Source organism: Parasteatoda tepidariorum, chromosome 5, assembly GCF_982258835.1.
Source record: "Parasteatoda tepidariorum strain Cologne lab strain chromosome 5, Ptep-v5.0, whole genome shotgun sequence".
Classification (NCBI taxonomy): domain Eukaryota; kingdom Metazoa; phylum Arthropoda; class Arachnida; order Araneae; family Theridiidae; genus Parasteatoda; species Parasteatoda tepidariorum.
The window spans coordinates 39608817-39861273 of record NC_141759.1 but is presented as its reverse complement, the minus strand read 5'-3'; the positions used below and the strand labels follow the sequence as shown (position 1 = coordinate 39861273).

Here is a 252457-nt window from a genome sequence, read left to right as displayed (position 1 = left end):
ATCACACTAAAACTACTATTGGGTTATGCTATATAGAGCTATAGGCAGGGACTCAGATGTGACCTCCCTGCAAGAACTATAAATGATCTCTATCCAAAGGCGCCGGCAGAATAATATAAAAGGGGGTGCAACCCTCTTACAAACTACCCTCCCCTTCCCCCGAAAAAAATTTAAATATTCTGCTATTACTTTTTGTTTTGTTATTACATATACTTTCATCTGTTCATTTTATCAAGATACATTTCTTCATTGTTATTAAGATATTTAAAAAAAAGTACTAATTTCTTGTACTTGCAAATTTTGCCCAGAGGAGATCGCACTGGCATAGCTACTGACTTTGAAACACAATTAACTACAAACAGTAGTTTCGTATACTAACGTGTTTGTGCCCGCTTAACATTGGTATTTATTGTGTTGATGAAGTTTTACAGTTGCGAGAAGTCAGTTTGTGTTAAACACCTTTGTTAAACTGAATAACTATTAGAAAATATAATATTATTTACATTTTATTAAATGAAATTTAAAAATATAGCTTAGATATCTGCCAAGTTTGTGAATGCTCAGTGTGCATAAGAAAAGAATCAAAGATGACTCAGATTTCATTGAAAAAGTTATAAACAGATTTGGACAGCAAACAGGACGATTACAATTCTTGTTTGATTAAACAATTTTTTAATTGTTATGTATCAATAATTACTTAATTATTTGTTTTTCCATGAAAATATGTTTAATATAAAAATTTTAGAACAAAATTTTTCTGTATCTCTTTAATTGTTTAAAAAAAAAGCCGGGGGGGGGTGCAAGTGCACCCCCTTGCACCCCGCTGCCGGCGCCCTTGTCTCTATCTTAGACTTTACATTTTTAAATTATAATCTGAGACAAGAGCACTATGAAGAGTGAATCAGGAATTTATAATCATTCGTTTTATTTTAATTTATAGATTTTAATTTAAATTATTTTAATATGAATTAATAATCGCGATGTAAAGGTGGAATTTAGACAAAGTACTAAATTGGAGCATTGTATACACTTACTTAATAACAACATTGAAATGATATTTATCTTAATAACACAAGGAAATAACTCACTATTTTACAATAATTATATTCTAAGTTTAGTTAAGGGCTATCTTTATTTATAAAGTGAATTAAAAAATATCTTATAAAATACAAAAATATTTTTATTGAAATTCATATAGTAGGGAGCACAACTTTTTTGAATGAAGGACTACGAGCCGAAGTATTTAGTTAAGTTGACGACAATTATGATAATTTTAATGTAAAATTTACTGTTTAATTAGACACAGTTCTTTTCATCAGTCAATTAGTGATGTATTTGTAATAAATTAAATTCTTTTAAATCATGATTTTTTTTTATTATCTTAATTCTTTTAATTAATTCTTTATTTTTTCTTTTTATCAGTTAACTTGGTAATATATTTGTATAAAATTAAATTTTTTTAAACATTAACTGAAGAAAACCAAACTAACACTTTTCAAAATAAAAATATTTCTTTTTATAACAAATTAAAAAATAGAAAAGATTAATCAAAAAATTTAACGATGGGGAAAAAGTGATGTTTTTTTTTTTATCACATCATGTAACACAAAAGTGTATTTTTAAAAAAAATAATGGTTTTGATTAAAGGTAGAAAATGAAAAAAAATATAAAAAAACATAAATTTTTTATTAAGCAATGCATTATACCTCAAAATAGGATCCAACATTCAGTTGGGATGAGGTTCAATATATTTTTAACCTTAGGTCATTGATATTTAGTGAATTATAACAGTTTTTATGAATGTTAATTCTTATAACGTTTTTTTAATTACTTTTTTAAGCTACCAAAAATTAGAAACAAAGCTAAAAAAAAAAGATTAACAGTTAAAAACTAACAGTCGAATTTCGAGTTTAGTATATTGCTGTATTACAGAGGAAAAAAAAAAAAGAACGTGAAAATAAATAATGGCAACTGCAAAAGAAAAAAGATTGAAGACCGAAAAATAAGATCGATCTACTATAAAATCAGCAGAAATACAGCACGTCAAAATTAATGATTAAAATGCCTGGTTCGAAAATCGCAAGTCGTTTTGATACCTGATTAAAAATATCAGGGCTTTTGAAACAGTGTGGAAAAACCTAGAAAAATGACGAAAAAAATCTCTTAGATTTACTATGAAATTGGTTCAAATAAAGCGAATATTTAAATGCACAATTCGAGTGTCGTATTAATATACAGGGTGTTTATAAAGTCCCAGACCCATTTCGATGTTTAATAACTCACAAAATAATAAAGATAGATTAAAATTAATAACATAAATGGTTATATAGACTCAAAAAGTTTCATGACCCTTGTCAATGAACTTCCACGTGTGCCCCCTTCGTCACACGGAGAATATCAAGTCGATAGTCAATTTCACGCCAGAAAGCGGCAATCATATCGGCATCCACAGAGGCTATTAAGGTTGTAATCCTGGCTTTTAGGTCATCAATGTTCGACACGATATTCCTGTAAACATTGTCCTTTATAAATCCCCAAAGAAAAAAGTCCAGCGGCGTAAAATCAGGCGATCTGGGTGGCCAAGGAATTGGACCTCCTCGCCCAATCCATCATCCTGGAAAATGGTCATTCAAAGAACTACGAACGATGATACCCCAATGAGGTGGTGCACCATCTTGTTGCAAAAAGACATGTGGCTGAAGCTCTTCTAGTTGTGGAAATACGAAGTTTTCCAACATGTCTAAGTATAAGACTGATGAGACAGGAAGATGGATTGGATGAGGAGGTTCAATTCCTTGGCCGCCCAGATCACCTGATATAATGCCGCTGGACTTTTTTTCTTTGGGGATTTATAAAGGACAATGTTTACAGGAAGATCGTGTCGAACATTGATGACCTAAAAGCCAGAATTACAACCGCAATAGCCTCTGTGGATGTCGACATGCTTGCCGCTACCTGGCGTAAAATTGACTATCGACTTCATATTCTCCGTGCGACGAATGGGCAGTGCCGTAACTTCACCCTTCGGGGCCCTGGGGCTCAAATTTTTGCCGGGGCCCTTTCTAAAACTTTGTGTACTCCATCTCTAATCGTCATTTTAGCTATTTATGTATCATGTTGATAAATATATTTACGAAAATAACCCACTTGTTCACATAGAAATGGGATTACAAAATATTGTAAGTTGTAAATTTAACACTAGAATGTAAAATGTTATATTTAAAAAAATTAATTTTTAATTACAAAACACAAATAAGTGTTTAAAAATTAATTTTTAAACACTTATTTTAAACACTTAATTTTTAAACATTGTGTTTTGTAACAAAAAAATTAATTTTTAATTACAAAACACAAATAAGTGTTTAAGACTTCAAGACATCTAAAAATAATTAAAAAAACGCATACTAAATACAGATTTTAAATGTATTTAATGGTTCTAGTTTGATAGATAGATTTATACACTTAAGTTTGTTGAGAAAGATTATAATACATCAGTTTGCATTAAAATAAATGTCTAGAATAAAGATTTCATATTTAAAATTTTAGATTATTTTCAGTTTTTGAAAAATATTTAAAGTAAATTGTAAAATAGATTTCATAGTAAAAATTTTTTTTAAAAAAGGTGAAAGGAAATTTTTTTTTATGTAAAATAAAAAAAAAAGTCATAAAATTAATATTTATAATTATTAGTACAAAATATATATCCATCCATAATTTGAAACACAGTCCACTAAATTTGCTAATCTATTATTAATTAATAAAAATTAAATAATAAATTATAACAATTTTAAAATTGCTAAATAAGCATAAATCTTTCTAAAATCAGAAATAAAAAATTTCAAAACTTAAAATTAATTTCTCCTGGCCTTTGTTGCCTCAAATTCATCAATTATATCGCTGAAATCAATATTTCGTGCTCTTTCGTTTTCAATAGACAGTAGAGCAAGTCCATTCAATCGATCCTGTCTCATCGAACTTTCAAATAATTTTTTATAAGTTTCAATTTTGAGAAAGTATAACAACAAGTATAATCTCTACACTCTGTCACACATACATCCTTAATCCATTATAGTGATTTTTGTTAGTAACTGACAATTTTTAATGTTTTTTCTTTTCTTATTTCAAATTTTATTGTCGTAATCTAAATGTAAATACTCAAAATCATTAACTTCTCTGTTAATTTCTTAATTCAGTGAGATTTTCACACAAAAATTTCTTTCTATTTTAGTTCAAATGGGCGAACAATTAATAATCTCATACACATTTTATAGATAAGCAATTACATTTAAAAGAGATGTTTAACAACTATTTATATTTTAGACTTTCCTTTCCTCCTAAACCAGTCGTTTATCATCATGTAGGTCAATCATTTTAGATATAAAATAAAGTTTCAGAACTTCCAAGTGTAAAAGTCATTTTTTTTCAAGTGTTACATTAGAATACTAGGAATAAGCATAACAAGAAATTTTTATGATATAGTATAGTATAGTATAGTTAGAATTTTCTTTCAAATGTTAAAGGGTAGGATATATTAATTTTAAGACATTATTAAAATGAGGAAAAGAAAGAAGAAACAAAATATCTCGATTTGACTAAGATTTCTTACATTTTGAGAAACGAACAAACAGTGCTTTTAGAAAAAGATCCTAAGTTTGAATTTTAACGTTTTGTCTGCATATTAAGACATTTTTACGTATTTTCGCTTTTTACATATTCTTGTCATCTGATTTATTGTAACCAAGATTTTAAACATATGATTACAAGGAAATAAAATTTTTATAATTTATTTTTGGTTATTTCAATAACGTATCATGAATTTCTATCATCTTTAATTAATAAGTTAAAATATTTTTTCATTACATAATTTAAGTTCACATGCATTCCTTCATACATAACAAGCTAGATAGTTTTAAATGGATAGTTTTATTTTGACGATTATTTATTGATATATTTATGCAAAATTGCTTGATAACATTTGTTTTATCGAATTAAAAAATAAACTTTTGTGATGCAATGCAGATTAATTTACATTTCAAATGTTTCAAGAAAAGCTTGTAGATATTTCTAGAATTAAGTAGTAGATCACGTAAGGAAAGATTTTCGATCAAAGTTTTAATACATAATTAAATGAGATGTAATTCAAGCTGATAGGATAAATAGTTTTGAAGTTATGATGGTCTTCTTCATAATGAGTGCATTTCGAAGACAGTACTTTTTGTACACACACATGAAAAAAAGAAATATTTCAACTTTTCAAATATAAGCACTGTGTTTCGTATTTTGTCTTATTTGGTTCAGTGAGTTCAAATACAGACGAAATACTACCTCATTTGTCTGTATAGCATAGCAATGTAAGATAAATAAGTTCAAGTAAAAATTGTACTTGTTGTACAGGGTCCCAAAAATATAGTAATATTTAGAGCAGAATTCATTCATGAATATTTTGCCTATCGAAACTTCTGAACAGACAAAATGGCAAATAAATATATGTATTTATGATGGCATGTAATTATATATGATAAAAAAATTCTGATAAGAAACTAATATTTTTTAATATTTCAAAAAGTTTTTTTCTTATTTTTCCAAAACAAAAAATAAGAAGAAAACCTTTTTAATGGTTTGTAATGACAATAAATTTTATGTGATTTGGATTTCTATATTGAAAAATACAATAGCTTTGAAAATATTTCAATGAATATCTTAAACATTGGTTGCAGTGAAAATCATATTCACAATGGAAAAAAAAATAATAAGTCTCAAAACTAGAATCTTAAGTGTAATGTTTTACACATCTTGTTCCAATATTGAAAACGGAAAATAAAGTAATTCATTGATAAACAGAAATGTTCGCACATTTTAAAGAAATGATTAAATGTAATTCTGATGGTCGGATAAATTCCTTTCCTACATCCAGCAATATCTAGTAGAATAATAGTTTCAGTATTAAAATTTTCAAAAATGTATACTATAAACTGAGAAAAATAATGCATGAAAAAAGTTCTCAGAAAGTTATCACAAGATAATTACTTTGATGATCCTATAACAGTTTTATTTAAAAAACACTATATTAAATGCGCTCAACACTACCTCCTTCCTCAATTGTTATGGAAACAAATTGTGCCATTTTTGAAAAAAAATTTTTTTTCTAATTAAAGCTGTTTTTAATAATAATATTTTAGTTAAACGTTTGTATCAAATATATTTATTCGTTATTTTAATATTTGAAGTATCAGTTAAGGTTAATTTTTTGTATTAGAATAAAGATTACTTTTGTTTATATAAATTAGTGTTGCAAAAACAACAGAGATAGTCAAATAAATAAGACAGAATAAATGTGCAATGGGTTTGATGTCTTAGTTCCGCTCAATATAGTGTGGTTATCATATAAGATAAGAATGAAATAGTAAATTTAAAAGAAGATTAATTGCATTCTCAACCCAATCGTGATATTTCCTTGCTTTTTGAATTAACATATTTTCTTTTTTTTTCTCTCTTACGTATATAAAACTACAACATGTACCATTTTTGTCAGTGAAACCAAGGAATTTGAAATTAGTTTAATTTTAATGCAATGTAGATAATGCTGATCTCAAAGAATGTACTAAAGTCTCTCATAAAAGTAGAAAGAATTATCAAAGCAACCTAATAAAATATTTTCTTCGAAGAACTTTCTTTTATTGATTGAAAAACAATGGTTTATTTAAACCAAAATACAAAAAATGATGACATATTTTCAGTTATTCTCAACGAAACAACGTTTATAGCGTTTTATTAAATTAAATGCGATTTTTTAATTAAATTAAATATGATTTTTTTAAACAAAATCAAGGTTTGCTTTTTAATTTAGAATGAAAGCAAAATTGTTAAAAAGCATAAAAAATCGAATTTCCAATTTTAAAAATTTAATGGTCTTAATTTTAAAAATATAAAATAAGAACAAAATGTATTACATAAAAGCAATTTGATATAGGAATATAAAAAAAACAATTCCAACAGTACATTAATACGCAGTTTTGAATGTATTAAATAATTTAATGTAAACAATTGCTTACCTCCTTAGAAATCAATTTCCTTTTCGTTTTGTTGTAATCCAAAGTAATGACATTTATATTTTTAAAAAAAAGTTGCAAATAATTTTAATAAGTATCAATTAAAGTTAAATTTTAATTTGAAAGATGGAATAAAATAAAAGTTAACAAAAAATCTATATTTGAATTAAAAATAGTCAATTTTAATGAAGCAATTAAAGTAGCTAAAAATTGAAGTTTAACAGAGAGTGATTCCCGCGTTCCTTTCAGAAAAAATATGTCAACAAAAGTAATCCCCTTCGATCCCTTAAAAGCTTGCTTCTGTTTTCCTAGAACATCTAGATAATTGCTTGTTTAAGACAACTGTGACCATATATGGCAACGTTACTTTTAAAAAGTAAAGAGTAAAAGTACAAGTATTTTTAAAAAAAGTAACGAGTAAAAAGTAAAAAGTTCTTATTTTAAAAAGTAACGAGTAAAAAGTACAAGTAAAAGTACAAGTACTAAACAAAAAAAGTAACGATTTAAAAATACATTTCTAGGAAATCGAAAACTCAAAGTAACCTAAAATTTTATTGAATAATATTCTTATGTTCTTTAATGTTTTTGCAAAATTGTTGTTATTTATTTAATTATTTTTAATTTTGAAAGTTATGGACATTAATTCATTTTCAAATTCGGAAGAATATTATAATATAATTTTATAATATAATCGTATAATATAATTTTAAAATCAAATATAATTTTAATATCAAACTTTTTATGGATTTGCGCGAAAAAGAAATTTTATCTATTGATTTTAATTTTTAGTTTATTATTTTTATTTATTTAAATTTTCATTGATTTAAAATTGTTTTACTCTATGGAAACGCAGTTTAAAAGCACAAACATAAACAAAGCAAACTCGGGGTTTCAGATAGCTTTGTGATCTTTGAGCTAGTAAAAAATAATTGAATGTGCAGTATAAGTTGAAACAGAACAGTCTACAGTTTTATTCGTAACAATGACTAATGCTGAAGTCATGCGCGAAAATCATTTTCCGAACATTTCTGCCTAACGGAATAATTAAAATTTGTAAACGAATTTTAGTATCAGCGGCTAAATTAATACCTTCGAGTTTTCAAGAGTTAAAATAGTAATTATAATAGTTTTCAATAGCACAAATAGTTCTGAAGTTCTTAAAGATTTGACTGGGCGTTGTTTGACAAGGTCGGGCATAAACATAATTTTAGTAAGAAATGTACTAGGTAAAAATGTACTTAGTAAAAAATGTATTAAAACAAAAATGTATTATTAGCATATATGGCAGTACTTTTACTTTCGTTACTTGTACCGCCGGTACAAGTAAAAAGTACGTACTTTTACTTGTACTTCGTTACTTTCTAAATTTGGTACTTTTACTTGTACTTTCGTTACTTTTTTAGGGAAAAAGTACAAGTATTTGTAACGGAAATGTTGAATGAAATCGTTACTTTTTTCTAAAACTCGGTAAGCTTTCGAAAAAAAATCAAATCGATATCCAATCGTAAAAAAATTATATATGAAATATAATACTGCAGTACCTTCTAGTGCTCCCGTGGAGCACTTATTCAGCGTGGCTAAGCACGTTCTGAGAAATTCTCGTAGCAGACTCAGTGACACCACTTTCGAAATGCAAATATTTTGCAAAATGAATAAAAATATTAATTAGCAAGTTATTTTCATTCATTTTCGAGTTTTATGCATATCTAATACATTTTAAATAAAAAATGTTGGATTTTGTTATTACGTTTTTCAATTTTCTTTTTGAACTCACTAATAATACATTTTTGTCTTAATACATTTTTTACAAAATACATTTTTACCTAGTACATTTTTTTACTAAAATTATGTTTATGCCTGACCTTGTCAAGGAACGCCCAGTCAAATCTCTAAGAACTTCAGAACTATATTGAAAACTATTATAATTACTATTTTAACTCTTGAAAACTCTTAAGGTATTAATTTAGCCGCTGATACTAAAATTCGTTTAGAAATTTTAATTATTCCGTTAGGCAGAAATGTTCGGAAAATGATTTTCTCGCATGACTTCAGCATTAGCCATTGCTGAAAATAAAAATGTAGACTGTTCTGTTTCAACTTATACTGCACATTCAATTATTTTTTACTAGCTCAAAGATCACAAAGCTATCTGAAACCCCGTGTTTGCTTTGTTTATGTTTGTGCTTTCAAAGCGCGTTTCTATAGAGTAAAACAATTTTAAATCAATGGTAATTTAAATAAATAAAAATAATAAACAAAAAATTAAAATCAATAGATAAAATTTCTTTTTCGTGCAAATCCATAAAAAGTTTGATATTAAAATTATGTTTGATTTTAAAATTATATTATACGATTATATTATAAAATTATATTATACGATTATATTATAAAATTATATTATAATATTCTTCCGAATTTAAAAATAAATTAATGTCCATAACTTTCAAAATTAAAAATAATTAAATAAATAACAACAATTTTGCAAAAACATTAAAGAACATAAGAATATTATTCAATGAAATTTTAGGTTACTTTGAATTTTCGCTTTCCTAGAAATGTACTTTTAAATCGTTACTTTTTTTGTTTAGTACTTGTACTTTTACTTGTACTTTTTACTCGTTACTTTTTAAAATAAGAACATTTTACTTTTTACTCGTTACTTTTTTTAAAAATACTTGTACTTTTATTCGTTACTTTTTAAAAGTAACGTTGCCATATATGATTATTAGTGAGTTCAAAAAAAAAAAAAAATTAAAAAATGTAATAACAAAATCCAACATTTTTTTATTTAAAATGTATTAAATAAATGCATAAAACTCGAAAATGAATGAAAACAACTTGCTAATTAATATTTTTATTCATTTTGCAAAATAATTGCATTTCGAAAGTGGTGTCACTGAGTCTGCTGCGAGAATTTCTCAGAATGTGCTTAGCCACGCTGAATAAGCGCTCCACGGGAGCACTAGAAGGTACTTATATTTCACATATAATTTTTTTACGATTGGATATCGATTCAAAATTGATATGCTTTCTGTTTCGACATTTGAGCTCATGTATGCCATAAATTCTTCTGTCGCTGGTGATAGGCCTGATATTTTCAGCTTTAGAAAATTTAAAATCCCTGTTTTTTTTTTCTGTTACGTTATTAGTTATAGCAGGGTGTTCAGCTTGGACAATTCTTTCCAATTTTTTTGTAGTCTCCTCCCTAGCTTTTTCTTCCAACCAATTAAATTTGATGCAAGGTACAATTAAAATGCAAGGTACAAGATGCAATTAAAAAAATATAAGCATTTTTTTTTAATTAAATTTTTTTTTTCTTTTAGAAAACTTACCGAGTTTTAGAAAAAAAGTAACGATTTCATTCGACATTTCCGTTACAAGTACTTGTACTTTTTCCCTAAAAAAGTAACGAAAGTACAAGTAAAAGTACTAAATTTAAAAAGTAACGAAGTACAAGTAAAAGTACGTACTTTTTACTTGTACCGACGGTACAATTGCCATATATGACTGTGACTAACCGACAAATGCATGGTTCTGGAAATATATGATATTTTATAAAAGGACAAAAAGCCTAGGGTCGTAAAGCCCAGGGCAATTTAAAGAAGTCAAAGGAAGGACATTTTCCCATGGTGTAAAAGGAGATGCCTATATTTTGAGGGGTCAGATAACTGTCTCGGTTGGTGATCTGCAGGTGTTGAGAGTCAAGGAATGCTTTAAAATATATGTCAGTGAAGGATGCATTTTATTACAAAAGGGAAGGGTAAAAGAGAGGCAACTATTTTAGTTTCCTAAACACTTGTTTTATTTTTTTATGCTGAGCCCTTCTTTTGGTTAAATTTTAATTTTAAAATTTTTTTTTAATAAATTAGAAATTGTCATATGTGGAAGAAAATTCAAACAAAACTGACGTATTTGTCTCGGTTGGGGAGGGGGAGTTTTATTTTATTTTTTTATTTAAAAAATAGCTTCAAAAGGTGAAACAAATAGTAGTTTCTTTTTCTGAAATTGCTAATTCTATTTTATAAACAAAAATTACTTTATTGTAGTGAATGTCAATGTTTCAGAAGGAATGACGCTCATCAATTAAATTTACGAGGAAAATAAAGTTTGCTACTTGAAAAAAAGCTTAAAAGTAGAAAAAAATGAGTTAAATAGTAATTTTACTTTATTTTTGTGAAGCAAAGTACTTTCTTAGCTCCCTCGTTTTTATTTAAGAGGAAAATAAAATTTTCTACTTGGAAAATATCTTTAAATTTGCTTTTCCTTAAAAAAAATTTAAGCAGATTTCTCTTTTTTATTTGGAGGAAAATTAAGTTTTCTATTTGGAAAATAACTTAAATGTTGAAAAAAATAGCTTTTTTCTCTTTCTGAATGTACTAATTCTACTAGAACTTACTTTTGAGAATGTCTAAATTTCAGAAGGGGTAAAGCACTTCTTTACACTTTTGAAACAAAATAAAGTTTTCTACCCTAAAAAAATAGAGTGAAAATAAAGATATTTTTCCACTTTACTTTCCCAAATTTCAAAAGGCACCTTATTTGCCCATTCAAGTTAATTTCAGAACAACATAAAGTTTCTTATTAGGGGTATAGCTTCAAAAATGCCTTTCCGTTCCTCTTTTCTGTGAAGCGTTTTTGCTCTTTTGAGGAAGGGAAATAATTCTCGGAAAGAGTCTTTCTCTTTCACCCTATGTTAAAGTCGATTGTAACTACGAAAAAGAAGATTTTAGCAAATCTTCACACAATCTCTTTCATATATATATATGTATATATATAAACTAAATAGAAAAAATGTCGCGTGGTCGCTTCATATGGGGCCCCCTTGACCGTCGGGGCGGTGCCCCGACTGCCCCGGCGTAGTTACGGCCCTGCGAATGGGGTACACGTGGAAGTTCATTGACAAGGGTCATGAAACTTTTTGAGTCTATCTAACCATTTATGTTATCAATTTTAATCTATCTTTATTATTTTGTGAGTTATTAAACATCGAAATGGGTCCGGGACTTTATAAGCACCCTGTATATTAAAAATATCGGTATTTTCAAAACCATAGGGAAACACGATAGAAAAATAGCTTGGATTTATGATAAAATTGGCACAAATAAAGCACCTCAAAGGTGATTACTAAGGCCCGGATTTTGATGACTTTTGCACTTTTTTGCATTTTTGGACATTCTTTGTCCTAAGAGCATTTTTTTAGATTTATAGGGCATTTTTCTTTAAATTTTTCGGCGTGTTTTGCATTTTAAAGCATTTTTTTTAATTTTTAGTAAATTTTTTCCAATTTTTATTATTTTGTTATAATTTTTTATTATTACACTGGCTTCCAAACAATGAAGAAAATCTCTAGGATATTAACAGGTGAAGCAACATCTTTTCAAATTGAAGAATAATTGTCAGTAAGTGAGACCGTCTTTTTCAAGTACGCACCAATAACATCAGTAGACGTTGAAAGAAGCTTCTCCAGGTATAAAAATTTACTTTCAGACAAGAAACGCTCGTTTACATTTCAAAATATCAAAGAAAATTTAATAATCCAACGTAATTCTGATATTTAGTAATATTATGAGATGGAAGTTGTTATATTCATTAAAGTTTTTTTACAAAATGAAAATGTTTTGGAGTCAATATATTTTCCTTTTTTTGCTATTTTAGGATATAAAACATATTTTTCAAACTTTAATGAACAAGTATTGCATTGCTTTATATTTTTTGAAATGACTCATAATAATTTTAATGAGTAAAACATTGTTTTAGTTCAATATTTTTACTTTATTTTAGTCATGTCATATGGCATTTTCAGCGCAATTTTCGCATTTTTAAGGGCATTTTTCGCACTTTTTAAGGGCATTTTTCGCACTTTTTAAGGGCATTTTTTGCACTTTTTAAGGGCATTAATTGAGACTTTTTAGGTCATCAAGATCCGGGCTCTAGTGATTACTATTTGCACAATTCAAAAAAAGTGAGTAGTTATGATGTATTAAAAAGATTGGTATTTTAAGACACACGTGGAAATTTGACAATGACTCCGAAAACGAGATCGAAAAGTCACTTAGATAAACTATGAAATGAACACAAATGAAGAGTTTTAAAAGTGAATAGTAAAATTCGAAATTCACGCATCATTCTTTGGTCGTCTTAAAATTGTCGAGATTTTTAAAAATTCATAGTGATAAATACCGAAAAAGCGATCAAAGAGCTACATTGATTTAATTTGGTGCGTTCAAAAACGCAAATGCGTAATCGCAACGCTAGAATACGTCCTCTAGCGAGTACTATATTTTCAGGCTTTTATTTATTAAGTTTTCATTTAGTTCTGTCAGAATCATTGGCAGAGTAAATACGCCATTTTTTAGCAGCAAAATTTCTCTAAGGAAAAGGCAGAAAAACTTCAGAACGCACCCAACATTTAAAGAACAATTTCTCGATAATTTTTACCTTTCTATTATCAACAAACTTCTGATTATTAAAGTGAAGTCAACATTGCTTACTTCATTAAAATGAATAAAGGTGATTTTAGAACGTGTAGAACTGTAAAACTTGTAGAATATTCTTCTTTATAGAATAGTATATATTTCTGTATCTATATAACAAAAATAAACAATCATTCGAATTACTTGAAATAGTATCATTTGTGTTGATTAATACATTTTAATGCATAATTTAAAACTAGTTTTGAAATAAAAATTGATAGGAGTCTTGAATGCTGTTTTAAGTTTTGTTGGCTTAGTAACATTTAAATAAATTCTTACTTTGCCAAGTACAAACCCCATATCTAGAGAACATTCCTTTTAATCATGCTGCTAAACATTAACTGTATGTAACTATTAAATAATACAAAAGATATTTGTAAATGACACTCTTGCAAAATATTGCAGTGTTAATTTTGTTCCCCTGGAATATCTGGAGGAAATTTATTTAAATTTTTACATCCATGTTTACCTTAAATGATGCTTTAAAATTAAGATTTACAAAATATATAAATTTAAAAAAAGAAAACCCATGAAAAATGTTCAGTCTTTTAATTTAGTTACTAAAAATATGCTTAAAAAGATTGTTGTGTTATTTGTTGAGAGATAGGAAATAAAAATGCTTTAAGCACAGTTATTGTGCAAAATAAAAACGTCACCCGTCAATTTTCATAAATATTTGGAATTTAAACAGCACAGGCAAAGTAACAAATATTGGAGAAAAAAATCTCAGTTTAATAGTAACACTCTTAAGTGCTTCCATTAAAAAAAAAAAAAAAAATGCAGTGCATCGATTTTACTGAAATATTTTATAAATAAAACTATGCGCTTCAACTGCAAAATATCAAAACGTAAACTATGGGAATAGGATTTGGGCGTTTTACCCTAGAAGATATTCAAAATCTCTACTCACAAAACAGAATATTGAGAACTTTTTCCAAAACCCAATGAAAAATAAGTACTTTTGAGGGCTCTTCAGAAATTAAAACGAAAAATAAGTACCTTTAAGAGGACACTACACCACAGGAGAAGCTTTTCTATTTCATCCCCATAGGTATTTTAAAGTTTAGAAAAGAGAGAGTCCTGTCAAACTAAGAATAAACAAAAAAAATTTCAAAGGCGGAAAAAAAATGTTTTCAAAATATTAAATTGTAAACAAATTATAGCAGGACTACTTACCCCCTATATTTTTTGTGTCATTATTTTTTTGCATTTTAATATTTCAAAAGAAAATTTTTTTCAGCAATTGAAATTTAATGGATCACTGTAGATTTACCAGAGAATATTTTTTCTATACTTTAAATTACTTAATCTTAAGCATGCTACTTAAGCTTACTAAGCTTAAGCATACATCTTAAGCATGCTACTTGCTTTCACATTTACTCTTAATGTAATGTGACAATTTAATTTCTAATTTTACCTAAGCCTTTTAATTTTTCTTTAAACGTTATTCCTTTTTTTTCAATTTAGCAATTTTAACTTTCTTGTTGACCTTTCTCATGGTCATTGCGGTCATCGCTCTTCCTGTGGGGAAAGTCAACCAACCCCTCTATTCACGCCTTTCTTTTTCTTCCTTTAATTTTAGGGGGGCTAACTACCCAATCTCTTTCCTTTAAATTTCAAACTCTCCGCCTCTTTAAATTTAATTGGCCGTAATTTTTCTGGTCCTATACCAGTTAAGGAATTTTTAAGTCACTTTTTAAAAACGATTCTCTCTCGAGCCTTCGGGCAGGTTCATTTTTTTTTTATTCTCCGAGATGCGGACTTCGGTCCGTATCGAGGGATTTCTTTTCAAATTTTTTTCTTAACCTTTACCTTAAATAAAATGCATAACTATAATCAATTTCTGTAAATTTAAAATCAACATTTTATACCTTTAATTTTCTTTAACATTAAAAAAAAACCCTTCTCGAATTTAAGCTTTCTTTCCATATTTATTTTAACCTTTAAATTACTCGTTCTTTTATAATTAACATTTTTTTATGACGCCTTCTGTGTTTTAATTCTCCCGTCACCCATTTCAATAAAATGCCTTTCTTGTGTTGGTAGATGTGGTGAAAGATTTATGTTACTAAATAAAATATGTTGATAATTTAATCTTGTGCTGGAGAAATTATTTGCCTCTATTTTCATGATTTATCATGTCCTCCTGTTTGTGGGTGGTGAGTACCTTTTTTATTGTTAAGGGAATTTGTAATTTTCTGATTGGAGACATCAGCTTACTGTATTAAATCACATATTTATGTTTGGATATAGCATGACTTTATCTTATTTATCTTTAATTTTTAACTTATTTTAGTTTCGCACTTTTTCCAAATCATCCAATTTGTTCAAACCTCACACTTTGTGACCCTTTGAACCTATTGGGTTATTGTTATCCCACATTAGCATTGTACAACCACTTTCCTTAACGATCACATTCGCCTTAATTTAAATTAATTTCCCTTTTATATATTTCGGCCTTAATTAGTTTTTCATGACATTTCAATTATTTAACTATTTTTAATCATGACTATATCCAGAGATACATCCAATTATGCAACCCATCCATTTTAATAAATAATACATAAATTACTTTTATTCGCACCAATTCTATATTTTAATTTATTTGTTACACTTGCTGTGCATTATTTATAGAAAGATCAAATAGACGTTGAGAGTAAAAAATGTTTATTTACCATTTACTGACCATTATATTGAAGATAAAAGTTAAAGATTTACATATATGAAATAACTTACATTGTTATAAAAAGGTTTTGTTTTTCTTTCTTTCAGTAAAAGGGATTTTTGCATGCTTTATTACAAATGAGGGTACTATAGCTCAGAAGCACAATAGGAAAGCACGGTTATTACAGCTGCCGAGATGGAATCTACATTCCTTCCTGCTACAACACTTCTTGGACTGAATATATATATAAAAATATTCATCTCTGAGGAAGCATTTAAATTATGACTGGTAAAACATATGTCAGATATAATATAAGAGATACAGTCAAACCTATATATTAGAAAATCCGAGATACCTTAATGTAAAATTCTAGAACATTTTAGCCTAATAAGAGTTGCTTTTAAATAAATTCCAATAATTAATTCCCGAAAGAAAGAAAAAATAAGAAGAAACTGTTAAAGCACATGGATAGTTTAAATTTTTCTAGCATACAAAATTAATAAAATGAGCAAGCTTCATAACTTATGTAAACATCAAATTTCAAAAACTTTATTTTTCTTCTATAAAAAAATATTTTGTAGAAGTAAGAGTTGGCAGAAATGTATTCGTTTTCTTATCCCATTATCGAACAGCAAATACTGAAGCATATCAGAATCACTGTAAATTTGCGATTTCCAAGTTAGCTCGTTTGAGGATAGACTGCATTTATATTACAGCTGACATATTCATTTCAAATTATAAGAAACAAAAAGTACATCAATAGCAAAAAGGTATAACATGTATACTTAATGATTTAAAAAAATCATTAAATCTTAGAGCTATTTAAATCAAATAGAATTAAATTCTTTAATAGCTACCTTCAAATGTTGAAACTACTGAATGTTCAGAAGTTTCATTCAATATAAAATATTAATTTAACTGACTATTTGAAGCAAATAAAATCAATTTATACAGAAATGTACAGTAAAATGGAAGCCATAATTTTAAAGTGTACATAAAAACTCTGTGCTTCATAGAAATTGGCAATTTGGAAGAATAGCAGAATTAAATTACGATAGAATAAGTTTTCTAAGTATTTAGCCAAACAGGGTTAAATATTTTTTATTAGAAATTTTTGTTTATTTACAAAAAAATGGACATTTTTTTTATTAACTTAAAAGTGAGCAAGATAAAAATGAATTTTATTTCCCCGATTAGAACAAAATTTTTTTAAAGATAAATTAAACAATATTTACAAATTAAATAAATCTTCATAAGTCACATAAATTAAAACAAAATTGCTTAAAACAATTCAATTTTTTGGGTTGGTCTGACAGTGAAATGTACACCTCTATTTTCTCAGTTAAACTTATTTACAATTAACAAATCAACTAAAGATACGTAAATCATAGATAATAAAACCGAGATTCAACAGTACGTAAAACATTTCCTAACAATAATTTAGAGGAAATCATGGCACTCAATAAATTTTCACTCAATGTATATTTGTACATTTTAACTTCTTTACAATTACAACACACTTCAATATCCATCACAAATAAAACAATTTAACAAGAGAAGAAATTAAATGTGACCAAAATGTAAATAAATATTGGTTATAATACTAAAGATTTGTTAAGTAAATGTAGGAAATATTACTTTAAAAACTTTTGAAGTAAAAAAATTAAAAACATTAAGCATCTTATATGTGAAGAATACTTTTAACAATAGGAACTCAAAACTCGGCATAAATAAAAATAATTTTGGTTATTATTATTTTTAAAACCAGATGATTTTTTTAGTTTTCCATTGATAACAAACAAAATTTCATACATATAACTATCTTTAAAGAATTTATTCATAAACTGCAACATTAAAAATTAAGCAAAATAAAAAAAGATATTTATTTTTTCAATAATTAAAAAATATTACGAATAAGAAATTCTATGCTAAGTTAAAAGATTTTCTTTTTTGACTAGAACTTATTACTCTATACAAATCATTATTTTCACAAAGTATAATTTAACATTTAAAAAAAAAAAATCAAATTATTTTCAGCATTAAAAAGTCCTTTGCAATGAAAAACTTTAGAATAATTTCAAATAAAAAATATTACCTGCATATAATGTTTCTACAAGAAGCCAAAAACAATTTCTATATCTTTTCAAATATGATAATTACTATTACTAACAATTTAATAATATTTTGAGTTTCAAAATTTTTAGTAGAACAATCGATGAGTCACAAATAATAAGTAGAATGGTTTACAACAGCATTTGAAAAAATTAATAAAGTACTTTAGCTACTGATAGTAATATGCCTATAAATGCAAAACTAAATGTTAAGTTTAAATTAAATTAAAATGGAGAGGCACAACCTGAGTTCCAGGGCCAAACAAGACCCTCAAATTTTTTAAAAATCAAATTTGTCAAAAATCAAAAGTCTAATCAAAGAATTCAAAATTTGTAAATTGTTAAAAATATTTTTTCGAAAAATTTATAGTACAAGCTTATTAAATATTTTTACGTTGTAATGTAATGTTTACTTTGTAATTAAATACTCATTCCATTTTTTTTATTACTATTATGATTTTAAGACTTATCTTAACACTTTCAGAAATTTGAATCAATTCAGTTATTTTTTAAGGGAAGTAATTGAACTACCTTTGACTGACCAAAACTTTTTACCCAATTTCAGCTTTTAAAATAAGTTTTTTGGCTTAGTTAAACAAAAAATTGTACACCACTAAATTAACACTGGAAACTTGATGGGGATTATTTCAATGCTTTTGAAATAATTTATAAAAACTCTTACTTAAATAGTGCTTGTAATTTTGTAAAATACACGACAAAAGGAAAAAATAATTTTCTTTAAAAACAAATTACATTTTTTATACAGGTATATACATTGGTTTACTTTCATAACATATAATATAACAGGCCATAAACATATGCTTTTAATGTGTAACAGCAAGACCATACATCTTAGTAAAAAAAAAAAGGTTTTGTAAGCCCAAACTGTACAAGTTAGTAAGCATCAATTCTTTCAATTTACAACTAGTTTGTTAAAAATGTGCCTTAATTTACAATGCATTCACGTTACATTTTAAATAATTTCTGGTTCATTATTTAAAAAAATTAAAAGCTCTTTAAAAAGCAGCATAAAGTGCTGCAACACTTTTAGAGAAATATAGCATATGGACAGAAGTTTGAATTGTAAAATACACGAAATGACAAAACTGATTTTAATATATTAATGTCGCCTTCAGAAATGCTATCATGCAAATGATAGGGCATATTTAAAAGCAGGATCTACGACGTTGACTAGGAAGCTTTACTAAATGCATATTATGGGTAGCGGTAATATTAGATTAAAAACCTATTTTTTAATTTACAACTTTTTTTTTTTTAAACAGTATGCTTTATTCCGATTCTTCGAAGTGTTCTTCAGATTGTGCAATAACAAATGGTACAAAATGCAACAGAGAGAAAAAAAGAAAACTAATTTTTAATCTGCGTCATTTTTAGGCAAACATCTGTTGACCTCGTGTTTCATGAGCTGGATGGTCCTTAAAAGTCATAATCACAAGTAAGCCTTGTTTCTGGAGCAGAGTTTTGGAGCTCTTAAGGCACTTGCTCTACAAAGTATGAAATTGACTAGTAAATTATTTCTGTTTGAGATCTGTCTTGTTTGGAATAAGTCACCATAATTTCATTTCCTACGTTTCCTATGACATTCAAAGCCTAGAAGATAAAAAATGAATGTCAATTCTTAATTATTATAACAATTTTTTGTCATACTTATGTTACAGTTAAGACAAGAATAAATGATAAACCCTGAGTTTACAAAGACACTGTATCTTGGGAGATACATTTCATGACAAACTCTGTTTCACCTCCATATGTATTTTAAATTTAAACTTTAGAGAAAAGTGTTTAAGAGTTTACAAAGATGCTGAACCACGGGAGATACTTTTTATGACAAATTTTGTTTCACCTCCATATGTATTTTAAATTTAAACTTTAGAGAAAAGTGTTTAGAATTTACAAAGATGCTGTACCACGGGAGATACTTTTTATGACAAATTCTGTTTTACCTCCATATGTATTTTAAATTTAAACTTTTAGAGAAAAGTGAGACAGGAAAAAAAATTATTGCATTATTACTACCCCAACTGCATCATCCTGAGATATTTGTTTTCCTTTTGATATTATGACAAAACTTTTGGGTCATTTGAAACTACACGATTTACCGTAACTCTTACAAGGTGAGTAGCCAAATCTTTCAACAAAAAATAAGCACCTCTTAAGCACTAAAAAAATATTTTTAAGCACTATATACGTTAACAAAATGCAAAATAATTTTCAAACACTTTACATGGTCAAGATAAAATAACTAGTTTTTGACAAAGAACTCTTTTCTTGATTATATTAGCCATTATAAAAGTGATCAAGGGATTTTTCGGTTTGACTTCAGAGGATAGAAAGTGAAGCTTGAAACTGAAAATATCTTGCAAAATGCAGCAGAGTTGTACGTGAGAGTGCAATAATCTCACTATACGCACATGCAGACTCGCAAGTATTTCATCAAACCTGTAAAAATATTGGCTCTTTCATACGCTATGAACCGACAGTACGCTGAAATAGATTGTGGTTAAATAATTGTGAAAACGTTGAATAGAACAATGTGAAAACCACTGTTTTGCATAATACGCAGCAAAACTAAACATGGTCAAGAAGGAAAGAAATCATTTTCGAAAAGAAAAATTAAGCACTTTTTAAAAATACCCAATGCAAAAAGCACCTTTAAGGGTTTATAAAAAACGAAAATCAAAATTAAGCACCTTTAAGCACTTTTTAAAAATGCTATGCACCATGTCTTATTTTCCAGAGTTAAAAATACTTATGAAGGTGGAAAAGAATTTGCCAAAAAGGGTTTCTTCACAGCTCTCAAGCAGTTTATGCTAGAATCACGAAGGCTTTGCAGCTAAGACTCAAGAGTTTCCAAGGCCTTTAACTGGATGTAAAGAAATTTTAGCTCATTTAAGAGTTCATATTGCTAACAACTTTAGTTGGCTCAAACCAAAGTCAATCAGTTGGAGAACAATTCCAGGTCGTATTAGCAATGAAAAATTTATACAATATTAAGTATTCATTGTGCAATATCTTGAGGTAAATAGAGAATTTTAGATTCATTATTTGAACAAACTGATAATGGATTGCATAGCATGGATAATTAGAACTATTCTAGTAATGCTTTCAATAAATTACTGTTGATAAACATTACATATGTTTCTGAAAACAGACTACTACAAATCTAAAGTCTAAAATAATTTTTTAAACTAAAGAATGCTTCAGAAAACTGCAAATACTTTATGTATTCAGGGGTCTATTTAGAAGAAATTTGGATCCGTTAACGGAGCCTTCACAAAATATCTTTATATAAAAACAGATCCTTCGCAAAATAATTTATGTTTTAATCGAACCCTTCACAAATTTGTTTATCTTCATTATTGTTTTGTGAATTGAATAAACCCTTCCCGGGTAGGAGGGAAAAAGAAAGACAGTTCGAAACAAACTAAGCTTCCCTAAGTTAAAATTCCAAATGTAGTATTCTAAGAAAATATTTCAACTTTTACAAACATCGTGTGCACATTCTTATTGATATTAAATGACAATTTTTTTGGAAATAAATAATTGATAAATTTATATTTATTCATAAAATTAATTATAATAGAATATTATGTAAATAAAAATTAATTTCTGGCAATTTTTTAAATAAAATATTATAAATTTAAGAACTGTTTAAATTTAATTAATGCGTAACACATTAAGAGTGATATAATGAAAAAATAAAATGAAAAATTTCAATCGAATTCGATTATAAATTTAAGCATTTCCAACAAAAAAGTAACATTAAATAAACTAGTGTCAAAAACCATCAAGACAGTACTTACTTTATCTAACATTTCTTTAGTGTGAGATGCAGATATACAAAATCGCGCACGGGAAGTTACAACTGTCGTAGCAGGATAACACACTCCTACTGTGGCAACACCTCCACTTAATAATCCTTGAATAAATACCCTAATAACGAAATATAAATAAATTTAAAAAAGTAATAAATAAACAAATAAATCAGACTTTTAATTTTATCCTTTCCTGCAGTATCTTTTCTTATTTATTTATAACCCCTTCAGTAAAATTATTGTTGCTTATAACGATAATAATAACGATAGCTCCAAATCTGTCTGTAAAATAAAAATTTTTTTATATGTTAACCTGTAGTTTTTGTAACAGGAAATAACAACAGCGAGTTACTCTCTACAGTAAATAGTCAACACTGTTCAGATATAAACAGTAATAAAACTATTAATAGCCTAGAATTGAATTAGAGTACACATTTTTAACAGTGTAAAAATTAATACTTTAGAAGATATCGATTTAAGACTACAAAAAGATAATTACAACATCCTTTTATAGAAAACAATTTTACCATAATACCTTCCAACATACACAGATTAACTTTAATAACATCCAACTTATTCTCTTTTTCACTTTTTATTTCTTATATGTAAAAAGATATTTTAATAAACATTATATTAAACCAATGAAAGAATTTGTTTTCTCCCTTAACCCTTTGAGGCACACGAACATAAATTTTCATATTTTTTTAAAATTGAGAAACTAATTATGATGCTTAGGATCTAACAATGGGAAAATGACGTTTAAAAAAAATTCTGATTAATTGCACCACACAGGGGGTGGTGGTTTCGGTGGTTAACCAGTGTCCACATAGAACATTTTCATGTGAAAAAAAAATATTATCTTTTTTAACTTTTTTTACAATAAATTTTCACTTTTCAGAAATCAAACAATAAACTTAAAGTACTAAAACTATTTATATAATTTTAAAGACCAAAAAAGGCTTTAACAAATATAATATAATACAAAAATAGTATATAATAAAATATATATTAGTGAAAAATAAAACGCATGAATTTCAAACACAAAAAATATTCTAAGTAAAATATAATATATATTATACAATATCAGGATAAAATAAATAGTACAGAAATATATAATAATAAAAATAAAATGTATAATAATAAAAATAAAATATAAAATAAAATGCATAATAAAATGTAATAAAAAGTAAATATGTTACTCAGCATTTACTGTGATATGTAATAATGTAATCTTATTCTTCTGTATTATCTTGTGTATTTAATTCAGTAATAGAAGTAATAGACTTTATTTTCAATAGAAATAGATAAGAGACACATTGCTCCCCATTTATAAGCCCCATGAAGAAAAAACCCTAATAAATTTTTACCCACTTCACTATCTGAGTGAAGGAAGGGGGAAAAAGACTCTTGTTGGTGGATATAATGTTCTAGGGGCACAGTGGCTTCACTCTGAAACCAAAAAATATAAAGGTAAAAATGAAATACTTTTCTGAGGAATCTTTATTGGGAAAAATTTGTGTGTCAAAAGAAGCTCATAAACAACAAATCTGAGTGATATACTTCAAACTTTTTTTGTATTTTATTGAGTAAAAAAAAAAAACTTGTAGTAATGAAAAAGGGCCTTGAAAACTTTTTATTTTTTTCAAAGGAAGATATAATCTAAGTGTAGTGCTGCTATCTGGTGATGTTTAGTAAAGTTAAAATAATGCTTTAATATTATTGGTTTCGGAGATTGACCTTTGTGCCGCTAGGAATAATTTTTTAAAAAGTGCGGTTTCGCTGTCGTACCACTGTGCTTCAAAGGGTTAAGAATAAAAATATATATAAGCCTCAAGATTTTATTATTAACTTTTCTTTCATTAAATTTACACTTCCAAATTCTTTTGTTTCGATCCTTTAAAAGCTGAAAAGGATCAAATTTCACCAAATAAAAAGAAACATTTAAATAATTTATATTTTGTTATTAACTTTCAAAATTTGATTACATTAAAAGATTTTAACATAAGTAATAACACAGCTTTAAATATAATAAATCGCTTGCTAAAACTGTTTTTAATTATAAAATTATTACTGGCAATTTAAATATTACAGAAAATTTTGTACTAAGAAATTTAATGCTGAAACGCACACAATTTAGACCCAATTACCACACATCATATAATAAACTTCTAAAATATTTTCTCAATAAATTTTGTTTAAAAATATCAAATATATTCTCCTTACCATTAGATATGTTAACAGAATGGAAATAGGCTGTTTATTATTACTTTAAAAACTTTATTTTTAATTAGGAAAATTTAAATAACAGTAACAATACAACTTTTTCCAAAACCCATCAATCAATTAAACAACTACAATAATATTTTGTAATTATCCTCATTGACAAAGCTAACAATAATTATGCAATATTCTGTAAAAGATAAAATTATATTTAACTTTTAAATAAGGAGTTGAATAATAGTAAAAATTTTAAGCTTTGTAATTTAAATAATAATATCATTAATAAATTTTAGCTTTATATAAAAGGTAAAAAATTAAAACTTTCCAATAGCATTCCCCCTTTTAAACTATTCTTTTGACATATTACTATGATTTTAAAAATATCCTTAATTATGATTTTGATTATTGGGAAATTCTAATTAAGTTTTGTCTTTTTAATAATTATCTTTGAGAAGGAAAATATATGTTTACTCAAATTGAGGGAATATCACATGGATCTAATTTTTCATCGCTCTTAGCTAACTGCTATATCATTATAACACTGAGTATAATAAGAAATAACAGACCTAGAAGGATGCAAGACTTATTTACTTAAAATCTTTTCGATTACTTTTCTTAGTGCAAATTTTCATATGAATGTTTGTGGCAAGATTATTTAAAAAGGTTTTTAAGTTTATTATTCCCCAAAATAAAATTCCCAGTTTTCGAGGAAAAAAAGTATCAATTTTAAAGAGAAAAAAATTTTAAATTGTATTTCACTACTATTTCTATTTTTTAGAAATTTGTTTAAATAAGAATTTAGTATTATTTGCAGCTATTATTTTATCATATAGTATTAGAAAATAGATAATATATAACAGAGTTCTTCCTAGGAATATAAAAAGGCAGAGTGCTTCTGCACAGAAAAGGGCACGTTTGAGCACTTATCATCATTAAAATTTATTAAAATGCGTAATATTAAATAATAACTGAATTTGATCCATAATTTTTAAATTTACCTAAATAGCAGAAAAACTTGATGTTTTTAAAAAATAATTAAAGTCAAGCTAAAAGACAATCACTGCATATAAAATCTCTTCAAATAAAGTATTCAAATAAAAAAAAAAAGAGAATAATTTATAAACAATTTGAAAGCTTTTTTTATATTTTAAATTGAAAATTATTAGAAAATAAACATTTAAAGGTAAATTGTTTTAATAAAAGGTATTAATTAAAAAAATAAAATGGTAAAATTTAAAATCACTAAAAAGCTCATTAATAATTCTTCCCCACTAATAAAAGATGTGAACATCTCTAGGGACCTTAATATCATGCAAATTTTTATGAACAACTAGACAACATGAAAAAAAAATCTTAATAAAATGAATGAATGAAATTAAAAATTAAATAATTATCAATAACTAAATAACTCAGAAAGACTTTTCAATGAAACAAGCAGTTAAGAAAACAACCTTTTCCTGAAAAAATAAAATAAAAAAAGCAGTATTTTTAAAGCATGGTGACTTTTTTTTTACAAAAAAGGCAAGGAGTGCCCATTTATAGGGATTAAAGGGCAGTTGGGTGGCTTCTAATCGCACTTAAGAAGATTGTATATAAATTAGAAAAATTTTTGGTTTATCTATCACACAACTCTTGTACAGCTGTCAGTTTTTAACTTTTTATATAGATTGATAAATAAGGGCCACTTACGTCACTTTCGATGGGAAATAGAGCATAAGAGGCACAACAGGAGAGTCTTCATTGCCATATATAATAAAACCTTGTTGCTTTAATTTCCTGCGGAAGTATCTGGTATTTCTTTCTAATTGTCTAACCCTTTTAACACCTTCAAAGAAATATATTGTCAAAGTAACATACAGTTATGCAAAATGTGAAATTAAAAATAATAATTTAATGACAGTATTAGAAAATACCTATTTTATAATGACAACTAAGAACATTATGTTACAAATATACACAAAATTATGAAATTGTTTTGTAAAAATAATTTTTTTTCCAAGCATTGGATTGTACGATATATCAATATATTTTTAAATCAATTCCAATTTCCTTATTTAACTTAGACTAGCTTAATAAAGGAACTGATTATCTAAATCTTAAATTACCTGAATAAGACACGAAGCTAATTTAGAAATTTAAATTTGTTTATCATTTTTGTATAAATGTTATTCTTTATACATAAAATGCTGATATTTTATAAAATATCACATCATTGCAAGAAAGTCTTTTATACAATAAATGTCTTTATTGTGCTATATAATACTTATATAGAGAGACTCACGCACACACATATATATATATTATATACACACAAACAAATATATATATTATATACACACAAACAAATATATATATATAATTATATATAGCACAATAAAGATATAAAGGATAAAAAGTAAAGAGAAAAACAAAGAAAATTAATAACTTTCATTTACAGCACATAAGCTGCAAGTATTTAGAAATCATAAAATATATTAAAATTATAGAGAAAACATGGAAAATATAATGATGATAAATGAAAAGAGAAGAAAAATTATTAAAATAAAATATTTTTAAAAAACTTTATAAAAAAACTATTAAAAAGCCGGAACACAAAATAATGAAAATTAAAACAAAATAATTTCATTATTTCGTTTTCCTATTTTTTAATAATTATTTTTTTTAAATATTTTTAAAAATATTTCATTATAATATTTTTTTTCTTCTTTACATCAATCTTTATATTATTTTCCATGTTTTCTCTATATTTTTAATATATATATATATGGTATTTTGTATAAGTTACATAATAAAATAAAAAATTCTTTATATCTTTTTATTTATTTTTATGAAATTTAGAGAGGTGAAAGTATTAACAAGGAAACAAAAATGGTTGCTCGTTTCCTTTTTCGCACTTTGAAAGTCATCATTGCATCAAATTTTTTTTTAAAAAAAAAAACAGTGAAGTCTATGGCAATAATTGTGGATGATAAAACCACGATTTATGACGAAATCACAAAATTTGGGGTCGTCAGAAAGGGGTTATTTAAATGTATGTTTGAGATTCACCTGTTGTAACATTGTATCAAAAACATTGAAATTTTCAAAAATAAGTAAAAACCAGTAGAAATAACTGGTGAAAAATTGATATATATATATATAAAAAAAGATAGAATAATGGTTACGAATAGAAATAATCAGGTGAGGAATTTTATAAAATCATGTGAAAATTCAACAGCAATGACTGAAAAAAAAATCAAAAGAACTACACTTTCGCTCAATTTTTTAAAAACATACTAATATTGAACTGTAAATATAGTAATTTAAGAAGAGCTAATATGTTAACAATAAAAAAAATTATTGAAATAAAAAAGAATAAACTAAGAGCACTTATATAATAGGATATTTTTTGGTGAAAATGATAATAATCACTTAAGTTCAAAAAATTAACCAATGCTGCAGCAGAATTTTAATAAGAAAATAATAATAAAAAAAGATGTTACTTTCAACCTTATTAGCTAACTATTGTTATTGCTAATTTTGAAATTTGTTAATTTTTAGGTTTGATATGAGATTTTAATAGATTTTGACCACAAATTTCAATACATTCTATGACTTTTTTACTCACAATTGAATTCCCAAAAATTTTAAATTTCCCTGTTTACATGGAAATTCTACATTTACATAAAAATTTTTACATATATGTTTAGGTAACATATAATGCAACAGAATTATTTATTACAATGATATATCATAAGTATTTCAAACATTATTATTATGTAAATTTGGGCACATATCTATGTTCTAAGGGTTTAAAGTTGGGAAAAAACTAGATATTTATTCTCTGCATTGCTAAGAATCACAAAACTTTATTAAAATTTTAATCTTAAAATGTGTAATAACAAATTTAAAATGATTCCATGAATGATTAAACGAAAACTCTTTTATAACAAAATTGACACAATTTAACACAAAAAAACCTAACCTTTTGCTAAAAAAAATACAGAAATCTCTTTTGGGTTTTATTACTTATTTATTTCCATTTAAAAGAGGATTTATATCAAATATACTATAAAGTTTCAAAATTTATCACCAGGCTAAAATTATTAAAGAAAGCAAAAGAGAATTGAGTATATTTGATCTATTGACTTAAAATAATGTTACATGATTAAAACACAATGAAAAAAAATTAAGTATTATTTTTAATACCTCTAATACATTGAAGTAAACTCTTTTCTTTGGAGAAAATTAATGCCAAATAAAATAAATATTAATATTTTATCAGCTACACAGATATTTTACGACATACCATTAAATGAAGAAAAAAAATCTTGTCAATGTTAATGTCACAGAAATTGTATATTAATATTTGATCAACAATGATCAATATTTTGCTACTGTTATAAGATATGCATGAATATTTACAAGAAAAAATTTATTTTTATACAACAATTGGGGAACAATATATATCCAATATGGCATCAATTTATTACACGAAGCAAAAGCTACTTTTTTGATGATAAGGAAATTATTTTTTACAAAAATGAATAAATAATACAAATGAGGAATGTAATAAAAAGAACAATACCCACACACCCCAACTTTGTATTCTAGGTCAGAACTTTCCTTATTTTTAAGAATAATATATTTGCAGCTAAGAGCAAGATTTGAAACATACCTTCACTTAAAATATGTAACAATTCAATGTTTGTACACTAAAAGCTAAACAAACAGTTGCTTTGTAGGTGGATTCTGATAAATATTGATGAGCACATAAGAAAACAATAGACAATAGAGCATGAATTACCTTCTGTAGAGCCGTCTCTTCCCATTAGAATTTTTAAGGTCATTATTATTTGCTGGGCAACGGGTGCAGACATACTGGTTGCATAACTAGCGCTGTGAGAATGAGTTCGAATGTGATTAATCAAGTCCTGTTGATAAATGAAGTATTTGTTGGAGTAAAACAAATATAGAATTTGTATCAAACATTAGCATGAATCTAAAAACAAATTCATTAAACAATTAAGCCAGGGCCGCTGTAACCACAGGACCCCAAATCTTTATATCGTGGGTCCCCCACAAGGGACCTCTAAATGAATTTTTGATTTAGAAAGTTGCACAAAAATTGGTTTGTGCAATTTTCTAAATATTTTTAAGCATTATGTTTCATATTCTTCTTTGAAAATCATTAAAAATGTGTTATATAGTTTAAGTGTAAAATTCGGATAATCAAAATTTTTTTTTTATTTGGGTATATTTCCTATAATACCTCTTGTTAAATTTCCTAATTTTATGTTATTTTTGGTACTTCAAATCACAGGTGTTTGATTTTTCTATTTAATTTTCAGTAACAATCTACGATATATTTAAAATTATCTTGTGGTGTTTGGTAGGCAAAAATTTAACAAGTTTTTATAACTGAATATTGGTAAATTTTGGTTAATTAATTTGGTATCAGTAAGGCACCAAGTTACACATCAGCCTCAGGCCTCATCACCATACCTCAAATCAACTTTGGTTCACTATTTCATTTCAATTATCAGAAGTCTAAAAATTATGCACTCTAGTGGGGTATAGCCAGTGACCATTACACAGACAATATCCAACCCTTTGCCTCCCAACAAAAAATTAATCAAAAAAAGATGATACATAACTAGCATACTATACATAATATACTTATAGACAAAATATTTCCACAAAATTTTTTCAAACTAATTTCAATAAACTCAGGGAAAAGAGAAGAAAAAAACACTGAACTTATAAATTCTGAGACGTACTTATTCAAGTTGCAAAAGATTCAAATCTGTTAACAGTTAAAAAAATTTTATACTTTTTTTTAAACCTATAACATATTTCAAACAAATGTAGTTCATAGATTTAATTAAAAATGTGAATGATATATGTTCAGTAAAACAATAATGAACTTAAGAAAAAATTAGCATCCAATATAATTAAATTTCATTAAAAACTCTTCTAACTTGTTAATTTTTTTGATACAAGCGGCCGTTCATTGAACAAAAGAGAGTCTTGTTTCGTCCTCAGATCACTAAACTTGTCTTAGTTTAGATTAAACAAATAAGATTTTTATTTTGAAGAAGTAAAAACTTACTCTAGACCCGGCAATATAGCCACCAGAAGCTCCAAAGCTTTTAGTAAAAGTACCCATTAACAGATCGACATCGTGTGGGTCGCAGCCAAAATAATCTGTCACACCTCGACCTTTGCTTCCAATTGCACCAATGCTGTGAGCTTCATCTATATACAAATAGCATTTGTATTTTTTCTTAATGGCAATGAGAGCTGGAAGATTTACTATTGTTCCTTCCATACTAAAAATATAAAGAAAAAAATTTAAATATTGTTACAACTTCATCATAATCAGATCTACAAAAATTCAAAATTTCTTGCAATCAGTAATTATTTTTGGAAACTATAGATATTATGGTATGAAGAACGACATAAATATTTTTTAGCATGAAACTACACAAACTATTATATTTAATTCAACATTATCTCGGAAAGGAAGATGTAAGAAGCATAGTATTTTGTCAAGCATTCTGCTAAGTTTTCTTAAGGCATAATAACGCAGTGTTGCGTAATTCTTTTATACATTGTAACGCAGAACCATCAGTTCTTAATGCAATGGCTAGAACTTACATTTTATTTTTTGCTTGAGTGACATTGCTTTACTTAACTGAAACATTTTTCATAACTGCTATTAAAAAATCAGAAGACAAAACTCAAATCAAATTTTTTTCTTTCTTAAAAAAATTATTATATTCAAAATCAAACAATTGATTGTCGATTTTGGCAAAAAAAATTGGGCACAAGCTATTATTTCTTTTAGACACCTCAGCGAACAGGATTTGTAAGCCCCTGATCTTAATTAATAGATAAAATATAACTTACCTGTAAATGCCTTCAACAATAATTAAAATCTTTTTCCATGGTTTATGTGATATAGGTTGCCCTTCAACAATAGCATTTTTTACTTTTTCTTCAAGGTCTTTCATATCTGAAACAACGCAAAAATATTTATGAGGAAAAACTTCAAATATAAAAAGTTAATATCTAAATTCTTTCATAATAAATACTTCAAATCTATCTAGGAATTTAATGACATAATCAAATAACATTTTTAATAACTAATTGTAAACATTTTTTAATGAATAGATAAAATTTTTTAACTACAGATAAATTTTTTTAACTGAATCTAAATGAAAATTACCTATTGAAACAAGATGCATTAAATAGGCTTTTAAGTTGTCAAAATTAATATTACTCTGCTAAATTTTTAAATAAAAATTTAAAAACCTGCTTATTTTTATATTTCCTTAAATTAAGTTAAACAAATTAGCCTATTTTAAATTATTTAAGCTTACATTTTTTTTAAAAGATACAAAAGATAAAAGTTTAATGATTATCCATCTTTGAAGATAATAATAATGTTAAATATGTTAGAGCACAGGTTAAAACTGCAATATAAATATAACATTATTAAAATGAAAACATTAAAAAATTCTAAGTTTACCATTATGTTTATAAACTTGGATCTTAGCGCCTGATAAGCGACACCCCAGAACTAATGAAGCATGATTAAGTTCATCACTTAAAATGAGACACCCTTTAGAGACTAATGTTGGAATGTTAGTTGAATTAGTAGCAAATCCCATTCCTACAGTAATACTGTCTTCTACTCCGAGAAATTCAGCAACTAATGATTCTAATTTTCTATGAATATCTAAATTACCTAAAAAAACAAATGGGAATTATACTCTCCAACAGAAATTTAATACAAATTTCACAATTATTAAAAGTTTAAACACTTTGAATACATTTAAAACAGGTCTTCAATAAAATGTAGTTAAATAACATATTTTTTACTTTAATTTATGTAAAATACATTGCATCTTAATGATACAGATAAGACAGTTTGATGAATGTTTTATTTTTATTACTTTATTTTGTCTAGATACTTGAATTTTTGATTTATTTCAATTTAATGTTTAAAAAATACACTAGCCACCTGTCTTATGAACATGAATTATTATCATAAATGATCTTATATAATTCAATGACAATTTAACTTGCATTTAACTATCAAAAGAATCAGGATTTACGCCAAACCTTAATTATTTTTCAAAATCATCATACTTTTTTACCTGCAAAATAAGATTTCAATAAGAATCAGAATATTCATTTCGGACGAATAATGGAAGAAGCATCTGCCAAAGACAAAACTTAATTAGTTTACATCCATCTTTCTTGTTTTCCCCCTGGGAAGGGTTTATTCGATTAACAAAACAATAATGAAGATAAACAAATTTGTGAAGGGTCTGATTAAAAGAAAAATCATTTTGTGAAGGAACATAATAATAATAATGTATATATATATATATATATATATATATATATATATTATTATGTTTTCCCCCTGGGAAGGGTTTATTCGATTAACAAAACAATAATGAAGATAAACAAATTTGTGAAGGGTCTGATTAAAAGAAAAATCATTTTGTGAAGGGTTCGTTAACGGACCCAAATTTCTTCTAAACAGAACCATGAATATTATTCAATTTTGTATCCATATTTAAATAATAAATACTTTTTTTGAAAAATATATGCACATAAAAACTGAAAATTTTTACCTAATTCATGGTGAGTACTGCATATACCATTGCCATAGCTTAAAATAACCTTTTCTACACTGTCAGTGCATTTTCCAGTGTTTTCAGCAAATCCTAAATAATTATATGATCCTAAATTTATAGCTTCTAGACATTTTTCAGCTCCAAATCTAAAATCGATATTAGAAGATTAGAAAAGTTATAGGTACAGAAAATTCAATCTGAAATTAAATGGGAATAAAATTAGTTTAGCTGGAAATACAAAAACAGAAAAATTAGAGAAGGACCTAAAAGACAAAAATTCCATGTGCTTCAGGTCTTTCGCTGTACAGTTCACACTAGCAAAGAGATAACTTGTAACCCTTTGCTCAGATTCCAGGTATTCTGTTAGTTTTGTAGGTGGCAAGATTAATTCTTGTTATATTTCATGCTTGCCCTTCAGTAGAGTCAACAAGTATCTTGAGAATTAAAGATTTTTTTCCACATGCTGCCTTTAATGCAAAAAAAAAAAAAAAAAAAAAATACAGTGCGTTGAGGAGGAGTTAAAAGAAGAGTCAAAGATCTGCTACAATTTTCTACCTGTTTGTCAATGCAAATTTTAATACAGTTTTATAGAAATTTTGCTTATTTGTATATTACATTTCCTTTTTAGTAAAAACAATTTAAACTAACCTAACATGAATAGATTAGTAAACTGTTCATGTAAGGTTAGTCTTAAATTGTTTATGATTGTTATGAAAAAAGTCATACATTTTTATGCTTATACAAGTAGGATATAAAATAAACAAATAACTCATAAAATATTGCAATATATAAGTTTAAGTACAGTACAGAACCCGTTATCCGGAAATCAGAAAACCGGAAAACCAAAAAACCGGAATGAAATTCGATAAATTTTCCCGCCATTTTCAAAAAAAAAAAATTTTTTTTCCTCATAAGATTTTAGGATTTTTTTTTTCTATTTTGAAAGATGTTTACCTTACCATCATTTTGGAAATAATCATTAGTGTATTACTTCATCGTTTTTTCTTTTTCAGATTATTTCCAAATTATTATTTTTTTTAGTTGAGTTTAACAATAAAAAAATACGGCTTTTTGTAGCGATTCAGAAAACCGGAAAAATCAGTTATCCGGAATAGCGATGGTCCCGATCGTTCCGGATAATCGATTCCCTACTGTATATACACAATTTAAAATACAAGTGTAGGTAAATTTTAAAATTAAATATAAATTTTGTTTAAATATTTTGAACTATATAAAATACAATATTTAGTAAAAAAATAACAAATAAAATTTTTTAAAAATGGTGAGAAGAATAATTAAATTGTAAGTTTATACCTATACTAAATAAAGAAATATCAGTGAATATTCTTAAAGATAGTCAATTCCTAATTAAAAACTTAAACACACAACCTACTTTTTATTTTGATGAAAATCAGGTGAAATTGTTATTTTTAGTTTAAACAGAACACCGGGGACTCCACATACAAACATATTCCATCCTTGCACAATCCTTTTGTAGATGTTGCGAGTATAAAAGCTTTCGAAGCTCCCATATAATTTAGCATAACCCTATAAAGCAAAGATTAATTTACTATAAAATATATAACATTATATGCAATACTGACTATAGGTAACAAGCAAATTTTCATACTTCTCGATTGGCTTCCTTGACTTCTTCACTCTTGCCAAAACCTAATTTTCGGACAAAATCTCTAATGTGACCAAAAATTGTTAGCACCACATAACAGAAGTAAACAGTTAATGCAATTACGAGAGGTGTTTCTTCAAATTCTTCCTTAATTTCTTTGGTTTGCTTTATCTCTCGTTTAATCTAAAAGTAAAATAGAAAGAGAGAATTGAAAAAATTGCTTCATTTTTTTAGAAGTTTTTAATAAGCAAAATGAATAAATTTCACACCCTCCTTAAAATTGAATTTCATATATATTTAATTGGTATTCTTTGATTGAAACAAAAATTAAAATATGAATCAATACTTATAATTATTTACGTACCAATAAGGTAGAAAAAAATATTTTTTGTTATAGGCTCTGATATTACAGATAATGAACATAATCATATATTCACAAAATATCTTCAAAACTCATGACATATATTCAGGGTTTTAAAAAATACACAGGTTTTTTTCCATGGTTTCATTAGGTTTTTTCAAAGTAATGTATATTCTTTTTCATCTTTATAGTCTTAGTGTTGCTGCATTAATAAACACCAGTAATTTAATTTCAGTTAATTTAGTTATATTTTAAAAGTATCATTTGAAATGTGCGTAACAAGAGTCACAGGTCTGGAAAAATTGTATATAAAATATATTTTTTATGAATAAATTTATGAATATTATATATTGTATTTTGTTATATCAATAGCTTCAATTGTATTGTAAAAATATTGTACTAATTATTGTACTATTATATAAAAACTAAATATGTACTAAATATTGTACTATTATATAAAAATATTGCACTTTTTAAAAATATTGTACTAGGCTCAATATTTTTAAAAATACTTTAGTACATTATTTGCAATTTCTAATTATATATATATTTTTAAGAAAGTTAATAAAATTTTTTAAAGCAGAGTCCTTGTGACAGAATTTTTTCAAGCTATCTGCTACCAAACTCTCCAGTACTAATATCCTTCTGTAAGATACTTTTAATAATAATGAACACACAAGTTACTAATTTAAAATAACAAGTACACTTTGTTTACAAACAAAAAACTGTATAATTTATTTTTAGTTGAACGTGTAATAATTTTATTCTTATATTATGAGTCATATTCTCGCATTGTGTTGAGGGGGAAATGCACAAATTACTTCATTCTTCACATTTTGTAAATAATCATCACAAAAAAAAAAATATTAAAAATCATGCAATCCGCAGTAGTAATTGCCGAAAAAAAGATGGGCGATGAAATCATGCGAATCGGACTCCTCAAGTGTGCATTTCATTTCAAGATTACGTTGTTATAATAAATAATATCGTAAGAAACATTGAATCGTTTAAAAACTATGGAGAAATCAATATCAATAACTGTCAAAAATTCGATAGAATTATTGTCTTAAAAAGCAAAATACTCCGATGCATGATTTGAATTTTCCATACTGTTTGAAATTTATCGGGATATTTAAAAACCAAGTAAAAATCAATATCAATAACTGCCGAAAATACAATCGAAACATTACATTGGTTTACGATACTATCGGCGTAAATTGTGCGCCTCAAAAAGTGATTATCTAAATGCATGATTTAAATATTAGATGTGAATTTCTGAAGAAAAGAAAAATCTTTCTGTAAGAACGCTAACATTCTGCAACACTGTCACATGGAGTGGAATATAGAAGCAATCAAAATACAATATTTGTTTTCATGAAAGTTAATATTTTATTTCCTATTATGAGCTTAATATCTAGAAGTTAATAATAAAATATATTAACGCACTTGGTAGCTTTTTGGGTTGGGCAAAATCCTAACCTTGCATATTTTATAGTAAAGAAAAGTTTACTGGAGCATTTAAATTTTAAAGTTAACCTATGCAATTTATTAATCTGAGTATTCTCCTGAAGTGTTTTTAGAAGAATAACCTTATCTGAAATCCTAAGCAAAATACTGTAAAAATATGATTAATTGTATAACATTCATACTTGAAAATAAGTTTTTTTTCATTATTAAACTTATACCTTGGAATACCATTTTCAGTTCAAATATTAAAAAAGCTTTAAAAAATGTTTACCATTTCATTCATTAAATTTTATGAAATTCAACAATTTAAAACTGAAAATGTAGAAATTAGTGAATAAAAATGTACAGTTAAAAAATTTTCAGATTGTTTTATAAATTATATTTAACTTATAATTTTGTGATTAAGTATGTAAAAACAAAATTTGTTTTAAAAACATTTATTGATAACTACTTGTGAGTTGGTTTCAATATTAATAATTAACAGCATTTGGTTATCAAAATAAACAGTATGCTGTTTGTAATATAAATAAAATTTGTAGTATAATAGAATTATAAAGGTATATTTTGATTATGACAGTTTAAGCATTTTATATGATGATAAAAAAATTTTACAACTTTTCTATGTGTAAAACATTGAAAGAAAATTGTTTGAATTGATTACGAAATTCATTATTTCTCTCAATTTTAACCTTTTTCTTTAAAAAAAAAATGATTCATAAATTTACTTGAAAATATTATTATTCTAATTTATTTCAATAATAAAAAGTTTAAGTATTTAATACTTGATATTTCCTCAGTAATAAGATTTTTATACATTTCGTTCACTTGGGTTGAAAGAAACTTATTTCTGTCGGAAAGGTTTTTCCACAGTGGAAGAAATTTGCCATAAGGCAGTTCCATCATCTAAGACTGTCACATTTGCTGGCTTTAAATGCAATTAGCACTTAGATTCTTTTTTTCTTTTCTTTTTAAATCAAGCAGTTCTAGTTTTTTTTTTTAAAATAAATAACTATTAGTTATTGTCATTTACGCATACTTCTAGTCATATTTACTTATTTTTTTAACAATACTTTTGAAATAAAAACACTAATTACAGTTTACATATTTTGTCTACATGAGAAAATTTTCTACTTAAAATCATAAAATATACCTCACATAAAATGACTAAACAACATCACATTTATAAAAAAACAACTTGACAATAAACATTTTTTACTTAGTAACGACAATTTAAACTATATTATAATAATTTACCTACAGAATCAAATAATTATATCATATTCATATAATATAATTCTAGGGTAACAATAAATCCTTTAAATTTATAACTCAATTAATATTTGTAAAAAAATTAAGCAGAGCAATAAGGTACCTAACAATACAAATATTTGTGCGATGTGAATTTCGACAAATTTGCATTAATTACTTAGATATTTTAATGGTTATATCTAATTAATACAAGAGATAACTTTTTTTTACCTAAGATCATTAAATCTTGCATACAATAAATAAATAACATCATATTTGTATAGGTATTAGAATGTCAATAAACATTTTTCTCTTAGAAATGACAATTTAAGCCATTAAAATTATGCCAATGATCATTATATAATATTTAACTCCTTTGACAGTAATCATAAAACAATCAATGAGCGATGATTACAAAAGTTTATAATCCTATCAAATTTGAAACAATAACTGAAGCAAATTAAGTAGCGCAATAAGTTAAGGCACATCCGTGCAAAATGAATTATGACATATCTTCATGAATGAATAAAATTCATATGTATTTTAATAATATTGCAGGAGAAACAAATAATATGTAACTTAATATCAGAAAATCATACATAGAATGAATAGATAACATCATGTTTGTATAGAAATTAGCCTGTCAAATAGAAATAACAATGTCAATGATCTTAAATTAAATATTTAATTGTTTTGTAATCATAAAACAATCAGTGAGCGATGATTACAAAACTTTACTTTTAATATCCTATCAAATTTATGAGCCAATAACTGAAGTAAATTAAAGAGAACAATAAATTTAACAAAATATCTATGTAATGCGAGTTTTGACAAATCTGCATAAATGAACACACCCATACCTCATGGTTTTTGTAGCCGTTCTGGAGGCCGTGATGGAAGCCATTCGCTTCATGTTTCATTTGATTGGTCATGATTATTAATAAAACAATATACAAGTGGGTGATTATCAGCGATATAATTTATGAGCATTTTGTGGAAGAAATAAAATAAATAGAATCACAGCTACAAGCTTCCAAATTTAGAAGGCCGGTCGCCGACTCCACAGCAGTCGGCATCATGGTAGAGAAGGCAGTAGGAGTTGGGTTGAGAAGTGTGACGAAAATGACAACAGATTCGCGCATGCGCAGTAGCAATCATGTTTATGGCACGTGAACTGAAAAAACTGTTGAAATAGCATGCAAATGGATTCCAAACAAAAGTGAAAAGTTATTGACAGGCGGCACGTATATAAAATGAGCTTGAAAAATTTCTCTTTTCTCCTACGAAATTGCAGGTAGTTTAAAAAATGATACATATATTTTACAATGCTTGACCGGCTGACAGCGCAGGGGCGTATCAAGGTTGGAATTGGGAATTGTGTTATCAACCCAATATGACATTAAAGTTCAATTAATTTAATGTACAGTTCGAAGTTGAACTCACTAGCACTTTATTCTTTACGCTTATCTACAATTTTGCGTCCCGCAATAGACTGACCGTAAAAACAGTTCCCAGTAAAACACCGAAGTCAAACATCCCTGGCTGTGGTTAGTAAGCGCGTGGGTGATCACTTTGCTCAATCTGCGTAGGGAACGAGGGTGCGCGTTATCGGCCCTCGTTAAATTATTCAACCCTAAAGTGCTCGACTTCACGGACAAGCTATCCCCTCAGCAGAGGATTAAAATTGCGATGGCATGTCTTTAGATCATTCTTAGGGATGCTCTCCAGGCTGTCGTCAATAGTAAGCTGACCACAGTCCAGAAAAACCATTTTAAAAAAATTTTAAAAATCTAGTAGCAAAATTTCTAAAAGAACATTTGGAGACATATACTTTTCAATTATTTAAAAAAATATATTTCTGTGAGAGGATATCTGAAAGGGATAGATATCTGTTCTCAGAATATGAAATTGGAAAGGGAATGAAACTTTAAAATTCCGCATGATAAATTTACAACCAGCTTTTTTTAGTTTTCTGAAAACACGGGTCATTCAAACCATAGAACATTCTGAAAAAATCAGAAACAGAAAAAACAAAACTTTTGATCCAGTGGTCAGATTTTAATCAGAGCAGACGATATTTTTTGGTTACAAAATCAGGCATAAAAGAGTAATTCGCGATCGCAACGCTCGAGTACGCCATCTAGCGGGAGACTGAAAATATCGGACATTAGTTCCCACAAAACCATTGGCAACGACGGACGCCATTTCATTAGCAGCAAATAAGAAGCAAAATTTCCCTAAGGAAAAGGTAGAACTTCTTGAAAAAACTAATCAGAACATGCCAAACATTGAAGCAGAACACGCCAAGCATTTGAAGAACAATTTCTGGATAATTTTTACCTTTCTATTACCAACAACATAACTTCCAATTTCATGATAACTTGCTGTTACAGATTGTGTGCATTACGGTAAAATAATTTTTTCTGTCTTCAATTCATTACAAATTAAAGTGAAATCAGCATTGCTTTCGTCATTCCAATGAATAAATAAGAATTCAGAATATGCACAGAACTGTATAATATGTAGTTATAGAATATTGTTCTTCTTTATAGAACAGTATATATTTCTGTATCTATTATTCGTAAAACAACAATAAAGAATCATCCGAACTACTTGAAATAGATTCATTTGTGCTGATTATTAATAAATTTGAATCGTTTTCTTGGTAATTATTATTTTGTTTTGAAGGAATAATTTCAACTAGAATTCAGCTATTCTGTTTTTAGCTACATATTCAAATTCATATCAATTATAAAATTTTACTGTGTAGTATGTTATCTAAAAGTAATGAAGGGATAAACTATGCATATATTATTTGAGAATAAAGTTTTCAAACAAGGAACTTATCATTTTGGAATTCTCCGGGAATTATAAATCAGGTAAGTGCAATGATTTTTACAATAAAAAATTTGCTTGTAAATATTTTTTTTTTTCATTTGATGTTGGTTCTCTACAGAATGGTTTTTTACGTCTGATTAAGAACTATAAGAATAATAAAAAAAGAAACAATATGAAAGTTTTTATTTCAATGTAAAGAATTCTTAAAATCGTTTTTTTATCCTAAGAATTCTTTATTTTCCGTTTTTTAGTTTATAATTTTTTGATAAAAATTGTTCTCAAAATACTTTTTCTGAAAAATTAAATGGTATAACATTATGTGTTTATGTATACTTCTTGTATATTCCAATGTTTGAAGTAATATGATTCAGAAAAGTATGGAATAAAAATTCGGTACTTACTTATTAACGCTACCGCCGCTACAGATTTGGCGGTTTTTAAGTGCCGCCAATCTACACTTAAAATTTTTGCGACAATTCATAAAATAAAACACTTTATTTAAAATCAAAATAGTCAATCGGATTTCGGTGGAAAATGAGCCGATATAGAGTTTAGCATAGATTCAAAACAATCATATCGCCATATGAACTCTGATAAATAAGATTCCAAATGAAATAACATTTCCAAAACGTACGTTTACCAAGATAAAGTTTTATGTTGTGGGAATTGGTACATTTTCGTTTTTTCGGTAAAATATTTCCCTCCTGAAAAAATAAAATTGCTTCTTGTTTTGTTTTTGGCAAATCCCAAAGACGAATTTTCGTAGCACTAAAAATGGCGACAAAAAAGAATTGTTTTTTTTTTGTTTTTGTTTCGTCAGCATTCTTTATTTTACGTTTCTTAGTTTCTAAATAATGATTTTTATTGAAACTTGAAATTTTTTGATAAAAATTGTTGTCAAAAAACTTTGCTTACAAAATTAAATTTCATAAAATTATGAGGCTTATGTATACTTTTTGTTCATTTTAATTTTTGAAGTAATATGATTCTTAAAACTATAGAATGTAAAGTTTAAATGGGCCTTTCATGTTATATCATTAAATTTAGTAATACTATTTCTCGGGAAATTAGGTTTTAACTCATAAGAAATATACATATTTTTTTCTGTTAATGTACAAATATTTTTCCGATGCGTTTTGGATATTCCTTCTCTAATAAAAAGAGATACCATTTAGTTTTCGTTTGCAGAAGAAAGAATATCAAGCATTTTTCTTTTTTAAATTTAATTAGCCACAATAAAGAAGGAACGTTGCAATGCTACACGCTACGTTAACGACGTCTCCAGAGTAACTGAATGACGGTTCATATAGAAATCGCAGGTAAGCGGCTCACACAACAACGCCCCCTATAGTTCGTTGCGATCGCGAATACTTTCCCTTTTTGAATAAATCTGGATTCCTCACCTTCAAAATATGCAAGATAACCGCAATCGGATAAATATCGTCGCGGTAATTTGAACCTCTTAAATGTTAATTTTGCTTTTTGCGAATTTAACCATATTTCTAGATCTTTTTGAGAAAATCTAAAAATATTTGCACACAATTATAAAACTCGCTTATTTAAAGATGATTCTGTGAAAAAAATTTATTAATTATTTGTTATTTTATTTAACAGTAGTCGAAAGAATTTTGAAATTGTAATTTATACAAATTTTTAACACCATTTTTAAAAATATATAACTTAATATGGCAAAATACAAAGTTTGAACAAAACCGGTCTTGAGAAATCAAATTGTAAAAACGTGACTATCTTAAAATTTGATAACTTTAATTTGAAATATGCGACTTTTAATATTTGAAAACTCAAAAATCCTTATTCGGTCGATTTCGTTTAAATTTTATACTTTGCCATATAAAATTACATTCTTCAAAGTGATGTAAAAATTTGCAAACCTTGTAATTCAAACTTTTGATATTTCAAAAGACAACAAATAATTATCTAAAGTATTTTTTACACGGAATTATCTTTAAACGAATTTTATAATTGTGTGTAATTTTTTAAAAATTTCCTTGAAAAGTTTTAGAGTTACAGCGGAATTCGACAAAAGCAAGATTAACATTAAGAATAACAAAATTAACATAACTCCCCCGTTATATTGAGGGTCGGGAATCGAAATTCGTCGAAAAAAGGTATATGTTTATTTAGAGAAAGTACTTTTTTTTTGCGTCTGTGGCCCCTTATTAAAACATTAAGATTGATTCCCAGCAGCACGTTAAGATACAACCACAGTTAGCTTAAAAATTATTCGAAATGTTCCGTTTTTATTCCTCACTATATAAGGCATTGCTAATGTTATTTTAATTGGCGTAAACTTACTTTTTTTGTAATTTTCTATGTAATTAGAGGAAATGAGAGAACATTAAACACTTAAAGTCGCAAACATTTGATAATTTTCTAGCATTTCTTTAATTAAATATTCGCTGACGAGAAAGGCATAAAATGTTTAAGGTTAAATGAACGAACTCGTATAAAATGGTTTAGAATAACAAACTGGCTCATGTAAACATGAATAAATGTTTTTCTTTAGAAACAAATTCCTTCTGTTGAATTAAATCAATTCTTATTCAAACGATTTTGAAGATGAGTGTAAATTAAGTTCCCCTCCTAATACATCTCCTTAAAGTGACATGATAACATTTCAAAAGTATTTTACAGTTACTAGATTTTAAAAAAAGTAGTTAACAATACTTGTAATAAAGTAGTCTGTACAAATATAATATTTGTTATTAATAATATAATATCTGTAATAAATTTGTTATATAATATTTGTAATAAAGTAGTTGATACGAAAATGGTAGTTTTTCCGACCGCTGGTTGAATGTGAATATTTAATTCATCAGCAATAATCTGCTCAGTAAAATGATAATAATAATCAATTTCTAGAGTGAATGTAACAGATTATTACTATAGGACCCACTTATAACGAGTGACTCGTAATAAACATGACGTTAAATGCGGACGTTCGCTAAACCCATAGTCAAGGTTAGTACAGAAAAAGAAAAGAAAAAAAAACTAACGTCTATTTCTTCCAGATTTTTAAATTTATTATTATTTTCTAATACCGACACTTATGGACATTTTACACTACTGATTTGGAAGCACGCTTTCAAGAAAACGTAAGCACAAAGAAGGAATTCTGAAACCGAACATGCTTCTGAAACTACTCAGATCATCTTCTCACAATATTCGATAAGCCCCTTTAAAATTCTTCCCTTATCTTCTGTAAACGAAACAATTGGCTGACCTGGGGTCCATGTTCAGTCTGGTTTCTCTTAAGGTTGCACCTGTTGTCGATAACTTTGAAAAATGATTCAAGTTTCTCTGCATGACATTGAAACATATTTCACAGAAATTATTACCAAAATATCTTAAACAATTAATCGCATACTTTGCCTTTATTATTATTATTATTATTTCTGACACTATTCCATGTTTCCTAAATTATTTCCCTCTCTAAAAACGGGAAAAAGTGAAGAAAAAAAATTGTTCGTTAAAAGAAGCCATCTGAATATATTTATTATACTATACCTAACAAAACAGTTTATTTCGCTCGTTAAATGCGGGATCGTGATAAGTGGGTTTTACTGTTTTACTATATTTTACTTATTTCAGGCAGCATAATTGAATTCCAGTAAGAAAAATCAAATGTTTGTTTATTGAAGTAAGTCTTTTAATTAAATTTCAGTTGAATTAGTAATGAAATATCAAATCCGATCATTCGATTGAAATTTATTTGCTTTATGACTATGCTTTAATATGATTAAAAATACATCGTCTGCTAATTTTTCTCACAGCTGTTAGTAAGGATAAGCAGAATGGTCAGTTTCAAATTATGTTTTATTAAAAATATTTGTTTATAATTATGTTTTACTTTCTCTATACAATGACTATCCTGATAAATAAGATAAATAGCGATGAATCAGTTGATAATTCTTATCGCTTCAAACTTGCCTTGTACAGAAAGAAACATTAATCTTAGTTATGACACGCAAACTATCTATTCACTATCGTCTGCCTTTCACATTTTCATTTATTTTATCCACTTTTGTTAATTTAAAAGGAAATAGTTGCAACTTTTTAACCTCTTTACAAAATGCTGAAAAATAGTTATTATCCTGTTTAATCGAACAAGAAGTATAATGAATTGCGTGTTAACACAGATAAAAAATAAGCATTTCCATTATTCTCAAGTTCATAAGTTTCTCCCCATTGTTTTTTGTAAAAAAAAAAAATAAAAAAAATAAAAAAATAGAAAAGAAAAAAAAAAGCTTTTTTTTTATGAATTTGAAAATAACAGACAATGGATTTTTCTTTTGTGAATGTGCCAGTGTTTCTAAATCGTTTTTATTCTATGTCTTTCCTTTTACCATTTTGAGTGCATCATTTTTCTGATCGATTAAATACTTTTTAAGTACAATACTTTAAAATTAAAATTTCTTCCCAAAATGTTCTGAAATTAATAACTTTTTCATTTTTCAAAATATTTTAAAATCGATAACTCACAGCATTCTAAAATCTCTATTCTCTCCCTCCAAATATTATAAATGCAAGTTTTTTTTTCCTTCCTGAAAACGTTTTGAAAGCGATATTTTTTGTATTATAAAAGTAATAATTTTTTCTCCACAAGTACAGTTAGCCAGTTAGTTTTCAAATACTCGTATGTAGATTTGGCTACTAGTTTCTTAAGGATGTTGCTTAGCTTAGTCCATGTATAAAAGCCCTACTATTTTTTTTTCCTTCATAGATGTTGTTGGTCGTCAGGTCACTCTCTGAACTCAGGTCATTCTTTGACAATATTCAAGCTCCCTTAAAATTCTTTCCTCAATTTCTAGAAACGAGACAATAGGCTGACCCGGTGTCCATGCCCAATTTGGCTTTTCTTAAGGTACCGCCTGTTGTCGATCATTTTGAAAAATGATACAAGCTTCTCTACATGAATATAGATAGATAGATAAGTTCAAAAAGTAGAGTTTCTGTTTTTTAAACTTTCTTTAACTTAGGAAAAGAAACTTAGAAAAGAACTTAGGAAAGAAATTTTTTTTAAAAAACTTTCTTTAACTTAGGAAGAGTGAAGTTCCTACTAACTAATCTAAGTTAAAAGATAGATTTTGAATTTTTTTTTACAGGATTTTATCATAAACGCAGACATTATTTGAATGCAAGCACTTTTGTGAAATATTGCAAAGAACTATTAAAATTTAATTTTCTTTACAGTTAAAATTTGAAGAAAAAAAGCGATACTTTGCCATTTGCGAGTGATAAAAATTTTAAAAACCATATAATGACATGAAAAAGCTTTTAATAGGCAGTCAAATATCGTCGTTTCAATATCATGTAAACTTGCAAGAACTTTTAAAACAAATATGGTTTTTTTATGGACATTTAAATATGTATTTTTTTTAAATCATGTGACTTGAAAGAATTTTTAATACACAGTTAATATGTTCTTTTTTAAACCGTAAGTTCATAGAAAATGAAAAAAAAAAAAAAATTCTAAATTGAAGGAAACAATTATTTTTTGGATTTTGATTAATCAAAATTATATTGCGATTATATTTTGATTAATGAAGATAATTTAATTTTTTGATTTAAAAAAATAATATTCACCAATAGTGCTAGAATAAATTTAAGCAACATGTCATACTCAAACCAATTATCAAGTTTTAACTTAATAGCTTAATTAAGAGACAAGAAATCTTGGGCGTAAGGAAAATAAATAATATTCACCTATAGTGCTGGAATATATTGTAGCAACATGTCATACTCAAACCAATTATTGAGTTTTAACTTAACAGCTTTATTAGAAGACAAGAAATCTTGGGGGCTAAGAAAATAAATAATATTCACCAATAGCGCTAGAATAAATTCAAGCAGCATGTCATACTCAAACCAATTATCGAGTTTTAACTTAATAGTTTTATTAGAAGACAAGAAATCTTGGGCACAACGTGAAAAAAATCTGAATTGAGAAAAATATATTTAAAGACAAAACTTCGAATGAATAAACTTTTAACAAAATATGTGAATTTTCAGACAATTTTAAATTGGAAGATGGGTGTGATATTTTTTGTTTTCAATGAGCAGGTTTCAGTATTTTTCCTGTAACTTTAGAAACTCTGAGTATAACTTTATATTTGGTGTCAAATTGCTCAGAATAAAACAAGTTATAACGTACATTTTTCTCAAAAAATCTAAAATTTTGTTAAGATAAAATTTTTTTTCCCCTTAGAATATTTTTTCCGCTTTTATTCGAAAATAAAGGAATTTTTTTTATTCAGTTCTATAAACAAGTGATACAAATTTGAACAAAGTACTATTTACTTTTACACACCTGTTTTTTTCCTTTTTCACATGCAACTGATGAGTATTTCGACATTCTTTTATATGGCTTTCAGTCATTTCGAAAGTTATCCTTTATTGTACAATTTTAATTTATTTCGTCAAAACTTAGTCATTTAATAATGCTAATGGTTCCCTGAGGTCTTCCAAAGTTGTAATGCTAACAGTAATTTGCTTTACTGGTAGTGATTTTTAAAAAAATATTTTTTAAGAGATTTCTTTTAACTACAAGATACATTTTTGACCTAGAGATTTTTTCCCATTTAACATTGCCTTGTTAACTATGAGAAAGCTGTAACAAAGTGAGTTTATAAACTTTAAATTATTTTCCTAAAGTGGGGTAGAAAATAACTTGAAATCAAATTCACAATACAAAGAATTTTTCATTACAACAAAAATTTAGCTACCACTCGAAGAAAATTTCTAAAACAGCGTAAAAAAGCAACAGTAAAATTTAGCTACCACTCGAAGAAAATTTCTTAAACAGCGCAAAAAAGTAGCAGTAAAATTTAGCTACCACTCGAAGATAATTTCTTAAACAGCGTAAAAAAGTAACAGCCCTGAATATTCCCTTCAACTATGAAATTTCCGTTGTTTCAGAATTCATTTTTCCTAGTAGTAGAAAAAGTAACGAATTAATATTTAAATAAATTAGAATTGAAAAAAAAAATTGCTCATTGCGCATAAATAATTTTTTTAAGTATGTATCAAAGGTCAAATTGACAATTTGTCACGATTTTAAGTTCTGACAAAAGTTTCAAAATTTTTTATTTGTTTTAAAAATTTCTGCTTTAGTTAACTACCACTGGAAGAACAGAATAGCAGATAGCTTAAATTTTGGAGCGTAGAGACCTGATAGCGACAGCTTAAATTTTCTGAGAAATTTTATGAATTAAACCTAATGACCAGCTGTGACTCCTAATGAGGTGACAATAGTTGATACAAATTCGGCTCCCGGATTGCACCGACCATAGTGCTGACGTAAATTATCCTCAGTGGTAGATTGATCACGCGTTAGAATCCCTTTGCCCTCGGGCTAACCGCGGAAAGTTTTCGTGGTTTTACGCTCACATAGCGCAAATGCGGGTTAGTTCCATCATAAAGTCCTCCATGAAAACTAGTCTGTCGCAATGCTTGATCCAGGAGCTTCCTTATTTTCAGCGTTGGGTTTAAAATTACAAGGCTACGAAGTTGAACATTGATAGTCGTGAATTCAGAATTGGGTCTGTTGTTCACTGCCGGGTATAAAATGAAATATGAAATAGAATTAAACTTATTAATTATTTAATAAACGATTATTAATTATTTAATCTTATTAAACATGAAGTTAATCAACAAAAGTAGGCATTTGTTTTATAATATTGAGCATATTGAATATGTTTTAAGTCGTTCAAAATATAGAATTTCGATTACGTTGAAGGATTTAAGAAAAAATTTCTTCTATTAAAATTTCTTATTACTAAATGAAAATCTATTATGTTTTGAAACTAATTAACTTTTAAAACCTTCATTCAACTTGGTACAGATCATATACTCAAATTATTATGCTAACTATTATGCTTTTTGAGAAAAAAGTCCTTTTTAACAGTAAAACTCACTCCTGCACCACAATATTATCAAGTTAAGTATACAAATTGATTACCTAGCACTCTAACCATTTTTAAAAAGTTGGAAATATGGATTGATTTTAAATTCTCTTTCTCGATTAAATGGCGATATAAATTCTGCTCGTAGTGGTTAGAAAACAATAGAAAGTTCTATTGTCACCATGCATGTAACTTCAATAGAGATTTGATTGCAGCAGTTAATCTAACAGAGGTCGATTTTTTTCCTATAAAGTGAGTAAATGAAAATGTAAAAATAAAAATATGCAAACGAGAGAGATTTTTTTTAAAAAAAAAGAATGTTATTCTTTAGAAACAATGAGATATATTTAAAATAGTAATTACTGTTTTTCTTTTAGGTTTTGTGAGTATCATTTATTGAATAATATATCTTCTCAGAATCAGTTATCATAAAATTTTTATTTTTTATTCATTTTCAATTTCTTCCATAATGGAAACTGTCATAAGTTCTAAAAAGTGAGAAAAAAAATATAAAGACATAAGATCACAAAAGAGTAGGTTAATGCAGTGTTTCACCTTCGCATATATATTACAACATTTCAAAGAACAACGATTTTATATTATTTCAGGAACATTAACGTTAAGGGTGTCCTAAAAAGTAGTTGAAGCGCTTCTAAGAATGTATTGCGTAATATAAGTTGTGCCACGTTTTTCGTTTTCTAAAGAATACATCTTGCTTTTAACATTATGATTTAGAATTTGTTATAAACACTATTTAACGTTAAAATTTTTTTTTTTTTTAAATATCATTCTTATTTAATGATTACAGTAAGAAAAAAATTACACGGAAGAAATTGTTGATTAATTTATAACACCAGTTATATAATTTTTTGATCAAATCAAGTTTCTTAATGAACTATAATCAAAAAATCATGTTGCAAGAGAAAACAAAAATTACAGCTACTCTTTTTCAAAAATGGTATTTTTTGTTCATTTTATTTTTTACAATATATATATATATATAGCATAATAAGTAAAAACAAGGAAAAGGGAAGAAAAAAAAGAAAAATAATAATAAAAATAAAATTAACAAAAATTGGAAGGAAAAAAAATGGATAAAACTTTTTTTAAATTCCGGAAATAATTAAAAAAAAATTTGCCCTTTTTTTCCTTCCAATTTTTGTTAATTTTATTTTGATTATTATATTTCTTTTTCTTTTCCCCTTTTTTCCTTGTTCTGTAATTTTTCCCTTGTTTTCTCTGCATTTTGAACTTATATATATATATATATATATATATATATATATATATATATATATATATATATATATATATATATATATATATATATATATATATACATTAAAATATCAGTGACAACCAAGAACTTTTTTTTAACAGTTATTGTAAATATATTAAAGACAGTTTTTTTTTAAATTTTTTTTTACCCGAAAAATAAATAATTTATAATTTTAAATAGCAAACACTTATTTTATACCTTACGAAACTCAGTTCCAAATGAAATGGTTTACAACCACTTTTTTTTTCTTTTCCGTTTTATTTTTAGCCCTGGATTTTCTTTCAAATTATGAAGTCTTAAAATATAGAAAATAGATGAAGGTTTCGCCATGTCTTTCACAAACTTATATAATTTCAATTCACTTCAGTCAGGTGTTTTTCAATATTTGTCAAAACGTAACCGGAAATATTGCAGTGGGCACATTTCGTGGCAAGTCATAAAAAATAACATTTCAGGGATATCTACTTTAGGAATGTGAAAAGGAGAAGTGATTAATTCAATTTAGAATATTTTCGCTTAGTATACACGTTGATATGCATAGAAGGTAAAACCGTTTACGTCACTATTAAGCTTTATCTGAAAAATGTGTTATCTAATTTAAGAATCAGGTTTCGAACGTCTCCTCGGAAGCAAACACTTTCAATTAGAAACTAAAAACCGGTATCTTCTCTCTCTTTCAGCGCATCTGATTAATCCGAAGAAATAAATGAAACATCAGCTTTTCTCCTTTGGATTTAAAGCTTATTTTAATGTGAAGTATTTTGACATTTCAAATTACATTCTTTAAAATGATGTAAAAATTAGTATACCTTATAATTCGAAAATTTTTCCACTATTGATAAATAAAAAGTAATAACTACTAATTAAAAATTATTTCTTTTAAATGGAATTTTCTTTACATAAACTTTTACAAAAATCGAGTGCCAATATTTTTTTATTCGCTTAAAACGTTTTCGAGGTAAAGCGAATAGACATAATTATAATTTAGAATCAGGAACTACTCGACCAACTTAACTCGAATTTTGTATTTTGACCTTTGAAATTGCATTATTTAAAATGATGTAAAAATATGTATACCTTAAAATTCAATTTTTTTTCCTACTATTATTAAATAAAGTAATGAAAAATGATAAATATTTATGAAAAGTTATATTTTGAATGGAATTATCCTTGGATAAACGAATTTTTTATTTGAGTGAAAAATATTTTCAAATAATTTAAAAATTTCTCAAGATATGGTGAAATACTCAAAAAGTAAAATTAACAATAAGGGGTTCAAAATTTCGATCTCTCACCTGCCTTAACTATAAGGATCACATTTTCCAGATTTTGGCTACCCCCACATTTTGAACACAAAACCAAATCTGTCAAAAATAATGTATGTTTACCTAGAGAAAGAACGTCTTTGTGTCTGATTTTGAAATTAAAAATATCATCGTCATTAATTAGTATATTTAAGGATGGAACCTCGAATTTTTAAGATTGAGTAATAGTTCGTGAAAATTCGATAATTCGATCAAAAGTTATTTAGGGTGTTCACTTTCTTGGAGCGCTGTACATGTTTAATTTATTTAGATGCATTGGTTGTTAAAATAATTTTAAATTAACCCCGTTTGCGACTAGTGACCTTTTACAGAGATGCCAACTTGTTCCGGTTAGCGAATAAATATGTTCGAGTGGTAGTTTTTTATTTTATTATTTATTTATTTTTTAATGACTGGCACTTGAAACTATTGTCCATTGGCCACAGAAAGTGCCAGAAGTCACGGCGGTGGAGCAGCGTCGCCCACGTTACTCTACCACAGCCCGTTTATAGGGCGGGTCCAGTACCGTCTTTACGCATGGGCACACCCGGGCAGTGCCCGGGGGCCTCAACCACTCAGGGGGGCCCTTGAGAATCTAATTTTTCATAAATTGAATTTTAAAAAAACTAAGAATAAACAACAACGGATAATTTTTAAAATAAATATATTCTCGTGTAAAAAGTGAGCATTTTTTTCTATCAATAGTGATTGTTTATCATGTAAACACCAATAATTTGAACAGTTTAAAAAGTCAACCGAAATTTATTTTTTTACGTTAAAATGAAGTTTTTCGGTACTCTTTAAGTCAATGTCTCTAAATATGCTTGACCACCACCCACTCTGTTTAGTATTTATAATGAGTTAAATAAAGTAATAATTGAAAGAGTTTAGAATTGCAGAGCACAATGGGACAGCAACTTTTAAACTGATTGTGTCTGATATGCATTGAAAGATGTTTAAATAACCAATTTTTTAATAGTTGGACGAAATAATCCGTACTTTTAGAATTATTTTTTTATTTGTTATACCCTTAAGTTTTTCTAATTTAATTATTTTTTATTAGCTTCTTGGTTTTTCAAAATTATTCCATTATTTGAGGATTGCAACTGATGGTTAGTATCTCAAATCTCAATTTAAAAATAAAAAAAAATGATGCATATAGGGATCCTAAATTATTTATTTAGGACCACACGCTTAAAAACGCTTTTTTTTTAATGCTTTTCATTGAGTGCTTAGGGGTTATAAAAATATGTTTAAGTTAGTTAAAATTATTGCATATCTTAAAAATGCTTTGTTTTATGTATGTGAAGTTTTTTAGTTCAATTTTTAACAGTATGACAAGCTATAGGGGCCCAAAACATTTCTGTGCCCGGGGGCCCTGCTTGCCACTAAGACGGCCCTGGGCGGGTCACATTCACACACAAAGGAGAAAGGACATAGAACACAGATAGAGAGAAAGAAACATCCATGCCTTTCCCGGGACTCGAACCCAGAACCTTTCTGATGCAAGGACAGTTCCCTGCCCCCTACACAAGCCAGTCGGCAGTCTTTTAATTTAAGATTCTCGATTTAGTAAATTAGATTTATCGAGTTATTACTCACCACGTCTTCTATATAATTCAAAGGCTTATGTGATATGCTATCTTGTTACAGTTGAGTCGTTCCTTATTAAGGAACTTCAAGAACTATTCAAAGACGATCAAGTAGTTTCTTTGGTTACACTACTTCTCTCACTGCTTCCAACCAAAAAGACCTAGATGAGGAGCATTTCCATCATGCTGGCTTATCACCCATGATATGCTTTCTTTTTATTTTCAGGTTCATTTGAACCAGTAGTATAAACAGTACTATGTATGTCCATTATGGGTATTTTATGATGAATGGGAAAAGGGCCAGTATTTGGCCTCAGAAGCCCAGCTAAACCGAACGGAAAAGAACAGTTGAGTCATTCAAGTACTGAGATGGTCTTGTTGACCCGGTATTCGTTGGTACATGTTTCTGTTTTAAAAAGTTGAGCTTTTTTAAAGTTGGCAAAATTAACTTAAATTCTGCCAATTTTAGTTTGTAGCTCTTTACCTTTTCTTAAAAATATTTTGTCGCCACCGGAGCGTTGGCATCTCTGCTTTTATTTGAATGGTTGCTTTTTCAAAAAAGAAAAGTAACAGGAATTTGAGAAGACAAGTTTAAGGCAGAAATATGTATTTATTTTGCCATAACGTAAGCATACCTATTCGTTGTCATAGTCTTGTGGATGTTCGAGGCATTGAACATTCGACATCATCATTCGAGGCATGATGGAGAGGTAATCTCCATCATGATTGTAATAGATCATGATTTACTTAAATCATAAAATAGGATTCATAAATCATAAATTTTTTGGCATTTTTATACATGTTTATTTTATTTATTAGTAGCTGTGGTCAATCTAATTTTAAATAAAATTTATAAATTTTAAGATACGAAATGAAAAAATTAAATATTTCTACCGCAAATATAAAAATAAAATTGAAATGACTTAGCAAGTATATGAATATTCAGTAGAATAATTATTAATTAATTATGATGAATTACAAGTCTATAAGTTACCTTAATCCATAAAGCTTCCAATTTACGTAAAATTACAGTAACGGGAAATCTGAAAGTTGCTAATAATTCTGAGCATTCATTATTTTTGTAACTCATCGTAGTTGAAAGCTGCAACAGCCAACTTTAAATGTATAAATAAACTTTAGTTTTCTTATTTTTGTAAATGACTTTCTATATTTTGTAGTTGAGAGTCATCATTCGGAAGTAATTAACGCGATTCAAAAATAATAATACGATTTACTTTTGCTTCTACTTTCATGATGTAGCAAAAAAGTTTATAATATCTATAACACAAATTTTGTAGCATGTACGTTTAAATAAAGTACAAATTGTATACCTATGTATAGAATCGTCTGCAAGCAATAAATTAATATACAGTCAGATTTCTATTTAACGAACTTCCACCTTGCGAATATTTTCTATTTTGCGATTTTCTTCGAGGAACCAAGAACATTTTGAAAATTTCTTCGTAAAATAACTTCCAAATAGCGATGTGAATTTTCTATTTAACGAACTCTTTTTTAAGATCCACTTTCCGTATTTCGCAAAATATTTCGGAATATTTCAAACTTGTTAACGCATTTTATGGGGGAAATAACCTTGAATTGAATTTCGAAGCCACTTAATTTTTAGAGAAAGCAGTAAATTCCCTTTCTGATTTTCAAACGAAGAACTCGGACAAAATTAACGGATTTTATCAGTAGCAATTAAATTTAAGAACGCATGAGGTATGTTCAAAATTGCTTTTATAATAAATGCAGCTATAATTTTATACATAAATTTGCCTTTTTTTTTAGTTGAAAATGTTTGTAGCATGATAGTCAGGCCTGAAAGCGAGACAGAAAAGAGAAAACACTGGTAGTAAGAACTACTTCAAAAATAGTTAATTTTCGGGGGGAATAAATCTATTTGCATTAATAAAAAATGTATGATATTATTTAATTCCCGAGGAAGAAGCAATTTAATATATAAATTCTATCCGGTAAAAAAATTTGGTAGTTAAAGATATTTTATTATTCCCGAAAAAAGACTAAAAATGAAACTTATTTGTTACCAGTTTTTATTCTTTTCCGTCTTGATGTATATGGACTTTCAGCAAGATAGTGTAACACTGGAAAATGTTTTGCTCTATTCTTACCTTCCATGCAGATTTCTTTTATGGTTAAGATTTATAAAATAAATTCTAGATACTAGTTTACAAGATAAAAGTGTATCAATTGCTATTTTAATTACGTCTAGTGTTTATGAATTAAAAACCTGTTTTGTATCGTTTAAGTTTTTCAAAAAGGGATTTTCTTTTTAACGAAATGTATTTGATACAGATACATAGATTAGATAGACAAAATTCTTATAATACTATAGAAAATTCTGCTAGCTATCACTGATGTAATATGTAAGACCAGAGAGGCCAACTTGCTCCGGACAGCAAATATATATGTTAAAGTGGTAGTTTATCAATTGTGATTCTTGGTTTAATAATTTAAATTTAGTAGATTTTTATCCACCACTATTTCTAAATAATTGTAGGCTTATATAATTCACCACTACTTACTACCTTACCTATGCCTATGTCACGCTATACCTTTTAAAAAGCAAGCAAAAATAGTCAAATATTTGTAAAATTTACTTTGTTGCTATTTACCGTTTTTTTTTTTTTTTTTTTTTTTTAAATATATTTTGGCGTGTCCGGAGTAGTTGGCATCTTTGTGTAAGACCCATCCACTCAAATGCAAACCACATTACCTCAAATGTGCTGTAGGTCTAAAAATTCATGGTTCACACTCACACTCCGCTGTTGGGGGAACTTAACTGAACAGAATTTCTCTTTTCTGACTGTCGTTGCGTTAGCGCAACGCTTTCATGAAAAGTAATAAATACCTTTCAGGAAAAAGAGGATGGGAATAAGTGCCGACATTATATATTCTTTGTCCCAGTTACGTACTGGAGAAGTTAAACTTTTTTCTCACAATATATATTCTTTGTAAATGCTTAAACTAAGTGCGAATTTCAAGTTACAACTACCACATTAAATTTTAAAAAAAAATAACAATAATTATATTGCGAATAAAATATTGCGTCGTTAAGCGTGGAAGTAGCGGGTTCGAATCCCGCCGTAACCCTGGATGTATTCTTTGTGATGTCTTCCTCTGAATTGTTCTATCTGTATTTTCTATTTGACAATGACTTATAAGCCTATATATTGAGCACACAAGTCAGCAAATGTATGTAATTTCAATAAATCAAATAAAAATAAAAATCAAATATTGCGTCAACAGTAGCAATCCCTTGGGGTCTAATCAGAAGTAAGCTAATCCCTGTAACTTAAGTGTAGAGAGCGGCACATTCCTTTAACTCGCCCCCTTTTAGTATGTATTTCCAAACTGTAAATATTAATTAGTGTTTATTTTTCCATTGTACTTTAATTTTACCTTTTTTCATGTACATTATTATTACTTGTAATTTTATTATTGCCTAATAATGGCAAAGTGCCATTTTTTTTCTTCTCTCACGAACTCCATTTGCTCCCCAAACTTTAATTTTGACATGTATTAATCCAACCATAAACTTCTCCAGTGGTAGTAGAACAATTACCAAAAAGCAATCACATTTAAAAATATGTTTATATTTTGTCCAAGTTTAAATTCATAATCGCTAAGACTATTTTGCTTTTATATATTTGTTGTAATTGTTCGTGTAATTTGTTGTAATGTAGAGGTGGTCAAACTCATTTATAATGGCGAAGCTAAAATAAGCCTGCCTTATTTGCCTATTTTATTTCTTTTCTAATTATTTCAGAATGTTAGAATTTCGGAGTTGGTAGTTGTAATAATAATAAATGCTAATAGTGAAATAATTATACTGCAAATATTTATCTTTTGAAAAAAGAACCTATAGCTACCAAATAACTCTAGACATAGGTAAACTAAAAAAAAAATTGCCCGAAAATTTTCGAAATATGTTAAAAAACTTTCCTATTTTAAAGATAATATCAAAAATTTTATGTTTAAGTGGAAAACAGAGTAAACAAATCTCATAATTCTGAAATTAATAAATACTTTGTTCGTAGTTTGGCAACAAACGTAGATAAAACGATAAACGATTGAAACATTTAGGTCGCCCATTGAAAAATCTTTTTCAATGAATAGAAACATTAAGCACAAGTTCAATGGATCAAAGGCTCTTCACCTTCGACTAGATTTATCTCGTTTATCGTTCGTTTTCTACTTTAATTTCATCTACATACAAGAATCTCAAGGATCTTCACGAGTTTCGTCACACTTAGCTTTCCTACGAGAGCAAAAAAAAAGCAATATTGTGTTATCGTAAATGTTTTAGTGGTGAAAATATAGCCAACATCATGCGATTTTCTTGGAATGTTACCCTCCTCCGCACATGAATGTTACTGAACTTTTTATTTGAAGGCATATTTCAATTTTTTTTCTTCAAAAAATTCTGTTTGCTTTATATCCGACTGGTGAAATATTTTAACTGTATGTCAATGGTTTATCAATAATAATGATATACTAATAAAAAAAATAGATTCTATTCTAGCAATCAGAAACTTGCTATATACCACAGTTATATTTTAACCCTTTAAGGCTGTTTTTCGAAGACTGCGTCATCGTATGAAATAATGCTTTTCAACAAGTAATTTGCTATTTTCATAACTGATGTGAGTTTGTAACAGTTACTCATACCTGCTTGGTCAAATTTAGCCTATCGAAAGCCATCAGTACCTATGCATATTTTGAAAATGGCGCAAAACGTCAATATGGAGAAAAGCTATGGTTATGCGAAAATGAAAGGTGTTTGTGGTTTAATTTTTTTAATATTTAAAAACTAACTCCAATGCTGTCTTGTCTTGACTCGCAAAAATTTGCAAAAACTGTGAATAATGCAATATTTTTGAAAATTTTCATCTCGGTGAAAAATGTCCCTAAATTGGAGATTTCTTAAAAAAGTTTTTATTTTCTTTTATAACCGTCGTTAAACAGTTGACACAATTTTATGGGTTTACGACTACTAATGTTCAACTCCGTAGCCTTGTAATTTTGAACCCAATCCAGAAGACAAGGGAACTCCTGGATCGAGTATTGGGAGAAATTTGCCTCCGTGGAGGACTTTCTGGTGGAGCTAACCCGCATTTGCTTTACATGGCGAGGAAGACCACGAGAACCTCCCACGGTTAGCCTGACTGCAAGAGGACTCTAACCCATGATCTGTCTACCACTGAGGATATTTCACGTCAGCACTGTGGTCGGTGCAAACCGGATGCGGAATTCGTATCGGCTGGGACTCGAACCCGGTTCGCCTCATTGGAAGGCGAATGCTCAATCCCCTGAGCCCCATCGCGGCTTTTTAAAAAAGGTTAATGACTTTTAAAATATTTAAGTTATTTTTTATTCTAAATCCCTGGTAATTCTTCACGGCAAGATGAAATATAGAGTTTAAAATCATCGCATTGCTTCAAGTGCAACACTGCCACTGTGACTTTTTTAATTTTCCTTGGCGACAGAGCTTCAAAAAAACCATGTTAAAGGGCTATGGGAAGCTCATAACCATACTTCACCGATATTTATCAATATTCTGAATAAATATCAATAATATGAGAAAATTGTTATCAGAATTTTTTTTTCAACATCTTATTTTTAAATAACATTGATGTGTGTATTATTTTTCATTTTTTTTCCTTTAGAGAAGAGGGAAGCTACTATGGACATAGAGCAGGTGTAGGCATATGAAATATTTATTTCTTTTGCTTGCTTAAAATTTTTTTGCAAATTAGCGAAACCGTGTTACATTTAAATACATAGTTACTGAACAAAACACTAAACTGTTATTTAGCAAACTAAAAAACAAGGAGTTAATGGTAGATTCTTGCTGAAGTTGCAATTTTAGATTATTTTTATTCATCGTTTTTAACAATGGGAAATATTGTGATATGAATGATTATTCTTATTACATAATAATCATTTTTGATTTGCTTTTCTTAATTAATGGAATTGAGCTTTAGGTGCTCATTGTTTATTTATGTGTTCACGAAATTAGTGTGGATTCATAAGGGTCGAACAACTGTGGACATGTCAATATTATTCTGATTGCATAGTTCTTATCAATTAACAGCTGAAGTCAGCTTCTGAACATAGGTGGAAGTTAAAAGGAAAGAAACATTCACTTGTACAAACGACCGCATACTTAAAGAGCTCAGTGTGAGTCAGGTATGCGACATTTTCGGTGTGGATGTAATGAGGGTAAGAAGAGAAAAAGTCACATCCGAACTATATTACTTAAAGTTTTGTCACCCATTTAAGTGGATGGACCTCAGGTCAGATCTTATACTCTAGTACAAACGACCGTATACTTAAAGAGCTCAGTGTGAGTCAGGTATGCGACATTTTCGGAGTGGAAGTAATGAGGGTAAGAAGAGAAAAAGTCACATCCGAACTATATTACTACAAGTTTTGTCACCCATTTAAGTGGATGGACCTCAGGTCAGATCTTATACTCTAGTACAAACGACCGTATACTTAAAGAGCTCAGTGTGAGTCAGGTATGCGACATTTTCGGAGTGGATGTAATGAGGGTAAGAAGAGAAAAAGTCGCATCCGAACTATATTACTACAAGTTTTGTTACCCATTTAAGTGGATGGACCTCAGGTCAGATCTTATACTCTAGTACAAACGACCGCATACTTAAAGAGCTCAGTGTGAGTCAGGTATGCGACATTTTCGGTGTGGATGTAATGAGGGTAAGAAGAGAAAAAGTCACATCCGAACTATATTACTTAAAGTTTTGTCACCCATTTAAGTGGATGGACCTCAGGTCAGATCTTATACTCTAGTACAAACGACCGTATACTTAAAGAGCTCAGTGTGAGTCAGGTATGCGACATTTTCGGAGTGGATGTAATGAGGGTAAGAAGAGAAAAAGTCGCATCCGAACTATATTACTACAAGTTTTGTTACCCATTTAAGTGGATGGACCTCAGGTCAGATCTTATACTCTAGTACAAACGACCGCATACTTAAAGAGCTCAGTGTGAGTCAGGTATGCGACATTTTCGGTGTGGATGTAATGAGGGTAAGAAGAGAAAAAGTCACATCCGAACTATATTACTTAAAGTTTTGTCACCCATTTAAGTGGATGGACCTCAGGTCAGATCTTATACTCTAGTACAAACGACCGTATACTTAAAGAGCTCAGTGTGAGTCAGGTATGCGACATTTTCGGAGTGGAAGTAATGAGGGTAAGAAGAGAAAAAGTCACATCCGAACTATATTACTACAAGTTTTGTCACCCATTTAAGTGGATGGACCTCAGGTCAGATCTTATACTCTAGTACAAACGACCGTATACTTAAAGAGCTCAGTGTGAGTCAGGTATGCGACATTTTCGGAGTGGATGTAATGAGGGTAAGAAGAGAAAAAGTCGCATCCGAACTATATTACTACAAGTTTTGTTACCCATTTAAGTGGATGGACCTCAGGTCAGATCTTATACTCTAGTACAAACGACCGCATACTTAAAGAGCTCAGTGTGAGTCAGGTATGCGACATTTTCGGTGTGGATGTAATGAGGGTAAGAAGAGAAAAAGTCACATCCGAACTATATTACTTAAAGTTTTGTCACCCATTTAAGTGGATGGACCTCAGGTCAGATCTTATACTCTAGTACAAACGACCGTATACTTAAAGAGCTCAGTGTGAGTCAGGTATGCGACATTTTCGGAGTGGATGTAATGAGGGTAAGAAGAGAAAAAGTCGCATCCGAACTATATTACTACAAGTTTTGTTACCCATTTAAGTGGATGGACCTCAGGTCAGATCTTATACTCTAGTACAAACGACCGCATACTTAAAGAGCTCAGTGTGAGTCAGGTATGCGACATTTTCGGTGTGGATGTAATGAGGGTAAGAAGAGAAAAAGTCGCATCCGAACTATATTACTACAAGTTTTGTCACCCATTTAAGTGGATGGACCTCAGGTCAGATCTTATACTCTAGTACAAACGACCGCATACTTAAAGAGCTCAGTGTGAGTCAGGTATGCGACATTTTCGGTGTGGATGTAATGAGGGTAAGAAGAGAAAAAGTCACATCCGAACTATATTACTTAAAGTTTTGTCACCCATTTAAGTGGATGGACCTCAGGTCAGATCTTATACTCTAGTACAAACGACCGTATACTTAAAGAGCTCAGTGTGAGTCAGGTATGCGACATTTTCGGAGTGGAAGTAATGAGGGTAAGAAGAGAAAAAGTCACATCCGAACTATATTACTACAAGTTTTGCCACCCATTTAAGTGGATGGACCTCAGGTCAGATCTTATACTCTAGTACAAACGACCGTATACTTAAAGAGCTCAGTATGAGTCAGGTATGCGACATTTTCGGAGTGGATGTAATGAGGGTAAGAAGAGAAAAAGTCACATCCGAACTATATTACTTAAAGTTTTGTCACCCATTTAAGTGGATGAACCTCAGGTCAGATCTTATACTCTAGTACAAACGACCGTATACTTAAAGAGCTCAGTGTGAGTCAGGTATGCGACATTTTCGGAGTGGATGTAATGAGGGTAAGAAGAGAAAAAGTCACATCCGAACTATATTACTACAAGTTTTGTTACCCATTTAAGTGGATGGACCTCAGGTCAGATCTTATACTCTAGTACAAACGACCGTATACTTAAAGAGCTCAGTGTGAGTCAGGTATGCGACATTTTCGGTGTGGATGTAATGAGGGTAAGAAGAGAAAAAGTCACATCCGAACTATATTACTACAAGTTTTGTCACCCATTTAAGTGGATGGACCTCAGGTCAGATCTTATACTCTAGTACAAACGACCGTATACTTAAAGAGCTCAGTGTGAGTCAGGTATGCGACATTTTCGGAGTGGATGTAATGAGGGTAAGAAGAGAAAAAGTCACATCCGAACTATATTACTACAAGTTTTGTCACCCATTTAAGTGGATGGACCTCAGGTCAGATCTTATACTCTAGTACAAACGACCGTATACTTAAAGAGCTCAGTGTGAGTCAGGTATGCGACATTTTCGGAGTGGATGTAATGAGGGTAAGAAGAGAAAAAGTCGCATCCGAACTATATTACTACAAGTTTTGTTACCCATTTAAGTGGATGGACCTCAGGTCAGATCTTATACTCTAGTACAAACGACCGCATACTTAAAGAGCTCAGTGTGAGTCAGGTATGCGACATTTTCGGTGTGGATGTAATGAGGGTAAGAAGAGAAAAAGTCACATCCGAACTATATTACTTAAAGTTTTGTCACCCATTTAAGTGGATGGACCTCAGGTCAGATCTTATACTCTAGTACAAACGACCGTATACTTAAAGAGCTCAGTGTGAGTCAGGTATGCGACATTTTCGGAGTGGATGTAATGAGGGTAAGAAGAGAAAAAGTCGCATCCGAACTATATTACTACAAGTTTTGTTACCCATTTAAGTGGATGGACCTCAGGTCAGATCTTATACTCTAGTACAAACGACCGCATACTTAAAGAGCTCAGTGTGAGTCAGGTATGCGACATTTTCGGTGTGGATGTAATGAGGGTAAGAAGAGAAAAAGTCGCATCCGAACTATATTACTACAAGTTTTGTCACCCATTTAAGTGGATGGACCTCAGGTCAGATCTTATACTCTAGTACAAACGACCGCATACTTAAAGAGCTCAGTGTGAGTCAGGTATGCGACATTTTCGGTGTGGATGTAATGAGGGTAAGAAGAGAAAAAGTCACATCCGAACTATATTACTTAAAGTTTTGTCACCCATTTAAGTGGATGGACCTCAGGTCAGATCTTATACTCTAGTACAAACGACCGTATACTTAAAGAGCTCAGTGTGAGTCAGGTATGCGACATTTTCGGAGTGGAAGTAATGAGGGTAAGAAGAGAAAAAGTCACATCCGAACTATATTACTACAAGTTTTGCCACCCATTTAAGTGGATGGACCTCAGGTCAGATCTTATACTCTAGTACAAACGACCGTATACTTAAAGAGCTCAGTATGAGTCAGGTATGCGACATTTTCGGAGTGGATGTAATGAGGGTAAGAAGAGAAAAAGTCACATCCGAACTATATTACTTAAAGTTTTGTCACCCATTTAAGTGGATGAACCTCAGGTCAGATCTTATACTCTAGTACAAACGACCGTATACTTAAAGAGCTCAGTGTGAGTCAGGTATGCGACATTTTCGGAGTGGATGTAATGAGGGTAAGAAGAGAAAAAGTCACATCCGAACTATATTACTACAAGTTTTGTTACCCATTTAAGTGGATGGACCTCAGGTCAGATCTTATACTCTAGTACAAACGACCGTATACTTAAAGAGCTCAGTGTGAGTCAGGTATGCGACATTTTCGGTGTGGATGTAATGAGGGTAAGAAGAGAAAAAGTCACATCCGAACTATATTACTACAAGTTTTGTCACCCATTTAAGTGGATGGACCTCAGGTCAGATCTTATACTCTAGTACAAACGACCGTATACTTAAAGAGCTCAGTGTGAGTCAGGTATGCGACATTTTCGGAGTGGATGTAATGAGGGTAAGAAGAGAAAAAGTCACATCCGAACTATATTACTACAAGTTTTGTCACCCATTTAAGTGGATGGACCTCAGGTCAGATCTTATACTCTAGTACAAACGACCGTATACTTAAAGAGCTCAGTGTGAGTCAGGTATGCGACATTTTCGGAGTGGATGTAATGAGGGTAAGAAGAGAAAAAGTCGCATCCGAACTATATTACTACAAGTTTTCTCGCCCATTTAAGTGGATGGACCTCAGGTCAGGTCTTATACTCTAGTACAAACGACCGTATACTTAAAGAGTTCAGTGTGAGTCGGGTATGAGACATTTTCAGAATGGATGTAATGAGAGTAAAAGAGAAAAAGTCGCATCTATTTATTTTATCATAGATTTAACAAAAAATGGGGCTACTGTTTTTCTTATTTTTTTTATTTATTTATTTATTTTTTCCCCTTTTTTATTAGCCACAATCTAATTTGAAATAAAATCATAAAAGCATACTTAAAATTAAAGTGTATTAGTTATGTTAAAATAAAGTGAAAACAAAAACAGTTCTGTTAGATGAAGCATATCCCCATTAATGCGACCACATTATGCTATTTTTTTAAAATTAATAAATGCCTCTGAAAATGCCACTTTTCTGCTCCTTCCACTAAGCTCTTCATTTTTCAATCCTTAAACTAGACCGAAAACGTTGTGAACTGATCTAACCCTTTCACAGTCTGTAACGAAAAATAGGCTCAAAAATGTTAGTTTCCTCTTTACGCTTTTATTTCATTTTCTAAAAGTCGATGTGCTGCTGAATCGGTTAATAAATGTACAGCACGTAAAAAAAAAGAAAGTAAAAAAAGAAAAAAAAAAGTTATCACGCCATAAATAATTTTCGCTCAAATCGGATTTTTACGTACTAAGTGTACTAAATTGTTCCCGAGAGTGACTAAGTTACAAAATTGGACACAAAAACGTACTTTCTTTGAATAAGCATATGTATATATTTTTACATATTTGGATTCGTAACCTTCAAAATATAGGGGGTAGTCGCAATCTGGGAAATATGGTCCCCATAATTTGGTCAGGCGAGCGATCCAAAGTTCTGACCCCTCAATGTTAATTTCACTTTTTGCGTTTTTAGTCATATTTTTTAACGCTAATTAAGCAATTCAGAAATGAATTGCACCTACTCATAAAACCTGTTTATCCAAAGATAATTCAAGCAAAAAATAACTTCGAATAATTATTTATTATTTTTTATTGTTTAATTTAATTGTGAATAAAAAAAAATTCGAATTATAAGGTATAATTTTCTTCTTCTTTACACCATATTAATCTACATATTTTTCTATAGAAAAATCTAAAGTTTCAACTATTTTTTTTTAGTAAAAGCCGAAAAAAATTAAAATTAATTATTTAAAAAAAAAAATAATTTGGCGACAACGAAGAAATATTTTAATGGGGAGATTAATACTTCAATGTGTTTGTTAACTTATGAGGAATTTGACTTAGAGCCCATAGCGTGAAATTTCATTCATATTTTTTTCGCTAATAGTCGATTTCTAATCCTCTTTTTTTTTTAATTATAAAGTATAACGTTTCTTTTTTTGTCGTCTAAAAAATTATTTATAATTTTGCAAAGAAATTCGAATAAAAACATTTTATTGAACGAATATCGAGTTTATAAAAGTATGTTCCTGATAGAAAGTGATTGCGCATCAGCTTTTTTTAATTTTATTTTTTAGTTTGTTTTTTCAACCACTGGCAAGCATCTTAAAATTTCTCAACTTCTTATATAGAGTCTTAATCTTAAAATAAACTAACTTTAAAATTTGCATAAAGCAATTAAATATTGCAGACGACATTTGTTGCAAACACTGCAAACACCATTTCAAACTATGTAATCTTAAATGAAAAAAGAAAACAAATCCATTTTTATATTTTGAAAATTTCATATTTCGTTCATATTTTGAAAGTTTTTATTTTAAAATTATATTAAAATTTGTATATTTTAAAATTGAAAAAAAGTTTTGGTCCGTTACTGTATCGAATTATTTAAAAGAAAACCTTAAAAAATTATTATCATATTTGCATTTATCTTTGGATGACTGATTTTTATAATTTATGCAATTTTAATTTATTAAATTTTTGATTCACTGAAAATGTTCTTGAAGTATGATAAAATTTTCATAAGAAATTATTTTATATTTTTCGGAAATTTTCGGATACTTTAAAATAAGTACAAAATTTCCAGAGATCATTGTTCACTGAATTGCAAAAATGTCAAAATATTAAAAATTGCTAACATGGATAAGTTTGTAAACATGTCACAAAATTTGTGGCGCCATCTCTTATCCTTAGTCTTAGTAATTTTATAAATTAAGTTTTAATTTAATTAAATATAATAGGATAATTACATAAAGATTAAAAACTTTTTGCAGTGGAAAATAGCTTATTTTGTTAAAATAAGGGAAAAAAATCTATAACAGTTCATAATACGGCATCTGTCTCATAAGATTTTTAAACTTTTATTTTCCAAAATAAATCAAATGCTATTTATGTATCCCTTTTTTAGTATTATAAAATTGTGCCCTTTTTGCAATACTATATAATTTTAAAGTGCAATAATTTTTTTTCTTTTATCAAATACAAAAGTTTAGAAATGTGAAATCAAATAAATTCAGTTAAGATTAGTTTAATATTTATTCTCTAGATGGCGGCAGCAAAGTGTTATTCCTGCAGAATCCTTGAATAAGCTCTTCAAAACGTCATGCAGCCGATTGTAACGCGATTGGCTGGTTTGAGAATTATGTGGGTGAGGTTTGTATTTCTTTGGTGCTAAAGCTGTCTTTTTCTCCGGGAGCACCGAAACGTGATTTCGTTTAGAGGTAGTGTTTTTATATTGTTTGCTTATGTTAAATGATCAGGTTACACGTAAACTATTTGCTTTAGTTTTATAAAATTTGGTTAAGTTTACTCATATTGTCAAAAGATCTGTTTAAAATCTTCATTGTTCAATCTTTTGTGTGCATTCGGCATTGACAGGTGTGCATCTCAATGTGTGGATAATAAATTTGATTTTAAAGACAGGATATACTATCTATGTGCTCTTGTTCTCTTCCAAGTGCATTTAAAATGTGGATTCTAGTTTAAAATTTAAATATTTGTTGCCCTCTTAAGTTTTTATAAGTTTTCTGTTTACATTTATTGCCTACTTATTGTGCTCTACTGATATGTTTAGATATTTCAACTTACCATATATTTCATGTTTTTATTGACTTTTTTCTATAATAGTACTGTTAAAATAACTTTCTACTTAGTTTATGCTTGAAAGCAATCGTATTTACTTTGGTTCATCTTAATTTCATCAATAGTTCATCTTAAATTTTATCAATGATTCATGATGTTGCTCACTTAGTTTGAAGATTAATCTGCATAAATTAAATCATTCAATAATGATAAGTATTCAAACAGATGAGTAAAAAATGACTACATAAAAACCATTGGCATATTTAATCTATCGGATAGTTAAAAATGTATTTGTTTACATTATAGAGCATATCCATTTAACTACATTCTATATTTTTCATATCCTATTTAAGAATGTGTTGGAAAATTTCCTATTATACTAATGTTTTTAATTTTATTATTTTTTGAAAGTTTCTTAGCATATCAGATTTATAATAAGATATATATAATCAGATAACAAAGTCAATATACTAATGTAAGTCAATTTAATTTTTAAATATTTATAACTATAGATTTTTGAGTATTTACTTCTTTTTTAGAAAGGTTTATTTATTTTAATTATAAGCTTTTATAAATCGACCCAGTTTGCAAATTTTTAGAAAATATTAAAAAATTCTGCATATTGCATAAGTTTTTTTTATTGGATCTTAACATTTCTGCATACTGCTTGCTTAAAAATCTTAAAGTTTCACACACTGGTTCTCATACGTTTTGTAATTTAAAACATACAAATTGTTTGAAAAATCAAGATTGTATCCAATGAATTTGTACAAATCAAAAAATAACTGTAGCTTTTATTTTGTGACGAAATAAATTGGTAATTAATGTTCGCACAAACTCTTTCCTATTGCAACTTAATATTGTTGCATATATCAATAAATTTCTCAGCAGGCATAGTGTCTATGCTTTTATTTAATTTCAGAGACATATATTCTACTTTTTATGCCTGAAAAGATAAAAATTACAAAAACTATCAATTTTGGCTATCATCCGATAATTTTAGCTTTTTTTTAATGTCTCTAATGTGTTTCTATTTAAGTCAAAATTCAAGAAATATTTAATTGTTGAGAATGCCGGTTCTTGATAAATTAAAACCGTTCACTGAAGATATTCAAGGTGATCTGGTAATAATTTCCCCTTTCATCTATTTTTAGAATCCATGTCAAAAGTGAAGTGAAATGTATACATTATTAATATACAATCAATGTGGAAAAAAAAAAATTCTTATTGTATTTCTACTCTAAGCAAGCTATTTTTATAACTTAGTTTAAAAAATTATAAATTGTTATATATTATTCTTCCCTGTAGCTTATTTCTTTGATTTAAATTGATATTAAGCTTAAATTTATTACATTAAAACAATTTTTTTTTATTTCTATAAGTATAAATAAAGTAAAACTGCAGAAACTGATTTGTAAATAAAAAGAAAAATAATTGTATAAATAAAAAGAGTAAAATATCATAAATAAACTGATCTCTTATGTTTTAGAATTTGTCATCCTCTTTAGTGATTTGTTTAATTTTGATAGTAAACTTGCATTTGTATTGGTTTAAATTAGTAACCTTCATGCGCAGACTTTTTTTAAAAATTTTTAATAAGCAATGGTTCTAATTTAATTATGCAGAAGTCTAATATTTAATTATACATGCAAAATTGAATTTTTTTTAGTAATAACAAGCATTAACTTAGTCAGTCCTCATTCTTGAAATTTTGGTGTTTATTATTTATGTTTTCAGTATCTATTCAATATCTATTTTTATAGTGTATAGTAACTATTTAGTTTTATAGTGTATAGTTTAAATTAATCTTATTTTATCAGCTCTAATGCAACATAAATAAAGTATCTACCACGCTGTATTATTAGTAAGTTTAAAATTCAATTGTAGTTAAGAAAACAAAATATGTAAAAATATTTTTTTACACATAATTAAGTTACTTGCTTTTCAAAAATTAACGAAAATGTTAAATTATTTTCCATTTTTGATCAATATATTTTGGTACAAGCATATAAGAAGGATCTTATTTCCTAAAATTTACTTTGAATTTTTATTAATTTTGTTTCTATTTTTCAACTGAGTTAGATAATTAATAAGAAAAAACAGCTTTGTAATTAAGGTTTCATTATTATTTATAAATCGAGGGAAATTTTTTTTCTCTAAATTTCCCACATGTTTGTAGTTAAATAGTCGAATTATTTTATTACTAATTGAAACATTAAGTTAGAAAGCTAAAGAATACAACTTAAAATTTTTGTATAAAGTATTTCTAAGATACTAAAATTAAATGACTAATAAAAATATTAATTATCTTTTCAATTTTTGGCATGATGGCAAATAAATTGACTCTTTTTTTTTTTTAATTATTGCTTGGAAGCTCTTGTTCTTTTTATATCTCTGTGAGGTCTTCAGAATTGTCTTTGTCGTTTTAAAAAAAAAGTTTCATTGAAACAAAAATTAATCCCTTCTGTATACTTTTTTTATTGTTACTCAGATGTGCATTAGCATTTACCTTCTTTTTTTAAATTTTGAATTCAACTTCCGGAAAAATAAACAATCAATAGCAAAATCTCTTTCTGGTGAGTACTTTTCGAGGGAAATCAACAAGCTTTGGTCCATTTGTCATTCCAGAAAATTTTTACTATTAGTATAATGGTTTGTGTTTTTCTAACTTAGTAATATTATTAGATTTTTTTTAAGGCTTTACAAATACTTTATTTTTATATGATCATTATCAGATATAATTTTTTTTAGTTTCTTTCACAATAGTGTTAGGAGACATGATTTAATTTGTCAAAGCTGTCAATTCTTCTTGATTTCATTTTGCCTCCTGAGCTTTCTAAGAGGGATTTTAGAAGAGAAGAATAATTTTTGAATCAAAAATTCCTTAGATGAAAATTTTTATTTTTTTATAAGAATGCTCTTTTAAAGTTAGCTTAATTGTTACTTTTATTAACTTCTCAGAGATATATTATCATTTTAATATTTCTTCAAAAAATGTCCATTTCGTGCGGTACTTTTGCAATTTTAAACTTATTGATTGAAATTGATCGAACATCACTAATTTTCCATTCCAGATTGTCGACTAATATGGTAGAAGTATACCACCAGATAAAAGTTTTAAAAAAAGTTATGCGTTCCTGGCTTAAAGAGTAACATTTAGTTATTATTTAAAGTCAAAGATTAAAAAATTATATTTTTATCTTTAATCTACACTGAATTGTGTTATTATAATGAATGTTATCTTATTATTTTAGTGCTAGGTAATGATGATGTCCGCGGATGGTTCGTATATGGAGCAGGAGGAAGAGTGGGAGCGTGAAGGATTACTCGATCCAGCTTGGGAAAAACAGCAACGAAAAGTATGTGAGGCTGCAATTATTTTAACGTTTATAATCACATAATATGATTTACTATCTAATTAAACACAAATTTCTATTCTATGAAATTTATGTAAAGCTCTTACGTAAAATGCTTAAACCAATTCTTAACTCTTAATTCTTTTATGAAAAATGCTTAAACTCTCTTCAATTTATTGCTGTAGTTATAAGAATATTTTACATTTAAATTACTCCCTAAAGTGAATAGGTAAATCAGTAAGCTTCACGTAACAAATTAAGGTTTAATTGTAATTCAATTTTTTTGGCGATTATTACGAAATTGTTTTACAAACTTAATGAAGTCAATGACAAAATTGTTTTACAAACTTAATGAAGCCAATTGTAAAATTGTTTTACAAACTTAATGAAGTCGATTACAAATTTGTTTTACAAACTTAATGAAGCCAATTACAAATTTATTTTACAAACTTTATGAAGTAAATGACAAATTTGTTCTACAAGCTTAATGAAGTCAATGACAATTGTTTTACAAACTTAGTGAAGCCGATTGTAAAATTGTTTAAAGTGTAAATTTGCGTGTGAGCAAATTTTAGCAAAAAATGTGTTTTGTTGAAGGATTCATAAAAACTGAATAGAAATTAATAAATTTGTGTCTTTAGACCAGGGATGGGCAAACTTTTTTGGTCGCGGGCCAAAAATCTAGAATAAAAAGTTTGGTGGGCCGAGTAAAAACTTCTGAAATAAAATAAAGTCAATTCATCATTGAGTGCATGTCACTCTACATCAACTTTGCGATTTTTAGTTGCCATTTTGGGATAAAAAATGTTTACAAATAACTCAAAAAGGCAGTAGCCATTTTATACATTTAATAATTTCACCATTATTTACAATGACGTTGTATGTGTGCAACCTTTCCATACGCAGTAAATTATGTTAGAGCTCGAGCCGACAGAAAAATCCGTTCGTTGGAACTTAAAACGCGTAGTCAGCCTCATGTGAAGTACAATTCACCTATATTAGATTCCATATGTCTGCTCCTCGAGAAAGACAAATACTAGTTGGAGCTAATCTACAGCTATTCTATAAAGAACTTTTGCTTTCAACATTTTACCAGTTAAAGCTGTTTGTGCTAACTATTTTAATTAATTTATGTTTTGTAGAACAAAAATAGAGAAAGTGGAAAGGTCATCAGTACTTTGTTAAAAAAAGAAAGAACAAAAATAGCTTTTCCAGGGGTTCCCAACCCTATGCCCGCGGGCACCATGGCGCCCGTCGATCCATCTAGGTGCGCCCGGTGCTTGCGCCCAACGATAAAATATTTCAGTTTTCCATTTTCGCAATAAATGCTATGCAAATTTTATGCTATGCAAATACATACTGAGGTACGCTGACTCAGTAAAGGTAAAGTACTTGATAGATTTCTACATTTAATTGGAGAAATAAAAAATTACCTTGTAGCCGAAAATCAAACATTTTTAGAACTAAGAGATCCTCTTTGGTTAGCAGATTTGTCTTTCAAGCAAAAATGTTAGAGGCTATAAACTCGTTCAGAGCTAAGCTAGTCTTGTGGATATCACATTTGAAAATGAAGTATCTTGTGCATTTTCCAAACATGAAAAAAATGATAGGTGACAGTGAAATTGACTTATTAACATTTGTCATCAACCTCCAATTGCTTCAAGATCAATTTAAAAAGCACTTTCAACAATTTAATATCATCGAGCCTTTGATAACTTTTTTGTTAATCCTTTTACCAACCAAATAAACGTAACCGTAATAGCAACATACATTTCAGAATTTCTTTAAGTAAAGCGAGAAGAATTGGAGATAGAAATTGTGGATCTTCAGAATGACATTATCCTCAAAACTATTATATCACATGAGAAATTCTGGAATATAGTTGAAGGAATAAATTCCATTCTTAAAAAGAGCATCATATTCTCCCAATCATATAGCGCTGGCCAGCGAAATGCCATGCCAAACACCACATTGACTGTATTTTATAAATAATTTTTATACTTCGTATGTTTTGAAAGCAATTTAGTAATAATTTATTTTACATAAGAATATTAATACTAATTATATCCATATGTTAAATAAATTTTTAAAATAAAATTTTTTGTGCACTATATGCAGTGTGTATTATTACCTATGTCTACCAACTATACTTGAAAAAATAAATGGTGCCCGCCATTCGACCGATATTCTGGCATTTGCTCTTAGGTACAAAAAGGTTGGGGACCCCTGCTTTAAACAAAGTAGATATATTCGCCATTGATCAGCTAGTTAAAATTCTGTCCGCGGGCCGGATAAAATCTTCCGGCGGGCCACAGTTGGCCCGCTGGCCGTAGTTTCCCCATCCCTGCTTTAGACCAAAGAGAATTTAGTTCTTATATAAAGACATGTTCGCTATTTTAAATCAACCATTTTTTAAAAAAAAAAATTCGTTGATTTTAATCAAACTATAAGTTTTTTAAGGAAATCATTGATAGAAAGTATTTTTATGTACAGTAGATTAAAAGGATACTATACTTGGGAGGAAACTCCATAAGTAATTTAAAGTAAGTTCAGGCAAACCTAGATAAGTTCAGGCAAATCTAGATAAGTTCATGCAAACCTCTAATACTGAAAAGATATTTTCATGATATCAAAATGAAAATGAATTATGAGAGGATGACACATCGAGAAAGTTACCTTCCTTTAATTTGTTTGCATTTTGATATTATAAAAAATATTTTTTGTCTGATTTTGAAACTTCATGGATTATTTAAGGTTTGCCCTAACTTTTTTTTTTTTTTTTTTTTTTTTTTTTTTTGGTACTTCATATTTTAAATTAGTTATAAATATGAAACAGAATTCACAATGAAAAGTTTCTCTTGTGGCATAGTGTCTTCTTAATTTTTTATTGAATTTAAATTCTGATGGCCATGCATTTTAAAGCAATAGCAAGTTTTGTTTCTCCATTATTTAAAAAGGGATATGGAATATTCCTGATATTCTTTATAGTTGTCATTATTTTTTAATAAATTAAAATGTTTTTGAAGATTGCAGCCGGGAATGACTTAGTGGCTTTACATTATTAGTTATAGGATATATAATAATTTTGAATCATTAAATTTTTATTTCTATAAATTTGTGACCTTCATTTGCAGACTTTTTTTAAAATTTTTAATAATCATTGGAATTTATAGGACAATCATTCCAGAACATACTGCATTAATTTTAAATCGTTAAATTTTTAAAAGAAGACCCTTAAAAGACAAACTTTACTAAAAAATTTTAAATAAATTTTGATGTATTTATATATTATTCCAGTTATTTAATACATACATTTTATTTGCACACACATTATTTTGTACCATCAAAAAAAAAATTCTGTGAAAAATTTGCTTAAAATTGCTAAATTTTACATTTTAAATGTAAATATTTCTTCATAAAGTTTTTAATAATTAAATCAGAATATTTAAAAATTGATTTTTTGTAATTTTTAAAATTTTTTTTATAGATATTTTGTTCCCTTTATTCCCAAAATTGTGGGGAAAATTTCAAATGAAACAACAAATTTTTACTTTGTTTAGGTATCTGAAATTCTAGGGGAATCAATGTTTCTTTCAATTAAATGTCAAATATTTTAAACTCTCCACGTTCGAGTTAAAGAAAATCCTTATTAGAAATTGAGAAATACATATGTTTATTAAAGGTGTTTTATGACCAACATTAAATAAACTAAGTACAAGTTTCATAATTTTAATCATAGCTTATCTTGTTCCGAGCTTCATACCATAATCTTAACTATGTTCTTTTTTTCTATTAACGATATTTTATTCTTTAAAAGCATCTACTGTAAAGCATTTGTTATCAGTCCTGCTTCACAGTAATAGTCTTCGTACCTATTTATAAGTACCGCCCACTCCGCCAAAGATTTTTATGCTATTTTAAGAATCTTAGCCTTACTATGTCATTTGCCTTCAACATTTTTTATTTTATGAAAATGATATAAAATCTCTTTCATTGACCTTCGCCATTTGCTTTTTCGCAGCTTTGAAATAGAATTTATTTATTCCATTTTTATTTACAATACACAACTTTAACTATTGATATTTTATATTAAAATTATTTTCAAGGGTAGGAATTATAATTGAATTCATTGTGTAATAACTTTGTTCCTAGATAATTAAGTCACAGACTACGAATTAAACACATTCTTATTATTTTTTTTTTAAATTTTTTTAATTATGCAGAGATGCCAACTGCTCCGGACAAGCCGGAATAATTAAATAAACGGTAATTAACTACAAAGAAAATTTTGCAAATATTTGACTATTTTTGCTTTCTTTTTAAATGGTATAGCAATACTTGAGCTCCATCAAGTGGTGAATTATATAAGCCTACGAATTTTTTAGAAATAGTGGTGGATAAAAATCTACTAAATTGAATTTATTAAACTACGAATCACAATTGATAAACTACCACTTTAATATATATATTTGCTGCCCGGAGCAAGTTGGCATCTCTGATTATGCCAAGCGAGTTAGCGTAACTTAAGTGTGTTAGCTTTATCTTTGATAATAAAGTTAAAATCGTCCCTTTCTTTCTACTCATGGACTACAAATTCAAAACTTGCTTATTTTTATATTTTGTTTAAAATAAAACAACAAATTAGCATAGGTTACAAAGAAATACTCTTAATTCTTTAAAAAAATTTACATAGGCTATAAAATATAACCTTTGCATTCCTTGAAGTTAAAGTGTTTAGATGATGTTTGGTAAAAAATAGTCTGATCAAAACTCACTAAAATCGTCATTTGCAAGATTTTTCTGTCATTTTGGTTTCAAGAAGGTATTGGTATGTAGGGTAAATTATAATTTTTGTTATAATTGTGTAACTCAGGAAGATCGTGTTTTACAATAGTATGAAGTCAACTTTAATTTTTCTTTTATTTTAACAGTTTAACATTAATATTTAGCATAAATAATCTTCGGCAAGTCAGAAGTAAACATGAAATCACTACAAAGTAAATATACTTGGGAAAAAGACACAACTTATAAGTTATTCGTGGTATAGTAGAACAATGTAAGAATATCATTGCAATATTTATTTTCTACTGGAGCTTGAGGTTACAAAGAGATAAATCGCCTTTTAGTTTTTTTTTTCTTTCGAATTTGGCATTTTTGCATCAAACTGTTTCTTGACGTTGTTTCCAGGTTGGTCTTTTATGCGTTACTGAACTTTTCACTTGATAGCAGTATAATACAAAAAAGAAAAATCTTATTGTCAACCGCGATTAAAGTTTCTTTCTCTTGGTATTTCCACCAAGAAACAACTTAAACACGTGGCTTATTCTATTGCTTCAAGCCTTCCGGTTAAATTGCGAATTCTAAATATCGATAGCCATATTGTATTTCGTCACTGCTTGATTTTTTATCAAGGATCGTTTTTTTTTTTAAAAAATTCTTTTAAAAAAATTATTTGTGTATTTTAGTGTACTCAATAAAAACTTTTTCCCGTTAAATCTGCAAAAGGCTGTATAATTTTATTTTAATTTCACTTATTTTATTTGGAATACTCTGTTGTCAAACTTAAAAAGTTGCTTCGAGAGAATTAATATTGCAACTGTTATTTTTCATCAATTAATTTTTTCCGTACATTCTACACCGAGAGAGATGTGCTCCATTTTTCCTGCATTCTTTGGATTCTAATTTAATTTTTCGTGAATACGCCCAACGCATTTTTTATGGATAAGAAAATGCCATTTTTAAGGTCTTGTGCACTTTCGAATACGGAACTGCGGCTTGTAGCGTCCATTTGTTACGCTCCACAAATATTTAATTGACATCTTAGCGTTTCCGAGACACTTTATTGTGAGACTCTGCTTTCAAGGTCATCTCTAAGCCAAAGTCGAGGACGGTGAACTACCTTGAACATCTTCAAAGATGTGCACTATATGGAGATGAAGTCGATTATTTTAACATCGTCGTGACCGAAATTCCGAGAATCTGGTTTTCTTTTCGTTCACTTTTTTATGCTTGAGATCGTGAGGAACCGTTCCGTTTGTAGGAAATATTTACTGGTTTTGACGTAATATTCTAATGAACAAAAATTTTCTAGCTAGAGTATCTTGTTCCAGATCTTAAAATAGTTATAAGTTTTATCTATTTTCTGTATCACGTTTTCATTAAATAATTCATGAAGTGGTTGTGACATAGAGGAAACATGCGGCAATATGCTTTTCTATTGGCAAATTTGAAGTCGATTGTTACAACTGTTCGTATTTGTTTTGATAAAGAACAAATATTTTGAAATTATTTGTTTTATTTTAAACTAGCGGCTTAACTGTTACATAATTTATGTGTTGGGCTTTTATCGTTTGCGGATCCAAGGAATAAATATGCTCATCGAATCAAAATCGTATCGAATAATCAAAAGTTTTAGTTGCCTCGATAAAAAAAATATAAAATTTAAGGAATTTAAACGAATTTTAGTGTTTTTAAATTATTTATATTAGTTTTGCTGACTATCTGTTGGATAATTTGCTTTTTGGTTAGTTCGATACAATTGTTCAGTTTGCAGATCTCAGGAATAAACATGCGTATCGTCAAGTAAAAATCCGTATTTTATCTACTTCTTATGATAAAAATGAAATGTTTTATAAAATTTAAAGAATTCAGTATTTCTAAATCATTTGTTTTATTTTAATTTTACCCCGTAACTGTACCATAATATACTACTCTGTTTTATTGTCGTTTGCGTATTCCATAACATGCTGATACAAGTGAAAATTCGTATCGAATGTTCAAAATTTTTTTGTTTTGATATAAAACAAATTTTATTTGTATTTAAAGAATTTAATTAGATTTCAATATTTTAATTTATTTACACCATTTTAACTCTATAGCCTGAGTGAGGGAGATAGTTTACTATTCAGTTGTTTGTCGTTTGCAGATCCCAGGAATAAACATGCTGATCCTCAGGTGAAAATTAGGTCATTCTGTTTTCTCTTGATCTGCAGGTGGGGAGACATAAAAAGCTCAAAAAGAAAATGAAATGTTGGCGTGCATTTTTCGCAATGTTTTGTCATTGTGCTTGTTCGCATTCCTCCAAGAACCTTCTCACCTGAGATTTAGCCTAAATTTTATTTGTATGCTGAATTATTTTTAGTCGTTAAATTGTCGACGCTTATATTTTTATACGTGTGATTAAACACTAAATTATTGCCCCACTAATTTTTAGCAGAGTAGTTTCACATTAATATTATTATAAAAAAACTTTTAGTTAAAGTTAAGTTTTTTTTTAGAAGGTGAATAGAGGTTCATTTTAATAATCTTTATGTAAACTCGTTCAATGTTTTAAATTGTACTCATAAAATAAGTGTTATATCAGGGTCTGTTGATTTAAATCAGCATGATTTAAAATCACGATTTAAATCATGATTTAAATCAAATATTTTTTTAAAAAAATCATTGATTTAAATCAACAGATTTTTTTAAAAATATATATTGATTTTAAAAGTTAGAAAACAGTGTTTTAAATTATTGATACTTTAATTATTTTCTTTTCTTAGTTTTAAAATTTATTTTAAATAAATTGCTGCATTAATTAATTTTAGTTAACGAAATTGCTTTCTTCCTCGATGTGTGTTAAATTCCAACACATTTGGAATTACATTTTTAAAAATCTTTTGATTCTTGAGATTCAAAGTACAGATTAAAGTAAACATTTAGTGCTGTCTTAATATAGGCTTGCATAGCTGTAGAAAGTAATTAATAAACATGAATTTTTTTCAAAAAAAAAAATGCAAATAATGTTGAATACAACTCAACCTTTTGATTGAAAAAGCATGGAATTAAAATCTACATTATATTTTATTGGTGGAAAATGTATATTTCTAAAGCTTGAGGTTATATCAAAAGAAATTACCCTAATATGCCAAAAATAGGAAGAAAAAAAACGCTGATGAATTCAGATATTTTTTTCCTGAATCGTAATTCGGTAACTTCTCTATGAAGATTAACTGCCAGTGCAGGTTCAGGTTGATTTAATAATTCCTTGTATCACAAAAAATCCACAACCTTGCAAAATAAAGCTACATAAGTCTAGAGCTGTCTAAATTCATTATACAGAATTACTGTATATTATATTTTTGCTATGCTAATTTTCATAAGACTACAACTGAAAAAATAATAACATTCCTAAAATATATTAGCCTTAACAAAAATTAATTAGAATTTATTAACGGTTTAAAAATAAAAATAAAAGGTCGTGCACAATTTTTAAATTTCATTGTCAACAGGGATGCAAAAGCTTTCATTTAATATTATATGGAAATTTTACATTAAAATATTGACGTCTTTTCATCACGATTTAATAAACTACCACATAATTCGAAAAAATTCTAAACGCTCACAAATATTTTTAAAAAAATAGTAAAATTGTATTACATGTTTCAATGTTACACTGGAGATTTTCAAAGAATTATAAAATACAAAAAAAAAAAAGGCTTAATTTTCTCTATTTTATTGTGCTCTAACTTGTCTGCTACTTCAACTATTTTAATATAAATGCTTGCAAGTTTTAACCAGGGTTAATGTTGTTTTTTGTGTTCTATAATTATCACCGAAGCTTTATATTTTTTTAATATTACCTACAGCGTATAAATATTTCAGACGATTCGACCAAAAGCCAATTTTTATAATATTTGGGCAGTGTTTAGATGTTCAGCTACAATTGCAGTATCGATTCAGTAACCAAAAATGTTGAGCAGTAGTTAATAACCAAATTATCAGAAGTAAAATATGCTTTATCCTTTTCACATTAAATGCATTTTAAGTTCTCATTAAAAGTTCTTTTTTTCCCTATGGTAACTGCAAATAACGTTTTAATTATGTATTCGCCCGCCATAAATTTAATCAAATGGAAATCTACTCGTACACTTTTGCTTGAAAAAGTATGGGAAATGTTCAAGAAATCATTCCAAATAAAGATTAATGATTACGGAGTTCATAGCACTGATTCTCTCATTCAAGTGTTCAACGAAGAATAAATGCTCTGTATTCCAATTCTGGCGTTATCGTAAATCAAGTGATCATTCTCAATAAGTCAGCCACAGGCGACATGACCAATTAAAGCACACAGTGTCATGCGTACGGTGCCGTTCGCGTGACTTTTCTGTCGTTTCAAATGTTTCGAAGAAATATTATTCGTGTTGACTTTGGGAATGGATATCTTAGTTTTTAAATTAAATTGAATTATTCATTTAGTATATTTAACTGGAGAGGAATAAAGTATTGGATGACATCCTGCTGATATTTTACATTATTACGAATATTAAATATCAGGAATACATATTACTCGCTATTATTAGGACAAGATTTTAACTTAATGAGCATTTTCTCCATGTTTAACACTATATAACTAAATTTAAATCAGTGTTAATCTGTTACTAATTATTCGATTATGAAACTGTAAATTTAAAATGAGTATATTTTTATATTTCCTTTATTTAATTCAAACAAATTAGCTCAACTTAGAAAAAATATAATATTTTAATTAAAAAATAGAAGTATTAAAAATTATCGTTTGCACTTTTTGCAGATGTTAAAAGTATGCTCTCCACAAATAGCCTTGCTGCAGTAGTTGCATGCGTATTTTTTAATCTGCGTTTCTTAGATGGAAAGAAAGCACAAATTCTGTGTTTGTTGGCCGCACTTTTTGTCATGTCTTCTGCGGCCTTTAACAATATTCAAAAGATCTTCAACGTTTTATTTTAATGGAACTAAACTTCGACTGTTAGTCGACGATTACAGTAAATTTCGAAAAGTAACAAGTGTACAGCAGTGTTTATCACCTTTGGATAATTAATTTGTTATGAAGGTATTGTAAGTGTGGTAATATGAGCACAACTAAAACAATAAAAAACAATTAATTTCTAGAATTAAGGGTTATTTTCAAAAGTTTTATTCGCCTCATTGAAAGATTTGCAAAAATATTAAGCGATATTTATTTATATTCTTAGATATTATTTTTTAAAAATAGTTTGCTTCTGCTATATTTATTATACCCGAGAATTTTTAAAGGCTTTGTTATTTCCGACATTCAAATTAATCTTTAGCACTTTTATAAAGTTATCCTAGAGGTGTATGCATTTTTTATGTAAACCCTAGAATGCAAGTTCTACGACCGTATAACACTTAATGATCTTTCCTTTTTGTTTTGACCAGAGCTCTGGAGTGGTAAATAAAATATTACGCCCTATTAAAATTTTTACCAAATTCTTTGAAATTAAAATTTTTTTAATTAATTGACTATAAAATATATGTATTAATCATTTTAATAAAGATTTTTAATAATTTGTGCAACGGTGCAAAAAATTATAAATATTTTACCAAAATTTTTCTTAAAATCTGCCCTCTCTAGTAAGAGCTAGTTTATTTTACTATTTTTTTTGATTTGTGAATTGCGACTGGGAGGAATGAAACAATAAATGAAAACTATATTTGACGAATAAAAGAAAAGAACACCGGTATTAAATTAGTAATAAATAGTCAGTCATTGTTTAGTATGATTCATGGTATTATTTTTTATAGTCCGTGACCTGATGTAACCACGAAAAACGAAATAAAGCTACGCAGAGAATCGCTCAAGGTTCAATAACTCTCGCTATTGTGCTCAATGGAGAAACTATCGCATAAATGTAAATGGATTTGTAATGTCACTTTATAATTTGTGTTCAATATTTAAATTATCTCTCTTTTTTATGGAATTTTTTTAAAAATATAAAACTCATTTACCAGAACACTTTTTAATGTCCATTATTCTCTCGTTTGCTTATTTGCATAAATTGTAGCATATCCTGACGATAATTTTAAGTAATCAACGTTTGCATTTAGAAAAGATAGTTTTTTCAAAAAATTAATATTTAAATACGAAAAAAAGTAAATTTTCATTTGTTTTTGTGAGATGAAGAATACAGTTTTGTTATTTTATTATGAAAGTTTAAAAACAATGAATTTATCATTTTTCTTTTCAAAACTTTTAAACTACTGAAATAATAACATTAAAAGCACTTTAATAGCATCTGTTATCATTCTGTAAACCCCGGCATTAAACATCTAATTTGCAATTAATCATATGATTTGCAGTTTTTAAAATTTTTATTTTATTGTCAACGTTTCTTTATGCAGCACTGACAGAGATGCCAACTGCTCCGGATACGCCAAAATAATTAAGAAAAACGGTGAATAACTGCAAAGTAAATTTTGCAAATATTTGACTAGTTTTGCTTGCTTTTTAAAAGGTATAGCATGTTGTAAATATTATTTAGTGATGAATTATATAAACCTGTGAATTATTTAGAAATAGTGGTGGATACAAACCTACTACATTGAATTTATTAAACCGTGAACTAAGATTGATAAACCACCGCTTTAAAATATATATTTATTGTCCGGAGCAAGTTGGCATCTCTGCACTGATGCAAACTTTTTATAGCAAAATAACCAATGTTGCAAATGTTCCAAATGTGAACTTTTCATAAAATATGCGTTTAAGTTTATTCTTTTTATTTTACTGTTTTTTTTATTGCCACCGATTCTTGATGCTGTACTGATGCAAACTTATAAAGAGTAGAATAAAAATATCCAATGCTTCTTCCTTAGCCTCAAATGTTCTACGTTTGTGTGTGAACTTTTAATTTATAACTTCTATCATGTAATTAAGTTCGTTCCATAAATTTTACAGATTTACTTGGGCGCAAAATTACTTAACCGACCGAGAAGACTCGATAAGCTTTAAGAATGCATTACGAAGAACCGTTAATGGTGTGTTGAGATTGCCAAATCTGTGGAGAGAATTCGATTTACACATTTAAATGTTCATCGTTTTATGAGAAGGTCACATATCAAACATTTGTAACTGTCAAAAAACTTAATAAAAATTTGATTTTTATAAATTATTATTTTTTTAATGTTTTGTAATTAGGCTCTCAGTTCCGATTAGTAATTATTAGCTATGTTTAAAAATATTTAAATGTTTTATTTTAAAATTTTTTCGATAAACTTTTTTGTGAATTTTTTATTAAACGTCTAATATGTTATTTTTACTGACGATTCTCAATGCAGCACTAAACTTTGAACATCGATAAAATCAAATCAATCACACGTTTGATTGTTTTATTTCATTTTTTGTTGTATTCATACATATAATCAATGATGAATGAATTGCTGACATTTTCATATGTCATTAATTGATCGATCTCCTTTAAAATAAAAAGGTAAATAAATTGCGTTAAATTATTTTTATGAATCCCGTATAGAAAATTTTTCGACCGAAAATTTATCGGTGAATAATTTTTTAATTCATATATTTTTAAAATTAACAATGAATTATGATTTATTGTTTATTAAACTAAAAAGATAAATAAATTATTTATATGAATCCCATTTAAAAATGCTTCGACCGAAAATTTAACGATGAATAATGTTTATCATTTTACGAGAAGTCATTACGTCAAAAAATTCAATAAAAATTTAATTTTTATATTTATTATTTTTTTAATGTTTTGTAATTAGGCTCTCAGTTCCGATTAGTAATTTATCAGCTATGTTTGAAAAAATGTAAATGTTTTATTTTAAAATTTTTTCCATTAACTTTATTGCGAATTTTTTATTAAACGTGTTATGTTATTTTTACTGACGATTCTTAATGCAGCGCTAAACTTCTGCAAACTTGAACATAAATAAAATACAATCAATCACTCGTTTGATTGTTTTATTTCATTTTTTGTTTTATTCTCACATATAATCAATGATAAATGAATTGCTGACATTTTCATATATCATTAATTTATCGATCTCCTTCAAAATAAAAGGATAAATAAATAAATAAATTCCGACAAATTATTTTTATGAATCCTGAATAGAAAATTTTTCGACCGAAAATTTAAGGGTGAACAATTCTTTAATTCATATATTGTTAAAAATAACAATGAATTATGATTTATTGTTTATTAAAATAAAAAGATAAATAAATGCCGTTAAATTATTTATATGAATCCCATTTAAAAATGTTTCGACCGAAAATTTAACGATGAATAATGTTTATCATTTTACGAGAAGGTCATATATCAGACATTTGTGACTGTCAAAAAATTTAATAAAAATTTGATTTTTATAATTTATTATTTTTTTTAATGTTTTGTAATTAGGCTCTCAGTTCCGATTAGTAATTTATCAGCTATGTTTGAAAAAATGTAAATGTTTTATTTAAAAAAAATTTCCATTAACTTTTTTGTGAATTTTTTATTAAACGTGTTATATGTTATTTTTACTGACGATTCTTAATGCAGCACTAAACTTCTACTGCAAACTTGAACATAAATAAAATACAAGTAAAATTCTTGTACAATCAATCACTCGTTTGATTGTTTTATTTCATTTTTTGTTTTATTCTCACATATAATCAATGATAAATGAATTGCTGACATTTTCATATATCATTAATTTATCGATCTCCTTCAAAATAAAAAGATAAATAAATAAATAAATTCCGATAAATTATTTTTATGAATCCTGAATAGAAAATTTTTCGACCGAAAATTTATCGGTGAGTAATTCTTTAAATTCGTATATTTTTAAAATTAACAATAAATTACGATTTTTTTTAAAAAATATATGATTAACAAGCCGGTTCTTTATAAATAAAATCGTAATGCATTTTATTTGAAATTATTTACAATCTGTTTACTAATGGAAAGATAACATAGAAACATAAAAAAGCAACTAGATTGATTTGATTTCTTAAAAATAGAAATTAAGTCACTTTAAAAATTAACGGCTACTTAAAGTGACTGATATGATTTTTTTAAAAATAGAAATTAAGTCACTTTAAAATTAATGGCTACTTAAAGTGACTGATATGATTTTTTTAAAAATAGAAATTAAGTCACTTTAAAATTAATGGCTACTTAAAGTGACTGATTTGATTTCTTAAAAATAGAAATTAAGCCACTTTAAAAATTAACGGCTACTTAAAGTGACGGATTTGTTTTCTTAAAAATAGAAATTAAGTCACTTTAAAAATTAACGGCTACTTAAAGTGAGTAATGAATTATATTGCTTATTTATTATGTTATTCTCCATTTAAATTATCAGGTATATGCTCCCATAACATGACCTCACGTTTTGAAAATAACCATGAATGAAATTTCACATTTTCTTGGATTTTCATCGGTTGGTATGTGGAGTTCGTAAAAAAAGTGAGATAAGGCAGTTGATTCACCTGCAAAGTAGGTGTGATTTTGAGTCATAAATATTAAACAATGTCGGCCAATGTCTGGCAGCTATTTTCTGGAATTCAAGTTTAGATTTTAATTCTGTCGGCCTCGTGCATACTTTTAAAGCTAACAAACAAATTTAGTTTCGAAGAATTTTAAAGAAAAGTGCCAGGATTGTTGCATTTAAAACACTTTTAAACTTTTATTTTAAATATGTTTAAAACATTAAATGACATGTTTTTTTTAGCATTATTATACTGTGTCTTTTAAATTCAAATTATATTTCATTTAGAGATGTTTTTAAGAAAAATAGAACGTGTGAAGACTATACAAAAGCTCTTTTTTTTTTTTTGGAAATAAATAATAAGTGTATGTTTAATTTTTTACTTTATTTTTTAAATATTTTTTTTTAATTTTTTTTATTTTTTATATATATCTATATGCTTGCAACAATAGCTAGAATGGCAAAAATTTACAACCCCTAAGTCTGTTTGCTACTTATTTACATTTCTTCTAAAACTATTAAGTGCTAAAATTTTTCAAGGTTTTTTTTTCTTTTTAAATTTGTATATATTTCTGGCAATACTTCATTATCGTTGTAGTTAAGTCTATAAAAAAATACTCCTAGAAATTGTAGAAATATTTTTAGTAATTTTTTTTTTTTTTTTTTTTTTTGAATATATAGCTGTGTACTCAACTGCTGGATTAAAACAAAATGTTTTACACATTTGGCTTTGTACACACCAAAATTATTTTGCTAAATACGAAAAAGGTTTAGAATAAAGAGAAAAAAAAGTTTTAATTAAGAAATCGTTTGGGTGATACTAAAGTAGGAAAATTTGTAACTGCATTCTAGACTCTTGAAAAATAACTTCGATTTATATTTTGAAATTAAATTTGTTAAAAATAATTTTTTGTTCACATTCAAAATCTAAAACTACTTTTAAAATATTTATATCGTAAGCGTTAGCAGTTTAAGGATTTAAAAGAAAAAAGAATTTTTCTTTCTAACTTTTCTTAAGAAAAGTTAAGATAATAATTTAGTTTCAATTTTTAATTGAATATTATTTGATTGACTTATTAACACTGAAACGCTTATTTTGTGAAAGTTCCAAAAAATACTTAAATTGGCCTTTGTTATTTAAAAAAAGTAATCGATGTTAACTTTCTATTTTTAATGAAGATTGCATACAAAGTCAGATGTTCTCTATTGTTAAAATTTTACTAGGATAAGACGAGTTATCAAATTGATCTTTTTGTTCTAATTAGGCTAGAAAAATAGTATGCAACAGCATATGGCTTGGTAACCGTATCAAATTTAGTAATAATAATACTTTAAGTACAAATTTGTTGATACCATGATAAGCGGTTGCATTGTATACATTTTTGATCACATAAACAATTCATCTTTAATATTATAGATAAAAATAATCAGATGGTTGATTTACTTTAGACTTATGATAAAAACCATTAATCTATTTCGTAAAAAAAAACAATGTTTATTCTATATTATTTTTTTTACTATAATTATATATTAGATTTTATGCTTTAAAAAGCTTAATTAAACATTTTTGTAACTAAATTAAGTAGTTAGATTATCTAATAGTCAATCAATTAATATGCTTAGTTTATTGAATGCATCATATAGTTTTCGAAGAAAAATTCTTTAAAAAGTTTCCGACTTAGAACAAATGTTCTGTATTTTAATGGAATTGAATGAAATTATCAATGTTCTACTTATGAAGTATTGTTACTAAGAAAATTATATTTAGAACAACAATTTTCTTAGTTACATATAATTTAAATAAAAATTTATATATATTTTCATTTTTGTTATATTTAAATATTATACAGTAGTTTATATGTTAAAATGCAGTTTTAAATTTCATCAAACTTATAAATTATAGCTGTAAAATTATCGCTCGAAATTAATTTTGGTCTTTTTTAAATGCAGTTGCATGTTTCTCGTAACCCTGTGGCAACACTTTTTTGGGCTTTCTGCGACCAAACTCTCTAGCACTAATATCTTTCTGCAAGATATTTTTAATAATAACAAATATATATGTTACTCATTTAAAGTAACAGAAGTTGTTGTGCTGACGAGAAAAAAAATTGTATATATATATTTTAAATTCGATGTATAATATTTTTTTATTTCTAATATGGGTGATATTCTGTTATTTGGGGGGAGGGGAATGCACTAATTATTCCCTTTTTCGCATTTTGTAAATCACGATTACATTAAAAAATCAAAATTCGTGAACTACCGTAAAAAATATAAATGGATTCATTGAAAAGGGGTTACGAGATTCTATTGTTGTAATTAATATGGTGCTAAAAGCAACTGATTTTAAAAACTGTGGAAATCAATAGCTATATCTGCCCTCCCTCAAAAAAAATCGACAAAAGCATTGCCCAAAAATTTGACTATCTGAATGTGCAATTCATATTTCCTATATTTCCCATATCCACGTGAAAATCAATAACTGCCAAAAGAACAATCTTGAACACTACATGGATTTACGATACTATTGGCGATACTATATAAAGACAATAGAAAACCAGAAGCGTTTCTCTACAAAAAAAAAAAGAAAAAAAAATCTTTCGATAATTTCTGCAGGAAAGAAATCCAAAATTTTTATTTCTCAGAGGAAAAATCTTCCTGCAAGAACTCTGTAACATTCTGCTACAATGTCGCTGTGTCGCAGCGATTCTGTCATAGTCTCGCTAATGGATGTGAAAAAACTATTTCAAGAACGTTTCTAAATCGTTTGCTGAAAGAATGATATACTTATATAAGGAATATATGTAACTAATAATAATTTTAACTATTTACCCTAAATAATTTTAAACAAATATAATTTTAGGCTAACGTTTGTTTAATGTATGATTTAATTTTACATGAAATTTTTTTAAATGTGTTAAAATGAAATTTTCTTTTGGATAACGTTAGTGGCATCACTGTATCGCCGTGACGTCACGGATACTAATTTATTTAAAAAATCTTTTACGATATATTTTTTGCAGCACAAAAAATTTAAGATATCAAGTATGTAAGATAATTAATAATACTAAAAAATATTAAACGGGAGTATTTAATTTTCATCTTCCTAACAAAGGAAGAAAAAAAATATTTCGTAAAAAATGAATAATTTACCTTTCTACGAACTTCGGGTGTCGGCTTTCGATTCAGAAGATGTTGGTCGCTGTCCACAATACAAGACACTCGCATGTTGGAAATCAATTCACCTGTCATATTTTCTTCTTAGTTTCTCAATTTTCTTTTCTCTAAAATTCTCTACGCAAACTCGAGTGTTTTTGTTATCAAGGTTTATTTTCTTTTCTTCCGTCTTAAATGTGACTTTCCATTTTATCCCGGTGGATAAATTATTTTTTGTTATGAAAGCAATAATCTTGCTTTGCTCAGACGTTGAGTCATGAAGTTCAAAAGGAAAGAATGAGTTTTTGATAGTACTATTTATCGTGTTACTTTTTTTTAATATTTTATTTGGAATGATAAACATCACATCATATCTGAGTTATTGACAATGATTGGATGAAGCCTAAATGTAATGGTTCTGAATAAGTTATTAATATATCGGGGGCTTTGGAAGATTTTTTTTTGTTCTACACTTAGTTACGATTGCAGGTTCATAGTGCGGTAGTTGTCCCCATTCCCTTTTATTCTGTTATATTGATTTCTTTTTTTAAAAAATATAATGATTTAAATAATATGATTCATTTTCTACTAATAATCTTAACAGTAGTTTTATACAACTTGGAGAAAAGTTGTGAATTCAAATTTCAAAACATTAATCTCTACACTGATAATTTTGTTATTCGTTATCTGTGCATGCTAGTTGTGCGCTATGGACAAGAAAGATAGTCTTCTACGCGTCGTTACATCATTTTAACATTACATCCTACAAATATTTTATTGACAGCGATTGGGTGACGCTTTCACCATTTGAATATAAGCTTACACCATTTGGTTTGTGCTTAGGAAGTGTTGGGTTCTACGCTTTACCTTTTTCGAATGTAGGTTCATCGTACCAATTTTGCCACCTTTTATTTTGTTACATTTATTCTATTCTTAAGTAATGTCTACTAGACATTTTGTTTGAACAATGAAAATAGTACTTTTATACGATTTACAAAAAAATGGTGGCTGATTTATCTTTCAACACAAACTTCTCTACTCTGATAAGTTTAATATTAAGACCGAGAACGTAAACCTTGTTTTCTATGCATGTAGCTACGTGCTCTTGTAATAGTTTATCTTCTATGCTTTATTACTTCATGCTAACATTACAGCATACAAACATTACATCGTATAAACATTATACTATGTAGCGGCGTTTTTAGATGGACTGCCCGCCCTACTTGCCCTTTGATCCCAATAAATGCACCCTCCTTGCCCTTTTTGTAAATATAAACCGCCATCCATTAACACTGCCTATTTAGTCATATTCCATTTTGAAAAAAATTAAACGGCGAAGTTCGGATTTTTTTAAAATGCAAATTTTTTTAAAAAAAATTTTTCGTTCTAAAAAAATCCTTTAATCATTTGATTGAAATTGTTAAGTTATTAACTTTATTTTACTCTATTATGTTTTCTTTATAACTATTAAAAATTTTCTGGAATAAAATAAAATTTTTTTTTTGCTGATAGCAGATTAACAGGTATCTTAAGGTTAGTTATATTTTTAAACTTTAAATGATTAAAACAGTTTCTCAGAATGTATTATTTTTATTCGTTAAAATAATTTTTTTAATAAATTAAAGGCTGATTTATTACAGATGACCTGAACGAGGAAAATGTGGATATTTGATCTTAGCTGATCTTTGATCCTAATTTTAAATTTAAGAATTCAATAAACTGCATACCTTAAGAACTTCTTCCATAAAGTTATGTAGTGAAAAAGTTATAGTTTCTGAAGTGTTGAAATCTGTCTAAGAAAGAGTTACACAGTTATTCTTGCAAAACGTCTTCTTATCAATGAATGTGTTTAACCTTGGAATTATCCTCATTCCTCTTTCTTCCCATTTAATGAAGTGATGAAAGGGACCCCATTTTCCTATCTGGATAAAGTCCAGCTCTAGATCTCATCATTAGATATCTATGCTGTAGATTTTTAATTGCTTTTTGCAAACGTTTGAGAGCTTTGAAAGAACTTTTAACTGTGGATTTCGAATATATATTTATTTTAAAAGTGGGATTGGTCCTCATGATCGCTCTGCAACGATTGCATTGTCACAGTTTCACAAAAAGAATTTTTTTCCTTCAAAAATCGTACATAAATATTATAATATTTATTCTTGTGAGCGTGATTTTGCTTCCATGTTAAATCTTCAGAATATTATCGAGTTCAATTTTCTTAACTACTTAGTAACTCAGTATTTCCCAAAGTGGTACGCGTACCCCCAAGGGTACGCTTTCTTATGCGACATATCTTGCTGCAATTGAAAATTTCATAAAATTTTATTTAAAAACAAAGATAGTCATGAAAATTTACGATTACGTATTTTTACGTATTTACGTAACAGTTAATACTTTGTGGTGTCAACAGCCAGTTGTGATTTTTAACTTTATTCTCCATTCTGAATAAAAATATTTTTAGAAAAAAAATACTTTCATTTTCTGATTAGTGATACACACCGTTACAAAAAATTTAGATAGGGTACACAAAAGTCATAAGTTTGGGAATGTAACTGATAAAAGTTTTGGAATGATTTTTCCCCCTTCCTTTTTATCTTTGAGATGTATTCTACTGAACAAAGTTACCAAATTTTAACTGTTAACGTTGTTCGTATTTTTAAATATGTAAAATTTATTATACACTTGTAAAGGGTTTGAAATTAATTTTTTGTTAATTTTGATTGCTAAGTTAAATAAAACTTATTTCGATGAAATATATATTTAAAAATATTAGTTATTAAAGAAATTGCACTCATATAATTCTCTCGTATTCTACATTAACTATTTTTTTCCTCCTCATGTTCCCCCTCTCCTAAAATGTAGATTTTATCACTGCAAGAATATATTTCCAATCATAAATAGTTCCTCTGAAAGGAAATTTTTTTCAGGTAAACCCTGACTAGACTCCCAGACTCTCTGTTCATCATTTCTCCTTTTGTTTCCATTCTTTCATTTTAAAGTCTTTTTATAAGTCTCTCATTTGATTCCACTTATATTGAATACATTACGTTTGTGTTTTACATAGCTATGCCGCTACCGTTTCTGCTATTTAATTCTACATTCAACCAACTACAAAAAAAAATCATTCTAAACCCATTAATGAACAATACTTCGTTTAAGAAAGAAAAATTTAAAAAGATGCAATCGTTTTTCTTAAAGGTTTATAACCCCCTAGTGTATAATTGTCTCCATAAATTATAGTTAACTATTTTTGAAGATTAAATGTGTCAAAACAACCCGACCATTGCAAGAAGAGAAAACAAACGTTGATTTAGTATTTAAAAATGCTAACGATTTTTTATACTTATTTACTATTTTTCAAAATTTAATATTTTGTTTAAAATAGTAAAGTAAAATAGGTGGAATTATAAATTGAAAGACTTTTGAATATATTTTTTGGTTTAAGATTGAAATAATCAATTCATTCTGGCATTCCATGACTCACATGTTTTTAAATGTGTTTAAAACTTTGTGTTGTGTCTTTAAAATTGATCCTCCCTTTGTTGCGAAAATGGCAGTTTTTTTTATGTGCACACGATAGGGTTGTACGTTATCATAACAAGACATCACGTGTTTTTTTTTGTTTTTTTTTTTTTGCCGCACGTGAATCTTATTATCTTTCAATTCAAGGATTAACTTTGATATTATGCTTTTAAACACAAAGGTTTCTTTAATTGTCTTTCTTTTTTAAAATTTTGTTTTTCATGAAAAGTTTTCAAAATTCATAATTTGTTTTTAAGTATTTTTTTTTCAAAATTTAATTGAGTACAACCGAAATAAAGAAGACAAAGTAAATCGCCAAATTCATTTTTATTCTGGGAAAAAAACGTGAATATTTAATTAAAAGAGTTGCAGTTTATTCTTAAAAGCCAATGTATTTTTTTATTATTATGCTATAATCCTTTCTTTAAATTTGTTTTCTTTTTTAATGTTCAGATTAAGTGTGCATTTGGTGTACGTTGCTGCGAAAATATTTAAATGTTTCGCAAATTTAAAAAAAAAAAAAAATCAGTTGAAACAAGTAATATTAAAAATGGTTGAAGCTCTTAATGCAACTTAAATCTACCTATTTTTCGAGATAAATTGATATTGTGTATTGCATTTTCATATTTCGAAAACTTTTATCAGGCTTTGTCGTTCGAGGTTAGGGAGAGATATTTAATTTATTATTTGCATTTGTCGGCAGATACTGTCTTTGATTGTCCTTGACTTTTTATCTATTTCAGTTATAAAAAATACCGCACTAAAATAAATTTTGAATTACATATTTATTGATGGCAACGCTTCAAGTTATATTTATTTTTTCTTAGGCTAATTTGTTTTACTTCGCATAATGCTTTAAATTATTTATAAAGAAACATTTCATGCGTAAAATATATCTTTTTGATTTTTTTTTTAACGAACTTAAATAAGAATGTATGACAAGCGCAGTTCGCCGAATCTGAATTCGATTTATGGAATTATTTCCTCTACGCATTCTCTCCTCACCTAATTATACTACCTGGGGTAAATGCGGTTAGTATTGCAGCAAAGCAACCAGACTGAATTGCGAAATTTTTGATGGATATTTATTATAGTAATTAATTTGTTGCTTCAAGCTGTCAAAGCATTAAAATTCTCAAATCCTTTAAATTGCTCTAAAACAGACACTTCTGCAAAAAAGCTTTCGTGACTATTTTCGCTGGTTAAGATCAATAATTATAAAAATTTTTGGAAATTTTTTATTAAAACTGACATTTTTACCTACTATGAAAAATTAAAATATTTTGTTTCCATCAAAGAGAAAAATTGGTTAATTTTAGTGGATCTAGTACTATTAATCACTTTGTAACTAAAAAGAACATAATATGCATTTGCTTCTTTCTTTAAAACTGTCACTCCAAATTTCTAACAAAGTTTAAAGTCGCTATTCCAAAATGCTTCAACACAAATTAAATTGCTCTAAAAATTCGAACGTATAGTCATATCGCTTCTACCCAGAATGATTTAGTTTATAATTTGTATTACTATCATTTGTATTAGAATTACTTTCATTCATTTTATTCATGCGATAGTTTTAACGGCGCTCTTAGATGTGGACTAATTTTTAATCTCTGTCTCTTTTAAACTTCCCATGGCTATATATATTGTAGATCAGATGTTTTACCTTTAAAGGTAAAAGTTTTATAAAATTGTTTGAGAGGGGGCTTTTTTAAGAAGAGAGGGTTTTTTTTAAAAAAAGTTTTATGAAAGTTTTTTACTAGTTTATTAAGGTATTTAAAACTTATAAACTACTATGAACTCTTTTTTTTTATATCGAGGTTTGATATGTAAAATTGGTCTTTACTATTAAATTTACTTTTTTCTCTTTTACCTTAAAAAAAAAAGCATTTTGAATTTGCTTTCTTTTGAAAAAAAATAGTTTAGTTCAGTTAGTTTTTTAAATATACACTCATTCTAGTAGCAAATAAAACAGCTTATAAATTATGAAGACAAACATCTATATTTCAATTCTTATCAGTTTCAGCTTCTGACCAAACTGCCACCCTATTTTGTTCTTTTTTTTTCGCTTGGAGATTTTAAAATATTTTTACAATTTATCATTTGAGGAAAGAGCAAATAAAAAAGATCAAGAGTGTAAAAAATCTGTTTTCCGATATAAGCAAACAGTTATATCACTCTTCTTTTAATTTTCGCATTTGTCACACAAGCAATATGTTTACTCTGGTTATCGTCGTGACATCACTGTTACGTCATACATCCTCTGATGAATTCTTCCTCTTTGACGTCGACTAATCCATTTATGAAAAGTGTGTAGCTGATATTATCTAATGCTAAATTTCATTTGGCAGTTTCTATTAGATCCTAAAGCTTCTTTATTTTATTTTATTGGAGTTTTTTCTTCAAACATTATATCTGTCGTAGGAAAATATTTCAATATTGCCTTTTTTATTTTCTTAAATATTAATTTTACATTTTTTTGTGGATCCTAATGCGCAAATTCATACCATTACAATGCGTAAAATAACAAACAGATCCCTCTGAATAACTTTTGATCTAATGATCGGATTTTCGCGTTCTAGGGCTCAATTTTAATGGCTCGAGGGGTTAGCCTCAAATATGCTAATTAATAAGTGCAGACGATATTTTAAGTTACGAAATCAGACACAAAAGCATGTTTTCCCTGAATGAACATACTTTTTTATCGACGGATTTGGATTTCTGACCCCTAAAATATAGAGGGTAGCCGCAATCTAGAAATTTGGTGCCAATGATTTGGTCAGGAGAGTGGTCCAAAGTTCTGACCCCTTAATGTTAATTTTTGCACGCAAGTTTCGTTTATTCAAGGATAATGCCATTAAAAAAAAAAACTTTTATTAAATAATTTTTTTTAAGTAATGGTCTAAAAAATTTTGAATTGTAAGGTGTAAAGTTTTTTTTTTGCATCATTTTAAAGAATATAATTTCACATGGCAAAATACAAAATTTGAGCAAAATCGGGCGAATAGTTTCTGAGAAATCGAATTTTAAATATGACTTCTTTGAAATTTGATTTCTCAGGAAATTTTCAACCGATTTTGCTCAAATTTTGTATTTTGCCATGTAAAATTATATTCTTTAAAATGATGCGAAAAAGTCACAAAATTATAAGAAATTGTGTCATTATTATACACTACTGTTTTTCTAATTGAAATTAAAAAGCGGTCAAAATGACTTCCTTAGGCTAGTGTTAAGGAGGATTATTTTTGAAAGAAAATCAAAATCAAAATTTTTTTTTTCCAATAAAAGTTTTAAGTATTTTCTTTGACTGGTAGTGGTAGTAAAATAAAGTAGAGGATTTTTATCAGTTTTTGCCTGTTTCTTCCATCTGTGGTAAAAACTTGCTCATTTCGTGACGTTTAACTGCCTCGTTTTCACGAAAATTACTCAGTGTTGTCCTCAATCTGCAGTTTTATTTATTTTGCCCTTATTATAATGCAAAGCTTGATGCATGACATAAACATCATGAATCACTTTTCATCCTGAAATTTTGTTTTTCTCAGAATCTCTCAGAAATCCAGTTATCGAAGAGAATTCATCATAACTTATATTTATTCCGTGAATATATTTATTATTAAAAAGAATATGCAGAATTATTTTTGCACCAAATTGTTCCAGTAAAATTCCTTTTCATTTACCTGGAGCTGTGCTATTTATCTAAGCTGTTGTTTTTCACACCTTTTGTATAGTTTATAACCAATTTTTGACTTTTGCTAAAATATTTAAATAACATTAAAAATTTTACAAATTCTAAAAATTTTGACCCCCTCTCCTACGGTAATTTCAAAATGGCGACTGAGCTCATAGCATAAGTGGAAATGAACTTAAGGTATTTATATCGGACCCAAACTAAAATATTTGATATGATTTCCAACTGTCACCTTACAATTTTCTTATTGAGGTATCCAAGTTAATTAACACTAGATTGCCCGAGGAAGTCATTTTGACTGCTTTTTAATTTCAATTAGAAAAACAATGATGACACAATTTCGTAGAATTTTGTGACTTTTATAATTGTTTTTGTTGTTGATATTTACTAATAACTTGTTATATAACTGAAAATAATATCAAAAATATTAAAAATTAATTTTAAACAAATTTCTTTATACATTAGTTATTCTTTCACAATGCAGTCATTTTGACTACTTTTGGGCAATATAAGTATTTCAGTCTTTCTAGTGTTAAGAAGAAAGAAAAAAGAACACGGAAAAATCGTTTTTATTTTTTGGAGAAGAATTTTCAGCTAATTTGAGAAAACATTTATAAGTTAATGTATTACATTAAATGCTCTGAATGTAATTCACTATTTCTCGCGTGTGCTGTTTATTTTTGAATTTTTTTATGCGGTTGTAAAGATAATTACTGAGATACCATCTCGCAATTAGACGTGCATCCTTGCCTTCTGCGATGGCAATGATTTTCCGAATGGTTTAATCACGTGATACTCTATCTCTTTCTTTATTCAATCATCGCTTCTTCGATTTGTTAGGCTTTCTTTTTGTGATACATTTCTGGAATATATTAATACAAATTGTTTAGTCTTCCAATATTACCCAACGTTAAGAGTCTTCATTGACCTGAGCATTGTTCGCCAAACCTACTTTCAAATCTCCTTCGAATTGTGTAATGAACAATTGGCTGTGTAAGCGTGAATGGAGAATCGAATACTGCGCCAAGTTAAACGTGAAATCAAATTTTACTGTCGGCTTGACATCTCATTCTAGTTTTAAAAAAGAATTGAGGTGGTGTTACCTTTTGATAACAGCCAATTAAACTATTTGTCTGAAAAAAGTTTTTGTTTCCCCTTTTCTTCAAACTGCTTTTGTTTTGAAAATATAAATTTTTATGGAACTTGCACGATTATCATGACAGGGCCTTTAAATGTTATTACAGCTAGTTGAAGAACGTTTCTGTAGAAAAAAAAAAAAACTCTATAATTCTCTAAGTTTTGTTTTGAAATAAAATAAAATTATGTTAAATAATTTTATATAAAATTAAACTGTTATCATAAGTGTTCCAAATGTGTACAAATCGTTCTAAATTGCATATTTTCTAAACTGGTGCTGCTCCAAGTATTTACTATCTAAAGAAAATGTAGGTACTATATAAATATATATATTACTTAATGGTATAATTTTTTTATTTTAAATTTCTATTGTGTGTCGAAAATATTTGGAGATAAAATCTGGTAGTTAATGACATTTCATTACCTGAAGATTAGATCTTTCGAAATCTGAAGAGATTCGTTGAAAAGGTTCTAAGTGATATGTATAGATATATATATTTAAAAAAATTTTAGATTTCTAGGAGAAACATACCGTTTTGAACTTATATTACTCTACAACATTTAATTTATTTTGGCAAGCTCATAAATTACGCAAATCTTAATGTATAGCGTTTTGAGTAAAAAAAACTTAAGGTTGTTTTCGAAATGTTAGAAGATCCCAAATGCACATAACAACAAACAAGCTACGGGTAGCGGTAAAAAGTCTTTCTTTTTGTTGCATATTTAACCTTCGAGAACGCTATGAGGCGAACAGTTTATTTAATGAATGCTTGGGTCTTAAACGTTACGCCAGTAGGAAGGTAATAGGCGTATAGACCTTACAAGCTAATTTACTGAAATTCATAGAAGGTTATTTAAAACCATTGATCTCTTTATATGTTGAAATTCGTGCATAGAGAATTTAATATATCATTGTGCTAAAGGAAAGAATTGTTTTCATTATCGAATACCAGTCGTGCTTGTCTTTATCCTGTTCAAAGCTCTGGAAAAAAAGATTCGCGAACTATTTGCGTGAATGTTTGAAAGTTTCGCGTGAATACAAACTTGTGTATGTATATAAAGTTCAAAATACAGAGAAAACATGGAAAAAATTACAGAACAATGAAAAAAAAAAAAGGTGTGTGTGTGTGTGTGTGAAAAATAATAATAAAAATAAAATAATTAGAAACCGGAAAAAAAAATCCGAAAAAGGGAAAAAAATTAATAAAAATCCGGAAAATAAAAGTTATAATCTTTTCATCAGCTCACACGATTATATCCGCAAAAAGGAGTTGCGGATATAATCGTGTGAGCTGATGAAAAGATTATATTTTTTATTTTCCGGATTTTTATTAATTTTTTTCCTTTTTTTCGGAACTTTTTCTTCCATATGCATTCTTTTATTTATGCATTATTGTTTTTTTTAGGGTATTGTTAATTTATCGACTGGATACAGATTATTTATGAACTATTTTCTTCTCATATTGCTATTAAGCAATCTTATTCATGTTTTACTAGTACATTATCAATTTTTAAACTTAAAAAAAGATGCTAATTTACGCTAAAATTGAAAGTAAAAAATTAATTTCCTGCTTCCTTAAAAAAAAAAAAATTAAAATTTTTTAGTTTCCGCGTAGCATTTTGAAATATTTGTGGATTTTAGGTAGAGGGGGAAAAAAAGTGTTTTTCTATTTAAGTAAATTCAGCTATTTTATTTATTTTTTTATACTTTTTTCTAAAGTTTTTTTTCCTATTTTATTTATTATTTTATAATTTTTACCAAAGGTTTTTTCCTATTTTATTTTTTTTATACTTTTTTCTAAAGGTTTTTTTCTATTTTATTTATTTTTTTATACTTTTTTCTAAAGGTGTTTTCCTATTTTATTTATTTTTTTAAACTTTTTCGAAAGGTTTTTTGCAATTTTATTTATTTTTTTAAACTTTTTCTAAAGGTTTTTTTTCTATTTTATTTATTTTTTGTATAATTTTTTCTTAGGGATTTTTCTATTTCAAAAGGTTTTTTTGCTTCATTTTTTAAATAGAAATTTATAACAATAGTAATTTAATTTACTAACCGCCGTTTGACTTTGCATTGGCAACTTCATCGCTTGTGCCGGCCAAATGGAAAAAATACTTAAAAAAAAAAGCATTAATATTTTACGGATATTCTTGCCAGGACAAATTTACAACTCTAATCTTATTAAAAAGAACCGAAGTGAATTCAAGTTGACCATTTCTCCATTCTACTTCATGTTTAATAACATTCCCCACTTACGCAAGATAGTATTTAAAAAAAAAAGTGGTAGTAAGGAATACTTATCTACACCTACTTATGTTACTCACTCAAGACTGCATACCATATAAAATTATTTTTTTAGTAGCTCTGACGGGGGGAGGGCAGAGGTTAAAAGAGGGGGGTACTGAATTATGATAGTGGAAGTGAAAGAAAACCCCGCCTGTTTTTAACATATCTTGTAAGAGAAATCTTTTGTTTTTCTTTTAAGTGAAAAAGTGGAACAGTAGGTTTTGTGCTTTGGGCGATGTTGTGGTCCGAGTTTATTGCTCTTTCTTTGCCAGCCACTCTTGAATGTCAAGCACTATAGTGATGGGTATGCGTCATTCGATTAAGAAAAAAGGGGGAAGTTGGGGTTGAAGAACACGTGGTTTCCCCCCCTTAGTTATGCCTCACTTATTTCACTTCAACATATCTCATTAGATCAGATTTGGTTCGTGTGTCTGGTAAATTGGTCAATATGTTACAATATCCGGAATTTAGTCATATTTTATTGTTAATAGTATGTTTCATACGAGATATTTTAGTTATTTATGTAGGGATATAGAAATTGAGTTCACAGAGGCGTTTTTGGTCATTTTTGCTTCGATGCTCGGTAACAATAATAATGTATTGCGAAACAATGTGGTTAATTCAGAAAATTTAGTTTGTTTCTAAAATTTATCCAGATAAGTAACAGCCACTAAAGTCCTTTTAATATGTACAATCACGATGCTTAAAAATATCGAATTATTAAAGTATTGGATTATTTTAAATACAAATCTAATTTGAAGATTGATTTTCTTTTTCGAAAATGAAATGTTTTTTGAGTTATTGTGCTGTAGAAGGTTTTCAGTGATTTAAAGTTATTAAATGTGTGTTTGTTTGGATTGTTGGTATTTATGGACAAATACAATAATTCTATTAATTAACAATTATTTAACTATTCCCAGAAGAAAAAACGATATTGTCTTTTTTATTTTGTTTATATAACAGGGGGGGGGGGGGCAACCTGCGGCTCGTGAGCCACATGCGGCTCTTTGAAGGATTATTAGTGGCTCTCAATAATTATACCCGAGTTCCCTTTTCATTTTTGTGCTATTATATTTAAAAAAAATTATTATCGTTCCGTATGTGTTTCAAAATGTCTTTTAAATTACTGACAACAAATATGAGAGACTAAGTGATATGTTGTAACAAATTTAATTTCCGTCCAAGTTAAGAATGACGTGACTCATCGAAAACTGCGCGAATGTGAATCATTTTATTCCATTATTTAAATGATTCTCTTATGTGAATCATTTTATTCCACTTTAAAATTCGTGAAATTCAAACACCGACCAGTATTAACTAACCAGCATCTCAAAGAATTACTGAGAAGTGCTGTCACCAATTATTCACCAAATTTTAAAGAATTATCAAGAGAAGTAAAATAAATGTATTTAATTTTTAACATTTAAACTCAGTACTCTTATTTTGTAATTTTATTTATGTTTTCAATAAATATAATTTGTGTAAAAAAATTTTTTTAGTACCTTTTTTGCATACCTTTTAAATGCGTATTTAATTGCGGCTCGCTAAAAATTTCAAAAAATGGCTCGACTATTAAGGAGCTTGGCCACCCCTGTTATATAATTTATAATTTGCTCGTAAACTGTGATACGAAAAAATATCGCAGTAAATACATGGCGTTTGTAAATCACATCCACTTATCACATCTTAAACGAACGCGATATTACTTTCCTTATCGTATATATTATTTTACAGATGCTTATTTTTATTACATATTTTCTTATACGATTTTTTAATAAAAAAAACTCTTTGTTTATTAATGAGAAAGTTTCTTATTCTTGTTTTAAAAGTATTAACAGTTCAATTGATTTGTTAAATAAAATATTCTAAGTAATAAAATATATGATTTAAAAAAAAAGCTATTTTTGTTCCCGTTACTTATAAAGAATATCGTGTTATGTATAAAGTATAACAAATAACCTTAACTTGTCTTTTTATTATTATTTTGGTATATAATTTTTTTTTGGTATATAATTTTTTTTCAGATTAAAAAAAAGATTCCATTTTTTCGATATTCTGCTTTTGTAAGACATTTTGTTTATTATTTGGTGTTTAATTTAGACTAATGTCTACTATTGGGCGTTTCTACTATTTCCTACGGCTTAAAAGCTAAGGTAATTGGCATTCTATGGTTGCATTTTGAAAGTAATGAAATATAAGTTATTTCACCCAGTATGGAAAAAAAAATTTGTTTTATTTTTCGTTTAAAATTTAGCTATCTAAAAAATCTTACTGTTTTAATTTTTGTTTTAATTCGTTAATGCAAATATTTAAAGAATCTATATTGCCACTTTCCTTTGTCCAAGGTTATATTTATTTTAGTCAATCCCAGTAAAGGTATGTAAACAAAAGAGCGTTTTTCGCTTTTAACTTTATTGTAAACTCATACTTTCCTCCCACGTACGCGTGGGTTAGCTTTCCTGCGGAAGTACAAACCAGGCAAAGAAAACACTTTTACGAGTTGTGTAAAATGAGAAAGTAGAACACCACGAATGCGTGTTTAAAGATGAAGCTGTATCTATTTCTTCTGTGTTGAGCTACGTTAATCGAACCTCTCCTTTAGGTCTTAAATTAAAATATAAATTATAAAAAGTAATTCATTGTTCTTTATTTTTTATTTATGTAAATTAATGTCCTTATGTTTAATTAATTTTTTTCAACTTTTATGAGAAGATTTTTACATATCTCTAAGAGATAGCCAAGTAACGCTTGTTATTACTTATACGCTTGTAAAATATAAAAATAGTTCAACCAACTTCCATTTTTTAAAGCAAAAGTGAGCCTATCATTAAATTTGTTTCTATTTCATCTGAATTTTCTATTCGTAGCCAAGGAAATTACTCGTTTCTAGATTCGGTGAGTTGTGTCCGTAACCACTTTCTTTATTGGACGCAACGTACCGAATCGTAGTTTTACTTGTTTTTCTAAGTTAATGAAATAAAATAATTATTTTATTTTTTTTTTAAATATTTTTTATGTGATAATATTTACCATCTCTATCCACATATCGTCGGTGAGCTTTTTATTCTGGACACAGGTCGAGATTCCTGTGAAAATAATGGACGCAGCTCGAGATTCCTGTGAAAATAATGGACGCAGCTCGAGATTCTTGAGAAAATAATGGACACAGCCCAGTTTAAGAAAATGGACACATTAAAAAAATACGCATATTCGATGTTCAATTCAAATTTATCAACTAAATGAAGAATTTCTTTTTTACTTTTCCTTACTTTTTTAAACACTAAGTTCCGAACTTTGGGGTAGGGTTGGCTGATTGTATATTACAGATGTAACTTTTTAAGCATTTCGTTTTATTCAGACGCTAAACGTTAAAGTGATTTAAAAAAAAAAAAAAAAAAACAACCTAAACTCGGAGTCAATTTAACGCCTTTATAAATTTAAAGGACACATGACAACCATGTTAAATAAACCGTTGACCTTTAATATCTTTCTTTAAAAAATAAGATATAAAATACTAATTGATTAAAGCAAATGGACATCACATTATGAATTTATTTGGATCCATTATTATTATTATTATTATTATTTTTTTTTTAAGACAGGAACAATTTTCTCAAGCGAAGTTTAATAAGTGCTAAGTTTATCTTCTTAAATAGCTGTGTCCAGTTTTTTAAAACGCGTATTTTGAGCTATGTCCAGAATAAAAAGCTCATGGACGATATATTTTTTTTTCATGTATGATAGAAATATGACAAAAATTATATCTAGTCCGCAGTAACCATTTTTTCTCTCCCCAAAACTTTAAGGTTACTCTTTTAACGAACTTCCAATCTTGTCGAATTAAAATTACCTATTTTACGAAGGTACCCAGAATAAATTAAAATTAAAAATTCGAATTAAAATTAAAATTGCGAAGGTACCCAGAATAAAAAGAACACCAGTTTTTTTTCCTTCCTATTCATGAGATTACAATAGCGCTCCCTTCATGTTTAACCACTCTTTGCAAAAATTGCACTTACTAAATTCCAAACCTTAATCAACTGTTATTATCAACTGTTATTGATACATTTCAATTGCTTAAAAAGTAGTTGGCGAAACAGATTCTATTTTTTTCTCCAAAACTTGATTTATATGTCTGGTTTATTTTCGAATTGTTTGTTGTGGTGTTGAATGCAATAACGCCTTATTATTTAGCCACAGTGTCCCCGTAATACATGTAACAGTTATTGAATTTAAAACCTCATTGGTTTTATTATCAGTTATTATGTAATCCATTTCAATCGTTTAAAAAAATGGTTGGCGATATAGCTTATATATTTTTTCTTTACTGCACGTGAGATAATCCGTATGTCTGGTTTATTTTTGAATTTTTTGGTGTGATGTAGCGTTCGTTGAGTCAGCAGTTTACTTCTAAAAATAAATTTCCCAAACTCATTAAACAAGAAAAGTGGAGCATCCCTTGATTTTCTTTTTTTCTAATCTTCTTTATCTGCCAATTTTATGTTAACGCAACATTTTATGTTCCAAGTTATGGACGGTCATTACTCTTTGTGTGCGAAGATGATAATTCGAAGACGGTATAAGTATCTATTGTATTCTCCTAATCACATTAAAAAAGTATCGATACTTGACATCGATAGTATCACATGATAGCGATACTTCAGTTCGATACAAAAAGATTGAAATTTAAAAAAAAAATTTAAATAAAAAATAAATTAAGGCATATTATTATAAATATATTTCAATAAGCTATTTTTTATTCAGCTTAAGTACTTTTAAATTTTTTTCCTCCTTCAGCATTGTTTTATTACTTTTTTTTCCACTGAGCTTATATTATCTTATAAACTTTTTCGTTAGTCATTATGACTTACAAAAATGACTTAACTTTTTATTAGGTATTTTATAGTTGTTCGTTTAAAACGAAATCTGATAGATTCAAATAAGCTTAAAAGGATTTTGTCTTGACCATCATTGACTTGGAGTAAAATTCTAGGAATTCATGTGTTTTAAAGAAATGTAATTCGATTTCTTTTAATTTATTGAAGCTTAATTGTAATTTAATCAGACGATATTTTAAAAAGATTCTTATTGAGCTTAGTCTTCATTTACTGCTGCTGTTAAAAAAAAAAAAAAATTTTTTTTTTACGTTTTTTTTTAAAGCTAAGTTAAAAGAACTTTCAAGTATTGTAAGTAAAAAACAGGCCACCCTGAATAACTTTTGATCTAATGATCGGATCTTCACTTTCTAGGACTCAATATTAATGGTTCGAAAGGGTGACATCAAATATGTTAATTATTGCAGACGATATTATAGGTTGCGAAATCAGACACGAAATCGTACTTTTTCTGAATAAACGGACCTTTCTTTTCGTCTGATTCGGATTTCTGACCCTCAAAATATAGGGGGTAGCCGCAATCTGGGAAATATGTTCCAAATAGTTCGGTCAGAAGAGCGATCCAAAGTTAGGACCCCTAACGTTATTTTTACTTTTCGCTTATTTTGCCCCATTTCGAAAAATTGTAAAACTAATAAAAATTTTTTTTGTATACAATTATAAAATTCATTTATCCAAAGATAATTCATGCAAAAAAAAATAACCTTCAATAAATATTTATAAATTTTTATTATTTTGTTTAATATTAGTCGGAAAAAAAATTTGAATCGAAAGGTATACAATTTCTTACATCATTTTAAGAAATATAATTTTACGTGGCAAAATACAAGAAAAGGAAGTAGTAGATTTAAATTGTAATGAATAATTACTTCGAAATGTTATTGTTCGAATCTTTGATACTAACTAAACTTACGGTTGCTATTCAGTCTATATTATTAGTATGCAAATAACGCAATAGTTGAAAGTTACTTTTATTATAGTTTTTGATTTAATTAACACAATTTTTTTTCTCTCTCTACATTACAATATTAGAAGAAAATAGTTTCAACCTCAGGAATAAATACGTGCGTGAGTTGCATGCGTCTTGTCAATTGATTGCCTTACTATAAGTTATTCGTATCACTATTCATCTTCATTAATTTAACATAATCTTTTTTGAAGATGGTAGTATGACAAACAATGTAATCCTATCAAAAATTCTACCCTGCTATTTTTGCAGAATAAATAATTATAGCCATAGGCTAATCCGTTAAGTATGCCACTCACTCGAAGAACAAGCTCTTTACCATGAAACAAAGGATTATGATTTCACCTTGCGCTTTCAGCGATAAGTGATCTGCTTTGTTTCGTTTTTTGAATAGATTTTATCAATACATAACAGGTTTGTTGAGAAGAATCAGGTGACTGTTATAGTAATACGAGAACTAAGCGACTTGACCTGCCTGTTCCCTTCCTTTAACTTACCTGACATGATCTTGATATCTGGTATTGTTTAGTTGTTCGAAACCTGCATTTATTATTTCTTTTCATTGAATAATTTCGTTCCATATTTTCAATAATGAAAGGTGAAAAAATTTATTTGACTTGGAACTCCTTTAGAATAGCTTACCTTTATAAAATATGTTTCAATCTTCTTGTGCGATAAAAAATAATAATTAAAAAAAAGAAAAAACCTTACATGATTTAACAGAAAATGATTTATTTATGAGAAGAAAATTAATATCACCAATATGTTCCTATCATATGCGATACAAAGTGAAACTTTTTATAAAATGAAAATTAAATATCACAAAATGGATGTTCTTTTCTTAAATTATTCGAATCGAAATAGTACTTAATTAATGAAAGGGAGATTACGTTTCAATTATGCGCAATTCAATGTAAAATATTTATAAAAGAATTGTTAATATCACAAAATAGATGTCCATAACATGTAGGGTTCAAAGCGAAATATTAATAAAGAATAATTTATCACAAAATAAATGTTCATATCATACATACGGGATTTAAAGTGAAGTATTTTATTTATATAAAAAAAATAATGTCGCAAAATAGATGTTCAGTGTTAACTCCATTCCGGTCTACTTTCAGATTTTAATTTGTATTGTTAACTTAAAACATCAAATTAAATTCATTTAAGCAGCTTTATCCCCCTTAAGATATATCTGTGTTTGTTTTCTAACAAAAGGAATAATGCTTAATAACAGAAATATTCGCCCCAAAAGCTAGTGAGAGGGGGTAATATTTTTTTAATCTTGTTGACATGTCTTATTTTTAGAGATTGGTTAAATCATATATTTAATGTAATTTCTAATTTAGATTTAAATTGTGTATTAAACTATAGGAAATGTATCTATTTTTATTGGGCAAATATGTCACATTAATTTGTACAAAACCTAAATGTTTATAATTATGCGATTGCTGTATCAAGTGGACACGGAACAGAGGCTTTAAAACTGGGTAGATTTTTTTATTTATTATTTGCCGCATTTTTATTATTTACCACTTTCTTTTGTTTTATTTTTAAATGACCTAATATTTAACCTTTAAAATCAACTACCTTTGTATTTAATAAAATGACGTAATGACGTTTTGTTATGTTCATTTACGTTTTGTTATGTTCATGACGTTCTGTTTCGTTCCGTTGTACGAAAATCTTTTTTTCTCCATACATAATGGAAATTGAAATGTTTTATTAACAGTTAATATATTAAGTCCTTTAACAAACTATTATTTTACATTAATCGGAAATTTAAACATTTATTATGCAATTGTTGTGCTAACACCAAATACATAAAAATCACAAAAGCATTAGCTGCTTTGAAACTGTGTGTTTACATTTTTTAGTCACCACTTATGTTTAAAAAATATAGAAAAATGTGCATTAATTATTTTATTCTTAAGTGACCTGATTATTTAAGTTTTGAAATCCAACGACCTTTGTATTCATCAATTCATGAATGATATTTCGCTCTCTCTCAACTAATAGATTCGAACGCGATGTCTCTTTTCCGCTGTTCGAAGAGTATCTTCTGCCTCCATATATGGTGGAAGACTCAAGCATTTTCAAACCACATTGAAGCGATGCAGACGATACCGAAGCTTCAGAATAGAAGATATTTATATCGCTCTAGAAACGGGGCTGCCTCTCACCGATGCTTGAGTCACGCTCTCAAACGGAATTCGCCGACTGGGGAATGGTTGGATTCAGTGTAGCCAAGCACTTCACTGCCAGAGTAGTTTACCAGTGGGCGCGGCCTCATGGTGCACCTAGAGCCTTAAAAAGAAAGCAAACGGGAGTCTCTGGTTACGGTGGGGTGGAGGATGGGGATTTTTTTTCTCTCTACGCTTGTTACGTCATATTATTTTATTTTCTGTGATTTTTAAGAACATTGTGAATGAAAATAGAACTGTAGATTTAAATCTGTTGATGAGTTATTTTTTTTCCTATTGTGAATGAAATAATTCATTAGGAATGATAAATAAAATGAAACATTAATAAATATACCAAATCATATTAATTAGGAAAAAGTAAATAAGTTGAATTATTCATTTATTAAACATTGTGCTTATAAAATAGTGTTTTTTTTAAAATTTATTTATTTTTTATTTTATTAATCAATACATTTTTATAATTTACTAATGATAGAAAAATTTAATGGTACATTTCAGAATAAGTATAGGGGACTAATATAAAATATAGTGTGCTTGTGACAAAAAAAGTTAATAATTAATGTCTAAATATTTAAAAGGTTTTAAGGTTTAAGTTATAAAGTAAAATTAAATCACACGTTAAAATCTTAATTGTTTGTCCCACTGTTACAAGCATTTAGAAGTTTTTCACAAATTTAAATTACATCTTACATTGAAAGACTAGTTATAATGTGCTGTTTTTTCTTCTTTTTTTGTTAATAAAAGAAAAACATTTTAAGTATTAAATAAATTTTACGAATACATTAAATACATTACAATAATGTTCCATTTTAAACATTATTTATAAATTTACTTGTATAATTTGCTACACACATTTTCTTATGATCTGAAATATGTATATGAATATTATTTAGAATAGGTATAATCAGACACATGGATTGACCTATTATCATGATACAATTATGAGGGTCATGACGCAAATTTAAATTACATCAGCTTTGAAAGGGTAGTTATAATGTGCTGTTTGTTTTTTCCCCATTTTTTTTTAATTATAAAAGAAAAGCATTTTATGTATTACCCTATAAGTTAACTTCTCCACTTGTATAATCTATTATTGACATTTTGTTATGATTTTAAGTCTATAAATGAATGTTATTCAGAATAGGTATAGTCAGACACATGGATTTACTTATCATGAGGGTCTTGACTCCTGTCATGCTACTAAATTCTCTGGTAAATCATCAAAGTGCTTGAGTTAAAGCTAACATTATCAAGGAATCATCACACAATATAATCATACATACTCTAAAGATGCAAATGAATGAAACTGTTAAATACAATTAGAAAACTTTTGATTGTGAATGTACTTTCAATTTTTTTTATACCTATAAATTTATATAAATATAAATTTATTTTTTTTATCTATAAATTTGCTCTAATACATTCGAAATTTGTCTGCGTTGTTTTTACCCGATCATGCTAACTAATTCTTTGCTCCATCATTGTCAAATTATAGGGTTATACATCATTACATACATTGTCAGAGAATTACCACACATATGTACACTAATGATGCAAATTTTTAGAAATTATGACTGAATTTTCTATGCATTTTGCACTGCATAGTATTTCTTGAATTTAACACTAAAAAGACTGAAACTTAGTTTGTACCTATATTGCCCAAAAGCAGTCAAAATGACTGCAATGTAAAAGGAAAAATGTGTAAAAAATGTGTTTAAAATTTTTAATATTTTTTGCAGTTATATAACAAGTTATTAGTAAATACATATTAACAATAAAATAATTATATGTAGTACAAAATTCTAAGAAATTGTGTCATTATATACATCATTGTTTTTCTAATTGAAATTAAAAGCAGTCAAAATGACTTCCTTAGGCAATCTAGTGTTAAACATAAATTTTTTTAAAATTGGTTTTGCATTGTAAACAATTCAGATTTTTGATGAAAATAGTATTAAATTAAAAAAATTTCCCTATTTCTTATAAAATAAAATAAAAAGCTTCATTATTGATTTGAAAGTAAAGCATAATATTTAGAAATATTACTTTTTTTTTAAATCTTTAATTGGTATATAAAGTTTGCAAAATGTGTAAACTTGTAAAATTTTAACCATTATTAACATCAGTGAAGCTAGAGTCACACATGATATTTGCAAGGATAATTTTTAATATTCCTTCGAATGTAAAATTTTCATTTGAGAAGTTATTTTATTTGAAACTACCTCTTGAAATATAACTTATTGTAACATATTTTTGAATAAACTCTGTGTTATTTTTATTTATAATTACAGATTAAAATTTTATCAATTCTTTATTGCAGACTTTTACCGCCTGGTGCAATTCCCACTTGCGAAAAGCCGGCACCCAAATTGAAAACATTGAAGAAGATTTTCGTAATGGCTTAAAACTCATGTTACTTCTAGAGGTCATTTCCAGTGAAACACTGCCAAAGCCTGACCGTGGCAAAATGAGGTTTCATCACATAGCAAATGTAAATAAGGCTTTAGATTTTATTGCAAGCAAAGGTGTCAAATTAGTCTCTATTGGTGCTGAAGGTAACTATGAAATTACAGTATTATTATTATATAGAATGAGATTTAGTACCCTTAGCTAATATTCATCAAGATATATATATATATATAAATTTTATTTCCATTGCCCACCTGTGTTAACATTTCTTAAATTCAGGCACTTACGGGGCAGATTTGTTGGCCACTCTTTCAGGGGCACCATACTAGGTGGGCCAACGTTGCTCCTACAGTAAGGACAGATAGTTCAGAAAATAAAACATCCATGACTTGCCCGGGATTTGAAACCAGAACCTTTCTGATGCAAGGCCAGTTCTCTGACCTCTACACAGTCCAGTCTGTATCAAGAGCTATATTGTTATCTTTATTGAGTTGGTTGGAAAAAATTCCGAATTGCAACATGTCTAAATTAGAGGCAGAGTATGGTTCTTGGTGCATGCCAAACGAAAGACTCGTGCTGATGTTTGAGAAAATGAATATTAAAATTCAATTTTTATTAAAAATTGCTTAATTCTGAATTCCCTTGTGTAAATATTTAAGAATTTAGACCTCATCCTAAAAAGTTAGCTGTTTGTGTAATACCAACTAAAATGATTGTTACACTGCCTTAAAAATGTTTTTTTTTTTTGATGTTATATTTTAAATTTTCTCTCGTTTATAGTTAGGACTAAAAATAGTTGAAAATTGAATTGGAAAAGTTAATGGAGATAACAGTTACAGTTCATTAACTTTTCCAATTTAATTTAATGAAAATAATCTGCATACCTTTTAAAACGATGATAATTTTGCTTAATTTTAGTTTTTTTTTCTCTCTTTCTTTTTCATAATTTTTTTTTAGTGCAAGCAAAGGCTTAAAAAGAGTAAGCATGTTACAAACATTTATTGACAATGTATTTGCCAAAAATGGCTTAGACTTTATACATAAAAATGTATTCTATATGTGTTTGATGAATTATAAAAATGTTTAATAAAATTTTGTTTTATTTTTCATGTTTAAAAAAAAAATTTCCCTTTTGTTAGGGGTAGAATATGCTCAAATCTTTGATTCGAGGTTGCTCAAAAGTATACTCGAATCTTCAATTTGTATTAAAGTTAACAAATTAATTTTTATTTGTATAATAATGTTCTTAATCTTTTTACAATTTATTGCATTAAAAATTTAAATGATCATTCAAGGAGATTTTTAAAGTTTTTAGCTTTCTTTACTTTTTTCAATGTTTGTAATCTTAGATAAAACTGCTTTCTGACAAATCTAAAAACTTATAATGTTCAGAATAAATAAATTCAAACGTTTCCTCTAATTTCAAAATAAAAATCTTTATTCAACCATAATCTTTATCCTTGTTTATTCTTATGTATCCTTACTATGTTTATCCTTACTATGTTTATCCTTACTATGTTTCTTATGTATCCTTACTATGTCCTAACTATGTTTATGTTTTCCTCCCAGAAATTGTTGATGGAAATACAAAGATGACACTTGGTCTCATCTGGACCATTATTCTTAGGTTTGCTATTCAAGACATCTCTGTTGAAGGTATGTGACTATTTTTTTCGTTTTAAATTTTTTACTGTTTAAGACGTAGGTTAAATTAAAAGAAAAATCTTTTTTGATGAAAGCCTGTATTGTATAAGGAACCCTAATCTGGAATATCAAAAACTGGAAAAACTATCCAGAATTTGGAAATAGTGAATTATAAATTATAGAAACTAAACTTTTTAAACAACTGAAACTGGCTGATATGTTTAAAAATACTTTTGCTATTTAAGAAAAAAAATAGTCAGAGGATCAAAAGGATGAGAAAAGCATGTCATTTGCTCAGGGCTATGCTTTTGTAGGATCCCAGGGGTCTTCACATCTAGGACATTGAAATAAAGAATTCATTTTTAATATTTAAAAACTTTAATTTTTTTTAAAACATAGCTGTTGTCCCCACAGTTCTAAAGGTCATATACTAAAGAACTACTCATAGAATTAGAGAATAAGATATTTTAACATTTTTGCTGATTAATTCAATGTGGTCCATAAACACAATATTCCTTTCCTTACTCAAATTTATAAATTTTGTAGCTAAAGAAATGTTCATTTTTAAGAATAAAATTTAAAAAAAAAGAAAAGCAAACTCTCCTCAATTTAAACAAAAATTTAATACAGTTGTTAGTCATTTATTTTCGTAAAGGCCCTAAAAAAAGCCCTAAAAGTCTAGCCTTTGGTCTAATAGTAGTGATGCAGTAATAAATGGTCATCTTTATTGTAGTTTATTATTAGATTACATCTTTTTAATTGCATATTATGTTAAGTTGCTATTGTTCATACCTGAAATACAAAAAGTTCTGAAATCAAGGTTATGAATTTCTAGTAATTTTAGAATGAAGGATCTCTTTATATTCAGAATGCATTGTTAGGGGATAACATCGGCTTTATAAATGGTCAGTTCCTTGGAAAAGTAGACACAAAGACCATTTTTTAAATTTTAACAAGTTATTTCATGAAATTAAGATGAAAAATGTGTTATACTTTTTTGATCAGTTATGTTAATGTCTTTAAAAAGAAAAATTAGAGGTCTCATATTCTATTAAAATTTCAAGCAAATATTTGGAAATTTTTTTCTTCTATAAAACAACTTGTAGAATTTTTTAAAATGCCGTAAAGTTGTGAATAGAAACTATGCTATTTTTTATAACCTTAGATAGTTAATATTAGTCATGTCATGTCTAATCAGAAAATGAATCCAATTTACAAAAGCAAAAAAGAGACAAAGAAGTAAATTAACTATTAAAACATTAAATCAAAATGGAAAAGCGCCTAAAGCAGCTAAAACCAAATTTGCTTTATTTTAATTTAGATAATCAAACAAACATTAAATCAGGAAAATGTTAAAGAAGTGCTGTCTTACAGGCACACACATATATTTTAATTTTTCCTGATTTAATGTTCATGTCATGTCTGTCACCAAGAAATTTACTTTTTTCTCTGAAAAAAAATTTATTTACATAAAATAATTTTAAGCCACATTTCTTCGTTTTCTATAATAAGAGAGTGGAGTAAATTATAAAAATTAAAAAATAAATTCTGAAATTGAGTGGAATATAAAGTTATAGTCTAAAATGAAACCTTGCACAGTTTCAAGTTTTTCAATTTCTTTTCAGAGATGACTGCCAAAGAAGGGTTACTGTTGTGGTGCCAAAGAAAAACTGCTCCATACAAAAATGTCAATGTACAGAACTTCCATTTGAGGTAAAGTTCTATTTGAGTTCTATTTGAGGTTCCATTGAGGTGACCTCATTTATTGTCACATATTATTATTAGTTTGATATTATTTATATTTTAACTTTGTTAATGAATTAGAATATATTGTAACTTAATTTAAACAATAAGTTTATGCATCCCTTAATATATAATACTTATGATATAATTTAATTTTTCTCTTCTTCCCTGATGCCTTGCTTATTTTGTGTAGACTTTAATCTTTTAATTTTATGAAGTCTTCAAATGGCTTATTAATATTTTTAATAAAATCTTCTTAAACTAATTAGTAATTTAAAAAAAAATGATTGACCTATTGATGTCCAAACTACAATTTTGAACAATATTTTATTAATATTAATTATAAAATTATCTGAAAAAATAAAAATAAATCACTGAAAATAACTTTTTTTAAAATGTATTTATTTTTTAAAATTTTTTTAAGCTTTTTTCAAGGAAAAAAAAACACTAATGTTTGGAGGTAATGGAATATGCCAAAACAAATTTAACATCTAAAATGTGTGAAATTCCAAGAAAATTTGTATTATGATTGTTTTTACTAAATTAGTTGCTGAATGTTAGTAAGTAATTTTACCCTTTCTTCTTGACAAAACTTCTTTTGAACAAAAATTCAAAATAAAGCCTGTTCCACTAAAATCCTTTTTTAATGCTTTGTTACAATTTAAAAGAAACGAGTAACTTAAGATTACTTTATGATAAAAAAAATCATATAATTTTATGAAGCAATTGTAGAACCTTCCTAGTATTTAACAAACATTCTAACTTTTACTGAAATTAATGTATAACCTTATAATTTAATGATAGCTATTATAGATTACATTGATGATATTACTACTTTATATACATCTATAAATTTTTATTAAGAAACTTTTATTCTGTATACTTATCAGATATTCAAATTTTTTTCTTCAATAATGTAATATTTTGTTGTACACATTTTAAAAAAGCAGTGTTAAATTTTTGTCTAATTCCTTTAGTCTGATGTGTACTTTTCTTAGACAGTAAATTAAAAAGAAAAATTTTAAATATTAGTAGACAATTATCAAATAAAATTTGTTCTGTAAATTTAAAAATTAAATGTTAGTTCAATAACTTTTTTTTAAATAATAGATGCTTATAAATTTATTCCTTTAAAATTAGTTCTCAGAATTTTTGATTTTATAAATTTGTGTTTGTATTATTGATATTTTAAGATTTTTTTTGATGAGTTATGTATAAGATTATTAAAATATTCTTTATTAAAAGATTTATTATTAAACAACAATGTAATTTTTTTGCCTACAAATATGCTTGAATAATATTGTTTTTATCCGTTTACAGCTGGAAAGATGGTCTTGCTTTCTGTGCACTCATCCATAGGCATAGACCTGACTTATTAGACTATAGTAAATTAACTAAGGTATACTTTACTCTCCATACTTTTTTATTTTTATTTATTTCTTTAAAAGTATTCTCCATTTACTTCCAAATTATTTACTTGAGTGTATGTAATTTCATTTTTGCATAACTTTTTCCGTTTGATTTTGTTTAAAATATTTTTAGAGATATTCGAAGTTTAAACTATAAACTTTTTCATTCAACTTATTTGTTTTAATATAATAGTTTAGTTAACCATTTATTAATTTTGTTATGATATTTTTGAAGATTAAAATTTGTGTCAAAAGTTATATTCATATTTATTTTTTCTTATCATACATTGTTATATGTTTTTGGAAGTCCATTTAAGGATAATTATTTTTTAATAAATGTTGCTTATTCATAGTTACTAACTTGGGCAATTATTGGGAAAGATTTTACTAAGTTTTAATAATAGATAAAATTTAATTAAAATTGTTATGATATTTTCGAAGATTAAAATTTGTGTCAAAAGTTATTTATTCATATTTATTTTTTCTTATCATACAGTGTCATATGTTTTTGGAAGTCCATTTAAGGATAATTATTTTTTAATAAATGTTGCTTATTCATAGTTACTAACTTGGGCAATTATTGGGAAATATTTTACTAAGTTTTAATAATAGATAAAATTTAAGTTATCTAATATTAAAACTTAAATCATTGCTGCTTAATTAATAAATCTATAGATCTTATTTGCTTACGTTTGAATTACAGCTATATCATAGCAAGTAAAACAATTTCGAATGAATTTTCCAAAACCATGAACTTTAAAACATAAATCAGTAAGAATCCGGTTGTTCAATTCGGATGCTATATTCTTTCGAAATAGTCAGTAAATAAATCAGTAAGAAAAATTTTCTTTAATGGTTGTTCAATTTGGATGCTATATTAATTCTTTCGAAATGAGAACTTATTTAAAGAACAGTTAAATTTCAAAATAAAAACCAAATCATACTCTTCCTCTTCCCTAATGGAGATTCAAATCCAACAAAAATTGTTGAAATATTGGCTGAAATTGATAAATATGAGTATTGATTATTATATTTGTTCACAGGATAATCCTATTCATAATTTGAATTTGGCATTTGATGTAGCTGAAAAATATCTGAATATCCCAAGAATGTTAGATCCTGAAGGTATTTAGAATTAAATATATTAATGCATGAACTCGACTGCTTTAAATATTTTGCAGTTTTGCATGGCTTTTCACTTTTTAGAATTAAATCTTATTTCCACATACCTTTAAAGTTCATTACGCTGAGAATTTTCAAGAAGTTTTTAATGCTGATGATAATTAATTTTATGAACTTCATAAAGTGAAATGTAACTTATAATATAATCATTTTAAAGTTTGATCTGATGATTGTAGAGGATTATTTCATTAGGAGGATTAGTAGAGGATTATTTCATTTGAGATAATTTTTAATTCTTGTGTATAAGATATTGCATTAAATGAAAATTTAAGTAAAATTGATACTTTTAATGTACTTTTTACATGAATAAAAAATGAAATCTCAAATATTTTTTAAAATAATTTTATTTTTATTTTTCCCATTTAACTTACGTTTTATATATATATATTTTTTGTTATATCATATTTTACTAGATCCATGGTGATATGCTAAACATAAATCTCGTATAAAGTTTTAATAGGCTATTTTTGATTGTTTTTATTTTTCCTAACTTTTTATTTTGTAAGAAATCTAATTTTATTTTCATTTTGAAGTCATTGTTACTCTACATGTGATTTTTAGTTATTATTATTATTATTATTTTTTTTTATCTTCAATGATGATTTTTTAGATTTACAGTAATATGCTAAAAAAATAAATCTTATACGTAATATGTTATTACAAAAAAAAAGTTATCAGTATTTAATACTCATTTCAAAATTAAGAATCAGTAGAGGATTATTTTTTAACGTTGCTGGATAATTAATTTTTTAACTTATATTTCAAGAAAATATATTTCTTATTTATTAAGAGAAAACATTAAAAAATATATATGTATAATTATATAAATGACTAATGTAGGAGATTTATAACTAATTTGAGTTCCATCAATACATTATATACTTAATTTATATTTAGTTTTTGTTACTTGTTACGCAAATTATATTATATTATTTGAATTAAATTATATTATTTGAATAATTATAAAGTTCTGCATTTTATTATTATTATTAGAAACATTAGACTATAGGACAATAATATTTTGCATATTCTTATATTTTGTCAGATTTTATTAGTGGTCCATTAGGGCTTTAATTATTTTTTAAATTTTACTGCTTTGCAAAGGAATTTATTTTCTTCCTTTGAGAAATCAAAAATTTGTTTATTTTTCATATTATATATTAATATTTGCACTATATGCAATTTTTCTTCTTTTTGCTACCTGTCGCTTTGATGTCACTTTTTTTGTAATAAATGTCTAGATCTTGGTAAATTCTAGATTTTTCTATAGTTTTATTTTATTATATTTATATGTTTAGCTTGCATGTTTCAAAATGCTGCAAACTTGCATGATTATTTTAAAGAGTGTGCATTTTGAAATTTCTACATCATTCATTTGCTGTATTAGAAACTTAATTTTTGTATCAAAAATTATAAACGTTTTTTATTTAAACAATTTTATTTGTGGAAAGATAATATTTTATGTATTTTCCTCCTTTTATTATTTTTAAAGGGTGAAATATTCTAAGTTTATCTTAGTCAAAGCAAATGAGTGGTGTATTCATGAGATATGTTTTTTTATAATCTATTTACTGTACTAATATCATAATTATATGAAGATATTAAAATTTAATTTTAAAAATATATTTCATTGCTCAAAATTTAAAATTATGACTTTATTTTATTTGTTTATAAATTGAGTTTTTAATTAAAAACATTGGATATAATAAATAGTATGATATAGGAAAACTAAATGATATGTAAATGTTAGTTATGTTGTGAGTATAATTGAGTTTGTCACTCAATTTAAAATATTCTTTTTGCTTTAAAAATTAAACTAATTTATTGGCACTTTTGAATTACTCTAAAACATGTTTGCAGTTTTGTTAAAATCAAATTGTATTTAAAAGCAATTTGTGAGTAAAACAACTTTTTTCAACCCAACAATTTTTATTTAAAATTTTTTTTCCTGCTTTAGCAAGAACAGTTTTACTATTAAAAGCTTAAGTTTTTGTTTAGAGAAATATAAAAATTTGAATAAATGGTATATTTTTTGACAAAGTATATTTTTTGAAAGTGGTTTCGTGGAACCAAACAGCATACTGAAACAATAAGCATTTAAGAATTATTTGACTTTTTAATTGGTATTTAAAACAGACTTTTGTTTGCTAATAAACTTTAGTATATTTAATTTTATTATTTCTTAGAAGTTATTATAAAAATAATTTGAAATATTGCCTTTGTCTTTTGAATTAACTTAATAATGCATTTGTTTAATGATTATTAAGAGATATATTTTGTGATTGCTGTGTATTTTTTTAAAATTAGAATATGATATTTTTGTTATAATTTTGAACAATAATGCATGAGTAGCAAGTAGACTAAAGCAAGGTGTGACTATTCTAATAAATGCATGAAATACCATAAATACCTGAAACTTGTATTTCAAAGACATTTATAAAATTGAAAATGAAATTAATATCAAGTTTTTAAATAGTAAATAAAAATGACACTTTAAGTCAGGGGTGCACTACCATCTTTGAATAGTAAGGCAACAGTAATTAAAAAATATGAGGCTCAGAGCTAAAAAAACTATATTTTTAAAAGTGCTGAGTGTATTTAAATTGTGTGAAAGTAATGTGAATGCTTTACATGAGCATAACTGATTTTTTACTAAAGTGCACGCAATATAATTTAAAATGAATAAATAAAAGTTTCAATGTAAATCAAGCTAAACAACTTCAGTAAACTCCGATTATCCATGGAATTGAGTGGCCACTTAGCGCTTTTAAGCGAATTTGTAAATAATCCGCAAAACACTTAAAAAAGAAATGTCCTTTTTTTAAAAATAAAACATAAATGATAAATTTTAATATTTATTTTTAGCAGTTTTCTTCAGATTTTCTTCATATTTATTTTTTTTAAATTTCTGTAGGAAAAATCCTGTCAATTTTTTTTTGTTTCTTATTGTTGAAAAGGCAAGAGGCTAAAATAAAACAGGCACTACAAGGATCAAACATTTTTGAAAAAGGAATGCAAAAAACATAGTTTGAAACACATGAATTAGTTCTTATAAAGATTTATTGCATTTACATGATTTTTAAAATCTCTAACAGTAACAAAACTAGAAATAAACAACTGATAACACTTCAAAATCATGCATATGGCCCATAAATTATTCAAAGCCTTGCGTCATTCTTTTTGTTTTAGGGGTATAAGTGTCCTGTGGCCTCATTTGTTACTTATCAATTTTTTAACTCATGAAAATTCCAAGAATGTGTTACATGTTGACTAAATAAATGCCTTTCCATTTTCAACCTTTCAATGCTCCTTTTTTATGAAGCATTGTACTTGAAGCTTCAATCGTTAAATGTAAGCCCTGTATTTGATTAATTGTTATGCTGTGTGCTATGAGCAAGATTGTTTGCTAGTAAAGTATGTTGAGCCACGATGGCTCAGGGGATAGAGCGTTCGCCTTCCAATCAGGTGAACCAGAGCTCGATCCTGGCGATGGCTGGTCAATGCGAATTCCGCATCCGGCGTGCATCGACCACAGTGTAGACGTGAAATATCCTCAGTGGTGGACGGATCATGGGTTAGAGTCCCCTTGTTGTCAGGCTAACCATGGGAGGTTCTCATGGTTTTCTACTCCATGTAACACAAATGCGGACTAGTTCCATCAAAAAAGTGCTCCACAAAGGCAAATTTCTCCCAATACTTGATCCAAGAGTTCCCTTGTCTTCTGGATTGGGTTCAAAATTACAAGGCTACAGAGTTGAACATTAGTAGTCGTAAACCCAAAAATTGGGTCGGCTGTTCAAAGACGAGAAGGGAAGTAAAGTATGTTGTTATTAAATCTCCTAAAATGGTTCCACCTCTATGGATTTATTTATTTTCAATTCTAAACGCTATGTTGTTTATCATTGCAATAAGAAGGAAAGCGCAGATGATACGCAAAACTGATAATCCACCCGCTGATAATTGTGAGTTTACTGTATAGTAAAAATATTACAAAGCATATTATTGCAATTAATTTATAAGAATACATAACAAAACACAAAAATTAACATTTTAATTTACATCAACAATTATACTGTTTACTAATATTTAGGAAACAAAATTTATAACTCAAGTTACTAATATACACTAATTACATGATTACACTAATTACTAATTACATGAATATTGTTTATCATTTCTAGAAAAAGGGAAGCACAGGTGATACGCAAAACTGATAATCCACCCTCTGATAATCGTGAGTTTACTGTATAGTAAAAATATTACAGAGCATATTATTGCAATCAATTTATAAGAATACATAACAAAACACAAAACTTAATATTTTAATTTACACCAACAATTATACTGTTTACTAATATTTAGGAAACAAAATTTATAACTCAAGTTACTAATACAGTATCCAATTAATATGCTGATAATGATAGGAATTTTGTAATATATATAATTTCATTTTCTATCTTTTTTAAAATTAGGAAATTCTCTCTTTTTCTCTTATTTATTTGTTCAAATTTGAAAAAAAAATAACATCACAAACTCTAACTCTAAACTATATCATAAACAAAACATGCAATGATTCTAATGTGATCTATAGTAACTTTTTCTTTTTGTTACAGAGCAGAGTTTTAAAAAATACTTTTTTCACTTTAATATTTTTGTTAATGTTTAAGACAATCCCAAGCGCCAAATCAAAAGTCTTATGGGGCCACATTTTAAATATCAGACATAGGTTGTGTATCCCCGACTTAAATGATCTATTACTTTCCACAAATTGATACACATTTATCATCGTTGCACGAGTTATGCTGCGAAACAAAATCACAATATTTGTTAAGAAGAATATTGTGTGATTGAGATTCTGATTTCGTTACTTGTTTGAACTGCATGGGAGTGAACAACTAACCAACAAATCTCTCGAACAAACGTATAATTGACTATTGGTTATGTTGCTTTCCTCAGACATGGTCAACACTCCCAAACCTGATGAGCGTGCGGTCATGACTTATGTCTCTTGTTACTATCATGCCTTCCAGGGTGCAATGCAGGTAAAGTGTAGTTGATGTTTTTAACCCTTTTCATTGCTTGCTTTGTTATGTGTTGTCATTTTCTACAGACATCAACAATACTCCCATGCCCGATGAACGTGCTGTTATGACCTATGTGTCTTCTTATTACCACACATTCTCTGGTGCTAAGCAGGTAATATAACCATCAAGGGTTATTTGATAATTACATTAATTCATTGTTCTACATATCAAGCAAGGTTAACATTGCACATAAATGAAGTTAGACCTTTATGGTCTCATATTAAATTTACTTACCACCAATTATAATTATAATAATTGTAATATTAATCACAGAATTAAGTATAGTTATTTGTATGTACTACAAGAATGAAAGTAGAAAAAAAATATTTTTACTTGCATTACAAGACAGAGCACAATTAACTGCAATAGGGAAAAAGAGGATTGTCTTATAGGATTAAGGAATTTGTTTTTATTCCCAAACCAGGGATCTGTCCAGACATTTTGTGAAAGGTCCGGTTTTAGTGAAATTGTGAAAAAATTACTCACTTTCTTTCAACCAGGGTCCGATTTTATGAATTTGTGCAAATAGGGTCCGGTTATTGCAAAAAACTTTTTCAAGGAGTTTTTAAATTGTAAATAGATACAAGGTTATGCTCGGCACTGTAAAATTATAATGAAATAATTAAATTTTCAAAAATAAACAGCAGTAGCTGCTTCTAAATTCGAGATGAAACATACAAATATTTGGTATTTAGCCTATGCTGCTGAACTCAGAATATTCATTGCGGACGAATAATGGAAAAATCGTCTGCCGAAGACAAAACTGTTACATCCATCTTTCTGCCCTGGGAAGGGTTCATTCGATTAACAGAACAATAATGAAGATAAACAAATTTGTGAAGGGATCGATTAAAAGAAAAATCATTTTGGAAGGGTCCATTTTAAGTTAAAATATTTTGTGAAGGGTCAGTTTTTATGAAAAGATATTTTTTGAAGGGTCCGTTAACGGACCCAAATTTCTTCTAAATAGACCCCTGCTAGCTCTTTTGGCTCTTTTTCTACCTTTGCTTCAACACTGAAGATAGTACTTCATTATAGTACCGAAAGGATTCTATGCCTGTTTATGTAACATTTGAATGATATTTAAACATTTTTTAAATATATTTACTGTATGTTCTTTAGTGTGTATTTTTTTTCCGAAATGTTAAATCACCAAGAGTGAATCTTTTGCTTTGTTCAGCATATTTTATAGTATCTATCTGCAGATATTGTGTTTAATTTGGAACTAAAGTATTGAAAATTTTCCTAGCCTTATTGATTATACGATGGAAATTGAGAACTAAATATGAGAACAAAAGAGGAAACTGTTGAGGAAAATGAAATAAATAAAAGTTCCCCACTACTTAGTGATTTTTTATTACATTTCTATAGGGTTCTTCTAGGGATCCTAAACTTCTATTTTAATTTTCTAATATTTTTTTATATTTTTATTTTTATAATTTAATTTTTTAATAAATATCTTTTTGATGTAAAAAAATTCAATTTTTAATGTTTTTATACTGACATTTTTAGAGTTTTCATCTTCATTTCCTCTTTCTCATTGAATCAACAGAATCTTTGGTTCTTTTTATAAATTCTTACTACTAAGCTTCTAATTTCAAGCGCTCAAGTTTGTTAAGCTTGGCATTTAATTATTTTTTTCTCACAAAAATAAGATTTTATGCTTTTGGGTACTTCTGTCATTTCATATTATTAGTCCTCAGTTATACAGATGATGAAAGAAGTTCTAGAAAATCAATACTTTTAAAATAAGCTTCTGAATGGCATTCAGAAAGAAAAAGAATGTTTAAAACTGGGTATGGATTGTCTAAGATTGGGAGTGGGCAAGTACTCTGGTACAAAGACCTGGTCACTTGAGATTCTATCCCGAACGGAACTATTTTTAAGCAGTGTCTTTGAGCCCTGAAAATATTAAACTGAAGAATTAAAGGCATTCTTCTCTGTATGTTGGTCAAATAAGGTTATAGTATACATTTAAACTATTGATTTTTCTTCAAATTCTGTATAATTTTGATTATTTTGTAATTGTGAGGTTTTTTCCTTTCTAAATATTTTAAGCCAGCCATTAATGCTTAAATAGCATGAAAACACATTTACATACGAGAAAAAAATTATTCTAAATTATCTTAATTCTGGAGAAGTATTTTAGCAATTTGATCGCTCTAATATGTTTTCTTACATTATTTGATATTGATGATTTAATGAATAATAAACACATAATTTTTTTTAAAAATGTGCCTTTTTTTCCTAAATTTTAAAAAAATACATATTTAAGAATTCAAAGGAAAGATCTGATATTTTTTTAAAAAACTTGCTCATTTATGTTCATGTTTTAAAAAATTTAAAAGAAAATCACAATTTAATCACAAGAGATAATTTTCTAAATTCTTGAAAGTCTAGACTTTCCTTAAACTAATTTTGTTTAAGCTTAAGATTACGATTAGATGTGTATCTCACTGTGTCTTTATTTTAAAACTCCTTATTAATAATGAGTTTTTCTATCTGAAGAAATTAAATTGTCTTTTAAATGTAGCTAATTGCTATAAAATAACTTATTATTAACATTTGTTGTAAAAAGTTACATCACTGTATTATTGTAGAAGGTCTTTCTAAAAATTAAAAATTTTTAAATTTTTTGCAAAATTTAAACAGTTAAATCTATTTTGTATGGAAATATAGTTTACTATATATGATATACAAGTATGGATAGTTCATTTGATGTGCTTTATGCAAATTCTAAAAAGTATATCAAATATAATATACCAAATAACATCTTAAAATGTTAATCATTTTAATGTTATTTTAAATTTTATGTTATGTACTTTCATTTATTTATTTCCTCCTCCAACTCTTTGAGATATTAGAGTAGAAAAAAATTTCAGTTTAATCTCTTAATTTAAAAATAACTCGGCCAATTGGGTATAACGAGATAATTGTTAAGTCAAGGTCTTAAATGTAGTTCGATAGTTTCTTTTCTTTTAGTTCTATTTTAAGAATATTTTTTAACATAATGATTGCCCAGATATTATTTTGTGTTTAAAATATCTAACTGTAATGTCGATCTAATATCTTTTAGGCTGAAACTGCTGCCAACCGTATCTGTAAAGTACTGAAAGTTAATCAAGAAAATGAAAGACTAATGGAAGAGTATGAAAAATTGGCTAGTGATGTAAGTGTCATTGTACCCGATATAATATTAGTTATTTCTTTAAGCATTATGTATTGTACAGATTAAATTTCATAAATTATAAATTAAACTGAAGAAAGTAAAATAATTTTTTTAAAGTTATTTTACTCTGTCGAAAAATTTTTTGTTTTTCTTTTCAAATGTATTTATAACATCTTTAAAACATTTAGTAAAAATTTCATTTGAATTTCACTTTAAAAAAAAAAAATTTTTTTATGAAAAGTAATATTTAATTTATTTGCCTTGCTGTTTTTTTTTTATTTATTTATAATTATCTACCTTTTGTATGATAACATATTTATTTCCTTAACAGTTATTGGATTGGATCAGAAAAACTACTCCATGGCTTGAGAACAGAACGACTGATAACACTCTTGTTGGGGTTCATAAAAAACTGGATGAATTCAGAAATTACCGTAGAATCCACAAACCCCCACGTGTTGAGCAAAAGGCTAAGCTGGAAACTAATTTCAACACACTTCAAACCAAGCTTCGACTTAGTAATAGGCCTGCCTACTTACCATCTGAAGGGAAAATGGTGTCTGTGAGTATAACTGCCAGAAAAAAATTAATATTTTGATAATATATTGTTCTGTGTATTGATTTATTTGAATTTATGTTGTTTAGGATATTGCTAATGCATGGAAAGGGCTGGAAATGGCAGAAAAGGGATTTGAAGAATGGCTCTTATCTGAAATGATGAGGTTAATATTTGCTTTAAAAAATCTTTACAAATTGATGTATTGTTTTACACATTGTATATTCTATTATAAAATTAAGTTGATATTTCTCTCACCTTTTAATTTTTATAACTATATTACTATATAATTAGGAATTTTTTACTGGCAATATTTATGTAAGGAATTTAAAAATATCATACTAATGTTGGATAAAATTAAAAAAATTAATATTTGTTTTAAAATTTTAGCATTATAAATTTAGTTCTGTATTTCTACTACTCAACACTTCTTTTTGTGCAACTTGCATTATCAAAAAAAGGATAGTGATAAATGTTATACAAATTGTGTGCAATAATGTATATTTTTCTCCATTTCTCTCTGGTGGTATAGTTGATGATTTTTATCATAGTTTGACTATTAAATATAAATGAAATTTTACCTCACTAATAATTTTTGTTTTTTTACAGGTTAGAGCGCCTGGATCATTTGGCCCAAAAATTTAAGCACAAAGCTGATATTCACGAAGATTGGACTCAGGGCAAGGAAGAAATGTTACAAAGTCAAGACTTTAGAAACTGCAAACTGAACGAGCTTAAAGTATGTATTTGTTTTCTATGCTTGGCAATGTATTTTGTTTTCCTTTAATTACAAGTGTTTTAATATAAAATTTTTTTAGTTATTGAAATTGCAAAGGTATTTTTTTTAAAAATTTAATCTTATCTAAACTATTATTAAACTATTAAATCCTCTAATTCCCCTTTTATGAAATGTTTAAATGTTCTAAGAACAAATATTTACAGTAAAATTTACACCTTTTTCATCATTTCTTAAGATTCTAAAAATGAGAAAATGGTTGAAGGATAATTTTGATTAATATGGGATACTAATTGCAATCATGGGTGCAAGTCTTCCGTCCCCAGGACGGATTTCCGTCTTTCAAAAATGTCCGCGGACGGAAGTAAGACGGAAACAAGACTTACTCGAAGACGGAAATCGGAATTTTTTTTTCTGTCCTTAAAAATATTTTTTAGGTCTACGTTATTGGTCTACTTTCTTATGTCCTGTTGCTATTTTATTAAAAGAGAAATGAACAAATATTTTTTGTACAGTATTTAAACTTGATGTATTATGGTAAAGCTTTCTTAGAAATTTTGCATATGTCGAAGGGGTTTTGTGTATGTTCGGTATTTCAGTCAAGAAATTTTCAGTCTTTGCCTTTTTTCCAACTTGCACCCATGATCGCAATATATACATCAACTCTTTAATTTTTTGTTGCTGTTAATGATAAATTTATGAGCAGCGCTATTGGTTTGATTAAACTGTTTTTTTCTTTAAGTTCTTTCCTAAATGTAGCCCTCATTGTGCACACAGAAAAATTTATTAAAGTTATTTTTACAAGTTCAATTTAGATTGATATTTCATTCTCTTAGTGTTTTGGGGGTCTTCCTGAACTATTTTGTGACTTTTTGCTTTATAGTGTTGTGCCTCAACAGATATCCTATTGTAGACACTTTTGTTGTTCACCTCTTTTAAAATTAGCCACCCAAATTGTAACAGTTTTATCTGCAAGATAAGTCTTCTTCTAGAATTTGGCTCTCGTTTATTATCTTAAAAAAGGCATTCTCGGTTCATATGGTTTCCAATTCATATGGCTCCAAATAATTTGAAAATGCCACAAAATGTAAATGTATTGCAGTATTTATGCTTAATTGAAGTATTAGCAAGAAATTAATTTTTCTGTTTATTTTTGTAGGCATTAAAGAAAAAGCATGAAGCTTTTGAAAGTGATTTAGCTGCACATCAAGATCGTGTGGAACAAATTGCTGCCATTGCTCAAGAATTAAAGTTAGTATTTGTTAAACACCTTTTATTTTTTTTACCATTATTTCAAACTGTGCTTTTGACATGTTTAAAACTATTTAATGCTTGTATTTGAGAATATATTTTTTCTTTTAGTGCTCTAGACTATCACGATGCAGCATCAGTCAATGCAAGGTGCCAAAGGATATGTGACCAGTGGGATAGATTAGGAACACTCACACAGAAACGAAGAAGTGCTTTAGAGGTCAGATATTCTTTTTCATCAATATAAAATACTGCTAAGCAGGGGCAAGTTGACTAGTCAGTCAAAAGATCATATGTCCTGTCCCCTCAAAAAATATTCACAATAAAAGTTAACAGTTACAGGCTATTAAAATTAAAAAGTTACATACATTTTTGTTGTTATTTTTTATTAATTAATAATAATTTAAGCACTGTTGAGCTATTCTCTGACTGTATAATATAGTTTTTTCGGCAATCAAAATTTGCTTCTCTTTTTGATTTTGCCATCGAACCTCTTTCACTGTTTTATATTTTTTTTAAAATTTAACAATTATGTCAACAGGCCCACGCTTTGAAAGCGGAAATTGAGTGCTGTATTAATTAAATTCAACCACATTTGTGTAAAATATTAATTGAAAATTTTGACAAAATAGTGTGCTTTGTCAGCAAAAGCAATAGGGGTTGTTTAAGAACATGTCCTTTCTTAATTTTATTGAAGAAGAATTTTGGGGAGTTCCATACTTCTAGATTGTATCTTATCTTTCTTTTTGATGGTTGGATTTCTATCCACAATGTTCATAATTTTAGCTTTTAGTTAACTTTTAATTTTAACTTTTGTTAAGACATCTTTAGCTATCAATACAGTACCTAACTAGAACTTTGTGGGATTGGAATTTACCAGATGAATCTGAATGCATACATCGTCAATCCTTGATTCCGTACATTTTCAAATTTTATATCCATTTTCAATCGAGTTAGAATAATGACATGAAATAAAGATAAAGGATCAAGATCTCTTTTAAAGAATTTAGTTTTAGTGGATTGACTGACTTTTTAAGTCATCTAATTTTCAAAGGATTTGAATCCAATCACTTTTTGAGAAGTAAATATTCTTATCTTTTGGTATTATGCAAATGGACTATTACGTCTTTGTAATTAATCATTAATAATGTTCATTTTGACCAATCTATGCTGTTCAAGTTTCATGGTGTCATTAGCAAATTTAGTTAGCTTTTATTTTTATTATTAATTAAACAGAGATGACTGTGTTCCGTAAAAAATCCGGATTTTTCAGTAAACATGATCCGGAAGTTTCCGGGAATCAGAGGTCCAAAAATTTCAAGAAATTATTGATCACATTTATGTATTAAAGAAAATTTTATGTTTAATTTAGAAATATTAGAACTTGAATTTATACTTGGCATCTCTTTCATTTGTAAATATTTTTTTCCAGTGGAATAATAAATGTGATTAGAGATAAAAGTAAACTTATGCATAATTATTCATTTTTAATTATTCATAATTTATTTAGAATTTCATGTTTTGAAAATATCAATGATTTAAATTTATAAAGACATTAATTTTTTGCGATACTAAATTAATGATTTTATTGGAGAAATTTTCAGGATTTTTGAGTTGGGCTCACAATCCCCCCTGAATTAAAAAAATTATTTAAAACCTCATTTTCAGATTATAGATTTCTAAGCTAGAAACTCTATCATATAATTCTTTTAGTTTATTGATAGAGAATTAAAATTGTTTTAAGTTAAATGTAAGACGAAAAAAAATTCAAAACTCTTACAGTAAAAATAATAGTTAAAATTATTCCTTATTAAATACAATGGGAAAAGTGTTCCTGATAATAAAAATTTTCTGTAAGTTTTTTTTTTTAGTGCTTCAGATGAGTTTTTCAGCAAAGCATTTTAAAACTTATGAAAAATTCATAAAAAATCAAATATCTATATTATGTAGATTATTTTTTTTTTCAAACACATTTTTTAGTGTGAATTCTTTTTTCTCTTCTCATAGGAAGCTGAGAGAGTGCTTGAAAAAATTGATACATTACATCTTGAATTTGCCAAGAGGGCTGCTGTGAGTGTTTAGCTTATTATTTCTCCATATATTATTTTATCTCTCGACATAACTATAATTTTATTTTTATTATATTTCAGCCATTCAATAACTGGTTAGATGGAGCACGAGAAGACTTGGTTGACATGTTTATAGTTCATACTATGGAAGAAATTCAAGTAAATATTTTCATATTTTCTAAATCATTTATAGTACTATAGTACTGTTAAAAAATTATTTTTCATATTCTAGTCATTAATAAGCCTAATGATTTACAATTAAAAAAAAAACTATTTTATTTTTTAAATTAAAATGTTTTTAATTATACTTTAAAAAAATATATTATAAAATTTTACATTGTGTCTTTTTTAAATACTTTCAAATAATGGAATTTTGCCTATATTTTCCCCCTGTGTTGCTAACATTTTTAAGTTTCTGTTTCAAATGTACTTTCCATTCAGGCATAAATGATTTCATGTTCTAAAAACTTTTTTCATACTGTTTAAATAAAATTTCATAGTAATAAGTCTAAGCTTCATAGTAATGAAATTATTTTTGCTGAGTATCCAATGTTAGTACACAATGACCACATAAAATTATTAAATCATTTATATATATATTCTCGGAATAACATTATTCTTTTGAAAATTGTATCAATTTATATACTGCATATTTAATTTTTTCTTATTATTTTTATACTTTGGTTGTTATTGAGTAATTTGAAGGTTTGCATGATTCAAATAACAATTTTTATAATTTAAATTCTTTTTAAAATATCACTGATTGAAGTCAAAAATATTTTTTATAGTAATACATTGAATGCCATGTCAGTCAGTCATTGGTGACTGACCCTGAACTTTCTGTTGAGGCTGTAATTGAACAGTGTAAACTATGATACAAAACTATAAATATTTGAATTGTTTTGAGTTAGACAATTTCTAAAAATTTGTTTAGGAATTGTCTAACTTTTATTTATTACAAATACAATCTGTTAGTAGTGCACTTTGCACTGCTGAACCTCAATACAAGTGCTTCTAAGCAAAGTACCTGGTCTGATGGCGCTCAAAACGTTAAATGTTTTCTTAGTGTTGTGATAAGTCCAACTTCAGTGATAATGAAGGTTTTATCCTGAGAATAGAAAGAAGGTAAACGACAATGTAGATAATAATGGAGTTTAACTTTTAAATTATAATTTTGCTTTTAAATTATAATTTAACTTTTAAATTAAATTTATTTTATAATTTAATGTATGTTAAATAATTAACTTTTTTGCTATTGATGAATAAGTGTTTCTATTGTACATAGATGATTTAATGTTTATTTTTGCATGTCTAGTGTGACTTTCAGGAGAACTCCTCCAGACCTCAGTCTCGTGTCATGGTTACTAGAAAAAGTCACTTCGAATAGGGGTCTGATCTTGGCATAGGTCAGCGTGAATAAACCAACTGATACCTTCATTTTTCCATTGCACTTCAATTAAAAATGTGTTTTTGCTTGTTAATATAGTAGCAGACAGCCAAAGACTTTTAGTCTGGAGGAGTTCTCCTCAAAGCCGCATTATAGAAGGACTTGTTGAGGAGGATGTTGAATAAAAATTACTATTCTTTCATTCATTCAATGATTGTTTTATAATAATTCTTAATAATATTGACAATTTTAGAAGCATTAAGTATTGATAAAAGTAAATGAATTTAAAAAAAAAAATAATATTTACAAACTTTGATTATTAATATGCAAAATGAAATTTTAAAAAATTGATTTATAGTTAATTAAAAATTTAGAGTTAGACAAGATATGAACTTATTGTTGTGTTACTTTTCAGGGTCTGATTGATGCCCACGAACAATTCAAGCAGACACTTGGAGAAGCTGATAAGGAACACAAGTCTATTATAGCTTTATCTCAAGAAGTACAAACAATTGCAACTCAATGCCAAATACCTGGTGGAATTGAAAACCCATATACAACATTAACAGCTATTGTAAGTGTTACTTATTCAATCACCTGTCTACTTACTGCAATGATTGATGTAATATAATATTTATAACCAATTATGGAAATCTTATTCGCAATCAATGTACTATTTTTATCGTTTTGTAGAACATAACATCAAAGTGGAATGATGTAAAACAAATGGTACCGAAAAGAGATCAAGTTCTTCAAACTGAGCTTATGCGACAACAGTGTATCCTTAATTTTGTTTTCAATGTGTATTTATTTTTTCTAAAATTTTCATATCAATGTATCATAACGCACTTTTAAAATTTGAATACTCTTTTTATAATGTTCTAAAAAACCAATTCTAACTCTTTTATAAATGGAAAACATATACAGTAGACTCTGATTATCTCTGCTTGCAACTATCAGATCTAGTAAAAAATGAAGTGGCTGTTTATAAAACTTGTTATGAGGGGACAGCGAGGATTGCTAAAATGGTTGTTTGCTGCCAAATTTCTTCTTATCAACCTGCTGTGCTCCAAACTATTAAAAACTAAAAATTTTCATATTTATAAAGCTTAATAAATAGTACGTTTTTCGATATGTGTACGACACTTGTTTTTAACTATTTGGAAGATGAGGTAGAAAGAGGAACTCTGTCCTATCTGACTTTTTTCTGATGTTTTGTTGTCTTTAAGCCCTATTAGACTGGATAGCCAGAAACCTATTGTTTTTTTTTGCTTTATGGTGCATATTGTTAAAATTTTCCTCTCTTTACATGCTGTTTTTTCGAATTTTTTTTATTATTTTATATTACCAGACGTCATAACTTCAATTTTTAAATGATTCAAATAAAAAACAGCATATATAATGTATATTTTTTATATGTAGGTTTTTTTTTAAATTTTTGCATTAAGTGAATTTGACTTATTTTTTAAAAGACCAAATTACTTACAAAATACTTATTGCTAACATTTGTCAACTTTAAGTAAAAAATCATTAGCTGAAGATTGTATTTGATGCCCGGTGGCTGAGTGGTAGTGCTTCGCCCTTCCGTGCCACAGGTCCTGGGTTCGATCCTTGGGCCGGGCAAGGTTGACTCAGCCTCTCAGTGGGTCGATAAATGAGTACCAAGCATGCTTGGGAACTAAACACTGGGGGTTCCGCGTTCGGCTGACCACCTGACCGGAACATCCACTCCTGCACCCCAGAGCCCAAAGCCTTGGCATTCTATGGGCTGTCATGCCACTGAGTTTAGTTTACAAGATTATATTTATGTTTTTTTAATATTTTAAATACATTGAGCAAGTTTGTTTGTTTTCCTTGACTGCCCCATAGCTAATGAAAGACTAAGGCGAAAGTTTGCCGAAAAGGCTAATGCTGTTGGACCCTGGATTGAAAGGCAGATGGATTCAGTGGCTGCAATTGGAATGGGAATGCAGGGAAGCTTAGAAGATCAACTAAACAAATTAAAACAATTTGAAGTTGGTGTTGTACAGTATAGGCCACATATGGATGAGCTCGAAAAATGTCATCAAGTAATTATCATTTAATTGACTCAATTATTAAATATCAATTTCTTTTTAAGATTTTAACTGGGAAACATAAAATATGTATTTTTATAAAAAATAGTATAATTTAAACTCTTAAAGGATGCATATTTTTGGTTATTTCACTAAGATTTTAAAATCTTTTAAGTAAAAAATAATGTTATCAATCGTAAAACCTTCCTTGTGAAATGCATATTTATGTCTAAATTATTATGTTGCAATTTTTTTTTTAAATTTTGCTCTATAATTTGAGAATGTCATATTAAAAATAATAGACATTAATAAAAAAGTTACTGTGAAATTTTTTTTGATTGTCTTTTTACCATGAAATATTTTAATGATTTTCAGTTCTTAGTATCAGCATATGAAGATATATTAAAAAAAAAATTAAGATATGCAAAATAAATGTAATACGACTGCTCTGCAAAATTTTATATATTCCTAAAAAGAGACTAAGATTATCATTAACTTTAAAATTGTGTTTATAAATGTGCTATTTATAGTAAAACATAAATGATTGGAATTTTTACTAAATTACTCAATCTTTTTGTCTCTATGAAATATGTTATATTTTTGTAATATTTTATCTATTTTTTTTTCAGGAAATACAAGAAGCAATGATATTTGAAAATAGATACACTCAATATACAATGGAGGTACTTTAATTAAACATTATTTTTACAAGTTATTAATTTATTTATCTGAATTTTCTAATGATATACAAATTTAGCTTTTTTTCAAAGTAATCTCTACCTTAACGGACAACAAATGTTTTTGCTATTTATGGCATATCAAAGTTAACTATAAGAGTAACTCTCTCTCAGTACTTAATCACAGTCTGCATTTAACTTTAGTCTGTAATAAAATATGTTTTTAAGTTATTCAAAGCAATTACTATTTTAAATTTCAATCTATATAATGCAATATTCTTTTGTAAATGTGGAAAAATATATGTAAAAAAAAATTCAAATGTAAATTTGATTTTTACATAAAAATTTTAAGATTTCTATTCATATTTGATAAAATCATAAGTTAAAATTGCATCAAATTTATAAATGGTTTGTTATAATTTAATAAAAAAATATTTTTGATGAATATTAATTAGCCTGATATCAAGCATTAATAAATATTTTATGTTTGATATTAGACTGTTCTTTATAATTTAATGTTAATAAATAAGGTAATATTAATAAATTTAAGAAAATAAAATTTTAATACTTAAAATTCCTTTACTAACAACTTATAACGGAATCTAAGACAAACTAAATTAACAGTTATAAATAACTTCTACAAACTCACAACACTTATAAAAATGGCATATTGTTTGACAGACAAAACAGTGTTCAATATGACAAAGTATCCTATGAAGAACAGAATAATATCAAACATTGACTGTATTTGACTTTTTAAAATTTAGTCAATAATTTATTAATAAAGTTGTTAGCAATATTCAAAACACTGTCAATTGATATTATTTTTAATCATTACATATCTTACTTTATTTAATTATTTTCTTTTTTTTAATAATCATTTAAAAAATTGATATGTTTGTTATATGAATATCGAACTACATGCTAATTTCTTTTGTTAGACTCTGAGAGTTGGTTGGGAACAACTTCTGACATCTATCCATCGTAATATCAATGAAGTTGAAAACCAGGTATTCACACTTTTTTCTTACTTAAAAATTCATAAAAAAAATTACTTCATCTTTTTAATTAGTGCTATATGTGTACTAGAATAACAAGCTCTTGCATATTAAATGAGAAGCTACCTAAAAATTAAAGAATAAACTATCAACAATTTTAATTATTTTCTAAGTAAAATTGTAATATTGTTTCTTTTATTTTTAGATCTTGACACGTGACTCTAAGGGCATCACAGGAGAACAACTTAATGAATTTAGAATGTCATTCAATCATTTTGATAAAAATAGAACAGGTCGCTTAGCCCCTGAAGAATTCAAATCTTGTCTAGTCAGTTTAGGCTACAATATTCGAAATGATAGACAGGTAATTTTTATTTTTTTAAATTCTGAAGATTTTTTGTTTCTCTTTTTTTACGTTTCAATTTTTTCCTAAATTGTACTGCTGAATAGTCATGTTTGCGTACCTTTGTACAAGAATGTCAATAATGCAGAAGAGTATATTTCACTAAGTTATTGGTGAAGGCTGGTTGTGTTCCAATTAGTTAGTGTTTGCTATTTATTTAAAGTACAACATTTTATTTACATATAAACACATAATACAAATTACCAATGTGAATGGATGGTCAACTATTCTGATCAGATCCCATACAATCTTTGGCGTTACATACGTCATCTCACATTCCACTGGATTAAACATAACCCACCACCAACTATCAGTATTAAAATGTCATTACTTACTTTTCGGGTTTCTACACTCATGCTCAGAGGCTTCGTAAGTGTTCATAGTGGTATAAGTGTTCACTTGATGTTCATAGTGGCTGCATATTGTTTTACCTTTGCTGCAAGGTCCTGTTCCCAACTTATTGAGAAGTTTCACAATATTCTGAAAAGTAGTACCTAGTAACTCAACGGTGACACAATTAGTGGAGGAGATTTAAAACACTTAATTTTTAATGAAAAAAAAACCAGATAAATTTAAATGAAGCTTCTGTGATAGCTGACTAAAAGCACACACTCACAAAAAAAGAGAAAAAAATGGTAATGGAGTGTAAGAAAAAAAAAAACATTTTAAACTTGCTTATATAGAGAGCATTTTCAACATTTGTTGTAACACCTAAAGTATGTCTTCCGAAATCTGTCTGTTAAAAGAATAGAGTTATGGTTTTTGTGAAGGAACATTACGACACCTCAAGTTTGTTTGCTAAAAATAAAAAGTCAAAGCTTTAACAAATCATTTTGATGCTTTTCTTTTATTTAAACTCTCTAACTGGTTAAACTTATACTGACTATTATTAAACTTCGATGAGAGTGACTTACCTGCACTATGTAGGAGTGACAGCAGTTTTATTTTGATGAATATTAATTTTTATTATAATCAATATTCATTTATACAAAATTTTCATATATTTCTTACTTTAAAGATTTTTATTTTTTGTCCACAATTATTATTTTTACATGTTTTTAACGTTAACAATTTTTGTTAAAGTGCTGTATAAACTACTTTTATGAAATTGTTCTGAAAACCTGTGCATTATTGAGAAGAAGTTTTTTTTATTTAAAGAAATAACTAATTTTTTAACTTAAATATTTATTTTTAAGTTGATAAAACATATGAATTTTATGAAAATAAACTGATTATAAAACCACTGCATTCTATATTTTTAGGGTGAGGCAGATTTCCGTAGAATAATGAGTGTTGTAGATCCTAACAATACGGGTTATGTTCATTTTGATGCTTTCTTAGACTTCATGACAAGAGAAAGCACAGATTCAGACACAGCTGAACAAATAATAGATTCATTCAGAATTTTGGCTGGTGACAAAGTAAGTATTAATTTTTCTTCATTCATTATATGGAATTACAAAATCATTGTAATTATCATGTTTGGCAAAAAAAAAAAAAAAACATATTATAAATATTGTTGCAACCTATAACTGAAGATATAGTGAATGAGAAATGTTAGTTTTATTTTGACATAAAATAACAATTTTTAGTTTTGTAATAAATCTTTGAACTATAATGCTTTTAAAAGTAATTATGGTAAAAGGATGTTTAAGAAAAAAAATTGAACTGTGGAATTTAAATCTTTTGACATCTTTAATTAGTAAGGCTACATTAAAAAAAATAATGCTAATATTTCAGTGTTTTTTTCTCTTAATTTATTTAAAGTATTTTCTAAAACAGTTATACAGCTTTCTCTTATTAAATTTTTGTTGCAAGGAGAGATGTTGCTCATTGACACTTCTAGGGCTGCAGAATTTGCATCCATATAACACAATAAACAGTTGTATTACAGTATAATAAATTCTAATACATTTTGACCTTTTAAATGCAATAGACTGTTAAATTATTGAATATTACAATTAGATTCAGTATGTTACTGTGAAAGTCAGCTAACGTTAATTTTTTTTTGGGGGGGGGGGGTCATGTCAACTGTTTTTACCAGAGCTGTGGAGTTCATTGTTAAACTAAGACTCTTTAAGTTTCTCGAGAGCTTAGACTTAGCACTGAGTTAGGCTGTACACAATTTATCCACATAAATGTGTCTGCGAGCTATTGGCATTTTAAATTGTATATAACTGTTTTATCTGATTTTATTCACTCTTTATTTCTTATTCATGAACCGTTTTACTTTTAATGTGTATTTTATAGAATTACGCTATTTATCAATTTTGATGAACTTTTAAAAATATGTGTCTTGAGATAAACAATTTTATTAGTCTCATTTATTTTATGACAATGAAATAATTGTGTGTAATTTACCAGTAGATCTGACTCAACAAATTGTTTGGCGCAGCATATCCTCCTTTGGATCTTGTGCCATAAAACCTCTACATTCAATCAATCAATCCACATAAATGTTATGTGATCATATGGCTTACTTTTTTTGCCACAAACTCAGTGGGGTTTCTACCTTCTCACATTGAAATCGGCACAAGCCGAAATGATAGTGTACAGGTCTCTATGATGTTTACTTAAAATGTAGGAAGCCTTATCTTTCAATTTGTTTTAATAGGATAAAACTGAAAAGACTCAATTGAAATTTCCACTGAATCCCAGGAAAGTGTTAATATTTAATAAATGTTAATTTCAAATCAAATATTTCCATTTTTTATGTTTAGTTATACTTGAAATAACATAAGAGTTGAAAAAATACATTTATAAAACCTCATTTATTAAAAATATTGATATTTTGTAAATGTAATTAATATCTCACTTGCAGTGCACTCTCACCTATGAATAAAAAATTTAAGAAAAAAAAGTTGTCTAATTACATTCTAATATGAAACTTCATATCATTTATAATAATTTAATGAATACTTTATAACTATCAAATATTCACTTAACAATGCATTAAATTTATTCACATTTTTTAAAATTAACTTAAAAACTTAACTAAATTTGGTCAATTTAAAACATCAATAATTGATTTGTAAATGTGGATTTTTTTCACAATTTCAATTCTTATTTAATAATTTAGTGAAACATTGACTCGACTCACTGTTTAAATGTGATTAGTTAAATTTGTAATAATTTAAATCTTTGTCTAAATAATTTTCACGTGATCAAAGATGTGTATTTCTTCTTTTAAACTACAGGAACTAATTTCTATTGATTGTAGTTGAATAAATTTCAACAGTTCAAACCCACAACCCTGGTGTTTTACCATTTATGTATAACATGCTTTGTGGAGTAAAATTAAATTTTGTTGCAGCCATATATTACTGCTGAGGAGCTTCGCCGAGAGCTGCCACCTGATCAAGCTGAATATTGTATCCAACGTATGGGACCGTTCAAGGGACCTGGAACAGTACCTGGGGCACTGGACTACATGTCCTTCTCTACAGCACTATATGGTGAAAGTGATCTCTAGAACTCTGTAATTTTGTTCCCACCTGAGCTGGTTCATGCATAGCTTTTTTAACCAATTGACGGCAAACCAACGCTTACAATTTCCTATTCTTATTTGAATTGGATAGGTCAAAAAAATTGACTGTCTTGTGTATATTCAAAAATTAAAAATGATTTAATATATTTTGATTTGTTTGTAAAAACAAAGCCATTTAAATTATATAGGAAATCAATATTATTTCCAATCAAATAATTGTAGATAGCTGCGCGACTTTATTAGCATCAGATATTGTGAAGTTGGTTGTCTCAGAACCAGTATCAAAACAAAACCTTGATCAAGGTGCCCTTGGATCAAGAACTGTGTGAATAACCAGCTCATCATATGTTTTATCCCATCCCAGTGGATTTGGTTAAAAAAAATCATCTACTTAGTTTGAAAAAGTTTTTCTGTGTCGTTTTTGCAAGAGCCACTTGTGCCTTTTTGGGTGCACTTGCCGTCCCAACGTGTCTTCCGACTGCATGCTGAAGTGTGGTTCTTAGTCATCGACCGAGTAACGACAGAATGGAAAAAAAAAAGAACTTTTTTAACAAAAACTTCACAGTACTTGTTTTAAACTGTGTTCTTTCTAGATGTAGGTCAGCCTCTTTTCAATTGTATGTGTTTGACTGTGTAATTTTGCAATGAAAATCATATCTTCAAATTATTAATTTAAATAAAAATAAAATATTATTTTATGTTCAAGACATTGTGAGTATGTTTGAATGAAAAAAAATCTGAGTAAAATCACGCTTTGTGCTCCTTTGTACTTTTTAAAATGTCTTAATAAAAAATAAACAAAAACATTAGCAACAAAGTACATAATGACTAGTGTTTTTTTAATTTATCACATTTATTCTTTCTTTTTCCACTTGATGAACACATAATAATTGTGATTCTGTTTGAGCCCTCCATCACTTAAAGTAGGCCGAAATTCGTTGGGAGGATGTGATAAATAAGAAATGTTGTCCCCTGGGCTTTATAATTTTTCTAGCAACTGGAAAAAATAGCAGATTTATGTAGGCAAAATTAAATTCTAACTTTTAACATATACAGGTTGTCCCAGAGTTATTGGGACTAATTTTAAAGGGAGTTGGGAGGCATAACAAGGATTCAGATTTGCATAACGACTCATGGTCGGAAGTGTCTTTGTTCCTATCTTGCTGGTGTTGTTCACAAGAGCATTGGACAAAATAGACCTGCATTGCGCTGCAGTCATCACCCGCAGAGTATTCAGAGTTTTACGAATGCGGATCTGGCAAATGATCTGATTGACAGAGGGAAATGCACGAACAGCAGAAAGGTACACCAGATCGCTAAATGTTTAATCATAATTTGTAAGAATATGGATCATTACGAGGCAATAGGCATGGCAGGGTTCCCACTTATTTAACAAAGCAAAAGCTAAGGACTTTTTTAAATAAAAATTAAGCACTTTTTTTGGAAACTTAAGGACCTTAAGACTATTTTTAAAAATAGTATTGATTGTTTATCATAGAATATATATGCACCACAAGTTACAGTGCCAATTATTTACCTGTTTTAAAAAAGAAAATAAAAATTTTTTTTAATGTAAGTACTGATATAATTGTATTAATTAACAAGGCTCATCAAAGCTGGACCAGGCAATTTTTGGCAAACCAGGGTAGAATTTTTAAAAAAAATATTTTTCAGATTGTTAAGGGTTAAAGCCATCCATAAAACGAATATATATTTCATTTTTAATGATTTAATTGAAATTGAATTGTAAAATTAGGATTTTTTTTCATTAAGCTTAACAGAAAACTTTTTAGGTCATTGCATTTGTATGAAAATTTTTATAGAATAAGAAGATTTACAATTATTTGACTAGATTTATAATTTTCAAACCAATATGTTTATTAGTTCTCAGTGAAACATAAATAAAAGGGTCCAAAACTATTTTTTAAAGGTATCAACACATTTCTATGGCCTTTGCCTGTAGCCCCCTCACACATATCCTTTATTGTCTCTCTAAAATGCCCAACTCTTGATGCATGGACTAATCCTAGTTAATAAAAGAACGACTTTTTGTTATAAAAAATCGACTTAAAAAATTGTTTCTATCAACTATAGTGACCCTGTGGCAGAATTTTCTCAGGCTTTCTGTGACAAACTTCCCCACAATTAGTATTTTTCTGCAAGATACTTTTAATTATAACAATTACTAATTTAAAGTAACAGAAAAATTGTGTTTACAGAAGAAAGTATAGAGTAAAAATGTTTAAAAGTTTTAATTATAAATGGAGTATTTTTTAAATTCTAATATTATAGGCGATATTCTCTCATTTTGTAGGACTAATTATTATAACACACGTTATTTATTTCCTCTTTCGAATTTTGAAAATCCATTACATAATTAAAATTCGCAAATGAATGAAACGATTATTAATTAAAATTCGTACATAAATTAAAAATCTTAAAACCTGTGGCAGTAAAACCCGAAATAAAGATCGACGACGAAATCACGCAAATAGAACTCTTAAAAAAAGAGAAGTTCAAATAAGTGTTTTGGTTGTTACAATAAATAAGATCGCATTTAAAACATCGGATTTTAAACTTTGTGGAAATCGATAGCAATCACTGCCAAAAAATTGATAGAAAAATAATTGAATCATTATGTCAAAATATACATTGATCGGTCTAAAATATACATTGTGTCTAAAATATATCGAAATATATTTTAAAACCGGAATACAATCAAACACCACACAGTTTTATGATACTATTAGCGTAAATTGAGCTTGTAAAGTTCTGGACCAATGTCGCCTTGTCACTGCAATTTTGTTACAGGGTATTATAGTAATGCTGAAAAATTAAGGACTTATAAAAACCTTATACCATATTTAAGTACTATTAAGGGCCCTTATTCTCCAAAATAAAAATTAAGCAGTTTTTAAGGAGTGTGGGAACCCTGCATGGTGAGGGCCCTTAACTCACCGTTTAAAGGGATTAGACTTCCAGCATACGGGCCATACCTGCTGCTGTAGGAAGATCCTATTTTGTGATGTTAAGCCTTACACTCATATCATCTTCAAAGAGTAGTGTTACTGCTCCCCACAAATCATCCTGCGCCCTTTGCACAGTGGTAACTCTACCAATGTCACCAAGACATGCATTTCTCATCCTACGTTTTATTTATGAATGAGGCACACTTTACGTGAGATGGTGTGTTCAACCACACCAATGCCTGATAAGAATCCCCATGGTATAAGACATGCTGACCAACATTTCATTGAATGTTTAGGCTGGTGTGGTCGCAGATATCTTTGTCGGGACCCTACTTATTGGCATCACCTCTTAACATCTGCCAATTAGAGCAAACCAGTCAGCCAAAATATGTTTCAATACTGTTGCTTGGAAAATGGGATTGAAAGTGCGTGGGAAGAAAAAAATTATTGCTAAACAAAATTGTTTATGTTCACTAATAGATTCATCAGAGAAATGTTTGGACATGAGAAGTAGGGGCACAAGCAAACTCTTTTAAGGGAATAATTTAAACCTTGGTAGAAAAACCTATTTTATGCCAAGAAGCAATTATCAGGTTAGAGAGGAGAATTGAACAGGGGCCTTAGGAACAGTTTTTTCAACTTTTTGAATAAATTTTATTTCATTAAGTTTGTAAGAATTTTTAAAAATACAAACTTAAATATTACAATGCTGTAACAAAGTTTAGTAGAATAATTTCACTGAATAAAATGAAGCAAAAATATTAATTACTGAATAAAAAAGGAGAACTTAAAGACACAAGTTTCTTTGTAAGATAGGGAATGATAATGGGTTATATTAAGAAATGTAAACTTAAATTTTAAATGATTTTTAATACAATTTTAAAATACATAAAATTTGGTAAAAATATAAATACAAGTTTGTAAAAAAAGGGAGATAAACAAATAAAATTTCAATCTTCGTAAATGCATAACTACACACTATGGGCTGCTAGTGTTATATTCCAGATATAATTTTTTCCAGGTTCAACCAAAGCAACTGCTCTTTGAATTTCATCACTAAAAAATAAAAATTACATACAATAAATAGATAAACACTCAAAATTTGTCTCAATTTTAAATTGGAAATTTTTTTTTTTAAATAAACTTTTTCTGCAAAATGATGTACATGCACAGTATTAATTTGCCAATTAATTAAATTGCTTTTGAAGTATTTTAATGATACGCATAATGTGGCTACAAACAGGTTGAGCACTATATGTATTTGTAAGGAAATCCTCGTCAAGCCTTTGTTTAGAAGAGCTTGTATTGTTGTATAGCAATGTGAAGTGCACTACTAACAAATTAAAATCAATAAAACTTTAATCGGCAACAAATAAAATAAGGAAGTTTTAAATTTTAAGTCACCAACATGGGTGCAAGTTGAATTACCTAACCAGTAGGGAATTGGTATTCACATTGGACATAAGTTAAAATGGGGTAAGTAAAATCTGAATGTCGACGTCAGACACAGTTAAGAGTGGATGTAAAAGCCCTCCAGCATGGCAGCACATTATTTTTACCTCTTTATTAAAAACAAAATGGAGAAAAAATAGTTCGAAAGAAAAAACTAGCAAAAATTAAATGAAAAAGATAAGATTATTCAATCTACCTTCATAAAATGTTAGGAATAATTTTCCCCTTTTTAAATTTGAACCAAAAACATACCTTAGATAGTAAAAATAATTTCAAAAATAATAAAAGATCAGAAGATTAAAAAAAAAAAATTGTTTATATAGTAATAGTTTAAAGCAACTCCACTATTCAGGAATGCTGTATTAGCAGACCTTAAAAGCATATAGCTCATTTAAAACAAATTCGAGCAGTCTTAATAATTTTCATGAAAGTAAGTTTTGCAGTTGTTTAAAACTTACACCAATTTTAAAATATTTTAGAGAACTGATAAAAATAATATGAGTGTAACATTATATAAGTGTTAATAAGTGAAAAATTATATAACAACAAACTTATTTCAACAGAAATTATTAGAACTGCTTAATTTTGTAAGTGGATTATACCTGAATAATAATGAGGTTTGCAAATACAACATTCGTCAATGGTGAAATCTGAGAATTTAAAATAAGATACTGATTGATAGCATAATGAAATGCACATACGTTAAATCATCAAAATATTGATGCTTGATTTGAGGCACAATTTTTATATTTGGGTAGGAGCTAAGATCGACAAGACAGGTAACAATACACTTTGACCTCTGTCTTTTATTTTCAACATCTATATGAATCCTAAATAAAAATGAAAATAAATAATAAAGTTATATCAGGCACACATAAGAATCAGTTTAAAACATTTCAAACACTAAAAAATTTTTGTTCAACTCATTTGCAATTTTGTCACAGCTATATTCAAGTTCTAGAATTTCGTTATGTAAATAAAGTTAAGAAAATAAATATATTTGTCAATTTGTACCCAAAAATATACAATCTCAATAACAAATATTTGGCATAAACTCAAGTGAATTTCAGAATAAAGTTTAAGAAAAATATTCTGCACATAACAAAATCACTTACTTTAAAGGGTTTACACCTTCAGATATGTTGTAGGTATAGCGTGAAAAGAATAGCTTTAGCAAATCTCTCATTAACGTTTCTACTTTTAAAGCAATAGCAGAATATTCAGATAGCTTCTGCAAAGAAAAAAATAGAAATATTATTCATGAATAACTTTGTTTATCGTTACAGAAACTTTTGTTTGGAAATTGGAAAATATCTATGAAAATCTAAGTGTAGTAAGAATAAATATTGAAAATATTTTTAGTTCAAATGTTAGATGATTATTATTTTTACAGGGTATCGGCTACATTTTAGATTTTCAAATTCATGACTAATTCCCAGAATTTTTCATGACTTAACGAAGTTATTATTTTCTCTGACAAAAACACAACAATAAATTTAAAAAAGCATTATAACAACATCAATTGAAATGATAGGTATAACCAAAACTGTTATTACTCTGCATCTTCATATTTATATATTTTAAATTTAAAAAACAGAGTAAAGAAAGAGTTGAAGCAATAAAATAGCTGAAAAAAATACAAAAGCAAATAATTTCTTCTTTTTTTCTGTTGAATTATATTCTATAGATACTCATCATAAAGAAAAGAAATACTCCTGATCTTTTTCTCATTTCGGAGTAAAAAAAAATTCGCCAATGACTGATTTGTTGTTGTTGATGTATGCCATTACGGCAGAGGGGGTGCGATTGTTCTCGTTTTCCAGTAGCGCCATCTATGGCCAAGAATTTTACTTCTGCCACACCCGTTTATAGGGTGGACCCATTCATTCATCCACAGATCGTAATTTTGACCTGAATCAGAGAACGATCAATCTCCAATTCAGTACCCCCAGAGGTGTTGATTTGTTATGAGAACATGTGGAGGACTTTGAGACTCGATAGATTTAAAGTGCACCAGTCACCATTTACTACACGTTACTGGTTTGCTTCAACTTGAATTTGAAATTGATAATAAAAAAAATAATAATAACAAAAATTCTGAAATTACAGAAGTTTAAAAGATAATTCGCTCAGAAATTATGTTTTTTCTTTCATTTTTTGAAAGAACACCATAATTTTTAAAGAACATGAAAAAACATTTTATATTTTGATAAAATATGACTGTAAGTGGGGATTTTGTTATAAATTCAGATATTCGAAACCCCATGAAATTGGGGAGGGGGAGTAATTCCATTTTAGAATTTTCGACAACCTAAATTCATGACTTTTCATAATTTTTTTAAAAAAAAATAGTTAAAATCATTATGACAAAATTTGTCCAATACCGAAATTCATGACTTTCCAGGTGCGCAGATACCCTGTTTCTAGTGTAGCAGCATTTTTAAGTTATAAAATAAAAATAGGTACTACAAGTGTGCTTATATATACACACACACTATTCAAGCAAGAATTTAAAAAAAAAAAAAAAAAAAAAAAAAAAGAGTGAAAGGTGTATTCTTGAAGACTAAGGTTTTTTCCTTCTTCCATAAAGATCCATCTGTATTTCAGAAAATTAAAATTTTTACACTTAACATCAACCCTTTGGCAGATTTTTTTCGAGGTATCTGCGACAAAACCATCTAGCACTAATATCTTTTTGCAAGACACTCATTATAATAAAAAACATATATGTAACTAATTTAAAATAACAAAAGTGCTGTGTTTACAAAAAAAAAACTTTAAATAATGTTTTATTCTAATACTATGGGTGATTTTCTCGAGGGGGGCACTAATTATTTTGTTTTTTGCATTTTGTAAATAATCAATAATCATCATGGTAAAAAATAATTAAAAATTATAAAATCCGCAGTAGAAATTGCCGGGAAAAAAAGATCAACGACTAAATCCCACGAATCAGACTCCTCAAATGCGTGTTTCTTTAATAGAGTAGGTTGTTGTAATAAATAATTTCGCATGAAAAAACATCGAATTTAAAAACTACGGATAAATCAATAGCAATAACTGCCAAAAATTCAATAGAATGACTGCCTTAAAAAGTAAATACTTAAATGTACGATTCGAATTTTCCATATTGTTTGAAATATATCGGATATTTAAAAACCAAGTGAAAATCAGTATCAGCAGGGTTCCCACTCTTTTATCAAAGCAAAAATTAAGCACTTTTAAGGACTTTTACCAAAAAAATTAAGGACTTTTTTTCTAGAAATTAAGGACCTTAAAAATGGCATAATGATCAATAATTTATCATCAAATAAAATATTATAAATTAATAATAATAGATTAAAAAATGGAATAGCTTTTCCAGTCATCCTTTAAAAAAAACTAAATAAAGAAATGTTTCATACAAATAATCTGTATTTAATTAAAATTAAATTGCATTTAATCACCTCACGCAAGCTTTTAAGAATATAAAGAAAAACTCAAAGAATGCAGATTAAACATTAAGATTTTTTATTTTAAAATGGAAAAAAAAACTGGGTAAACAGATAGAAATGTATAAATTAAGATGGTAAATTCATTAAATTAATAAAAATATTATTTTGAGTGACTAATACTAAACCAAGGCAAAAAGAAACTAACAAATATAACTTAACACAGACTTCGCGATGTATCGCAATTTAACATACATTTGATATTTATCAATCAGAAATCTTTAAATCAATCAAAAAGAAATAAATCTATAACAAAAGAAAATGTTAATTCTAAAAAAAATTTCTCCTATATCATCAATAGCATTGCTTAATTTTTTCAATTAAAATAAAGATGGATTGACTTAAGACTGTCTTAAAGATTGAGTAGTCTTAAGTAAAAACAAACACAAGCTTTATTTTAAATTCTTTTAAAATTAAAAATGACTTAGATTTTTTAAAAATAGTAATAAAACTGTTACAAAATATTTTACATACTTTACAAATTAAAAAAAAAAGGTAAAAGAAATGTCCACTTAAAAAAAAAACATTTTTAAAATTATTTGTTGAAAAAAAATGTGTGTTTTAAACATCGTTAGGCTTTTGCTAATTACTTATTTAAGATAATAAAATTGTATTGACTAATGGTCAAACGGTTTTAATGTAAAAATACATGTAAGTTTCTTTATTATTATTTCCCTATTTGAAAATGAAATAGACTAATTTAAATGTTTAAAAATAATACTGACTATCTAACAAATTATTAAACGAACACGTATTGAAGGAATTTTTAAAAAAATAAAAAAAATATTCTATATTTAAGAGCACTCAAATTCTATATTTTCCATATTTAAGAGCAAAAATATTCTATATTTAAGAGCAATTGTCAAATTAATGAAAAGCGTTAAAACATTGCTTAACTTTTTATTTAATTTAAAAAAATTTAGTAATTTTAACTAACAGCCCAATTAAAAAAAAAGAAAAGAAAGAACGCAAACTCTGTCTTAATTTCCTCAAAAATAAAAGTAAATTAATTAAATGTAGGCTTTGTTTTAATTTTTTTTAAACTAAAAGCGACTGAAGATTTATTGGTTTAAAAACTAATCGAATTCTATCAAATTATTATATTTACGTGAATTAAATAAATTTAAAAAAAACTTTTGAACACAAAGTATAAATTATTTAAATACAAAATATATAAAATATTAAATTGTATCACTTTTAAAAAGATCAATAAAGAATCTTTTTTTTTAATTCATGATTTCTTTTCTTTAATATATTAAGTTCAGAACGAAAATTTAAGATAACAGCAATTGCACAACGATCGCCAAGTAACAGTAGGTCTGCTGAAAATAACTGACAATGTTAAATCCAGACAGAAAAAAAAAGTGACGAAATAATGCGTAACGATCGCTAAGTAGCAAAAGTCTCACTGAAAATAATTTACTTGAAATGTTATATCTCGTCGAAATAAAACGCACAGCAATCGCAAAATAACTCCCGCTGAAAATAATCTTCAAGAAACGTAAAATCCAAAGGTAAAAAATGGTGCAGAAAGTAACTATGCATCACGTTCTATATTTCAACGCTGATCCTCGCACTTGGTTATTCAATATCACAAAAAGAAAATCATCTTCGTAGCTAAAAATGTAATGAACATCTTCGCAGTTAGACGAAATCAAACTTGTCTTCGTCACTGCGGTGATATAGGTGAATAGGTGCGTTAGCATAGGCAAGAATCCTCGCACGTTAAACCACGAGCATCGTCTTAAATCAGATTCCTGATGCTTCGCCTAAAATAAAAGTTATCATATCGGCCTGCCGATATGTGCGTTAAGTCAATAATTCGCGATACATCGATTTAAAAATGTTTAAGAGTAGTGCACGTTAAAATTGCTGCATCATAACAAAAACAAGAGTTTTTGTTGTTTTTTTAAAAATGGGGAAGCCAAACAGAAATAAAAACAAAAAAATCGTTCTCATTTTTTATAAGAAAAATTTAACGTTGCAGATTACGCTTTGAGTGTTTCTCACAACCGGATCTTTAGAAAAAATGACGAAAAAGAAGGCTCTTTAAAATATGCTATCAAAATAAAAAGAACACAATTAATCAAAAAAGCAAAAGAGAAACAGAAAATTTTCCTAAATTCTTAAAACAAAACTTGCAACGTAGAAAATCAATTTTCTATTTTACTGGTTATCCTATTATCTGTTTAACTTTAAAAGAAAAAGTGGAGATAAAATATATCAGAAACGCTGTTAAAATGCCGCGCTTTAAAAAAAACCCAGCAAAAGTGAAAAAAGAAAACAAACATTTCACTATTTTTAAAACAAAAAGTGTCAATGATAAAACGACAAAAATGACTTTCCTGATTAAAATTATACTTCGCTGAATATTCGTAATATCCTTAATTTTAAAAAATGGAATCATTTATAAAATTGAACTTCAGAAGAAAATATGACACAATGAAAAAATACACTTTGCCTTGTGACGATCACTAGATGCTGTTAGCCATTCCTTATATTTTTCATCAAGTGCTCATAAATTATTAAAAACACACATTCCTAGCATTTCTAACAATTTCACATTTGAATGAAGTATCAAAGCTATCACTTGCGCTATCAGAAGAATTGAATTTCTCGAATCCTATGGATGAAGAAGGTCACTGCAGGTCTTCAGCTGATAAAGTATCTAAGTACTGTCTAAAAATAAGTCAAGACCTCTACCCACCTGCAGTATCACGCTCCCCTCTCCCCACACTAAATTTTTTTCTTTCAGAATGATCCAGAAAGAAAAAATATTTTAATGAAAAAAATTAATAATAAAATAAAAACAATAAGAGCGTGTTTTCTTCCACTTGCTTGTAACCCCTACCCTCACATGCATTCAAAATGTTCTACCCTCGATGCAGGATCTCATTCTAGGCGAAAGACGTACTTTTTAACTGTGGACATTTTTCTAAGATATAAAAATTGTTCCAACCAACTAGTGATACTAGAAAATTAAGGACTTTTAAGAACCTTGAATTAAAATTAAGTACTTTTAAGGGCCCTTAATTTTCAAAATAAAAACTAAGCAGTTTTTAAGGACTTTTAAGGAGCGTGGGAACCCTGATCAATAACTGATGAAAACACAATTGAAATATTACATCGATTTACAATACTATCGATGCAAATTGAGCATGTCAAAAAGTGAAATGCATGATTCAAATATTAAGTGTTAATTTCTGTAGAAAAGAAAAGTACATTTTTTTTACTTTTCAAAAGAAAAATCTTTCTGCAAGAACCCTGTAACTTTCCGCGACAATGTCGCCCTGTTGCTCAATTCTTCCTCGGGAACAATGCAATATATCGTCAATAGAAATATTTGTAACAAAAAACTCTAAATTAGAGAGATGATAAAATGAACTTACCAATAAAGTTTGCTTGCTACAAACTGGGTGCATGATGGATTTTTCTCTTACAAGATGATGAAAAGCTTTGTAACCAAGCTCAGTAATTGTATCAAAATCTAATTAAAAGAATTAGTTATCTCAAGTAAGAAAATGCATGTCAGAAAAATATAATTAAAGGTCAAAAACTTAAGAGAGTGGAAAGTTCCATGTCTGGAACCTCGGCAAGTCCAGAAAAATATACTTTTCCTGACAATAGGTCTTAAAAAAAACACACACACATTATTTAGTAAAAAAAGTAACATATAGGAGATAAATAATGTCAATTTCATACAACAACTTTTTTTGAATGACATTTAAATGTGTTTAGTATGATAAAATACACAAATAAAAAAAAAATATTAAAGTGCACACAGATGGTTATTTGAACTTCCTTTTTCATAAATAAAAACATGATCTTTATTTTTTCCATTTGATGTGAAGATCTAGCAAGGCAGATAAAAATAACATTAAAAAAATGAGCCTCAAATCCCAAAAGTAATCTGACTTAATATATACATATATAAAACAAGGTACAGAATTGTAAACATTTATTAATAGTTACTTAAATAATGCATAATTTTAAAGGGAGTTGCAATTTAGTCATTCACAATTGAAAGAGAAACGAAGCTTGTCTGCTGGTGTTTTTTTCAAACACTATATTTATTCAGCTTCAATAAAATTCATAGTTTGAAATTTATTTGTCTCAACTAAGTTTGTTTTTCTTTAACTGTTCTTGTCTTTTCAAGAAATCTCTTAGCTGTGTATGTTCAATTATCAAAAAGTGGGGGGGGGGGGGAGAGAGAGAGAATGTGTTGATAATTTTTTTTAAAAATTGATTAACAGCAATTAAATTCAAATGCTCGTGATCAGTTTTTTAAAAAAAATCCTTTATTTTCTTAAGAAAGGAAACAATATTTATTTTGATTGTTAAAAAGTGTATATACAATAGACCTTTCCAGTAAAGGGAGATCTGGACATGGGACTCAGTAAGTACTGTAACAATTATTCCACTAGGCCAGGGGTTTCCAACTTACATGAGGCCGCAATTAAAAACACCAGTCAAATGGTGGGCCGTAACTTTACCAAAATTTTATATAGGACTCTTTTATGTTTGAAGGAACATTAAATATTACTGTCAGATTTTTGTCAAGTTGTACAAAAGAAAAGTATTGAATTGGAAATTAAAATAAGAAGTAGAGTTTTAAAAATATTTAATCGAATTTTAAAAAATTCTGGCTACAATAACTTTAGTGTGCACCTATGTATTAAACAATTAATGTGCAGCAGATATCAAATTGTTAACATATAAAACTTTAAAATATTTAAAATCCATATAGATTTTTTACGAAAATTGTCAGCAAAAAAAAAAGACAACTAATATATTTAATTTCGCTGGCCACAAAAAAAGGTATCGTGGGCCGGATGCGGCCCGTCAATTGGTAACCACTGCACTAGACCTTAGAATTCTAATGATTTAAATGCTAAGGTTCTTTCTTTATAAGTTAAAGCAGATCCCTATTTAAAATTTGTCTTGTCACCTTTTAATCTATTAATATGCACATTCGTTATTATTCTATCCTTTTACATTGATAGACAAAGCAAAGAATTTCAAAACAAGAATAGAGTAATATTTGATCAATGAATGCTTTTAATTAGAACTAATTAAGCACCTGATTCAAGAAATAGCAAAGATATGTAATAAGAATTATTCTAATTTTCTCCCTCTGCAAATAATAAAGAAGAAAAGGAATATTTTTATATTTTAGAGTATGGCTATAATTTTTCTATGGGCCAATTTTCTTCGGGCTGGAGAATTGAGTGTTCCTTGTGATGCATAATAACTTATGCTTTGTGTCCATTTTATGATTTTTAGTTAATCTGTTATAGCATAGAAGCAGAATCACTGTGTTAGTATAATGATACATAAAAGGAATACAAAATTTCAACTACCATCATCCTCTCCTCGACGGAATTCTACAGAAGATTCATTAGGGCTTGTTTGCTGAATGTGTAAAAACAGAGTGCACGTGTATCTTAAGAAACCCACTCGACAACCCCATGATAGCTCAAAAACTGCTTGATTCTGTTTCAATGTTTTCAGTTTCCACTTGCATTTCTCCCTAAAAAAGGCATAATTAATGATATCTCTTTTTTTTACTGCTGTTACATCTGAATTCAATGACACATAAATTTAACATAAAATACATAAATTATAATGACTACACAAATAATCCATAATCAGGGGTCCGTTTAGAAGAAATTTGGGTCCGTTAACGGACCCTTCACAAAATATCTTTTCATAAAAACGGACCCTTCACAAAATATTTTAACTTAAAAACAGACCCTTCACAAAATAATTTATCTTTTAATCGAACCCTTCACAAATTTTTTTATCTTTATTATTGTTTAATTAATCGAATAAACCCTTCTCAGGAAGGGGGACAAGAAAGACAGATATAAACGAACTAAAATTTGTCTTCGGCAGACGCTTCTTCCTTTATTTGTCCAAAATGAATATTCTGCATTCAGCGATATAGGCTAAATACCAAATATTTATTTGTTGCATCGTAATTTAGCAGCTGCAATTGCTGTTTATTTTTTAACATTTAATTTTTTATTTATAATTTTGCAGTGTTGAGCATAATCTTGTATGTCTTTACAATTTAAAAACTCCTTCTGCAATAACAGACCCTATTAGCCCAAATTCACAAAAGCGGACCCTGGGTGAAAGAATGTGATTTAACGTTTATTTTATATTCACAAATTACGAGTCATTTTTTCACAATTTTACAAAAACGGACCCTTCACAAAATGTCTGGACAGACCCCTGATAATAAGATGAAGAGTTTGTCTCTTAGTGTTAGTTCAATTATCCTGAAACTTGAACAGCAACTGCGAGGGGCAAATTTAGTCCTAAATCTTATAATTTGTTGAAAATTTTCAATTCATATGAAGAATGGAATTTTTTTAATCGGCTAAGAGCTGGCTATTGATAAAAATGAGACTGCAGATGAATTTTTTTCTTTTAAGCATTTTAAAGATTACATCAGTGATATTTGATAGCTTAATTCTCTCATTAAAAAAGGGAGTTTTGTGCACGGTCTTTATTTCATTATTTTTTATTCCTTATGTCAGATTAACTCAATGATCAATCAGCATGAACATGATGGCATTGGTAGATTATATCACTAAATTAGCATTCCTAAAGTTACTTGCAATAACGTCGTCATTTTTTTTTACAGTTATGCCTATTAACCACGGATTTATAAAACTAAAAAATTTAAAAGCAACAGTAATTGAAATAAGAAAAGTAATAATAAAAAAAGTAATCGAATCGTTACATAGAATTTTAAAAATGCCTCAATACAAATCGCGATATTGGATTTTTAAATCTCGTAAATAAGAACTGCAATGAACGATATTGAAATTGCATGAATAAAAATCAGGTAAATACGAGCTATCTAGGGGACGGGTAAAAATGAAATAAAAATCTCATTTTCTGCTCTTAAAAGCTAATAGCTGAAATAACTACTATGCGGAAGGGTTGGCAGCTACGTAGTTTGAATTTTCTATATATCTTTTGTTATATTATAATCAAATCGGAAATAGATATAATTATTATATTTCAACAGCTGAGTTTTCAGAAAAAGCGGAATATATATAGATATAAGCTTTTAGAGAATCGAAATTTTCGATAAAAAGGCTGAAATTCGAGAGACAAAAGCGAAAAAGGCGGAAATCGCTAAAAAGCTGAAAAATCTCAGTCCTGCTGACACCAATAAAAATAAGGCAGTTGCATGACAGGATATGCTTCTCCTAAATGAATTAGTACTATTTCTCCAGTAATTTTAATATATAACTTAGTTATTTTTTTAATTTCAATAGTAGCTATAATTAAAAATAATACAAGCAGCATAGGTGTCAAGAATATAATAGCGATTTTTAACATTCCTCTTAAACAAATTAGTACAGTTCTCCATCTATTTTACTTTTCAACACATACTTCATTTTTTATTATTTTATTTTTCATGTATCGTTCATTTCAAGTTATTTAGTTTTATAAAAACACACAACTATAAATAAAATAAACATGTGGTTTCAGATAATTGTAAGATTACTAATTTGGTGACGTAGTCTACCAATACTTTCACTTCGGTTTATCTGACATAAAGAATAAAATATAATTAAATATTAAAAAAGGTTCAATAAACTCTTTATTTGATTATAACAGTTAAAGGCTAGCAGGCATCAATAATATCTCTAAAGTTTCTGATAAAAAAGTCTTCTGCTGTCTCAATTAAATTAATGGCTGGAAAAGGATGACAACTCATCATAAAATTCCATTTTTAAAATGTCTCTTTTGAGCGATTTTTAAGATCGGAAGCTGAAACTGTCCTTTTCACCCACTGTCTGAATTTCAAGATTCACAAACAGTTCTGGAGTAATTAGAGAAACACACAAACTCTTCATTTTATTATTATAGATTTGCAGACGTAAATAGGATTGTGAAAAATAAAGTATTTTAGGAAATCTAACTACAGTAGGGAACCGATTATCCGGAACGATCGGGACTATCGCTATTCCGGATAACTGATTTTTCCGGTTTTCTGAATCGCTACAAAAAGCCGTTTTTTTAGTGTTAAACCCAACTAAAAAAAAAAATATTTGGAAATAATCTTAAAAATAAGGAAAAACGATGAGGTAATACACTAATGATTATTTCTGAAATGATGGTAAGGTAAACATCTTTCAGAAAAGAAAGAAAAATCCTAAAATCTTATGAAAAAAAATTTTTTTTTTTTTTAAATTGCGGGAAAATTTATTAAATTTCGTTCCGGTTTTTTGGTTTTCCGGTTTTCTGATTTCCGGATAACGGGTTCTGTAGTGTATTTAGGAAATCTAAACTAACTTTGCACAGTGCAGGACAAAAATATTAAAAATGAAAAACTTACCCCGATGATTCTTGCTCAAGAATTTCTTTGAACTTTTTCAGAGTCAATGCATTATCTATTTTCCTACAAAAACAAATTGACAATGTATTCCATAATTCAGAGTCTGTGTCTAATTTGAAGATGAATGAACATAGAGATTTACATAAATTCAAACATAATTTTTAAAAAAATAAAAATAAAAAAAGCACACTTTGAGCCAGATCTGGAAAAGCACCAAGTTAAAAAGCACACCTGGCAACTGAAGAATGTAGAAAAACTGAAGAATCAGTCAAGGAAGAATGTAGTAGTTTATTTTATTTAAGTAACAGATTTTTACTTTCAGCCATAAGAAATAATTAAAAAAACAAGGTTTTAATAAGAAAATGCTCCACAAATTTACTAAAATAGTTTAACAAATATGAAGTGGTAGTAAAAAACTTAGATTAGGTAGATAAAAATTTAAATTTATATGGGTATTACTTCAGAAAGTTCAACATTTAACTTAAAAGTCTAAAATTCTGGTATTCAAGATCAACTGGTAGAATAAGTTTGTAGTGTGCTTTTGATAATTTCAAATTTAGCTTCATTTTTTTTCCTTTCAAAATTTAAATAATATCTATAAATATTAATTTAACTACATGATACTTAAACTAAAAGGCATTATGCACTGGTTTTAGAGTGTCTTGTTTAAAACATTTCTTTATTTTTTAATTTTAATAAAGGTCAGAATTTGGCTCTGTGAGGGAAAACACAGTTCAGATAACAATTGCTCAAATGTGCCAAATCATTAAGATAGTAAATGTAATATATATATCATCAGCGGGGAAAAAATCTAAATTCTTACGTTGGCTTCTTTTCAACAGCTTCTGTTGAATTAACTGGACTGGTTGAACCTGTAGGAAGAAAAAATAATAATATTAATAAAAAACTAATTAAAATTTTCTTTTAAATTTTATAATTAGTACCTAATATAATCCCAATTATATTATGTACTAATATAATTGGGTCCCAATTATAGTACCAATTTTATGAATAGTACCTAATATAATTTGGAATTATGCTCAAAGATATTAAGGAAACTAATAGATAAAGTTACGAATAAATTAACAACCTGCAATTTTTAGAATGTTCTTTTTCTAAAAAAAGAGGTATTAGAAATTTATTTTTCCCTTTATTTTGTTTAAAAATTATAAATGTAACAATAAAGTGGTTGCAAGAAATTTAAGTTCGAATTATTTTAACTACACCCTATTAAAAAAGTGCCATTATAAAACTAATATTCCAATAGTTTCAGCTTAAAAAAATAAAATTTAGACACTGCCCTCAAGTGTCAGAATTTGAAAGAAAAAAAATCATTTTTTTCAAAAATAAGGGGACCTTTTCCATTATAGCATTTGAATGGATAATTGTAGAAACACAAATCTGGGTTTATTTTGTTGATAATGCCTTTAATTGAGACTTTTATAACTGAAAAGTGTTTCTTTTAACCCTATGCGGAAAAAATCATATTTTGAGGAAAGAGAATATCAGTTTATAATTGGTAACTATCGAAAAACAGTTAAAATAAGAAACCACAAATAACATTTCTTTAAAAGCAAAATAAGCTTAAAATGTCAAATTTAAAAAAAAAAAAAAAAAAAAAAAAATAGAGAATTTAGTCATTAATACAAATCATAAAACTATAACTATTACAAAAATAAGGAGGGATTAATGTTAGCTATTTTACATACAATGGGGGAATTTTTTTTTTTTTTTTACCGGAGCTGTTTTTTCCCCATAGGTGTGGAAGCTTCCTAAATCTCTTTTAAACTTACCATATAAAAATATTTAAACATTCAAGTTAGCATATACAGTGGGTGATCGGTTAACGAACAGATCGGTTAACGAACACTTTCACGAAAGATTTTTGTGTTCGGATAACGAACACATATTCGGATAACGAACACTTTCAGGAAAGATTTTTTGTCGGACAACGAACACATATTCGGATAATGAACAAAACGAATTCTAACGAACACTTCTCAACCTTAAAAAAAATTAATATTAAGCATTTATTATCATTTTGCATACAAAATAAGATCACTGAAAGGAGAAATGTTTAAAGCATGCTTAGTATTGATAATTACTAAATGAAACTTGAATTATGGAGAATGAAGGAGTAACGAAAATCACATCTGCGAAGCAAAGAAGTGCCATCCATGATAAAATGGAAAGGTTGCTTTTAGTTTGGATAAATGAACGGGTAATGAAACGAGATGTAACTAGTATGCCTATCATTCAAGAGAAGGCTAGAGAAATTTGTGAGAAATTGAAAGAACAAACTCCAGTTTCGTCATCCGAGGAGTTAGAATTCTAGGCTACCACTGGCTGGTTTACAAAGTTTAAAAAAAGGTCTGGAATTAAACATGCATTAATGCATGGTGAGTCTGCTAGTGCAGATAAAGAAGCAGTTGAGAAGTACTGTCTCAAATTTCAAGAATTCATTGAAACAGAAGGGTATCGTCCACAACAAATATTTAATTGTGATGAAACTGGTTTGTTTTGGAAGCGCATGCCGAATTGTACCTACATCACGAAAGATGAGAAAAGTGTTCCTGGGCATAAACCTATGAAAGACCAATTGACGTTACTTTTGGGAGCTAACGCTAGTGGTGATATGAAGTTAAATCACTTCTCGTTTAGCACTCTGAGAATCCCAGAGCATTCAAAAAAATTTCATAACTAAGAGCAAACTGACAGTAATGTGGGGATCGAATCAGTGGGCATGGGTCACACAGTATCTTTTCAAGGAATGGCTAGTTTGTGCCCCTAGCATCAGGGACTACCTTGATACGAATGACTTGCCGTTGAAAGTACTGCTGCTATTGGACAATGCACCAGGACACCCAAACGATCTTGAAGATAATTTGTTGACAGACTTTCCCTGGCTGACAGTTCAGTTTTTACCTCCGAATACGACTTCGCTGATTCAGCCGATGGATCAGGAGGTTATTGCGGCTTTCAAGAAATTGTACACTCGCGCGCTGTTTCGTCGGTGTTTTGAAGCAAGCCAATTCTAATCAACAATGACTTTAAAAAAGTTTCGAAAAGAAAAATTTGACATTCTTGAACCTATTCGTATCATTCAAAAGGCGTGGTCAGAAATCACACAGCGACAGTTGATTTCTGCTTGGCGGAAGCTGTATCCATCCTTCGTTCAAAGAGACGGAGGTGATCAGGGAGACACCTCTGAAATTTTGACAACTGCTAGAGATCTGGAATTGGAGGTGAACGAGGATGACATAGAAGAGCTCATAATGGGGACATGAAGATGAACTGACGACAGAAGAAGTCCAAGAAATTTTGAATGAAGAACACCAAGAAACACAGTGAAATGTCTGAACAAGAGGAAGACGAAAGAGGACCAATGCCGACATCTGCCATTAAAGATCTTTTGAAAAAGTGGGAGGATGTCAGAGCAGTGGTCTTAGAATGGCACCCAAACTAAGCTGATGTCAGTAGGGTTGGGGATCTTTACAACGACAATGCTATTAATTACTTCCGGAAAATGCTGAGAAAGAGAGTAAAACAATCGACATTGGACATGTTCTTCAACGCCCCATAAGCATAAAATGAAAAGGACTGATTAATATGCAAGACTGTATGCATGAATTATTTTTTAAGAAACTTACTAAGAAATTATACATTTTTTTAAATTTAATTTTTTGGATCTCCAGAACGAATTAATCGATTTCACATAGAAGTCTATGGTGAATCGATGATCGGTTAACGAACAATTCGGATAGCGAACATAATCTTGGAACGGATTATGTTCGTTAACCGATCACCCACTGTACTTTACTCCCCTTTGAAAATCATTCTTATATTAAGCTATACTTCTTTCAATCCATTAATAATAATAATATAAAAACTTAAAAAAATTTACGAACAATATAACACATTGGACATTGTTTTTATTCAGAAAGATTTCATAACTTCACAACTAAATATGGATCAAATACAGAATTATGTATATTCATGAAGTAATTCCGAGTTACCAAGTTTAGCAGTAATTAGTAATTTAGCTTTGTAAGCATCACTTTTACCCCCCCCCCCAAAAAAAAACTAAATTTCTTGAATTGTGTACCATTCTATATTCGTTTGTTTCCAATTTTACTAGGTACTGGATTTAGAACAAATTACACATAATTTATCCCTTAAATGGCTAATTGCTTACTGCTATTTGAAAAATCATTTACAGAATCAGGTAAATTTTTGCCCCGTTGCTTTAAATTATTCTTCAAAAATGCAGAACCAATCCAAACTAAAAAAAAAAAAAAATTTTTTATCAATTACAAAAAAAAATTTAAAATTTTTTTTTCATAACAAATACTTCATTGTACGAGCTATGCTGTCATTAAGTTTAGTACAGTAGGATAAAATTATGAAATAACTGTAGAAATTTTATATCAATATGCTATTTGAATTTATCCAATAGTATTTTCTCATAAAAGGTTAAACACTTCACTTAGCTCATTCATCAAAACTTACAGTTTATTCAGTACATAAAAAAATATTATGCTTAATACTTAAACAATTTAATACTTAAACAATTATGAATTAACACTAATTTCAAAATTTCTTTACATTTTTCAAATGAGAGAATAAAAATTTGTTGATTATTATTTATTAAAGATTATTTTTAAAAAATTGAAAGAGTTGTTCACTAACAGAGTGTTCTATTCTTCATTTGAAGAACTATATATTTCATGTAGCAAAAAGAAACATGCTAATGAAATTTTGTTATATGATTGTTCAAAATTTATCCTTTTAAACAGCAAAATATGTATGCATATTATTTTAATGTTACATAAAGATGAAATGTGATAAAAATAGACAAATTTAGAATGGCACATTTAAGCAGTAAAATTAAAAAAAAAAAAAAAATAATGATGAATCTATTTACTTTTAATACTAGTTTGCTGATAATGAGGAAAAAACTTTAAAATTAACATCAGTTATATAAGACAGAGGCAGGAAGAAATAAAGAAACAAAGATTTTTTTTAAAAATTCATTGCCGTAATTATCATCAAAAAATTGTTAAATTTCCCTTCCTTTTTAGATAAGAAAATATAATTCTTTGTGTACGCCACTTTATAGACATACCTGTTAACATTTTGCATATCTTTCCTGAAGCAACAGTGATGTACTTTCGAAGTAAATCTGTGACTGTAAAATAAAATTTACAAAGCGAACTATTTCACAACTTCGATGTAAGACAGTTAAGAAGCTAATTAAAAAGAATGATAAAATACAAAGAGATAGAAAAATAAGCAAGAAGAGAAAAAATTTAGAATTTTTAAAGTATAAGTACAGGGTATAGGCATTTGACTTGAATATTAGTAATTTTAAATGTAAAATCTACTTGTTGCAAATAAAGCATGCAGAAATGTCTAAAGAGCTTTATTCCCTTTTGAGAAAGGGCTGCAACACATTTTTTACAGTCAAAAAAATAAAAGTATAATTTTTTTTATCCAGAAAATAGTATTATATTTAAATGAAACTTTTAATTTACACACTTTACATCATTATATTACATCAAAACATATTTATTTCAAAAACTACCATTATCTTGCATTAATTTAAAAAATTTTTTTTTGCTTTTAAACTACACTATATTAATTAATACTGTATTTACACACAAATATATTACATCAAAATATATTTATTTCAAAAACTAGCATCCTCTTGCACTAAATATTTAAAAGTTTTTTTTATTTTTAAACTACATTATATTAATTAATATGTAAGTTCTTAAATATTCCATCATGAAGGAATTATAAAATATTCTAATATGTTCATTTTTAAAAAAAAAACGAAAATTCTTTTAAAAACGTTTTAAGTGAAAAGTATTATTTTAGGACATTTTTTTTTAAAAAACTGGTTTTAAAAAAAAAAATCAAGAAAATCAGAATAGTATAAGAACAGTACAAGAAATTTCAGCAAAAGACTGTAAAAAAGTGACAGATAGAGAAGATTGTACAAAACAGAAATTTAAATAAAATTTATCAAGATCAATAGATTAAACCGGGTTGCTCATATACTTAGAATGTATATTTTTAAATCTATGAAAAGACTTGTTTTTGAAAAGCGGGGGAAAAGGTAGATGATGGCAAAAGCTATGATTGTAATACAATTAAAAGAGATTTTGGAATGCTAAAAGTTGAAAACTGGAAAAATCCACAGAAATTTCTTCAAAGAGAAACCTTGGCTTATCCTGGAGCTGTTGAGCAACTGATAGTATTTTTGCTACTGCTAGAAAAACAGATTCTGAAACTACGGAAATTCCTTACTAGTTGCAGTTGTAGGGTATGCGAGGACATATTCACAGGGAGACTATGTCATGAAAGAAGATATATTACCATGTCATGTTAATAACATAAAGTCGACCAGATAATTGTTGAAATCAGAGGTCCCCAACTTATCATAACATATACCCATAACTCATCATCCACTAGCCAATTTCTTAGTTTAAGTTAAAACCTCTGCTTACCTTATACTAAATATTTACAGAACGACCAACTTCAAATATGTTTTTAAAAGACAGTTAATTGCAACTCAAATTATTAATTGTAAGACAAAGATATAAATTGACCGTAGAGCGAATAACAAAAAAGGCATGTTAACTTCGATTAATTTATCAAATAAATTCAAATTAAAACAAACCCAAGCATTTTTCTATAATAAGCTTGAAAATTTCTTGTCGCTGTATTAACCAGTGATGATGCTGGGTAAAATGTTTTTTGATGCCCTATGCCAAAAAATACAACGATAAGCTTGTAACTCATGGGGATTAAGGTGATTATCTTATGAAATAACAGCATAAAATTTAGTAAACCTAGCTTAAATATTCATGAAGATATTTTTGCAGTTAGAGTAAGAAAACATATGTCAAAAAAGTATTTTTTAAGTAATTTTTTTTAGTCATTTATAGCAGGTCCTCTCTAAAAGCTTTAAACTTTATTAATACGTAAGGGAAATTGCAAGACTTTAAACACTGCTAAAGTTTTATAATGATTCACAAAGTATTTCTCGAGAAATATGAGTTAGCATTTTGTTCAACCCCTGTATTTGGCATTTTCGTATAAACTTTTTACATTTCCTAAAAATTTTTTTTTTTACAAAATTAAATTTTGTTTAATCAGTTTTTTGAATTATAACTTTAGCATTCATAACATAAGCAATAGTAGAAAAAAGTTGTCAAGCCACTTTTCTCGAAATATGTTGTAGGGCACTTCAATTGCACGACAGTAATCGTTTCAGTTATAAAGGACAAAAACTGCGTTTTGTCAACAGCAGTCAAGATATGATCTGTAATTGTGTGGCAAAAGTCAGCAAAGAAGGTGAGAAATACTTTTGGTAAGAAAATTTCATCTCATTCTTTTTCAGAAATCTAAAAAACCAACAATTATGTTTCTGAACAGTCTATATAACTAAAAGACTTTGATAAACCAGGCGAAAAAATAAAAGAATGTGCCAAAAATAGACAATTATGCACAATATTATTAATCAAATTCTCAGTAAAATTTTGTTTCATGGGATAAAAAATATCACATATGTGCACAATAATAATTTACAGCACGTTTTTTAAACTAGTAACAAGAGGATTAATATATGTTTCTCAACACACGTTCGAACTTCGATGCTGATGCAAAAAACTTAGGATTCTACAAAAACTTATTCAAGAAGGATTGCGTAAAAAATCACACTAAGAAAAACGAGTTGAATATAAAGCACTTGATCTTAATCTTTATCAATCGATTTAAATTTGATTACTTTTCATGAATTTTGAATTATTAATAGAAAATTTTTGGCAGTTAGAGTACTTTTCAAGATATTCAAAAATGTAATAAAAAAAATTCAAAAAAATAATAAAAACAATAAGAAATGATAAAAATTCAGAATCACAGACCCACAGAACAATTTTGTGCTTGAAAAACAAGAATTTTTTATAAGTTTATTTTTTTGGAGGGGAGCAACAAATAGTTTAAGTTAGAGGGGACTATACTGTTAAACAAATGCATCAAATTATCAGAACATTATTTCTATTTGAACTATTATTTATGAGGGATAGCAAATATTTCAGAAACTTTTCCATTTTTAATTAATCACTTCATACACAAAAATTAATTATTAAACCAAAAAAATTATCTGATAATAAAATGTTTCTATTTTATAATCCATTTAACAGAAATATACTTTAAAATACAGGTCCTATATTTGATGATACATATACATACAAGTACTTACTAGTTTCACTTTCAGGCACATTGGGACAATTTGAAGGGCAGGAAGAACTCTAGAAAAAAAAAGATGATATACAGAACTGTAATTATAATCAATTAAATTAAAATAACAATGAACACTAATTAAATGCAGACTATATTTATAAATCTCAATGCATAAGTCTTGCAATTTTTCTGTTGATCTGTATAATATTGCTGAATTTATTAAAAGTAATAAAAAAATGGTCTTAATTAAATAAAAGAAAATCAAAGAGATAATTTTTTTTTACAAATTTTGGAGCAATTGTTAGTATTTATGATGATACTGACAGAGACATTAGGAGCACAATTAAAAATGCACTGAGCATTTTTGGAAAGTTTATCAATGTTTAAATAGGAAATTAAGAATACAAATATTCAATGCAACAGTGAGATTTCTGGTACATGGTCATGGTAGCAAAACTTGGAAATTAGAAAAGCAGGAACACAAATTAGATGCCTGTCAAACAAATCGCTTAAGAAAAATATTGAAAATCTATCAGCCGAAAAGATAGGAAAGGTAAATCGATCCTGTAAATCCAGTACCAAGCCGGTAACAATAAATATAAAAAGGAAACAATGAAAATCTATTGTCATGGAAAACATACAAAAAAGAATGAAAAAATCACATTGACCTGGTCACCAGAAGGAAAGTGGAGGAGAGGTAGGTTGCAAACAAAATGGCAAAGTATGGTAACTAATGAGAGAAACCAATTAAATTAGCAGAGGTAGAATGTTACCAAAGGAAACAATCTAGACAAGAGAGAATGGAGGACAAGGATTACAAGGATCCAGGTATAAAGAGCTTCGTATAAAAAGCATTTTTGTAAACAAATTGCCCACTGTATTTACAAATAATTTAATTACATTGGGCTTTACTTTTATCCCAGAAAAGTCAGAGGGCATTTTAAGTTCTTTAATGACTGAGGAAACATTTGCATTGCTAAAATTAACCCCTCAAAATAGCTTTATTTTAAAATTGGACCCTTTACAAAATTATTCTTTTGAAAAACAATAAATTATGTCCTAGTTCATAATTTTTAAACTAAAACTCTTTGAAAGACAAGGTTTTTGTATCCCTAAAGGTAGAAAAAAGGAACACTACTATCTAAAAACGAGTAGATTTTACCAAAACAATCTGGAATGCCCACTGCTAGAACACTGACAATCCAATTTTGCAAATAATGTATGATAACAAAAAATATGAGAATAATCATGAATAGACTAAAACTGCAAAAATATGTAAACAATTATAGAGTATACATCAAATTAAATAAAATTTAAATATGGTTATTTAACTTTAAAAGATACTCACAGGAAGCTCTTCCTTTGTACAAGCTACAGCAGATGACCTAGATCAAAGAAATACAGCTTAAATTTCTTGCGGTTACTTTTAATTTTATTTTATATGTGCAGTGTGGGAAATCAAACAAAGCAACATGATAACTTAAAATCTAGAACAAATTTAGAATGCTAAGTAAAGGATACTTTAGTTACAAAAAAAGATACAAGAACATTTTTTTGCAAGATAAAACTTTGTTCTTTCATTTGCGAATTTTTTATCCTGAAACCCAAGATATTTGTTCCAAACTCTTAAAAGAGGTCAGAGATCTGCAAGAGCTGTACTCCCAGAATGATGATGAAATATTTTTGATAGTAGGAATCTAGTAAATATTGTTCTAATACATTATTTTGGAAAGAGAACAAGAGTTTGAGCTCTTTTACTTTAATTTTGACTATATCTTAATCACTAAGGCCCGGATTTTGATGACATTTGCATTTTTTTGCATTTTTGGACATTTTTTGTCTTTTAGAGCATTTTTTTAGATTTATAGGGCATTTTTCTTGAGATTTTGGGGCGTATTTTGCATTTTAATGCATTTTTTAAAGTTTTCTGTTAATTTTTTACAATTTTTATTATTTTTTATCAATTTTCATTATTACACTGGCTTCCAAACGATAAAGAAAATCTCTAGGATATTAACAGGTGAAGCATCTTTTCAAATTGAAGAAGAATTGTCAGTAAGTAAGACCGTCTCTTTCAAGTACGCACCTATAACATCAGTAGACGTTGAAAGAAGCTTCTGCAGGAATGAAAATTTACTTTCAGACAAGAGACGCTCGTTTACATTTCAAATTATCAAAAAACATTTAATAATCCAATGTAATTCTGATATTTAGTAATATTATGAGATGGAAGTTGTTATATCCATTAAAGTTTCTATACAAAATAAAAATATTTTGGTGTCAATATATTTTCCTTTTTTTTTTGTTATTTTAGGATATAAAACATATTTTTCAAACTTTAATGTGCGTAGAACAAGTATTGCATTGCTTTATATCTTTTAAATGACTCATAATAATTTTAAAGAGCAAAACATTTTTTTAATTCAATATTCTTACTTTATTTAGGGCATTTTTTGCGCAATTTTTGCATTTTTAAGGGCATTTTTTGCACTTTTTAAGGGCATTAGTTGAGATTTTTTAGGTCATCAAAATCCGGGCTCTATTAATCACTATTTATGCAAATCAAGAAAACTTTGAAGACAATCATAAAACTTATTCAATTTATCCAAAAATAATATAATATAAAATCTGAAATTTGAATGCAATAGGTTTAATAGTTTTTGAGCAACAGAGCTTCATTAAATTTCAATTTTTTTCATTAATATTTAACCTTGCCTTACCTGATTTAAGATAAAAGTTTTGATATTTTTCTAACTAAACTTTTAATGATCATAAGGCAGCTATCGAGAGGCTTCAAAATTCAAAGTTTTCAACAATGCCTATTTTTGTTCCTCACAATGTGCCCTGCATTACTGCAGCAATGGTACTTACTTAATCAAAAATATCATATCATTCAAAATTTGGAAATTTAACTTTGACACCAACAAATATATAATTAGATTTAAAAATAAGAAACTTAAAATCCATGCAAGATTTCTATCATAATCCATACTTTTACAAAATAAATAAAAGTGAATAAGTTGATATACTTTTAATACAAAATATTCAACATAAAAATTTATTTAGTTTTTGCATAACTGCTGTGATTTTGACACTAGGCAACAATAGTTGCTGTTTCACTGTGTCCGCACTAAGGCAACTTCTTAACTAACAAGCTTATTCAATCATTTGACTAATCATCACTAATGGAATGATCTTTGTATCACAATAAAATTAAAATAAAACAATGCAAATCATACTTTTGAGGAGCAGCCATTTTTTCAAATTCCATTTCACTTTTATCTGGTGATTCTAGTTCTACCTTCATTTCAGCAGTTGTATCTGAAAATAATAAAGAAAGAATATCACTAAAACACAACCATATCTTAAAAATGTCACTTTCCCACTGTAAATAGTTATGTCTAACAAGAATTTTCATTCTACTTAATAAGTATGAATCCCTAAGTGCATAATTTTTTAAACATGAAAAATGATTATAATCAAAAAATTCTTCGATCCAATTCCAACAGTATAAAAAAAATTTAAAAATTAGTCTTATGGTATTTTGAAAACTTTTAACTAGTTCCGTGACAAAACATTTTTTGCACCGATTTAAAAATAAGAGAATTGCTAGCATTATAAAAAGAAAAGTGGTGCGAGACTTATACTTAGTTGTAAGTTTTTAGTGTTAATCACCTCAATACCAGATACCCTCCAGCACGGCAGCAGGTGCAGTAGATTATAACAGCATTTCTAGATTGTTTTAAATTTAGTTTTTATTTTTAATAACAAACAAATGGGGAGGAAATTACTCAAACACTTTTTTAAAACTTACTTCCATTAAACATTATAAAGCTTAAATGAGGAAAAAAAATAAAGAATTTTTTTCTGATTACTTGATTAAAGGTCTAACTGTATTACATATTTTTAGTATCGTATGAAATTCAATTTAAATTTAAACCACATAAAGACTTGATGCACAATTTTTAAAAGCCTTATACTTGCTAATTTTGCTACATGTGTTAGATTAAGCTGAATTTCTACTAAAATAATCTTAATCTGACTATGTAGAAGGTCACAGTCAAATTATGAAGATATCACTGCAGATTCATCATAAAAATTTCACTGAAAGAGATGCTCCTTTTTTTTTTCTTATAAAAAAAATGCATTGATAAAATTTTAAGCAGAAACAAAAATATTCATATTATTATTACATAGTAATAGACACACAAATTTTTTCCAAAATTACATAAATTTCATAATTTTGTTACCAGTCTTTATCTTCATTTTGAAAAAGAGTATGCAAGAAGCCTAAGCTCCGAAATGAGTTGAAAGATATTGAAATACATTATCATCATTATGTATATATATATTTCTAAATCTTAATCTACAGTTGGCATTTCTCTTTTATTTAAAGTACAATCTAAAATATTATCTGCAAATGGATTTTGGTAACTGTAACTATTTGCTTTGTCTGAATGTAACATTGGTACAATACCTGCTTTATATTATAATTACACTTACGATATTATAAAACGTCTATTTTGATAAAAAAAAAAGAAAAGAAAAAAAAGTTCATCTGAACAAGGGGCAAATTTTTCTTTTTTTTAAGTACACTAAAAGCTAAATTTATTTTCTATTCCACTTGTACAGAATCTACATTTGACATTTCAATTAAAAATAAGATACAATTTTTGTAATTTACAGAAAGGTTTTGAAATATTAGCATATTTGATTAGCAAGATTTAAAATAAAGATTAAAGGTTGAAAGTTTATTAAAAGTTTTCGTAACATCAACATTTCTTTCCATTTACTGTAAAGTTCACTTTAAAATAGGAAGCGTTTTTTTAAGATCTGTAAGTTGGATTTACTGATTGAGTGATGATCATTGACATGGATCCCGTAACTTACTTGATTTCATTCATAAAGTTTACATTTGGATTTCTGTTCTCTTAATGTTTCATTTTTTAACATTAACCATTTAATTTCTCTAAAAAGTGTAATCCTCATCCTTGCTCATAGGAAGTACAGTGAAATTTGTTATTTATATGGTTTCAAAATTTGAGAAAATTGGAAGAAGAGGCAGAGTTTGTAATTGTTTGAAACAAATCTCAAACAAAAATTTGATTTTGCAAAACCGTGGTTATGATTTTATAAAAGGGTAGTTTCATCATATTTTGATATTATAATGATTTTGTTCCTGTGGATTTAAAATATAGCTAATTTCACAAGTGATTTTATCAGTGGTGATCACAGTATTTATTTTTAGGAGAAGAGATTGAACAATAAGAAAGTCAAAAATAAAGATATAACTTTAAATCTGATCAATTACAAACTATATCTATAAGAAAAAGCATGCATGCATATATATATATATACAGTGGTGGCCAAAAGTGTGGACACTTTTTGAAAGTTTCATGTTTTTCAACTTTGTGTGCTTGTAGAATATATTAATTTTCACTTAAATACAAAAGTTTATATATCAAATTGCAGGCCCATAAGCAGAATATTTTCAAATGTTCTGCAACAGGACTTATTAATTAATACAAATGTTCTGCAAGCATTTCACAGTGAAAAAAAGTCAACTTTACGTTAAAATACTATATTTTCATTTATTAAAATACAGGCTCATACACAGATACACTTTATTATTTTTTAAACCAAGGCAAACATTCTTGATTTATTACTTTTTCAATCACTTTTGCAGTACAAAATTTTGTTAATGACGATGATAATGATGAATTATTAATAAAATGCCTATGATTTGAAGGTCCGAACATTAAAATAAAGGCTGCCTTAAAAATCTGTAGAAGAATGTATGAGATTAGGGTTCGGAATTATTCTGCAAGCCTACCGGAGGCAGGTGTGTGTGTGGGGGGGGGGGGGTTCGCAGGAAAACGCTGTCACTTATTCAAGATACAAATTGTTCTGCAGGACTTCGTTTGTTCTGCGACGTACGTCACAGTTTTAGGCACTTTCTGCTTCTGGGATTGCAGGTAATTTAATGTAGAATTTAATAATGAATACAGTATTACAATATCTGTATTACAAAAAAAGTTAGGCAAATAATAGTAAGATCTATCTTAGATTTGCATTTTTTTAAAGTGATACTTACACAATCAATACTTAGTAGGATAACCCTTATTTTTTAAGACAGCTTACCAGCTTCTTTTCATTGAGTGAACGACTGTTTGAAGTTCATCTTTCGTAATCACATGGTGCCAAGAATCAATTATAGCTTCAATAAGTTGTCTTTTATTGGATGGACGTTTTTTTCGTGCAAAAATTTTTAAACGTCTGCACAAATTTTCAATTGGATTGAGATCAGGACTGTTTCTTGGTCATGGTAATATATCTATACCTTTATTTTGAAACCATGCTTTGCATACTTTTGCTGTGTGGCATGGAGCTGAATCCTGCTGAAAAATAAATGGTGCATTGTTGGGGAAGAGATCCCAGATGGAAAGTATCAATTTTGGTTTCAGGACAGTTTTGATGTATTTTTTGGCATTCAGGATGCCAAGAATCACTTGAATTCGGCCCACACCATCTGCAGACATACATGCCCAAATCATAACATTTGTTGGGTTTTTTGTAGTTGCTTCAATGCAATCAGGATGAAGTGCTTCACCTGCTCTAAGTCTCACGTATTTTCTATCATCACTACCAAAGAGCGATATTTTACTCTCATCGCTCCAGATTACTTGCTTCCATTGATTTTCTGACCATTTAATGTGTTCTTTTGCCCACTTAACTCATTTTTTGCTTTGCTTTTGATTTAAATATGGTTTTTTCCTTGGAATTCTAGCTTGTAGTCCAAATCCTGATAACCCTCTTCTTATTGTTCTTGAACTTACTGCAATGCCCGCTGCATTCATTTCACATCTAATGAAGTTTTTCTATCTTGAAGACATAGCCGTTTAATTTTTCTATCGGCGGTAGCACTTGTGCATTTTCATCGGCCTGATTTGGCTTCATTTTCTACTGATTTCATTTTTTCATAACGTAAACAGAACTTTCGTACACCAGAACAAGTCACTGAACTACTAACTTTTCTTGCAATTTCAACATAAGAGAGGCCATTTTCTCTCAATATGACAATTCGGCTTCTTTTTGTAGACGTCCAATTAGTTCTTCTTGTTGATGACATTGTTTAAAATTAGTTTAATTAAAAGAAAGGACTTTAAAATTAAAAAACAGCAATACTCTATTTAATTGTACTAGTATGCATCATTCCGCAAAATATTTCCACAACAATAACTCTTTTGCCATCCAAATAACTTAAACTATAGTTACAGACATTTGATTGGTCCTAAGAACAGTGTCTGTGATTGGCTAGTACGCTTTTATTACAAAACACGTCTTTATTCAAAACGATTTATGTTTGTTTGTTCTACTAAAATCAGGGATGAGATTAGCCAAAACGCAAAAAAGCTGAATTTCCACGATAGTAAATTTTACGCAAGAGCAACCCTTTAATAATAAATTCCAGACAGTTTAAAGTAATAAATAATGTGTTGACATACAATTGTGTACTGATCTATTATTATTAAAACGATTACATTGATACTTAACATTTAGTGAAGAAAAAAAAATTACCAATTGAAAAAATAAAGCTGGAAATTATATTTTTCCTCAGTTCACATAAGAGACAAATACTACTTGAAAAACTACCTGGTTTAGCAAATTAAAACTACTGAGAATATATATTAATATTTCATTTCTTTTAATAAATACTGTTATGTGATTTATAGCAAATATATCAGTAATATTACTTTTTAAATTATATTGGAAAAAAAAACTTTAACAATGGACCGAATCATTATGTTCATATTATAGTCTAATCTAACTAGAGCCCTTTGAAACATATCAATAACAGTGAAGTAGAAATATATAGTAACTCCTTAACATACAAAAATTGCTATTTTAGTTTGAAAAATTACATGACAATCAGCAAGTGTTAAGATAATTGTATTTTATTTGATAAGAATTTTGCATTTTATAGCATAAATAACAGCAATTATAAATAAAATTTTGATGATGAATTAATTAACTCTTTTCCAAAAAAAAATTAAATTAAATCCCTTTGTAAGTGATTGCTTTTGTTTGCTATATCTTTTATGTTTGCTATATTTAGTCGTTAGTCCATCTTCAAACATCTTGTGACAAGTCCTATTTTTTCTTCTTTGCAAGCACAGAATGTAAGTTTTGAATATATTCCCTTCCAGTTTCTCTGATGTTGTAACACTTATATATACTAATAGTCGTCGTTAGAAAAACAGTCACCTTTATAGTAACTAATTAAAAAAAAATACTTCTTACAAGAATCGCGATAGTTGATCTTAAAATTGCGTCGTTTGAACTACGAAAACCAGATCTATCTGGAGAGCGGGTAAAAAATTCGAAAAATCTTATCTGCTGCGCGTAAAAGGGGAGATAATAGTGAAAATAAGTAAAAATGAGAAAGGATTGGTAGCTATGCTGTTTGAATTTTCTGTTTCTTTTAGAAAATCGGTGAATTTTCTGAAAAAGCGGAATACTTATAAAAAAAATGAAATTTTCAGAAAATCTGAATTTTTGATAAAAAAAAAAGCTGAAATTTAAGAGATAAAAGTGAAAAAGAGCGGAAATCCGCTAAAAAGCGGAAAAATCTCATCCCTGTAAAATAGGCATAACTTTTTTTGTAATACAGATATTTTAATTCTGTTTTTGTTATTAAATTTCACATTAAATTACCTTCAATTTGATATATAAATGTTTGTATTTAAGGGAAAATTCATATATTCTACAAGCACACAAAGTTGAAAAACATGAAACTTTCAAAAAGTGTCCACACTTTTGGCCACCACTGTATATATATATGGGTCATTCTCACGAAAACTGACATTTTTCAGTTCATAAAATCCCGAAAAAGTGAAGTGAATAAAAAGCTCTGAAACTTTTTATATTAATAGAAATATGTAATGGCATTATAAAGAAAGTATATATCCTATAAAATATACTTAATATTTACATTAATTAATTTTTTAAATAATTAATTTATAATTAATTAATTCATAATAATTAATAATTAATTAAATAAATTAATTTATTAATTTTTTAATTTATTTTTCAAATTAATTAATAAGTAAATTAATTATTTTCACTATTTAAAAAGTGAGGGAATGACACTAATAGTGAGGGAATGATATTTTATTTTAATACATGTTTTTATCTAACTTACATCTACCTAAAGTTTGAAAATGATAACATACTAAGTATATCTAATATTTATTATAATTTACTCTTATATATTTAATAGTTTTTACAGGCTTGGGAAATAAAATTGGCTGGCACGATTGAACAAAAAAAAATTTGATAATAACTCATCTTGAATCATTCCCTCACTTCATGCACTAGTGAGGGAATGACGAATTCAATAAAATTTAAAAATAACAGTTAGGCCTAATTAATTTCTGAAGTCAATCACATACAATTATATTCATACAAGAAAGCAACATATAATTATCCACTTTCTCGATGAAGTTGTATTTTATTTTACTCTAAAAAATGACATGAGGGAATGACAAATGTAAAAAATTTTACCTGGTTTGATTCATTCAAATTTATTCCACAGCAAGGCTTCTTTAAGTTGAAGATGGTAACATACTGCAATTTTGTTCTATGATGCCAGTTGTTAACTTCTGAAGTTTTTATTAAAATATTTTTATTCTAAGAAGATTGCAGGTGATAAGAACATTGTTGTGAGGGAATGACGCGAAACACTGGGGACAAAGTTTAAAATAGTGCTGTGTTAATATTTTTATCAGAAATTAAATTTAAAATTGATTTTCTGAATTTTATATTTTAGTATTCTGAAATAAAAAACACGAATTTGTAAAAAAATTTTTTTTATTTCAGTAACAATTTTTTTCTTTTTTTAAATCAGCAGTGGGGACAAGTGAGGGAATGACATAGTGGTATATTTTAATTGCCTAAAATAAATAAAAAATAAAAATTGATAATTTTATTTTTATTCTTTTGTTAGCTTGCATTCTGAAGGACACTTTCCCTGAATTTTTTTTTTCGTAAGCTGTAAAACAAACATAAAATATACTGGGGACATGAAAATGACTGTTTTTGTGAGAATGACCCATATATATATATATATATATATATATATATATATATATATACACAGTACAGAACCCGTTATCCAGAAATCAGAAAACCAAAAATCCGGAATGAAATTCGATAAATTTTCCCGCTATTTAAAAAAAAAAATATTTTTTTTTTCTCATAAGATTTTAGAATTTTTCTTTCTTTTTTGAAAGATGTTTACCATACCATCATTTTAAAAATAATCATTAGTGTATTACTTCATCGCTTTTTCTTCTTTTTAAGATTATTTCTAAATATTTTTCTATTTTTAGTTGGGTTTAACAATAAAAAAACGGCTTTTTGTAGCGATTGAGAAATTGGAAAAATCAGTTATCCGGAATAGCAATGGTCCCGATCGTTCCGGACAATCGGTTCCCTACTGTATATATATATATATTGCTAAAGTAATAATCTCACTTGTAATAGTCTTTACAGAAACTTTAGTAATAATAGCACCATCAGTTAAATCAGAATTAGCAACAGTTGATGATGCCTGCTCCATTGAATAAATGTCTGTTGTAATACCTAAACACAAAGTTAAATAAATAAGGTAAGTTTTTTTAAATTTATTTATCACGTAGTGGGTCCCAATTGATTACAAAATTAACACATTGAAATTCCAAAATGAACAAATTATAGTCGTGAAAAAAATAATAAAGTGTATAAATTAAAAAACTGATTTTTTTTTCTTAACATGAAAAAATAAATAGCATAAGGCACATAGTATTTATTGCACAGACAGCCTTAAGACTATAATATTTCTCTTGCATTGTCATAAAAAAAATGTCTGTACATGGAAAGAAGAATAGCTATAAATAATCGACCTCATAAAAGAGAAGAAAAGATCAAACAACTGCAAACAACTGTCAAACAACTGCAAGATCAAACAACTCAAATTTAAAGGAAATATAAATGTTATCATCAATTCACTAACACATTCTATGCGATTTTAATTAAAGCTTAAGATGTCCTAAAATTACTGAATGGCAAGGCTCAAAATTAATGGTGGTTTTTGTTTAGATCTCTAAAATTTGACTCAGAAGGATATCGTTAAATAAATTATTAGTGGTCTACTGACCAAAATTCTATGTGTAAATGGTTGTATGTTGTTTTGGTTATTTTAATTTTTGGCTTTGTGTATCGGTCAGCTTTATTGGTTCAAAATACAATTCAACCCCACACATTCTCTGTATTAAATTTTTTTTAACTAAATTCACTTTATCCATTGTATTATTATTATTTTTTTAATTAATAGAGACATGTGAATGTACCAGTTAAATAAGCATGAACTAGCACTAGCTTTTAGATACTTATCCAATGGACCATAGACAAAGTTATATTAATTTTTATCCCTAGTACAATAACAACCATGCTTACACAAAATAAAATAGCAGGAGGCCTCAATTATTATGATTCAACCCTTTGCAGCTTTAAGTGATATGGAAAACCACTCCATCACATTGGAAGGGAAAAAAAATTAAAAGTATTTTAGTGAAACACTTTTCTTTCAACTTTTATTAATAAAAAAAGGTACGTTTAACATTAATTCAAAACTTATTTGTTAAAATATGCGAAATTGATTTGAAATCATTGTTAGTACCAAAAAATTATATTCTAGGAAAAAAACAGGATAAAATAAAATTTAAAAAAGCATCTTTTACTTGTTTCTGAATGCAGGAGTCTAAATGCTGAAGAGTGCAGCATCTAAATAAATAATAAAATTAAAAAAAATTATTAATGAAAATTTAAATCTAAGCAATTTTTAAATGAATATTCAGATTACAAAATTACAAAGTTAAGTTAAGAATAACTTTGTGGTCATATGACAGGCTCTCAGTCAATGTTTGGAAAAAGTAGTGGGTTCATAAGGCAATTTTAATTTAACCCATCTATTGACTGGTTTTGTGTCATAGCTAAGCAAAGCTCTAGTATAAAATTGCAGACAGGTGTGCCAACTTTTCAAACTGGCTATCAGTAATCAGAAGTACAATAACACAGAAATATGTATAGTCAACATTTACAAAATTCAAATTAGCACAATTTAAAAATGTATAAACAAATTGTTTCAATATATTAATATTATGCATCATAATATTAATATTATGCATGAAGTTACTATTAAAAAAAAGTAACAATTAGCTAAAGGCACTAACTTAAAAATTATATAACACTGAAATTTTATACTTCATTATAAAATGATAAAATTAAATTGTTAAATCATTAAATATTTTTGGCTTGCAGTGTTTCCAATTTGAGTAATTCCCCCCCCCCTTTTTCTATAGAGAAAGAAAATTGCTTTAAAATAACTTATTGAAAGGGGAAAGATGAAATTATTTTGCTTCATTTTTTATTTCTCACTTCAATCAAATTGTTTTTTTTTAATTTATCGTTTTTAGAACAGTTTAAGGAGTACAAAAATTACTGTACATGAGTACTACAATTTGTTAGATCATTTAAGGTTAGGCCCATTTACTATTAAGATTGAGACTTTCTGATTTTTAGAAACTAAATAGATTGTTGCTTAACCTGTACTCTTCTAAACTCTTCTGTCATGATTTTCCAGATTACTGATAGTTATCTTCCAAAATCATTATTAAAACCTTCACTAAAATTTTTTTCTATCATTTGCCTTATTAAAATAGCATTTCAAATTCTTGTTTTAAATCATTATATACTTACACTATAAATAAGATAATTCCAGTAATGAACTAAAAAATACCTACGTTTTGATAATAACTTAATTTTTCAAGAAGAAAATGTAGGATTTATTAAATGAAAAAGAAGTATTACTCAAATTAAAGTTCTGGAATTTCATACTGGCTCATTCAGACATGGCCAAATTTCTGTCAAACATAACACCTGAGAAATAGAGGCATAGCTAGAACTTACAGCACCAGGGCACAAACTCAGCTTTTGTGTCCCCTAACAGAATGATGTCAAACCTTTTGAGAGTTCAAGGGACCAGTGAAAAGATGGGGCTCCTTTGCTAAACAGAATTGCAATAATATCCGGAGTTTGTTCAACACTTCCTTAAAAAATCTCAACGATAACAGTTGCAGTGTTGCTGTTTTTCTTTTCTTGTAGAAATTGACATTTCTTAGAGCATTATTGTTAAAGCTACAATTTTATTCACCACCTGGTCACAGGATCATTCTTTGAGAAACAAAGAGTTTTGTGCAGTAGTTAAACATTTTTATTTTATAAGTTAAACAGTGAAAGAAATTAAAGCTGAGTAAAATTACACATTAGAAGGATTTTTTCCGATTCGAAGGATTGTGTTGGTGACTGTTAACATTGAAGAAAATTAATTTAAATGTGGTCATATGTGATAAACATAAATTTGCTCTGGCTCCAAAATTACAGGCAAAATTGAAGATAGGATTTTGAGTAACCTATCAATTCAAGTGCATGAAATATTTGAGGCCACAATCTCTTCAGTGTTTTTTAATTTCGCACAAAATTTTGGGGCGAAAAAATCTCAGCACGAAGGATGTTGAATTAGTTGCATACGAAAATTCATATATTAATTGTATAATGGCAAAATAGATATAACTAACAGTCAGATTCTTACATCTTATTCACCAGTTAACGGTCGGATTCAGAAATTTTTCCTAGGGGGGAGGAGAGTCATAGACTCAGATCCCCTCCCTCCAATTAATTTTTCTTATAAAAAAATTTTTTTTTAATATTTTTTTTTTGAAAAAAGAAAACAAAAACTGGGGTTTTTAATGCTAGTCTTCTCATTTATTTTTCTCATAATGAACAATACATAAATAATTCAAGTATTCAAAATCTTTAAATAATAAATGTAATGCGTTTTTTAGAAACTTTGGCAAATCTGTCAAAGATTTTTTCAACATCAAACTAATTTCACCATCTAAATCAATCAGTGAAGAACATAATTAGATGGGGAAAATCGATTTTTGCGGTGTATATGCCCCCTTTAATAATTTTTAAAATATTTTATTTCTGTTGTAAACTATTAAAAAAATAATTTTCATTTTTTTATTCAATTTTGGGGGAAGTCACAACCCTTCCCCCCCGGATCTGCCACTGACCAGATTTTGCTCCTGATGTTTTATTTTTAATTTCCAAATTTGATAAAAATGACTCAAAGGATAAGAATTCAGAGTCAATTGAAAAGGTCATCACTCAAACCGATGTTGATTTCGAAAACCTTAAAAAAGTCTAACTTTTTATAACATTCAGGGGTGATTGTGAGCCCAAGTCAAAATTCCGGAAAATTTCTTGAGTTAAAAAAAAAAAAAAAACAGTTTAAATTGAAAAATTAGAAAAAAATTTAAGCAAGTTTTTTTTTCTCCCTTTTTCTCAATATTTCTGGGTTTACTTAAAATATATTTAAAATTTTACACATACCTATACCATTTACATATACCTATGATGACCAGGAGAAGTAATTAAAATTTACAAATATGTCTTTCTTTCTTGAGTTAATGATTATAACAACTATTTACTGATAAAAAATTAATATTAATCATGAATATAAGCTTATAAAGTATCTGGCTCTCCCTTACAAACAAATAACTTGTGTTTTTAAGTTCCACCTTTGAAAATTTGATTTTCGGAAACTTTTGCGATCAATGATTTTTTGAAACGTCTGGACCTTCGATCTCCGGAAACTTCCGGATCACTGCTAGCGAAAAATCCGGAAATCAGGATTTTTTCCGGAGCACAATCAGCCCTGAACATTGAAAAATAAAGTTTGAAAAACATGTTGCTATAAAAAACAAATTACAATGAAAAATCGAAGAAAATCTACCCAAAATCATTTTTAAGCACTTAATGAATGACTCTGGTATATGAGATACTTTCAAGCATGCAATTCTAGTAACAATAGGCACTGATAAATTTATCTAACCTTTTCGTTCAAAGGAGTCCTTTGTGAAACATCTGAGGAAAATCTAAAATCAAAATATTTATTCGTTAAAAATATGTTCTGAAAATTCTTTTACATTTTCATTAACTAAAAATATTAAAAGAAAAAAGATATACAATAGCTTTTAAGCTGAATGAAAAAATTTAAAGGAAAGAGAAAACACATAATATAGTTAACAAGTCGAATAAAAAAAAAAGAAAGAACAACTAATATCTAAGAAATTAAATAATACATACACAACTTCTGCTTGAAAATTTTGCTCTATATTTTGCGCTTCAGAAGTTGCACCTATTAAAAAGTGATATAAAAAAATTTAAAATTGGAATACAGTATTTCAACATAAGTATGACACAAAATTTATTTACTGTGAAACCAATTAAGAAAAAATATTCCACCTTTTAAACCAGTCATAGATGATTCAAAGGAAAGTGTAATTTCTGGTAATTCACTAGTAACTGCTTCACAAAAAGTATGTTTTAATTTTACGTCAGATACAGTAACTGCTAATGGAAAATTAAATATTAGAAGAAAAAAAAGACAAAATCTTTAAAAATTTTCTATAGAAAAAATAAGATACTGCTTATGAAAATAATAATGAAGCTCCTTTTTTTAAATGATCTTCTATAATATAAATGACATAGACTAATTGGAAAATTCAGATCCCTGCCAAGTGATGTTGAAAGTTAGCAAAGAGATGAATTGTTCAATTATCCTATAACGTATGCACCAGTTTTAAAGAAACAAATAAGTAAAATTACAAAACAATGAAATAAATTTATAAAAAAAATTGTTAACAGAATTTTCAGATCATTTTTATCTTTTTTATAATTTCCTCCTTGCAAAGCGATATTGACAGTTTACAAAGAGGCAAATTGTCTAATTAGTCTACAAGATATACGTCAGTTTTAAAAAAATTAAAAAATAAATAAAATTACAAAACAATGAAAAAAATTTATAAAACTTTTTTTAAACAAGAATTACAAACGTGTTTTTGTCTTTTTTATAATCTCTTTTACATTTAAAATTTTTTACTAACCACAAGGCAAAACTGCATATTAAGATTTAGGATTTAAGTCTTTGATAAAAATGAATATATCGATCAATGGTAATATTAATAACAGAACTGTCATAAACGGTTTTTGATCTTTTTTTAAATACATATTCATGAAATAAACATAATTCAAAAAAAACAAAAGTTAGTTTTAAAATTATCGGTTCCGTAATGTCCCCAACCTATTCACTGCAAATTGATTTTATTTGAGCATACCTCACATAATGGATAAAAAATAAATAATTTTTAAAAAACATGCAATAAACTCTAATGAAATTTTTTTATGATTAAATAGAGCTGCAATCTAGCAAAGTTATCTAATGTTATCTTTTAAATAATTCAAAGAAACAGAATAAGCATACCTTTTTTTTATTATTATTATTGCTATAGATTAGGAAAATGAATTGGCTTACTTTTCGCATTTTCAGTTGATGATTCAAGCAAAACAAAAGATTTTGGAACATCAAGATCCATTTCTTCCTCTTGTAAACTTGGTTCAGGTTGAGAACTTACAGCTATTTTTTTTTTCATTTAAAGGAGAGAAAAAACAGTATGTTTTACACATAAAAAAATGTTTAGAAATAATCTAAAATAATAAAAAAAAAGTCAGTCTATTTCATAGCTACTAACTCTACCAGAATTTTTGGAAGATTTTACTTTTTTATTTAAAGTGTGAGTTATGAAACCACTCTTTTAGTTTTAAGAAATCTGATTTAAAATAGATATTGGCTACTATTACAATCAAATAGTTTAAAAAATATATAGAAAAAAAAATCCTAAAAGATCAAAAGGAAAAATAAAAAGTCACATATTATTGATAAAACTCTAATCAGAAACACAAACAAAAGAATTCAATCAAGGCTTCAAAATAAAACTATATTTGTTCATCAATTGAGCATTTAGATTTATCTTTAGTTCAGTATGTATACATAAAAACCTTTTTTATTTTTTTGTAGAATAGTGAATGCAATTTAGGTAAAAAAAATAATTTAAAAAAAAAGGCCCTAACAAAACATTAACAAATTTCAGGTCTTTTGGATGGCAGTAAGCCAGGTTCACATCTACAACTTTCATGCTAAAATAACTATTTCCAAAAACAATTTCTACGTGATACATCAGAGCATCGGTGCTCAAAAGTGGTAGTGTTCCGCTTCAGGATTATATGGGTTTTGTAATATAGGACTTTTTTTAAAACTTGTAATAAATACAAGGTTCATAGTAAAGTTCAAAAAAAAAAAAAAAAATGGATTTTCCCAGGTTAATTTATATAAAAATGTAAAATATATTTAATACACAAGAAAAAAAATTTACATAATTATAACATTAATAAAATTGGATTACTTTTAAAAACTACAGATAATTTGTTTAAAACAATAAAATGAGTAGTAAGTTCAATATTTACCACAATATTAAGGATTTAGGTAAAATTATTAATATCAGCAATAAAAATAATCTGATTTTTTTAAAATTAAATAATAATCGATTTAAACATCAATGAAAAAATAAAAATCAATGAAAAAGATAACTTGTTAAGACAAAGATTTTAAGATTATTAATAATTAGTGAGAACTAAAAATACAATCTTCAAAAAGTAATAAAAATATTTTAAGGTTTTAAACAAACTTATACAACACATTCAAATATATGACAATTACTGTAAAAGGGGACTATTTCAAATGATCGAGAAATCAATCTGCAAAAAACTTTGGGTGCTTAAGCTCAGAAATTCAGGTTTTTATTTTGCACTATTTTCTGTTAAAATACTGTATACAGGAGAAAAAAGTAATAATAAATACTAAATTTTATAACTGAATACCATGCACAAACCCAAATTTTTTATTCATTTCAATTACTTTTAATGTGCCAACTTTAAAATAATTTGTTTTAAAGAAACGTGATTCAAAAGCAAAGCTATAAATAAAGTTAACAACCAGCTAGCTTTAAAAAAATCATTTCAGTGATGTTTCCAACCTATTCACCTATTCCAACTTTAAACGAGCATATGTTACATAATAGATAAAAAAAAGTCTTTTTCAAGAAATGAATGAATTTTGAAAACGCAATGAATTCCAATGAAATTTGTACATGATTAAATAAAACTGTAATCTAGCAAACTTTTCTGAGGTTATGTTTTAAAAAATTGAAAGAAATAGAATAAACTAGTTAAAATTGCCACAATACATAATAGAAATCCTACAGAAATTGTTTTTTAAAATATCCTCCCTGAACAGACTAATTAAAATTATTAAATAATTTTTAGGATTTGGGGTTAAAAATGTTCTTTGTACCCACTATCTAAATTTCAGGACCATAGCACAAATGGAAAATATAAGAGAAAGATATAAATACAGGTACACTTACAAACCTTTTCTTTTATTATTATAGATTTAAAAAAAATAGATTGGCTTACTTTTCAGATTTACTAAAGATGATTCAAGCAATACAGAAGATTTTGGAACATTAAGATCCATTTCTTCCTCTAGCAAACTTGGTTGAGGTGGAACAGTTGCACCTATTATTTTATTAAAAAAAAGCAGTATATTTTAAACCAAAAATAATATTTACAAATAAACTTATAATAATAAAAAAAGTCAGTCTGCATTTCATAGCTACTAACTCTTTTAGAATTTTTTAGCTCTTACTTTTATATTTAAAAATAAGTTTTGTGCATATTTAAAGTATAGGTTTTGAAACGATTCTTTCTCTTAAATAATTTGAAAATAGGTGTCTGCAGCTATTACATTAAAATGGTTAATAATTTTTTTTTTTAAAATTGCTTCAAGATCAAAAGGGGAAAAAAAAGATCACTCTTTGACTTTAACTTTGGTTTCCCCATTTTACTAACACATTTATTGAAATCAGATGGAAAAACAATTGTATCACAATCTTATTCCTCTTTATGCTGTGCGATTTTATTTCTCCTCCACTGCAGTTAAACATGAATTGTCAAACACACACAGAAGCTGACATACTAAAAACAGGGATGAGATTAGCCGAAAGGCAAAAAAGCTGAATTTCCACAATAGCAAATTTTACGCAAGCGCAACCCTTTAATAATAAATTCCAGACAGTTTAAGGTAATAAATAATGTGTTGACATACAATTGTGTACTAATCTATTATTATATAAATGATTACATTGATACTTAACATTTAGTGAAAATAAAAATTACCAATTGAAGAAATAAAGCTGGAAATTATATCTTTCCTCAGTTCACATAAGAGACAATTATTACTTGAGAAACTACCTGGTTTAGCAAATTAAAACTACTGAGAATATACATTAATATTTCATTTCTTTTAATAAATACTGTTATGTGATTTATAGCAAATATATCAGTAATATTACTTTTTAAATTATATTGGAAAAAAAAACTTTAACAATGGACCGAATCATTATGTTCATATTATAGTCTAATCTAACTAGAGCCCTTTGAAACATATCAATAACAGTGAAGTAGAAATATATAGTAACTCCTTAACATACAAAAATTGCTATTTTAGTTTGAAAAATTACATGACAATCAGCAAGTGTTAAGATAATTGTATTTTATTTGATAAGAATTTTGCATTTTATAGCATAAATAACAGCAATTATAAATAAAATTTTGATGATGAATTAATTAACTCTTTTCCAAAAAAAAATTAAATTAAATCCCTTTGTAAGTGATTGCTTTTGTTTGCTATATCTTTTATGTTTGCTATATTTAGTCGTTAGTCCATCTTCAAACATCTTGGGACAAATCCTATTTTTTCTTCTTATGCAAGCACAGAATGTAAGTTTTGAATATATTCCCTTCCAGTTTCTCTGATGTTGTATCACTTACATATACTACTAATAATCGTCGTTAGAAAAACAGTCACCTTTATAGTAACTAATTAAAAAAAAAATTTACTTCTTACAAGAATCGCGATAGTTGAGCTTAAAATTGCGTGAATATGAATAACAATTATGGATTTTGAAATCACATGAATATGAAACTAGATATACGATTTTGAAAATGAGAAAATACAAACTGGGATATAGAATTTTTAAAACGCGTAAATACAAATCACGATTCATAATTTTTAGATCGCGTAAATACGAATCATGATGCGTAATTTTTAGATTGCATAAATAAGAATTATGATGCATAATTTTTAGAATGCCTGAATGCGAATCCCAATGCTATATTTCAAAATCACGTATAAATACGAAAATCGATGTTTGATATTATAAACCGCATGAACAAATCAAGACATTGAATTTTAAACTTGCGTGAATACGAACCGCTACATAGGTTTTTAAAAAGGCGTAAATACGAATCACAATATCGGATTTTTAAATCTCGTAAATAAGAATCGCAACGTACAATATTCAAATCGCGTGAATAAGAATCGCAACTCGCAAATATGAAAAGCTATGCTTTATGTTAGATATTAAAATCGTGTGAATAAGAATCGAGATATTAGCAGATTCCAGGCTTGGGACCTGTAAAAGGCTTGTCAGAAGCAGCGTCATTTGAACTACAAAAATCGGATCTATCTGGAGGGCGGGTAAAAAATTCGGAAAATCTTATCTGCTGCGAGTAAAAGGGGAGAAAATAGTTAAAATAAGTAAAAATGAGAAAGGATTGGTAGCTATATAGTTTGAATTTTCTGTTTCTCTTTGAAAATCGGTGAATTTTCTGAAAAAGCGGAATATTTATAAAAAAAAGTGAAATTTTTAGAAAAATCTGCATTTTTGATAAAAAAAAAAAAAAAAGCTGAAATTCAAGAGATAAAAGTGAAAAAAGCGGAAATCCGCTAAAAAGCGGAAAAATCTCATCCCTGAAAAAAGAAGTCATGTTGTACCACATACTGCCTCCTCTTACCTCATTCAAAACAAATGAATTGAAAAACAGGTGCAGTTACAATACTTGATTATTCCCTTACCTTGACTTCCATTATGTTCAAAGGGAAAATAACAGAAATGACAAATGATTAAAAAAAAAAAAGTAGGAAATAATAAGCAGGGGTCTGTCTAGGTTTTTCTGGGAGGTACCTATTTTGTGAAAATTTAGAAATAAATTGTGAAAATTAAAAATTATATTAAAAAAATCAACACAAAAATATGGTAAAAATATGGATATATTGTTTCTTAAGGAATACAAAAATAAAATTTTAAGAAAAAGTATTTTGTGAAATTTTTCCTAAAGTTGAATTTGTGAAGGTTCTGCTGAACAGTAGCAAATTTGGCCTAGACAGACCCCTTATAAGAAATAACAGGGGAAAAAAGGAGGGGAGCTTAAATAACAGGAAAAAAGTAGTAAAAATAGGAGGCCTGCAGTCCCTGCATGGATACTCATACACACAATATTATTATTATAGATTTAAAAAAATTGATAGGCTTACTTTTCGGATTTACTAAAGCTGATTCTAGCAAGACAGAAGATTTTGTAACATCAAGATCCATTTCTTTCTCCAGTAAACTTGATTGAGGTGGAACAGTTACATCTATTTTTTTATTAAAAAAAGTATATTTTAAACTTAAAATAGTATTTACAAATAAACTTATAATAATAAAAAAAGTCAGTCTACATTTCATAGCCACTAACTCTTTCAGAATTTTTAAAAGCTTTTACTTTTTTATTTAAAAATAAGTTATGAATATATTTAAATTATAGGTTTTAAAAACATTCTATTTTGCTTTTAAATAATTTGGAAATAGGTGTCAGCAGCGATTACATTCAAATAGTAAATAAAAAATGTTTTAAAAAAATTCAGAGAAATCAAAAGTAAAGTAAAAAAGTCACATAACATCTATAAAACAACTCTACGCAGGAAAAAAAAGAAAGATAATTATTTTTAGTCATGTGTCCTCCTCTGAGCATTTAAAATAATCTTTAATTCATGGATCAAGAACACAAAAATGCATTTCCTTTCTTTTTATAACAGTGAAAACGATTTGGAAAAAAGGTAACAAAATGCGGATAAGGGCAGTAAGCCAGGATGAAACTTTTGATTTTCATGCTAAAAACAGAATATCTTGAAACCATGCAACAACCTTTTATTTTATTATTATATATAAGAAAAATAGATTGACTTACTTTTCATATTTATAGTAGAAGATTCATGGAAAACAGAAGATTTTGGAACATCAACATCCATTTCTTTCTCTAGTAAACTAGGTCGAAGTGGAACAGTTACATCTATTTTTTTAATTAAAAAAAAAAAAAAAAAAAAAAAAAAGCAGTATATTTTAAACTTAAAGTAATATTTACAAATAAACTTAAAATAATAATAAAAAAAATCAGTCTTCATTTCATAGCGACTAACTCTCTTAGAATTTTTAAAAGCTTTTACTTTCATATTTAAGAATAAGTCATGCATGTATTTAAAGTATAGGTTTTGAAATCATTTGATCTTTCTTTTAAATAATTTGAGAATAGGTGTTTGCAGATATTACATTCAAATAATCAAGAGAGAAATGTAAAAAAAAAAACCCTGAATGATCAAAAGGGTAAAAACAGTACATAACATCAATTAAAAAAAAACTCTATACAGAAACGTAAATACAAACATTCAATGAATAATAAAAATAAAAAAATTCAACGTCCTACAACGTATGAACCAGTTTTTAAATCTTTAAAAAAAAAAAAAAAAAATCTATAAAATTACAAAACAATGAAATAAATTTATAAAGAAAATTGTTAAAAGAATTTGCAAGAGTATTTTTATCTTTCCTAATAGCTAAGTGATGTCGACAGTTTGCAAAGAGACAAATTGTCCAATTAGTCTACAAGATATATGCCAGTTTTAAAACTTTTAAAAAAATGAATAAATAAATGAAAGTACAAAACAATGAAACAAATTTAAATATTTTTTTTTTTACAGAAATTACAAAAATATTATTATTATTATTTTATAATTTCCTTTACATTTTAAAAATTTTTACTAAACACTAACATATAACTGCATCGCAAACTTTTCTAAATTAGCACAATGCATAATATAAATCCTATAGAAAAATTTGTTTTAAAATATATAGACAAGTTTAAATTATTGAACAATTTTTGGCATTGGGGGTTAAAATTGTTCAAAGGCCATCCATAGTACAAAGAGTTCAGGAAATATAAGAGAAAGACATGCATAAACATACAAATCTTTTTTTTTTTCATTGCTATAGATTAATTTGCTTACTTTTCACATTTTCAGTGGATGGTTCAAGCAAAACAGAAGATTTTGGAACATCAAGATCCATTTCTTTCACTTGTAAACTTGGTTCAGGTTGAGAAGTTATACCTACTTTTTTTTTTTATTTAAAGAAAAAAAAAATGGTATACTTTACACATAAAAATGTTTACAAATAAACTACAATAATAAAAAAGTCAGTTTATTTCATAGCTACTAACTCTTCCAGCATTCTAAGGAGATTTTACTTTTATATTTAAAGTGTGAGTTACGAAACCACTCCAAACAAAACCATTCAGTTTTAAGAAATTTGATTTAAGATAGATTTTGGAAATAATTACATTCAAATAGTTAAAAAAATATATAGAGAAAAGTCGTGAAAGATCAAAAGGAAAAAAAAGTCACATATTATCGATAAAATATAAAACTCGAAACAGAAACATAAAAACTAAAATGAAAGCTTTAAAACAAAACATTATTTGTTCATCAATTGATTATTTAGATTTATCGTTAGTTCAGTATCAATACAAAAATAACTTAATTTTTTTTGTAGAACAGTGAATGCAATTCGGAAAAAAACAAACAAACCAAACACTAACTAAATTCTGTTTTTTTCTTTTGACAGCAGTAAGCCAGGTTCAGATCTACAACCTTCATTAAGCATTTCCAAAAACCATTTCTACGTGATTCTCCAGAGCAGCGGTACCGAAAAGGTGTTCCGCTTAGATTAGATGGGTTTCGTTATACCTCTATCACACGAGAGAAAAATATGTGCAACTGCAAGTGTAAGTGAAACTCTAAGCGCAATTCCTCCGTTCGCAGTTGCCGAAAGGGTTGCTTAATTGCCTGAACGGTTGCATGTAATTGGGTTACCATATTTTGTTATTTATCTTTACTTTTGGCTCATATTTTATTTTATCATATCATAGTTTCTGAACGATGTTCGTAAAGGGAAGAAAAAGAAATCACAGACGCTGTAGAATATTGATTGATTTTGATTTAATTTTTTACATTTGTATTTGTGTTAAGTCTTTTTTTCAGCAGCAAATTAAAATTCTAAAAAACTTTATTTCCCCAATAGTGAAGTAGCATAGTATAAAAAGGATTATGATTTCAACCTCATAATATGAGATGATATTAAGATATCATTGAATTTCATGCTGCGTCCCTGAAAGGATAAGGGGGTGAAAGGGAGATGGACTTAAATACATGCTGCGTCTCTAAAAGGATAGGGGGGTGAAAGGGGATGGACTTAAATACTATCTAGAATTTTGACAATTTTTTTTTATCTTGATTTGAGTGACTAAGGTATAAAACATGGTGCGTAGCGTTTTTGAAAAGTGCTTAAAGGTGCTTATTTTCGATTTTCATTTTTTAAAGGCCCTTAAAGGTGCTTTTCTTAATGGGTGTTTTTAAAAGGTGCTTTATTTTCCCTTTTCGAAAATGAAATTTATGAAAAGGAATGTCGATTTTCGCCACGTATTATGTAAAAACGTGCTTTTCACATTTTTCTATTTCACGTTTTCAGAATTCATTCAACCACGATCAATTTCAGCGTATCGTCAGTTCATAGCGTATGAAAGCACCAATCATTTTACTGGTTTGGTGAAGTACTTGCGAGTCCGCATGTGCGTTTAGTGAGCTGGGTTCGGTGAGATCCTTGCTTTCTCATGTGCAACTCTGCTGTATTTTGCAAGATATTCTCAATTTCAGGCTTTATTTTTCACCCTCTGAAATCGAACCGAAAAATCTCTTGATCATTTTTTAATGGCTAATATAATCAAGAAAAGAGTTCTTTGTCAAATTCTAGTTATTTTATCATGATCATGTGAAGTCTGAGATTTATTTTGCATTTTGTCAATTTACATAGTGCTTAAAAATATTTTTTGTGCCTAAAATGTTCTTAAAAGTTGCTTATTTTTTGTTGAATTTGTCTCCGCACCCTGTAAAAGCATAGTTTATTTATATATATTTACTATCTAACGTGCTAGCTAGGCAAGTGCGGTATCGTTATCTATGTATACGCTAAATCGAATGAGAATAAAAACAAGCTGTCTGATTTAATAGTTTAGCTACTCGAAAATTTATAAAAGTTCCATGTGTAGAAAGGACAATTTTATGACTTATACCATTTTATGCAACTGACATTGCTATCTAAACAAGTAAGGCATTTCTTCAAATTTAATTTTTTAAGCTTAATTAAAAAACATAGTCCTTTGAAATAATTCTTTAGAAGAAATGAGGGTTTAATGTATGAAATATACAATTTTTGACTTTCCTTTTGCTCATAAAATATTTATAACATCAAAACTATTAGTTCTATCAAATCAATTCTATTTTTTTAATTTAGTCTAAAAAATACATAATAAATAATATCTATACTACTAATGTCTATACTACAATGTGTCAGAATTTTATTGTCATCAAATTAATTTACATTGCATTAAGGAATCATCACGCCCGGTGGCTGAGCTGTAGCTCTTCACGCTGTCGTGCCATAGGTCCCTGGTTCGATCGTCGGGCCGAGCCACAACCACCTAGAGTAGAAGGCCTGGGAGCTTGTTTGTGACGTCACGATCAGAAGGCAGAAAAGAGCGTTGCTGTTTTCTACCTTCAAAGTGATCAGAGGAGGTTGTGAAGATATGAGGATAGTCGATTCCTTATTAGTTTTATTCGATTTATTGTTTTTTCTTTCATTTTTATAAGTTAAAAATAAGAATCAAAATTTTTTATGATCTAAATAATTGTGTATATATAATCCTTGCCTTAAAATAATAAATTTAAAATGAGCCAAAAGACGGAAAAAATCATGATGAAAAATAAATAAATTAACTCAGTAATAAATCTTAGATTAGTTTTTAAAATTTTTTTTGGATTACTTTCATAAGATTTAATCCAAACCTTTTTTTACGAATAAATTTCTATTTTAAACTATTTTAAGAGTAATCAATCATATTAAATAAATATCAATTGATTAAAAATAAAAATATTTTCCTAAGAATTGAAAATTATTACTTAACATTCATTGATGGAAACAAAATGTTATTGAAAAGAACACTTAAGAAAATAAAAGCAAATGTTTATCCTTTATAAACCTTTGAAATATTTATAGCCAATTTATATAATTATTCTGAAATTTTTTTACTTACTGCAGTAAATTGACAAATTAGCATCTGTCGGTCTAATTTCTTTCTATGTTCTTCTGTTTTACATACATGTGTTAAAAATGATTTTATGTGAGTTATTAAATAAGCTGAATCATTACTTTGATGATATAGACTAGAACATTATGAATGAGGTAATTAAGTATATGAAGATTAATTTTATCATAAAGTATAAGTATGCTTTAAAATAATGACACAAACATATATATAGAACAAAATCTTTATTTAAATCAGTGAAGAGAAAATATGTATACAAAAGCAAATAAAATTTTTAAAAATTTTATTTTCAAACATATATCAATTATTATATCATTACTTGCAATTTCAAGATTACTATACTTCTGAAGAAAACATTGTAATTGTCATATATTTTTAAATGACCAAATTTCCAAACATTTTATTTTAAAACATAACGCCATATGACAAACAAAAATTTGGAACCTTGAAAATTTTTTATTTTATTAATATAATTTCATTATAATCATGCTTGCAAGTTGAGGAAAAAAGCCAAGATTGAAATTTTTTTCTGAATAAAATTTCCAACTTACCACCTCGACATACAAGACATATGCAAAATATCTAGAAAGCTTTACCATAATATATCAAATTTATATACTGAACAAAAAATATTTGTCAACCTCTTCCTTTAATAAAATAACAGAAACATAAAAAGTACACCAGTATAAATAATGAAAGCAATTTTTACTTATTAAATTATATCATTACTTGCGATTTCAAGATTACCACACTTCTGAAGAAAACATACTGTAATTGTCATATATTTTTAAATGACCAAATATCCTAACATTTTACTTTATCAATATAATTTCATTATAGTCATGGGTGCAAATTGGGAAAAAGGTCAAGACTGAAAATTTTTTCTGACTAAAATTCCCAGTACATATACCACCTCGACATACAAGACAGCAAAATATCTAGAAAACTCTACCATAATACATCAAATTTATATACTGACCATTATCTATTAATCTCTTCCCTTAATAAAATAACAGGAGCATAAAAAGTACACCAATTAAAATAATGAATGAAATTTTTACTTATTAAATTATATCATTACTTGCAATTTCAAGATTATCACCAGTATCTATACTTCTGAAGAAAATATATGGCAAATGTCATATATTTTTAAATGACCGAATTTCCAAGCATTTTATTTTAAAATATAACCCCAGAAAGCAAACAAAAATTTGGTAAAAAAAATTCATGGATAATTCAAAATATCTGCTTACATACTGTATTTTACCGTGTATGTTAATGAAACAATCTTTTACGAAAATGCTGACAGTTGATAAAACTGTTAATATACTGTAAAAGTAAAACAATAAATTACTAATGATTGTACAGCAGGCAAATGTATAGCCCTACATTTTATTTTAAAACATAACCCCAGAAGGCAAACAAAAATTGGCTAAAAAAATTTCGTGGATAATTCAAAATATTTGATTACATACTGTATTTTACCGTCCATGTTAATGAAACTATCTTTTTTGAAAATGCTGATAGTTGATAAAACTGTTAATATACATGTAAAAATATAACAGTAAATTACTAATGATTGTATAGTAGTTATTAAATACTTTATCATATATGAACCATTCAAATTACCCGACACTTTTGCTCTGGTAACAACATATTTTAAAAACTTGTTGTTTATTCGAAGGAAGAAAATGAAAAAGGATAGTAAATTAAATAAAATATTGAATGAAATGCAGAAATTTCTATACATAATCTAAAATATTCCACTTACTTTTTAAATACCATTCTATACTTTAAATTAAATCTGGAGTTAAATAAATTGTCAACTAAATTTTCCTTTTCGAAAAAAAAAAAACACAAATATCTCGTACTTATGGAACTTTGAACTATATTTAGAGGATGATAAGAAATATATACTAGTGAAAACAAAATTGTAGTTTTCTTATGAGATGTACCACAAAATATAATGTAAATAATGCAAGTAGTTGCCTTACATCACCCAATAATTAAAACTAAGTTAAGTTTTAAAAGTAAACAAGAAGTTCATGAAAAAAAAAGACTATTATTTACAATGCAGTTTTAAAACTTTTAAACATTTTAGATTAAATTGAAGCTTTTAATTCCTATGACCTTCCTATTACTTATTTTACAATTTATGATAATAATTAAATATTTATTTTTAAAAGTCTTGACGTAATTAATCATTTTACAATAAACAATAATAATTATATATTTATTTTTAAAAGGGGTGATGAAAAACAATCTACTTTTGGAAAGCAAAAGTGATAATCCTTGTTAATTTAAACATTACAATAAATCTTTAGAAATTTAAGCAAATATTCTTAGTTAAAAACAAATTATAAATATTTTTTGCATAAATGAATCACATAACAATAGCTGCAGCTGTGTGTCTTGGAGAAACCAAGATACTGACTTTTTAAGATTATCATCATAGTTCCCTGGGCACAAGATAAAGCAACAAACTTAAAACCACGCTTGATGCCTGAAAAATAAACAGACATTAAGACTCATGGCTGAAACTAAAATATTAATTTATCAACATCTACCTTAATTTGTCATTGGAATAATGAAAATCAAAAAAAAATTGTTTTACTTCCCAAAAAATATGTAAAAAAATTTTTCTTAGTCATCCGATTCTTAAATAAATTTTCTTAAGTTTTGGTTAACATAAATGAAGTTCTGCTGCATATAGTTAACAATCTCTAAAATAAGCGTTCAATGAAATAATTTATTTACTAAAATTTTCTTGATTCCAAATACTTCTTCTAAAAGTATTTTAACAGCACGCAAGAACTATTAGTAAACAATGACACCAAACCTTGATATAGTATTAAAAACTAATATTTTTATCCCCAAATATTGGTACATTTAGAAATTCTTCTATATTAAAATTCTTCTCAGGCATATTAGATTTAGTAGCTAAATATCAACAAATGTAAATTCTATCAATATTCATAAGCTAAACATATCTGGTACTTTTTACTAAAATGTGTTTAAATTTAATTACTACCAATTACTAAAATTAATATATTTTAATATGCATTCTATAAATCTATAATTCAAACATACTGCAATGTATAATTTATAAATTAAGATATATCACAATTCTAGGGCTATTTAAAATCTTGAGCAGAAGCACAATAAATATTGTACTAACAATTTCTAAGTCCGCTTAGTTTCATTTAAGATGCTTTAGCTCATGAAGTATGAATAAAAAACACAATCGAATGCTTTTGTAATTTTATATTTGAATACTAAATTAAGTTATTTCATAATTCAAATGCAATTAGATCAGGTAACACGTATAAATACATTAGAGACTCAAATAACGAGTCACAACATAACAACAATTAAAGTTAAATTAAATACGTAGTTTCAATCTGAATTCAAACTTAATTTACAACATATTAGAGATAAATATATTGTTATCAAACATAACACTTTAGTAAAATAAAAATAGCATCTTTTACTTACTTCGATATCTCTTTAATCAAACTTTATATGTTGACAACATTCATAGTAATAACGTTTACGTCCACGAATGGCGTTCTCACCGAGGAGCTACCCGCCTACAGACGCTACCTTCTGATCGTGACGTCACGGGGTTGAAGTCGCTCAGCCAGCAGGCCTTGACCTTCTAGTAGGTGTTGGCCGAGCAAGGTTGACTAAGCCTTTCATTCCTTCAGTGGGTCGATAAATGAGTACCAAGCATACTTGGGAGCTAAACACTGGGGGTTTCACGTATGGCTGACTACCTAACCGGAACAAATGCTCCTGCATCCCAGAGCCCAAAGGTCAAGAAAACTGAGATGGGCACAGAAGGCCTTGGCCCTCTGTGGGCTGTGCCGCTGAGTTTAGTTTAGTTTTTAAGGGATCATCAATTTTATTCATTTACACATTGCATATCAGGAGTATCACTTTTATGAAAATTATTTTTTCCAATTTCTTAGTAAAATTGTTTTTTAAGTATAAGAGGATTTTCAATGTCATACTTACAATTTATTATTGTAAAATTTAAAACATTCTTTATTGATATGAGATAATTTAATTAAAAATTATAGGATTTATTTTAGGACAAATTTATTGTAATATACAGTATATAAATTAAAATTTATTTATAACTACGAAAAAAAAAACAATATTTTATTAAGAACATACTTTTTATGTATCATATTATTTTGTTACAGACTTTTACATGTCTTGTTTTGCATTTTAAATAATACACGAATCAATTTAAAAAACAAAACATTTATTGTCAAGTGAAACATTTAGAACATTATTCATTTTCATTTCTTATTTTTTAATTTCTTTCATAAAAACAGTATTGCATCTCTTTCCTTCTTCACCAGACAAACATTACAGGATTATCCGAAATATCTGAAATAAAAGAAAGAAATCACTTTCATGATAAAATTTTACCAACACATTATTAGAATAAGAGAGATTAAATACCATTAATTTGAGATCATTTAAGTCCTTAGGTATCCCTTTTACACTTATTTTAAGTTTGACAGATATTTTGATTAGAGTTCTAAGATTTATTCTATACACTAATGAAAGATGGCAGGTATATTTGGTTTTGTAGTTCTTATGTTTGGATTGAAATTTGTTTTAAAAATAGATTGTATTTATGATCGAAGACTATTAAAAATTTATGTATATTGAAAAATTAGTAAGGTACACTTACATACTTACTGTCATTGTAGAAAAGCTAAGTATCAAAATATAAATGTGAAGTATAAATAAAAAGTAAAGTATCATTAGTAAATCATCACACACACAAAAAAAAAAAAAAAAAAAGAATTGAGGGGATGAATGTAGAAACAGACAAGGAGATTGGAAATTTGCATTTTAGATTTTCAAAAATTAAAAGAATTCTTAGGGAAGAATAAAATAATTAATTCACAAATAATTATAATAATAAAAAAATTTCAAATAATCGGACACATGCTTTTACAATCAACAGTAATAAAGTTTAAAATTTGAAAATAAAATTTGAAAATAAATTATTATATTTTATGTTATAATAATGTAACGAAGTTTGGCGAGTTGCTTGGCGAATATTTCAAAGTAAAGCTTTTCGACAGTATAAATCTTTACATATATAAAAATAGAAATTATTTCCATTTAAAGTAATTAAAACTTTGATCGGAACAAATTATAATAAGTTTTAATTTTATTAGCTTAAAATAAATAAATATTTTAAAAGAAAATTTATCTAGAAAATAGTGTACTATACTCACCGATACTAAAATGATGTGCAGGTTCCTGTTATGGTAGTACATCAACTGCATTGAGATGGTTATTTCATCGTGTGAAAGTATTTTTAATGTTTTGATTTTAAAGAAAATGTTATTATTAAACTAAAAAACTGTTCCGTTTCGTCTATAAAAAAATTTCATCCGATCATACTCTTCACCAACGTCGCCGCCATTTTTATTTACATTTGTATACGTCATCACATAAAATTGAAACGTCATAAAAGCAAACGATCTGATTGGTTCATGAGAGAAATTGCCTGAACGGTTGCAGATATTTCGTGCAACCGTGATTTCTATATCACACGAGCAATTTTTGGAGAAATTTCACTTACAGTTGCACTTACACTTGCAGTTGCACATATTTTCTCTCGTGTGATATAGCCATTAGATAAGATTTTTTGCTAAACCTGTAATAAACACAGGGTTCAGAATAAAAAAGAAATTTTTTCCTTGACTTTCCCAGGTCAATTTATATAAAAATGTAAATAAACTTTAACACAAAACAAAAAATAAATAATTATAACATTACTTAAATAGGATTACTTTTAAAAATAACAGACAATTTCTTTAAAACATTAAAATAAATAGTAAATTCAATATTTACCACAATATTAAGGATTTAAACTAAATTAGTAAAATCATCAATAAAAATAATCTGATTTTTTTAAAAATTAAACAATAATTGATTTAAAACACCAATGTAAAAAAATCAATGAAAAAGATAATTTGTAATGATTTTAAGATTGTTAGGGAAGGATATGTTACATAATTTGATCAAAAATAAATCCTTTTTAAGAAACGAATGACTGAATTTGAAAATGCAATGAGCTCCTATGAAATTCGTTTATGATTGTTTATGAAATATAACTGTTATCTAGCAAATTTCTCTGATATTATCTTGCAAATAATTGTAAGAAACAGAATAAACAACAAATTAAATTAACACAATGCATAATATAAATCCTATCGAAAAATTTGTTTCAAGATAATCAGACGAATTAAAATTATTGAACAATTTTCAGCATTATGGGTTAAAATTGTTCAAAGGCCATCCATAGTATAAATGGTTCTGAAAATATAAGAGAAAGACATCCATACACAAATCCTTTTTTTTAAAAAATTGTAATAGATTAAGAAAATAAATCGGCTTACTTTCCACAATATTATTTGATGATTCAAGCAAAACAGAAGATTTTGGAACATCAAGATCCATTTCTTTCTCGTGTAAACTTGATTCAGGTAAAGGAGTTATGCCTATTTTTTTCATTTGAAGAAAAAAAAAACAATATATTTTACACATAAAATAAAAAATTCCTGAAAGATCAAAAGGACAAACAAGTCACAAATTATTGATAAAATATAATACTCAAAATAGAAACATAAAAACTAAAATTCAATGCAAACTTCAAAACAAAAATTTATTTGTTCATCAACTGATCATTTAGACTTATTTTTTACTCAGTTGATGAACACGTTTAAGTGAAGGCTCAAATGTGCGATTGAAAATTTTTAAGTGCATAATAAATAAAAGAAGAAAAAATGAACTGCATGGATTAATTAATTGATTTGTTACAAATTTGAATTTGCAACACGATTTCTAGAGCAATCTATCTTTTAAACTTTTGAGATTTCAGTTTTTTTTTTTTTATATATAATATTATCTGATTGAAATTCTAGCTGTAGCCAGTCATTATCGAATTTTTTTATTCTCAACAAGGAATGAAGAAATCAGAAGCATTTCTTTTCCCCCGTTGATGGGCAAGAAAAGCATCTTTTGAAACTAATTCTGAACAGTAAAATATATCTTTTGAAAATTTCTGCAAAAAAGGAAACCAAATTTTTTTTTACTTCATTATTCTTCATTTTTCATTATTAACAAATTAAAATAGAAAAATTGCCAGCATTTCTGTAACCTCATATGCAGGAGAAAGAGATTAATTGAATATCATTCTAGACGGAAAAAAAATCTTTGGAACATTTCTGGAGAAAAAGAAAACAAATTTATTTTGTATTATTCCTTATATTTCAAAATTCTTTATTTTTCATTATTCTCAAATGAGAAGAGCAGGAGCATTTCTTTCTGATCGCAAGTAAGGCATCTTTGAATATAAATCTGAGAAGAAAAAGAATTTTTTAAAAATTTCTGCAGAAGAAAAAATTAAAAAAAAATTTTTACTTCCCGACACAGGATTATTAATACTATCTAGAGTTTAACTTGGGTTTCCCCATTTAGCTAATACATTTATTGAAATCAGATGGAAAAGCATGTGTATCACAATCTTTTTCCTCTTTATGCTGTGGGATTTTATTTCTCTTCCACTGCAGTTAAACATCAATTGGCAAGCACAAACAGAAGCTGACATACTAAAATCAATTCATGTTCTACAACATTCTACCCCCTCCTCACATCTTATTCAAAACAAATGAATTGAAAAAACAGGTGCAGTTGCAATACTTGATTATTTCCTTTCCTTGGCTGTCACTATGTTCAAAGGGGAAGTAACAGAAATGACAAATGATTTTATAAAAAGAAGAAAAAAAGTAGGAAATAATAACAAATATCAGGAAAAAAAGGAGGGGTTCTGAAATAATAGGAAAAAAGTAGTAAAAATAGGAGGTCTGCAGTCCCTGCATGGATACACATGCACACAATATTATTATTATAAATTTTAAAAAATAGATTGGCTTACTTTTCGGATTTACTAAAGCTGATTCAAGCAAGACAGAAGATTTTGTAACATCAAGATCCATTTCCTTCTCTAGTAAACTTGATTGAGGAGGAACAGTTACATCTATTTTTTTTATTAAAAAAAACTATATTTTAAACTTAAAATAGTATTTACAAATAAACTTGTAATAATAAAAAAAGTCAGTCTACATTTCATAGCTACTAACTCTTTCAGAATTTTTAAAAGCTTTTACTTTTATATTTAAAAATAAGTTATGTTATTTAGATTATAGGTTTTAAAAACATTCTATTTTGCTTTTAAATAATTTGAAAATAGGCGTCAGCAACGATGAAATTCAAATAGTCATGAAAAAATGCTTTTAAAAAAAATCCACAGAAATCAAAAGGAAAATAAAAAAGTCACATAACATCTATAAAATAACTTTACATAGAAACATAAACATATATATTTTTTCAGTTGTAAAATGATAGTCGGACTGAGCAGGAAAACAGACACAGGGAAAAATTGTTCACCGTGAATAATTTTAAATCATTCATTTTTTGATTTATCACTGAGAACTAATGGTAATCAAAACAAGTTGATCACAATTAGGAAGGATTTTCATCGCCTCCTCACTAGCACCAGTTGTAAACCCGCAAGAGACTTTCCACTGATTGCTGATTCCGACAGGGTGGGCGAAACCGAACGACGAAATCCAATCTCCAGCAGTAATTCCCACAGCAGCAACGGTAGTGACTCATGGAGGAAAGTCCGGACATTCTTCTGTTTTATTCTTTTGGCCTCATTTTCTTCTTTTCAGGATTAGAAGGGATAATATGTTTCACGAGCATTATCTGTTTTAAGAGCAATGTCAATTCAGCATCAATTTCATCATTCAGCCAATTTTATTTTTGTTTTCATTTTTGAATTATATTTTGACAAAAGAAAGATTATTAATTCATATCCTGTGCCAGTTTCCAACAGGCTTTATAATCCTGCCGGCTTGTTAAATGATGCAGTGGGATTGAGCAGGAAAACAGACACAGAATTTTAATGAAAGCACAAGAATTTTATTAGATCATTTTCAAATGGATGACGAGCGAAAAGTGAAGTTAACACCATCGATGATCAGTCTTTCTGGTAGGGAAAATCTTGTGAAAAATCCGAAAATGTCTCTATTTAGGGAAAAGAGGGAAATCTTAGAAATTACTATTGGTTTATGAAAAAGGTCGTGTGATTCCCACAAAGACAAAAAGGAAAAATGTCTTCACTTTTAATTATGCATACTTGAGCCAAAAATAGATTTAAGAACATAGATTTTAAAAGTACGAGAAAGTGTTTTGATTTGGAATAATTAATTAGCAGTTGTTTTATAGCAAATAAATAACATAAAAAGATTAAAGAAGCTTTTTATGTTACATATATATATATTCAGTCCTGTGTCATCTTTTGAGCATTTAAAATAATATTAAATTCAAGGATCAAGAACACAAAATGTATTTCCTTTCTTTTTATTGAACAGTGAAAACGATTTGGAAAAAAGCTAACAAAATTCGGATGAGGGCAGTAAGCCAGGATGACACTTTTGATTTTCATGCTAAAAACAGAATATTTTGAAACCATGCAACAACCTTTTATTTTATTATTATATACATACTATATATATATATATATATATATATATATATATATATATATATATATATATATATATATATATATATATATATAAAAAAAAAATATAAATGAAAAAAAATAGATTGATTTACTTTTCATATTTAGAGTAGATGATTCAAGTAAGACAGAAGATTTTGGAACATCAAGATCCATTTCTTTCTCTAGTAAACTTGGTTGAGGTGGGACAGCTCCATCTATTTTTTTTAATTAAAAGAAAAAGTAGAATATTTTAAGCTTAAAATAATATTTACAAATAAAATAATAATAAATCAGTATTATTTCATAGCTACTAACTCTCTCATAGATTTTGAAACAATTCTATCTTTCGTTTAAACAATTTGAAAATAGGTCAAAAATAAATTGGCTTACTTTTCAGATTTACAGAAGATGATTCAAGCCAGAAAGAAGATTTTGGAATATCAAGATCTATTTCTTTCTCTAGTAAACTTGGTTCAATTTGAGCAGATACATCTATTTTTTAAAAAAGTTATGTTTTACTCATTTTACATGTCAAATAATATTTACAAATCAACTACAATAATAAAATTTTAAAAAAATTAGTCTTTATTTCAGTCTCTACCAGAATTTTAGAAGAGATTTTACTTATATATTTAAAGTTTAATTCGTGAAACCAATTTATTTTTGTTTTAAATCATTTGATTTAAAATAGATTTTGACAACTATTAATTTAAAAAATATATAAAAACTCATGAAAGATTAAAAGGAAAAGAAAAAGGTAGTATAACATCAATGAAATAAAAATCTCTAAACTGAAACACAAAAAAAAAAATTTTTTTTAATCAATGCTTAAAAAAGAAACTTTATTTGTTCATCGCTTGAGCATTTAGATTAATCTTTAGTTCAATATCAAGAATATAGAGAATAGTGAATATGATTTGAAAATAAAAGACTAACAAATCGCTAACAAAATTAGAGTCTTTTTGAAGGTAGTAGGCCAAGATCAAATCTTTGATTTACATGCTAAAATTAGTATATATGGAAATCATTTCTATATAATGCTCTAGAGCAGCGATTCCCAATAGGTGTTCTGCAAAAGTATTATATTGATTCCGAAAGTTGGGATTTTATTAAAACCAGTATTAAATACAGGGTTCATACTAAAAAAGAAGAAATTCATTGCCCTATTCAATATATTAAAAAATAAAGAAAAGAAAAAAATTATAACAAAAATGTAAAATACATGAAATAAAAGAAAATCAATAAATGTAACTATAACATTGTGTAAATTGGAAAGTTTCAAGAGTGTACATAATTTCTTTAAAAAAATAAAATAGAGTGTTAATTCAAGATTTGCCACAATTTTATAGATTTAAATTAAATTATTAAAACTCTGAATGTGCCAATTTTACAATATTTAATTTTAAACAATATCATTAAAAAATACTAACAAATCACTCACAAAATTAAAACCAAAATTGAGTGTAGTACGCCTGTATTACATCTTCGACTTATATGCTAAAATAAGTTTATCTGGAAACCATACTTACTAGATGTTCTAGAGCAGTGGTTCCAAAAAGTTCCACATATGGATTATATGAGTTCCAAAAGGTTGGATTTTTTTTAAAACCAGCAACAAATACAGGGTTCATACTCAAAAAGACTGAGTTTCCCTGACCTTCTCAGGTTAATTTATATAAAACTCAAGGATAAAAATAAATAAAAGAAAAAATTATAAAAAATATTGCATTTAATAAAAATGTAATTTACATTTAATAATACAAAAAAAAAAAAATAAATAAACATTATCATACCATTATGCAAACTTGATTACTTCTAAAGACTCTAGACAATTTATTTTAAAAAAACAAAATAAAGAGTAAATTAAACATTTGCCACAATTATAATGATTTAAATTAAATTATTAAAACTCTTAATGTGGAAATTTTACAATACAGTAGAGCACCGATTATCCGAACCCTTATTATCCAAACGTCCAATTATCCGAACTATGTCCGAATTCGTTCCCCCCCCCCCTTTTCAAGTTTAGAACTTTTTAACTTATCGACAAATCTTCTAAATTCAGAAGAATAAATAATCTCCACTACATTTAATGACCATATTTAATTTACAACCTTTTTAAGCAGTTTTCTTATAGTAGACATACATATAGTTAAACCTACATACCCTTTTAGCCCTCTTAAACTTAAAATTATTTTCCAAGCATGCGAGCTTCATTTTGACAGTCTAGAACGTCAAAATGATGCTGATCCAGTTCAGTTGATTTAGTTAAAAAGAATAAAAGCTGCTCAAAAAAGAGCATCTTCTTTGAAACAAAAGTCTTTGCTGGATTTCTTTTGCAATGGAAAATAGACAAAGAAGGTTTAAATCGGTAATTGACAAAAAAATTCAAAATGAAAAAAAAAGGAAGTAAATAAATGAAAACGATTTTAAAATTGCTGAAAAAAAACTTTTAAACACGCCAGAGCTATTTTAAATAGTACTGCCAGTTCTAAGCCTGGAAAAAGTGAGAAAAGGGAAGTTAGTGCATAAATAATAATCATTTAAACTACTTTCCAATTATCCGAACTTTTCATTATCCGAACCACGTTCGGTCCCGAGCAGTTCGGATAATCGGCGCTCTACTGTATTTAGGATTGGGGGTTAAAATTGTTCTTTGTATCCACTGACTAAATTTCAAGCCCATAACACAAATGGTTCTGGAAACAGAAATATGTGCATACATATACACACACAAACCTTTATTTTTCATACCTTTTTTCAAACCTTTGTCTATAATAGTATTATTACAGATTACAAAAAAAAGAAAGAAAAAAAAAAAAGATTGGTTTACTTTTTGGATTTACTAAAGATGATTCAAGCAAGGCAGATTTTGGAACATCAAGATCAAGATCCATGCTTTTCTCTGGTAAACTTGGCTGAGAAGGAGCAGTCACATCTATTTCTTTTAATTAAAAAAAAAGCAGTATATTTTAAACAATTTGAAGATAGGTATTTGCAACTGTTACATTTAAATAGGTAGTTAAAAAATATATTTAAAAAAAATTTGGAGGTTCGAAAGGAAGAAAAAAAATCATATAACATCTATAAAATAAGAAAAACTCTACACAACCTAAAAACAAAAATTCATTCAATGCTTGAAATTGAAGCTTCATTTGTTCCTTTCCTGAGCATTTAAATTAATTTTTAGTCCTGTGTCACTAATTCAAAAATGCATTTCCTTTCTTTATATAGAATAGTAAAACAGATTTGCAAAAATGTTAACAAAATTCGAGTCCATTTGAGGGCAGATCACATCTTCAACTTTCATGCTAAATTGTATATCTGGAAACTATTTTTACATATTGTTCCACAATAACACCCAAAAGGTGAGCTGCAGAAGGATTACATGAGTTACTAAAGTTGGAATTTTTTAAAAAACAGCAAAAAATATAGGGTTCATAATCAAAAAGAAAAAAAACTTCCTCAATTTTTCTCAAGACTATATAAATTCAAGGACAAGAAGAAAAAAATTTATAACAAAACTATATTTAATAAAAATATAAATTAGATTTAATACAAAAAATTAAACACATAAACATAACCATAATGTCACGTAAATTGGATCATTTTCAATTATTACAGACAATTTCTATAAAACAATAAAATGAATAGTAAATTCAATATTTACTACAATGTTAATGGTTTAAATTAAATTATTAAAATTAACAATTAAAAGAATCTAATTTTTTTAATAATTAAGTAGTAATTGATTTAAACATTCATGTGTAAAAAAAATTATGAATAAGTTAAGATGAAGATTTTGGGAACAGTGATAAGTGAAAACAAAAAGCAAACATTTTATGAAGTACTAAAAATATTTCAGGTTTTTAAACAAAATTTTTTTTATGTATATAGCAATTTCTGTAAAAGTGGGACTATTTTAAATGAACAGGAAATAGATCTTCAAAAAATCTGGGTGCATGAAGTTTTTATTAAATCTCAGGTTTTTATTTTATCTTATTTTCTGTTAAAATACTGTAAACAGAAAATAAAATAATAATAAATATTTCAATTAATCTGGATTGCCTCCTATAAAAAAAACTTAATGGAGGTTTAGAAGAAAAAACTGTAATAGTTTATAGTAAGACTTTTTTTTAAAAAAAAAAATAATAAATAAATAAATAAAACAGGAATTATTATGAGAAAAAAAGCAGTAGTGTAATTAAATAAATTATTAATTATATTTAACTCTTCTTTAATGCCAAAAATCTTTGTTTTCAGAATTTTGCATGAATATTTATTTATGATAAAGATCTGTCCTGAATTAAGCAGAATTTTTCAGCATTTCTGCGACAAACTTGTGTAGCACTTATATCTATCTGTAAGATAGTTTTAATAACAGATGATATATATGTTTTAATAATAAACGATATATATGATTTAATAATAATTCAAGTAAATAAATGTTACTCCAAATAAATGTTTAAAAATCAAAGTAACTTAAAGTATTTTTTACATATAAAAATTAAAATTTTAAAAGGTATTTACCCTTTAATTCTGAGGAAGAACACATCAGATATGAGTTAGAAATCTGAAACATAAAAAGCATACAATTTTAAATTCTATTTAATAGATAATATAATTAATATATTAAAGATAAAAAGCACTACATGAAAATCAACAATACAAATATTAATTTTAGGGGAGTCAATTCAGAAAAATAATGTTTTATAGAATGTGAAAGAATTTAAAATATGAATAAAGATAAATGAAGAACTGCGACCGAACGATAATGAAAGAACTATCAATTGGTGAAATATATTCCTGTTTAGAATTAAATAGCAAAATAGTAGACTGTAAATATAAACAAAAAAATCATTTAACAAAATGGTTAAATACAGATGCGAAATTTATTAAAAATGCCTACAAGACTTTATATCAGGGGTAATTGTGAGCCCAAGTCAAAATTCAGGAAAATTTCTTGAGTTAAAAAAAAAGTTTAAATTGAAAAATTAGAAAGAAATTTAAACAAGTTTTTTTTCTTTTTTCTTAATATTTCTTAGTTTACTTAAAATATATTTAAAATTTTACACATGCCTATACCATTTACACATACCTATGATGACCTGGAGAAATAATTAAAATTTACAAATATGTCTTTCTTTCTTGAGTTTATGATTATAATAACTATTTACTGATAAAAAATTAATATTAATCATGAATATAAGCTTATAAAGTATCTGGCTCTCCCTTACAAACAAATAAAATAAACTGTGTTTTTAAGTACCACCTTTGAAAATTTGATTTCCGGAAACTTCTGTGATCAACGATTTTTTTAAATGTCTGGACCTTCGATTTCCCGATGACTGTTAGCGAAAAATCCAGAAATCCGGATTTTTTTCGGAGCACAATCAGCTGTGTTATACAGTTCTTTTGAGAAAAAAAACTTAAAATATTTTTCCAAAATGAAAATTAAAAGATTTTGGAGCATGCAATCTTTGTTAAGAGCAGAGGTTCCCAAATTTTTCAAAGTTATGGCATTGTTAGAATATATAAAATTGTCTAAAGGAATCAAAGTCATAATACAGTAGGGAACAGATTATCCGGAACGATCAGGACCATCACTATTCCGCATAACTGATTTTTCCGGTTTTCTGAATCGCTACAAAAAGCCGTTTTTTTTTTATTGTTAAACCCAACTAAAAAAAAAAATTTTTTTTTGGAAATAATCTTAAAAAGAAAAAACGATGGAGTAATACACTAATGATTATTTCCAAAATGATGGTAAGGTAAACATCTTTCAAAAAAGAAGAAAAAATCCTAAAATCTCATAAGGAAAAAAAATTTTTTTTTCAAAAAATGGCGGGAAAATTTATTGAATTTCGTTCCGGTTTCTTGGTTTTCTGATTTCCGGATAACGGGTTCTGTACTGTATATTTGTTTGAGGTATAATATTTATTAGAGAATGTATGTTTCATATATGTGAGACTAAGGAACAAAACTACTGTGGAGGTAGGTAATGACAGAGTAAATACAATCTATACTTAAAATTGCCTAAAGTTCTATAAAAATAACTTATTAATAACACTATAAGTTTTTAAAATATAAGAGATTTTATGTATAAGGAGACATCACAACCTACACTTGGAGTTATCGGATATTTTTCAGTGTGATGGATGAGTATGCTGCTCATTAAATAATTTTTTAAGTCATGGAATAAAGCTTGATGCAGTAACTCACATTTCTTTTACAATATTTTAGAGCAATATTTGCTCTTTATAACAGTGATAGCTTAAAACCATTTTCCCACAGGTATGAAAAAGAAAAAAATTATGAAAACAGGGGTGTATATATGAGGGCAGGGGTATTATACGAGCAAAATTTTAGTTATAAACTGACCCCTCTGAGAATCCACTCAGGATAGGATATTCAGATCTTAATTAAGTACAAAATCTACCCACTTTACAGTGAAACTTTTGTCTTTTGAATAACAACAAATTATTTTAAAGTATTAATAACAGATTTTAAGTTATAGGCATGAGGGAACCCTGGAATGCTGTGTGGCACACACTTTGAGAGCTCCTCTTTTAGAATATGTATGTGAGTGTGTGTGTATATATATATATATATATATATATATATATATATATATATATATATATATATATATATATATATATATATATATATATATATATATATATATAAATACAGTACAGAACCCGTTATCCGGAAATCAGAAAACCAAAAAACTGGAACGAAATTTGAGAAATATTCCCGCCATTTAAAAAAATTTTTTTTTTCCTCATGAGATTTTAGGATTTTTCGTTCTTTTTCGAAAGATACCATCATTTTGGAAATAATCATTAGTAATAATTAGACCTTACCATAATTTTGGAAATAATCATTAGTGTATTACTCCATCGTTCTTTTTAAGATAATTTCCAAAAAAAAAAAATTTTTTTTAGTGGGGTTTAACAATAAAAAAACGGCTTTTTATAGCGATTCAGAAAACCGGAAAAATCAGTTATCCGGAATAGCGATGGTCCCGGATAATCAGTTCCCTACTGTACAAGAAAACACGAAGAAAGTTAAGAAAAACAATAAGTTAACAAACAATATATATATATATATATACACACACACATAAACATGAAACTTCTTTAGTAAAAAGTGTAAGAAATATTTTTACCTTCTCTTTTATTGAGCTTCTGCGGAGTGAACATCTAAAATAAATTTTTAAAAAATATTACACAAGTCGAAATTCAGATGTGATATAAAAGTTGAAAAAAATAACCAAGAAATAAGTTAAACATGAACCTGTTACTAGTAACACTATGATTGACTTCTTCTACTGAACCTGGAGAAAGAAAAATTGTATTTTAATATAATATTTCTTTTTGCATACATAAAAAAATAATAACACAAGTATATTACATACACAGCATAGATACTCTATCAGTCTTTTATCTTCATGCAGTTTAGTCATCAATTTAATTTCAAAAAAGTCAGATATTTAAAATTCGATATCTCAGATTTTGCTCTAATTTTGTATTTTTCCATGCACAATTATATTCTTTAAACTGATGCAACAATTTGCGTTAAGTGTCAGTTTAACATTTTTCCAAACCGTTACTAAATAAAATAATAAAAAATAATTGCATATTTATTAAAAGTTATTTTTTGCATTAAATTACCTTTGGATAAACAAATTTTAAATTCTGTGCAAAAATTTTCGATTTGCCTAAAAAGTTCTCAAGATATAAAGAAATACGCAAAAAGTAAAATTAGGAGGTGAAAACATTAGAGCGCTCTCCTGACCAAACTATTGGAACCATATTTCCCAGATTACGGGTATTCCCTATATTTTAGAAGTCAGAAATCTAAATTTGTAAAAAAAAAAAAAAAAAAGATGCACTTATAAAAAGAAAGTATGCTTTTATGTCTGATTCCGTAACTTAAAATATTGTCTTTACTTATTAATTAGTCCTAGAATCTAATTGAAATGATTAGTTCTAGAACATGAAGATTTGACCATTACATCAAAAGTTATTCTGGGTAGGTTTTTTTTTTCTTTTCTTTTTTGGCCCACTGTATATCCCTGATTTAGGATAATACTAAAGATTAAATTTCAAAATATTGGTTTTGAAAATGATATGACAATGATTTTGGATTATGGCTAAAAATGGTACAACAGAAGAAAAAAAAACTTATGCTTTTTATACAATAAAGGTATTAAAGAAAAAAACATACTTTTATCATTTTTCTTTTGATGTCTGGGAGAACTAACATCAAACTAGAAATGAAATTATACATTTGATTAAGTTAGAAATTACATACAACAAATAAGTAACTCATATAAATTAACATTTCCTTAAGAAGCATAAAAAATTAAATTGACCCTGTAACAAATGGCTAGCCATTTGGAAAATTTGCATAAAATTTAACTGTCAAGTTTCGCTTAGGCAGAGAAAAAAAACGAATTTAACATGAAAAGAATAATTTAGTAATAATTCAAATCCTTTAGAACAAATACAAATTTTCAAATTACAATATATTCAGAACTATAAGCATCCAAAATCTTTCTATAATTTGATTCAATTAGTCCTACCAAAGAAATACTACTATAGTTTTCAGCAAATTGTATTCAAATAAGTTATTTGAGTAATTCTTTAGTCAATCTTAATGCTACGATTTTAGTAAATTGACACTTAAATGTATATAAAATAAATCAATGCTGATGAATATACTTTTATATGAAATCATAATTTACATGAATATAATACTAATGTTTGGGTGGTGCATTTGGTTCAGGAATAACTCACAATGCTGGTTGGAGAGCTGGGGGTAGTGAGTTTGATCCTGATCAACGAAAAACTGTCATGCACATACAGCAAGGTGTATGTTAAATTTGTCATGGCTGAAAGTACTTCTGTTAGTTGCCGTGTGGAAGAAAAGGGAGAAAGGGGTAACAGCTCAGGCACTGTCAATAGGTTTCATCAAGGTCAAAATTATGTGGCATTATTACCATTGCTCTTAAAAGATAAGAGCTCTAAAAATAGGGCTAGGCGATTGACCAATATTGGGTGATAATAATGAATACAATACTATTGATTTTCTTTCAAAGACATCTGTAACTGATGACTGCTTTGACAAACATTAAACTGAACATTTCTCTACCTTTCACCTTCCCATATTTATTTTATTTTATCCGTCGTTGCACAGACGACCCTATTTTGGGTTTACGACTACTAATGTTCAACTCCGTAGCCTTGTAATTTTGAACCAATCCGGAAGACAAAGAAACTCCTAGATCAGTACCCCCAGAGGTTTTGATTTGTTATGGGAACATGGTAGGACAGATTTAACGTGCATCAGTCACCATTTACCACTCGAGGATTCTGAGGCCGGCAGGGACTTCCCATATTAAAAAATTATGTAAGTGAAGTGTTGTCGTTGTAGGCCATCAAGGTAAGGGGTGCGATTGTTCTTGTTTGCCAGTGGTGCCATCTATGGCCAAGAATTTGACTGCTGCCACACTTATACATTGTACCCATTTATAGGGCAGACCCATTCATTCATCCAGATAGTAACTCTGACCTGAAGCAGAGAACAATCAATTACCATTTCACTAACCCCAGAGGTATGATTTGTTATGAGAACAAGGAGAACTTTGTGACCCAACAGATTTAACATGCCCCAGTTACCATTTCTATACAATGGTCGGATAGATTTGAACTCCTGTTCCCAGTGTTTTCACTACAGCGCGAGAATCTCGCATATTTTTTTCTTTTCTCGCATTAAAAAATTATTAACGCGAGAAGTTCGCGCACTCTAATTAATCAATTTTCAAATGGCGAATCTCGCGAATTTTGGAAAAAATTTCGTCTTCTGCCATTTTAAATAAAATCCGCTTCACTTTTCTTCCTTGATCTTTCATTATTTTCAACGTTGGTCCTTGTTATCTAGCTTCCCTATTTACAGTATTGTTCAGAACAGGTGCGAACAGCAGAACACCCCCCCCCCCCCCCGAACTACAGAACCCCTTTCAGCACACATTTCTCTGCAACCACATGTTCACCGTAGGTAAGGTTTTTTCATGTAAGATGTTTTAATTTTTTTGTGCATGAATGTAAGATGGACAAACGCCTTGTTAAGGCAACATCTTCTACTCCGTAACGGACAAATGAAAATGAAACAAATGTTGGTAGAAACAGTCAAAATGAAACAAATACGGATATTTTTCAGCTAAATAAAAAATCCGTTGAGAAAAAATGAGTCCTTTATAATAAGTTATTTAAAGTCAGCTCTATTTTTACAAATTACTAAACTCCCTCATCGACAATTTACAGCAATTTGTAAAAGTTAAAGGCTGTGAAAACTATGCTTTGCTGGAAGACATAGCATGAAGTATGAACATGGAAATAACTTCTACAAACTTCACTATTCTATAGCAGAAATAATTGAAAAGCCTATGCTGGCAGATGTAGAGGATAGGTCAGCATCTGTTGCTAGGTCATTTAGCACCCAAAACCGATTTAAGACAAAATTTCGTAACAGATTGACTAATAATCATTTGAGCATCCTAATGAGAATAGCTGATGAAAAAGTAGATATAGAACATTTTCCATATGATGATGCAGCAAAAATATCAAATGCTTTAAAAATTAGAAGATGTTAAAAATGTATTATAACTAAAGAAATAATTTTTTTCCAAGTCTATTCGTGTTTTTTTAATTTTTAGAAATCCCACTTAACTTTTTGAAATCTCACCCTGTTTTTGAGAAAGGGTGAGAAATTCTCTAATTTTTTTTCTGTAATGAAAATACTGTGTTCCCCAAGTGAGTCCAGCCATAGCCACCGAGAAATAAGGCTATTAAGATCACCAAGAACAGTACCATATAGCTTATAAGCTGCCAATTTCAAATATTTGTCATTCGTTGAGAAACAGACCTGTTTGTCCCTCAGATACGCGATTCCTTTATAAGCCATTATTATAAATACATACATCATTATTATTATACAACTTTTAACAATGCCATATGCATGCGCAATCCAGAAATGTAAAGGAAATTACAAAAATGGGTCTTACATCTCAGTTTTTTAAAAGTAAGAAAATTGATGGGCAACTTGAAACAGGGTTCCCACTCTATGATGAGATTGAAATTCAAGGACTTTTCAAGGACCTCAACAAAATTTTCAAGGACCTTAATCTAAGACCAACTTTAAAATTATTCTCTTCTATTTTACTAGAAGCAACAATGCCTGTTGTGGCAATAATTAATTTCAAATATAATACCTAAATGCTTTGCCTATATAGAGAGAAGAGAGTATATGTATTATGGACTAAAATTTATATTTTTTTAAAAACAACCCTACTGGTTTTACATATTAATTCACAAAATCATTTTCAGCACAATCTATAACTAATGGTAATGAGATGTTAATGGTGAAATCCTTTAATCCTGTGTATTTCCATGTGAAGGCTGCATGAAAGACAGAGCTAAATCTTAGGTATTCCATATTCCATAACCCCCTCCTCTCCTCTATTAAACATCGTTTCTGAAATTATTCATCCATAATTTACACAACCTTCTCTAAATGTTATGCAGCAACAATTCTCTCTGAAAATAAAAATTAGAAGGAACATATCCCATTTTCACCATGTTTAAAAGCATTATTCATTATGTGTAATCCACAACTGCCAATGAATATGACCTGGTGGGAATATTTCTCTTTTAATTCACACTGAAGCTTCTAATAGAATTTCCAATTGACATAGGGTCCATCCATGGATAATTGAAGTATTTTAGAGAGCTTTTAACCATCATCCATGCATTTGTAAAAAGAGGACAAAATATTTTCTGCAGTTCCATGATCCATAAATTGGGAGGTAAGATACTTAGTGCAAACTTTATTATCAATTCCTTACCATAATGTCCATCTGCTTAGATTGTAGAGACTGATTTAACGTCTCATCAAAGAGTACAGTGTAGCAATCAACATTCTTCAGCTCATTTATAAGAATCCCTTTGAAGTATAGTGCCGATCCAAAGGAGCCCAAATAGGCTCACCTTGTGGCACTACAAAAAAATTGTCTCGCTATACAGCTATCAGCAAACATTTTGGAGAACAATTTACTAATCCCTTCACAGGAGTTACATGAATAATTACTAGTGATGCACTTCAGATTCCAGAGAATTTCAGCATCAAGCACATTCCTTTTGACTAGATAAGAAGACAATGTTACCTCGGGCACTAAAGTTTCTGTTTCACATGGAGCACACGATGTTGAAGGAGTATTTACACCAGATGAATTAGATGTTGATGTCTTTGGAAAAAGAGAACTCAGGGCATGAGACTGCTTTTTTGTTTTACCTTTCTTTCATGTGTGATTTCAGAGCAGATTCTTCCATTTTTGCGATATCGATCTCCTTCATGCATAATCGGCACTTGGCTCTGAACTTCTTTTTGGGCATCGATAAAATCCATTCTTTATAAGTTTGATTATCCATCCATTGGGGATTAAAATAGCACTTCCCAGGCATAACTAGTCTAAACTACATAACACAAATACGAAGCCGTGCCTTTGCGAATATGCTTTACAATAAAGTTTTGAAATGACGCAAACGTAAGGACAAGTGCGGATGGTAAAACGGCAAATTTATTGAAAACTACAAGGTACATATTGTTACAAAATTCGAGAGTATTCCAGTTTCGATAAGAAAAAAGAAGATCTAAGCATATGCGACAGAAGATGAAGTGGAGTCTCGCCCCGAACGCATTGATTGTCTGCTGTGGTCCGCGCGCTTGGCAGACACCAAGACGCTAGGCCCGGTTAGAAACGGTGGCGTTAAAAACCACGTGAGAGAGCTCGGGAACAAAACAGAAAGAACGAGAAAGATCCGCGGGTGTTTTATAAAAAGGGCCGCTGGCAGTATTGGACAAATTCAAGGACCTATCAAGTTTTTCAAGGACCTAAGACGTTTTTCAAGCACTTTCAAGGACCTAAATTTAGCAAAAAAAAATTCAAGGACTTTCAAGGACCGTGGGAATCCTGTGAAACCTTTTTTTCATTATTTATAAGGAAAATTATATAAAAAAATAATAAACATTTAAAGGTGCATTTAAAAAAAATAATTTTAAAATTACTTAAAAAATTCATTAATATACCCAATCTTCACCCAAAAATTTAATCTGTTGAGAATAGCCATAACAAAGTAAACATTCGTAATAGTAATTAAAATTAAACCTATAAACACAGGTAATTTTACCAATGTACAATTATTATTTAAACATTGATTTAATTTTTTTTAAATGGAGAATGAGTAAAAAGATAGTGTTAATGCACGGGGGATAATTTTTACATAAAGGGCACATTTATAGGGATCAAAGGGCAGGCAAGGAGAACCACCTATCTAAATATGCATAGGGAGAACACTTTCGCCATATGGAATTATAAGCCAGAACAATTGTACTTTCATTTCCCTTTTACATACTTTATAAAAAAAAAAAATTATGCATTATTTAGTATTAACAAGATCGTTAATGTTAAATACAAATTATGATACATTAAAAAAATAATAAATGTAGCAAGTACATATTTTATTGAAGGAAAATAAAAGAGAATATATAAGAAAAAAAAGTAAAATATTAATAAAAATTATTTATTTAAAGAGAAGAGAAAATAAGGCTATAGTGAAATAAGCCTACCTCTTTAAAAGACATATTCTGGAAAATAGAAGAAGGTAGTTCTGAAAAAATAGTAGCTAAAGGTGTTATATGATTGTTAATTTGCTCATTTTCAGAAGGGGTGACACAATGTTTTATAAAGGTTGGTAAAGAAATCATGTTAGAATTGTTATTCACTGTAAGAGGGGCTGAAATATTAGTTTCAGACTGAATCCCAACCTTTAGTTCATGATGCTTTAATGTTTTCAAACTATATCCCAAATCTTGATTTTCAGTATCGCTTTTCTTATCGTCATGGCCAACTTTATGTTTCTTAATATTTCTAATTGAATACACAATACCAGGCGTTGAAGGTAATGGTCGCTTTAAAGAATTCTTTGAATCTTTTAGTAATTGGTTTGAAGAACTAGTTTTAGTTGAAGTGGTTGAAGAAGGCAGAATATATACACTTTCAGGTTTTTCACTCATTTTGGAGGTTTCTCCGTCTTTATTCTTAGTTTGCTCATGGAAAATAATTTCATCTTTATATGTGTCAGAATCATTAACAGAGGGAGCACTAGATTCAGAAGGATTAACACATGTAAATTCCATGTTCTTAGAATGAAGAGGCAATGTTTGAGAATAAGGAATCGTGTTTTCATCATAATCATGAAATTCCGTAATGGTTAGCTTTGTTAACAGATTTCCTGGTTCAGTGGTTAGCAATGGTTGCTCTAAGGAATTATTTGAAACTTGTAGTATTTCTTCTGCAGAACTAATTTTAGATGAAGAAGCTGAAGGGGGCAGAGTACCCACTAAACAATCATTTTCTTTATGAATTGAGTGCTCAACACCACTTTGAATGTTTAAAATCTCATCATTCACATAGGACAAATTTTTTTTATTCAAAATTGAAAGATTTTTTGTGGCTCTAGGAGAACAAATAGTCTCATCCATAGAACAAGATTTTCTTTGTGTGCGATCATAATTTTCTGCGACTCTAGGGGGACAAATAGTCTCATCCATAGAACAAGATTTTCTTTGTGTGCGATCATAATTTTCTGTGACTCTAGGAGGACAAATAGTCTCATCCATAGAACAAGATTTTCTTTGTGTGCGATCATAATTTTCTGTGACTCTAGGAGGATAAATAGTCTCATCCATAGCACAAGATTTTCTTTGTGTGCGATTATAATTTTCTTTATCAGAAAAAAGCTGGGAAAAGTGATAAGCCAGCTTGTTACTAGAAATATCCATCAAACTCTTCTTGTTTCCTGAAATATCATTTGTTTGCTGAGTATTTAGAATAGAATCTGATCGAGACACTTCGGAATCATTAACAGAGTGATTTCTTGATTCATAAGGAACCATGCATGTAAATTCCATGCTTTTAAAATTAATAGGTAAAGTGGGGGAATAAGGAACTGTGTTTTCACCATAATCATGAAATTCTGTAATAGTTGGTTTTGTTGACAGATTTCCTTGTTCAGTGGTTAGCAATGATCGTTTTAAGGAATTATTTGAAACTTGTAGTATTTCTTCTGCAGAATTAATGTTAGATGAAGAAGCTGAAGGGGGCAGAGTACCCACTAAACGACCATTTTCCTTAAGAATCGAGTGCTCAACACCACTCTGAATGTTTAAAATCTCATCATTCGGAAAGGACAAATTTTTTTCATTCAAAATTGAAAGATTTTTTGTGACGCTAGGAATACAAATAGTCTCTTCCATATCACAAGATTCTCTTTGTGGGCGATCATAATTTTCTGTGACTCTAGGAGAACAAATAGTCGCATCCATAGTACAAGATTTTCTTTGTGTGCGATCATTATTTTCTGTGACTCCAGGACAAATAGTCTCATCCATAGCACAAGATTTTCTTTGTGTGCAATCATAATTTTCTGTGACTCTAGGAGGACAAATAGTCTCATCCATAGCAGAAGATTTTCTTTGTGTGCGATCATAATTTTCTGTGACTCTAGGAGGACAAATAGTCTCATCCATAGCAGAAGATTTTCTTTGTGTGCGATCATAATTTTCTGTGACTCTAGAACAAATAGTCTCATCCATAGCACTAGATTTTCCTTGTGTGCGATCATAATTTTCTGTGACTCTAGGAGGACAAATAGACTCATCCATAGCACAAGATTTTCTTTGTGAGCGATCATAACTTTCTGTGACTCTAGGAGAACAAATAGTCTCATCCATAGCACAAGGTTTTCTTTGTGTGCAATCATAATTTTCTGTGACTCTAGGACAAATAGTCTCAACCATAGCACTAGATTTTCCTTGTGTGCGATCATAATTTTCTGTGACTCTAGGAGAACAAATAGTCTCATCCATAGCACAAGATTTTCTTTGTGTGCGATCATAATTTAATGCTTGAGAATAAGGAACTGTGTTTTCATCATAATCATGAATTTCTGTAATGGTTGACTTTGTTAACAGATTTCCTGGTTCAGTGGTTAGCAATGGTTGCTCTAAGGAATTATTTGAAACTTGTAGTATTTCTTCTGCAAAACTAATTTTAGATGAAGAAGCTGAAGGGGGCAGAGTACCCACTAAACAATCATTTTCTTTAAGAATCGAGTGCTCAACACCACTCTGAATGTTTAAAATCTCATCATTCACGTAGGACAAATTTTTTTTATTCAAAATTGAAAGATCTTTTGTGACTCTAGGAGAACAAATAGTCTCATCCATAGCACAAGATTTTCTTTGTGTGCGATTATAATTTTCTTTATCGGAAAAAAGCTGGGAAAAGTGATATGCCTGTTCGTTACTAGAAATATCCATCAAACCCTTTTTGCTTCCCGAAGCATCATTTGTTCGCTGAGTATTTAGAATAGAATCTGATCGAGACACTTCAGAACCATTAACAGAAGGATTTCTTGATTTATAAGGAATCATGCATGTAAATTCCATGCTTTTAGAAATAATAGGTGAAGTTGGGGAATAAGGAACTGTGTTTTCACCATAATCATGAAATACTGTAATAGTTGGTTTTGTTGACAGATTTCCTTGTTCAGTGGTTAGCAATTGTCGTTTTAAGGAATTATTTGAAACTTGTAGTATTTCTTCTGCAAAACTAATTTTAGATGAAGAAGCTGAAGGGGGCAGAGTACCCACTAAACAATCATTTTCTTTATGAATTGAGTGCTCAACACCACTCAGAATGTTTAAAATCTCATCATTTGCATCAGACAAATTTTTTTTATTCAAAATTGAAAGATCTTTTGTGACTCTAGGAGAACAAATAGTCTCATCCATAGTACAAGATTTTCTTTGTGTGTGATCATGATTTTCTCTACCAGAAAAAAGCTGGGAAAAGTGATAAGCCTGTTTGTTACTAGAAATATCTATCAAACTCTTCTTGTTTCCCGAAGTATCATTTGTTTGCTGAGTATTTATAATCGAATCTGATGGAGACACTTTAGAATCACGAGATACATAAAAATCATTAACAGAGGGATTGCTAGATTCATAAGGAACGATGCATGAAAATTCCATGTTTTTAGAATGAATAGGTAAAGTTGGGGAATAAGGAACTGTGCTTTCACCGTGATCAAGAAATTTAGCAATACTTGGTTTTGTTAACGGATTTCCTGGTTGAAAATCCATACGAGAAATACTTCCGAAATTACAAGTTATATCCATTTCATTTGAAACTGTATCCAAATTAAGTTTGTCAAAGCCTGTTAAATCAAGAGATTTCTTAGATTTGACAGACAAGCAGGTTAAATCCATGTTATTAGATTGGAAATGCATCGTCTTTGAGCCTTCTCTACTTGCACCTTTATTAGTTGTTCCGTATGTTTGCCGATCAGTTAAGCTTTTGATTTGAGTTGATGTAATACTGGTAACATCACAGGTCAGATCCATGTCTTCCACATCTAGTTGGGTTTGGCCAGCTGACATTAAGCATTTTGGAGTAAAAGTCGCTTTTTCACTAGGCCTTATGGTATTTTCTGATATGAAAATTGGTTTTAAAGCTTTTTGTGATTTTGTATTTAGATTATTTACATCATCTGAAACAACTCTAAAGCTTTTTTTCTGACCTTGTTGAGCACTTGCAATGGCTGACAGCTTCTTTTGGTATATATTTTCTTTATCTGGGTCATTAGAATATATGGGGATACTTTCAAGGTAAAGATGATCATCAACAGCAGGTACTTCAATCTGTGTTATATGAGACCTTCCTTGGAGTAAACAATTATGTTTTGAATCAGGACAATGAAACGTATGTGCCATGCAAGAGACAGAAGTAACAATTGTGCATGTTGGATATTGATTTTCTTCAATGTTATTTTTTAATTCTGAATGGTGGAGATTGTTTCCAGGCAATAGTGTCAGATTCATATCTTGTTCACCATAAAAATCAGTCTGTTTATTCAAACCATTTGGTAGAGTTGTACTATTTAATGGTAGTTTATCCAAATCCTCAGACACTATAACAGATTCAGATAGGGACATATCTTCAGCCATTATTTCTCTCTGGACTATAATTTGATTCATAGATTGATGTGTTTCAGTCATAGCAATCCTGAAATATATATAATTTATTTTTAAAATAAATAAATTAAAAATACACTTAAAAATAAGCAACACTTTGCTATAAAATAAACAATTAAAACTTAAGAGACTATATAGCTAAATACAGTCAAACCCCGCTATAGCGAACACGGTTTATAGTAAACTCCCGGATACAGTGAACGAAATTTTCGGTCCCGTGCCTTTCTATACACGTATAATGTAATTTTTTGTGGATATATTGAACTAAAAAAGTGAGAGAGTTGGATATTATGATTTTTTTTCTGTCTTCGACTGATTTTTTAGAATTTTTTTAAAAATAATTTTGAAATGTCTACTTCTAAATAAATACTTATACAAAATAAATACTTATTTCAAAATAAATACTTTTTTAAAACCATCTATAGAGTGTAAAGTAGCGATAAGCATTTTTTCTTGTTTGCTTCTTTCATCACACTTTTCCATCCCTAAACAAAGGCTTATTCAGGCAGATGCATGGACAAATTGTTCCTTGCATCAGCTAAAGATTACTATTTTTTTTTCGCACACAAGACGAAGAGTAATAAAAAATAAAAGCAAGTTAACACATTTTTCGTTACTATGTATTATTTTTCAGTCATTTTTGTATTTCTTTTTATTGGTAATTTATTTAAATAATGTATAATAAAAAGAAGGAGCCATTAGTTAAAATTGTTTGCGGAACGGATATAGTAAACTCCCGGTTATAGTGAACCAAAATTTCAGTCCCTTGAAGGTTCGCTATATGTTCGCTGTTTGACTGTATTTTGATTTTCCAATTTTTCTTTTTTCTTAAACCAAAACATGCCCTTAACTAATGTAGTTCAAAGATATAAGAACTTTATGAAATTATTTTTTAAACAAAAGAAGTTAAATATCTGCAACATAATATAACTTTTTCTAAGACAAAGAACGCAAAACTTGAAACATTTTTTAATTTGAAAATATTTTATAGATATTTAGCAAATACTTGACATAACTCCTGTTCTTTATCAATTTTTAAGATATACTGATACTGTGTTTATTGCTCTATAGAATAACGAAGTTATAAGATGTTTAACACTTTTGCACTGACTGTCAAATACATGCCAGCATAAAACCTTATCAATCAGGATATAAAAAAAATAAAACTGGCAAATAAACTAATCAGACATGTGATTGCTGAATTAATAAATTATCTTAATTTTTTTTTCTATCTAGAAATTATCCTAACGTTTCTTTCTCTTCCCTTTTTCCCTTTTGCTCATTTTATACATGTAGATATCAGTAGCAAAAACTCTGAAAAAGTTGATAAAAAAAGGTGGTATTATGTCAAAAAGTGACTTATAAATGACAAATTTAATTTTGCGTGTCCTAATATTAATTTATAAACAATACAGAACTTTGAAAAGAAAAAAAAAATACTGAGAAAATTTGTTGCAATAATAGCTAATAAAACACGCGAAACGCAGCATAAATTTACGATGGTGACTATGCAAATGATCACATAAAAATTTATTACTCAGAGGCGTCATTCAAATTTTGTCGTCATAATATAGGAATTTTAAAAACCATGAGAAAATCAACTAAATTAACTGCAAAAGAAAAAAAAATCATAACATGGATTGATACACAAATTTTGAATTGTTTCGAGCACATTTAAAAATAAATTTCATAAATACGGGACTCAAAATTTCTATGTCATAATATCACATTAAAAATTAATTCAATCCACTTGTAGCAAAAAAAAAAAAAAGAAAAGAGGGTAAATAGATCACACTGAAGTCTTCCCTTATAATTCCGAATTTGCAAAGAAATTATTACTCATTAAAATATAAATTTTAAAAAAAAGAGAAAAAAAGCCATATTTTCCAGTGAACTATCTTTTAAATGTTTGCCAATTCTAAATTACTTTTTTGATTATCAATTTTATACTTTTGTGTTTGCCTTGGTAGTTAATTAATTATTGCCAAAGTTATGGATTTTTTTCCCCTTATGTTTTTGAAGTTTATCCAAACTTTCATTTTTCTAAAACAAATTTGTGAAAAAAAAAGTGATTATAGCACGTGAATGAGAACTTAGGAAGAAAAAAAAAGGGGTGCCGGTAAGGGCAGAACAAAAGTATCATTAACAAGATTATGCGTTGGTAACGCATTTCAAATTTTAGATTAACGAAACTCTAAGAAAATTCTTTCTGAATATAAATTATTGCCTTGCAGAAATCTGTGAATTAGCTGTCTTGATATTCGCAGAATTCCACGAATTAGAGGAAGAATCACAAGCTTGACTAATTGTTTAACAATTTATTTGCAGGTGGGGTTATATTATATTGTTTTTTTAAATTCACTACTACTTATAGCTCAAAATAAAAATTATATAGTTATACTTTGAACAAACATTAATTAGATATGCGACTAAACAAACATTCATAAAAGCGAGTGCTAAATAAGTACATTAAATAAGCCATAGCCCCTTTAGTTATCGCTTTTTATTTTTTTCCATCCTGATTTTGTATGAATGCTTTTATGAATTATCCATCCTGAAGGGGTAAAAATACAAATTTATTGCAACACCGTAGGCTACAATATTTTTTTTCAGTGACCCTCTTCTAAAAAATAAACTGAATATAATAGTAGAATGATATATTAAATAGCTCGTAAGCTTAAAAGACTGATTTGATTATTAATTAAAAAATATTTAAGGAGGCAAAATACATTTAATGTATACACTTTAACTTGGAAATATGTGAATTTCAAAGAATTCTTCTTCCACGTGAATCTTTCCATCATAAATAAGGATTTTGAAAGGTCAAAATTTTAATTTGGGCAATTTAATAAAAATTCCACTTTAAAGAGTCTCTTTCTAAATTGATATACTTTTATAATTAAACTATTTTTTTTAAAAAAAATATGGGAGAAAATGATTGGTTTTTTTATTTAATTCAAGCTGCCACATTGTTTTTACTCCTCATGTTGCAGTTTCAAAAAAGAAAGCAACAAAAAAAAGTGGTCACTCAGAAAAAATAAGGTGGAAGCAGATTTCAGTAGCCAGATGTAAACATCAAAAAATTTAAAAAAATCTTTTGCTACAAGAGGAAGAATCAAAGCAAGAAAGATAAATATTAATACAACAAACAGAGTGTAGTAGTATTGATACCACATATGAATATTTGTTCAGGATGCGCAGCCAAATTTTGCAACAAAAAATAAATACCTTTTAAGCACTTTAAAAAAATATTATAATTAGGATATGTGCACTAATAATTTGTTTCCCTTCATATTGTTGAAAGTTCTTCAAATATATATATATGTTAAGAAAATGAAAAATAGTTTTCTTAAGTTCATATCATAATAAAATAAGTAGTTTCTGCAAAGAATTCTTTTCGTGATTATATTCACCACAAGAACAATTTATGCACAATTTTAAATACATTCAATGTCTTAAATTTGTAATTACTTTACACAATTACCTATATAAAAAAATTTATTCAAAATTTTAAATAATTAATTTAACTATTATTTAAAAAGATTATCTCTCTTGCTCATGAGAATGCTCGAATCCAGCTCAGAATTTGAACCAGCAAGTATTTCATACAATGATTGGCGCTTTCAGACGCTACGGACCGATGGTATGATGAAATAGATTGTGGTTCAATGAATTATGAAAATGTTGAATAGAACAATGTGAAAACCACGCTTTTTGCATAATAACAATTGATATGCATAATATCAATTGATTGTAAAGAAACAAATTTCATTTTGGAAAAGGGAGAATTAAGCACTTTTTAAAAACATCCAATGAAAAAAGCACCTTTAAGGGCTTTTAAAAAACGAAAATGACAAATAAGTACCTTTAAGCACTTTTTAAAAACACTACGCACCCTGTTGTTAATCACATAAATATATTTTATTACATATAACCTTAGCAAATTAACATACATATGCTAAATATTTGGAACTCAATATCATTAGGTTTATTTAATATGGTGTATCTTTGTTAAATTAATAATTTTTAATTAAGAATAATGGTTGTGATTTAATTACTACCTATTTAATGTAATTCAGATTGTATAAACTAAGCCATTTTGCATTTTGTTTTATATATTACTTCCACAATATTTGGTTTATATATTTTAAAGAATTGCTTATTATTTAAATAATTGTATATTAGAATATTAATTTTATTTTGAATGGTTAATATATATTCTTAGTTTAATTCTTATTAAGAAAATGTAACAATATTCTTATTTTATTTCACAAATTGTTCCTTGGCATTTCCTAGTTAGTCAATGCAAGGTGCGTAGCCACATTTTTAAACAAAAAATAAGCACCTTTGACGCACTTTTCAAGCACTCAAAAAAAAATTTAAGCACTTTAAAAAAAAAAGCATAATTAGGTAGAGTTGACTATTTTTTGACAATTGACGGTTTTATCTGTCATGTCAAAAAAAAAAAAAAAAAACTTTTGACATAGTTTTTGACAATTGTCAAAAACTCAAAATTTTTGGGGTAAGGATAATTATTACCTATTATAAATATGAAGTATTTTTAAATTATCAATTCAAAACTAACTGAATCCTGAAATTGAGAATCTCTTGCAAAATGAAGCAGAGTTGCACATGAGAGGGCAAAAATCCTACCCACTTAATCCTGCTCAGTATACGCACATGCGGACCCGTAAGTATTTCATCAAACATGTAAAACGAATGGCATTTTCATAAGCTACAGACCAACAGCTACATACCGTATATTCCGGCGCATAACGCGCTCCGGCGTATAACGCGCACCCGTAATTTCTAATTACTTTTTTAAATTTTAAGATATACTCTTCGTATAACGCGCACGAAAATTTGGATTGTACATGTGCAATATCTCATCTTTCAAGATCGTAAATAAAAAGTATTTTTCCCTATCTTTTGAAAAAATGAAAAAACAGAATTTGGCATGCATGTGAGGGCTAGAATTGAAAGAGCAATAATGTGATTCTGGATGGACAGAAATGGTGCTAAATTGTGGGTAAAAAACATCTGGCAAATCCGTCCAGGTTGCGTAAGAAAACCAGAAAGCCTTTTAGAGTGGGACATGTTTTGGTCCCACCTTACAGATAATACAATAAGTTGTAATTATAATACAAAAAAATTTTAATAATTGTAATTGATAGCGGAAGACGAATATAATGAACTATTTATGTAATAACGAAAATCAATGAAGTATATAGGTAAAGGTATGCTATTTCTTTAAAATAAAAGTATTTTTCCATATTTAAATTTTTTTAATCTATAATTTTTTATATTCGGCGTATACCGCGCACCCGTAAATTCCAATGTTATTTTTGTATTAAAAGTGCGCGTTATACGCCGGAATATACGGTAATTCGTAAAGAAAAAATATCTCGTTTTGGAAAAGAGAAAATGCACCTTTTAAAAACACCCTATGAAAAAAGTACCTTTAAGGGATTTTAAAAAATGAAAATCGAAAATAAGCACCTTTAAACACTTTTTAAAAACGCTACGCACCCTGTAATGATTTACTTTGATGTTGCTTTTGTATTGTTACCATCTTAAACCAAGTATCCTTTTCTTCTGGGTATAACCTTGTGCTTTTTTAAGTATGAAAATCCTTTCATCACCTGTTTAAGATTAACTGTAATTTAGCTGTCAACAGTTCCCCCAAAACTGTTCACACCTGCAGTCCATCTCTGACCTTTAGATAACTTAAATTATTTCTCCATTAAAAACTTAAGTACTTATATTTAGTTTTCAACTTGATGTGTTCTGCCAGACCTTGCGGCACTCGCTTTGTTTCTACCCTATACTTTAAATAAATTTAATTGTTCTAAATTCTGTTTTCTATTTTATCTTTTCAGCCATTTAATCTATAACCTTTTTACAAGAATTTTTAATACCCTCACCATACAGAGTATGTGAAAAAAAAAACTTAAAAAAGTTATTTTGATTTCAGTTGGTTCAGACAGCTGTCGCTAAAGAATAATAAATCAGAGTGCTGCCATTGAAAAAGATAAATGGGACATTTATATTATTTTAAATAAAGAAAAATTTAGTAAAAATGATTGTGGAAACGTAAATACTGTAGCTGGCATTATAAGATCTAGGAGAATCACTGCTTTTAAAATTTTGAAGATAAAAAAAAGTGAAAATTAAGCTTACCTAAAAGAATTTATATCAACATTTTCTTTATCCTCCTTATCTGAGTTGAAATTAGGAAAATGAATGCTGAAAGAAGAGTCTTTCGAAGATTCTACAGCTAAAAATAAATCATAAAGAAAAAAGATATACATAAACATCTTATAAAAAAAATTATAAAAACTATTACAAAAAGATATTTATGCAACAACTGTACTCTATTATTTCAATCATATAAGCATGCACTGAAGAACGGTGACTATTTGATGACTAAATATCAAACATATCTACAGTACAGAACCTGTTATCCGGAAATCAGAAAACCTTAACGAAATTCTATAAATTTTCCGCCATTTTTTTAAAACATGTTTTTTTTCCTCATAAGATTTTAGGATTCTTCTTTTTTTTTTTTCCAAAGATATTTACCTTACCATCATTTTGGAAATAATCATTAGTGTATTACTTCATCGTTTTTTTCTTTTTAAGATTATTTCCAAATATTTCTCTTTTTTTTTTTTAGTTGGGTTTAACAATAAAAAAACGGCTTTTTGTAGCAACTCAGAAAACCAGAAAAATCAGTTATCCGGAATAGCTATGGTCTCGATCGTTCCGGATAATCGGTTCCCTACTGTATTATCTTTTTATTCCTATATTAGTCTGTATCAGAAAGCGGATGAGGAAATTAATGGTAAATTTTTGGATTTTATTTACTTGACATTGGGAATCCTAGGCTTAGAATATACTTAATTCCAACATATGAGTCGTGTGTTTTGAACAATTTAGTGATATTTAATGTTAAAAACATATTAAATAAAACAGCATCTAAATCTGGTAAATCTATGACTGAATAACTGAAATGTATACAGAAGACAAGTTAACTTAACAATGTAATGATTTTCAAACCAAGTTAGCTTAGAGCTTTGGTTATTTGGTTTTAAAACCAAGAAGAATCTGATGTAAGCCGATTACTATTGCTGCAAAAAAAATCTGAAATCTGGTTGCTAGAAAACTGCAATTAAATCTAAAACAATAAGGTACAGAAAAAAAATTAACACCAATTTTCGTTTAATAAAAACTTAAATTATATTTAATGCAAACAAAATTTTAAAATTAAATAAAATGGATTTTCTTCCAAGATTATGGACAATATATTTAAAAAATAAAATAAATTCTACATTTGGCACATCAATGAACCAACCAATCTTAATTAACCGAAAAATCTATATAAACCAATGATTTAAAAAAAATTGATTTTCTAAAAATAAAAATTAAGTTTTTAAACTAATAAAAAAAAAATTATTTATTCACTACAGTAAAGGTTGGATTATCCAAAATCTGTGAAAATCTGCAGAATCTAGAAAGGTAAAAATCTTGAATTGTTATATCCTACCTTAATTATAAAAACAAGTTAATTAAAATTGCCCCCCCATAAAAATTAATAACAATTAAAGGCGGCCATCTATATTTTTTCTTTTTTACAGAAAAGTCCCGCAGTGGACTGATCATAAAGACACGGTTCCCAGTAGAACACAGAAGCCAAGCATCACTGGGTGCGGTCAGCCAGCGAGTGAGTGACCACTTTGATCAGCCTGCATAGGAACTGAGGGTGAGGGGCATCAGTCCTCAATTATCGTTTCTAGTGCAAAGGGCTCGACTTCACACACAGGTCGTCGGGCTACCAAAGCACCCCTGCTCATACCCTCTGCAGAGGATCAAAATTGCAATGGTATGTCTTCAGATCATCCTCGGGGATGTTTACCAGACCGTCGCCAATGGCCCATTGCGTAGCTCTAGTCCGACCTAAATAAAGTACCTACCTACCGTCTTGAAGAAAAATAAATAAATAAAAATATGGAGGAAAAATCTTTATTCTTTTAATGTAGATTACCTGTGAAAAATTACCTGATTCCGTTTACCTGTGAAAAACTCCATTTTCAATATATTTATGTATTTACTGGAAAAATACATAGCATAACAATAAAAGCCAAAGGTTCAGAAACATAAGAGTTGGAAAATTGGAGAAAAATAATAAATAAAAAAAGGGAAAAACTATTATATTCATCCCAAAAATAATAAAGATATATAACAGATTGAATAATAGGTACATATTAAGAAAAAATTAAACTGAAATTGCTAAATGGAAAAAACGTGAGAAAAACAGAAAGAAAAAAAAAAAAAAAAAAAAACAATATCATTTGAATTTTTTCTTTAATATCATTTGCCTAACTTTTTTTTCAGCCTAACTTACATTTTAAACGTATCACCAATTATTTTTCAGAAAAAAAAAAATTCTTCTATGCCATAATCAAAGCCAAAATTTATCAGACTGAGTGTCATCGCTCCCTGCTTACTCGCCAGCCTTTCAAACTGATGATCCATAGATTTCCTTATTTTTGAACAGTTTTGACTAAAATTCCATTCTTCTCTGACAATTCCAGACACTGAAAAGAGCTTTTCCTAGCTATCTCTGACAATAAATTAAATATTTGACTTTCGTTTTATAAATTTTGTTTCATCATTCTTTTCTGCCAATCTCAGTTTATTATACTATAGCATTTATAAAAAAGAGATTGGGGAAAATGTTTTTTTTTAATTATTATCAGATTAAGAGTAAGGCTCCCAAAGGTTTTCCTCAAATATTTTTAACAATAAAATAATGCATTTAACAACTTTGGAAAAGGTAATAAAATGAAATACAAGTCTGTTTTTAAGTATTTTTAAAATTAATTATAAAATATATAATTAATTAAAATTATGTATTTTTAAAATTAAACAGGGTACGTAGCCAAATTGTTCAACAATAAATAAGCACTTTTCAAGCACTCAAAAAATATTTTTAAGCACTTTAAAAAAATATAATTAGGTAGAGTTGGAAAGTTTTTGACAATTGACAGTTTTATCTTGTTTTAATCGTCGTGTCAAAAAAGAAACCTTATGGCATTGTTTTTGACAATTGCCAAAAATCATGTAAAATGAATGGCGTTTTCATACGCTACGGACTGACAATACGTCGAAATAGATTGGGGTTGAATTAATTGAAAAAACGTTGAATAGAACAGTGTGAACTGAGTCTTTTGCATAATTCGCAGCGAAAATCAAAAACGAAAAATATCATTTTGAAAAAGGGAAGATTCAGCACTTTTTAAAAATATCCAATGAAAAAAGCACCTTTAAGGGCTTTTAAAAAACGAAAATGAAAAATAAGCACCTTTAAGCACTTTTTAAAAACGCTATGCACCCTGTTAAATTAAACAGTGCTTAAAAAAAATTAAACGATTAAAAAAAAGTGATTAGGATCATACTGAAAAATTTTCTTGACACAAGTTAATCAAAAATAACGATATTTCTCACAAATCTAAAAACTGATTAACATGTATGGGTATAATTTTGTCAGAAATTTTATTTAAAATGTTTGGAAAGAAATTGATGAATACAATAAGTATTCATCATCAGTTTATTTGGTAAGACTGAAAATGATTAAAAACTAATTTAATATTCTATACTAAACTAATATTTAATTCTTCATCATTTACCCAATTGAACTGTTGAGTTTGATCACAGAGGAAGAAGCCACTTGACGATAAAATATCATAAGAATAAATTTCACAATCATAACAATAAAATAATTACCATTTCTTCCAGGAATGTCGTAAATATTTCCAGTATTTAATTCCCTAAAAAAGACAAAGAACACAATTATTGCCAAAAGAAACAAATATTAAGGTACATATTGAATTAAAATTCTAACAGATTTAAACAAAAGAATGAATAAATAGATAAAAAAATTCCATGAAATAATGCTTCATAAATAAAACTACACATAATAAGTGCACCTACTTGACTTGAAAAGTATCTGCAAAACTAACTCTTCTTTTAAGATTTTGACTCTTTCTACCATACCTTACATCATATTCATCCTACATTAAAAAAGATTAAAGAAACTAAGCAACAATTAAAATGGTAGGTTGGCCTATGTTATTTTTAAAAAATAACTAAAAATCAAAAGGTATATTGGGTATAGTTTGAATCCTTTGAAGTTATGCGTTTTTGGCTACTAATGAATTATACCTATAGTACCAAGGAGTTTAACCTGAGTATTCTCACCCCTCTGCACATTACTGATAGATTTAAGAAGACGCCATGCCACGGTATAAACTTTTTGCCATAAATTTTCGTTCACCTCCATTACATATTTAGCATTTAAAAGAAAGAAAAAGTGAGTTCAGGTTAACCTAGAGTAAGCCATGAAGTTTTAATTGCAGAAAAAAATTTTTAATATAACAAAATGCAAGAAAATTATTGAAAGAGAATTTCTCCATTGTGTAATTCTAAGTTATATTCTCACAACAAATTTTCATTTTGATATTTTAAAAAGTTCTTTTTCAGTAGTTCATTTTCTGGCTTACTCTAGGTACGTTTGAACTCACTTTTTCTATACTTTAAATTATATGGAAGTGGAGAAGAATTTTCAATACACAGTTCTTCACGTGGTATGACGTCTTCTTAAGGTTTATCTGCGAACGAAGTCTTTTAGCAAAAGTTCTCCGGTTATATTTTTATAAAAATCTTCACCAAAATGAAGAAATTTAAAAAAAAATTCATTTGAAAATCTGTTGCTGTAAAAAAAAACTTGCTAAATAAATTTAAAACTTGAACTTTTGTTTAAATTATTTAATAATAAACAGCTTTTGTACTAATTAAAAACGTACCATATAACATTAAAGGGCAATAAATCCATGTAAATGATTCAGTAAAAGCATTAGGAAATTAAAGAATAATTAAAAAAAATTTATACAAAAATAGAAATTAATAATTTATTAGACTTCACTAAAATACAATGACAATACATAATAAACATATAAATTAACAAGAACAAAATTTTAACTTACATCACAGATATCAAGGTTTGGGATTTTTGCTTGCTTTAAAATCTAAAAATAAAAATAAATTGATAGAGGAAAAAATATATACATATATATTTAGAAATACATGATTCAAACTAATTTCAATCATTTGAAAAACAAAATTATATAAAAAAGAATAATGAAAAGATTAACAAATTCAACTTAATTTTGTAACAAAATTATAGATAGTAATAAATTCCGAATCAAACCTTATCAGGAAATTAATACTTTAAATTTACGTATGAAACAAATTTTTCTTATTTTCTAAACATTATTTTAGAAATTTTATACTTAAACAATAATAAATTAATTTGTACGAGATTAATGAAAAAGTATCATACATAACATATAATTTTTCAAATACAGTTGAGCTTCATAAAAATGAATTCAAAGGGTAGGTGAAGGCTTATGGTCATTTTAAGATATTTATATTCTTTTATCATAGAGAAAACATCAAAACATTTATTTTGTGACTCCTCAACGATTTTTGGTATTTTTAATGAGTGTGCAGACAGAATCACTGGAAATTAGTGACTTAAGAATAAAAGGCACTACTATTAAAGAAAGTAATATATATTTTAAAATTTTGAAAAAATGAACTATAAGTTGTAATAGGATTTATTGCGATCATGAGTTTTTTTTAAATTATATGTAACATTTATTATTACTCTAACAGAAAGCAATCTGTTTTAAAAGTTAGAAGAAATGATCTCACAGTTGTAACACCATTTATTGTGGTCATATGTTCTTTTTAATTAATTATATGTAACATTCATAATTACTCCAAAATAAAGAATGCAAAATATACTTACAGATGACCTTTTTCCTCTCCTCTCATGACTAAAATAAAAAATGCTTGAAATGTTAGATAATTATTTAGACATTTATACATAAAAAATGTATAGTTAATATTTTACAAAATAATTAATTGATATCAGTGGTTAAAGAAATATGATATGTATGTCCGGTTATAAAAATTGTGGAAAAAAAAGAGAAAAAAAAACTGGTAAAAAAAACAGGTTAAAATGTAATAAATTACAGTTTAACCTTTTTTTCCTTAGAGGAAGAGACAACAATATGTTGTTAAATAAAAGCATAAATCGAAAATAAAGGGTGAGGAAAATTATAACATAACTTTTTATTCCCTAAAGTATCTACTGGCAAACGGACATTTTTAATGGCACTTTATTAATATTTCATACAACATTGAAGCAATTAAAAAACTTTTTTTTAATTCCTTTTCAACTATAATTTGAATTGAGCAGATTGTGCAATGAATATCTTTTATTTTATTATTATTCTTTTAAATCGAAAAATTCAAAAAAACATTTTTATCAAAATAGTGTTATTTGGGATTTTGCAAGTAGCCATTTTCTACTTATTATTGATTAAGATTTTAAGTATTTTTTAAATACCAAATAATTTAAACTTTTCCATTTTGGATTAAACCAACTTGTTTTTTTTTTTGAAGCAAAGACTAATTATTGTATTATTAAAAGTATTTTCATTAAAAAAAAAATCTATTTAAAAAAAAAAAAAAACACGATTTTTATAAACTTTGCCTTTAAGTTATTAAACATATAGAGAGAAAGATCATGAAAACCTTTAAAGTTTACTCTATAACAATAGGCCCTTAATCTGTAAGCAATCATCACAGAAGATATTTGTTAGCACTGCGGTTTGGGCAAGTAGTGAAGCCAGAAAAATCCTCTGGAGAGGTTTTAAATTTGAAGGCTTTAATTTCCATAAATTAAGAATTATGATAATTTAGGTAGGTTTATTTTCAGAGTTCAAAAAACTACTTTTAATTGTATTATTAAATAACAAACATCTTAATTAAAAATCATTGTACACATTATTTGTTTAAAAATTTTTTTTTTATTAAAATACAACAGATAAAATCGGCAAAAATAAAAAATTTCATCGCCAAATATATCATGAATAAAACTTCTGATTACTTTCCAACTAGCTAGAAAGTACTCACATTTAAATTGGTGTTCTGTGCTGAATGACAAAACAAGTTTTAGTTGATTTCTGAATGCTAAAAGTAGAATTTATTGTTGTATTATTGCCAAAGGAAATTATCATCTGTCCTCTTTGAGAGTAACTAGAGTTCACATATTTTAACTGAAGCTCTGTAGCTGATAATAACACTCATTTCATGATGGTTACTAGCAAAATTTATAACCAAAAGAAATTTATCCAATCAAGATTTCAATTACTTTCCAACTAACTAGAATTGTTAAGTCTCAACGGGAGTTCTGTGCTCGATGATAATATATATTTTACCATCATTTTATTTCCACTTTGAATTTATGTTAAATTGAAAATTCAACCTTCTCCTAACTAGCTAGAGTGTTAAATCTCAACTGGACTGGAATATTATGCTTGATGACAAAACAAGTTTAAATCGTTTTCAGAGAGCAGACAGCAGAATTTCTGTTAAAACTGAATTTATCATTAACAGGGGGAAATTCCCATTTTGAGAGACAAGAGTGACTCTTGAGGATTTTTTGTGGATAATTAAATTATATATAAGTTATTAAAAAATATGATTTGTGCAAACAAACATTTTTTTAAAGTCTAATCAATAATAAAATGAAGTTTACTAAGCATCTGCTATTCTGAGCATTTCAAGATTTAAATTGAAAATATAAGTTTTGTGATCGTGTCACGTTATAGTATAAAATAAGTGACAAGTCCAATTTTATGATTCGTAAAAAGTGTATTTTGAGAGTAAAATAAGTTGTAAAAGTTCTATTTTATTAATAAAATATGTTAAGTATCTGTCAATGTGCCTAAATTTTTTCTAAAATTACTTTTCAGGCGTAAGAAATGGCGATTATTAGCTCTTAATGGTTTTTAGAAATGGTTAGAAATGGTTTTTATTAGCTCTTAATCAGTGCGCATGATGTGTACCATACAAACTAAACAAAGTTCAGATAAATTGTTAGCTTAAACAACAACAAAACAAAAAACTTGCGTACATATTTACTAACACAAATACTATTCCTAACAAAAATTTAAAAACAAAATTTTATATTTACTTGGCTTGAAGAAACTCTGTATCAAAAACTTCATCAATCCACTCAGTATCTGGTATTCTTTTTCTCTCCATAGCTGGAAAATATGTTAGTTATTAAACTCAAAATCAAATATGAATAAAAAATTAAATTACTGATGATGCTGACAGAAATGACAAAAACAATAAAAAAAAATTTCTGATGATAGTAAAAATGTATTTATCTTCATGGGAAAAATAAGTTTGTTATTCTTTAACTTCTTTTGTCTTTGCATCACTTTTGGTGTACTTGATGCAAGCTATCTGAGAAGCAGCTAGTAATTAAAAAAAAAAAACTTTCTTTTTAAAAAAATTTTTTACCAGATCACAAATATAAAACAATGTTTCTTTTCTTTGTAAAAATTGTCTACATTGTTTATTAAAGAGTTAAAAAAAAATAGAAGCTTCTGAAAAGTGGTGATCTGGATACATGACTTGTAGGACTTAGCAATGAATCAATGCATCGGAAAATATTCATGTTATGTAGTCAATGCCAATCTGATGTTTGGATTGGCAATTTTTTGAAACATCGGAAATTGTGATTTATCGAAATGTGTATGATATTTCCCAATGTATCGTTGACTACATATGCAGTGTTTTCACTACAGAGCGGGAATCTCGCATATTTTTTTTTATTTCTCGGATTAAAAAATTATTACTGTGAGAAATTTGCGAATTCTATAAATCAGTTTCAAAATTCGCAAATTTCTTGCATTTTGGAAAAAGCTTCGAATTACGCCATTTAGAATAAAATCCGTTTCACTCTTCTTTCTGGATCTTTCATTATTTTCAACATTTGCCCTGTTACCTCGCTTCCCTATTTACCAGTATTGTTCAGAGCCTTTTTCGAACAACAGAACACAACCCCTTCGAACCACGTAACCGCTTTCAGAACACATTTCTCTGCAACCATGTGTTTAACGTTGGTAAGGTTCTTTCATGTAAGACGTTCACATTTTTTATGCACTAATGTAAGATGGAGAAACACCTAGTAAAGGCAAAATCTTTTATGATGATGCAACAAAAATATTCATTGCTTTAAAAAATAGAAGATGTTAAAAATGTATTATCATAAAAGAGATTTTTTTTTTTCAAGTCTATTTGTCTTTTTTTTTTTTTAGTTTATAGAAATCTCACTTAACTTTCTGAAATTTCACCCATTTTTTTTCTATGATGAAAACACTGATATGTGACGTTGAGCATTGTCCCCAATAGAACTACGATGGTATCAAGTGAGTGCAAATATGATATTGATGTCTGCAAGCTCACACAAAGAGCTTTTTCCTCCGTAAGTGTACAGTGATAGTTGCGGCGATGATCGCTATCTTTCCTCATTACATTGTGACTCACATTTTGCTGATATGATGAATCCGAATGTGATTGAGAATCGGAGTGTTGTTGAATTTTACAGTTATGAAAGTTTTTTCTTTTAATTGTGCAAATCCTGCTGATTTTTTAAAAATCAATCCAGCCGTTAATTGATTTTTAACCGCTATTTTGCAAACATCCACATCTTTAAATCTTGAAAAATAATTATCTTGATAGAAAATTAAAAAAATGTAACTTACTAATTACAAATTTTGTTAATAATTTACTTTTATTCTAAGATTCGTTTTACTTTCTTAAGAATTCTTTTTTCTTTTAATATTGACAGAAATGAACTAAATTTAAGATGGAGAGAGGTCTAGCTCAGATTGAATTTATTTCAAGAACACAATTGCTTTAATAGATCAATCAATCAAAAAAAGCAAAAATTCAAATTTAGGTAGTAATAAATGTAAAACATTAATGTGCCGAAACATCACGATGCATCTAAATATTAGTGGCGTGACAATATGTGCTAAAATCTTAGCATTGTTACAATCTTAACATCGCTCAGTCCTAGTTATTTGTTATTTCATATTATTCAGTCTTCAATGATTATTATTCCACCTATACTGAAGTGTCATTCTAGCTGATCTAATAATTTTAATTTTTTGAGGAAAATTGATGTGGAAATTTTGATTATAGGGTGACCTGGGGTAATTCTTGATCAAAAAATGCAAACATCTATTTTGTAAGAAAACTTTTCAAGATAGAATTATAACATTCACTGGACGTTTGAGGGTATATGAGATGAGTTCTAGGCTACCTTGTTTTGTTTGAAAATCTAATTAGAATTTAAAATATTTTAAATTTTTAGTGATCAGGAATTACCCCTTCTCTTGATCCTTTCTGGGGTAATTCCTGATCACTTCTGGGATAATTACTGATCACCAGTTTTAATCATACTGTTTAAAAATAATTATACAGTGGTAATTAACAAATAAGACAACAAGATCAAACAAATGAACCAAAAATATATGTTTAAGCAGCTAATAAAACAATTTATTTAAAAAGCAAAAATAAAGGTTAACACTTTAAATTTTCCAAAAATCTTTGTATCGTGCCATACATTTTAGGCAAGCAGCCAACTCATTCTCATGTTCTGCTGAAATATAAGAAAGAGTTTTCACATGCGTTACTTTTGCTGGATTTTGTAACTTCATTAAGGGAGAGTGTAAAGTTAAGTAAGGTATGTCAACAGCTCTGGCAGCAGATCTCACACTGGAATATTCATTTTCAATCAGTAAAAGAAATTTATTAATTAAGAAATTTTAATTACTAGAACTAATTTTGCTTTCTAGAACCTTAGTATCCTTTTTAGGCTTATAATTTCTCACCACATAAATATTAGGCTAAATTATAAACTTAAAAATTATTCTAACAACGTACACACATAAAATTAAGATAGAAGCAAGGTACGACAAATCGGAACACACTTGTCTAGCATACGGTTAAAAACAAATTTTGTGATTAAATTGAGTTAATATATATTTTATAGTCGTTCCACTTGATAAATATGAACTGTTACTTAAGAAAAGACAATTAGCTATTTATTAGCTTATTTGAATACTATTTATGAAAAGAAATGACAATGATCAGGAATTACCCCAGTGATCAATAATTACCCCGTCTGTAGGGGCAACATTTGATATAGTTTCCTATAATCAATTATAATGTTTACAGTAGATGTGAAACAATTAAACAAGAGCTTACACTATTTTCATATCAAAGAAAAAGAAAGTAACTTGAATTATTTATTATTAAGAGAAGGAGGGAGATCTTTGCAGAAATGTGCACTTTTTGAAACCCATCTTTGAAATGGAAAATACAGAATGCAGTTTAAAAGATACTTATTTTGTTAGATTAAACAAAAAAACTATTATTAAGTAAATGTAGTTATACCTTAGTAAAGTGTACAAGCATTTTTGTTCATGTCTCAAATTTAGAAAAAAATTATTTTTTTAAAATAAAACTTAGGTGATCATTATTTACCCCACAAACAGAGTGATCGTGAATTACCCCGGGTCTTTGATGAATTATAATTTAATCAAACACAAATTAAATTTTTTTCAACCATAAAATATTAATTTTTTATGAACTAGAACATAAAATTGAAGATTTGTAATATTTTAAATGGGGCCTTGCTTTTAATAGAAAAAGAATCCTTAGTCTAGCATAACACTGTTACATCATTCATGATATAAAACTGTTAGAAAGTTTACTTTACAATGTATGTTTGGTCAGGAAAAAAAACAACAAATAACAAATTTATCCACTGGTTAGTTATTATTAAAGTAAAAAACTTAGACCTTTAAAATCCTGTTATTTCCCATAATACATAAAAATTACTCTTAATATACCTACATTGTGGTTCATATAAAAGTATCATTCATAATTTTCATACATTATCATTTATATATAGTATTCATTAAAATTTTGCTACTTCTCAAAAAGACACATAACACCTTCAGAGTTTTTAAAAAATAAAAAAATTAAAATAAGCACTAAAAATTTAACAAATTTTTTATGGGAAACAAAATATAGCTTTATTATAAAAAATTATGCCTGTGTATAATATTAGTAGAATAAAAGAAGTATAATGTTTCGCTCGTATGTTTACGAAAAGTAGCAGTTTTTATTATTTATGAAACAGTTCATTTTAATAAAGCATATTAAAGCATGATTATTACAGTAAATTTACGGAAGAAAATTTCTTAAAAATTTAATTGCCGCGTTCTCGAACAAACAAACAAGTACTTCAAAAAGATGGTTATAAAGCTACAATAAACAAATATTAATGTTTATGAATATGAATAGAGCACCATACTTACGTACCGATTAATACACAAATAATTTATGAGATTACTTTAAAATTTATAAAATACTTTATTTTAAAATTTTCATTTTGAATAGATTTTCGTTATTCAAAACTTCAAAACAAACGCAAAGATTAACGAAAATTTCTAAACCAATCAAAACTTTTAAAACTTTTTTGTTTATTTTTGTGGCAACGTTTTCGAAATTACAAATGGTTACTTTTTTTAAGCAAACACAACAACTTTGACTAATATTCACAAATCACGTGACGCAGGGAAATGGCTTTTTTTTTTTTTTTTTGAAGAGCCATTCTCACTGCACATGATTGACATCTTTGTTGTCGTTGAGGAAGAATGTGAACATAAGCGCTCGTAAAAACGTTTCAAACGTTCGAATAGAATGTTTTTTACCCTAGAGATGAATGGAATTTCCAATTTTAGAAAATTTTTTGATTCTTTAACCACATATTTTATGGACATATTTCATAGTATAGCGATAGCAGCGCTCGAATACGTCATCTGGGAAGAAGACCTTTCCATGTTTTGACACTCACCCTTTTCCTCTCCTCGTCTTTTCAGTTGCATAGGAATGCACTACGATATTTTCCCCTATCTATACTTAATATTTTCTGAATTTCATTGTGAAAAGTACTTTTTTAAATTTCATTGACATTTTTTTAGAACTATACTAAATATAGTTTATAATTCTATATGGCAATTTAAGAGATTTTAATTTATTTGAAAATCATGACAGAAACTAACGTACTTCCTTCTTCTATGACTTTCCACACATTAATGATGAAAGCATGCAAAGTTGCGAAGTATTGCTAGGCAGAGCGTTCTGCTGTACGACATCTGTAGCCCATTTTGATCGCAAATAGAAGAAAAATATTAAATAATTTAGTTTCTTGCTCTCTTGTTTTAAAATAAAACGCGTAAATTTTATTGATTCAAAATTTTTTTTATTCTTGAGCACATATCTATTCGTGATCGCAACGTGTGAATACGCCAGCTAGTGGGGCGGAAATTCGCAGTTTTCATTCAGTTTCATCAGAATAACTGCATAGGTGGGACGTTTGCTTACCACCAGTAAATAGAAAACGAGAAGGAAGAAAACTCTAAGAAAAAAAACTGAAGAACTTGACAACGAAATCTAAAACATCAGTAAATCTATTTTCGAAACAGGACGCAAACAACATTTCAAGAACATTTTCTCATTTCGCGATCGCAATGCTTGAGGACGGCCTCTAGCGGAGACAGAAAATATCAGGCATTAATTTTTTAAGTTTCATTTTGTTATATCATAATCATTGGCAGAGTCGAACGCATTTTCTAAGTGGCAAATAAGAAGCAAACTTTCCCTAAGGAAAAGGCAGAAGTACTTGAAAAAACTAACCAGAGCATTGGTAAATCTTTTTGAAACAGAACATGCCAAACAATTGAAGATCTATTTCTCAATAATTTTTACCTTTCTAATATTAACAAGCTTGCAACCGATAACTTCCGATTTCGTGATCGCATACTGCTATAGATGTGTGTATTACGGTAAAAAAACAACATTTTTTTTGTCTTCAATTCATTATAAATTAAAGAGAAGTCAGCATTGCTTAGTTTATTCCAATTAATAAATGTGATTTCAGAACATACAGAACTGTAATAGTTATAGAATAGTATATATTTCTGAATCTATATAATTTGGAAAACAACAATAAAGAATCATCCGATTTACTTGAAATAATATCATTTATGTTGACTATTAATAAATTTTTATCGTTTTCTCGGTAAGCATTTTTTAGTTTTGAATGATAATTTCATCTAGAATTCAGCTATTCTATTTTTAAGAATTAAGTTTACAATTCATATCGAGATCTGATTCCTTTCATCCTGCGTGGACGGAAGTGTTATCGGACTGCATAGTATAGGGGTAGCCACGCTCCTTGATAATCGAGCCATTTTTTTAAATTTGAAATTTTTCGAGAGCCGCAATTAAATATGTATTTAAAAGGAACGCAAAAAAGGTATTAAAAAAAAATTTTTTTTTACATAATTTATATTTATTGAAAACATAAAGTACAAAATATGTGTATTACATTTAAATATTAAAAATTAAACACATTTATTTTACTTCTTGATAATTCCTTAAAATTTGGTGAATAATTGGCGACAGAACTTCTCAGTAATTCTTGTATGTTTGGATTTCGCGAATTTTAAAGTGGAATAAAATGATTCACATAAGTACGTTGTTCCGAATATTGAAATTATTCTATAAGCAACCTTTTTTAATTCATGATACTTCGATTCTGGTGCAAATTTCCGAAATTTAGTAATCGACGTCGGCTTATATTTTAATGGTAGAGCTTGATCTTCTTGCATCTGTATTATCTAATTCTCCAGATGCTTTTTGTGTCATAATTATATTGGAAATGGAAAACTCACCTTGAATTGAACAACGTTGCACTTAGTCTTTCATATTTGTTGTCAGTAATTTAAAAAACATTTCGAAACACATACGGAATGATAATAATTTTTTAAAATATAATAGCACAAAAATGAAAAGGGAACTCGGGTACATTTATCAAGAGCCACTAATAATCTTTCAGAGAGCCGCATGTGACTCGTGAGCCACAGGCTGGCCACCCCTGGCATAGTACATCGGACTGCGACATAGTTCACAGATCAATGTTTAAAGACAGAACATCGAGATGTAATAATTTCCAGATCCAGTCAACGTGAAAACACCGTGTAAGCTGGCAGTAGTAAATTGTTTTACTTTGACCAAAGAACGTAATGATTGTATCGACCACATGGTAGTAGCATTTAGGACTGGCCGATCAAACAGTAATGGCAGTCATTTGCGTTTGAACCCATTTGGTTGAAGCATGTTTCACAAGTAGAGGTCTTGCGAAACTAAACTCCACTGTCGGCCGATAGGTTCCTTTGGGTTTAATTAGTAGCGAAGACTGGTGATGCCAATTATCTCATCGAAATTAGTAATCTTTCAAACAGCGAGATGTTTATTTTAAGCTAAAGTACAGCGGACTTCATTTTTTGTTGCTTACTCTCAACTCATTTCCAGTCACCTTCCAGTTTTTCCTTCGCCTACAATTTCATTTTCTCAACATGATGGCAACGTGTCATTTTTTTTAAACTTCATGACTCTTCTCCCCCAGTGTATCAAGTCTTCATGTATGTTTCCATCACTTCATCATGAAAAGGGCCTGTTTTGGCCTCAGATGCCCAATTCTCAAACAACGAACGAATGAACAGTCTTGTGGATACTTTTAAAAATCAGGTGCAATCTTCTTTATTTTACAAATTTTACTATTTAATTCGCTACTAATTTATAAAAACTTTTGTCGAAAGTGGAATATTTTGGAAATATATTGAAAGTGAAGAAGTTTACATCCCTGTAATAATTATATTGTAAATAATCTAGTAAAAAATTATAATAATTTGTGCTTGTATTTTTCCCTACTAATTTTTCATTAGAAAAAATTAAAAGAAGGGATAATTTTACGTTACAATCGTGTTTGAAATTATAAAAAAGTTGCTAATAACTTATATGCATAATTAAGAAATGTGGTTTTAGTTCTTCTCTTTATATTTATCTTTTGAAAATGCGAAAATTATCATTTAAATATTCCAAGACAAAAAGATATTTTTATTCTTACATCTATAATACCAAAATAGACTCGATAATTTGTATTTTAAAAAATTTAAATATTTAAAGAAGGAAATTAGTTAAGATTCACATTGAAAAAAGTGTAAAATCAAATTATTTTTTTAAAAATTTTTTTTTTGAAATTTTATTAAATAATGTTTGAATAAGAAAGTCGTTTTAATTGTTCCTGAATCTGCTGTTTAGCATTTGGACTTTTTTAAAATACTTATTTTTAGCGAAATGGTAAATTACACATTTAGTTACCATTCGAGAGACAAAAACTTTAGCATAATTTTTTCTTTGTTTTGAGGTTCTTTATTAAATATTAGCTAAGTATTTCTGAAATTTTCTTTTATATACATAGTTTATTATTAAACTAACCTTCTTTTGTCTCAATTCAGGTAATATTTTAGATTATCATAATAAATGCGATTATTAATGATAATACAAAAAGTCTTTAACAAATTTATGCTTATGAGGATCATAAATCAGAATCCGTGGGAAAAAAGTATGTTTGTTTAGAGAACATACGTTTTTATGTCTGATTTCGGGATTTACAATAGTGCTTGTACTAAATTAATTTGTATATTTAGGTCACCCCTTTGAACTATTAAGATTGAGTCCTAGAACGTGAAGATCCGATCATCATATCAAAAGTCATTCAAGGTGTTTCGTTTATTTATTTATTTTTTGAGTAATGTACACGTTACTTTTTTAAAGTCTTTCTTGGTGATAACTGCTGGAGGGCCTACTTTTACATCACAACAAAATATCACTTTTTCGCAGCGGCCCGTTCGCGGAAATAAAGTCAAGTAAATTCCGACTAAAATAACAGCAAAAGAGTTTTTTTTTTTTAAAAAAAAAAAATTTAGAAGCTATTTTTCAAATAGAAAACTTTATTTGACTCATGCAATAATTGAGGGGACGAATAATGCACTTCTGTCCTCCTGAAATTTAAACATTCGTGAAAATTAAGTCAAGTTAAAGAAAGAAAAAAAAAAGAGTTAATTTAGAAAAAAAGACTTTTTTTTTTCAATTTTGAAATTTTCTTTTTTTTTTGAAATTGAAAACCTTATTTTCTTTTGAATTTAATTGAGGGGGAAAAGAATGTGGCCACCACTTCAGAAATTTAAACATTTATGAAAATAAAGTCAAGTTAAATTGGCAATTTTAGAAGGAAAAAAAACTATTTTTTTCTACTTTAAAGTTATTTTAGAAATCGAAAACTTGATTTTACTCTTGAAATAATTGAGGGTGCGAATAATATGATCGCTCCTTCTGAAATTTAGAAATTCAAGAAAATAAAATAAAATTAAAAATTATTACAGAAATTTTTTTTTTTCAATTTTGAAGTTATTTTTGAAATTGAAAACCTTATTTTCTTCCGAAATTTGATTGAGGGGGAGAATTATGTGCTTCACCTCTTCTGAAATTTAGACATTCAGGAAAATAAAGTCTAGTTAAGTTGGTTATTTAAGAAAGGAAAAATCTATTTTTTTTCCTACTTTGAAGTTATTTTTGAAATCAAAAACTTGATTTTATTCTTGAAATAGATTTGAGGGTGTTAATAATGTGCTCACCCCTTCTGAAATTTAGGCATTCATGAAAATAAAGTTAAAAATAAAAAATTATTTGAGAAAAAAAAACATTTTTTTTTTCTACTTTGAAGTTATTTTCAAAATCGAAAACTTGATTTTATTCTTGAAATAAATTTGAGGGTGTTAATAATGTGCTCACCCCTTCTGAAATGTAGGCATTCGTGAAAATAAAGTTAAATTAAAAATAAAGTTACTTTAGAAAAAAAAAACATTTATTTTCAACTTTGAAGATATTTTTAAAATTGAATATTGATATTTTTAGAAATTTCGATAATTTTAGAAAATAAAAACTATTTTCCTTTGGTTTGAAGCTATTTTCAAAAAAGAAAACTTTATTTTCTTCTGAAATTTAATCGAAAGGCAAATTATGTGATTCGCTCCTTCTGAAATTTAAACATTCAAAAAAACAAAATCAAGTTAAACTAGTAAAATCAGAAATAGAGAAAAAAAAAATTTCCAACTTTGAATCGATTTTCCAATTTGAAAACTTAATTTTCCTCTGAAATTAAAGTAAGGGAGCGAATAATGGACCTTCTGAAATTTAAACACTCATAAAAATAAAGTCTAGTTAAATTGGTAATTTTAGAAATTTTTTATTTTATTTCAACTTTGAAGTTTTTTGAAATTGAAAACCTTATTTTCTCCCAAACTTTAATTGAGAGGCGAATAATGTGTCTCTCCCCTTCTGAAATTCAGACAGTCAGGAAAATAAAGTCAAGTTAAATTGGTAATTTAAGAAGAAAAAAAAAACTTTTTTTTTCTACTTTGAAGCTGTTTTCGAAATAGATAACTTTATTTTCCCTTGAAATTTAAGCTAGGGGTGAATTATGTGCTCGTCCCTTCTGAAATTTAGACATTCATAAAAAGTTAAATTAACGTTGTTAATTAACGTCAAGTTAAATGAACGTTTTTAGAAAAAAAAACTTTTTACATAAATCGTACCATAAATAATTCCTATTCTTAATAAAGTTTCTCTATGGATAACTGTAAAACGTAAAATAGCTTTCGAAGGAGGTAAGCAACCGTTTTTATTAAATCATTTAATACTTTTATAATTGAGTACTTGCGAACTGTTATAATTGTTTTTTTATAATTGTTCGTATAATAATTGTTTTCATTATGTTCATTTATATATATTACATTAGTTCCAAATTTTACAGTTTATAGTTTGTGTATGGAGTTTGTTAGTAGTTTATATTTCTGAATTTAATTTTTTTTAACATTTTTAAAATTGTAAAGCGAGTTTTTAAATTTTTTTAATCAACTTTGTGAAGAATCATAAACGAAACTCTTTAATGGTAATTTTTAATAATATATTAATGTAATTTATTTAAAAAAATAATAATTGTAACACAGTTTATAAGTTTAGGCACTAATTCTAGTAAATTTAACTAAAAAAGTAGTGTAATAAGGTGATATCATAAAATTGCTTTATAATAAAGAATCATTTCTTTTACAGCCAATACCTTTAAATTGAAGATGCAAAAATATTTTACGTGAAAACTATACGTTTATGACTTACAATCAAAAAACATGGAAAATTATTGTGTGAAAACTGGATTTTACCATGTGTTTTTTGAGCCAATAAAAATTTACCAATAATAATGGAAAATTCCGACACCATCATAAAATTTTTGTTTATTGATAGAAATGGATTAAATAGGCTTTTATATGTAGTATTTTATGCCACCAATTAAAATAATTTTTCTAAAAAAAAAAAAAAAAAAAGGGAAAGAAATCCATTTATTTAAAAACAGATTACATTTTTTTACACCTATTTATTACAAAAAACTATGTCTGTAGATTCACAAAGGAGATTAAACAAAATTTTTGAATCTAAACTTTAACCAAAATTTTGAATCTGAGAAACAGGAAGTACTTTTTGAAGATTAAATGCTATTCCATTTCGATGATTAAATGTTAGAGAAACAAATGTAAAACTGAAGGGAAAAAAACAATTTTAATTTAAAATTAGCTTTCCACCATACAGAGTTAAAATAAAAGTAGAGATAAATGGAAAATTAATTTAAATATGAAAAAAAGATTCTGCACTGTAATATTAAAATTTTACATTTTATTTATTATGTATTTCGATTCAGAGATGGCGCTACCATCGTGTTTCGTTTTGATTTTAACAATCCATCCAAAAAGGAGTTAGTACGCCGGGACAGCAAAGGGTTGCCTTGTTGAAATCTTGTTCTTAGTATTAAAATTTTCTATATTTGAATGAAAATTGTTAAGTTTAATTTTAGTGTTTCTTTTCAATGAGTTTATAGAAACTGATCATAGTTATAACCCGCATTTTAAAAAAGCTTAAGTTTAATATTTATCATTGTTTGTAATCCTCCATTTCGAATTGAGTTCTAAATTAACCAAGAAAGAAATTGTACTTTTTTGGTAACAAGATTATTAGAAGCTACTTTTTCTTTAAAAACAAAACATTCGCAAATGAAAAGTAATAGTTAGATAATAGTTTTTATATTTTCTTAAAAAAGTATTACATTCTATTTTACGTAATACTTGAAATTTTTATACAGTTTCCATTAATGATTTTTGAGATGTAATTTTTTATTTCATTAAATAAGTGCAAAGCATTGAATTATTCATGTCTAACTGGAAATTTGTTTATTTGAAAATTAATTTAACTCGTATCTAAAAGCGCATGAATCGCAGTGTCATGTTCGAAAATAGGTAGCCGTAGGAAAGTTAGGATATTTTTAATCATTGTTTGGCTGAAACACAATATTTTACAAATTATGCTAATAAATAATGTGATTATATAAAGTCCGAAACACTCTTATTGTTTTTAAAACAGAGTGAAGCCTAATACTGAAATATTTTCTTTTTTTCTTTCTTTTTGTTAAACATAAATAGGCCACCGCTTACTGTTTTTTTATTTTTATTTTGATAGGACGCAGTGGTTGTCGTAAAAGACTATTTTCACAACTAATGCGTAGACTATTTAACACTAGGTTTACGGGACGCGTCAGTTTGACGCATTTCGAATTTTATAAGGAAAATTACAAAACCCGTTTGCATTTTTATTTTATCTCTTGTAATGACTTTTATCCATTGATCGATGTGAATGTATATTGAAGTCTATTTTCTTGAAAAGCGTTGAAATATTGAAATTCTCCTTGAATACCTATCTCTACGGATATGCGTCAATTTGATGCGATCGTCATTTAGACAAAATTTTGTGTAAACATGCAAACATCAATAATAAATAGAAATGCACCGACAATACTTCGATCCGATATCGTTATCTCAAATGAAACAAGCGATAAACAACTGTTGCCGATAAGCAATAATAGAAAGAACAAACGCAGAATGCCAAATTTTGAAGGTTTCAGTTGCTTAGTTCCAGTATTGAAGAATAAAATACTAGAATATTTCATAAATATATCTCTCATATTTTCAATTTTTTTTCTTATGGTATATACTTACATTGCTTTCTAAGTGCAGAGATGCCAACTGCTCCCAACACGCTAAAATAATTTTAAGAAAACGGTGGATAACTTCTAAGTAAATTTTAAAAATGTTTGCAAAGGCGAATTATATAAGCCAACGAATTGTTTAGAAATAGTGGTGGATAAAAATTAACTAAATTGAATTTATTAAACCAAGAATCACAGTTGATTAACTACCACTTGAAAATGTATATTTGCTGTCTGGAGCAAGTTGGCATCTCTGTAAGTGCTGTTATATGTATTCGTTCATGCGTCAAATTGACGCGTGTTCGTAGAGATAGGTATATAAGAAACGTCCGTAAACCTAGTGTTAAGGACAGGCTCTCGAACCACTAAGATCTTAATCCGATCATAAGGTCAAAATTTATTTTGGGTATTCGCTTTTTTTTAAATTTATTTATTCTTGGTGCGTTATCTGTTATTTCTTTGCATTTTATTTTGTTTATAAATCGAATAAATGTTTATCCATTAAGTGTCTAAGTTCCCCTTTCGAAAAGATTTGAATATAGAAACTCAATTCCTTCGTTCTTGGAAATTATCTTGGCAAAAGAACACAGTCATTATTGATCATAATTTATTAATAATAAAAAACCAACATTTTGATCTAGAATCAGTGACATATCAAAACTAAAGCTGTAGATACTGTTGTAAAATTTTGTACTAGTCAAAACATAAAAACCTACTACTCTCCCAAAAAGTGCCTTTTACATCAAAATTTAATATTTTTTGTAAGAGAAGACTTAAATGGCTAAATTCATTTAACATGGAAAAAGAAATTAAAGAGTAAAATAAATAATTTGTAACATTGTTACTACCAGTTTAAGGTTAAAATTTTTAAAAACATTATTTGCATTTTTCAATAGTTAACGTCTTAGAATACTATTACTGTCATTTCAAAAAACCATTGAACGAGCTAATGGTGGTCAATAAGCTAGTAATTTCAAAGTCATAATTCTAGGTACCTTCTAACAGTTTTTGTTTAGACGAATTTCTTAACAAATTGCACTCTTTAAAATGGTAAAAATCTTAGCATTCTTTAAATTGATTACATCGCGATTCAATTTCTTTAAACTATTTTTGAATAATATAATAAATCATACAGCTCTAAATTGACTTCCTTTATAATTTAAATAAGGCGCAAGATGGAAAAAAATAAATTAACAAATTTATTAAATCATCATGCATAAAACACTGAACTAAGGACAGCATTTATAACTCTAGAGCACATCATGCCTAGTGTTATGATTTTATTGATACTTAAAACAGCGTTTAGAAATTAAGAAAACTTTATTCTACAAACATCACAATAATAAATAGGAATGTACCGACAATACTTCGATCCATTATCCGATATCGTTATCTAAAATAAAACAAGCAATAACAGAAAGAACAAACGCAGAATGTCAGATTTTGAAGGTTTCAGTTGCTTATTTCGAGTAATAAAAAATAAAATACTAGAATATTTCATAAATATATATCTCATATTTTAATTGTTTTTTCTTATAGTATATAATTACATTGCTTTCTAAGTGCGGAGATGCCAACTGCTCCGGACACGTCGAAACAAATAAATAAACGGTAAATAACTATTAAATAAATTTTGCAAATATAAAGTGGCGAATAATATAAATCTACGAATTATGTAGAAATAGTGGTGGATAAAAATCTACTAAATTGAATTTATTAAACTAAGAATCACAATTGATAAACTGCCACTTTAAAATATATATTTACTGTCCGGAGCAAGTTGCCTTCTCTGTAAGTGCTGTTATATGTATTTGTTCATGTGTCAAATGGACGCGTGTTCTTAGAGATAGGTATATAAGAAACGTCCGTAAACCTAGTGTTAATACATTGTTTTGTAAAATAATATCAACTTTCGAATTTTCATGTTGAAGTTGAAAAATTTGTAACATCATCAGGAAATATTTTCGTAATGGTAGAATAAAAAATATAACTTTAAATTAATTATAGGGAATTTATAAAAAAATAAGCTACTTTACTAACACTTAAAACTATAATTGTCCAATATATCATACATAAGTATAAATATTAGTTTGACATAGTAAGTAAAACAATTGAAGATTTAACTTTTAAAAGTCAGATTGTAATTTCAAAATATTAAAGTTGTTACCTTCTACCACGGAGAAAATTATCTCTCAACGACAGCACTAGTTGGCACCAGCTATATTTACAACTGGTGTTTCCATATATATATACAGAGATGCCAACTTGCTCCGGACAGCAAATAGATATTTTAAAGTGGTAGTTTATCAATTGTGATTCTTGGTTTATTAAATTCAATTTAGCAGATTTCTATCCACCACTATTTCTAAATAATTCGTAGACTTATATAATTCACCGCTTTACAGCACTTTTGTCATTCTTTACCTTTTAAAAAGCAAGCAAAAATAGTCAAATATTTGCAAAGTTTTCTTTGTAGTTATCTACCCTTATATTAATTATTTTGGCTTGTCCGGAGCAGTTGGTATCTCTGTGTATATAGTAAATATCGATATTTTATTCTTTCCCGAGAGCAAGTTAGAATAAAATGATTTTCTTACCAGTTTTTACTGTTTTCCATCTTGGCATGCATAAACTTTCAGCCCTGGTTAGCTGTAAAGAGGGGCGTTCAGTAGTCCTTCAAAATATGTTGTATATAAGTTTTTGCCATAAAATTTATTTTAAGTTTCTGAACAGTTAGCTAGAAGCAGATGAAATGAACAATTCCTGCTCACCGCCATAATTTGTTAATTTTTAATGTGTTTACATACAAAGAGTTATGTTATGGATGCCGTGAATATTAATAGCTATCAAGAGGTTGCTTGATTAGGAATTTCCACAATAACAATTTTGTGGAACCACTAGACACCCTGTGTACTGGGAAGACAACTGCTCGTCATTCTGCTTAATCTTGATGATTTTTAAATACCTTACTACAAAACAATTAAACAAAGTGGCTCTTTATAAACATGTTTAAGTATTTATGTGTATTGTTGATCAAAATCTGCTTTCTTTAATTTATTAACAGAAAATCAAATATTATTTTGCTACAGCTAGAAAACATTTTATCATAAAGAGAAGCCATTTGGCATGTCTGGAAATATCAAAATATTTACTAATATTGAAACATTAGTGCAACTTTTTTTTAATTCCCCCTTTTTTTTAAGTAAAAAAAGAACTTTTAAAAGGTGCAAATGAAAAAAAGAAAAAAAAAAAAATATTACAAAGCGTAAATAATTTCGTTAGAGTATACCATGAAGACAGTAAGCCCGTAGGATATTGTTGAAAAATAGATCTCTTAAGATTTTGCGGAATCTGCTAATTTCACTTTCTTAAGTTGGACTATAATTTGTTATTTAGAAACAATTCTTCAGTGGTTAGGTACCCTCCACTTATTCTGCCCAAGGGGCTGAATACTTTTCATACCCCTCATGAGAGAGTTCAAAGGTTGATTCGACCTTTACAAGGGAAGGTGTGGTGTGAGGGTTATACTTTTGGCGGATACTTTCTTCCACATTTTTTATTTAGGAATTAGGAAATATTCAAGGTTACACCAAGCTGTTATATATATATATATATATATATATATATATATATATATATATATATATATATATATATATATATATATATATATATATATATATATATATATATATGTAGGGTGCACCCCTCAAACAAACTACCCCCCCCCCCTCAAAAAAAATTTAAAATATTCTGTTATTACATATACTTTCATCCGTTAATTTTTTTAAGATACATTTCTTCATTGTTAAAAAGATATTTTTAAAAAAGTACGAATTTACCACGAGACGGAATACCACGAGAAACTGTACTGATGGCATAGCTATTGACTTTGAAACACAAATAACTGCAAACAGTAGTTTCGTATACTAACGTGTTTGTACACGCTTAACATTGGTATTTATTGTGTTGATGTAGTTTTACAGTTGTGAGAAGTCAGTTTGTGTTGTACACCTGGAAAATGTAATATTATTTATATTTTATTAAATGAAATTTAAAAATATAGCTTAGATATCTGCCAAGTTTGTGCATGCTCAGTGTGCAAGAGAAAAGAATAAAAGATGACTCAGAATTCATTGAAAAAGTTATTAACAGATTTGGACAGCAAATAAGACGATTACAATTCTTGTTTTGTTAAACAATTTTTTAATTGTTATGTATCAATAATTACTTAATTATTTGTTTCTGAATAAAAATATTTTTAATAAAAATTTTTTATAACAAAATTGTTTTTCTGTATCTCTTTAATTGTTTAAAAAAAAAGCCAGGGGGGTGCAAGTGCACCCCGCTGCCGGCGCCCTTGTGTATATATGCATATATTGACTTGTTTAAATGAAATCGGGGGATATTCTTTTTCCTTGATATGTTTTTGGTTCAAGAAACTAACTTTTGGTAAAAAAAAATTTCAGCAGTAGCATACTAATTTCAAACTAAAAGACAGTTCTATGAGTTGTATGAATAAATTCTACAAATAAATAAATAAAATTATGTAAAATAAATAAAATAAAACAAATAAATAATAATAATATAACATAAAAATAGGGAAAACTCACCTTGTATTTACAAGATTTTACATGACTAATTTAATCATTGTCCTACCGAAGTAATACACGTCAAAAGAATAATTATAATCAGAAGCTAATTCAAATAATTGTATGTATTCTGAAGTATAGAAACTATCATAACTCACGAATGTATTGGAAAAATAATTTCAATATTAGCATTTACCTAGGGGACGCAAAATATTTATGCTTATTATAATATTCTTAGTTAGATGTATCTAAATAAAGATATAGATAAATAATTAACCGCAAATGCGTCTATGATGTTTCGGAAATACGAACCCACTGCGGTGTTTCTCTTTCTCACCGAAATGGGCTACAGTGGTCCCCGTCTACTGTTGCGGGACGTATACGCGTCACGTTCCGCCGACTTTATACCTTTCCTTCTGATTTAGTTTGTATAAGAAAATGAAACATTCAATGTATAACAATTAGTTGCACGTACAACCCCCGGAAAAAAACAGGTCGAAAAATAATTTTGGATTTATAAGCCCTGACTATGAAGATTTTTAAAATGTACTCACAAGACTGTTTCCTTAGATGAAAAATAACCGATAAGTTACAGTAAACACGAACAATTATTTCTTACAAAAACGATCTAAATGTGAAATGATTTTACTATAAATTCTTTTCCTCTTTTCTGGGTTTCAAACAGCCGTTGCATTTAAGCACTTGCTTACCATTTTGTTTAAACTATCGGAGATGGCGACTAAAAATGTAAAAAGTGCTAAAAACGCAATTTATTTTTATTCATTTATTATCTTTTTAATGATTCAGTCGCAACTAGCCTCCACACGGTTTTTCATACCTGCCAACTTTCACTCTTTCCGAGAGTGGATTTTCAGAGTGATTGTAAAACAATAAACGAAACACAATCTGACTCAAAAATATAATTATAATTTGATCCCGTTGAAATTCGCTTGAGCATGGTTCGTTATGCTTTCATATATTTATTGTAATTATTTATATGTAGTGGTGGTCAAACTCATTTATAATTATCATTATAACTCAAAAAGTTAATTGGAATAACCTGAGTATTGCTACCACTTTAAATATGAAAATAAAATCTTCCGGAAAATCCGGAAGAGTTGGCAGGTGTGCAGAGATGCCAACTTGCTCCGGACACCAAATATATATTTTAGAGTGGTAGTTTATCAATTGTGATTTTTGATTTAATAAGTTCAATTTAGAAAATTTTTATGCACCATTATTTCTGAATAATTCGTAGGCTTATATAATTCACCACTTTATAGTAGGGGAGAGTGGGGTCAATTGTAACAGGGTACGATTGTAACAGAGCAAAAATTTTCAGTGTCGGGTTCTAGATTTGATTCCTAGGTGGCGCACAAGTTGTATTTAATAAATCTACATGTACACCCCTGCTGGCAACCATTTTTATGTACTTTTGAAAGAGTTACATCACAAAAGATATTTTCATGCTACGTAAGTACTTTTTTTGGTATTAGAATATTATATTGTAACAAAGTAATTTTGTTTAAACAAATAAAAATTATTAACCGAATATGTAAGTGGACACCTTAATTAACATTTCAGAAAAAAAGATCAGTTTTGTTAAATAACTAGCATTGGTTTTAACAAATGAAGCTGAAATGGCGTCTTGGGGACGATTGTAACAATAAGTAAAGGGACGATTGTAACAGCTGAAAATAAATAATCTTATGTTTACAAACCATTACTTAACTCTTTAAGAACCACCAATAGTTTCCTATATCATTTATATTATGTTGCATGTGCATTATTTTATTTGTCACCTTTCACAGCATAAATTAAACATTTTAACCCCTTAAAGTTAAAAGTATAACCCTTTAGGTCTCTGCTCATTATTATTTTTACTCCTAAAATATCACTACTATTTTGATCGAAAAAAAATATATCACAACTATGATAATATGTATATTTAACTATGTTTTAGGTGAATTTATGAACTGTTACAATTGACCCCGTAAGTGGGGACAATTGTAACAAGTGCACGACTGTCAAAAATTGTTAATAACTAATATAATAACATTTAAAATAAGGTATTTATTTTTTTTTCTAGTAGAGGACAGTCTACTTTACTCGTCTGTCAATTAATACTAATAATATATTGGATTTTTTGTTGGTTGAAAATAGTTAAGTTAAAAATGTTACAATTGACCCCACTCTCCCCTACTTATGTCATGCTATACCTTTTAAAAAGCAAGACAAAATAGTCAAATATTTGAAAAATTTACTTTGTAGTTATTCACCGTTATTTTTTAATTATTTTGGCGTGTCCGGAGCAGTTGGCATCTCTGGGTATGGTTTTTTATAAGTAGTCCGATCAGACAACTGTGAAGAATATCCACTTTCTGAACGAGTCGCTTAATACGAAATTTAGTTAAAATAAGAAAGTGGTAGCAAATATATGACTAAAATTTTTTTTTATTTATGAATATTATTGGTTTGCCTTATTCACTTGTCAACCATTACAGATTCAATTCTCAAATATATATGATGAATTTCTCTCAATTACTTTTATAAAAGATTTTGGGTTCATGCGCACAACCGGTTCACTTTTTAAGCAGTCTGCGCGGACTACTTATAAAAGACCGTGTGGTGGCTTTTTGATGTAGGAGGTGATGAACTAGCACTATGACTTATAGTTCAAATTATTCTTATTTAAAACAAAAGCAAATGTTATATTTTCTTTCAGTAATAAACCGAAAAAAAATTCTGTAAAAAGTTGCTAATTTTAATCTTTTTTTAATAAAATTTGAAATTTCATTAGTCACCACTTTTTCCATTTTTAATCATCTTTGGCAACTCCGAAACTTGCACATAAGGAAGGAAGAAAACAGAACGCATATTTTTTTTAAAATCTTAGCGCTCCATAAGCATAGTTGCGAACTATTAAACTTTTTGCAAATTGTTTTGCTGAGTAACCTTCAGTTAAAGCTTAAAACTTTCACAATGTATGACATTTCGGTCAAATTTACTAACACGCTGTTTACTGGTCTTACGAAGAACTCAGGGCATTTGACTTCTTCATCAATTTATTAGGAATTTTTGATAATGGAGAGAATGTTATTAATGTGACTGGCATTTTACTTAAACTTTCGAATAATTTAAATGTATTGGTGAAAGAAAAATAAATTAAGTTAAATTTACAAAACAAAGACTCATACATATAACATAAATTTAACTACCAGAAATGTTTCCCACAAAGTCGGTATTCCTGTATGTGATGCTGTAAAGTGGTAGCAAAACTTCATAGCTTCAAAAGAGGTTTCTTCTCTAAAAAAATAATGTAAAACATTTTCGGTCACTACAATTATTCAAAAAACAATTGGAAATGTAAAAATGTACTGAATGAAAATTATTCAACTTTTAGTTATCGTTAAATCAGGGAAAATTCTATTTACTTTCATGATTTTGATGTAAATATTTTTGACCATCTACTGAAAGATCGGGTTTTCACTTAGACTACATAAGTTCCACTTCGAGATAACTCTTGTAAAGAAGCATTTTATATAAATTTGTGAAATATTTATAAGCAGTGCTGGTTAAAATAAACTGAAATGAAATTTCCCCCGAACCTAGAATCATATTATATAAAACTTTAAGTTTGCTAACACTAGAAAAATTTTTCTAGAAAAGCGAAGCAATTTGGCTTATTAGCCGGTTTGTGCCTAGCATTCTTTTAGTAAGACGGTACCTTTTTCAAAAAAAAAAAAAACAAAAAAAAAAAAAAAAAAAAAAAAAAGTAGGGTGTTGAACTATTTCGATTATAGATAGTTTTCGGGAGGGGTAAATTTAATCTTTTCTCCAATTTATTAAACAATAATTATTTTTTTAATTATCTAAATGCAGTTTTTTTTTACTTTTATAATTTAAAAAAAAAAAAAGTCTTGGTAGTTACGCCAACTTGCTCCGGACAGCAAATATATACATTTTAAAGTGGTAGTTTATCAATTGTGATCATTGGTTTAATAAATTAAATTTAGTAGATTTTATCCACCTCTATTTCTAAATAATTCGTCGGTTTATAAAATTCACCACTTTATAGTACTTAAGTCATGCTATACCTTTTAAAAAACAAGCAAAAATAGTCAAATATTTGCAAAATTTACTTAGTGATTATTTACCGTATTTTTTAATTATTTTGGCGTGTCCGGAGCAGTTGACATCTGCCCTTAATTAAAATTTATCTTACATGAAGGAGAAAATATCCCTAAGGGATAGATACTCTGATCAATACTGTATCAATCAATCTGCTCAGAAGTCTTAGCTTCCAAGAATACTTAACACTAGGTTTACGGGAAGCGTCATTTTGACGCATTTCGAATTTTATTAGCATAATCATAAAACCCGTTTGCATTCTTATTTTACCTCTTGTAATGACTTTTATCCATTGATCGAGGTAAATATATATTGAAGTCTATTTTCTTCAAAAGCGCTGAAATATTGAAATTCTCTTTGTGGTATAACTATATCTACGGATATGCTTCAATCTGACGGGATCGTAATTTAGACAAAATTTTGAGTAAACATGCAATCATCACATCAATAATAAATTGGAATGTACCGACAATACTTCGATCCGATATCGTTATCTCAAATGAAACAAGCGATAAACCACTGTTGCCGATACGCAATAATAGAAAGAACAAAGGCAGAATGTCAATTGATGTCAGATTTTGAAGGTTTCAGTTGCTTAGTTCGAGTATTGAAAAATAAAATACTAGAATATTTCATAAATATATATCTCATATATTCATTTTTCTTCTTATAGTATATAATGCCAACTGCTCCGGACACGCCAAAATAATTAAAAAAACGGTAAATAATCACTAAGTAAATTTTGCAAAGATGAAGTGGTGAATAATATGAGCTTACGAATTATTTAGAAATAGTGGTGGATAAAAATCTACTAAATTGAATTTATTAAACTAAGAATCATAATTGATAAATTACCACTTTAAAATATATATTTGCTGTCCGGAGCAAGTTGGCATCTCTGTGAGTGCTGTTATATGTATTCGTTCATGCGTTAAATTGACGCGTGTTCGTAGAGATAAGTATATAAGATTCGTCCGTAAACCTAGTGTTAAAGTGGTAACCAAATAACATTTAAGGTAGCCTTAATTTATTTAATTTGCACGTATTTAAAGCTTTCACACGTACTGAAGGTGTTCAAAATATTCGTGAACATTTTAAAAGCTTCAGCACGAAAAATATAACAAAGTGGCTTTTTATATGAAGTTTTGAATTTATATGTAGTGGTGTTGAAAGTGAACTTAATTTAAATTTATAAGACAAAGAATCATGCTTTAAATAGGCTTGGAAGACTATCACCAGAAGAAATTTTCCCAATAAGCGTTAAAATCAGGTAAACCCTTATATGTATACTAACAAACAAACACTATGAGATCTTTAAGCTTAAGGATCATGTAATGGAATGAAAAATAAACTGGGAATTAAATATGCTCTACTTTTTTAAAATAGGTGTTTTTCATACATAGACCACTTTTAGTTGCCGGGTCTTAAGGGGTTACCAAGATTGTCAAACGATAATTCGAATCTCGTGCTTATTAGCTAACTCACATACAAATTAAATTATAACACGTCTTATCTTGCAGAGCTCCGTACCACTTCATAAACGCAATATTGATCAGCCGGGTTTTCATTTTCGGTAAATTTCCTCCCCTTTGCCTACCTGGGGGCCCCACCTCTTCTTTTCTTAAGAGGTAAACAACTTACCAAGCCCATTTAATAATATCTTTTTCACCAACTTCAAGCCGAAGAGGCATTCATTTTGAGGTAAATAGGAGGTACTGAAACCGATGCTAAACTGTTAGGATAAAAACATGTATTTATCTTTCAAAAAGTTGTGTTTAACAAAATTCCTTTGTTTCCGAAAATATTCTGGTTAAAGACTTTTCTTTTTCTTTAACTTTATTTGTTTGAGGGGAGAAGAAATAGAGGTGCGGTAATAACAGACCAACAAGAATTTTTTTCTTCTTCTGGGTTAGAAATTTTTTATTT

The 252457-nt window shown here is 27.8% G+C and overlaps 3 protein-coding genes and 2 long non-coding RNA genes across 24 annotated transcripts; 1 reads left to right on the top strand and 4 right to left on the bottom strand.

Annotated features, from left to right (window-relative positions):
- Positions 1-16172: 16172 nt before the first annotated feature.
- On the bottom strand, positions 16173-87478 carry LOC107438107 (serine palmitoyltransferase 2). Of its 2 annotated transcripts, none has more exons than XM_016050291.4 (11): positions 87178-87478; positions 34618-34797; positions 34381-34535; positions 32985-33133; positions 31868-32086; positions 31246-31351; positions 30446-30665; positions 29141-29267; positions 26044-26179; positions 22123-22252; positions 16173-19909 (listed from the first exon to the last, which is right to left on the bottom strand). In XM_016050291.4, the coding sequence occupies exons 1-11, from the start codon at positions 87274-87276 to the stop codon at positions 19823-19825; spliced, it is 1608 nt and encodes a 535-aa protein (XP_015905777.3). In that variant the 5' UTR covers positions 87277-87478; the 3' UTR covers positions 16173-19822. The 2 variants fall into 2 exon arrangements, with proteins under 2 accessions (XP_015905777.3, XP_015905786.3); XM_016050300.4 differs by lacking the exon at positions 87178-87478 and adding an exon at positions 38551-38805.
- On the top strand, positions 65914-136955 carry Actn (alpha actinin). 6 transcript variants are annotated; one of them, XM_087163735.1, is made up of 25 exons: positions 65914-66051; positions 69667-69771; positions 108198-108432; positions 109856-109942; positions 111556-111643; positions 112994-113072; positions 114126-114207; positions 119221-119313; positions 119375-119460; positions 122425-122517; positions 122849-123079; positions 123163-123239; positions 123683-123812; positions 124969-125060; positions 125172-125280; positions 127068-127130; positions 127211-127288; positions 128932-129090; positions 129210-129294; positions 130386-130585; positions 131200-131253; positions 132189-132257; positions 132451-132609; positions 133911-134069; positions 135962-136955. In XM_087163735.1, the coding sequence occupies exons 2-25, from the start codon at positions 69676-69678 to the stop codon at positions 136118-136120; spliced, it is 2763 nt and encodes a 920-aa protein (XP_087019861.1). In that variant the 5' UTR covers positions 65914-66051; positions 69667-69675; the 3' UTR covers positions 136121-136955. The 6 variants fall into 6 exon arrangements, with proteins under 6 accessions (XP_087019861.1, XP_015905751.1, XP_015905744.1 ...); XM_016050265.5 differs by lacking the exon at positions 119221-119313; XM_016050258.4 differs by lacking the exon at positions 119375-119460 and having other exon boundaries at positions 119221-119306.
- Positions 136956-139954: 2999 nt separating this feature from the next.
- On the bottom strand, positions 139955-233355 carry LOC107438072 (uncharacterized). 14 transcript variants are annotated; one of them, XM_087163722.1, is made up of 38 exons: positions 233132-233355; positions 228918-228990; positions 226683-226710; positions 225856-225897; positions 224804-224883; positions 224597-224640; positions 220991-221087; positions 210341-214841; positions 204881-204923; positions 203948-203987; positions 203820-203853; positions 201176-201218; positions 199479-199589; positions 197036-197137; positions 196759-196860; positions 195011-195112; positions 193473-193574; positions 183887-183991; positions 182794-182895; positions 182099-182200; positions 179137-179238; positions 177140-177241; positions 176071-176178; positions 175912-175963; positions 175658-175700; positions 172440-172482; positions 171196-171303; positions 163899-163980; positions 162008-162044; positions 160679-160727; positions 157535-157597; positions 153233-153281; positions 152410-152472; positions 149408-149577; positions 147437-147534; positions 141672-141787; positions 141258-141386; positions 139955-140160 (listed from the first exon to the last, which is right to left on the bottom strand). In XM_087163722.1, the coding sequence occupies exons 2-38, from the start codon at positions 228986-228988 to the stop codon at positions 140076-140078; spliced, it is 7350 nt and encodes a 2449-aa protein (XP_087019848.1). In that variant the 5' UTR covers positions 228989-228990; positions 233132-233355; the 3' UTR covers positions 139955-140075. The 14 variants fall into 14 exon arrangements, with proteins under 14 accessions (XP_087019848.1, XP_087019851.1, XP_087019850.1 ...); XM_087163725.1 differs by having other exon boundaries at positions 176071-176175; XM_087163724.1 differs by having other exon boundaries at positions 183887-183988.
- On the bottom strand, positions 187250-190674 carry LOC147809026 (uncharacterized). Its single transcript, XR_015433689.1, has 2 exons — positions 190534-190674; positions 187250-189541 (listed from the first exon to the last, which is right to left on the bottom strand). It is a non-coding gene; the product is annotated as an uncharacterized LOC147809026 (long non-coding RNA).
- LOC147809025 (uncharacterized) lies at positions 191292-192444 on the bottom strand. Its single transcript, XR_015433692.1, has 2 exons — positions 192303-192444; positions 191292-191436 (listed from the first exon to the last, which is right to left on the bottom strand). It is a non-coding gene; the product is annotated as an uncharacterized LOC147809025 (long non-coding RNA).
- Positions 233356-252457: the final 19102 nt, after the last annotated feature.

Coding starts and splice junctions, on each gene's coding strand:
- Actn (XM_087163735.1), top strand. CDS start 69,676: ATGATGATGTCCGCGGATGGTTCGTATATGGAGCAGGAGGAAGAGTGG. Junction 69,772..108,197: donor GGGAAAAACAGCAACGAAAA/GTATGTGAGGCT, acceptor TCTTTATTGCAG/ACTTTTACCGCCTGGTGCAA. Junction 119,314..119,374: donor GGGTGCAATGCAGGTAAAGT/GTAGTTGATGTT, acceptor CATTTTCTACAG/ACATCAACAATACTCCCATG.
- LOC107438107 (XM_016050291.4), bottom strand. CDS start 87,276: ATGACAGGTGAATTGATTTCCAACATGCGAGTGTCTTGTATTGTGGAC. Junction 29,268..30,445: donor GCTATATTGCCGGGTCTAGA/GTAAGTTTTTAC, acceptor ATTTATCAACAG/GACTTGATTAATCACATTCG. Junction 26,180..29,140: donor AAGAGACGGCTCTACAGAAG/GTAATTCATGCT, acceptor ATTTCTTTGAAG/GTGTTAAAAGGGTTAGACAA.
- LOC107438072 (XM_087163722.1), bottom strand. CDS start 228,988: ATGGAGAGAAAAAGAATACCAGATACTGAGTGGATTGATGAAGTTTTT. Junction 203,854..203,947: donor CATAGTGTTACTAGTAACAG/GTTCATGTTTAA, acceptor AATTTATTTTAG/ATGTTCACTCCGCAGAAGCT. Junction 162,045..163,898: donor AAAATGGCTGCTCCTCAAAA/GTATGATTTGCA, acceptor TCTTTGATCTAG/GTCATCTGCTGTAGCTTGTA.